This window comes from Myodes glareolus, chromosome 9 (assembly GCF_982192425.1).
Source record: "Myodes glareolus chromosome 9, mMyoGla1.1, whole genome shotgun sequence".
NCBI lineage: Eukaryota > Metazoa > Chordata > Mammalia > Rodentia > Cricetidae > Myodes > Myodes glareolus.
This window is the reverse complement of record NC_142034.1, coordinates 1,966,080-2,216,718: the sequence shown is the minus strand read 5'-3', so window position 1 is coordinate 2,216,718 and position 250,639 is coordinate 1,966,080. Positions and strand designations below refer to the sequence as shown.

General features: G+C 53.7%; 7 protein-coding genes and 1 long non-coding RNA gene across 25 annotated transcripts in view; 3 read left to right on the top strand and 5 right to left on the bottom strand.

Annotated features, from left to right (window-relative positions):
• Positions 1-3,869, top strand: part of Chmp6 (charged multivesicular body protein 6) — a 5,594-nt gene extending 1,725 nt beyond the window's left edge. The window contains exons 3-8 of one of the 2 annotated variants that reach the window (XM_085694268.2): positions 1-78; positions 408-494; positions 1,089-1,154; positions 1,327-1,407; positions 2,316-2,370; positions 2,978-3,869. The exon at positions 1-78 is cut by the window's left edge and continues 10 nt beyond it. In XM_085694268.2, the coding sequence (XP_085550394.1) occupies positions 1-78; positions 408-494; positions 1,089-1,154; positions 1,327-1,407; positions 2,316-2,370; positions 2,978-3,027 (417 nt within the window). In that variant the 3' untranslated portion in view covers positions 3,028-3,869. Of the gene's footprint in view, positions 79-407; positions 495-1,088; positions 1,155-1,326; positions 1,408-2,315; positions 2,371-2,974 lie in introns of both variants that reach the window. The other variant, XM_048429418.3, reaches the window with a different exon arrangement.
• Positions 3,870-13,541: 9,672 nt separating this feature from the next.
• LOC125397159 (uncharacterized) lies at positions 13,542-31,367 on the bottom strand. Its single transcript, XR_007231014.3, has 2 exons — positions 31,271-31,367; positions 13,542-14,066 (listed from the first exon to the last, which is right to left on the bottom strand). It is a non-coding gene; the product is annotated as an uncharacterized LOC125397159 (long non-coding RNA).
• Positions 31,368-31,735: 368 nt separating this feature from the next.
• Positions 31,736-105,903, top strand: Baiap2 (BAR/IMD domain containing adaptor protein 2). 6 transcript variants are annotated; one of them, XM_085694267.2, is made up of 15 exons: positions 31,736-31,907; positions 46,416-46,491; positions 49,217-49,303; positions 79,739-79,800; positions 80,395-80,466; positions 80,922-81,059; positions 92,558-92,710; positions 94,976-95,200; positions 95,369-95,570; positions 95,959-96,160; positions 97,047-97,115; positions 97,683-97,845; positions 99,402-99,436; positions 101,832-101,875; positions 105,446-105,903. In XM_085694267.2, the coding sequence occupies exons 1-14, from the start codon at positions 31,854-31,856 to the stop codon at positions 101,857-101,859; spliced, it is 1,566 nt and encodes a 521-aa protein (XP_085550393.1). In that variant the 5' UTR covers positions 31,736-31,853; the 3' UTR covers positions 101,860-101,875; positions 105,446-105,903. The 6 variants fall into 6 exon arrangements, with proteins under 6 accessions (XP_085550393.1, XP_048285229.1, XP_048285231.1 ...); XM_048429272.3 differs by having other exon boundaries at positions 101,832-101,879; XM_048429274.3 differs by lacking the exon at positions 101,832-101,875 and having other exon boundaries at positions 95,489-95,570.
• A 549-nt stretch (positions 105,904-106,452) lies between these two features.
• Lmtk1 (lemur tail kinase 1) lies at positions 106,453-144,601 on the bottom strand. Of its 7 annotated transcripts, none has more exons than XM_087909660.1 (14): positions 144,071-144,598; positions 120,918-121,051; positions 118,124-118,271; positions 115,966-116,045; positions 115,579-115,697; positions 115,361-115,448; positions 114,710-114,843; positions 113,006-113,090; positions 112,797-112,918; positions 112,152-112,301; positions 109,255-111,868; positions 109,030-109,177; positions 108,701-108,901; positions 106,453-107,577 (listed from the first exon to the last, which is right to left on the bottom strand). In XM_087909660.1, exons 2-14 carry the CDS (start codon positions 120,960-120,962, stop codon positions 107,537-107,539), a joined length of 3,975 nt encoding a protein of 1,324 aa, XP_087765786.1. In that variant the 5' UTR covers positions 120,963-121,051; positions 144,071-144,598; the 3' UTR covers positions 106,453-107,536. The 7 variants fall into 7 exon arrangements, with proteins under 7 accessions (XP_087765786.1, XP_087765785.1, XP_087765787.1 ...); XM_087909659.1 differs by having other exon boundaries at positions 144,356-144,598; XM_087909661.1 differs by lacking the exon at positions 144,071-144,598 and adding an exon at positions 139,371-139,497.
• Positions 144,602-158,538: 13,937 nt separating this feature from the next.
• Positions 158,539-181,171, bottom strand: Cep131 (centrosomal protein 131). Of its 2 annotated transcripts, XM_087909654.1 has the most exons (26): positions 180,999-181,171; positions 179,003-179,196; positions 177,278-177,372; positions 171,868-171,982; positions 171,526-171,647; positions 170,670-170,783; positions 169,988-170,134; positions 168,118-168,235; positions 167,538-167,654; positions 167,257-167,416; positions 166,801-166,895; positions 166,142-166,328; positions 165,664-165,836; positions 165,031-165,156; positions 164,832-164,957; positions 164,545-164,661; positions 163,113-163,215; positions 162,363-162,564; positions 161,625-161,732; positions 161,439-161,535; positions 161,228-161,302; positions 160,484-160,626; positions 160,205-160,382; positions 159,967-160,130; positions 159,366-159,426; positions 158,539-159,290 (listed from the first exon to the last, which is right to left on the bottom strand). In XM_087909654.1, the coding sequence occupies exons 2-26, from the start codon at positions 179,177-179,179 to the stop codon at positions 159,216-159,218; spliced, it is 3,195 nt and encodes a 1,064-aa protein (XP_087765780.1). In that variant the 5' UTR covers positions 179,180-179,196; positions 180,999-181,171; the 3' UTR covers positions 158,539-159,215. The 2 variants fall into 2 exon arrangements, with proteins under 2 accessions (XP_087765780.1, XP_087765781.1); XM_087909655.1 differs by lacking the exon at positions 180,999-181,171 and having other exon boundaries at positions 179,131-179,196.
• A 4,042-nt stretch (positions 181,172-185,213) lies between these two features.
• On the bottom strand, positions 185,214-193,571 carry Tepsin (TEPSIN adaptor related protein complex 4 accessory protein). The gene is made up of 13 exons (XM_048429353.3): positions 193,458-193,571; positions 191,932-192,004; positions 191,287-191,378; positions 191,056-191,149; positions 190,342-190,409; positions 190,036-190,111; positions 189,856-189,927; positions 188,913-189,104; positions 188,443-188,617; positions 187,863-187,976; positions 187,691-187,769; positions 187,464-187,598; positions 185,214-186,675 (listed from the first exon to the last, which is right to left on the bottom strand). Exons 1-13 carry the CDS (start codon positions 193,503-193,505, stop codon positions 186,202-186,204), a joined length of 1,692 nt encoding a protein of 563 aa, XP_048285310.2. The 5' UTR covers positions 193,506-193,571; the 3' UTR covers positions 185,214-186,201.
• Positions 193,572-193,747: 176 nt separating this feature from the next.
• Ndufaf8 (NADH:ubiquinone oxidoreductase complex assembly factor 8) lies at positions 193,748-194,667 on the top strand. The gene is made up of 3 exons (XM_048429355.3): positions 193,748-193,872; positions 193,958-194,068; positions 194,439-194,667. Exons 1-3 carry the CDS (start codon positions 193,789-193,791, stop codon positions 194,451-194,453), a joined length of 210 nt encoding a protein of 69 aa, XP_048285312.1. The 5' UTR covers positions 193,748-193,788; the 3' UTR covers positions 194,454-194,667.
• Positions 194,668-197,955: 3,288 nt separating this feature from the next.
• Positions 197,956-244,373, bottom strand: Slc38a10 (solute carrier family 38 member 10). Of its 5 annotated transcripts, XM_048429393.3 has the most exons (18): positions 244,025-244,373; positions 240,683-240,800; positions 233,287-233,332; positions 232,426-232,519; positions 230,707-230,850; positions 229,523-229,647; positions 226,554-226,656; positions 224,893-225,075; positions 220,715-220,826; positions 219,872-219,978; positions 209,554-209,710; positions 204,577-204,744; positions 203,858-204,331; positions 203,255-203,359; positions 202,173-202,196; positions 199,840-200,016; positions 198,816-199,414; positions 197,956-198,542 (listed from the first exon to the last, which is right to left on the bottom strand). In XM_048429393.3, the coding sequence occupies exons 1-18, from the start codon at positions 244,121-244,123 to the stop codon at positions 198,426-198,428; spliced, it is 2,952 nt and encodes a 983-aa protein (XP_048285350.3). In that variant the 5' UTR covers positions 244,124-244,373; the 3' UTR covers positions 197,956-198,425. The 5 variants fall into 5 exon arrangements, with proteins under 5 accessions (XP_048285350.3, XP_048285344.3, XP_048285346.3 ...); XM_048429387.3 differs by having other exon boundaries at positions 197,956-199,414; XM_048429389.3 differs by having other exon boundaries at positions 197,956-199,414; positions 199,840-200,013.
• Positions 244,374-250,639: the final 6,266 nt, after the last annotated feature.

The window sequence follows — 250,639 nt, the reverse complement described above, 5'->3', positions numbered from 1 at the left end:
CTGCTGCTCAAGAAGAAGAGGTACCGGGAACAGCTGCTCGATAGGACGGAGAATCAGATCAGCAGCCTGGAAGCCATGGTAAGCAGTGGCTTTGCTGGGAACCAGAGCTCCTGGGAAATGGGGTGGTGGCTGGGCTACCCCAGGGTGGGATGTGGGGAGCAGGCCGTGCTGGTGGGGACCACATGTGTGTCTCCCAGGGTTGGGGTAAGAACACCCTGGTTTGCCCTGCTGGCTGGAGCCACTGAAAGGCCTTCATCATCCTTTGGAAGTGTCCAGCACTTTCTCAGTAAATCCCAGCCACCATAGCAGGGAACCAGGAAGGGTGGGGCAGTCCTTCCAAGGCCAGAAGCCTGTCACCCATGAGTCCAGAGTCCAGCATGCTTCTGACCACAGACTGCCGCTTTCAGGTTCAGAGCATCGAGTTCACGCAGATCGAGATGAAGGTGATGGAGGGGCTTAAGGTGGGCAACGAGTGTCTGAATAAGATGCACCAGGTAGGTCCCGTGGGGCTCGGCAGGCGGGTGCAGCTGCAGGCAGCTCAAGTGGGGGGGGGGGGGTTGTGCCAGCTCAGGACCTGAGTCTAGCTGGACTGGGGTGTGCTAGTGCCTGACAGGGACCAGCGGGACCCGAGGGAGGTGTGGCTTGGCACAACCTTTGAGCTGGGTCCCCTGGTGCTGCATGGTGAGAAAGGCAGGGAATGGTGAACAAATTCTGACCTCTCAGAGCTCAGGAAGCTGCATAGGTGTGGTGAGCGGGCTGGTCAGGGAGCCCAGGGCTCAGGGCCAGAGGTTGGGCTTACTGCCTCTCTGGGTGTTCGAGCAGGGTCTGGGGTACGGAGTGCACACAGGGGAAGTCTGGTCACCACCCAGGAAGGATTTCCAGTTTTGACCTGTTTTACTTATAGCTGTCAGGGTTGTTCCGGGTCTGGGAAGGTTTGGGCAGTGCCGCTGAAGACAGGCCTGGCTCAGAGCCAAGGGCAGGCCTACTTCCCTGGCTTTGCTGGAAGAGAATGGGTGAGGGTGAGGGCACGGCCTTGGCCAGGGCTGGCATTTGCCTTGTAGAGCATCTCTGGAACTCTTCATCCACAGGTGATGTCCATAGAGGAGGTGGAAAGGATCCTGGATGAGACCCAGGAGGCCGTAGAGTACCAGCGGGTATGTTCTGTGCCCAGCACCACCCCCATTGCCAGGTTGGCACACGTCCGGCTAGCCACTGCTTCCCAGGGGGACCCAGAGCCCGCCAGGCCTGCTCACTGCCAGTTACTGTTCCCAGGGGGACCCAGAACCCTGCCAGGCCTGCCTCTCAATACATCTCTTCCTTCCACAGCAAATTGATGAGCTGCTGGCTGGCAACTTCACTCAGGAGGATGAGGATGCCATCCTGGAGGAGCTGAATGCAATCACTCAGGTACAGGTTCCTGGGGCTGTCTGGTTCTCTGGGGGATGGGACCCTATAGGCCTCTGCTTGGTGGTGTCTCCAGCTCTTACGTTTGAGCCCAGAGTCCTGGTTTCCCAGTTTCCTCCCAAGGTGGTTTTCATTTGTGCTGAAGCCAAGCTTCTTCCACGCCCGGTGCCGGCCGCTGGGGAGCTGTGGAGGAAGAGCGGTTGGCAGCTGACTGGCAGCTTGCTGCAGGCTCCTGTGGCCGTGTGTGGACAGAGGGAGACGCTCAGCGTGCCCTGCCCCATCAGCCTGTGCTTTCCTCTTGGGCTTAGTGGAGCCCTGTTCACCTCTGCACGCCAGGCCCCGAGGGTCCACTGGGCTGCAGCTGTGTCTGACCTCTGTGTTCAGGCCATGAGCTCTGTCGCTGCCCAACTTAACCTCGCTGGCCACAGCTGCTGCTTGCTGAGGTCATCCAGAGCCACCTGCTGTCCACATCCCCGGGGGACTGTCTGGGAAGTTACTCTTTGGGTCCTATAGCTATTCGTCTGTAGGGCCAGGAGCCCTATGGGCTGCCGGGAAGACAGCCCACGAGATGACAGAGGCCACCATGGAGCAGCTCTCCTCCACAGTCTTCCAGGACTGGGGCCCCCTCAGTGCCTCCCAGCAGAAGCACACAGCTTCCTAGCCCTGGGGATTCAGATAGCCTGGTGCCTCCTTCCTCCATAGTCTATGCAGTCCCTGCTTGTGAGCCAATATTCCTAGGAGTATCTCCAGATCGCTGGGGATCCTGGGCCCCGTAGTGGCCTTGTCCCCTTCGCAGTGGTCATCTGAAGACGCTGTAGATAGGAAGCGGACAGAGCGACAGGGCCAGGCCCTGGAGCCGGCAGCCTGTGGCGGCACACAACCTGCTCACACCTCTTCTCTGCTTCTTGCAGGAACAAATCGAATTACCAGAGGTTCCTTCGGAGCCCCTTCCTGACATCAATCCAGGTACCATTGTGTTTTGTGTGTGTGTGTTGGTCTGAAGGAGTGTAACCCAGGTCTCCATGGAGCCCTACACAGTGGTCCTCTCACCTGGCCCGGCAGCAGCTCCCACAGCCCAGTGAGCCTGTGACTGCCCCAGATGATGGAGAGTGGGTCCCTGGCCTCTGGTGGGCTCTCATGGGCTCCAGACCAGCTCATAGAGACTCGTCCACTCATTAGCCTTGGGAGAAGGCTTGTAGCCACTCGGGCCCTAGAGGGCTCAGAGCTCCCAGGAGTCCAGCAGTCATCTGGAACTCACAACCTGGGCAGCGCTGCCCCTCCAGCATCATGGTCGCATGTCAGGAGCCTCCCTGCACTCTAGTCAGTGAATTAAGTGGAAACTCAAAGTCTTAGTAGCTCCACATGTCCCTCTGTGGCCGTGTGGCTTCTGGGAGCTCCGAGCCTCCTGAGGCCTCCTGGACAGGCTGTGCCCCTGGCCTCTAGGCCCATCTGGCTTCCTGTTTATAACTTCCCTTCCCTCTGGGCATGCCCCTCGCCTGCAGCCTCTGACCTCATCCTCTGAGAGTTTGCTGTGCTCTGGGTGCATTATGAACGGTTTCTTTCTCCACAGAAGCCCCTGCCAAGGCCAGATCGAGGCAGGCAGAGCTGGTGGCAGCCTCGTAACTTGGACTCTCCAGGGACTCGCAGGGATTCTCTGAGGACTGTCCCAGAGCATTCGGCTGCGTGTCAACCCTGAGGGCTCCCAGGAGGCCTGAAGGGCTGCGCTGGTGGCTGGAGCAGCAGCTTACATGGGCCCTGCATCAGGGCCACAACGCACCCTCGCAGTTTAGTCTGGATGCACCATTGTCTTGCTCTCATTCTGGATTAGTGGACACCCAAAGCCCAGCCAGGCCCAGCTTCAGGCAGCTGTGGTTCCCACCAATACTCCTGGTGCTGTTCTCATGGCTGACCCAGTCCGTGTGACCTGCGCTCTTTTCTGAGGAAGCACTTCAGACTGGGGTCCCTATACTTCCGACTCGTCTCTGCTGCTCACATGAGCTGGTGGGGGGCTTCAGTTAAGGGATTCTCACAGTGCCTGGCCTCCTGCTGTCCCTGTTTCCCTGCAGGCTAGCGACAGAAGCCCTAGGGGACTGGTGTTCTCCAAATATCTTGGGACATCTTCTTTAGCATTTGAGACTTGAGCCTCTTATGTTTGGGGGAGATGGACCAGGGCCACCCTGCTGAATGGACAAATCTAGGAGCCTGACTTGGGGTCTCCACAGAAGACAGACCCTGCTCCGATGGGTGTGTACCTCCATGGCATCCTGGACACAGCTGCCAGTCCCTAAGCCACCAATACCAGGAGGTGCAGAGCTTGAAGGTGACTTCCAGGGTCCCGAGCTCATCTGACACCGGACAGTCCCTGGTCCTCGAGCCTTTGGGAACACAGGGCTACCAGGAAAGGGCATCTCTTCCTTAACCCAAAACAGGCCAGCTCCAGTATTAAAGCTGGCCTCTGCATGGTCTCCCGCCTCTTGGACTTGAGTCTGGTGTACTGGTCTGGTTCCCTGCATGGGAGCAGTTACATGGGTGGATTGGAGCACAGCCCATGACCCAGCTGACCCAGGTGCACGAGGGGAGGGGAGCTTTAGGCTCCTCCCTACGGAAGCCTGGGGCTTCTGAGTCCCAAGGGTAACCTTGGCCATGCCTAGCAGCTGTCTTTGAATGCAGAGGAGGGCAGGACTCTGGCCACTCTAAGTGTGCATGGGGCTGGTGGTTTCAATGGCCAGACCCCAGTTCTGAGACGCCTTGTGACAGAGAGTGACTGGTTTGCGGTTGCAGTGCACAGGGGGCATCCTGTCTGGTAGACAACTGTCAGGTCCCCTCCATGGAGCAGGTTCGGGGCTTCTCAGGAGACAGTGGAACCTGAGGGTGCCCATGAAGACTGGGAGCAGCCCTGAGACCCACCAACACTGCCTCTCCTGCAGTGCCCCTGTTCACCAGGAGGGGGCTCTGTCCACCTCTGCTGCTGGAGTGCGTGGCCACACTGAAGGGAGTTTTACAGGCCGTGTCCTGCAACAGTAAATCTAGGCCCTGCAGGCACCCACATCCTGCGGTGGACACTGTTGAGGTGACAGGTGCTGCAGGCAGAGCTTCAGAGGCCCAGGATGGCCAGGCTCCACTCAACTCGTGTCTGACCTGTGCTGGGTGGAGGTCAGCTGTCCACTGGGAGAGCCCAGGGCAGCCAAGAGTCCTATCTCGTGAGTAGAGACTCCTTTTAGGGACGACATCTTACTATGTGGCCCAACTGCCTATGCCGTCCACTGACCTTGGCCTTCTGGATGCTGGGGTGATTGCTGTGCACCTCTGCCTAACTTGGGGTGTAGCCTTTAGGTTTCACCCCTGACCCTGTGAACTTTGATCTTCTTAGGACCCCCTTGCTCTATCATGGTTCCTTGAGTCAGTGCAGTTGGTATAGGATCCATGACAGCCACGAGCTCAGTATAAAGCTTGTGGCAGAGACAACCCCTGAAGATGTGGAGGTGAGCAATGGGGCCGCGAGTGGGGGCCAGTGGCCAGGCTGGGGCAGAGGGACTGCAGGACAAGCAGCGGTGCTCCCTGGAAGCCACCTGAGATGGTGGTTAAAAGGCTAGCTCATGGAATGAGCGTGCGTGGGCGGCTGGGGTGAGGACACCTGTGGTACACAAGGGACGATGGGCACATGCTTGGTGTGCTGCTGGCTGCTGTGCAGAGCCCTGGCTCGGGGAAGAACCCAGCTGGCTGTCTTCTGCATCAGCCACTAACACCTTGGCTCCTCAGCTCCTTCATCTGTGAGATCTTCAGAGCAGACTCCCCATGCCTGCAGCTCAGAGTGAATCCTGTAGGCTGGTCACCCGAGTCTGGCAAGGTGGCTTCATGCTAGCAATCCCAACACAGGGAGGTAGAGGCAGGGGGCCAGCTTGGGTCACATTGTAAGACCCTGTCTCCAGAACACAGAGTCTGGGTATGTGGCTCCTGGGTAGAGCAGGTGGCTCCCCCGTAACCTTGGAGCCATCAGCTGGCATTTCTCGCCTTGCAGCCTGGCGCTGGAGCGAACTGGGTTTACCGGTGAGCGATGCTAATGACTTTTCTCCTCTATCAGTCTCTATCTAATTGTCTGTTTCAAAATGCTTTAATTTTTTTAAAAAAATTATATGCCGTGGTGTTTTGCCTGCATGTGTGTCTGTGTGAGGGTGTTGGGTTCCCTGGAACTGGAGTTACAGACAGTTGTGAGGTGTCATGTGGGTGCTGGGAATGAACCCGGGTCCTCTGGAGGAGCAGCCAGTGCTCTTAACTGCTGAATCATCTCTCCAGCTCCTCAAAAAAATATTTCTGAACTTATTTATGTGTATGAGTGTTTGCCTGTATGTATGTATGTCTGCGCACTGTGCACGTACCCACAGAGCCCGGAAGAGGGTGTCGGATCCCCTGGACTAGAGTCACTGATGGTTGTGGGCTGTCTGTCCTGTGGGTGCTGGGAGCTGAAGCTGAGGCCTCTCAAGGGAGCCATCTAGACAGCCCCCAATCAGTTTTTCTTTACATAACCCCACTCCTCCATCTTTACAGCACCTCTTCATTCATCCCGGGCATCAGGGCTGCAGCGTGTCACCTAGCAGACCCTTTTGTCCAATCAGCGCCTCCACAAACCTTCACTGCCACGAGTCATTGGTCTGGGTCAAGGCCTCTGGCACACCATCCTAGCTGGAACCTCACTAAAACCCCGCTGCAGATGTCCCTTTCGGGCTCTGGGGTTGGTCAAGGCCCCTCGGGTGAGGGGCAGAGCTAGCTCTCCTAGGTCCGTGCCATCAGTGCCAGCTCTCCCTCACCTGTGCCGAGGAGCAGGGCTATCTCTCTTGAGTGCAGGGAGGAGGCGGGGAGTCAGTTCTCCTGTGTCCAGCAAGAGGCAAGGCCAGCCATCCCGGGGTCAGCGAAGGACAGGGCTGGCTCAGCACGGCCCTCGTATTTCAGCACGTATGGTTCCTATAACCCTGATAACAGCCATGGGCATCAGCTCAGACCCTGACTGCTGCTGAGTAACGGACCCAAACATGGCCCACGGCAGTAGCCCAGCCCCAGGTGATACCACAGCCCCATGTGGCTGTACAAGCCGCCCAGAACAGCATGGCCCTCAGCCACCAACAGGTTGCAGCCCAGACCCCTGGTATCCGTGTGGCCTTTGATGGTACGATGGGCCACAGACATCAACACAGACCCCGGCTGTGGTAGAACCATGGACCTAGACATGGTCCTCGGAAGCAGCCTGGGCTTGGATGTCACCATAGCCTCAGGTGGCAGCACAGGCCACTCAGATTGGCATGGCCCCTGTGGCAGCAAGGCCCTCAGACACCAACATGGCCCCAAGGGGCGGCCCAGACCCCTGGCATCAGCTTTGCCTTCGCTGATATCAGGAGTCACAGACATCAACACAGACTGTGTCCAGATGACACTATGGTGGCAGCAGGGGCCACTCAGATTGGCATGGCCCTGGCAGCAACATGACCCAAAGGTGCAACATGGCCACAGGTTGCGGCCCAGGTCCTGGCATCGTGTGGCCTTTGGTGGCACCACGAACCCCTCAGTCATCTCGCGGTACCATCACAATGGCAATGAAATTTGAACCTGGGTCTTGGAGGCAGCGGCACCGAGTGTAGTAACCATGGAAATGAATGAAAACAGTGGGTTTCACACAGACCAGAACAGCGCTGCCCCTCCCTCGAGGCAGCTGCAGCTCAGCCAGCTCACAGCGGCAGACGCTGGAACCAGACCACTGCTGTTCTGCGTTCTGGTTGGCAGTTCTGAGGGCCCACGCCAAGACTGCATTGCAGGTTAGACACCAAGCCCTGTAGCCATCCCCCGATATGGGTGTAGCCATTCATGGCCCTCCCCACCCTCACCCCTGGAGACCACTGGTCTGCTTTCTTGAGAATCACATACTAGTAATCACTGTGGAACCTATGAGACCATGGCACCTGCCACTCTACATAGGGCCTCTGTCAATGACCCGAGTGGCCGTGTGCGCCCTGGGTGCATTCCTTTGTCAAGCTTTGTGACAGTCTCTGGTGTGGGTTCACACTTGTTGGGGGATACTGGAGTCTATACAGAGCTTGCTGATTGTTGCTAAGCACCAGCCATGGCAATGCACACCTGTAATTCCAGCACCCCAGTGGCAGAAGCAGGAGAATCTTTCTGCTTTTGAGACCACCAGCGTGAGCCTATCTCTCTTTTTTTTTAAGATTTTCCTATGGTCAGGCTGCCCCCTGCTCTGAGGCAGGCACTGGTGTGTACCCTGACTGAGGACCAGTTTAGACGGCTGCAGCCCGGACTTACCTGCTCATCACTTTGCTGCTGTTTGCCCTAGCTGATGACTCCTGCAGGGTGACCTTCTCACTCCCTAGTCACCTGTGGGAAGAATGACGTGCTGCTCTGGCCTCAGGTAAATGGGGAGGGCCGCATGCTCCCACCAGCCAGGGAGAGCTGGGAGTGAGGGTGTTACCATGGAAATGCTGCAGGCTTACAAGAAAGCTGTTCTGTCTGGCTCTTCCTTCCAGGGGTGGACCTATGGATCAGGGCTTGGGCCATCCGTTGACTGGATCCCCAGGGATGGGGACATACCCTGTAAAACTATGCGCTAGGGGAACTAGGCTGAAAATTTAAAAGTACACAAACACCGACAGAGACAGACAGACAGACGGGGACACAGGGACATCCTTGAGACAAGAACGCCATGAATGCCCACTTTATTGCGCTCAGGGGCAGCTTATATGGGGCTCTGGCCACGCCCCAGCTCCCAGGATTTTTCAGTCACGGACCCACCAGAACCCACTTCCCTGCCATCAGGGTCTCATGCTTAGAGCAGCTGCAGGCTGCGCAGAGCAGAGGAAAACAAGTTGTTTTCGGGAAATTCAGGGTCTGGTGATCTGCAGTCCCCAACACCCCCCTCTTCCATGTTCCTCATTAACATTTTCCAATTCCGTGCCAAGTCCACCAGCCTGGGGAGACAGGGTTGCTACCCCAGCACTGCAAGTCCACTCAACAGTCATTTTTGGCCTTCGGCTGTCCTGAGGAGCCAGGCTTTGTGGAGTATGTGACCTCCTGCCAGGTCCTGAATGCTATCCGGGGTTCTGTCACCCCTGGTTTCCAAAGGATGTCCCTTCCTCACAGCGCCTGAGCAAGGGCTCACCGGCTCTGAGTAGTTGAGTTCGCTGAAGTTCTGAGAGTAGCAAAACAGAGGAACAAGGGGGCTGGCAGCCTCCATTGCTCCCGGTGGTGGTGGGGTTGGTTCTGTGTCCTGTGCTCAAGCTGCCGTGAGACTGTGGTGGTTCTGGGGACACTCTCACGACCTCAAAAGAAAGCCTAAGCCCCTTAGCTGTCATTTCTTCCCCGATCTGTCCCCCCCTTGCCACCCAAACCAACCCCGAATCTGTTGTTGTAGAGTTTGGGTTTGGACATACAACTTCGCCCACAGGGCCAAGGAGATGGCTCGGTGTCTAAAGGCCCTTGCCACTAAGGTCACAGAAATGACCGGGGTTAGATCCCCTGAAATTGACTCTCATAAGTTCTCTAACCACACAAACTCACTATGGCACGAGCAGAGTGTGCGTGTGCACGTACATACATGTTTTTTAAGTATTAAAAACTTAAAATGTCCTCTTCAGACCCATGTGCTTGACCACTTGGGCCTCAGCTAGGGGCCCTGTTCTGGGAGGCCGTGGGACCTGAGGGGAGGAAAGGTAGTGCTGGAGAATTGTCTGTATTCTGTCAATCATGTTTTAAATAAAATCTGATTGGCCAGGCAGGAAGTATAGGTGGGTCTACCAAACAGGAAGTAGAGGCGGGGCAATGAGAACAGACCTCTGGGAAGGAGGAAGCCCATTCCTCCCAGTCCTGCCCAGATCATGGAAGAAGCAAGATGTAACCTGCCCGGCTGAGAAAGGTACCAAGCTACATGGCTAATGTAGATAAGAACAATGGGTTAATATAAGCTACAAGAGTTAACAAGAAGCCTGAGCTAATGGGCCAGTCAGTTTATAATCTTATGGAGCTCTCTGTGTGATTTTCTCTGGGACTTGCTGGCTGTGGGGTATCAAGTGAGACAAAAACCCCAACAAGCCAGCCCTCCATGTTACAGAAAGGGGTCACTGGGGCTGTGGGTCTCAGCTAGGGGCCCTGTTCTGGGAGGCTGTGGGACCTGAGGGGAGGAAAGGGGCCACTGGGGCCCTGGACCTGCAGGGGGCCATGGGCCTGGGGGGCCTGGGAATCTCAACCATGATGGACTACACTTTCACAACCATGAGCCAACATGAATCCTCCTCCTCATGCCCTTCTTGTAGTTGGTCACAGCAACAAAACACAGTCCCTATCTGGTTTTCTGTGACTGTCTTCTACCCTGTTTGGGGGTGTCTGTTGTAGTGTGTGGCAGTTCTCCCAATAGCCAAACAACGTTCCTTTTGTATGTTTGGTTGTCCTTCACTATGGTGAACATTTGATTTGTTTCCATGTTTTGGTTATTATAAATGAGTTTGGGGTAAGCCTCTGCCATTGTTTTTCCTGGTGAGTGGTAAACCTGTGTGTATTCTATTGGGAACCCGCAGCTTTTCCTAGGGGCTGCATCACCTCCCATTCCCAAAAGGACATCTGAGGCTCCCCCTTCCACAGTTGCACCAAGGTGGCTTTTTACGCCCCCCCCCCAGCTGGTGTGCACAGAGTTGTGTGTTTCTGGGGTTTTGTGGTTTTTTTTCACTTAGGGATTGTGTGTGTGTGTATGTGTGTGCGTGCTCACACACACACACGTGCACACCATATATGTGTAGTGTCCATGGAAGCCAAAGAATCTGTGGGATCCTCTGGAGATACAGGTGGTTGTGAGCTGTCTGGCATGGGTGCTGGGAACTGAGTGTAGCACAGCTAATAAAAACTTAAGAGACAAATATTGGGGTTCAGCCTCAAGGCCAGAAAAGCAAAACAGTCAGTCACTGGCTCTTACCTTGATCTCAGTCCAAAAATGGTGATCCTGCCTCCAGGAATCTCAGAATGAGACTGAGTCTGAGAGCTGTCTCCTGGCATTTTACATTCCTCTTTAGAGCTGGGATGAAAGGTGTGCACCACTACTGCCCAGTTTCTGTGGCAAACTAGTGTGGTTACTGGGATTAAAGGTGTGTGTCACCACTGCCTGGTCTGTAAGGCTGGCCAGTGGGGCTGTTTTACTCTCTGATCTCCAGGCAAGCAAATTTTAATTTGTATGAAAATACAATTGAAATATCACTACAACTGAGCTCGGTGCTCTCAGCAGAGCCATCTCGGCCCTGTCCCTTCTGTTTGAGCTGCATTTCCTTGATGTTTCATGACATGTGAGCTTTTCTCATATGTCAGTGGCCATCTGTAATCTTCTTAGAGACATGTCCTGTTCTGAAGTAGGTTAAGTTGTCTTATTATTATCTTGTAAGAATTCTTTATTCTGAGCCAGGAGTGGTGGCAGACATCATTGATCATAGGACTTGGGCTGAGGCAGGATTGTGAGTTCCGACACAGTGAGACTCTGTCCCAGTGCATAAATAAAAATAATAAAATGAAACTTGTGTGTAGTCTGGGTATTAGAACTCACGTGACTTTGATGCATTCTGCAAGATGGTTACTCTTTGATGATTTTTTTTGAAGTTCTGCTTTTTAATTTTGATGCTGCACCTTCCGCTCCCTCTTTTGCTGCTTTCGTTTCTGCTGTCACAGCGAAAAGCCCTTGCCTGACCCAAGGTCAGTATCTAGGCCTGTGATTTCCGGATTTCTTTCTCTCTTAGTTCTTATCTTTTGTTGTTGTTGTTTGTTTTGCTTTGTTTCTCTGTGGAACTCGCTCTGTAGAACAGGCTAACTTGAACTCACAGAGATCCGCCAGTCACCGCCTCCCTAAAGACGTCGTGCCTTCACGCCTGGCTTATTACTTATCTTAAGGCCTTGTTCCCAGCTGAGTTAACTCATCTGTGCTGCGAGGCTGATAGGTCTGACTTCATTCTTTTGTAGGTAGATGTCCGGCTGTCCAGCACAGTAGGTAAGAGGTCACCACACTTGAGCAACTGAAACTGGAAGATCAGGACTTCCAGGACGGCTCAGACGTGTAGTAACAAGAAAACCAGAGATCTGGGTATGGTGGTGCACACCTTTAACACCAGAACTTGGGAGGCAGAGGCAGGAGGATCTCTGTGAGTTCAAGGCCAGTCTGGTCTACAGAGTGAGTTCCAGGACGGGCTCCAAAGCTACACAGAGAAACCCTGTCTCGAAACCCCCCCCCAAAAAAAAACCAAATGAGGGGGGAAGAGGGAGGGAGGGAAGGTGGGAGAGAGAGAGAGAGAGAATTTTCCCCACTGAAGTATTCTAGCATCCTGGCAGAGCAATGATCTTGAAGAGTCCCGTGGCAGCCGAGGGCACCAGCCTTACAGGCTCCTGTATCCCTGTCGTAGGTTTTGAGATAGGGAACTGAGTGCTCCGACTTCATTCTTTTATAAGACCGTTTGGGCTGTTATGGGCTCTGGAATTTCCATATGAATTTTAGGATAAGCATCTCGGTTTCTGCAAAGGAGCCACATGGCGCGGAGCTCCGAATGGGCATGCAGTCTGGGGATAAAGCGAGATGCTGTCCCGCGAGCGAGTGTACGGGAGCCTTCAGACCCAGGAGCTCGGCTCTGCTCTCTCAACCAAGTCTTATCTTTCCAGGGTATTGGTTTTGTCAAACTTGCTTTCCTCTGTGTGTGTGGCACACACATGAAGGGCACATCCGCGTCTTTTTGTTACTGTGAGGAAACACCACGAGCAAGGCAGCTAACAGAAGGGTGGGTGTTCACGGTAGAGGCGGAGCCCACGGTGGCGAGGGAGGCGTGGCTGGAGGAGCAGGAAACCGGGAGACCACATCTTCATCCCTCTCAGAGAGCAGAAGAAGTAAACAGGAAGTGGGGAGAGAGTATGAACCCAGAGTCCACCTCCTCCAATGACATTCTTCCTCCAGCAAGGCTCCGCCTCCCAGCGCTTCTGCCACGCCAGAACAACACCCCTAACCTGGGACCAAGTTTTCAAATATCCAAGCCCCATGGGGACGCTTCTCATTCAAACCACCACCGGGGCCAGGGCGGGACATCGGGTGTCTCCGCATCTGTGGCTTTCAGCTTCATTGCCTCGAGACAGAAGCTCTCTGTCTTGGGGGCTGTCTGGCCAGTGCCTCTTGGGTCCTACCTGGCTCTGCTGTTCAGTGCAGGGGTTGTAGGTGCATGCAACCATGGTTACATGCTGCTGAGGCCTTGTGTGGAGACACGGTCACTCCATGCAGCCCAAGCTGGCCTAGGACTCACTGTGTAGACCAGGCTGGCCTCCAACTGAGCTGCTTCTGCTTCCCAAGTGCTGGCACTGCGGGTGTGTGTTGCTCTGTGCCCCACAGCCCTCCTGAGCCGTTTGGGCTATTTTCATAGCCCTTAGGATTGTCCAGACAGATCATCTGTCTGCAAATAGATCGTCTGAGTTCTCCATTTCCAAGTTGGCTGTTTTCTGTTCCCTTTCTGTGCTGACCTGTCCTGGGGAAACCCCTCCGTGGTTTTGGGGAAGGCGGCTAGCCCCGCTTTGTCTCCATCCCACTCCCAGGCGGAAGAGAGGAGAAGCAGGCCAGGACCACTGTACACAGTTCCTGTGGGCAGGGTGGAGCCAGGGCCGATGTATCCGGTCAGAATCGGAGATGTATGCTGCACCCAGAGCACTCAAGGGTGTGGCCGATGGCTTTGGGGCACATGGGTATCGGCTTAGGGGAGTCAGATCTATGATTTGAAGCTAGGAGAGATGCCAGCGGAGTGAGTGACAACCATGGCTAAAAATGGGGTCACAGCTCCGGTCAGGCCAGCCTGGGTCGACGTTACCAGAACACAGAGGGCCTGTGAGGGTCAGCAGGTGGAGGTGCTGGGTGCCCCGGACCTGAGCTGGATTCCTAGAACCACATAAAGAGGGAAAGAACTGGCTCCACAAAGTTGTCTGATGGCCTCTATGTGTCCTATGCACGGTGCACACGCATACCCCACACACAATAAGAGAAACACATGTAGAGTCTGTGACGTGTGACTTTTCCAGAGAGACATGAACAGACGCTTGTTCACGCTGGGCAGGGAAAGACAAAGAAATGACGTCACTCAAGGTCCATGTGGTGGAGCAGAGGTTTTATTGGGGTTACAGGCAGAGCCAGGGTGAGGGGCCCTCCCAAGAGCAAGGAGACTCCGGCAGCCACACCACTGAAAAGCCCGCTGTTCCGTCCAACCCCAGGCGAAGAGGTCCTGCTGGATGTACACACAGCTAGCAGCTGCTCGCTCTTACCAGCCTGGGGACCTTCCCAGCCCAGCAAGGTCCCCGAGTCTGAGGAGCCTCCCTCTTCTGCCTGGGAGGGGATGGTTCAGGGTTACCAGTCAGAGGAAATAGCTCAGCAGTCACAAACCAGTGCGGTTCAGGAAGCCTGGTTTGGTTAGAAAACGCTGGAATCTGGTGGTCACAGGCTCGCTTACCAGCAGGTGTTCCTAGGCTGGGGACACCTTCCCTGTGGCTGCAAGGGGCAGGGCCTCCCACAGCTGCTCCATCAGTTCCAGGCGGCAGTGAGTCTGAGGGGGCAGTCACTCATCACCACGGTGCCCGGCTGTTCAGGGACTCATGCGCACAGCAACAGGCACTGGCTGGGGTGAAGGATAAACTTGTGGTTAGACAGGAAACACCAGCTACCGAGGGGACTGACTGATCAGATCCGTCCTTCCCGGGTGGTATGAGGTGGAGGCACTATGAGTCTTTCTATGGTGGTAGATCATTCCAGACTATGAGCTGTCTAAGAACCATGTGGGGCCAGGCTGCTACGGTGGTGCATACTTTTAATGCCTCAGATGGCAGAGGCAGGTGGATTTCTATGAGTTCCGCAGCTATACGGTAAGACCCTGCCTCAAAACAAACAAAACGAAAAACTACTTTGTTCTCCAGCACTGAGCAATGTTCCCCTTGTGCCTTGCTAGGAAACATATTTAGGGAGAAGGGGGTAACATAAATAAATGTATTCCTATCATAATCTCTCCACACTCATTCCAGACTCACTGCATTTAGCTCGCATTTGACTGTAAGGTTATTTGGGGTGGGGTATATTTTTGTACACACACACACACAAGCATGCATGCACACTTGCACATACGCCCCCATGTGTGTGCAAGTGTGTGTGGGAACCAGAAGAGGGCATCAGATTCCAGTGTCTGGAGCCACAGGCAGTTGTGAGCTGCCCAGTGTGAGTGCTGGGATGACCTCAAGTCCTCCTAAGCACTGAGACACAGTCTGGATCCAGGCTAGCCTCCTGGGGGGTGGCGATTCTCTGTCCACCTCAGTTTTTCACTGGGATGCATCAGGCTCACTGGGGTGTTCCTGTCCTAGCCACCTCTACTCTCCCTGACCGTGTGAAGAAGGCAGACACACTTTCCTTCCGGGTTAGACATCACTCGGCCAGCGGGGCTGACACAGACCACAGTGGATGACACATGGGACCCGGATGCCACACAGGAAAGAGTCAATTCTAGCCAGAGTTCAGACCCCGACTCCCATGTAACAAGCCAGGTGTGTTCCACAGAGGGACCAAACTCTCTTCTAGCTTCTAGTAGATGAGTGCGTGCCAACAGGACAGGAGTGCATACACACAGAATAAATCGAGAAGGACAGACAGATAGGTTGGCTTCAAATCATTCATCTGAGGTGGGATGCATCTTCTCTGGGCTATTTTTCTCCTGTGTCAAAGCATCCTCTGTGGAATGCATGCCTTATGGTAGCATTCAGGCCTCTCTCGATCCTGGGAAACAAAACAGTCTATAAAGTACTGCAGAACAGAGGGCCTGGGAAGCAGAGGCCCGGGAAGCAGAGGGCCCGGGAAGCAGAGACCCGGGAAGGGCTCTCTGGTCTCATTTCCTCCCACAGCTCTGCCCTGGGTAGAACTCAGAGCTACACAGCAGAAAGGACAGCGTCACCTCAGAGGGAAGCTGAGGAGCTGGGAAAGGGGTCTCTCAGGAAAGGATGAGCTCAGGAAGGACCCCACACGTGCCAGGCTTCCCCGAGTCACACATGTGAGAGTCAGAGACCCTAAGAATCAAGACGAGAAGGGATTCATGAATCACTGAAGGCAGCAAGGTCTGAGGTCTGAGCGAGCTGTTGATGGACTGTAAAGATGGAAAAAAACATTTCTGGGCCGGGCAGTGGTGTCGTATGCCTGTAATTCAGCACTCTGGAGGCAGAGGCAGGAGGATCTCTGTGAGTTTGAGGCCAGCCTGGTCTACAGAGTGAGTTCCAGGACAACCAGGACTACACAGGGAAACCTTGTCTCAAAACAAACAAATAAGGAAAGGACAAGAGGGAGGAAGGGAGGGAGGAAGGGAGGGAGGGAGGGAGGGAGGGAGGGAGGGAGGAAGAGAGGGAGGGAGGGAGGGCAGGAGGGAGGAAGGAAGGACAGGCAAACACTCTTGAGGTGGCTAGTTTGTAACAGACTCCACAGTGTGACAATCCAGCAGTCCAATTTACAACTTAGATAACCTGTCACACAGAGGACAGAAAACATGCATCAGATTCCAAGGGAAAAGACAGAGTCCGGGCTGCAGAGACCGCCCAGCAGTTAGGAGTGCCTGCTGCTTTTGCAGAGGACCCAAGGCAGGCGGCTCACAACCTCCTGCAGCCCCAGCTCCAAGGATCTGACACTCTTCAGTCCTCGTCCTTCCGGTCACTGCAATCCTGCCCCTGCCCCTCTTAAAAACCGAGACAGTGATGCAGATGTGGACTGAGACGGCGCAGGTGACGGGTCATCAGACAGCCACTCGACCACGATCACAGCCGCCTCCAGACATCGAAAGGTGGGACTCCTCAACCGACGAACAGAAGCCACAGAGGAGGAGAGAGGAGAGCCCCACAGCTGCAGATGCTGCGCTGGGAGGGGCGGTGACTGGGGAGGCTCGGTGGCGGACGTCTGAGGGCGGTCTGTGATCCCGACCTCCCTGTCCAGCTGGGCAAGCTCACTGGACCTACGGACAGCTCAGTCTCTAAGTCATTGCTTGCCAACTGCAAGAGCCTGGGTTTGAACTCACATTTTGAAATTGCGGACATAGGGGCATGCATTTGTAATCCCAGCTCGCTGAATGGGTGAGCACCAGGCCAATGAGAGAATGAGAGACCCTGTCTCAAAAGCCTTTTTTGAGGAAGAACACTCAAAATTATCCTCTGGCTCCCCAACATTTACACACATGTACCTGCACAAACACACTGTTTAAAAAAAAAAAAAAAAAACAAACCTGGGAACTGGAGAGATGGCTCAGTGGTTAAGAGCACTGGCTGCTCTTTCAGAGGACCTGGGTTCAAATTCCAGCACCCACATGGCAGCTCACAACTGTCTGCAACTCCAAGATCTGACACTCTCACACAGATATGCATGCAAGCAAAACACCAATGCACACAAAATAAAAATTATAAAAACAAATTATGAAATATGAAAATAGAAATATGAACAAAAAGGCTAAAATTTAGTGAACGGTATCAGTTTACTAGTTGGATTTGTAACAGGGCAGTGGTGGCGCATGCTTTTAATCCCAGCACTCGGGAGGCAGAGAGCTAGTTCCAGGACAGGTACCAAAGTTACAGAGAAACCCTGTCTCAAAAAACCAAAAACCGGGGCTGGAGAGATGGCTCAGTGGTTAAGAGCACTACTGCTCTTCCAGAGGGCCCAGGTTCAATTCCCAGCACCCACATGGCAGCTCACAACTGTCTGAAGATCCAGTTCCAGGGGATCTGACACCTTCACACCAATGCACATAAAAATAAAAATTAAATAAACCATAAAAAATATTAAAAAAAAAACCAAAAACAAAACAAAACAAAAAAAAGACCAAGTTGAATTTGTAAAAATTCAAGAAAAACTGTGAATCCACACATCACACAATGTGACAGGACCCAAGACGACACCCAGCAGTCATGCACAGGAAAACTACCCCCCAAAGAGAGGCTAGGTGGCTGCAGGGTTTTCATCAGAAACGTGGCAGCCAGAAACATGGCAGCCAGAAGCCTGCAGCCAAACGTAAAGAGAGTAAAGAGAAGGCACTTTCTATAAGAGTGCAGTGACCGTGAGACCTCAGAGCTGGAGGCCAAAAGCCCAAGACCAGCATGCAGCCCCGCCTCAGGCGTGCAGGGAATGGGCCAGAGCCTGCATCTTCAGGAAAAGGGGGAACAGAAAAGGCAGCTGCGCCTGGAGTCACCACCACAAATCCCTGTGAATTCAGTGAATTAAAGAAACTGAGGCAGAAGGAGCCCAAGATGAAGGCTAGCCTGTGGTCACAGCCAGTCTGTCTCAGAAAAGCAAAAAGGAAATAAAAACGTTAAGAACAGTGGAGAGATCCTTTTCTGTTTAAACAGCAGCGTAAAAAATGTGTATGATTCTGACAGCAACAGGGACACTGTGGTGAGATTCCCAGGGCGTGAAGCCACAGTGCGCATGGCTCAGGCATGTCGATCATGGCGGGCAATGCAAACACTAGGGTGCTAGCTTACATGTGATGATTGCAATCTCTAGTGTAGCTATTAAAACAGCAGGGCACCTGCCATGCCAGCAGGTGCTGAGGCAGGAGGATCTTAAGTTCAAGATCTGCTTGGGCTATACTGAACTCTAGGCCAGTCTGAGCAATACAGTGAGACCTTGTTTCAAAAGAAAAAGATGGGAGTGTGTCTACATGCAAGAGCACTTACGAGAGATCTGGGGTCAGTTTCTAGCATGCAAAGTAACGTGACTCATAATCCACACAGAGAGATGCAGCCAGAAAACCAATAGGTTCATTAAAATGGGATATGATATGAGAAGATGTCAGACACAACAGAAGGCAGGAGAGGGGAGCAGAGAGACAGAAGGGAGGGAGCGGACTGGGAACTGTGAATTAGTAGACCCCAATCCATGCTAATAGTTTTTTAAAAGATTTTTTGAGTGTATGCCACATCCGTGTGTGGGGATGGCCACGGTCAGAGAGGGCACAGAATCCTAGAGCTGGAGTTACAGGTGGCTGAGAGCATCGTGATACGGGTGCTAGGAACGCAACTCAGGTCCTCTGGAAGAACAGCAAGAACCTTTTGTTTTGTGTTGTAGACAGGGTTTCTCTGTAGCTTTGGAGCCTGTCCTGGAACTAGCTCTTGTAGACCAGGCTGGCCTCGAACTCACAGAGCCCCACCTGCCTCTGCCTCCCGAGTGCTGGGATTAAAGGTGTGCACCACCTCTGCCTAGATAAAAGCCATCTCTCTGACCCCAATAACTTTTAAAGCAGTTAGCCTGTGAGGATTGTGCATGTGTGTGCACCATGTGAGAACGTGTGTGTGCCGTGGGAATATGGAAGAATCTGGACTAGAAAAGCAGTTGAACCCTTGAGCAGGTCTTAACAGGTCACGCTAGTGAGATTCCAGAAGGCAGCTGGGAGTAGCGTGTGCTGTGGAGGCCCAGCCTGAGAAGCTCAGAGAGAAGGATTTTTTTTTTTTAAGATCTCTCTGTGGAAAAAAAAATCTCTCTGTGTAGTGCTGGGACACTCCATGCAGACCAGGCTGGCCTCAAAGTCACAGAGATCCCCCTGCCTCTGCCTGTGCCTGTGCCACTGCACCTGGATAGAAGCTAAGACTTGAAGACTTCAACAACTGGGCCAGAGGCCAATCTCGTGATATTTTGGTGGAGAATGTGGCTGCTTTCTGTCTTTGTCCTAAGACTTTGCTGGAGGCTAGATTCACAGTGACAAATATCTTTGTTGAAGATTTCAAACAGCCTAATGGTGGCTGCCGCACGGTTATTAGCAATCATAAAAAAAAAAAAGAGCAAGTGGGGCAAAAATAAACCGGAGATGCAGTCGAAAGAAGAAAAGGACATTGGGAAATTTAATGCTGGAGCCAAGTCGTGTGCTGAAGGAGATGGAGAGCCAAACCCAGGGCAAGGCCCCACCCAGCTAAACTCCAGCTCATGAAAGGAAAGGCCTTAGGCATTAACAAAAGCTACCATGAACGGGACCCAAGGGGACCAGTGTCCATCCCAAGCAGGTAGCCACCTTGGCAGCATCATCCAAGGGTATATGTGTAAAGGGATTGTGGGATCTTCCTCCAGAGGCCAGGCTGCATGTAGCTGGGCGCTTTGCACGTGAAGGTCCTGTGAAGCCATTGCATGAAGCAATAACAACGAAGCCTAGCTGCATCAGGGCCCCGTGTTAGAGGCGTTAGCGCAGTGGGACACCCGCCAAGAGCTGCAGACAGGGAGAGAAGTCATCCTAAGAGATGTTTCCTCTTTACTAGAGTGAATTCCAGGATGGGCTCCAAAGCTACAGAAAAACCCTTTCTAGAAAAACAAAGATGGGTCACGCAGTCACCCAAGCTGGAAGGGAGTGTGGGCACTTTCTAAGCAAGGCTAAATGCATCATGATAGGGCCCCAAGTCCATGGGGGCTGAAGAGTGGCAGTTTGCATGAGAATGGCCCCCATGGGACCATTTGAGCACTTGGATCCCAGTTGGTGGAACTGTTTGGGAAGCATTAGGGGTGTGGCACTGTAGGAGGAGGTGTGGCACTGGGGATGGGCTTTGAATTTTCTATTTCCAGCGTGTCCTCTCTACCTTCTGTCTGTGGTACAAGATTTCAGCTCCCAGCACTCAGGAGGCAGAGGCAGGCAGATCTTTGTGAGTTCGAGGAAAACCTGGGCTACCCAGGGAGTTCCAGGAGAGGCTCCAAAGCTACAGAGAAACCATCTTCCAAAAAAAAAAAAGAAAGAAAGAAAAAGAAAAAAAGTTGCCTTTGGCATGGTACTTTATCACAGCAATAGAAATAAGTAACTAAAGTAACTAAGACACCCTGTCTTAAAAGAAAAAAAAAAAGTTAAGTACAGGAAACTGACTTCCACATCAGATGGAGTCATTTAAGGCAAAATCAATGCTCCAAGAACCAGCGAAGCAGACACAAATGTAACAGTCTTTGCTACAAAAGCAGCAGGGAGTGGCAGAAATGACAGAGATGGCAGGGCTAGTCCAGAGGGGTGGACAGCAGAAGCAGAGCTGACCATCTGCAGCTGGCACTTGCCAAGTTTTGTCACACTGGGTTTAATGACAGGCCACGGTTTGAGGGGCATTTGACAAGAGTGGAGTCTGGGCTGAGCGTGGTGACACACAGTTTTAGCCCAAGCACTGAGGAAGCAAAACCAGGCAGATTCCTGTGGTTCTAAGGGTAGCCTGGGCTACACTGAGATCCTGTCTCAAAGACAAAAGCAAGCAGGAGTGGAGACTGGAGGACCAGCCTCTGTTTCAAGACGACAAGCTTCCCAGGGGTGGGGAGGTGGCAGAGGGCCGGCACCAACGGGAATGGACAGGTCAGGGTGAGCCATTTGGTTCTCAGTGCACATGAGACAGTCAGGGGCTCACAGCACAGGCACGGCTGGAAACCCTGGAGGATGGGTCGTGGGAACAGAAGCCAAGCAGGGGCAGCCGCAGCAACGCCAGGCAGCCCTCTAGCCAGCTCAGTAGTGAGGCTTGGAGTGAGGTGGCCTGTAGCTTCCCATTGGGGCAAGCTAGGTCGTCGCCAGCACTACTGGAAGGGACGCTCTGGGAGTGTGGTCCGTCTGTGTCTCTGAAGTCTGCAGCGGTAGGAAGAAGTCAGCAGAGCTAGTGAGTGTGCAAGCATGGTGAGTCTCTAATATAACTTTATTTACAGAGCCTGGGGAAGTGGCTCAGCTGGTAGAGTGCTTGCCTAGCATGCTAAATGAGCTTTATTCCCAGTCCCGTATGAGCCAGGTGCGCTGGCACACAGCTGTGTCTAGAGAACCCGATGCCCTTTTCTGGCTTCATGTGGTACACATACACACATGCGAGCAAAAGGCTCATACCCATAAATAAAATCTTTTAAATATACATTAAATATATTTTTAAATACGTACAAACAAATAGAACTTCATTTGCAAAGACCGTGGTGGCCCGCAAGCAGCCGTGTGGGTCCCCTGGACTGGCGTCAGCAGAGTCTACCCCTTGACAGTCCAGCCCTGGGAATCGTGCAGCGACAACCAATGCTACGTGCAGGCACGGACTTGGAGCCCACTTAGCACCGTTTCTCTTTCAAAAGAGGAAACAGTAGAGAGCAGATGTAGTGATAATGGAGACTTTCAGCTGAGACCAGACTGCGAACAGCGAATTCCAGGCCGTGCACCGTAAGCGCTGCTCGTGACAAGTCGGAGCCCACAGCCGGTGACTCAGGCCCGGTCACCTAGGAATGAAGCTGCTGTTGTGGCTGTGTGGCCAGAGGCCCCAAGGCCTCATTGCTGCTGGAACTGGGAGGGAGGGTGGAAACTTCCTTGGCCCCCAGCCTGAGCTGGCCACAGGCATTCCCTTCCCCCTGAGCTGAGCCTTCTCAGGAATGTCTGCCTGAGCCACAGCCCTGCGGGGGCCACTGCAGCCCTGCAGGGACAGCACTTCTGCAAGGACACTGGCCCAACTCCCTGCTGCTCAGCCTCTGGGAGGCATCACCCTTGCTCACTTCTGTGATAACTGTTTAAAAATAGTTTATATTGTCCTCATTTTAGCTCAAGAGCACCGGGACTTCTGACAAGATGAGAGACGAGAGTGGAGACTGGGCTGGGCGTGGTGGCGCACACCTTTACTTCCAGCGCTAGAGGGGAAGCAGTTGTAGCTCTGAGTTCAAGGCTAGCCTGGTCCACAGAGCGAGTTCCTGGACAGCCAGAACCCCACAGAGCCATAGTCTCAAACAAACCAACACACACTGAAGATGATAGGGGAGTTCAGCCAATCAATACACCCTTCCACTAGGCCAGGGAGACAGTTAAGTAGCGGAGATGCTCGCTGTCAAGCCTGAGGCCTTGAGTTCAATGCCTGGGACTCAAGGATAGGAGAGAATCAACTCAGACAAGCTGTCCTCTGACCTCCACTAGTGTGGGAGTCGGCAGAGTCCCCTGGGGGCCAGCCAGAGCTCCCTTGCTTATAGGGACAATGAGGTTGGAGGACTGTGTGCAGGGTGTGGTGACGGCAGCACCCCAGGTTAGCAATGGCTGTGGTGTGAGGGTGACACCGGGCTGCGGCTCTGCTTCTGATGACTGCTGGTCCTCACGCGGGGGCTAGCTGCTGCGGCTCTTTTCCTGGGCCTCTCCCTGACACTCTTCCACAAGCTCACTCCTGCCGAAGCTGCCATGGCTCCAGCTGCCAGGGGCAGACGGCACAGCTGTGCCTATCGGGAAGAGGTTGTCTACCACCCATCCTCAGGCTTCTGACTTGGGGGAACCCACCCTGTCCGGGGCTGCTATTCCCCTTCCAGCATCCTGTGAGTTAGGCTTGCCTACTCCACCCCTCAGTCCTGGATGCTGACCTGGCTCCCTGACCCATGCTAGCCTGGGCTCTCACAAGTGTCTGTAAGGAGCAGCTGGGGACTGCTGCTCACCCGACTCGCATGGCTGTGTCAGTGGGCACCTGCCAGAGCTGTTGTCCCGAGGCACCTGACCTGCAAGCTCCTTCCCAAATGAAGCGCTAGAGTGAAGGCTGTGGTTCCTGTGGTTCTTTTCTAAAAAGAGAAGACTCAGTCGGGTCGTGGTGGTGCACACACCTTTAATCCCAGCACTTAGGAGGAAGAGGCCGAGGATCTATATTGAGTTTGAGACCAGCCTGGTCCACAGAGCTAGTTCCAGGACAGCTAGGACTGTTACACAGAGAAACCCTGTCTCGAAAAACAAACAAAAAGAGAACACTCTTGTCCAGTTCCAAGAAGTCAGACCTGGACAAATGTGCAGACTCAAAGCTAATGGACTCAGTGGGTTATTTCTATGTATGTACATTAAATACATGTAACAATGATAACAAAGACGAGATCATGAATGTGGGAGGCGGTGTGGGTGGCGTTGGGGGGGGTGACTACATTAGGAGTCATGTAGATGCATGTCCATGTATGATGTTCTCCATTGGGATAAAATCATTATAACAAATGAGAACTGGAGAAGAGGCTGCAAACCCCTCAGCGGCCACCAGGGAGATGGTAAGGAAATCAACGGCTCCATTCCTGCTCACCAGGGTGGTTGTGGTCTAAAACAATGGGGGGTAAGGTTGATGAGGACAGAGGGGACTTGGCAGCCTCATGGATCCCCAGAGGGAAGAATGGCAGCCAGCTCCTTGCAAGTTGAGTACGGAGTCACCACGACAATCAGTTCTGGGCTGAGGATATGGCTTGTCCGGGGGAACGCCACGCTGCTCAGCATGCCAGGCTGGGCCTGCACCGCACACATGCATGTCACCTTCAATCTCAGCTCCTAGCACTTGGGAGGTGGCAAGGGGAGGAGTGGGAAGCTCAACCACAACACAAGTTCGAGGTCAACTTGGGCTACATGAGACCCTATCTCAAAAACAAAGGGACAGCAACTAACCAAAACCCAAGCCAGCAAACAGGAAACTCTCGAGGGAAGAGAAAAAAATGATTTTGACCTTGGTAGACAGATGGCGGTGGGTAGAGGTTATAAAGCCACTGCCTGTCACTCAAAAGGACAGAACTGCACACCTTAAGCGGTGTGTTCATTTTAGGTGACTTACCCCTCTCCTACAAAAACAGCACAAACAGCATTTCCCGGAAGCACCAAGTTGACAGGTGCACGAGCTGCCCCATGTTCCCTCCACAGGCTCTGGCAGAGCCCACTGCAGCAGCCGTCTGCCTCCTCTCTCTCCCTCAGCTGAAGGGAGGAGTTTAACCTTCCCTCTGGAGCCGGGGCAAGCCGGTCGGCGACTGCCTGGGCCACTCACGTCCTAGGAGAGCCCGGTCTCACAAAGTCCGAAACCCTGCACAGCACCTGCCAGCCACCCACCCTTGCCCTCAACTGCCAGCCACTCTCACCTGCTCCATGCCAAGGCGCCTTTCTTTGACGTTCCACCAGGGGGCAGCAAAGGGAACTCTCAGAAGGATGAAGACATTCAGGGAGTCTCAGCAGGATCCCTGAAGTCTTTTGTAAAACCCAAAGGGATGAGGTCCTAGATAAAAGCAGTCAGGCTGGAAGCCCAAGAACTGCTCACAGGCTCTGCTCCAACTGTTCTCATGTCAACAGTGACAGTGCTCAAAAGCACGCGCACACACACACACACACACACAGCACACGTCTGAAGAAATGGCCAGGTCACACAGTTCAACTTCAGGGCTCTGGAGCTCTGATCCTGTGTCCTGCCTAAGCCTCTGGAATCCAGAATATGGGGTGTTCTCCTTGGAAACACTGGGAGCCCAGGAAGGCAGGGAAACACCACCAAGTTCACCAAGACCAGCTCTGAGACTCAGAAAGCCAACTCCTCAAGCTGAGCAGAGAGGATTTTGTTGGCTCCCGCAGAAAAGCCCTCCAGCCTGGGGTGAGAGTCAGCAGTAAATTCCATGGCACATTGGCAGCTCCGTGTTCCTGCCAGCACTGTCTGCAGAGAGAGTGACATTTGGAAAGGCTGGACGGCTGACCTTTGGTTGGACAGGGGGTGAAATGTTGCGCCTGTCCTTTTGGAGCCATGATTTCCTGGCAAGGAAAGAGTATTCCTTTCATATGGACGGGGGCAGCTAGCTTTCTACAGTCCTCTGTCTCCCAGCCCTGCTGGAGACACGACACTGCCAAGCCTAGCACCCCAGGACTCTCCCAGTCATCTCCGTCTGACCAGACGTGCCGGGAACACCACCCCAGCCCTTCACACAGTCCATCCGCGCTAGGAAGAGCCTGGCGGGGTTTGCAGCTAGCTGAGTGGAAGCTGCACACTTCCCTTTCTCAGCCTGCTGGAGAAGAGGCAGAGGCGAGCAGAGGGGCCTGGCCAGTGTCTTAGAAGCTCTGCTGCTTCCCTGGGTGCACACACACCTTCCTCCTGGAGCCAGTTCTGCCTCAGCCCTGGCCAAGGGGAGCTGCGGCTGTGTGCCATGCACTGGGTGAGCCCTTGTGTCTCTAAAGCGCTCACCATGCCAGGGTGTAGTCTTCTAGGTCCCAGACTGGGGGGTAGAGTTCCATTGTGTGTGTCAGGACACTGGGTAGATAAGACACGGGCACTGTCCGCCCGAGAGCAGTCCAGTGTTGTGTCAACACCAGCGAGCTGGACACGTCCTCTACTGAGCCCTAAACCAGGAGGGTCCCTCCTGGGTGGGCTGGATTTCCCAGAAAGCAGGAAGAGCCTGGAGGTGGCTTCCATGGGCAAGGGGAGCTCTGAGAACCCGAGAGACGACTGGAAGATTGGCACTGGGGTCCTAGGTACCTGGGCCACACCAGGCCCTGCTGCAGGGCTGTGGCTGAGATGAGTCAGTACTGTCCCAGTCCGCCCCGCCCACAGCTCCAGGCAGCAGGGGAGGCGCTGGCCTCTGATCAGACACTCCACGCGGCTTCCCCCTGTTTACATGGAAACACCAAACATGTTCGAGGGATCTCCTGAGCCCCATGCTGATGTAATAGGGTTGCTGTGAGGGGCCCTGACCAGTTGTTCACCAAACCTTCCTAGACTTTGTGTCCTGTGTGTGGGGTGGGGTGGTGGTGGGGTAAGATCCGCTGTAAGAAAATTTCAGATTTCAGAGTCGAAGACAAGATTTCAAAATCTGGCTTTAAATAAACATGGAATTAAAAAAAGAGAGAGCGCACACGGAGCCTCCAGCAGCTGAAATTAGCAGCAGCCAGCCCTGGGCAGGGAAGCCATCTGTGAGCATGTGAAGCAGCGTGTACATGTCTGGGCTTCTCACTCTGGCAGGACCAGCTGGGGACGGCTGCGCTGTGCGGTGGGGAAGGACCTGGCGGAACACCCTGGGGCTGCCGGGTTGGGTGTCTTTTGACTTCAGGGTCTGGAAAACAATGTCCTTTGCCACCACCTGAAAACACCTTTAGACCTGTCCAAGGCAACATAAGAGGCAGAGCAACCAGGAAGCAGAGGGGATGTTTTGTTTGGGGATGACGGAATCCCTACAGTGAGCAGGAAGCAAGATTTGGTTTTCATCTTTCCCCAGGGAAGGTAAGGGACCACTCTGGCCTATGGAGGGCACTTTGCGGAGCAAGAGGGCACAGCCAGGTCTGCCTGGGCTAGGCGGCTGCTGCTGCTGTTGCTCTGTTGTCACAGAGTGGTCTTGCTCTGAAGACCAAAATACCACTTTTTTAGCTTTCTTATTTACCCATTATGGCACAACCCCACCACAAGCGGGGAATGTGCAGAGAAGGAATGGGTGTGCCTGACGTGGGGTGGGCTTTCTGTGTTGCCAAGGGCACCCGAATCCCAGCACTCAAGTGTGGTCTTGTGTATGCTTGGCCTGCCGGCTGCAGCCTTCCTCTGCCCTCCCTACCAACCTCAGGTCCACTCATGGTCCTGTCTCTGGACCGCAGTCCTCTGAGCTCATTGGGCCAGCTGCAGAAGGGTTCGGTGCAGAGGGCGCCGCTGCAGCCCGTCACCTGCCCGAGTTATTTAAGTCTGCATTGTCAGTTAATGTATTCTAATAGGCAAGTGGGTGACCGAGCTGGCAGACGCAGGATTGACGCTGAAATGTAACAAGAGGAGAAGCACCCAAGGAAACTTCGAGGCTTGTTTGCGCCCCTGCACTCACCCCCGCGCTACCTCCCACAGGCACCTGGAGTCATGCCGATGTGATGTGCAGATTACATAAGGGGGGTGGTTGCTGGGGAAGCGTCCCCCCCCCATACCAGGGCGACAGGGCAGGGTGGGAGGGTCTATCTCCCACACCTCTGCCTTCCTGGGCCTGCCTGTAGGGGAGGCTCTGTGGGAGGTCGCAGTTGTGAATGGAATTTTCTAGTGTGCTTAAGAGGACAGAGGCAGGGTCAGGTAACACTCTGGGAAACCAAAAGACCAGGCTCACACCTCCACCCACCAGGCAAATGCCCTGCTTGGTCCCTTCTTTCCAGCCACACTGTATGTGTAAGCGGAGACAGGACACCAGAAACAGTCAGGTGTGCAGGGCTCATCTGCCTCCTAACAGCAGAACGCAGGACCCACATTGGGGCTAAAGGAGAGGCAAGCTTCGAACCATGTCAGGCGGAGAGTAAAGCCAAGGTACAGTCTGGGAGGAGGGAGAGAAGCAGCCACATCTGGGAGAGCAGGAGAGCCAAACTGCTCGCCAGACCTCCGCTCTAGCGAGGCAGGGATGGGCCCTGTGCAGGGCCAGCTCCCAGCACCCTCTGACCTGTAGCCCAGGGCCCTGCAAGGTCCTTTGCTCTACATTTCCTCATTCAGAGCAAAGACTCCATGGCCTCCTCTGTTTTCTTCTTCAGAGAGGTCCCAGGGAGGAAGCCCAGCGCCTCAGACATCCTAAGTTGGCCTGAGCCCACCCAGCTATTGTTGTTAGCTTGTTGCCTTGTGTGATACATTTACTCTGGTTCAGGAGCCAGGGCTGACACATTAACTAAAGTCCACAGTTCATTCAGAGTCCTCCAGGCTCTACCCAGTGTCCTCTTCCTGTCTGGGACCCAACAGGACTCCAGGACACCTCCAGTCTTCCTGTCTCCTCAGGCTCCCCTGGGTTGCGGACTCTCTGCCTTCAGTCACGATGGGAGGGGGGAAGCACCAAGGGGAGCACTGGTCAGCAGCCAGGGGTCTACTGTACTGTCCTTGCTGGGCTTGGGAGCAGAAACTGAGGAGAGCGCCCTGTTCAGGCCAGTGCCAGTCCTCCACATGGCTCTGTTCTCCCTGACTCCTCCCAACATTGCTCAGAACCCTAAGGTCTGCTTTGAAGGATGGGGGAGGCTAAGGACCTGGCCAGAGTCATGTAGTGTCTGCCCTGCCCCTGCAAGCTGACTGGTTTCTAGAAGGGACTCCTTAAACCCAGGCATTCTCCTCATACTGCACCCATTCCCCCACCCCCCAGCCTGACAAGGTCAGGTCTCAACCTATCCCCATCCACTGTGGCAGGCTATGCCTTTAAGACCGGATGAAACCCAAGCGACTGCTGGCAACAGAAACAGATTTCCTGCTGGGAGGAGTGAGACTCCCACCCCGAGCTCCCAGCACATTCTTGCTGATAAAAGTTCTAGCCACCAAGCTGGCCAGCCATTCAGATTGTCCAGAAACCAGAGCCCTACAGACAAGAATGCTTCTGCCCTCAGGCCTGGCCCAGGCACCTGCCAAGCAGAATGGAAGAAGTCAGTATGGGTGACCAGGGTGTCGAGGGGAAAAGGAAGGCTTTTCCGGAAGCCCCAGAAGCACAAGCTCCTCTGCCCCTCTGTCTCTCCTACTAGAACTTTCTGGTTACCTATTACAAAAGCTTTAGTCTGGGAATGAAAACAGAAGAGTTCTGATTGGGAGATCCCTCCCTCGGGGAGAAGAAGAGCTGCCAGGTGGGGGTGGGGCGGGGTGGGGGTGGAGAGCTCCCCCTTAAGAGGCACAGATCTCCCACCATCTTTGGAGACCTTAGACAAATGGCTACCCTCCTAAGCCAAGCTCAGCAAACTGGCTGAGGATGAAGGAGGTGAAGGAGGTGACAGCCAGCCGGGGGTCACTTCCCGAAGGGTGGCTTCTGCTGAGCGCAGACTCCCAATCCGTGCCTGCCTTGCCAGGAGAACAGCTTGCTTGAAATGCAAAGGCTGTCATCCTGTAATTAAATCTGAGACCCCCCCCCCTTCCTACATGACGCCGGGATGAAGCCACTTATATAACGCAACTAAAAATAAGCTTGTGGAGACATACACACGGGTGCTCCCCACCCCCAGCCTGTCTCCGCGATGCCCACCCTGAACCGGTGACCCGCGGCACTGAGGATCAGAGGTTGGTCTGGCCTTGGACCCTGGGCTCAGCGTCACACATGCTGACTACAAACAAGGCTGGTGGAGCTCAGAGGAGTGGATGCATGGATTACATATGGCTAGGGGACCGCCAATCTCTACTCAGGGAGGGCTGACAGTCCCCAAAGAGGGAAAGCCAGCAGCATCTGGACGATGGTCTGGGCTCTCAGTGACTCTCCAGAGCTGCTCCCATCTACCTCAGACCTGGACCAGTGAGCCCCATTCCCACCTCAGCTACAAGAGCAGGAGCACCATGGAAGGTCTGAGAGGGTGTGCTGGCTGGCAGTCGCCACCCCGGGGGGTGCTTCTCACTATTCTTCCTGGGGAGACGCAGGAAGAGCCAATGATGATGGTTTCCTCCATCCCTGATGGACAGAAGTAGGTGCAAGCCCACACATGGGCCATAATTTCCTAGCTATCAGGTGGCTGAACCTTTAGGAAAGTAAGCAGGTTCCTCATCCACCGATGTAGTGGGAAAAGGTCTAAGATGAGGTTTGTAATGGGCTTTGGATGAAGAGGAGCCAGGGAAAGAGGGGTCTCCTAACTCCACTTGGAGCCAGTGTCTTGGTAGATCTGGATGCCCAGTTCTACCCACTCAGCAACTTGAACTTTGACCATTGGCGCCCCTACTACTTTCTGCCTGGCTCAGAAAGGCTTCAGGGAACACCGCTGAAGTCTAGACTCGGGCTAGGATCACCCACTAGAGAGCTGAAGGGAATATGTCCTTGTAGGCTGGGCATGAAGACAGGTCCCGACTGTCTCTCTCTTGTCCCGACCCGCTCCCAAAGTAGTCCTGACTGTGCCAGCCATGGGTCATAGTGCACTGAGCTGCAGGCAGGATGTAGGGTCATTTCCACCCAAGTGTCCTCACACCCCTCTTCCCGCTGTGGACTCCTGTTGAAGTTGTCCAGGCCTGAGGCTGCGGGAAGCCAGCTGGCTTGAGTCTGTCACCCATGCAAGTGTGGTCCTTGGACAGAAACAGGGTGACTGTGGGTAGGTAGCCCAGGAAAGTCTTGGGTTGTTGCAGAACGGGATGGGGGCAGACCATGGGAACGTTTCTGGGGGAGCCCCTTATTCTTCTCCCAGAGAGATCTCCTGTTTTTCCTGCCAACCTTCACCTCTCATTCTCCTCTATGGCCCCTGATCTTCTGGGGCAAGCGGGTGGGGGGGGGGCGGGCTGCCTCTACCCCTGTGCACCAGCTCCCTGTTGGCGGTTAGAACAGGGAGGGACTAATGTGTGGCAGGATCGAGCAGGCACTATACCATGCTGGTCTAGATCAACAGATATAGGGAGGGAGGGAAGGGAGAGGCAACTGTGACCAACCAGTTGCACGAGTCAATGAAAAATTAAAGTTCAAAAATAAAATTTAAGTTGGCTTTCTGCCATTTGCAACCGAAAGGGTCCGAGAAAACAGATACACAGGGATCTAGATGAAAATGACCCAAACAATAGAGAAAAACAGGACACTAGGGTCAGTGGCTGAAAGAACAGGAAGCCAAATCTCTGTCCAGTGCTTTCTAAATCCCTCCCTGTGCTTCTTACACGTGTAGCAGAGTGAACGGGGCGGTCTGAGTCCCTGCGAACTGTCTGACAGCCGCGCCACGGAGTCCTCTGGGTTGCTGAAGGAGTGGAGTGACCAGCTGTCCAGGAAATGGATGCTGGAGTGTTATGTTTAATTAAAAGGAAACATTCAGCTCTGGTGTTTTACAATGTAAAGCAAATAATTGCTCTATGCTCGCTTAATTTATGTAAATATTTCTCCAAAGGAACTGTGCTGGAACCCCGTGTGCCAACCTGGTCAGTTTCCTCCGCCAAGCCTTCCTGATACCGCCAGCCGCTGGGCTGGGAGGCTCCTCCCCCGGAGCTTCCCACCCCACTCCCGCCCCCACCCCTCATTCCCTACCATACCACCCTCTAGGAGTCTCTCCACGCCCCACGCGCTCCTCTCCTGGGTCCTCTTCGCAGAATCCTAAACCTCCGTCCAGCGCCTACCCTCCAGCGCTCAGGATCCTCCCTCTAATTCAGCACCCTCCTCCGTCTCCACCCACTCCCGCCCCGGGAGTCCTCCCTTCCGGAAGATCGTCCGGGGTGACCGCACGCCTCGCCGACTCACCTGCAATAGCGCGGGAGCCACCGGCGCACTCCTGCGGGACCCTCACGGGTCTGCAGCCCCGATCGTTGCCTCCCTCCCGAGTGCCCCCCAAACCGCCCACACCCCGCGCCTGCTCCTTCCTGCGCCACCCCGCCCCCGCTTCCCGCCCCCAGCCCGGCTGTCGCTCCGGCCCCCTCAGGCTGCTCCAGGGCCTCGGCGCGCGCCGCGCCTCCGCCTCCCGGCGGCCGGCCAATCGCTGCCCGCAGCCGGCCTCAGAGTCCCGCCTCTATCCCCGCCCTGCGCCCCCGCCTCCGAAATCCACCAATGGGAAGGACGGCGCGGGAGCGGGCCCGGCGGTTGCCTAGCAACGGCTGGGTTGGGCGGGGGCGGACAGCCGGGGGCGGTGATCCGGGCGCGGCGGGGGCGGGGCCCGGAGGCGGAGTCTAAATGGGGTGGGGCCTGAGCGGCTATAAAAGCCGCGGCCGCCGGGAGCCGAGCTCTGTGGTCCTGGTCTGCGCGCCTTTTCCTGTTGCTGTAGCCGTCGCTTTCCTTACCGCCGCCTGTTCCCCTTCTTTGGTCTGTGGTGTAGCCGGGACCCAGGACCATGTCGCTTTCACGCTCGGAGGAGATGCACCGGCTCACGGAAAATGTCTACAAGGTGAGTTTCCAGCGCGGACCCGAGTGCGCCCCTGAGTCTTCAGGCCCGAGCTGGGCACCGGCTCCCGGACTGCGGGTGGGGTGGGCCGATCTTCGGTTGGTCACAGGTGGCCGAGCCCGCCCAGGGTCCTTGCGCCCGCCGCGGTCCGCGTGGTCCCCGAGCACGAGTGGGCGCCCCCACCCCGACGGCCTTCTGCCCCCGCGCGCGCGTGGTCCCTCGGTAAGCCTGTCTGCCCCGGCGTCCAGAGGGACCGAACGGTGCGAAGCCTGGGCTGCTCTGCCACCCTGGAGTGAGGGGAAGAGGGAGCGGGGGCGGCGTGGGGGTTGCAGACTGCAGCGGTCCGTAGCCCTGCGCTTGCTTGGCGCGGTGGCACGGTAGGGCTCTCCTAGGCGCTGTTATGCCAGCCTCTGGGCACTTTCTCCTCAACAGGCTTTCCCTTTCCACAACTCCTTTACGGCTGTTAATGGACGTAGCCCAAAGTAGGAGGTCGAGCGCGGGCAGGTTGGATGGGTGGACAGATAATCCATCATCTTATGTAACCGCAGAGGGAGAAGACTAATTGTGTAGGAGGCTGACGCGCCTGCTTTTGCTTCTGATATGTGTTAAGAGTCGCATGCACATTCTCATCTGTGAGATGACAGTTTCTCCTAGGAGAACTGCAGAGCCTTCCTCTGGCCCCCTCGACAAGCCCCCCGCTGTCGTGTTATGTCTGAGTCTTGGGTACAGATGGACGGGCCATTTCCCGTTTCTTCAGTATGGGTTCTCACAGTCCTGGCCCCCCATCTCCAGTAACACAGCCTGGGGCTCCCTGATGGCACCAGGCCCATTGCAGCTCCCAGTGACATTTTTTTTTTCTTTCTCAAGAGAAAGATCCCTGCCCTGACCGGTCCATAGCAGTGCTCTTACAAAGCCAGGCATTATTTCAAAACTGTGTCTGAAGGGTCAGCGGAAGGCTTGTGATCAATCCCTGGTTTTTACATGGAGTTGCTGGTTCATGGCTGAATGAGACCGTGCTCTGCTCCAGGGCAACAGTTTCTGTTTGTATGAACCAGCCATGGCTGTGCCTTCCTAGGCAGTGGCTTGTGAAACCCCTTTAGCTGTGTTCACTCCGCTGCCGGCAGCAGATGGAAGCTTCTAGGGTGGCCCCTTAGGTGTCAGCTGGAGTCCGGGGGGCAGATTATACTTTTAATTTATCCTTTAATAATGGCTTTAAAGTTGTAGCTACGTGGGTCTGGAGGAATCCTGAAGGTGGGTGGAAGGGCTGAAGGAGCTCCAAAGCTGTGTTCGAGCTGCCGGCAAACGGGATTCAGAGCAGCCTTGGGGTTTTTCTGTTTAGTATCCAAACACTCCGTGGTGTGCTCCATGGAAGCAAGCACATGCTGTCAGGGGAGTGAGGTTTATTAAATTATTAGTCATTAGTTCCATTACAGTTTGCTCTTTACTGCAGGGGTGGGAGAGAAGTCCTGGTCACAGTCTGCATCTCCCCATTTTTCCTGGTTCTGCACTGAAACCATTAAACAGGAACTTCCCTGTCGAGTATCATGCAGGGTGTGAGGAGTAGGTTTGCTCTGGAGAAGCCCACAGTCCTCCTTAGTAAAACTCATGCCTGGGCAGTCAGCCTGCACGTCCAGCTCCAGGCTTCCCCCACGTGCTGCTGGGACTCATCTGGATGTACAGTCAGAGCTGCTGCAGTGGCAGAGAAACTCTCTGGATCTTGGCCCTGGGGCAGGCCGTCCAGCAGTGGCTGCAGGCTGGCAGGCTGGGCACTCAGGGTGAACTCCTCGTGGGTCGTTTGCTGTTTGGGACAGTGGTTGGCGCTCCTTCCGGGTGAACATGTGGCGTGAGATCTTCGCCAGCTTTGGAGGTGTTGGGCACAGGTAGGATGCAGATGTCTGAAGGACTTTCCTGCCCTCTGGGGGCCCAACTACTGATTCTTTGACTCCTGTGCTCAGATCTCATATTGTGTTTTGTTATTCAGAAGTCCATGGTGTGTGGTGGCGCTGGTACAGGTTGGGCAGCTTTGGCGTGTGGGCCAGGAGATACCCGGCCCACACAGAGGCACAGTCGGGGGAGAGCCAGAGTCGCCAGTGTGCAGCTGTAGGCTGGTCCAGCCAGTCTGCCATGCGCCTTCTCCTGGGACGTGTGGTGACTGACTCCCTGCTAGGGGCTGTTCCTATCCTGGCAGGACCTCTTGGGAAGGCTGGGGCATGGCTCTGTTCCATGTCACCGCCATGCAGCTCCGCTGTTTGCTTTGGCCCCTGCATCACTTCGGCTGCAGTTCTGAGCGGTGTTTGCCTTGGCAGAGAGAGATGCTTGTCCTTGGCCCTGGTGATTAAGGATTCAAGAATAAAATGTACAGTTTTGATTTTCCTCCTGGAAGAACGCAGTCTTTGACCTCTTTCCTGGTGGCTTAGTTCCCTTGGGAGCTATGTCCTCGGGGAATTTCATGAAAGATGAAGGAAAGAAAAACAGGACAGCTTCATGCCGTTCACCAGGAGCTTATCCGTAGGCCTTTGGGCCCTGTGGCGCAGACCTGCCCCCGTGCACAGGCAACAGAAACGGGAGTCTGACTGGTGTCCAACCTGGGTGGTTCCTGGATTGGGCCTAGATTTCCAGAGGCAGGGTCTTCTGCCCAGGGAAGGAAGGAGTGTCAGGCTAGCGCCTCAGCCATTCTGGGTCCCTCTGTGTATACAGAAGTGACTTAGCAGCCTGCTGATACCCTGGTGGGATGAGAAGAGAGGGTCAGGTCAGCTAATTTGTTTATGTTTTTGAGACAGGGTCTCACTATGTACTCTTCCTGGTCTGGAACTCATTATGTAGACCAGGCTGACCCAGAACTCACAGAGATCCGCCTGCCTCTGCCTCCCCAGTGCTGGGATTAAAGGTGTGTATCGCAATGCCTGGCATTTTTATTTCCAAATTTTTATTTGTGTGCTTATGTATGCCTGTGTGTGCGTGCGTGTGTGTACATGTGTGTGTGTGTGTGTGCGTGCATGCATGTGCTGCACAGCTCCCACGTGGTGGTTAGAGGACAACTTGTGGGAGTGTGTTCTCTCCTACCAAGTGGGCTGTGGCTGCGCTCTGGCTGCCAGCTTGTGGTGAGCGCCCTTACCTGCTGCGCCATCTCAACAGCTCAGGGAGGGTTTGTTGTTGGTTTTCTGAGGCGGGTTTCAGGTAGGCTAGACCTGCCTCAGCCTCACCACACAGCTGAAGATGACCTTGACTTCCTGACTCTCCTGCCTTCCAGGTGCTAGGATTAGAGGCTCGTGCTCTATGCCTGGCTGAGTTTAGTGTTTTCTCAAGGATGATAGCCCATGAGAAGCCCTGGATCCCGGGTAACCCCATGACCCTTGAGAGTGACAATCACTCCTTCGAGAACAACGCTACGTTCTCCTTTGGTATGCAGCCTGGCAGAAGCTGTTCGTGGTACTGTGGTCCCAGGGCTGTGGCCAGCATGGTTGGGATTGTTCCCAGTGGCTGTCATCTTCTTCACATGGTGGCTTTGGCAGGAAACCGACCTGGCCACGATGTAGCCGTCCAATGAAGGTAGCAGGTACCAAAAGGTTCCTGGAGCAGTTGAGCTGGCCACTCGTGTTATGATTGGTCAGGTCTGGCAAGGAGGAGCCCCCCCACCATTCCTCCTACATCCCTCCTACTTCCCTAGAAGGATGTTTTGGGGGACCATAAGCTCTCTGCTCAAACCGAAGAGGGACTCTTCCTTTAAGAAGGACGGGCTGGGCAGTGACCGTGAAGCAGAGTTTCCCAGACACTAACTGCCAGTGCTGTGTTCTTTCCTGTGTGCACATGTGTCTTATAGGTACTTCCGGGTCTGGCCTATCAGTGGGGAGGCGGGTCTGTTCTCACCCAGCGGACCTGTCTGGGCCTGTTGTTTGAGCACTCCCTTCATGTGTTACCTGTCCTTGTCCACCGCCAGCATTTTGGGGATGGCAGTTCAGATCTTGTCTCCATTCCCGATCAGCCAAGGTGACAAAAGGCATCATCTTTTTTGCCGTACTGACCTCTGAGTTGGCCAGCTCTGCAGCCCACATCCCCAGGCCTTGTCCTGTAGGCCATTCAGAGTATTAGCTTATGAAGTGCCTACCTTACTGTTGCATGCAGTTGGTGTTTGCTGTTGGAGGTGACCGTGGTGGTCCAGTGGCACCTGAACGTGGTCATCTTTGTGTCCAGGCTGGCTTGGAAGAGTGCTTGCCTGTGCCTGCTGTGTGGTTAGTCTTTCCTGGAGTAAGTCTTTTGGGGGTAGGTTGACTTACTGTCTGCACTGACTAGCTGGCCTGAGGTCACGGTGAAGGCTGGTGCTGCTCCCAGTCTTTGTCAGCAATAGGAGGGTGCTGAATAGGTGCTGTTAGGGGCTGAAGTCTTGCTGCTGTCGTGTTCTTGGATTGCAGTTTCCGAAGGGCCAGCCCCTGAGGTCTGCATCCTGCCCTTTGGCATAGGGGAAGGATCTTGCAGGGGAGGGCCTAGCTTCTTGAGGAGGCAAGCCACAGGGAGACCAAGGGACAGCCCATCTTCTCACTGATGAGTGAGCGTGAGCCCTGCTCAAGACCGCTAAGTGTCACTGTGGAAGCAGGGGAAGGTGTCACTGCGGGAGTAGGGGCAGGTGTCTCTGCTTAGCCCCTCATGGTCCCCTTTGTGCTAAATATCCTGGATCAGCTTTGCCTGTGGCTGTCATTGTGCCGATACCTGACAGTTGATTGCTGCTGACTAGGGCTGATTCCTGTGCTCGGTCTCAGTTCCCGGTGCTCATACCCAGCTCTGCCCCATCCCCATGCTGCCTTCCAGTCCTGGTCTTCTACTGAGGCCTCGAGGTAGAGAAACTTCACTTCCCTGAAAGGCCTGTGCTCAGGGCACCTGGACAACTGTCAACTTACCCCGTTTAGTGCAGCGTTACACGGTGCTGTATTGTGTTCCCTGCTTGGAATAATTACCAACGGGCGTGGACCATTGGCACCTTCCTCCAACCCTCTGCCACCCCCTGCTCTGAGTCATCCCCAGCCCAATTGTGTAAGTACAGCTGCATGATGACTGGAGAAGCCTCAACCTGGGGTGGCAGGGAGGTCGAGGGGTACAGCTGCATCCCTGAACCACATTACTAGGAAGCTTCATTCTGCAGGTCCAGGGGAAGGCTGGCATGGCCAGTCTGAACTACTCATAAATCTTTTGTGCACTCTCAAGGCCCAGGCTTGGAAACTCAGGACCCCTTTGGCCCCGTGACCAGGGTGACTTCTCTCCCTGATACATCCTTAGGGCCCGCCTGGGTTCTGATGAGAACCCAACAGCAATTGGGTCTGAGTGAATTTTATTTCTGGGTTCTAAGGAGGTGACATTGGAGCTACCATCTGCCCACACTCAGGGACAGCTCTTCAGCCCTTGGCCTGAGGAGCTTGGGCCCAGCATGTGCCATTTCCCTGGAGGTGACGATCCAGGTGTGCGGCTGGCAAAGCAGGTCGAAACGTTAGCAGAAAGAGTTTTGTCCCGCTGGGTCCTGGAGTCCCTTGAGCTTGCTCCCTTGGCAGAGAGATGAGAAAGTAGAGGGTGCAAAGGGGGCAGAGCGGCCAGGGTGGCATGGAGATGGTGAAGAAGTGGGACATTCGCCGATAGTTTCCAAGGAGTCACCTTGAGAACCTGGGGCAGGCTTTGCATCTGTGTGGGCATCCTGCAGCTGAGCTGCTGCCAGCATCGACAAGAACCCCTTTCTGCCTGCTGTAGCGGCCCGCCTTCAGGCCTAGCTCGGCTCTTCTCATCCTGCTCCAGAGTGGGCTGCCATAAAACGGTGCCTGGTCCTGTGTGACCTGGGCTGTGGCATGAACACTGGGGTCCGTGGATGCCTCAGGGCCCGATGAAGCCAGTCTTGATGTCCTAGCCTGAGGTGAAGGCCCTGAGTCCCATTCCCTCTGGTGGAAAAGGGTGTGAGAAGTTCTACAGAGAATACCCTCTGGTCTAGATACAGGAGACCCCTGAGCAAGCGAAAACACTTTCCTCTGGCTTGGGATTTATTTACTGCAGTGACTGTGAGTGTGTGTGTGTGTGAGAGAGAGACAAAGAGACAGAGAGAGAGGGTCTCAGTCTGTATTTCTGGCTAGCACCTCCTACCTCTGCCTACCCAGGCCTGGGCCATCACTCGGGTACTGCAGCCATTCCTTTAGGATTATTTAGGGGCTGAGTATAGAACTCAGAGGTAGATCATTTTCCTAGCGACTCCACACAGTGCTGTGGGGTGGAGGGATGGGGGAGCTGAACACAGAGATCCACGCCTATAATCCCAGTGTTTGGGAAACCGAGGCAGGAGATTCCTGTGAGTTTGAGGCCAGTCTGGGCTACATAATGAGTCCCAAGTCAGCCAGGCTACAGAGTGAGACCCTGTCTCAAAAAAAACAACCAAACAAAAAAACAAAAAACAAACAAAACAAAACAGCAACAACGAAAAGAAACCACAGCCTGGATGGGGTGTAAATATTAGATTTTTTTAATATTAAGATTTCTCCAAAACTTACTTGCATTTGAGAGCAGACCCTTCTGAGCTGCATTTTAGCTTGGGGGTGTCATCATCTGAGGGTCCCCAACACTCACTCCTCAGCATTCAAGGGATAAAACACTTTGGGGGTGGCTCTGGGATTGTCTTTCAAGCTTCCAAGGTGCTACCATTTTTGTTGCTGGTTACTTTCTGGTTTCCAGCCAGCAGCCAGGCCTCCTCCTCCTCCTTCATGATCTTTGAGCGGTTCGTAGGCTGAGACACACGCTCATAGCAGGGGAACGTCACCAAAGGGGATTGTGCCGAGTGACCCACAGCTGCCGCGGGTGACGGAACAGTGCCCGTGGGATGGAAGGGGATGTTGGGAGGCAGGTGCCCCACCCACAGGAGCCTTAGTCTTCCTGGACCCTCGTCAGGACAGGTAGAGCCTGCTCCAAACTGTAAGCGCACGACTACTTACCTCTGGGCTTTTATACTGTGGGAAAAGGAGCTGCAGGCAGAGGTGCCTGAGATGGACCAAGCCCCGGTCCCTCTGTGCCCTCCAGCCCTCTTCGTCTTTTAGAGAGGCTTATGGAGCCTGTCTCTACCCTGGGTAGCCATGTCAGGTAGGTGAGGCCTGGTGTCCATCTTCACCCTTAGTAGACCCATCCTGCCCTGGGACCGGAATCTTGGACTTTGATGTCCAGTGGGGTAGGGCTGAGGGTACAGGTGTTGGGAGTCTTGGGCTGTGGTCTGACCAGTAGCCTGAGTCCCCAGCCTGGCTTCAGGAGAGGCCCAGGTGTGTCACCACTTGGTCCTGTGGCTCTGGTCTGTGGAGGCCTCAGCTTTACAGACACAGCTCTGAGTGTCCCATATGCATGTCTGCTGTGTGAGGAAGCATCCCTGGGGTTAGGGTTAGGGCAGCATTCTTTAGCTGGGAGGAAACTGAGCTGGGCTTCAGACTAGACCAGACTTGAGCTCTGGTATCTCAGGAGGTCCTCCGCTCCTGGGACACCACCTCATCACTGGTCACCAGGACCATTATCCCGTGGGACAGAAGGTTTTTCAGAGCTCCGCTGGGGCTTCAGGCAAGGGTGTCAAGCTGATACCAAGGGTCCTGCAATTCTATCCTTAGCAGTATCTGTCAGGCCTGACCTGAGGGACAGTCCAGAGCGTTCCAAGGCTGTCTGGCTCCAGTGGACCTGGCCCTCCCTGGTCCTTGGCCAACATACTCAAGGGAGAGATGGGCCGGCAAGAGGCCTTGCATGTTCTCAGAGATGAGCAATGATCAGACCTTTTCCATCATCTGTAGTAATGGGAAGACTGACTCCAGCCCCGCCATGCTGGACGTGGGAGTGACCCAGCACTGGCTGGCTCGGTGCTTGATGACCTAAGCATGACAATGGTCCTCAGACAGCTCTAGGAGACAAGGGTCGGGCAAGTGGTTTCTCCCGAGTCCTCTCCTTGGCCAGCAGAAGGACCTCTCTGTGTCTTCATATGGTCACCCTCTCCTCCCTGTGTATCTGTGTCGTGATCCTGTCTGTAAAGACACCAGCAGACTGGCCTAGAGCCCTCACTAGTGACCTAGTTTCACCTTAGTGGCCTCTTGAAAGATGGTTCAAATTCAGACAGTGGGTCCTAGAGCGCATGCAGCCACGGCAACATCTGCTTTAACTGGAAGGAGTGTCATCGGAGGATGGCTGTCTCTATCGTGGTGACCTGTCTTTCTAGGCTAATTGTATTTCTTGTTCCTGCCAATTTAAACAAATTGAGGCCTTCAGCTTATGTCACTGAGTCCCCAGGGTATCATGTTGTGATGTCATCATACAGGACCCAATCAAGAATTTGGATCCAGAACCGGGCATGGTGGTGAACGCTTTTAATCCTAATACTAGGGAGGCAGAGAGACAGGAGGATCTATGTAAGTTCAAGACCAGCCTGGTCTATGTATGTAGCAAGTTCAAGGACAACCAGGGCTATGTAGAGAGACCCTGTCTCAAAAAACAAAACAAAAAAGGAATTTGGCTCCAGCTTAATAGTTTGAATGTATCTCTCCCTGCACTGGCCACCTGTCTTCCTGAGGATAAAGTCTGTGGCCCAGACCAGAGTAACCAACTTCGGGAGCTGTCTGTTGGGAAACTGTGCCTTTGTGGAGGTTGGCATGAGCAGACATTCCTGTCACAGACAGGAAAGACACGGTTAAGCTGTTTGGTCTCACGTCCAGGCTGCTGGAATGATGGGTGTCAACCAGTTCCTGTAGGGGTGGCTGGCCACGGGGCAGATGGTACAGATCTGGCTTCCGGATTTTCTGGGGACTGGGGACCAAGCCTCTCCAGCATAAGCTGACCAAGGGTTTTTTTGTATAGGTCCTAGGGTGGGGTGCACGGCCCTGGTGTGGTTTTTGCCTTTGGGAACCCTACTCTTGGGAACCTTGTGCAGGAGAGTGCCCAGCAGCTTCCAGAGTCTCCAGAAACAAGCTGGGGAGAGGGGTTCAGATGTCAGAGATCTCTGAAAGGAGAGTAGCTTGGGGCAGCTGTGCTCACCTCTTACCAACTCTCAGCAGGAGAGTAGCTTGGAAGCTCTGGGCCCAGTGAGCTCAGACTCTGCAGGACTTGGCCATCCTTCTCAGGGCTCTAAGGCCGGCCGAAAGCAGGCTGAGTGTTGCTTGTGCCTCTTGTCAGCCAAGTGTTTGCATTCCTGGGGGACCGTTGGAGCGAGAGGAAGAAGCCCTTCTTCTGGCTCTTCCTGATGTGAGGCCACCATACCTATCACATTCTAACACCCTGCCAAAGACAGAGTCTCTTTCTTAATTTTGGCAGCTCCTCCAGGGGAACCTGTTGTGTGGCGTCTGAGTCCCCTTGCAGCTCCTGGAAGGTCCTGGGGTCTGTCCTTCGCTTCTGATGCCTGCCCACTGACAAAGCGTGAATCCTGATTAGTCTTAACAATAAAACCCCAGTGTCTGATATCAAGAGTGAAAAGCTGGAAGATCAGAGAAGCAGAGCAGCCAGCACCAGAGACTTCTTACCTCTACAGATTCTTAGACTGAATGGGAGAGACCCTATCTCTACGAATCCTCAGACTGAATGGGGAGTCCAATCCTCAGCCTGGATGAGGGGTCCAATCCTCAGCCTGAATGGTTCCGAGTCCTGTTTCCACCCACTTTATATTCCTGTCTTCACCTCCCTCGTGCTGGGATCAAAGGTGTGTGCCACCACTGACTGGCCGCTATGGTTAACTGGTGACTTGTGCTCTGATCTCCAGGCAAGCTTTGTCAAAAAATAAACAAAATCTTCTTTTCCCCCTTTTTGTCTAAACAAAAAGCAAGGGTTTTAACTAACCAAAAAAAAACTATATATAATAATTACAAAAACTATATACAAATATATAGGCAATTATATTAACAATATCTAGTCCATTTGCATTTGACAAATTCAGAGAGATTATTCCATTATCTATCCTGCCTTGGTGAGTTCCAAGTGTTGTACCTAATTCACTGTTTATCCTAACTTGTATTACCAACCCCAAACTATTTTTTTTATGTCTGTCAACCTTATATACTTTACACCTCTTTTGTGAGTTTCTTTTCTGAATTTGTTAACAAGTAAAACTATAACTATAAAGTCTTCAACTCCATCAGAGACCTGAGAAGGAAATAATATTACCTGAGTAAACAGGAAGTATAAAGCAAACAACTTCCAAAAATAAGAAATGACAGAGACAGCTGGCTGCCTGGACAGTCACCCAAGGTTCTTCTGCAGTGTTGGGGCATCCACCTTCAGCCTACAGGCCTAGACTATCTGGCAGACTTTTCTGTGAAGCAGGATATTTGAAGGCCTATCCCACCTTGTCTTGGCAAAGTTCAGCAGTCCTTTCTTTTCTGTTCTGCTTGTCTAATTAGGAGAGCATACTGTCAGCGGTCAAAGCAAGGGCAGTTTCTTGCCCAGTGGCTAACAGTTGCCACAAAGAAAATTAACTCCATATGGAGTTTCTTTGATATCCACCATCTTCTCTGAAGTAGATTGGTGCTTCCAGGAGCAGAGATGTCTCATTGTCATAAAGCAAAAGAACCTGTGTTATTAAAATATCATAAATACCATATTCTGTAGATATCTGAAGTGTTTGAAGGCCACCTATATCTAAAATATCTCTCTGATCCTGAAGCTGGCCCTGTGGATCTGGTAGAACCACTGCTACTGAGGAGCAAGGAATCCAGCCCTCTGCTCTGGAGAAGTCCAGACTTCTCTTCCTGCCTCACAGAAAGATACAGAACATGTCCACATACTGCCAAGGAGGCCCTGGGCTGAGTCCTGTGTGCCACGAGTGTTCTCTCTCTCTCTCTCTCTCTTTCTCTCTCTCTCTCTCTCTCTCTCTCTATTTCTTCTTTTCCTGCTCAGAATGGAGACTGTTTTGGCCACAGCAAACTTCCTTCTGCCTTGGACAGGGCACACTGTGTAGAAGTGAGGCGTGTAGGCAGGTTACCTCTGCTTAGGCTGTCCTGCTCCTGTGTCTGAGACCCCTGTCCCTCTTCATGCTCCCTTTCTAGAAGACCTGTTTCCGTGTAAAAAACCGTGTCTTTTAAAAAAAAAATCTAAAATAATATATAAACATTCCTACCTTTTTTTGACTCTAAAAGAGGAACAGCTCAGGGCCAAGCCTCTGTGCTCACTGAATACCTGGAGTTGATTGTATTCCCTGGATCCGTGATATCCTAGGCAGGTCTTGCTGGGTCAACCTGCACTGGAGCTACAGGTGAGCGTGGTTCCCTCTCTCCTGGCTAGTGCCTTGGACTACAGAGCAGATGCCTGCTTTTCTAGTCAGTTAGCTGGGCCTGAGCACTTTGTAGCGACACACACCTGTAGTCCAGCTCTCAAGAGGCAGAGACAGGGTGAGCTCTCGGCTCCTGGCCGACCTGGGCTAATAGATAAAAAATTCCAATGCCGGGCAGTGGTGGTGGCACACGCCTTTAATCCCAGCACTGGGGAGGCAGAAGCAGGCGGATCTCAGTGAACTCGGCCAGCCTGGTCTACAAAGTAAGTTCCGGGACAAACTAGGGCTGTTACACAGAGAAAAACCCTGTCTTGAAAAACCAAAAAAAGTTCCAGACCAGGTAGGGCTACATGCTGAGAACTTGTCTTTAAAGAGGACAGGGGTGAGGCTGTAGTGACCACAGGACACCTTGCTTGTCAAAGGCCTGGCAGAAAGGCCAGTGAAAGTTTAGCTGGAGGGCTGATGATCTTTCGGTGGGCTTCCTGAGGCCCCAGTTCTGTAGGATGTCTCCTGTGGGTTGGCAGGTACTCCAGAGCCTTATGTGGTGTGTGGAAGGTGTCGCTAATAAATACTGAATGAGCAGGTGAATAAGTAAAAGAATTGTGGTTCTAAATATAGTCCCTGGTCCAGAAAAGCTACCCAAGGAGCCCTGCACAGCCACAGCCCGTTTGGAGCAGGTGGGTCACTGGCATGGGCTTTGAAGATACTTGTTTATTGAGTAGGATTCTGTCTTGCGAGGAGAGAGAGAGAGAGAGAGAGAGAGAGAGAGAGAGAGAGAGAGCTCCTGAGAGTTGCCTGTCTGGACCACCCAGCCCTGTGCTTGGAGTCCTGGGCGGGGAGCATACTCAGCACAGGGCCTGGATGAGGTGGGGCAGGACCTGCCACCAGGGGCAGGCATGGTGCACCGTGTCAGAATGACTTTTGCAAGAACCCTAGAACAATGAGATGGACTTGGGCTCAGAGAGACCGTGACATACACAGATATATGTGTGCACCTGTATACGCACACATTCTGGATGAATTCCCCCATTGGTGAGCCACTGGATTTCTTAAGGTAGCTGGAAGTCAAGTGACCCAAAGAAAGGTTATGGCATTGGCCAGGAGCCTGGAAATAAGCCTTCTTCAGAGCAGGCCCACTTTTCCAGTCAGGGCAGGTGTTGCTATGTAGACCTGGAAAGAAACTGGCCCTCTACGACCGGCCGGAAGAGGCCCTCCCTCAGGGTGTCAGCCCAATGGCATTCATGTCCCTGTCACTGCCTCCAGGCCAAGACAGCAGTACCAGTGTGTCCCCAGCTGACTGCCTGCTCTGGAGCAGGTGGAGGCTGTGGCCATGCCTAGGTGTCCCCGCTGGCATCTCACCACCCACACCGTCCAGCTAACTCCCTCTTACATTCCTCCTGCATGAGCTCAGCAGCACGGAGGAAGTGAAACCTCCAGCTGCCCTGTGCGTCACAGGAGACAGGACAGGTGCCTCCGCGGGCTGCTTTCCTTGGCCTTGGGTGGTTTCTGGGTGTTAATGGGGCTCAGAGGACTGATCTGGACTGAGCCTCCTCGTCCTCCCAGGATCCTCAAGGGTCCTAGATCCAGGCTCTTGGGTCTACTCCTAGACTCAGCATCTCCAGCATCTTGCTCACGTCGTGTTCCTGTCTGGTTCCCAGGCCCTCTTTGGATTGCACCCTACCCGAGATGCATCCGGTCCCACCTTAATGTCCTGTTCCCTGTCCTGTTCTCTTGTCTCCCTATTCAGGTCCCAGCTGTCCTCAGTCACTGTCTGGTGTACAGAACACAGGAATCAGTCCTGGCAGGAGCCTCCTTCCTCCCTTCCTAGTCAGAGGGCTAAACAGCAGGGAGGCTCCTATCCACTTCCTCTTTGACCCTCGACTAGAATCTGCAACCAGGGCCTTCCTAGTGTATCCAGCTCAGCCCTGCTCAGATCCTCTGGCTTCCTGTCCTGTCTCAGAGATGAAAGTAGCTACACTTACTTCCTCTCCTCTTAGCCCTGAGCCCCTACTGCACAGCTTGGTTTGGCCTGGGGCGTTTTCACTGCTCTGGCCTGCCTGCCTGCTTCTTAGTCCTGACAGTCTGCCCTCCTGTGCCCACATCTGCTAGGCCCCTTCTGCCTTCATTCCCTGGTTGCTGGTTGTGGATGGGGGACCTGGGGACTGTCTGGTTGCTGAGTCGTCGTGCATGTGACTTCTGGTCTAGCACCCAGAGGTGGCTGAGAAGGCCACTGCCTCTGTGGATCTGGCTGAGAAGTATCGTTGTCCGAGGTTCCTGTGGGCGAGGAGCCCTCTTGGACTGACAGAGTGGGTGGTGGCAGCTTAGAACTGGAGTCCTCCTTTCCCCAAGCGTGAGGGAGGGTCTCGATGCCCCTTGGTGAGGGTATCCTGCCGTACCTCAGGGCAGCCAGTGCAGAATGTGTCCAGTGCTGGGTTTTCTGGAGCCCGCACGGGCCTGGTGTCCTCAGACGTCCTTGTTTGTCATGCTGGTTCTTTACTAGGGTCACAGGTTGGCCGGAGTTGGTGTAAAGCCAGGTGGCTTCCCTTTCTGTTATCCTCAGGAAGCGCCGGGCTCCCAGCGTGGCACCCTTCCCATGGCTTAGGATATGGTCTGGTGAGGTTTTCTTTCAAAGTTGCTCCTGGGGTCCTCCCTTGACTGGCGTAGGCTGTTGACGGTTTGTGGGTGTTCCGCTGGTAGCGTTCTCATTTGGCTGCTGTTTGTGTGCGCCTGTTTTTGTGCCGTGTAATTAAAACATTTATTTGGCCTTCACAGTGAAAATCTAATTTCTTGAGTCTAAGAACTGCCGATATTGGCACGGGACTGCAGTCCGTCGGGCAAGCAGATCCGGAGCCTGTTGGATTATTCATAGTACGGTATTTGTAAATCAGGCTGTACACGACTCTAATCAGAGCTGACGCTGGTAATTGGTGTGTTGAGTTAGGGTGGTGGCATGGGGGGCGTCGCTGAACATTTGTGTGTGGCCGACGGGTGGCCTCCCACGACTGACTCAGCCCTGCCAGCTGAGTACTGGCGCCTCGGAAGCCATGCCTGTGAGTGCCGCCTGTGCCGTGTGGCCCTGCGGAGACCCCTTGTTGCTCTGCAGACAGCTCTCTCTACAGCGGGCTCCTGCCTGCCCCAGGGTGCAGTGTTCACACTGCTGGGGCTTCGACTTGGAGAAATGGGGCAGCGTTTCTGGATCCCATCCATGCCGAGCCCTCCCAGGTATGGGTGGATGGTGGTGAGGTAACGTTGCTCTCTCTGTTCCTTTCCAGACCATCATGGAGCAGTTCAACCCCAGCCTCCGCAACTTCATCGCCATGGGGAAGAACTACGAGAAAGCACTGGCAGGTACAGCTGGCCCCTGGCCCCTGGCTCACGGTGAACTTCCCTTCAGCCTGGGTGGAAGCCTCTAGGCCTTTTGTCCCAGAAACGTCTGATTGAGATGAGTAGGGGGTGTGTACACCCATGTGCTCTGAGTGTGGCCTTGTGACCGCAGGCCGTTGCCAGGTGGGCTGGTCTCCCTGCAGACTGCTTTGTCCCCCAGCTGTGGTAACAAGCAGGCTTCTTAGAGACAAGGATTTGGATGTCTGCTCTTTAGAACCCTATGCAAAGTACAGTGCTGGGGCTGGTACTGCAGCGACCCTGGGTCTAGGGCTAGTGCCCTCACTCTGGTGAACAGACATACCGCCGCTCCTCTGGGGACTGGCGCAGCAGTGCTGGACCCGTGGCTCCCGGGTTCTTCAGACACCGTCCACCCCCAGCTCTTGGAGGGAGAGGACTTTGAAACCCACCATCTGGGGCCTGACCCTGGGGTCACTGTACCTGTGACCTCACTTGTGAAGGCAGGGCTGCAGCAGCCCCCATCATGTAGAGCATGAGGCCGCTGTTATTCCGAGATGTGCGCCGTATCCTTTCTCCTGCAGCTTCGTCGTGCTGTGGCCCCACGTGTGGGATGAGCCCCTTGTTCAGTTACAGGTTTCAAGTTCAGGGCAACAGAGAGAGCTATGTTCAGTGAGCGGGGTCTTGTTATGTGCTCTGAAGCCGGTGGTCTCTTGAGAACAGAGTACCTGGTTGATCCTGGTCACACTGTCCGGCTGGAACTGTCAAGCCACCATTATCCCCTCCTTCTGACCTTACTCAGTGTGGGGACAAGGGCTTTCCCACTGTAGTCGAACAGCCTGCCAAGTGGCCCCCTGTACCTGAGTCCTCCCAGGGACCCTGGTCTATTCTATTGATGGTGGACTAGCTCTGAGGAGGGCCGACCCTGTAGAAGGACCATGGCAACAGTCTCCCACATATTCCCAGCAGTCACTGAGGCCACGCCAAGGTGAGGTGTGGGAGGAGACCATCCAGTGGTCCTGGTCGATTGGAACTCACAGCACAGGCCCAAAGTCCTGAGGGCTGGCCGTAATCTCTCCGCTACCCTGCCTCAGCCTCTCAAGTATCAAGATTACATTCACCACCTCTGCTGCTCTGAGCCTGCTCGTCCCCAGCTGCTTTCTGTGGGAAGAGGAGTTGACTCCCTGTGTCTGGTTGCAGCCCCCATGGAAGAAGCCTCTGGATGCAGAAGTGCAGCATGGAGATCAACAATGAGGCTTCTGTCCCATGTCCTGAGTGACCCTTTTATCTCCAGGCACAGCACGCAATGCTCCAGTTCTCCCAGCAAGAGAACTTTCTAGGGCCTTGAATGTAACCAGCTGCTTGTGCCCTGCTCTGATTTCGGGTGGACCATGTCTGGTGTAGTGGAAGGTTTGGATGGCTGTGTGCCATAACGACACATTCCACACCAGTGATGTCCCCTTCCAGAGCCATTCTGTGTGGTGCTTGGTGACCTAGACTTTAGGAGTCTTTCTGCCCTGGTGCAGCTCTCCTCCGTCGGTAGATTTCAGTGTCCAGGTGCCTCGCGTTTGAGGTGTGGGCTCTCCTCCGTGGATGTCATGGGGGCTAGTCGCAGTCCCCTTCCCTTTGATGCTGCCCTTTAGCTCCTGACGCTCAGGCACCGATTTCCTGTCAAGGCTGTGTGTGGGACAGGCTGGATACTTACTTCCTCTTCCTGTTTTCCCTGATTGTCTAGGCTGGGCCCCGTCTCACAGGCTACCCACCCCACTCGGCCCCTCAGCCTCCCAGTGCCCGACTTCTACTCCTTTGTTTTCCCTTCCATTGGTTTTAAGAGGTCCACCCTCCCAGACAACTGAGACTCCTCCGTCCCCCAGGGACACGATCTTGTACCACAGAACCAATTGTGTGCACTTAATTGAAAACCATATAAAGTTTGACAGAGTGCCCAGCTACCACCCTCTAACAGAGTTCTGTAGGAAACAAATTAGAAATCACAGTATTGCTGCTTTCTGTGGCCCTGCTCTCCAGACCTTGGGGCCTCTTGAGTCCTCCCTCCCTTGAGCGATGGGCGGGTCCCCTCAGGTGAAGGAGTGCGCCAGGTACTCCAAGGAAGTCTCGACCTGGCGGCTGTGTGCGTGTCCTGTCAGCAGCAGCCATTGTGCTGGTGGGAGGAACAGGTGGATGCTGAGCTTTCCACGCCCAGGTTACCAGGGCTTCTGACACCCAGAAGCCCCTGTGGCTACGAAATGCGGCTATGATGCCTTTAGCCTGCTTTGGACGGGGGCACCTGCTCGTGCTTGGGGCCCTCTCTGAGACAGAGAGACAGTGACTCTCTTTCAACTTGGAATCTTCAGATAGACCAGTGGCTGCCTGCCTTCCAGATCCGCCTTGATTTTTCCCAGGGTCTGTAGGTGCTCTGTCTGGTATAGTACACCGAAAGCCTCACTCCCTCCCCCTCGTCAAGCAGCACATGACAGGGCGCCACGCTCCGCAGTTTTACTTGAATAGCTCTGGGCCTGCACAGTACACTGTGTTCTTGCAAATAAAAGAAACCCTCGTGATGGCAGTGGAATAAGAGTATCAACAAGAAACAGCGGCGTCCACAGAAACAGCGGAGCTAAAGCACTCCTTGAACTTGTCCAGGCTTAGGCAGGGGGTGGGCGCCACCGCCATCCTTGTCGGCATCTCTCCTGGGTTCCGTGCAGGAGTTAACCCCACTTTCATCTCTCCACAGGTGTCACTTTCGCCGCCAAAGGCTATTTCGATGCTCTGGTGAAGATGGGGGAGCTGGCCAGCGAGAGCCAGGGCTCCAAGGAACTTGGTAAGACCTTTAGCTGGGAAGAGGGCCTGGAGGCCCCCAGAATCACTGTGTCTACCCAGGCAGGTCTGGAGAACTGGGTGCCAGGCTGAAAACTAGGTTTTATCTGTTAAATAAGAAAAATAGTTATAAAATGGCAGAGCTAGTGAGGGCATTCTCCGTTGAGAGTGGAACATACCATGCAGCCTTAGAGTCCTGCTCAGAGCTCACCAGGTGGGCTTGTCGTCCCTGAAGGGCTTGGCTGGGCACAGACACAGGCAAAGCCACACTTAAAGGCACTGGGGCTAAGGCTTAAGCGACAGATGGGGTGGGCCTACGTGGAAAGTTGAACTGACGTGGTCACTAACGGTATTGAAGCAAGTGAAAAGGGTGGAGCCCTTGGAGGGTGCACCCCCCTCCCACATCTGCAAACCTCATAACACAGGAGACTTGGGAAGTGTCTGAAGGTGGAACTTCCCAGGAGGTCTCTATTCCTGTGCCTGCCTGTGTTTTTATGTGCTCCTGTGAGGTGACTGCAAGCTGGGCTTGGGGGCGGGATGCTGATGTGGCTGAGGCCCCCTCCCCCGCAGGGATGCTGGGCAGGCTGCAGTGGGCTGGCCTTGTTTATCTGCGGCTCTCAGGCTGTCCTTGGACACTAGGAAGCTAAATTGGCCTAGAACCGCTTAGTTTCTTCTAGCACAGAGGACAAGCTTCTGAATCTGGGCTCCCTGTCCGTGGAGGCCTCCCTACGGGGACCATTCCAGAATGTGGTCCCTGTGCCTTGCTAGCAAGGACACCTGGTAGAGGTGTTGAGAAGGAAGCAGGTGGCTATCCTGCGAGGACCAGGTTTGGGATCAGTAGCTCCCCTGTGCTGACAAGAGGTCTGGGTTATATTGACGGGTCAGGGACTGGATCTCTTTGTATATGTGTTAACTTCAGCCCAAAGACTTGTCTCTGAGCTTGCCAGCAGAGATCCTGTGTACACAGCTCTGCCTGCTCTGCCCCCCTTGTCCTTTAGTGCCTTTTCCAGCCTCCATCACAGTAATTGAATGGGAGGAGAGGAGACTGCCCTGCCCTGGCCAGCTGGTGGCGCTGTTAGAGGACCCTTCTGTCTCTGAGGTGCAGTGCTAACTGAAAGTCTCTACAGGCTGAGAAGTGAGGGTGGAGGGCGCTGCAGTGGGGGTCCCAGGGGCCACAGTGTGGTCAGGCCTGTAGGCTCAGCTGGCAGGCGAGGGCAGTGGGGTGGTGGAGACCTTGACTGCAGGGCCTCATTAGCAGGGATGGCCAGCTCTGGGTTTGGTGGCCACATGGAGGTCCCACAAAGCTCCTGAACCAAGTTCCAGGCTCGTAGGTCTGGGAAGCTACTCTTCTTCACAGTCTAGTTTTCTTAGTTCCTCAGAGGATACCATAGGTCTCTCTTTCTTTGTTTCTTTCCTTCTTTTTTTTTTGAGACAGGGTTCCTCTGTAGTTTTGGAGCCTGTCCTGGAACTAGTTCTTGTAGACCAGGCTGGCCTCAAACTCACAGAGATCCACCTGCCTCTGCCTCCCAAGTGCTGGGATTAAAGGTGTGCGCCACCACCGCCCGGCTTGGAAGGGTCATTTTCTTATTCTGTGCTAGACCACCAAGTGTTTGTGGTCACATGGAGGGCGGGAGTATGGTCAGAGAAAAGCCAGGCGCTGGACGCCCTGTAGTGAGCAGTGGGTGTACCTGGGGCCGCTGGGAAATTCCAGAATTTCTTGCTGGTGATCCTTGGGCTCACGTGACACTGCAGGACTTGGGGAATGGCAGGGGAGAGAGGCTTAGCGCTTGATCGGAACCAGGGAGCTGCTGTCTGTGTGTGTGCTCTGCAGTCTCCTGGGGTGGTTGTGGAGAGCATCCTTCCTCGGCCTGCTGCAGAGCTGGTCAGCCGGTGCTGGCCTGGCTCAAGATCTTCTTTCGGTAACAGGTTTTCTGGTGTGACTCACGTGCTGTACATTTTGCCGCTGAAAGTGAATGGTTTCCTGGTCTTGGTGTGTTGTGAGCTGTTCCCACTGTCTCTAGCTTCAACTTCCATCACTCCCAGAGAAAACCCTGTCTGTTAACAGCCACCCACCTGTGATCCGCCTTTGGATTTGCCTGTCCTGGACATTTCCTGTAATGAACTGTCCCGTGCGTGAGCTCATGTCTGACTCTTGGGCAGCGTATGTTTTTGTGGTTCATCCGTGGTGGCATGTGTCATGCTTCTTGACTATAGAGCTCTACCGTAGACTTGTAGGACTCATACGCTCCTACGGCGTCCTGAGGAGTTAAGAAAACTAGACTGTGAAGAAGGGTAGCTTCCCAGACCTACGGGCCTGGAACTTGGTTCAGGAGCTCCCTTGTGGGACCTCCATATGGCCACCAAACCCAGACCTGGTCACCCCTGCCAATGAGGCCCCACAATCAAGGCCTCCACCGCCCCATGGTCCTCGCCTGCCAGCTGAGCCTACAGGCCTGGGTACGGTCATACCCGGTAATCCCCACTGCAGACAATATTGCACTGTGTAATGGATCCGGTCTGTTTAGAGCAGTGTCTTTGAGACAGGGTCTCCCTCTGGTCCTGGCTGGCATGAGCTCCAATCCTCCCGCCTCCTCCCAAGTGCTGGTAGTGTTGTGATTACAGGCAGGTGTCGCCACACCTGGCCTGCTCATCTGCTGGTGAAGTGACTTCTGCCCTGATTGCTGTGAATAGCACCGCGTCGAGCGTGAGTGTGAAGTATCGGTGTGGGCTTATATTTCATTTCTCTTGGTCAGATACCTGGGAGTGGAATTGCAGAGCAAATGGTTGGAGTCTGTGTGAAAGCAGCAGTGCTTTGCTTTAAAAATAAGTCAGCCCTGATACCCGCCCCCTCCCTGCCCACGTCGCCCACTCAGTCAGCTGCTCCGCTCCGTGTGCTGCTTGCTTCCAAGTGTCTAAAAGACAGGTCCATGTTGTCCCTTCTTAACTTCATGCCAAGGAATTCTTAGGGCGGAGTTTGCTTTCTGATGGCATCGTCTACCTTACCCAATATGACTATTAAAATCTTTGCTTAAATCAATACAGTGTTTTATGATAGTAGTAAACGTCCTCCTCGCAGCTGAGACCCACAGTCCACGGGGACTGCTCGATTGCACTGCTTTACCGGGGAATGAGGCATCAGCTGCGCACATGGGAACATGCCGCGAGGAGAGTTTCCCGTGTGCATGATGGCGCATCTGTTGCCACCCCCACCCCCAGGCCACCACTGTGACTGCGGGACTGGTGTCAACACAGTGCCATCGACAGGGCATGGCAGGCTTCCGCGTCTGGCCCCCTCGCACACTCGTAGGTCGCGCCATACCATCTGGGGTTCAGCCCAGCTCATTATATGCTTGTCTGCTGAACGCTGTTCAGGTTGCTCCTGGTTTGGGTCATTCCCTGATTTACATTTCTCTAATTAATGATATTCAACATCTTTTCAGCTGCTTATTTGCCATTTATTTATCTTTAGTAAAATGTAAATTCAAGGGCTTGCTTCCTTTATTTTATTTGGGTGTTTGTCTTTATAATTCTAGAAATTATAGAATTATAGGGTTCTAGAAATTTTCTGCAGTCTAGATCTTGTGTCAGGGGTTTATCTTGAAAATATTGACTCTGAGCCAGGTGTAGTGGCGCATGCCTTTCATTCCAGAACTCTGAAGGCAGAGGCAGGCAGATCTCTTAGTTCGAGGCCAGCTTGGTCTACAGAGCGAGTTCCAGGACAGCCAGGGCTGCACAGAGGAAACCCTATCTTGAAAATAAATAAATAAATATTTTTAAAGATTATTTTAGTTACTTATTTGGTGAGGAGTGTGAGCTAGTGTGGCGGTCCAAAAACCACTTCTAGGAGTTGATTTCTTCTACAAACTGTGTCCCGAGAGCTGACAGTTTGTCAAACTTAGTGACATGGGACCTGATGAGTTATCATGCTGATCTGGTCTTTCATTTTGTGACTTATTTCTTCTGACACTGTGGATGAAACTCAGGGCCCATGCGTCTTATCTTTTAATCTGTTTTACTGTGTGCTTTGTCCTACCTGCACCTCTCAGGAGCTAGAATTACAGGAATGCACTAGCAAGCTGGGCCTCCTGGTATTTTTAGGAGGAGAAACGGGTCAATTTTAATTTTGAAATTAATTGTTAACTTTAGTTTGGCAGCTTATTAATTTCTAAAAATTTTGGTGATTCATTTTATGTGCATTGGTGTTTTGCCTGCATGTGTATTGCGCAGGGTGTCAGACCCCCTGGAACTACAGACAGTTGTGAGCTGCCTTGCAGGTGCTGGGAATCGAACCCAGGTCGTCTGGAAGAGCAGCCAGTGCTGCTGGGCCATCTCTCCAGCCCCAGCTTATTGATTTTTGTTATAGCAACTTTCTTTTCTCTGGAATACATTATAACCCCTCACATTTTCATTTGATGTTAATTTATTTGCTCCCAAGCCTTTGACTGCCCTTGGAATCATTTTTGTTGTCCATTCTCTGGGTTCGTCCTCCCTTCTGTTTCTCCTTTCTTCCTCTGGAACCTCTGGTCACCTGGCTTCCTCCCAGGTGGAGCCCCTGTTCTCTGGATAGCCTGTCTGTTTTGTTCCTGTGTTGCTCTTGGGAGAGTCTTGTTTTTCCTTTTCGGTTCTACGCAGGGAAATGGAAAGTGGTTTTGCTGCTTTCCTGTCTCGCTCTGGCTTGGCTGCTGGGTTCCGGGTGGGGAAGGATCTTTGCTGTGCTTGAAGCTTCACCTCAGCTGTAACAGCTTCCAGCGGCGCTGCTGAGTTCAGTGCCATTTTCACCTGATTCTGTGTTCTTGGTCCTCACTCCTCAGAAGCTATTACAATCATCCTGGGAGCTCCTAAGTTATCTAGCTGCGCTCGGGTGGGGCTGGGAATGGTGACAGTCTCAGTAGTGGGGGTGGTGCATGAGCACCCTAGGTGAAGAGGACCAGGGGCCACCCACATGTGGGAGGAGAGCAGCAGGGGATGCGTTTCCACAGAAATGTCCGTAATCTAAAGTGGAGCGGTGAGCCTGAGAGGGAGGGGAGCAGAGCTTCAGAGAAGCAGGGCCTTGTGATCCTCCTGCCACGGGCGTCAATCACGGGAAGGCTGATGTGTACAGCCTGCTGCTCTTCTGTTCTAGAGCCCTCAGTATTATTGTCAGCAATGGGTACGTTCGTTTTCACCGCTGTAGAAATATTCACGAACACAGAATTAACCATCCGTTTCTCTGGTCTTCTCTTGGTTATAACTGAGTTTATTCCCGCTGGATGTTGCTGTTCTGAGCGAGCTGGTTCTTGGGAAATGGGAGATAAATGTTCTGTGGCCTTTGGCAGCGGCGTTGTGAAATAGGGCTTGCTTGCTTCCTGGTACCCAAGAGTGGCAGCTCAGCGCTTTTCCTGACCGTGTCTCTCACATGTTTGTAGGCTGTGCTATCAAGTGCATACATGTGCTGGTAAGGTAGACCATGTGATCATGAGATGACCTTCTCTATATCATTTAGTCTTATCTGTAATTTTTTTTTTCGAGACAGGGTTTCTCTTTGTATCCCTGACTGTCCTGGAACTCGTTCTGTAGACTAGGCAGGCTTTGAACTCACAGGGATCCTCCTGCCTCTGCCTCCCAAGTGCTCAGATTAAAGGTGTGCACCACCACCAGACTTGTAGTCTATTTTTAATACCATTTGATTTTTCTCCTCCTCCTGTCTACAGCTTTGTTCATTTCTGGCCACTTGGTCGTCATGTTCAAGACAGACTGATCTAGATATGGAAGGAAGGTCCCCATTAAGAGGTAAATCAGAGACTCAAGGAATGTAGCCCCTTCTGGGGTGAAGGGGTCTCAGGTCTGTCCAAGTGTAGAAACACTACCCAGACCAGCCTCTCCATTGGTCCCTAATTACTATAGAGGTCACTCTTTCTTTTTTGAGACAAAAGTTATGCTGTATTGTCTAGCCTGGTCTTGGACTCCTGGGTGCAGGAGCTCAATCCTCCCTAAACTTTAACCCGTGAAATAGCTAGGACCAGCGGTGTGCATCAACACACCTGTGAAGTAGCTAGGACCAGAGGTGTGCATCAACACACCTGGCTTAATGATCAACTCTTGATATCCAGCAGAGTGGAGCCTATAAGCCCACTCTCTCACTGTGGACTTCCCTCCGGGCCTTTCTGGCCCAGGTCCTGGCTGCACAGGGTGGGATTGGTTGTCAAGCATACAGAAGACCTAAGCAGGCTAATTCTTTCCCTCCTCCTCTTTCTGCCCAACCCCTACCCCTTTCCTTTCTCCCAGTGCTTCTTGTCTTTGCTCTTTCATGTAGGGTGATGGTCAGAGTGAGCTGCCCATGTCTCCTGTTCTGCTCTGGGCAGACAGCCTTGTTAGGATTGTGTAGCATTTCACAGGTTGTGGACATCTGCCCCTCCCACCTACCCCAGTCCCCTTTGGAACTCTGTGCTTCATTCATTCTTCTCATGGGTCACAAGGATGAAGGCGTAAGTCACAAACAATCCCACACCAGTTTGGAATTATGATTAATAGAATGGTTATTTATTCAAAGGGGAAGAAACTTACAGATTACCGTCCCAGACAACAGCCCCTCTGCGTGAACAGGAAAGGAGTCTAGGAGCCGGAAGCAGAGCCGGAAGCCAGAGAGAGAGTGGAGGACAGCCGCTGCTTTTTTAAAGAGAGAGAGACCACGCCCCAATGGGCTGGTATCTCAGCGGCTATTGGCTGAAGGAGCGGAAGGAGCTCCCACAGCATCTCCCCCTTTTGTTTAAGTAAGAGAGTTCTAAGCCTACTACGAAATTATATACAATAAGTACAAACCTATGAAATTATATACAATAAATACAAATATCCTATTCTAACTAGCTCAAGTCTTGTATAACAAATAACTTGGCCAAGTCATGAGAGGAAAGTAACTACATTTATATAATCTTCAATCCCATCGAAGATCTGAGAAGGGAAATAATGTTACCTGAGTAATTAGGAAGTGCAATCAAACAACTTCCAGAGCATGTAACAAATCACAGAGACAACTGGCTACCTGGGCAAACACCCAAAGTCACGTTTGCAGCGTTGAAGCAACCAACTTTGGCTAAGGCCTGACATAACTGACATACCATTTTCAAAGGCAAGAAACTTTTCAAAACTATCTTATCCTGTCTTGGCAGGATATGACAGTCCTGTTTTATCCATTTATGGATATTCTGTAACTCTGTCAGTAGTTGAGGTGTGGGCATTTCTTTACCCAAAGGCCAGTTCTGGCAAGAAGAAAGGCTCCAGGTGGAGTGTCTTTGGTGCTCAACATTCTCTCAGGAATAGATCAGTGTTACCAGGAGCGATTGTGTCTCACTACCACAGAACTCTGAACTAGATTAAAGGCCATTTTCTACAGCTCTTTGAAGAAGTTGAAGATTATCTTTCTATGCTGAATATAATCTCTATGTATCTAAAGAACCTGATTAGTCTAATTATAAATGACAAAATTAGATGACTATTGATCTGTATAATTCTCAATACCTATCTAACTTAAAGACTGAGACAATAAACAACTGTGCAATAAATGAGGACAATATGACCTCCAAATATAAACAATGTGCAAGTATACATTGCAATATGGTAAATATATATATCAATACATAGACAATATATAAGTATCTTAATCAGAGGTAGAAGTGTACAATGCAATATGGTAAATATACATATATCAATACAATATATATATCAATACATAAAAATGTTTTAAACAGAGGTAGAAGCATGCATGTATACAATAGTGAACATAATTTAACTTTGTATCAATATATAAGAATCTATACCAATATATTTGTCTAAAAACAATAACACACAAGTACAAATCTATTATCCCATAATCCAATTATCCCTCTTTTTTTTTAAGATTCCTGCGCTTATAAAATTCCTCCCCCAACCCTCAACCGTATACTAATTATAACCAACCCCTAAATGATGTCCCTAGACCCAAGGACAAACTTTACTGGGAGAGGGGACGTCGTTCTCTAGAATTACTTCCAGCTGTCATGGGGACGACGTTCTTTCTGGGGGATCCTGTGAAAGTAAAATGATGGTTAAATTTCAAGATCAATGTCTTTTAAAATTGCAAATAGTCTCTGAGTATTTTGTGGACGTCTGGCCAGAATGTTGTGCAAGATGTGCACCATTTCAGCTAACCACGTTGGAACCGTCTTGTGCAGCTGGTACCCAAAACAGGTCTTGTAGTAGCGCTATCAGTATCATGACGTCATATCAACCGGGTGGAGTTGTTGTTATGGGGCCCCATCTTCTTCCTGGAAACTTCAAATGTCAGTGCAGGAAAAACTCATTGTTCATTGTGGAAAACTTAAACAGTAATCATATAGACATATGCAGACATACATATATTCAATGAAAGGCATGATAGATATATTTAATGAAAGGTATGATAGATATGAAGAAAAGTAAAGATGTTTTCTAAGCTCATATTTCTTTCTGTCCCATATCATGGTTCTTGACATGAGACAGAAACTCCAGAAACTCTGGGTTTTTCTTTTAACAACAGGCTTGGAATTAGAGAGGGACTGACCCAGAGTCCAATTCCAAAACCAGCTCTATAAATTTAGAAATATGATTTAGTATATTTTACTTACAGAACCTATTCAGTTTTCTTGATAATCCCTATTGGGCCGTTATTTTCCATCTGTCAGTATTCAAATATCCAGGGTCCCTTGAATTTTTCAAAGATGAGTGTTTTCCTGTGGAGATAAGAACAGAACCCTGCCCCCATTCTATATGTTTTTCTTACCACCTATATGAATATTATCATTGTAGATGAGCTGTCATTTCTCCTTTCCAAGAGGTTTCTCCTCTTCAAATTGAACCTTTATTAATTTTGATGGTATCCTGTAAAAACGAGCAAAACCCCCTTCCCCAATGTAGCACATCTCCTGGCTTCCATTGAGAGGTCAACACGTCTTTGAAATAAACAGGTTGGTTTAGTTCAGAAGTTTTTTTCCATTATCCGATGTGTCTCTGCTGCTGTTGTTCCTTTCTCATTAGCATTAAGAAAATTCAAGGTTAATAAAGCATTATGCAATCTATTTCTGGGGGTATCTTTTGTCCCTTTCTGTTTGTTGAGCATATCCTTTATAGTACGATTTGATCTTTCTATAACTGCCTGACCTGTAGGATTATTTGGTATACCTGTAATGTGTTTTATATTATAATAAGCAAAAAAGCGTTTCATTTTCTTAGATACATATGCTGGACCATTGTCTGTCTTTATTTGTGCAGGTATACCCATGATGGCCATAACTTCCAATAAATGTGTGATTGCCGAATCAGCCTTTTCGGAGCTCAGGGCAGTTGCCCATTGAAAACCTGAATATGTGTCTATGGTGTGGTGTACATAATTTAATTTAAAGTGGAACACATCCATCTGCTAGATTTCATTCCTTTGAGTACTCTTTGGGTTACTCCCTGCAGGCAACGGTGTTTGATTATAGAAAGAACAAGTAGGACATCTCTTTATAATGTCCTTAGCTTGTTGCCATGTAATGGAAAACTCTTTCTTTAAGCCTTTACTATTGGCATGATGTTTTTTTATGAAATTCTGAGGCCTGCAGAACGCTTCCAATCAATAATTGGTCAATTTCAGCGTTACCTTGTGCTAGAGGGCCAGGCAGACCTGTATGGGACCTGATGTGTGTTATGTACATTGGACAAAGCCTATTCCTAATTATGTCCTGTACCTGGATAAACAATGAAGTCAACTCTGTTTCATCTGGTATGAATTCAGCGGTTTCAATATGCAAGATAACTCTTTCTGCATATTGTGAATCTGTAACTATATTAAGAGGTTCTTTAAAATCCCTTAGCACCATAAGAATGGCATAAAATTCTGCCTTCTGGACAGAATTATAAGGGCTTTGTTCCACCTTACTCAATTCTTCCGATTTATAACCTGCTTTCCCTGATTTATTTGCATTGGTATAAAATGTCCGGGCTCCAGTTATTGGAGCATCACGTACAATTCTAGGAAGAATCCAAGAAGTTCTCTTTATGAGGTTAAGTCTATCACTTTTGGGATAGTTGCTGTTAATTTCTCCCAGAAAATTAGCACAAGCTCTTTGCCATGGTTCATTATCTTCCCATAACTTTCTTATTTCCTCAGTAGTAAAAGGTACTATAATTTCTGCTGGGTCTATACCTGCTAGTTGACGAAGTCTCAGTTTACCTTTTATAATTAATTCAGAGACCTTTTCTACATAAGTTTTTAATTTTTTACTTGGTTTATGAGGTATAAATATCCACTCTAAAATAATATCTTCCCTCTGCATTAAAATTCCTGTAGGAGAAATTCTGGAAGGCAGTATGACTAGGATGGAACTAAGATTTGGATTCACCCTATCCACATGTGCCTCCTGTAATTTTTCCTCAATCATTGTCAGTTCCTTTTCTGCTTCAACTGTCAATTTTCTGGGACTATTCAAATCTTTATCACCATCTAAGGTTTTGTTTAAATGAACTATTAAATCAGGTGTTATCCCAACAGCTGGTCGTAGACTGGAAATGTCTCCTAACAATCTTTGGGAGTCATTAAGAGTCCGCAACCGGTCTCTCCTAATTTGTGCCTTTTGCGTTCAAATTTTCTCTAACCCTATTCTGTAACCTAGGTAATTAATAGAATCTCCTCTTTGAATCTTTTCAGGGGCAATTTGTAATCCCCACCTAGGCAAGACTTTCTTTACATCTTCAAACATACTTTCCAAAGTATCTTTATTTGAATCAGATAATAAAATGTCATCCATGTAATGATAAATTATGAACTTGGGAAATTGCTTATGAATTATTTCCAGTGGCTTATTAACAAAATATTGGCACAGTGTGGGACTATTGAGCAGCCCCTGTGGGAGGACAGTCCATTGATGTCTCCTAGTAGGCTGAGAATTATTATAAGTAGGCACTGTGGAGGCAAATTTTTCTCTATCCTTTTCTTGCAAAGGGACAGTGAAAAAACAATCTTTCAAATCAATAACTATAAGAGGCCATCCTCTTGGTAATAGAGAAGGCAAAGGAATTCCAGATTGTAGCAGACCCATAGGTTGAATTACCTTGTTGACAGCTCTTAGATCTGTCACCATTCTCCATTTACCAGATTTCTTTTTTACAACAAACACAGGAGAATTCCAAAGGCTGGTTGATTCTTCAATATGGTTAGTATCTAGTTGCTCTTGTACCAGCTATTCGAAAGCCTGTAATTTATCTTCAGCTAGAGACCACTGCTTGATCCATATTGGCTTTTCAGTTAGCCATTTTAAAGGTAGGGCTGTTGGTACCTCTAAAGGTTTGCTATTGGCTGTATGTTCTTGTACAGCCTGAATGGCTGGTGACCTTTTTCCATAATACCTCATTATATCCTTCCCAGAATTGTGAGTTCCTGGAACTACAGGAATGTTAATCTGGGTATTCCATTGCTGTAGCAGGTCACGGCCCCATAAATTTATTGCAATATTGGCTATATATGGCCTTAGTCTTCCTATTTGCCCTTCAGGCCCTATGCATTCCACCCATCTTGTGCTTTGTTTTACACGAGATAGGGTTCCAGTTCCCAGGAACTGAACATCTACCTCTTGAAGAGGCCAATTCGGATGCCAAGATTCTGGAGTAATGATACTTACATCCGTACCTGTGTCTAATAAGCCTTCAATAAAAATGCCATTTATACAGACTCTTAGCTTTGGTCTTTGATCGTTAATAGAAGTCTGCCAAAATATACGTTTACTCTGTCCTGCTGAGTTTTTTGACTCATTCTCCACATGTAATTCGTCATTTAGACCAGTATTACTTTTTACAGCAGACATTGGAGTTTTCAATTTTCTTGGTGAGACACATTTTCCACTGTAATTGGGAATGACTGGGCCACTTTTGACTTGGGGTCCTGCGAGAGGCCCCTCAAGGAGTTTCCCGATGGTATCGGGTTGCCTTGTCTGTCTGTTGTTGACCTGCATTCGTTGGACCAATGTCGGCCTTTACCGCATCTCCTACATATACCTGAAGGCTGAGGTCTCCTATTTTTGTCATTCCCAGAGGAGATATTATTCCTAGAATTTCTTTGCCTGCAATCCCTTTCAGATGTCCCAATTTACCACAATTAAAACACCTGGTAGTTTGATGTCTCCTCATAGCTTTGGAAATCGCTTCTCCTACCCAGGATTCGTCATTACAGCTAAACGTCTCAACATTCATTGTATGCTGTATCTATTCTTCCATAGGTGCTGATCTAGATCTTAAAGGCCCAATTATCTTTTTACTCTGTATTTGCATTTTCAAAAGCTAGAGATTCAAGAAGTATTCATCTAGCTTCTGGGTCTGTTACCCCTATGTCCAGAGCCTTAATTAATCTTTGCACAAAGTCAGTAAAGGGTTCTCTCTGTCCCTGCCTAACCCTGGTATATGATTCGACCCTTTTTGCTGGATCTTGTATTCTATTCAAAGCATTCAAGGCTGCTTTGTGACATAAGGACAGCACTTCTTCGTCATAAAGAGCTTGGACCTGTGGATCAGCATATGCTCCTACACCAAGAATTTGATCTTGGGAAACCTCCACACCTTTTGCTCTTCCTTGCTGTTCCATATGTTTGGATTCCTCTCTGAAATAAATTCTAAACATCAAGGAAGGTCCATCATCTAAAACTGCAGACACTAGCTGAGATAAATCATGGGGGGTAGCTCTGACATTAGAAGCCCAAGTCCTTACCATTTCCTTAACAAATGCAGAGTGCAAGCCATAATTAACGACAGCTTGCTTAATTTCTTTTAAATCATTCATTGCTATTGGTGTCCATCTAGCTTCTTTAACTCCCTTTGAGCCTTTAGAAGTTGACCCTTTGTCAGAATAAATTACAGGGTATGTCATTAGAACCCTGGGTAAGCCAGTTCTATCAGCTGATGGTGGCATTGTATCCTGTCCTTGTGCCTTCTTACTCTGTTCACCAGCTCCAATAATTTCTTCAATCATTTCTAATCTTTTTATCATTGTCTCCCTTAAATCCTGAATCTCCTGACCTACCTGTGTTTCTAGGAATTTCACTAAGGTATCAGTTTTTTGGTTCCCATTCTGGAGGTACATTCTATCTGTTACCTTATCAAAACTTTGTGGTAACGTCTGAACGTCAAATTCAACAGCCTGAACCCTTTCAGGTAACTTCCTAGTACCCTTGGATATGGAGTCAATTTTGTCTATCATAGTATCCACTTGCTCAGATAATCCCTGATTTTCAATAATTTTAATCCTTTCAACTAGTTGTTCATTATTAGTCCGTAAAAATTGTATCTTTCTTAATGATAAAATATTGAAAAGAAAACTGAAACCTAGTAACAAGTAAATTAATGTATCCCCATAGTCATATAAACCTTGCATGACATAATCCAGTGTATTAAAGAAAACAGTAAAATTGGCGTTGGAAACAAAAACTGCCATATTACCTCTTGTCTAGTAGGCAGCACTGTTGCCAAGTCGCGACTAGAACCACTGCAAAGGTGATGGAAACGGGGTCCTGTTTCAGTGTCCGCCTTAGTATTTGTTAAAAACTAGGAAATATAAGTTGCTCAAGAAAGAAAATGTAATTAAATCAGTTCCATACAGGGAACCAGAAACCCAAAATCCAGGGGTAGAAAAGAGCAACCCGGAAGCCGCATATGCCTCCACGTGACCGAGTCATTCTGATTCACGCCACTAAAGCACCACACTTCCAAGGGAAATTTAAAAACAACTCAGAAAAGAGCAAACCAGGCAGGCAGAGACTGTCCCGAGCCTGTGGAGCTTGGGAGGCGTGGGGTTTAATTGAACTGTTGGCTCCACACACAGGGTACAGGCCGCAGCTGAGGGAGGGCTCGTGACTAGCCAAGCTGGTGGCAAGCAGTTGAGTGGGGGAGAAGGGGGGGGGTTCTACAACCAAACGTTGGGCGCCAGATGAAGGCGTAAGTCACAAACAATCCCACACCAGTTTGGAATTATGATTAATAGAATGGTTATTTATTCAAAGGGGAAAAAACTTACAGATTACCATCCCAGACAACAGCCCCTCTGCGTGAACAGGAAAGGAGTCTAGGAGCCAGAAGCCAGAGAGAGTGGAGGACAGCTGCTGCTTTTTTAAAGAGAGAGAGACCACGCCCCAATGGGCTGGTATCTCAGTGGCTATTGGCTGAAGGAGCGGAAGGAGCTCCCGCAACACAAGGGTGATACGCAGCCTCCTCCCCTACACACACACACACACACACACACACACACACACCAGTCTCCCCAGAGACTGCTGGACAATGAAGTCACTCTTTTTTCAGATGGTCCCCTAGAGCCACCTCTTTGTTCCTTTTTTTCCCTTTGGAGTAAGCGAGTGGCCTGGGCAGGGCCTGCCTTTGATCTCCATCTTTCTGTACTACAGACTCTGACCTCCCAGCCAGGGAAGGGCTGTAGACTGCAGACTCACGCAGGGACCATCCTCTCATCTCTACTTGGAGTGTTATTTTTCCCCTGCAGTGAGAAAGTCTGCAGCCTGTCAGAGCTCTGCTTTGATTCAGCAGGCTGCTTAGTCAGGGCTGGAGGGTAGCTCTGAGCTCCGCAGCCTCACAGCCCTTCTGAGGGCCTAGCCGGTAGCCACCCACTTGCTGGTCTGTGGTTGCCTCCCCTCTCTGGATCTCCTGCCTCTGTTTCTGTCAGAGATGCCCTGGTGCCAGAAACAACTCTTAGCAGGTGAGCCCCATGCTCCCCTGTTACTTGGATCCGTGTGTGTACTTGGTTGCCACTTCTGCTTTCTTGGGATTTTTTGGTACTGGGGCTGACCAGCAACTTGGGATGATGAGAGCATCCATCCAGGTCTGAGCTCCAAGCCATTCATGACTCTGTGGAGGTATGCACTGTTCCCTTGGCCAGGGAGCCCTGGATGGTGGCCTAGTGCTGGGCAGGTGCAACTGGAACCAGCAACTCTGCTGTGCATCCGTGGAGCTCCTGCAGAGGCTCCTGCTCCTTCGCCCGTGACTGAAATCTGGGATTTGCTAAGATGTGACAGCATCTACCCCTCTGATCCATAACCCTGCTGTCCAGCAGCTGAAGGGCTGGTGTGGAGGACACAGAGCAGGGCATAAGTGGCCGCATGCCTTCCTTTATTTCTGGGCCTTGGGTGCCCACCATGGCTGTGGCACTGGTGCTCTGTGTAGGTGGAAGGCATTGTGGAGCCTGTCTCACCAGGCTACACTGTCTGCCGTGCTTCCCCCCCACCCCCTCGTGCACTGTGCACCAGCCTGCTGGACAGCCGTCTGCAGCTCTCCATCCCAAGATGATCGGGGCCTAGAACTGGGCTGGATCTGGCACAGGGAGAAGACTGGTACACTGATGTTCATGGTGGGGTGCGCACACCAGAGCGAGTGGACATGTGCTCAGGTGTTTTGTACTTGACTCCCCCAGGGGAACAAGGCTTGGTAGCCTGCCCTTGGCATTCCACAGCCTTGTGGACTTGGAAAGGTGTAGTATCCGAAGCTAAGCAGTGAGCAAGGGACCCTCATGTCCCTCATGTGGTCAGGAGGTCTGTTTGAGGCAGTCTGTCCCCTGAACTGACTGTTCAACCCCTTGCCTGTCTCTGGAGGCTTCTTCTGTGCTTTGCTTTAAAGGGCTGCTTTGTACCTGCTGGGGCCTGCAGCAGGCTTGTTTGTGATCACGGGGACTTGTGTGCCTCAGCTGGGGCCCTCCTGGCTGCTGAGTCTCACAAGGCCCAGGAGGAACTAGCAGATGCTCTGTGCTGGCCACAGCCTCCAAGTAAGGATGCTCGAAGATAGGCAGCTCCACCCTGCCTCAGAGTGTGGTCCTGGCGTCTGTCATGGGTCTCTGAGCAAGTGTGACGCAGTCAAGTCCTGTCTGAAGTGTCCTGTCTTCTCAAGTGGTCCGAGACCGGCCTGAGGCTACAGCGTGGTTGCTTTCCCATATCAGGCTCACTCAGACTGTTGTACTGTGTGGCCCCGGGCATCCAGCTCTGGAATGTAGGGGGCTATAGACCTTTACCCCAAGAGGCCTTCCAGCTGTCCCCAGCGGCACATGTTGGCCTAGGTAGTTTTGAAGATGCCGGCTAGTTGGGCTGCAGTGCTTTTTGTGAGGTCTGACTGCATCCTGTTCCTCCTAGGTCAAGCGAAGCCCTCTCACATCTGGTCAGGGAGTTGAAGTATGTCTGCCTTCCATTTCAGAGAAGAGGCTGTGGTCCCAGCTTCTCCTTGGGGCACGTGACAGCAACTGGCTGTGTTACCAGTTGTCAGAACCTCACAGCACAGACTCCATCTTAGAGACTGCTGGAGGCCTTAATGAAACCCACTCCCTGGGAGCTGTGGCTCTCGTCCATCCCGGAGGAGCTTGACTCTTGAGTTCCTGTCTGGGCCAGCTGCCTGTCAAGGTTGGGGACAATCAAGGGATGAAGGGCTTGGCAGTGCCTGAGATAAGTGGGGCTCCCCTTCCCAGCTAAAGATGCTTTCTCTCAACTCGACAGTCAAAAATAAAGATTGCAGAGGTCCCTTAGACTCAAGCCAGGGTCCCATGGTTTTTTGTTGTTGTTGTTGTTGCTGTTTGGGGGTGGGGGGGAGTTGAGACAGGGTTTCTCTGTAGCTTTGAAGCCTGTCCTGGAACTAGCTCTTGTAGACCGGGCTGGTCTAGAATTCACAGAGATCTACCTGTCTCTGCCTCCCAAGTGCAGGACCCCATGTTTTACCTTGCCAAGTACACTGTGGAAGTTGCTGGGCAGTTGCTGGGCACCTAGACTCAGCTGAGGCTCCAGGGCTGCCAGCAGGGTAGGCTCAGGTGGCCAGGCCTCTTGTGTGGCAGCCCTGGCCACCCTGCTGAGAGATCAGCGGGGCCTCACCGAGGCTGTGGAGAGATTAATAGCAGTCTGAATTCGATTTGCTGAATCCTGGGCAGTGACTATGTGACAGCCAGGGGAGACGCAGCAGGTGTCCGTGTTCTCAGCTCCTGGGCTGCTGTGTGATGGGAATATCAATGAGGACAGCAGTGACAGAGCTGGTGGCTGCAGGGCCGCCTTTTGCCTGGTGGTTTCCGTCCTCACTGTTACAGAACAGCGGTGTCGCCTGGCTGCAGTAGGGTAGGCCTGGGGCTCTGCGAAGACAGTGGGGTCCCTTGCTGGCTCTGCTCCTGCTCTGAGAAGCTTGACTCTACCGGGGTCCCAGGGTTGCCCAGAGGTGGGGTTCACATTCCCTTCCAGCAGCCCAAAGGCCCCCAGGGACGCTCCCAAGCATAAGGCCAAACGCTAAGGACTGAGCTGCCCAAGAGCAGCAACAGCTCTGGGAGCCCCTTGGAGACTCAACAGATCTGTGGTCAGCCTTGTGCCCTGAAGTCAAAACCTGTTTATCACACCCGCCATTCTGCGCTGCAGCCCCGACTCCAGGGAGGGCTAATGAGGGAGAGCACCAGCTGCTCACTTCTCGGTCAGCAGTTGGCACAGGATGCTCTAAGCGTGGCCAGCAGTCTCTGTGGGCAGGCCTCTGCCCTTCCCTGGGTCTTCCAGAGCACTGGTTGTCAGGAGAATGGGCACATCGGGCACCTACATACAGACCACAGTAGCTGAGAGAATGGACTCAGGCTTCCCAAGACTCTGTGCTGAGAAGAGATGGGCCACTGGATGCAGTAAGAAACGTGGGCAGGTACAGAGAGGTCCAGGGGTCTTCTGGTAGCCCTAGGTGAAAAACTTGGTACAGGGTTCCTCAGGGCCAGTGACAGGACTGATCAAGAGTCCAGTCAGAGATGGGAGAGGTCTCTGACTCCTGTCAGAGTAGTCCTGTCCCCTAAAGAGCGGTTGTCACAGGGACTAGGTCATGGGCATCTTTGGCCTGTGTGCAGGAGGGATGTGAGGTGGCCTTAATCCAGGGGCCTCTGAGATCATAGGTTTCTGTGACGTAGTTTAAAGTAGTCTCAAAATAAAATAAAGCAATCAAACAAAAGGTCCACAAGGGGATGGAGGAGAAGCAGCCAGGTGTGGCTATGACCCCAGCACTGGGGGAGCTGAAGCAGGGTAATTATCAAGAGTTTGAGTCTAGCCAGAGTTCCATGAGATCCTGTGTCAAAATACTAAAGCCACTCCATGGTGGCACACACCTTTAACCCCAGCACTTGAGAGGCAGAAGCAGACAGATCTCAGTGAGTTTGAGACCAGCCTGGTCTACAAAGTGAGTTCCAGGACAGCCAAGGCTACACAGAGAAACCTTGTCTCGAAAGCAAACAAAACTAAAAAGAAAGAGGGCTGGAGAGATGGCTCAGCACTTAAGAGCACTTGCTGTTCTTGCAGAGGACCTGGGTTCAGTTCCTGACATCCACACAGTGACTTCCAACCATCTGGCGATGTTCATGTGTACCTATGCACACATGCAAACAACACACACACATATATACACATATAAAATATATATTATATACATACATACATATAGGCTATACATGCATATATGTATATAATAGATACAATAAATCTAAAATATTCATAATAAATATGCATAATAAATCTTAAAAATTTAACTAAAAGTAACTGGTCTAAACTTTTTAATAACTGAAGGCTTTTAATAACTCTGTGGGCTTTTGTTATGCTGCCCATGGTATATGTTGTACACGAGTTGTCGGAGAGGCATGATCCATGTGACAGCAGCCCTCAGGAAGGCCCGTCTGCCTTTTACTCTCTGTCCATCTGCTGGTCTCCACCCGGGAACTTCTGTCAGATCTGGAGCATAGTTGGATCCCAGGATGGATTGGGGGATGTTCAACAGAAGTTTCCAGTGTCTTCCATCTTGAGAGCACGTCTTTCTGCACAGCACACAAACGCTGTGCATCCTTCGGGCTGTTGAGCTTGTGTGAACGTGCGGGTGACCTGAGTGCCTGTCCCTGACTGGCTTTCTGCCCTGTGAAGGAAGGAACTTCCTCATGCCTTCCCAAGCCTGGCCGGTGTGTTTCTGGATACCACTGAGTGCATTTCTGTTCGCCAGCGCTGGGGTGCTTCCTCAGGACTCAGAGATGGTGCCACACATGCCTGACAAGCTGCATTGCTAATTAGGATCATTGGGAATACACTCGTTCCCTTGGATCAGCTGGTTCTAAGGGGTAAATTAGCCCAGAAAGAATGCAATACACTCTCTTCTAAGCTGTGGGCAGGAGCTTGTCCTCTCGTACTGAGGGTGTCAGACAACTTCCTGGCCTGGTGTCTATTTTCTTTACCAAAGGAGCTTGGTCACTGTGAATAGGAGTGGGAATGTGGCAACTGCCTTCTGTGGTCCTCATAGACAAGACAGACAGGACTGAGGACCAGCAGGTCTTGCTGAGATATTCTCTGGTGAACGGGGCAGAGAGGGGTCCTGATGCTGTTGGAGCTATGGTAGTCTCTGGCCACTCATCTACATGGAGGGGGAGCATCAGATCAAGTCCCACCATCTTTGTCTCTGTGCCACAGGGAGTCCTGTGCAATAGCCACATCAGAGAGTCAATAGCTGCTTTGTGTACCATGACTCAGAAGCATGTGGTCCATGGCCAACCAGGATGCACTGGAAATTCCCAGATGGGAGCAGTCCCCTGGATGACACTGGTCCAGGAATCTGAGCAGGCAAAATGCAAATAGTGGCCAGTGACTCGGGACAGTGGACACTGAATTGAAGCCTGGGCTTGGCCCTACCTCTCCCTGCTTTTCTCAAAGTCCGAGCACCCATAGCCCAGCTGTTGAGACAACATGGACATCCAGTTGACACTTTGGACTTGTTTTGTTTCAGAACAACATGCCTGTAAGCGCTGCTGTCTGCTGCCATCACCATGGCAACACAGCCATCGATTTTCTCTTGGTCACCCCCTGGCCACATTCCACTCTGGCCTTTCCATAGGTGGGAGAGGAGCTGTACTTCTGAGGAACTGGCGTCTAGAGAGTAGCTGAGGGAAGGCAGGATTGGTAACTGTCGGGGGGGTGGGGGGAGCTTGGCTGTCTCACCTCCTGTCCGCCCCTTTCCCGCCCAGCGGTTTCAACAGCACGGTGCCCTGGCAGCCCCCTCGGCTGTCTGTCTTCACCTAATGAGAGCTCTATATTCGGGGCCTCGTTCAGGCATATGTTAATTAGCTCTCGGAGGTGCCTTTCCACTCTGGAAGCCACCAGAATAATTGAACATTATGGATATTTGCTCCAGAAGGCTCTGGAAGGTGAGGTGTGCTTACAGTCAAGTTTGTGCAGCTGACCCTTGGCATAGAGCCCTTCTGCCACCACGGGAGGGGATGCCAGATCTGGCTCCTCCCCGAATGACGGGGGTGCCCAGCAGTCGGGCACTGTTGTGTCTGAGTACCCCTGATGACACTCCAAGCACAAGCGTCCTGCTGTCAGGCTCTCTACCTGGTTCTGGGGACTGGAGCTAACCTCCAGGAGGGCTGCGGCAGCTCGGGTCACCTGAAGGTTACAGACGCCCCCTCTCTGGGCCCTGCAAAGCTCCACCTGGGCTGCGGGCTACCAGGGCCGGTCTCCTGTCTGCCACCCTTGAGGGCTTTGCTGAGGATATGTGGAGCATTTCAGGCACTTCCCTGTCAAGGCGGGCCCGAGGGAAGCTGTCCCTCTTCCAGCACGATGCCCACTTGACGCTGTTACAGCTTCCAAGTCAAGCTGTGCTTGTCTTATCTCTCCTGGATAAGGTTGGGCTCCCAGGGCTTGTTAGCTGCTGGGTCCAGCCTCCTGAACCTGGAAGGATCTGACTGATTCGCCATGTTCTGCTGATCTGCCCTGACACTCCATTTTCCCATGCTTTGCTCCGGGGAGGGCCCGGGGCAGAGTCCTGATGGTATAAAGAAAACTTAGCTCTCCTTGATTCCACTGTCTACTGAGGCACCTCCGTGAGGTGCAGATAGAGTGCCTGGCCCAAGGTTCGCACTGAGCTCCATGACACGGGCAGTTCTCCCTAGCACTGAACTTTGACTGCGTGAGCGTGTCATGGGGTCTAGCTGAAATCCCTGTAACTTTGCCACCACACTCATCCCAGTGGGAGCATGTCAGAGGGCAGTACACAACCTCCTCCAAGAAGGGGGCACCGAGGCACCTGCTGTTTAGAGACCCCGGGGGCTCTTTTCTCTTTACTCTTTTTCTCATGCCTTGCCCACTCTGGCTGCTCTGAAGAGGGGCCGTTCAAGGACCAGCCCTCAGCAGGGGTGCTGCGGCTGTGGTATTGGAGGCAGGTGTCAGCAGGCTAAGCAGTTGCTTCACCAGCCCCTTCCCCGAATCAGGAGACCTGGCCCCAGTGGCTCTGGCAACAGGTGTAATATCCACTCATCCATTGCTTAACCACCTGCGGTCTGTCAGGGCCTGCAGCCCTTCCCTGTAGGCCCCACAGTAATTGAGGTCTGTTACTCAAACCACCCTCTTCTTCATGGGGACAGCTTTAGCCAGCAGGTGGGCAGTGGATCAAAGACCTTGCTGCTGGGGAAGGTGGTATGCTTGGGAGACCGTGGCCTCACAAGGACTATGTTGGGCCACCCTTTGTGTTTGATGTCTTCTCACACACCCTCTCATACCACGCCTGGGAGCTGGGGTGGAGACTGCCTCCCTGTGATCATCTGAGTTTCCTTCTAGAGACAAGTGCCTGGCTGATCTGCCTGGCTATTGGCCCAGGCTGATGGCACTAGTGAGTCCCGGACTTTGGTACTGCACATGGAGAGGGATGCATCTCTTGTCTGAGATGATGCATCCTGGCCTCCCACAGAATGTGCCCAGCCCTGCAGAGCAACAGTCCCATGATGTGCAGCCGCTCACACTGCATCCCGACCATTGCTTTACTGTAATTTCTTCATGGATCTGGGCTGCGTTGATAGCAAAGTTTGCTTTTTACATGTGTTCATTACATGTTCGTGCATTCACACGTGTGCTCCCCAGCGTTTGTGTGGAGGTCAGAGGACAACCTACAGGGGTTAATTTTCTTCTTCCACCATGTGGTCCTGGGATTAAACTTAAGTCATTGGGCTTAGTGGCAAGTGCTTTATACCCACAGAGCCATGTCACTGAGCGAATGTTTCCTTCTTAGCTCAAGTCTCTTTGAAAATGTCATCTTCTCTCCATGCAGGATCAGGAACCCCTCATCTGGGGCCTGGAGGGGCCTTGAGGGGGGGTGTCTGGTCTTCTCGCAATGCCCTGAGCCCGGGCTCATGTCTGCACTCCGTTCCCCACCTCCTTCACAGTCTCTTAGGTTTTCTCCTCCCTGCAGCATCTTGTCATCTGCACATTATAAGAACACTGTTGTTTCTGAAAGAGAAACGTAAGGCTGAATGTTTTGAATTTTTATTACATTCTTATTTTGTGTGCACATGAGTGTGCATGGTGTTGGGGGTGCTGTTGGAGAACAAATTGCCAGAGTATGTCTCCTTGTTCCGTACACCCCCAGGATCAGGCTTGATGGCAGCGCCTGTACCTGATGAGCTGTTTAGCTGGCCCAGGACTGAGTGTTTTAAGGCACAGTTGTTATGGAAAATACAATGTAGGGGATACTCTCGAGTATGAGAGGTGAGGGCTCTGGCATGCTGATCCTCACAGGCTTGCCTAGCGCAGAGCGCAGGTAAATGGAGTGCTGGCTTGCCCACAAGAGCAGCAGGGACAGCTGCTCCTCTGCTTCATGGGTTTAAAGGGGACTGGTGGTAACCTTACTGTCAAGGTAGAGGTGTCCTGGTGTGGCAAGAAGTCCTTGCTCCTAGGACATAAACTAGAATACTGAGTCTGCAAGTGGCTCAGAAAAATCGCATGCACGCGCTTAGCGTCAGGAGGAGCACTGAACAAATGGGCGAGCTGTAACACTTAGAGCGGTGGTGCAACCAGCGCTGTCCGCTCTACTGTCTCCGTGGCTTTCCCATAGACTCTAGAGGGTGGGGTGGGGACCGTGTGCCTGTCTTCCTCCCAGCCACAGAGCCATGGCATCACCACCATGTTGAGCTCTCTGGGAGCTCCTGTAGAACCAGCCTACCCAGGATTCACCCACAGCTGCAGCCAATGGTGTGGCTGAGTCCCCACTGCCAGCACTCAGAGTCTCAGGAGACTTCCTGGTGCTTGCCAAGTTCAAGTGGAAGGCAAGGTCTGCTCTGTTTAGAACTGGGAGGAGCAGCAAGGCAGGTCCCACTGCTGCTGCCTGAGGCCTCGTCAGCCACTGTCAGCCACAGGTGACATGCCCCGTGCCCCACCCCATCTCCTGTACCGCTCCCCAGAACCCATGCCCCACCCCATCTCCCATACCTCACTTCCCTCCCTTTCCCCCCGTTCTGTTCCAAGTCTCTGTGGCTGTCCTTCCCAGGCTTCTCTGAATGTATCACACAGGCCCTCTTACCTGTCAGTCCAGATGGTTTTAAGCACCTGAGTTTGGGTGGAGACGCCTGAGGTCTGCCTCTGCATAGGCTGCTCCCTCAAGTCTAATCTTTGCAGAGGTTCTGAAGACACCACCTCTGTCACCTGTTCATGTGTATTTGTCGTCCCCACAGTACCTGGCACCTCCAGGGCCCTTCCTCTGACTGGAGGCTTGCTCGTGGTCCCATGCCCTACACTGACTCTGCAGGCTGCCCCCTCCCCGACTCTCGCCTTAAGCCTTACTTGAGGTCTGAGGGCTCCCCTAGAGTCCATGTGCCCTTTAGCCCATTCCCTTCTTACGAACTCACTGGGCACCCAGTGGCTGCTTCTTGAGCGCCACCGCGTCCTCAGTTTCCCAGCTGCTAGCCAGCCTCGGGCTCCGTGTGTAGCTGTCAGAGCATCTCTGCTCTTCTCTGGGGTCTTGCATACTGCCCACATTGATCTTGAACTCCTGGTCTTAAATGCTCCTGTCTCCTCAGCTCCCCAGGACCAAACAGTCTGGGTATGTCACACTGGGTCTGTGTAATTTTGAAATCAGCCTGAAATTAGTTAGGAATAGAGTAGACAGGACCGAGTCCTAAACCTCAGAATTCCAACATTTGGCCATCGCAGTTCCTGCTGGGTGAGGGCAAGCCAAGATGAGTCCTGAGTGTTACCAGGAGCAAGCACCTAGTTTACCCTCTGGGAGGACATTGAGCCTCCAGGGAGAACTGTGTTCTTGCTATATCTTCAAAATAGTCTAGGAGTAGCCAGGGCAGGGACAAGGACAGGGTTCTTAGGGAAAATCCTGACCAATTCAAGCCCCTTGCCCACCTTGGCAGGTTCCACCTCTGTGTGGGGAAACCCTGAGTCTTCTAAAGCTCCTCCAGGTTTCCAGATGGCCATTGTCCTGCAGAGGTGTCATCGTGGAGAAGTGAGACCCCATAATCTGCCCACACATTAAGTTCTGGCTGCCGGTACCCTTCCTGGCTGTATAGCTGAGAGGGCCTCAGAAACATGTATCATGCCTGGCACACTTCCTAGCACTCCTTCCTAGGAGGCAGAAGCAGGTGGATCTCTGAGTTCAAGGCCAGCCTGGTCAACATGGACAGATCTTCATCGTGAGACCATGTCTCACAACAATGACAAAAGAATGTATCTCATAGGCCGGGCGGTGGTGGCGCACGCCTTTAATCCCAGCACTTGGGAGGCAGAGGCAGGCGGATCTTTGTGAGTTCAAAGCCAGCCTGGTCTACAAGAGCTAGTTCCAGGACAGGCTCCAAAGCCACAGAGAAACTCTGTCTCAAAAAAAAAAAAAAAAAAGAATGTATCTCATAGGCACTGGAGAGCTCACTAAGAGGTTAAGGACACTGGCTGCCCTTCAAAAGCCCGTGCATGGCCACTCACAACCATCTGTAACTCCAGTTCAGTATATTCAACTGCCAGTTCTGGCCTCCATGGCACCAGGCACACCTGTGGTGCACAGATATCTGCATATCTCAAAACGTGTGCACACACATTGTTTAAAAACGGGCAGCAGGAAGACTGATCACGTGAGGTCATACTTAGGGCTGTCATGACCCTGCAGACCTTCCGTGACACCTGCACTGGGTGTGAACAATTGAGCTGGATAGTTTTGTGTTAATTTGACCCAAGCTGTAGTCATCTCGGAGGAGAGAAACCTCTATTGAGAAAATGCCTCCATAGGATTATGCTGTAGGCAAACCTTGGAGCATTTTCTCAATTAGCGATCGATGAGGGAAGGTCTAGCCCATTGTGGGTGGTGGCAGCCCTGGGCTGGTGGTCCTGGGTTCTGTAAGAAAGCAGGCTGACCAAGCCAGGAAGAGCAAACCAGTAAGCAGCACCCTCCGTGGTCTCTACATCAACTCCCACATCCAGGTCCCTCCCCTTTTAGAGTCCTGTCCTGAGTTCCTTTCATGATGAACTCAGGGTGGGACTTCTTCGATGATGTGGAAGTGTAAACCAAACACACCCACAGTCGCTTTTGGCCACGTTTGATCACAGCGGTGGTGATTGGCACCAAGAGCGGGGATCAGGAAGAGCTCTTACAGAGTGACTCATATACAGGGATCTGTAGAGAGAGAGATGAAGGAGATTGATTAGAATGGCTTACAGGCTGTGGTCCAGTTAGTCCAACAATGGCTACCTACCACTGGAAGGCCCTAGAACCCCAACTGGATGTCTGTCTCCGCTGGTCTTCAGTGTGCACCAGAATCCCGAAGAAGTGGACACTAATGTCAGTGAAAGGGTGGACTTGACAGTGAGTGCAAGCAGTCAGGCAGCCTAGATACATGTTCTTTCCACCTAAAGAATGTTAAGTCTCCTAGGTGTGATTGCATGCACCTCTGATCCCAGTATTCAGGAGGCAGAGGCAGGAGAATCAGGATTTCAAGGCTCTCTAAGGCTGTATAGTGAATTTGCTCCTGAGACCAGCCTGAATGAAATACGTGAAATTTTATCTCAGAAACAAAACAAAAACAAAACAAAACAAACAACAACCAAAAGGAAAGGAAAAGGACGGGTTTTCTGGCCTCTGCTGTAGCACAGGTGGACATTGTAGCTGTCCCTAAATCCGTGTCCCCACTCACAACCCCAAGAAGGGGGACATTTCCACGTGGACCAGATTGCACACTAACCATTGCACACTTCCATTGTGAAGCCAGGTTACTAATAGTACCAAAAATCTTTAAAACTGAGGCATTGGGGTGACATGCAGGGTGACTCAGATGACTGACCTTTTAGCTACTTGACTCATACTGTACATTGGCAGAAGTTGAGGAGGGTGTGGTCTCCTGCTATGGCTACCTGTGTTTTTCAACTTTATCCCAAATGTGTTGTCTCTGAAACCCATATGTGCTTTTGGGAGTCTTACCTCCTAAGTTCCCCAATACTTGGGGTCCTGGAACCCTCCTGTCCCCAGCTGTCCTAGCCCCAATGTCACCCTCTTCGGTTACTGCTCCCTCCTTTGATGCGCAAAGGCTGACTCATTACCCTGGCATGCCAGGGGCTTCCGTCTCTCTAGAATCTGCCATGCCAGGCCCCTGGGATGGGCCACCTGCTGCCACTCACCCCTACTGATACTCCACTCCCTGGAGAGGTTCATCAGGTGGCAACTGTAAAGATTTACTTCCCTCATTCACTGTTTGCTCTGGCACATTGGGCCTCGTTTCCCAATCTGATCCGGTTTTTCAAGTTTGGGGCCCACCAGTGTTGTGGCCCTGGCACTCTAGGTCCCCAGGAGATGGGTGGATTCCGCCCTGGCTGAGGCTAGAAAGCCTCTTCCCGTGGCTGGAGAGGTGGCTCAGTGGTCAAGAGTCCTTCTTTTACAGAGGACTCAAATTTGGTTTTGAGCACCCACATCAGCAGCTCACAGCTGCCTGTAACCCTAGCCTCAGGGATCTGATGCCCTCATCTGGTCTCCACTCATGTGCACATACCCCCAACATCATTACAGATAATAAAGCATCTTCTTTTAAAAGAAAGCAAGCCTCTTCCTTATAGCACAGCACACCTGGAAGGATCTTCCTGGAAAAGGAGAGGGTGGGAGATCTTAGAGCCCACAACGAGGGCCCAGCCCCTGCTTCTCTGTCCCTCCTGGCCTGCAGTCCTTCAGACGCAAGACGTGTACAAGGGCCAACGAACAAAACTTCTAGTGGCCTCTGGCAGAATCGCAGACTCCCCCTCTGCAGTGGGGTGCTCGGGGTGCCTAGTTGTGCCTCCCGCATGCTGTGCTCGTGGTACTCCAGGGGTTAAGTGCTCAGGCCCCACTACACGTGGCTTCCTGCAGCTGCCTGTAAAATGCAGTTTAAAATTGCACCATGTGGGCTGATTTTGCACGGCGCCAGCTTGCAGCTCTCTCTCTCTCTCTCTCTCTCTCTCGTGCACACGCACACACATGCACACGTGTACCTTGTTCTGTGCCTTTGCCTAGGTGGGCCCCTGCATATATACCCACCATATGTGGGGGTGGGGACAGGCTACCCAGCTGGGGCTCTGGACTGAGGGTTCTAGTGGATCAGGACACTGCTCTGTGTCTGAGTGTTGACACATCCCAGATGGAGCGGTAACTGCTGTCTTGTTGGGCCTGACACCCATAAGTAGAACAAAATCCTATAAGACACTTCACACACCATGGGTATCAGGAGTCCCCTTTAAGGATCTGCTATTTGATCGCACCGCTTTCCGAGGTTCCTGGACTGGAGTGCACTGTTTTATGGGCAGAGGAGAGCTTTCTGTTTGGTCTTGACATTGACTTGTAATTCTGGCCCTAAAGAATGAGGCCAGAGTAAAGAGCAACAGCCTATAAGGAGATCTCTAGCTACGCGCTTGGTCGCCACTGCCCCGTTCCTCCTCTTGTAGACCTCACAGCCCTTCTGAGGGGCTGGTCACACAGGCCAAAGGAAGTGTGGGTGGGTGTAATCCACAGTGAGAGAGTAGGGCCAGTGCTGCCAGGGTCTCCAGTGGGTTCCCCTGCCAGGCCAGACCTCGTGCCCATCATGGCACCTGCTTTCCCCCTGGGTGTAGTTATAGCCCATTCCCAGGTGTCTGGGATGTTAGGAGCCAGGAGGAGATAGACCAGAGACCCTCTGAGTCATGGGAACATGATCAAGCAAAGCCCAGAGTACTTCTCTGGTCCCTCCTTGTCTCGGGGGCAGCAGGTTTCCATCCTATGGAACTTAGAGATGCAGAAAAACACGGAGGACCCTAGGACTTGCTACTCGGGGGCTTGTATTTTTTGCTTGCACACTGGTGGCTTCTGGTCTGAGTGTAGAAAGCTCTGATCTGTGGCTTTGGGTTTCCCACGAGTCCTGTTCTGAGCATGTGGGACACTGCCCTGATGTCCCACTGAACGATCGACATGCCTGCGCACGTGTGCTGGTGGCAACCAAGGCCGCGTCCCCATGGGGACCCTGCCCGTTCCATCCGTTTATCTCAGCAGCGATAAGGGACCCGGCTCCTTCACAATAAATTCTGCCCCATGTGGTCCCCAGTCCCTTCAGGCACAACAGAGTACAGGTCCAGAGTGGGCTAGGAATAGGACTTCCACCCTCTTTAGAGGGGTCTGGCAGACCTGGGGCTACTATCCCTGACCCTCGGTGTATAAGTTGCCACTGACTTTGTGACCACAGCTTCCTATTGTCCATACACAGTTATGGCAGGGATGCAGTTTCTGGGGTGGTCATTGTCCCCTTGCCATATAGTGTTAGGCTTCATGCAGGTCTGTGGTCGTACACTCCGCGTGGGGGCGGGCAGACGCCTGTGCTGATTTTTACCCCTAGCATCTGCGGGTGCGTCTACCCAGGTGACTCAGGCGGTTTGCCCACAGCCCCAGCCAGCTGTTGTGTGTGCCCTTTGACCACAAAGGATGACCTGCAGGGCAGTGGTCAGCAAACAGTGTGGGGCTGGTATGGTGAGTCGTAGATCTGGCCACTGCCCACCCTGCTGACCTGGAGAGTCCTTCTGACGGCGGCCATTGGCTGACGTGGCCTCACACGCGATGCTAACTGGTGTAGGAAATCTGTGCGATGCCCCATCTTCAGTCAGTGCTCGGTGTCCCTGTCACTGGAATTAAAACAACAGTTCACGGGCCTAAGAGGGTTCCCCAAGAATCTGGCCTCCCCAAACCCACATGAACCCCCCCCAGGGGAAACTGATGTCCTAGAGGAAGGTACCCTCCAGACAGGACTTCTGGTTTCCAGTTGGCGACAGTGGATGGCAGAGAGGGACTCCTGGGGAGAAATGTCTTAGCTTAGCAGCGTACACTCCAGCCTCCAGGCACAGACACGGCCCCCTTCTCTGTTTCTGTCCATAGCACCCAGCCAGGGTCCCGGACTCCCCACCAGTTATCAGCTAGTTGCCAAGCGGGCAAGTGGAACTAGACTGCTGGGTTTCTCTGCCCTGCAGGCGAGATGGCCCGGGGCAGAGAGGACAGGCAGCCTTGTTGGTCTTAGTTAGTGGCGTTGTGTGCCTGACCCATTCGTTACATGTCTCCTGTGGCCAGCTGAGCATGATTGGGGTCTCAGGCCCCTGGAAAAAGAAAGGGAGCGGGAAACTTGTGCTCAGTTGACACCGGGAGGTACATGACGGTCAAGGGCTCCTAACCACGACCCTTCCAGCTGCCTGCCTGGCCTGAGCCTCATCCCTAGGTGTGGAGTGGGAGGCAGGTGCAGGGATCTGATTTGGTCGTTGTTGGGCTAACAGGAGAGTATGAGCTTGGTGCTCAAGGCTCTTCCTGTCTACTTCCTTTCTGTCGTGTGTTGGCAGCTTAGTGTCGGCTCTGTGGGCTGCCGGGGGCTCAGCTCAGCCCAACGCTGGGCAAACAGACACTAGTGTGCCCCAGGCAAGTGATGTCCCAGCTGGAAAGGCCCAGCATGGTGTTGACTGCCGGACCCCTGAACCTCTGTTGTCTCAGTCTACCCTTCACGTGTAGGCCAAGCCACATCAGTTCCCTGAAGCGTTGGTGTCCTGGGGAAATGTTTACGGAGCCGTAGCCATGCCCAGTGCTCTGTGGCACGTGAGCCTAGGCTCCTGCTAAGCTGGTCCACAGCACCAGTCCCCCTGCCTGTTCCTGGCCCACCAGCTAGGCTGACACCATGGGTAAAAAAGACACATTCTACCAGGGCAAGTGGCTCCGAGACCACTTTGTCCTCCTGGGACTAGTACCAGCTGAGGACCCAGCGCCCAGAATGCCTTTCTCGTGGAAACTGGCAGCGAGGCCTTGGATCAGAGAGGGTGGTTTCCTGTGCCTTGCGCAGGAGGTGTCTGCTCTGGTGTGTGGCTCATTATACCACTGGCTGGTGTGAGGTCTGTGTCGGTGCCATTTGTGCTGCACGTGGGTAAAAGCCTGTCTGCACAGGGCCTCCCGCCTCATGTCCCTGCCCTACACCTGAGCTCCCCACAAGGATGCCAGGCACGCTAACTCAGACTCTAACCCCTCATCATTTTAGACTCTTCTGTTTCTTCTTCCCCTCCCACCGGACTTTCTTTCCCAGAAGCTCCTCTGTCTAGAGTCATGGACCTGCTGTGGTGTCCAGTGTCTAGTCCTGCTGTAGGCTCAGTGATTGGAAATATCTAACCCACTTTCTTCCCTCCAGGGGACGTCCTCTTCCAGATGGCCGAAGTCCACCGGCAGATCCAGAACCAGCTCGAAGAGATGGTGAGTGTGTCCTCTGGGACCTTGGGTTCAAGTAGCAGACATAGGTGAGCAGGGAATTTGGGTGTCAGCTGAAGAGGACCGGCTATGTGCTGTACCAGTGTGTCTATCGGGACTTCCGTAGCCATGCGGTCAACACTCAGAGACAGGAACACAGGTCACACGAGTTACAGTGATCTGCCAGGAAGATGACTGCGTCTCAGGTTCCCGGGAAAAGAAAGGAAACCAGAGCCTCATGCTCGGTTGGCCACAGGGACCTGTGATAGGTCAGCTGTGGAAGGGTCACTACTGCCTTGATGATAGCCCTAGCCAAGTCCCCAATCTTGCTACTCATGGGTGGCAAAGTCAAAGCTTTCTCTCAATTCAGGTTCAGTTCCTTCAGCCCTTACCTGAACGATCCATCAGAAGGAGGGTGGTGGAAATGGGGTGTCCAGGCTTGAAGGACTCCTGTCCCATCCTCACCCTTAGGAGCCTCCTGGCTCCTTGGGGCCTGCATAGGGCTCTCCTTCCCTGGTACCGTGTCCAGGCTGGCTCTGTTACCGTTGCCTGCAACACGTTTCACAGCTGCCTAACAGTGCGTTTCCTCCCTGCCTCCAGCTGAAGTCTTTCCACAATGAGCTGCTCACACAGCTGGAACAGAAGGTAGAGCTGGACTCCAGGTACCTGAGTGTAAGTACGGCCTGCCCCTGCCTCTGCCTGGAGATCTGTCTCCTAGATGGACTCCCACCCTAGTGGCCTAGAGAAGAGCTGTGTGCAACTCCCCTGCCTCTCAGCCATTCGTCATAAGCCTGTGACTTGACTTGTGCCGTAGGACCCACTGAGCGCCTTGTCTGTGCCTCACTGTCGTTGTCCCTCAGCCCAGGCTGCTGCAGTTCCCACCTCCTATGTTTATGGCCTTACACCTACTGTTAGGGCCAGGGAATGAGGACAGGCTGCTTCCAGGTCTGATTTTGGTCTTAGAGGTTAGGGATCTGCCAGAGGAAGACAAGGAGGAGGCCTGCAGCTGTGACCCGTGCCTCTGGCCCCGGAACCTGCTGCGGCTAGGGAGCGGGGAGGACTGAGGAGGGGGCATGGAGCTGTCGGCAGAACTCACAGGCGTCCATAATTGTGTCGTGGCTCCCCAGGCTGCACTGAAGAAATACCAGACGGAACAGAGGAGCAAAGGTGACGCCCTGGACAAGTGTCAGGCCGAGCTGAAGAAGCTCCGCAAGAAGAGCCAAGGGAGCAAGAACCCCCAGAAGTACTCGGACAAGGAGCTGCAGGTAGGGTGGTGGCTGCCTGCAGCAGCTGTGCCCCTTTCTTGGCAAGGAAGAGCTTTCCCATCTGCCCATGAACTTACTAGGTGTCTGTCGAGGGAGGGGGAAGCGCCCAGGTGTGGCAAGGCAGGGCTGGATTTCTGGAGTGACAGCCTAAGTCCTTGAGCCGGAGGGGTGGTTAACTTGGCAAAGATGCTGGGAAGGTTCTCAGCTACCATGCAGAGGCTCAGGCTAACCCTCCCCTTGATCTTCTGGATTCCTGCCCAGGAGCCAGACCCCAGACTGCTTTTCTAACCGATCTATGATCAACCACTCCAGGCTGGTCAGTCAAGGTCATCTGAGGCAGATGGCCCTGGAGGCTTCCAAGGGCCGGATTCACAGCCATTTTCTCTGCTGCTCCACCAGCGCTGCAGGTGCGGCATGCTGCTCAAGTGTAGGATATTGTGACCAGACTGACACTTACGTCAGAATCTAGGACGGTGTCCTGAGACTGAGCCGGCCGAGAAACCCCTCACCTACTCTTGCAGGCCTGGCTGCACAGATAAAAAGGTGTACCGCAGGACACCCAGTGTTTGTAGAGGAGCACAGGGCCCGGAGGGAACAAGGTGTGCTCCAAGGCCTGGGGTCCCCAGTCTTACCTGTAGCATCAGACAGCACCCACCACCCAGGTGCCTTCCTGCCCAAGACATGTGATGTTCCTCTTGCGCCCGTAGTGCCCCTGGCATCTCCCCTGGGCCCGGGGAGTGGGGAGGGCTGAGGATGCCAAGCTGCCCTGCCTTGATCACGGTGTTGCTAAAAACGTCAGCAGCTCCGAGGTGCCCTAGGAGAGCTGTCTCTAAGTACGCGCATGCCTGATGGGGGAGTTCACAGGCCCATGGGGACCCTGCCCTGAGTCCATCTGTCCTAAACAAGAGAGCAGGCCTGGATGGCACTCCTCATGGGAAGGGGTTGCCATAGCAGGAAGCTTACGGTCCCTGCAACCTGCCGCTGCTATCTTACATGCAACAGGATGCCTTCGCGCACATTTTCCTGAGTCCCAGGTCTTTGTTTTGATTATCTGTATACATGTTTGTGTGCATGAAGGTTCATGTGTATACAGGCACACATTCATATATGTGTACATGTATCTGCAGAGGCCAGAGGACAGCCTTAGGTCATTCCTCCTTAAACTCTTTCCGCCTTCTTTCTGAGAGTCTGGCTGACTTGAAGCTTGTCAAGTAGGTTAGGCTGACTGACCAGCGAACCCAGGATTCCACCTGTCTCTCCTCCCCAGTGCTGGGATTATAAGTATAGACCTAGGTTTATTTGTGTGTTTTTTAATGTGGGTTCTGGGACCCACACTCAGGTCTTCATACTTGCAGGGCAAACACTTTATCAACCTAGTACTGCTACCAGCTGTGTTTTGTTTGTTTGTTTGTTTGTTTGTTTTTCAAGACAGGGTTTCTTTGTGTAGCCCTGGCTGTCCTGGAACTCACTCTGTAGACCAGGCTAGCCTCAAACAGCGATCCGTCTGCCTCTGCCTCCCGAGTGCTGGGATAAAGGGATGCACCACTACCACCCAGCTTACATTAGTATTTTTAATGACCATCTGTGACCCGTGGCTGCCTCCAAGGACATGTTCAGGCTGAGGCTGTCACACAGGGTCCGCTGTGAGCCTTCTTGGGTTGTTTGTGGACAGCTCAGGTGAGCTGCAGGATTAAAGAACAGATGTACATTCATCAGTGTCCAGCTGCTGGTGCCTTTTGTCAGTTACTCTCAGATGGCCAGCAGACATCACCCTGCTGCCTGAGAGGGGAGCGGGCTCTTCAGTGCTGGTGTGGGCTGTGCAGGTGTGGGCCGTGCTCCTCTGTGCAGGCATGGGCCATACAGGAGGGCATTTCATGTGTGAGCACACAACCTAGAGGGAACCTTCAAGGCACCAGGTTAGCAGCAGCCTGGTGATGGGGACCGGCTCATCTTGTTTTTCCCCTGGTGACAGCCTTATTTAGACACTATAGAATACATGTAAAACCTACAGTACAACGGGCTTTAGTAGATCGGTAGAACTGTGCAACCGCCGCACTAATCTGCAGCAGTTTACCAACCTAAAAAGAAGCCGTAACCAGCAGCATTCACCCCCATCTGCCCCCACCCCCACCCATCACCTACTCTCCCCACTCGAGAACACCTACCTGCTTTCTGTCTCTGTGGATCTCCATGTTCTAGACATCGACTGCGACTGAGTCACACCGTGTGACTTTGAGTCTGGCTTCTTGCACCGAGCTTGTTTTCAAGGTCTGTCCATGTTGAGCACGAATCCGCCAGTCTCTCCTCGCCAAGTCAGTATTCTCCTGTCCACGGCTGAGTGGCCTGCCTGACAAGGATGGCCGATTCCTTTTCTTCTCAGCCCCAGGCCTCTCCTTTATTAGCCCACGCTAGGGTGAAATCACTGTGAGTTTCCATCTAAGGCTGTGGTGTGACTGGGACCCTGCTGAGGGCAGGCCAGGTGTGAAGGCCAGAGCTGCAGGCTCCGTTTCCATCTTATTCAGGTGTGGCTCAGAGGGCTCATCTCCCCCCTATCTCTCTTGATTTCCTTCTCTTTCTCTCAGGCCTGCCCCCTCCCCACCCCCCTAATGTCAACCATCTCAAGAAAAACTCAGTCCAGACTCTGCTGTTGGTCACAGAGCCAGAGGCAGAGTTTCTTCCCCTCAGCTGCCTGTGGTTGTGGCTCTGCTGTACGGCACCGGCAAGGCCTTGTCTCACAAATAGAAATGCCTGCTGCCTACTGTATACTCCAGCCCTTCAGGGGCTGCCCAGGACTTTCTGGGTGCCTGCTTCCCATGGGGCTGTAGTGGCCACCTCCCCAGTGAGCCCTGGTTTGTACTGACAGAGGCTAGGTGTGGAAGACACTTGGATATCTTGCCCTGCTTCAGCTCTTATGGGCTTCGTGGTTTTGAGCAAGGTGAGGTCTTTTGCTTCCTAGCCCCTGAGTCACACCACACGACTTTGTGCCTGACCTTCTGCACGGCTTTCCAGGCCTCCATGGTTTCCATACTGCTGCTCATGAGTTCATCGCTCCTTTACACACACGTGAATCACGGCTCCTGCTACCTGGGAGGATGCTGTAGGTACCCAGCATGCTTCCCTAGAACTGCAGCTGCCATGGGAGGTCATCCCAACTGTATGAACGTGTCTCCTGGTAAATGTGTGTAACCCCAGACTCAGATGCTTGCCCCTCAGGCTCCCACGTCTGAGTATGCCAGCTAGGTCAGAGCAGAGGCTGGTGCCCTGGGGAAGGACAGTGACCTCCTGCCTAACCTCGGTTGCCTGAGACGGTGAGAGAGCATGGCTCTGGGCTTCAGGTGACCGGAAGGGTGGCCTCCCAGTGAGTCCACTGCAAGCAGGTGCTGTGGCCGTGACAGCACCCTGGGCTTGGGTGCCTCCTGGCTTTCTCTCTTGAAGGTGTCTCACGCCAACTTCTTTCTAGTTTCAGCCTTATCCAAGACCCCCTTTGGGCTGTCCCTGAGCATGGTTGCATAGTGTTCTGCCAGGCCCTTCTCTGCCCAAGTCCCAGGGCTCTTACTCGGCTGCCTCTTGGCTCCAGTGTGCACGCCCTGTATTTCTCTGGACCCTCAAGTGGATAGCCCGTACTTACCCGGCTGTGTCGGTTTGGATTTACTTGAATTGTTGCTGTTGTTGGCAGGCTGTGGGTCGGGGGGGGGGGTATTAGAGATTGAACCCAGGGCCTTATATATGCTAGACAAGCGCTCTGCCTCTAAGCCATATCTGTCTATACACCTGGATCTATAGAGAAGTTGGTTTATTTTGGGGGGGCAGGGGGGGCTTGCCTAACTCGCCTACCCTTCAACTCACTCCGTAACTCAGGTCTATGAGCTTGAATTTGTCTGCCTCATCCAGCTGTGTGCGGGCCTGTGATACCACCAGCGCTGACTGTTTTCCTGGGATTAGCAAGAGACAGTGTTCCTGATGCCCAAACAGACAGGCAGAGATGTTCTTGGCGTCTCTCACCTTATACCTTTGAGGGTAGAGAGTTCTTCTGAGTGAAGGTACACTGACTACTGTATTGAAGTATCCTGTCAGCCTTGCTACAGCCAATCAGGGGTCCCATCTGACCTATGCATAGGGCATGGCTGCTGGCAGCTAAGCAGGAACCCAAGGCTCTTCAGCATGGCAGCATCTTCAAGGATCTTCCTTCAAGGGAAGGAAATATTTGAGCATGTGATCTTGAGCTGAGCTGAACCCCACTCCTCTGCAAGGTCTAGACCCTCCGCAGTGGCCCTATCCCTGCTCAGGCCCCATCACTCCAGGTTGGCCTCATAAGGGTTGTTGTGGAGCTAAAGACTTTGGCCAGGTGTTGGTTGCTAGAGAAATATCCTCTGCCTCCCATGGTTTCCTGGTTTGTTTGTTTTTTTAAACTCCTCTCAAGATGGCCCGCAGGTGGGTCTAGTAGCTGAGCCCTAGTCAGCTGGGGGCTCAGAGGTCTTTGCTGGCTCCTGTACTGTCATGTCCACTGGACCTCTAGATGGCTAGCAACATTAGCAGGGGCGCCCATGTCCTGCCCTTGGGTGAGGGCAGGATTCTCGTCTTCTAGGGCTACTGGAACTGCTTCGTAAGCTAACCAGGAAGTGGGACTTGACCCCACGCTCTGGGGTGGCCTGAGTGTGGCTTGAGACCACAAGAGACTTAGAAACAGAGGCCCTGACCAGGCCCACCTGTTGCTCCAGCCTGGGAAGGGCTTCCCTGCTCCCTCGACATGCCCTCTTGTGTATCTGAGGTTTCTCCACTCTGTATGCCCCACTGGCTTGGCCAGAGCCAAGCAGGGTCAGACCATGGTAAGCCCAGGGTTCAGAAAGTCAAATGTAGGCTAGTGTGGACATCTCCTGTGTGGAAGACATCCTGGGACAGGCACAGAGGCCCAGCTTGGGATCTGTGAGCCTTTCCAAAGCCTGGGGCCTAACAACAGCCGCTGTTGGAGAAGAAGGAGCATGTATTTGGCTACCTTGGTCCCAGCAGCCCTGGTCTTGGTATGCACGTCGCTGGCCTTAGCTTGTGCTTGTTGAGCATGATTCCCTTCCCCGTCCCTGAGAAGTGAGCAGAATGTCCCGAGACCCGGTTCCACCGATCTACCAGTAGGGTCCCTGGTGTGGTTGGTGCCTGGGACACAGCGGAACACAGCCTGGCTGCATATGCGGGGTTCTTAGAGTTCTTGGGAATAGGAACTCACAGGGCAAGCCCAAGGCTGCTGGGCCTCTGGAACTCACAGTGACCGACCCAAGCCTTCAGGAGTTGCTGGCCTGGCATGCAGCCCCACCCTGTGCTGACCTCTCATGGCCTCCAGCAAGGCTGGACCACTCAGAACAGTGGTCAGACCTTTGCCTCAAACTGGACTAAGAACAGTCTGTTTACCAGAAGGGTGGTCACTGAACACGGGTGTTGTAGGGGACGGAACTGCTGGGGCTAGGGAGGTGTGAGGTGGCGGGCATGGTGCCTACAGCAGCACTGTCCGGTCTGGGGTGAGAGCTGCTCAGAACTGAGCTTGCATGCCCGGAGTGCCGAGGAAACTGATTTTAATTATAGGTCAAAGAATGGGAGCTCAGAAGCATTTGGGGCACTAACTGGGACGGGTAGTTTTACAAGAAAAGGGGAAGTTCTGAGAGCCCTCGTTCATGGCCTGAGGGACTGCCCTTCCCTCCAACACTTTCCGTCACCGCAGGGTTGACACCAGGCATCGGGAGGCACATGTGAGGTAGGAAAGGGGTACGGTGACCATGCCTCGTGTAGCCTCAGACCCCAGCTCAGAAACTGGGGGTTGTGGCCATCCCTTTGGGACTCTTTAAAGCCACGCTAAGACTTTCAAGCAAACCCAAGTCTCACCTTCCTGTCAAGGCAGGGGAGGGGTACCTGTGACTCAGCCACCCTGAGGTGATAGGGGAGAGAAGCCCCAGAATATGAGAGGTGTCTGGCTCTCTTTTACCTGGCCGGTATCCTCCGTCTCCTCCCCCAGGGGTGAGGTGGAGGTGAGGGCCATGCTGACCCAGTAGCCGCAAAGCCTCCGTTAACTCCAATAGTGTCGCCCAACCAGCCGGTATCCCGGGATTCTTATGTATGGCGGCACCTCCCTTTCCACATGTCCCTCACGGGCACCCTTTCCCAGCACCCGTCAGAGCTGGTGTGCCGTGTGTTCAGGCCTTTGCCCCATTTGACTCCTCCCCCAACCTAGCTCTTGTTAGAACAAGACAGGCACAGGTAGGAGGCTGTCTACAAATGACAGCCTCTGAGAATGTAGCGCGGCCTTTGCTTTTCCGGCTGTGTCCCTGCTGTCCCGTCCCTCAGATGGCCCTCACCCTCCCAAATAGAGTATGTGGGGAAACGGGGATTAGGAGGTACATAGGGCAGAGGGCCTGCCGACGTGCGGTCCTTAGGTGTGTGCTAGGCTTGGGCTGTGGGGGGGTTGTCTTTCCTTGCACGCTTGTGCCTACTAAGTACTGAGGAAGACGCAGCTGAGATGCAGCTTCATGCCGAAGCCCCAGAGACCCCTGTGAGAGCCCAGAGAGAAGCAGCTGACGTGGGCAGGCCTGACCCCATCCAAGGTCACTGAGACCAACCTGACCCTGGGGAAGGCCCTGGAAGGGCTCCTCCGTTGGACCCTGTCAGTACATGCCAGGCTCCCTGTCCAGGCCAGCTGTCCTTGGACCTCCCTGAGATGAGGTAGGGGGTAAGCAGGTACAGGCTAGCTGTGTAAAAAGGGGGAACTAACTGGTCAATGTCCTGGGTGGGTGCCTGCCTTAGAGGGTGGGATGGGGTGTCCACAGTACTCCCACAGGGATCCCTGGGTCCAGGCAACTGGGTGTGGATTTATTCACCGCGACACAGGGGCCACTTTGGTGGCTCGACACCTCCGGAGTTCTCACTCGCATCCCTTTGTGGGATTTGTCTGTTCTAGGGGCCTGAGAGAAGGGAACAATTCGTTCTATTTCAAGGGCTGTATAATTAACAGAGTAAAGATAAAATAACCACTGCAGAGATCTTCAGAGTATAATAGCAGAGGCTGGCCCGCCGGAGTCTGATGTGGCACAGGCAATGTGCCCTCGCCCCAGCAGACAGCGGGGAAGTACAGGCCTGGCACCCAGTGCGGCCTCACCCTGTAGCATCACATGGTCAGATGAGGAATGCCGCCAGGTCCTGGGGACCACCCCATACCCACACCCATCCTTCGGGGTCTCCCATGGACAGCCTTGGCCTGTACCACCTGGCTCCATTGACAGACAGTTTTGAAGACTGAGTTTCTAACACATTAACTTTTGGAGACGTTTTAGTCCATGGCAGTGACTAAAACACCCCCAAAAGTTAATGTGCTGGAAGCCATTAGAATAGCTAGTCCCACCATACAATAGCCCCAACCCTGTCCACCCATGGTCAGTATCTGCTGGCTCCAAGCACTGCCCTGGGTGCCAGGCCCTTCAAACTGGGAAGGCCTTTCCTTGGCTTCTGTTCTCCAGTTGCTTAAGAGAACATGGAGTGTCAGCTTCTTGCTGTTCCCTCTTCCCTGGCACAGCCCAGGGGTTCAGAATTATCTCCTTGGGAATCCTGGCCCCCAGTGTAACATTGGGACTAAGCCTCACCATCTCCTCACGGGCTGCAGGGAACCTTGGGCAGTCCAGGGGTTTGACAGTTGTGGGAAAGCCTCTGTGGTCAGTGGGTTAGGGTAAACCACAGCAATTTCAGATTTTTCTAGAACATCCATCCCCCCTCTGAGTCACAGGCTGGCTCTGGAGCAGAGGAGACACAGTTTCCAATCACTTCTGCCTTCTCAGATTACAGGGCTGCTCTGCTGGGGTGACTAAGTGGGAGCCTTTCTCTGTGGGTCTTAAATGCTTTCAGTTGGGCGTTTCTATAGTGCCGTCTCCATAGCACCCAGCTAAGCAAGGAGCTGTGAGGCAACGTGGGGCGGGCGGGGACAGCAGGAACCTGGCCACTGCGGGGACAGGCTTAATGCCATTTTAAATGGCCCGATGCCAAGCCATTGGCAGTGCAGGCTGGGCTTGTGTTCCGTCCTCTATGCTTTCCAGAGAACGTAGATGCTCCCCCACACCAGAGTGCCCCATCCACAACACTAATCGAGGGACTTGGAGACCTGAAGGGCAGCCACCACCTGTCCCCTGTCCTCTACCGTCTTCCTCACAAAAGGACACTTAAGTTGGCCCAGATTTCCAGGATCTTCCTAGTAAAACTGTGGTCTGTCTGTGAGGAGTCAGTGGCCTGGAAAAGGAGGTCAGGGAAGTCGGTGGTTATTCCTAGACAGAAGTGGCAGCCACTTGTCACTGGCAGGCTTCTCTCTCAGGTCGAACTGGAGCTGTTGACATCAGCCCAGACGGGTGTGTGGTCCAGGACTCTTCCCTGCCTCCCAGCTGGGAATTCTTCATAGTCCCTCAGTGTATTGCTCTGGGGTGGTGTCTCCCCTTTCCTTGAACCACCCCTAGGTGCCCAGGCGTGACCTGTGCGGTTACATTTAATCCTGGGGGCATATAAATAAGTGAAAATCTTCAAAATAAATCACTGTGCCCTCCTAACTGCCAGGCTGCCAGACCCGCTAATGAGGCTGGGCCCCATACCAGTACCCTGCACCCCAGGGAGCCAAACGCTCTGTGTGAAGGTAGTGCGCAGCCTACAAACCCAGAAACCGCCAGTGGTGGGCTGGCTTCGGGCCTCAGTTTGGAAGGTGCTGTTCTCGGGGCAGGGAGACCCAGGGGGCCCCATGGCCTGGTTTATACTGCTGTCCTAGGTGACAGTTCCAAGTGGAGCCTCTTTCTGAAGTCCCCTGGAGAATGAAATAATGCAGATTATCACCAGGCTCTCTCCCTCCCAGCCCAGAACTTTAGCTAGCTCTCTCTGCCGAGCCCTTCTGGCTACTGTTGTCCTTGAGAAGGCTGTGGAGGAGGTGGCCCAAGGATCCACCCTAGCCTCAAGGACCTTGGACATTCCTGAGCTGGCCACCAGCCTGAAAGCCTGCAAGTGCTTGTGTCCTGCATGGTGTGTGTGTGTGTGTGTGTGTGTGTGTGTGTCCCCACCTGTCTGTATCCATATCCTTGTGCCCGAGGTCAGATCTTAGAAACTACTCACAGCCTAGTTGAGCCCTGAAGGCCAGAGTGCCCCAGTCCCAGACGGTTGCTGGACTAGAGCAGAATGAATGGGACCCAGGAAGGCCAGTGCTGGCCTTGCCCTCCTGGAGAGTAACCCCCTCCTCCCTGACCCTGGTCATGCCCGACTTCATCTCCCCAGCCTTCCCCGAAGCACAGGAAGGAGCCAGCACCCAGGCTGAGCCTCCTCCAGGGCTCCCTTGAGTCCCTCCCAGCACAGCTCCTCTGGGAGCAACAAGGTTGAATATCCCACCCCCTACTTCCCAGAGGACCCTGGAATGCAGGGGAGGTTCAGGGAGCAGGAAGCCCTGGTAGGCGCCTGTTGCATAACCAGAGGAAAAGTACTTGGCGCTGTGGAGGAGAGAGAGGAGGTGATGGCCCCCGCCATCACAGCAACAGAACCCACTGTCAGGCTGGAAAGTGGCTGTCGCCTGGTATCCTGATCTCTCTTTACAGGGAAAGAAAGTCCCACCCGGCAGACCTGGTGGCTGGGCCCTGCTGCCACTTGAGAAGACCAAGACCTTCTCAGGGCCCACTCAGGCTGGTCCTGCCGGGGGAGGGGGCTGGAGTTTAACGTGGGGCAGAAGCACCAAGTAGTTTCTGTTTGGTGACAAAGGTGTGGCAGGCTTTGACCTTGGAGAGATTGTGCTGGCTGTTAGGCAGAGTTCTTACAGGCGTGGTGGCCACGGTGAAGACCAGCCCCCACCCTGCTGGGCTTCCCCCTCTTCTGTCCCTCCAGCTGAGCCTTGTGTGGGGAGATGCTAAGGGAACAGCCTGCTCCAACCCCCTCTGTCGCCCACGGCTCAGCCGCCCACCCACGCTGAGTCAGAGCTCCGAGGTGGCTGTGAGTCAGCTGTGAGCACCCTGGCAGCTCAGGCCCGCCCCCTGCTGGAAGATGGCCACGTCGGGAAGCGCTTCTTCAACAGCTGCTCCTGGGCAGCAAGGCCGAGCTCTCTGCTCCAGGCTGGTGGAGTTCAGCCTTAGTGGGGCGGGTGCAGGGTGTGCACTGGAGAGGTGTCTCGGCGCTTTGTGATGACAATTCCGGCTGATACTGTGTGTGAATAGGCCTCTTCTTGACATTCAGGCAGTTTGATCGTCGCAGTAGGGTTTAACAGTTCCTGCACTGCTGCAGGGCCTTCCTTGCACACCCTTCAGCCAGCTGTCTTAGAAAGACCAATAGAGAAGTTCCAGGGGGAGGCGTGTTCCTTCCAGAGACTAAGCCCTGGACTGGCCTGCCACTGCTGCATGTGCCTTCCCCGTCTCAGAAAGGACTCAAGGAAAACTGGGCCTGGTGTGTGCGTGCAACCCACGTGTGCCTCTGACCTGGGGCTCTAACACTGGCTGGCCACAGCTTTTCTCTCAGACAGCTGCTTTCCTGGTTTTATTTATTTATTTATTTTGCCTATGGCTGACTTTCTTATAGTGTGGCTCTTTGACCAGTACTTTCTTTCAGTGCGGATGGCTTGTTTGTATCTACTTTGAGACTTTCTTTCAAATTATGAACTACACAAAACTGACAGACGCCACTTTTTAGTCATTAAGTGAACAGCCTGGCGGCAGGAGCGCTCTCTTTAATAGGCTGGTCTAAGGATGACAAGGTCTCGGGTGTCTAGGTGAGCCTCAGACCCTACATAGCTCAGAACAGCCCGGCGGCAGGAGCGCTCTCTTTAATAGGCTGGTCTAAGGATGACAAGGTCGCAGGTGTCTAGGTGAGCCTCAGACCCCTGTATAGCTCAGAAGACCTTCAGGGATGTTGGGAATACTGGTGGGCGTGTACCACTACACCTTTTTTTGTTGTCGTTGGTTTGTTTTTGTTTTGTTTTATTTTTTGTTTTTTCAAGACACTGTTTCTCTGTAACTTTGGGGCCTGTCCTGGAACCAGCTTTTGTAGACCAGGCTGGACTCAAACTCACAGAGATCCTCCTGCCTCTGCCTCCCGAGTGCTGAGATTAAAGGGTGCACCACCACTGGTCTGGTTTAGGGCCGCAGCTCTGATCCCTAGCACCCTCATAAATGCCAGGTAACCATGGCAGCATGTACCTGTCGTCCCAGCACTTGTGGAGAGAGGATCCCCAGGGCAAGCTGAACCTAGTAGAATTGGGGAGCACCAAGTTCCATGAGAGACTGTGCTTCGGTGAACAGAGGTATCAAGGAAGATACCAGTGTCAGTCTTGGGCTCCGTGTGCGTGCGTAGGTATTCGCATTGTGTGTTTATCAACCCAGAAGTCCATCACCCGGGGCCTCCACAGGAGACAAGATCCTGGCCCACGTGGGCAGGCATGCCGAAAGTGGCCTGCAGGCATAATTGCATAACTAGAGCCAAGCAGAATCTGCCTCAGCTCACCGGCCTGTCCCCTCTGCCCCCAGTACATCGACGCCATCAGCAACAAGCAGGGCGAGCTGGAGAACTACGTGTCTGACGGCTACAAGACAGCGCTCACCGAGGAGCGCAGGAGGTTCTGTTTCCTGGTGGAAAAGCAGTGCGCTGTGGCCAAGAATTCCGCTGCCTACCACTCCAAGGTGAGCTGATGCCGTGGGCTGCTTGGTCTCTGCCTGGCCATGGACCCAGACAGTGTTCGTGAGTGTCTGAGCTCCCAGAGAAGTCTGTAGCACTGGGGTGAGCATCCTTTTACACCTCAGACTGAGGAACAGACTTCTAGAGGGAGAATTGCCAGGTCAGAGGGCATGGCATTTGGAAGACCTGCATTAGAAAAGTCCCCCTGGCTTTTCTGCCCCAGCCGAGGTCTAGCTAGACTGCTGACAGCTTGGGAGGGGGTGGCCCACGCCCTCCTGGCCTCTAAGGCTGGACCACGTCACCTGACATCCTGACCTGCATGACTTAATGTCTGCCAGCCGCCATAGTCCCATAGACAGCCATAGACAGGAACTCGTCACCCTTGTCCCACACCGCACCTCCTAGGCAACTGTGGGTCCCTCCCCTTCACTGCTCCAGGTGACCTCTTCTGAGCCCAGACTGGTCACATGGGTGTCCTCAGAGTCCCTCCTTGCCCCCACTTCCTCTGGTGCCATTTAGCACTAGGCTTTTGGTGGGGTTCATGTATTCAGGCATTCCTGGTTCCTCCATGACCCCTGAGAAACCAACCTCTTTCCACTAAATCGAGTGAGAGCCCCTCCTAGACACCTCCATGTTCCCTCTCTCTGCTTACAGCCTATCCCATCAGAACACACACACACACACACACATTTCCTGGGCCACATTCCAAGACCTAGCCCAGCCTTGCTAAACAAAGCAAGTCCTTGTGAGAAGCTGCCTCCTCCAGGATGGTCTGCTGCAAGCCCCTGACTGTGGGGCCTGGGCCTGGGAGTCAGAGTTCAGAGGCCCAGGACATTCAGAGGGCTGACATGACCCCCTGGGGTAGGGAAGGTTCAGGTGATAGACTCTTGCTGGAAACATGTTGGGATGAGTGGAACCCTGTCATTTACTATATCTGTAGGAGATAAACTGGGGTCAGATTGTGTCCCCTGAAACATTCAAGAGCATTCAAAGAGCTTAGTGTGATTACGCAGCCCTGCCAACCACGGAGATCCGGGTCCTGTCCCGGTGAGGGAAGGTGGTCTAGAAACTGGCACTATACACACTGCCGTGTCCTTCCCACACATGACCTACCACCTCTGCTCTGGTCCTCAGGGCCTTTGGCACCAAGGAAAGCCCAGAGGCTGCTGGAGGCAGGTCCACAGCCCGGCCAGGAGACACGCTGTCTGTGCCTGTTTCCTACTGTTGCCCTTGTCCCCACTTCCCCACTCCGAGAGCTGCTGGCGTTTTAACTGACTGGGTGCAGGTGCCGGCCCAGAGCTTTAAGGCTGGCAGCAGCATCTGCGCCCTCTAGTGGGGACCAGACTTTGTGTTGTGGCCCTGGAAGAAGAGCTCTAACTTCCCTATCTGGGCAGCTGGCCACACGGCTGCTGCGTACCAGCTCTGAACGGAGGTCTTGATGCTGGTCTGCCAGTGTGGCCATCTCAGGATGGAAGGATTTGACCGTCTGCAGCACCACTGCCCTGGAGGCCCACTTGTCCTAATGGGTAGGAGGGACAGGGGCTGCCTCACCTGTACCCAGGTGCCAGGCACAGCGCACTGCCCATTCAAGCCTTTGAGTTTCTTCAAGTAGACCCAAGACCCTAAAGCAGAATTCAGTGTCATGTCTATGCCCCCTCACCTCTGTGCATCCTGTATGCTCATGGGGTTGGCTGTCCCTGAGATAGGCCTTCATGTGCCCCAGAAGCAAGCCAAGCTCTTGGATAGAAATGCCAAGCCCGTCTTCGGATAGAGGCCATCTTTGCACATCTCCGCCCTCCTGGCCTGATCGTGACTGGGCGGCTCTGTCCCGTCTCCAGTTTTAACCCCTCTCACACCTGCCAGATGGCTCTTTCCTTGACGTTACGTAGTCTTGTCTACAAAGGAGCTGCCTATCCTAGGGCTGGCTGTGTGAGCCCGTCCGTTTGGTTTTTTTTTTTTTTCCTCCAGGCCCCTGAGGAGGCACTTCCAGAACAGGGCCTCTCTTGGTCTGATTTCATGCCTGATGTCCTCTTGGGGACCTAGCACATAAGTGCTCACCAGGCCCTTTAGCAGGCATCCCCTTTGAGACGCAAGGCCTGCAGGTGGCCTACCCAGTTTTGAGGGACCATCAATGAAGGACAGCACTGGGGCTAGGACAGGCCACATGCATGCAAGGTGGTGCTACTCAGAGAGACACCTCTGGACTGTGCCCCGCTGCAGGAACTCGGGCTGCGACTGACTCCCTTCCTGTCCCTTGTCTTCCGCTCTAGGGCAAGGAGTTGCTAGCCCAGAAGCTGCCTCTGTGGCAGCAAGCCTGTGCTGACCCCAACAAGATTCCAGACCGTGCTGTCCAGCTGATGCAGCAGATAGCCAGCAGCAATGGCTCTATCCTCCCTAGTTCCCTGTCAGCCTCCAAGTCCAACCTGGTCATCTCAGACCCCATTCCTGGAGCCAAACCCTTGCCAGTGCCACCTGAGCTGGCACCATTTGTGGGGGTGAGTCCTGGGTCTTCAGAAGCTTACGGGGGGTGGGTCCCTTTGCCTGATGTGGTGGCATGTTCTCTAAAGGGCAAGCCCAGTGTGCTGAGCCCAGGCCCCTGTGGTGGGTGCAGGGTACTCCCAAGCTGGCTCCCAGCGACGCCCTGCCCCTGCCTCTTCCTCCAGCGGATGTCTGCTCAGGAGAATGTACCTGTCATGAATGGCGTCGCAGGCCCGGACAGCGAGGACTACAACCCCTGGGCTGACCGCAAGGCTGCCCAGCCCAAATCCCTGTCTCCTCCGCAGTCTCAAAGCAAGCTGAGTGACTCGTACTCCAACACACTCCCCGTGCGCAAGAGCGTGACCCCGAAGAACAGCTATGCCACCAGTAAGGGCCCAAGGGTGCTAGGCTGAGAAATCAAGGCTTGTGAGTGCGTGTGCGTGCGCATGGCTGTGGGAGTATGTGTGTAGGTATATATATGAACACGCGTTTCTGCAAGGTATGTATGTGCATATGCCTGTGTGCATGTCTACAAATACCTGTGCACGGGTATGTTACGCATGTGCGAGCATGTAGTGCGTATTGACTGGGAATGTGGCATGGTGGGAGGAGACCAGAGCCCTGTCTGCAGCAGACAGGCTGGAGGGTGGAGGGGGCTTCCGTTGATCGTGGGACAGTTTGGTCTGTGTTTGGTCCGTGACTGCTGTGAATGCTTGTATCCCGGCTCCGTCTGACACAGACAGTCCTCTCACGCACACACCCGTTGTCCCAGCAGCTGAGAACAAGACGTTGCCACGTTCGAGCTCCATGGCAGCTGGCCTCGAACGTAACGGCCGCATGCGGGTCAAGGCCATTTTCTCCCACGCGGCCGGGGACAACAGCACTCTGCTGAGCTTCAAGGAGGGCGACCTCATCACGCTGCTGGTGCCCGAGGCCCGTGACGGCTGGCACTACGGCGAGAGCGAGAAGACCAAGATGTGAGCACCACCTGCAGGGAACACGGCTGAGAAGCCTGCCCACTTCCACACACAAGGGGGCGGCGGCACTCGGGTGTGCTGGCAAAGTCAGAGGGTCTTCTCCTGGGAAACCTGAGCGGGAGAGACAAGCACGACACAGTCACACATACCCGGCCTTTCCCCGCTGACCTCATCCTTATTGCCCGTTACTCTGTGTCCCTGTGATTGCTCATTCTTTGTTGCTTATTTGGCACAGGACACGGTTTTCTGAATGTGGGCACGGTGGCACACCTGGCCATTTTCAAGATGGGAGCCTATGTATGGTTTCCCTAAAATATGTGGCAGAGCAGACTTGACCAGCCTGAGACACCTCCCCCCAAATTCTCCTGTAGGTCTGAATAGCCTGCGGCAATGTCACCAAGTCTTGGCACCACCCAGAGGCAGCCGCATCCCTGGGAAAGCAGTAGTTTTTATCTGGGTCTGTCTTTGACCCATATGGCTAAGCAGCTGTGGCCAAATCAAGGCACAAACTGAGCTTTGCTGTGCTCCAGTGGCAGCTGCCTACTGGGCAGGGAGCCTGCGAGAGGTCTCTGAGAAATAGGAAGCTGTGTTTCCTCGGTCCCAGTGGTCTAGAGCAGGACCCATCATGGTAGTGGGCTGTGTGGCCGATGAGGTACAGGTGGTCAGACCCATGACTCTACCAAACAGCTTCTAGACTGTCTCACCCTTGGGGCCAGGTGCAGAGCCAGCACCAGCCATGTCACTTCATGCTCTCCCTGGAACATGGGGACAGGCTGGGGAACCAGTAGGACCCGGGGTCTGACAGCGGTCAGCAGGGGCCACTATGCTGCATCTGGAGAGCCTATAGAATGGATTCTGGGTCTCTCACCTAGGGCCTTTCTTCTAGGCGGGGCTGGTTTCCCTTCTCCTACACTCGGGTCCTGGACAGCGACGGAAGTGACAGGTTGCACATGAGGTGAGTGTACTGGCTAGGCAGGGCCCCTGGGCAACACACTGGGCAGGGCTTCTAGTTCTTTCTCAGCCCTATAGCACCATCTCATAGGCCCCGCTGTGTGTTTGAGATCACACGTGGGAGGGTGTGGGATGCGGCAGTGTTAGGAGATGTTCTGGGGGGGTGGGGGTCCCGGGGGTGGGGGTCCCAAGAGCCCTGGGAAGAACAGCAGGTGCAATGCGGGGTAGTTGTTGGCCCATCGTGATTGCGCTACACCTCACTACCTACCTCCGAGAGCAGGGTTGGAGGGCCCCTGAGTCTTCAATGTCTCCTGACCCTTGGAGAATCCCAACTGCTCTTGGAAGGGTGAATGGCTACCTGTCTCAGGGCTTCCCCAGCAAGCATTTGGCCACCCCCTCCCCCGTGCATCTGTACACACAGTCCAGGGAAACTGGGGAGGGAGGCCAGAGGGGAAGACCTAAGAATGTCGCTGGCTGCTGATAGCAGCCCAGGGCAGCTGAGCGAGGCATGGAGAAGGAACGGGTGTCTCCAGAGGATACTGGCCAGCCCCTGAGCCCCTTGTCCCCACAGCCTTCAGCAGGGCAAGAGTAGCAGCACAGGCAACCTCCTGGACAAGGACGACCTGGCCATCCCTCCCCCCGACTACGGCACCTCCTCCCGGGCCTTCCCCACTCAGAGTACTGGGACTTTCAAGCAGAGACCCTACAGTGTGGCGGTTCCTGCCTTCTCTCAGGTGAGCCCTGGGGCCTGGGGCTGAGGTGGAATTGCCTGGAAGGTGCGTGGACTAACTGGTATCTGTTCCTCTTGGCTGACGGGCCTGGGGTTTTAGCCACACTTCCCACCAGACTTGATGTACTCAGCACCCTTCTGCTCAGTGTGCTGTGGGACTTGGGGGTGACCTCGGGGTCAGGGGATCAGAGCTTCAAACTCCTTCCCTGAAGGCTGCAGGGTGCTAGGTGTCTCTGCTGCTGTCCAGAGCTTTCTAGTCAGTGGGAGGCCATTGGTGGCTGGTTAAGCCTCTAGGCCCTGAGGAGGGTCCCTGGCAAACCCTGTGCAGGTGGTAGTCAGCGTCCGAGGTGGGTCTGGCTCTGAGTGTAGGACGGACCTGTGGGGCTGGACAGTGGCTCCTACAAACCTGGGGCTCCCGTGCCCAGGTGGTCGGTCTGTTCTAGCCTTGGGCAGAAGGGCTAGCAGCTTGTCTATGGCTCCATCTGGCCCTACCTCTACCTGGACACAGGGAAAGAAGGAGCCTGCCATTTCCATTTCTTGGGCCACCTCAGGACCCTCATGGTGTCCCAGAATCATACTGTTGACAGGTGTGCAGTCACGTTTGAAGCAGGCAAGAGCCTCCTTTTGGCTGTACCCATCCTGCCCTAGAGGGACGGGGACACTTTGGAAGGGCTCCCTCCAGGGAGTCTGCGGTTCAGGCGGTGTGACTGATTTGGGGGCTTGAGTCTGAGGGGGTCTAGGCGGTAATGTCCTTGGCTGGAGCCTTTGCTCACATCAGAGCCACACTGGAGCTGGCGCTCGAAGCAGGCGGGTGGCAGCGGGGTGTCCAGATGGAGTTACGGACCTTGGGCATAGGCCAGCTTCTGGGAAGGGATTGGTTCAAGGCTGGGAAAGCCAAGGATGGTGAGTCCACCACCCCTTAGTACCTTGGGCTCAGCGCACCGGATGGAGATGGGCAGCTATCTCCAGTTAGTCCGTGCCCAGAGTGTCCCCTCCTGGGCGGGAGACCCAGCCCGGAGCCAGCCCAGGCATCTGTGAGGTAGGGTGGTGATCTGTGGTCTCCTGGAGCATCTGCCCTGTTGCTCATCTTTCTGTGTGCCTCCAAAGTCAGCCCAGCAAAGTCCCTGGCTTTGCAGGGAGGCCCTCTGCCTCCTGAGACCTCTGACTCCTCTTCACCGCCCCCACAGAAACTGTTTCTGCGGGGAGCCCCAGTATGTGGGAGGCATTTGCAGTGATGTCATTAAGTCACCTGTCCCGTAGGCACCGAGAGCACACATGGTCCAGTCCACCACTGGCCAGATGGGGGGGGTGTCCCTGTTGATCTGTGAGGTCGCCATGTCCATGCGCCACATGGAATAGTCTCTGGAGAGTTTCCCCAGCCATAGTGACTAAAGAGGACAGGGAGTGGTGGGGAAGGAGCCAGATTCCTGGGGACCCCAGACTGTACCTCAACATAGGCAGAGCCATCTTTATGAGGACTGGACCAGGGAAACCTTGTCAGTCAGGGCCTGAGTCTTGGTCATCGGGGCCCAGTATGATTGCTCTGTCTTTGCTCCCCAGGGTCTGGATGACTATGGGGCGCGGTCGGTGAGCAGGTAAGAGGCTTCAGACTTGGTTGGGACTGTGGGTGGGTGACCACGGGCTTGGTTAGAGTAACCTCTCTCTTGGGGCCTGGAAACTGGCATTTCTTACTTTGGGAACCCAAGGCTTGACCCTGAGCCTGCCACCAGAGTCAGACCCACCCACCCCTCCTGGGCTCCTACCCCCGTTCTCTTCTAAGTAGAGCGAGCACATTCTCCATCCTGCTGGTTCTTGGTGTCTTGGCCTGCTCTGTCCATCCCAGCAGGCGAGACAGGGTTGGGGAGGGTCGTCAGCCCACCTCTAGACCTTTTCTCCCTAGAACCAGGTAGGACTGCACTAAGGGCTGGAGCTGCCATCCCTGGGCACAGTCTTGGCCTGGCTTCATCCTCCTCCCAGAAGCCAGGTGGCCCAGCTGCTGGCTAGGGCTGCTGCCCCCGGCTGACGGCGGGCATGCATCTGGGCAGCTGTCCTGTGCTTTGTTCCACAGTGGCAGTGGCACGCTGGTGTCCACAGTGTGAGGACGCTGACCCCGGGCAGCTGCTCTGAAGAGCTCTTCCCCCCGTCTCCTCCGGTTTCCCTCCTCAGCTCTCGTTGGTTTGTTTCCGGGTTGTTTTCTTTCCCACCCGCTCCTGCCTTTTGGTTGGTGATCCCAGACTCTGAAATCCCCCAGGGTCCATGGTGCTGCTCCCTGCGCCCCCTGTGCTCATGCCCCCAACAGGCATCCCTAGTCTTGAGCATTAACTGCCAGGCGGGGCCTGCTGGCTGGGTGGCAAAGCAGTGCCCTCACCCGCTGCCCTAGCCCCGTGGTGTTCACGATGCACATCCCTTTTGTAAGGCTGGCCGTGAGCCAGGTCTAGAGTTTGAAGAAAAAGAAAAATCTTTAAAAAAAAAAAAAAAAAAAAAAAAAAAGGGGGGAAAAAAGGAAAAAAATGAAAAAAGAAAAACTGGAAAAAAGGACTATTTTTTTTTCCTAAAAACAAAAACAGATATGCATGGACTCCGGTGTACGTACTGTTACTCTGCATCTGACCGCCAGAGTGCTGGCGTCTTCTAGGACAGGAAGGGGCTCAGGGCCCTGGGGGCTCAGGCCTGGGGACCTTGGCCTGCCTCAGGCCCCTTCCAAGGGCTGCACCGAGTAAAGGGGCTTACACGGGCACTCGGGGAGCCTCCTGAGGACACTGGCCACTCCTGTGATGGAGGCTGCATCCCCAGCCAGGCCCTGCCCACCCCTCAAGGCCAGGCACTGGGCCTCATTCCTTGGCAGATCCGGCTGGGCAGGTATATGTAGAACGGAGTGCGGCGTCCCTACCCAGGGTGGCGTTACCTCATGCCAGTGCCCTGGCGGGAGCTGGGGACAAGAGCAGGTGCTGCCCGGCCACATGCGGACATTCCAAAGACATCGAGACCAACCCCACCCATCCATCCACACACACACTTCTGGGGAATCATTTCTATAACCAGCCTTTGAGAGAGTCACGGCCCTGTTGCCCTTCGGCTGCAGAGGGCCGGGGAGAGGCAGGCCCTGGCCCAGCTCCTCCTAAGCACGCTTATCTTTTGTGTGTCTTGGTGACTTTAGAAACAGGCACACTGGACTCAGTGGCTACTGGTTTTGTCTCTTCACACACTGAATTCTGGGCAGCGGAGCCCAAGGCCCAGTGGGCTCAGCCCTGCACCTGGCGGGAGCCCTTGGGAAGCTGCAGATGCGCCTCTGATGTGGTTAGCAAAACCCTTCCACAAGCCTGCTGAGGACTAGGGCGTGGCTGGTCGAGTCTGCCTCAGCAGCTCAGACCCAGACAGACAGACCTTGTTTTATATTTAAGGAAAACACAGCCAAAACTTGGACCTGTGTAAAGAACTTTCTGTGTTGTTCTAATTTTGCTAAAAGTTTCCAATCCAGGGGATTCCATGTGCAACGGATGAATGTAGGCACAAAACAGCAAACTTGTATGAAGATGTAAAGTGCTAAAAATATTTTTTTTCTTTTTCCTTTCCTTTTTTTTAAAAATCTGAACTGTGCCCTGTACTGCAGTCAACTGTTGGAATAAAGGTTTTATTTATTGCACTGAGTTGGTCTGGTGCCTCCTTCCAGCTCCCTGGCATGTGTGGGGGCTGCGTGGGCCAGGCTGCACCTCAGTGCACCCCAGCTGGCCAGCTCGATGGCACCGAGTGGTTCCCACCCTGGCTGGTGCAGACTCCGCCTGTGCTGGCTGGCTGACTCCTGAGTGTCCTCCCCTCTCCTCCACTCTCTGCCCAGCAGGTGGAGTTGTGTACCCAAGGACTGCAGGTCCCTTCCTGGCAGCCTGCACCTCCTCCACCCGGTGTCCGTCCTGTCTGGCCTTCTGCTTCCCAGGGTCCTTAGATACGCGTCCGCTACTCCAGCTTGACAATAAGCCTTGTGTTTCCTTACAGTGTTGATGTCGAAGTGGCCAGATTTTGAACTGCCCCTGACTAGAGTTAGTAAGTTGACCTGGTTTTGTGCCCATCTGTCTGCCTGCAGTGGCTATGGCTTGACCCTCTGGCCTGAATCAGGACAGCCTCCGCAGGGGGATTCTGCTGCCTGGCAGGGCCCGGGGGTCTGCCTAGCTGCCTCGCTCTGGGCGCTGGGCCTCCTTCCGCTGGTTCCCTCCTCGGGCTTGCGGTTCTCCTACCTTCCTTCTGCCTGGAGGCTTGTGGTTTTAACTCTGCCCCATGACTGCCTTCGCTGCCAGAGACGGGGCTGGCCCACATCTGTCCTCTCCTACCCTGCTAGGTGCTTCGTCACAGTCAAAGGGTGGCCTGGGGGACAGCCTCCCCCAATCACTGAGCTTGTATCTGGGGGTTCCTGGGGTGCTGTGGGGGTGGGTATGAGCCCGGCTGTTGAGTGCCACAGCTGAACCAAGCCCGGGCCTAGGGTCACGTGGACCTCTGCCTTCTGATCTTTCTTACCTCTTCCCGTTCTCTCCATCTCCTCACATGGCCACAAGAAACTGGCCAGGCTGCCTGTGTCCCTTGGTGCTGGAGGAGTGGGCCAGTGTGGGCCACTTGGGGCAGGGAGGAAGCCCACCACAGCGGAGGGGGCTTTTACTCCCTCACCACACCACAGACGGGGCGGCATGAGAAGCCAGGACCTGTGTCCCTTAACAGGAGTGGTCGTTACCTCCCTGAGAGTCGCAGTGGCGTGTCCCAGCCTGTGGGCAGATCCTCCTGGGAAACTGTAGTGTGTGTTCTATAGTTGAGTTCCGCTGACATTTGCAGAGAGCGTGAGATGCCCTTGGCTGACTCTGGGCCGGCCACTTCCTCCTGCCTCTATCTGCACACCCAAGATGTTCTCTGGGAGGCCCACATCTGTCCAGTTAGGGGCCGTGTCGTCCTCACCTGCAGCAGCGTGGGGAAAGGCTCAGGGAGGCTGGCGCAGCTCTTCCTGGGACCGGGTCCCGTGTGCACTAGGCCTGGGACTTGGGTGTGGTAGACATAGAACAGAATGGATCTGGAGTCTCAGCACAGTGCTGTCACATGGCCCCTGGACATTCCCCGGCCACAGTCTGCCTTGCCTTCAGATCACCTAGCCAGGGGTGAAAGTATTCCGAAGCCACCTGTGGTTGAGAGGTGTCTCTCCACACACAGCCTCACCCTGAATTTAGGACTGCAGAAGGGTTGCTACCACCCTTGGCTTGGTTCTGGGGGTACCCCAGTCCTGTGGAAGCCCACAGGTATGCGCAAGACTCTTCTCGGCGGCAGCCAGCCTCTCATCCCATGGTTGTTGAGGAAAATCGTGCAAAACGGAGAAGGGGAAGGCAGGCTGTGCTGATGCAGGGAGTTGAGCCTCTCTAGGTTTCTGATCACAGTGCGTTGTTCGTGTTTGGCTGTCTGCAGAGCTGGGGAGAGAGTTGGCACAGGCGATTACCCAGCTGGTGTCCCACCACTCTGCCTCAGCCAGTTCCATCCTGCATAAACGCCACTTGTCATTCCTGGACTCCAGGCCTGGATGCCTGGTCCTCCTTTTCTATTGGTGCAGGCTCTGTTGTCGGGTCCCCCCACTGTTGGCGATAGCCGCTGCTGGGCATACCATGTGCTGGCCATGTCCCCTGCAGGTTAACTTCACTTGAGCGTCCTTGAAAGGAAGCGTGTCCCTGGATTCTGCTAACTAGAACATGTACAAAGCAAGACTTTGCCTTGGCTTTTGGCATCTCTGAATGGTTCTCTGTGCTCTGAACTGCCCCATGGCTTTAGGGGAGGAGAGAAGAAAGTGTTTGAGAACAGAGAGCCTTGTGGGTGGGGCACTCTGGGTCTGGACTTCCTTTCTGGTCTTAGCTGGTGATGACTCTTTCCGTGAGTGGAGATGTGAGCCAGTGGGCAGGAGTCCGGCATGCTCTGTAAATACCTCAGCCATTCTGCTCAGGCCTGGTCCCACGATAACCCTGCCCTGGGACCTGCTCGTTGCTTTGCTCTGTCCCATCCCCTCGACAGAAAGACCTGTCCTCATTCCAAGTCTCCCCAGAGCTGTTGCCTTTGCCTGACTTGAGAACCCTTCTGTAGAATGTGGAGTGAGCCAGGGACAGCCTGGCCATGCCGGAGCCTGCAGCTGGCACCCTCACCGCGATGGCGGGGTCCATTCTCACAGTGAGGGGATGCGGAGTAGAGGAGCCTGCCGTGGGGCGGACCTCAGGCTGCAGGCAGAGCAGATGGTGGCCCCTAACCTCTGGCTCTCAGAGGAGGTGAGAAGCAACAGAGCCCACAGCCAGCAGGGACCTGCGCCTCCCCGGGCTCCGCCTTTTAAAACTTCACAGCTCGAGTGTTTCAGATTTGTAGAAACTGTAATCTTCAGGAAAATGTAGGGTGAGACTCTACCTGTGTAGGTCTTCCCGGGGACCCTGAATGGAGAGCCTGCTCGCCCACCCTGGGCTTCCGAGAACCCACCAGGCACAGAGGTGACATTCCAGGTAATGGTTGTAGAGCCAAGCACGCTTCCCTGGAAGTGCAGTCCTGTGCCTTGCGAGTCCCCGTGTTCACGCCATCTGTGCTGTCACTGTGGAGCTGCCTGGCCCCTCCCACCTACTGCCTTGTGCTGTTCCCACTGGAGCAGGTCCTCCCCGGCCTGACAGGGACTGCAGGACAGGCTGCCGGGAGGGCTGGGCTGCCGCAGCCCATTCTTGCTCATCTGTTCCATTCCCACTTCTTGTCTTGAGTCTTGTCCGTGTATCAGCTGTGGCCTGAGGGGCACTTGGGTGGCTCAGCCACCACTCAGGGAGGTGGCTAGTCCCTCGGCAGAGGAAACTGCCGCCTGGCCAAGGCAGTGGCCGTGGTGTCAGGGCGCGTGCGCCTCGTGTCTGTCGTGTCTGCGTGTCTACAGTGTGCCTCCTGCGGCGCCCTGCATGCCTGGGCTGGTTTGTGTGACCCGCTGAGCTGCGCCCTCTGTGCACTGGAGAACCTCTCCTTGGGCTCGGCTTGAGGGCGAGGGCTTACCAAACTATAGCAGGCCTCCCTTAAGGACATTGTTGGGGCCATCCAGCCCGAGGTGGGAAGGGAACTCACCAGCATGCCCACTCTGCCACCCAGCGTGGAGCATGTAAGGTGTCAGTGGGTAATCACGCTAGGGGCTGACAGGTCTTCAGATGGCTCCCAGCTCCTCCTGACTCCAAGAATAAGCCACTGGGGTCTAGTACTGGGGGGTCTCAGGAGTAGCTTGGTGGCCCAGCTTAGCCGGGGTCTAGTACTGGGGGTCTCGGGAGTAGCTTGGTGGCCCAGCTTAGCCGGGGTCTAGTACTGGGGGGTCTCGGGAGTAGTCTGGTGGCACAGCTTAGCCGGAGTCTAGTACTGGGGGTCTCGGGAGTAGCCTGGTGGCACAGCTTAGCCGGAGTCTAGTACTGGGGGGTCTCGGGAGTAGCCTGGTGGCACAGCTTAGCCGGAGTCTAGTACTGGGGGTCTCGGGAGTAGTCTGGTGGCACAGCTTAGCCGGGGTCTAGTACTGGGGGTCTCGGGAGTAGCGTGGTGGCACAGCTTAGCCGAAGCACCTGTCCAAACCGAAACTGCTTTTCTCTCCCCAGGAACCCCTTCGCCAACGTCCATCTGAAGCCGACAGTGACCAACGACAGATCAGCCCCTCTGCTCAGCTGACGGGCTCCTACGTGTCACCACTGCGTCCACCACCCACGGCACCCAGGGCAACCGCAGTGTGCTCCTGTCCAGAGAAGACAGCCTTACCCCACCCCCAGACAGTGCTTCACGTCAGCTGGGCCTGGGCTGGATCCCAAGTATTCCTGGGGAGGAGGCTGCCTCAGGAGGCCAAGCCTGCCGGCCACAGATGTGCCCCAACAGAGGGCCAGCACTTAGGGGGCAGGCATCTCTGACCCCAACTGTGGAACCTTGAGGGCCTCCAAGCACAGAAGAGGACACTCAATCAGCCGTAGCTGGAAGGGGGCCCATTCCCATTATGGTTTTTTTTTTTATTTTTAATTTTTTAGCTCACATGTGTGTCTGGTCAATAAACATGTACCCACCTGTTGCAGTGTGTGGTTCTGTTAGCCTGGGAGCATGGACAGGAGCAGGACGGGGCACACCTGCACCCTTATAAGGGTAATTTATCATGAGCACAGCTGTTCCGCTAGAGGAGCCGAGCCCAGCCGAGCCCAGCTCCCCGCTGCCTCTCCACTTCAGTTAAAACGCAGGCCATTATGAGACTGCATCAGATCTTTGTCTGCAGCAGTGCGGTGAACTGAGTCACTGGCCGGAGCTCTAGGGTGCAGAGAAGACCCAGGCGGGACCTCTGGAGCCGCCTACTCCTCATGGGCACATGGGCTAGTCCACCGACAGCAGAGTGAGGAGTGGGGAGTCCAGTCCCCTGCCCCCCACTCCACCACTGCTGCCTGAGGACAGGCTAGGGTGGGCAGAGGGCTACTCTGCAAGGTACCCGTTCATCTGACCTAAAAGCCTTCTGGAGGGACAGGAGAGGGCTGAAGGGGCAGAAGGACAGAGATGACCGCTGGGTTCCCATCTGCCACCCCCCTGGGGGTGTTCGCTACAGACCCGGAAAGAAAACACTGAGCACAAAGGCTGTTTTTTTCTTAGCTTGGTTTCTCTTAAAAAACAAGGAACAAGAAAATCATTGCACCAGCATCCTAAGCCTCAAACTAAAAACAACAAAAACAAAACACATTGCCCCCACCCCCAAAGCGACGATATACTTTACATGTCTTTGGCAACAATAACTTAGAATCACCCCCATCTCCATTCACTCCAGCAAATTACAAAAAATATTCCCTGTGCTGCCCACCCTAGCCCTGTTTTCTCCCAGCCCTGCCTGCAGGCAGGAGCCCCACAGTGGCTGTAGGGTACACCCTATTCTCCTCTGGCCAGGGTATGGGGCAGGGTTCCGCTCTGTGAGGGAGAGTGCCCACACTACCCTGTAGAGGGCATCTCTGGGGTGGTCTGGCTGTAGCCTGGAAGCCTCGGCTAAGCAGCAGGACCTAGGCCAGAACATCCAGACAGCCCCTGTGGGGACGGGCTTCTGCAGACGAAGTGAAGGGGAGCCAGCCACAGACTCTGAGATAAGGGCTTGGAGCCCAGGGGTCCGACCTTGCTCAGAGCAAATCTAGACCCAAGTAAGAAAGGTGGGGGACCCAAAAGGGACCTGCAGGCTTAAAGCCTTGAAACCTGGCCAAGTGTCCTTTGAACACAAGGCAGGATGTAGCCAACAGGGCATGCAGGCCCTTGAATTGCATGGTCCTGGCCAGAGGCCAGTTCACCACCAATAGCCATATAGGAAGAGTGGCTACAGGGTGGTGATTTGGGGGGTGTCTGCCCAGGAGTGCAGAGTCACCTAGGGGTCAGGGGGGCCCTTCTTGAGTGTGTATTATATGCTTACGGACACCCACAAGCCCTCGGGCTGCAGGTATGTCCAGGGGCTAGCAGCAAACCCCGGTGTCCACTCAGGACATTCTCCCATCGGGCAGCACAGGAGGCCCACGGCCCCACACGTCCAGGGCTAGATAGAGGCCTCTCATTCACCTGCTTCTCCAGGGAGCTGTGGGGGTGTCGGTGGTCCCCACTCACTTCCAGTCACCGTCCTTGCTGCTGCCTGGACAGGATGGCAGGGGCCCCAGTGATGCCAGCCTCCGAAGGGCGAAACTACCCGGGTCTCAGGCCTCTGTGCATCGGCCCCCAGCACTTGCTGCTGGGCCTGGTAAAGGGGGCGCTGTGTGAGTACGTGAGGCCATAACCAGACAGGTTCTCCCACCCCTGCAACCACCTGGCTCACCAACAGGCCTGTCCAATGTGGTGGGCCTGTGGGTGGGCGGGAGATGGACCCATTTCTCTTCCCCATGTCTCCCTGATCCAGGGATGCTTAGCAATGCTTAGCAAATGCCCTCCGAATCCTTGAACAAAGGGAACTGAGGCCCAAACAGGGCATGGTCACTGTCATGTAGTCACCTCCCTGTGCCAGGGATGAGGGTGACAGGTCCTTCTCTCAAGGCTCCTACCACAGCCAGGGCAACTGGGGAAGAGGTGTGCAGGGCAGGCACGGGGGAGGGGGGAGAGTAGGTAAAAGAGCTTGTTAAACCTGGCAGAGAGGAGCCTACCCTGGTGTGGGCAGTGGAGGGGGCTCACGACTGGACAGTGTGGGCTATGGCACCACCACTTGGGTGTCCGATAGGGACACCTAGCAAGAACCTCAAACCAGAGGTAAGCCAGTAGATTAGTGACCACCATGCTGGGATTGTTCTAACAAGTTGTGGGAGGCCAGGGTGGGGCTGAGAAGAGCAGAACAAGTGTTCAGTGCACAGCAGCCCGCTGTTGAGGGTAGACTGGGCGGACGGTGGGCAGCCCGCTGTGGAGGGTAGACTGGGCGGACGGTGGGCAGCCCGCTGTGGAGGGTAGACTGGGCAGAGGGTGGGCAGCCCGCTGTGGAGGGTAGACTGGGCGGACGGTGGGCAGCCCGCTGTGGAGGGTAGACTGGGCGGACGGTGGGCAGCCCGCTGTGGAGGGTAGACTGGGCGGACGGTGGGCAGCCCGCTGTGGAGGGTAGACTGGGCAGAGGGTGGGCAGCCCGCTGTGGAAGGTTGACTGGGCGGACAGTGGGCAGCCCGCTGTGGAGAGTAGACTGGGCGGAGGGTGGGCAGGACCCAGGAGACAGAAGGTCAAGTGCACCTGGACACAGTGTCTGCCCAAAGGCCAGGAACCAAACACCGTTAAGAGGGCAATGTCCAGCATACCAGGGGCCACCAAATCTCCCCCTGCTGACGCCCCTTATGGATGCCTAACCACAGTGTCCCTCTGTTCCACCTCAGCCCCACCACACTCACCTCCCACCGACTGGGCCTCCGAGTCGGATACGTGAGTAATGGAGAAACGGGAGGCAGGCGTGGGAGACACGGTGAACCGTGAGAAGGGCGCAGCTGGCGTGGTGGGCGTGGCCAGGACAGGGTCTACAGGGTCCAGTGCAGTCACCAAAGCAGCCTTGCCAGGCACCAGTGGGAACTCATCATCCCATTCGAACCTACTGCCTGCAAGCCAGGCCCCAGAGTCACTTTCCTTACGTCACCTCCCAGCCCCCACTTCAGGTGATATCACATTCTGAACCCAGCCCTCGCGTGACAGTGATGTCACCATCTGGCCCCCAACACCTGCTCACCCTGTTCAGGAGTGGAGCTGTCGGGCAAGTGGTCAGCCCGCCGCGGCAGGCCCGGGGCACTGGGTGAGCTGGGGCTACCCTCCGGGAACGTGGGGAGTGATTCCTTCATGTTGGGGAAGGGCTCCCCAGTCTCTCGGGTGGGGCTCTCCTGGAGGGGCAGAGCACTGTGTGACTTGGGCTGCCCACCCTCTCCCAGCCCCGTGCATACCCACGGCAAGAGCCCACCTGGTCGAAGAGGTAGACCGTGACGTCATCAAAGAAGGACACGGCCTTCTTCTTGCGCTCCAGGTCCTCGCAGAAGGCCTCAGACAGGAGGCTGGGCATCTTCAGCAAGCTGCGCAGATTGCGAGCGCTCTGACTCTCGGCCACAACCACAGGCACTGCGGGCGGCTCCTCCTCACTGTCCTCGCTGGGCTCCTGGATGCTGTAGCATCGAAGTTCCTCTTCGGATTCGTCACTGTCCTCACTGCCCTCCTCTTCGTCCTCTGGCTGGCCCTCCAAAGCCCCTGGGCAGCTAGGCAGGGCCAGGCAGAGTGGGGATCTGGGCGCGCTAGGGCTTCCCATCCTCCCCAGCGGGGCTGGTCCCGACAGCTGTCCCGGGGGGTCCCGGGACTCCACGCCATTGCCTTCTGAGCTCAGTGGGACCGAGGCCAGCATGAAGCCTTTAGAATGACTAGAGCTCGGTCCAGGCTGCCCCTCAGCTGGGCCTTGAGCCCCAAGAGGCTCTGACCTGGGGCCATCCGGCAAGGACAACTCCGGCTGCTGTGGTGGGGGCAGCACCTCCCTGGGGTTAGTATCTGGGGCCTCCCCGGGCACCTCAGGCCCGGGAAAAGCCTGCCGAGACTGATGTCCTGAACTAGGTGGGCTCTTTAGGTCTTGCTCCTTTTGGGAGTCCTGGACCCCACCGCACTTCTCAGGGCCAAAGGTGGGTTCAGACTCAGCATCCAGGTCCGAGAAGTAGGCAGAGTCTCGGTAGGGGTTCTTCTTGCTGAGGCCGCCAAGGGAGACAGAGAGCAAAGTCTCGGGCCCTGGGCTCTCACCCTCTGAGGCTAGTTCCCCAAAGGCCTCAGGCTCGCTCGCCTCATGGGCCTCTTTGAGCACAAACTCTGGAGACCCATAGTTCTCTGTGTCATAACCACTGTCCGCGGCACGGGGCTGCCCGGCATGGGGACAAGCAGCCAATGGGCTCGAGACCTCACAGCCACCATCGCTGGCTGAGGACGGGATGTCCAGAGAGTCCAGCGAATCAGGGGTCCCCACCTGCTTCTGCAGACAGCGCAAGGCTGGTACTATGCCTGGCTTCTCAGCGTGAAGGCCATCACTGGACAAGTCGGTGAAGACTCCCGACGTAGCCTCGGTAGTGTCCTCATCCTCACTGCTGGGTGCCTCCTGCCCCAGAGAACTGCTGCAGCTGTCCAGAGTGAGGGCTGGCTTAGGGACAGTCACCCAGCTGCCAGCAGCGGGTGTGGGAGAGGCAGGCAGGATGTCGGGAGCACTCGCCTCCTCCGAAGGAAGTGAGGCCCCTTCGCGAGATGGGGAGGGGACAGAAGGAAGGGATGGCTGGGATTCAGCAGAGCCCTCGGCCTCCTGGGCAAGTTTGGGTTCCACCTGGGGGCTCTCACCCCCACCTACAGCTGCTTCTGTCCAGGGGCGTGTGGCCAGACAAGCAGCAGGTGCCAGGCCTTTGGCGGGACACAGAGGGAGCAGGCTGAAGCAGCGGCTTGGCTCCTGACCGGGAGAGGCTGCTACCACAAGCCCAGGCAGAAATTCTCTGGGATCCTCCTGGGACAGAGGGTGGCCCAGCTCAGGGGAGGCCCGTGGGGTCTGCTCTAGGCTGGAACAGTCATCTCTGTAGCTGTCTGTGAAGCTGCTCACATAGCCGGGATCCCAAGATTCTGGGTCTCGGCTGCCGCTGTTATTGTTGGCTGACACATTAGAGCTCCAGTGTCCGCGGTGAGCAGCCCTCCCTGCCTTCTCCTCCTCCAGCTCCTCGTCGCTGGGGGATGGCTGGGCCTCAGGACTCCCAGAGGGAGAGGCACTCAGTGGGTCATCAAAGAAGGGTGGGCAGAAGGTAGCCACACCCCAGTCTATGTCCTCAGCTGGCAACATCGGGGTCCCAGGAGAGGGTGAGCGTGAGGGGCCGGGCGGTTCTTGCCTCCTACACGAATGGTGGTCACAGGAGCCCCACAGGCCCTCAGAGGGAGGTGCATGGCCCAGCAGAGGCTCCATGACGAGAGAAGTGGCGGTGCTGTCCTCTGAGTTGTTATCCTGGTCCGTGCCAGCTTCGGGGCTGGGAGCACAGCCGGCACAGTCCGGGTCATGGCCAGCAGCAGGTACTGCCCCCTCTAGGCGGATGAAGTACTCGCTACCCACTGAGGGGCTGTGGGCGCTGAGCACTGGCACCACTCCCGGGGGTGAGCTGTCGGGCGCACACAGCTCCTGCAGGCGCGCCGCGGAGTCTGGGCTCGACACGCCCCCTGGAGGTGGGAACGCCTCAGCGCCACAGCCGGCCTCCCACTTGTACTCGAAGTTGAGGCCGTGGCTCGTCTCGGTTACTGTCAGCACGTCGTCGCCGTCCACGTGGAAGCCGTCACTGGTGAATTGCTCCAGCAGAGGGAAAGACGAGGCGGCGGCGAGCTCAGCCGCGGCAGCTGCCGGGCCCGTGGAACCCGACCCCAGGCCCGTGCTGCCGCTGGGCCGCAGGGAGCGCCAGCGCCGCTCAAACTCCTCCTCCAACTCCGTGGTGCCCTTGGCGCACAAGTAAGACAGCAGCAGGTGAACCTCTTCAGCTGTGGGCCTCTGCTCCGGCTGCAGCCAGCAGAACTGCATCACTTCGTACCTGCCGGGAGGCCTTCATGGGTGGCCCTGGCCACATCCACGGGCACGCTGGCCAGAACTATAACCTGCCCTCCAGGGATACTCAGGTCCCCCATGCTCGGGGTGCTTTGGGGGCAGTTAAGGCGATCTCCCAAGGCGGACCTAGCAGCCCGGGAAGGGGTCTGGGGTGCGGTATCTCCCTGCCTGTTTAGCCTGCAGGGACCCAGAAGCCATGGAGAGGTGGATCAACCAGCCCCAAGCTGAAGCCCCTCGGTCCTGCCTGTTCAGGGGGGTGGGGTCCTCACCAGCGATCAGATAGAGTCAGCTGCAGCTGGGGCTTGGGCAGCTTAAGCTGCTGCTCTCGGACGGCGTAAGCCAGCACCTGCCGGTCCGAGTGCTGGGGATACGGCTGCGCACCCAACTCGAAGAGCTCCCAGATGGTCACACCCAGGGACCTGCAAGGGCAGCCACAGTAGGCCAGGCTGAGCGCGGCTGCACAGGATCCCCTCTCCAGGACGGGAGCCCATTGTGCCGCAGCCACCCCTCTCTAGGGGCACAGGTGCAAGTTAAGGCCCCGTATCCCGTAAGGACACATGGCCTACGACAGTAGCTCATGGTGGGTCTCTAACCTAACATGCGCCTTGGCCCCGGTATCGGTGAGTGTCTGTTGGTCCTGTCTTGAAGGCCCCACATCCTTGACTGCCCCAGCGGTCCCTCTGCCAATGCAGGGACCCCAGGAACCCACCAACAGTAGTAGTCCCTGAGTAACCTCATGAGGCCACATGGTGGCAGGCGTGAGTACGCTTTCCCTGGGTGCCAGCCTGTCCCTAGCCAGAGAAGGAAGGGGGAGTGTTGAAGCAGGGGCCAGAGCATCCCCACCAGAGCTGCTGACGGTGGTATCCGGGCAGGCGGCATCCCAGGGCCCTCCCAGCAGCCAGGCCCGCACTCACCACACATTGCTGGCCTTGGTCTGGTCGACCACCAGCAGGTTGCCATGCACCTCGTCCACCAGCTCTGGCGCAATCCAGCGCAGCGGCACCCACAGCTGGTCAGCAGTCACGAGGTAGTCTTCCTGCACCGCCCAGGGACAGGGACGGGATGGGGGTTAACTCTGCTCGGCGGCCACCCCTGCTCGCAGGCTCCACCTGCCCTCACTTACCCGGTATTTGCAGTGTGACAAACCATAGTCGCCGACCTTCACCGTCAGGTCGGCCGTTAGCAGGCAGTTCCTCAGGGCCAGGTCACTGCAGGGTGGGAGGCAATGTCAGCAAAGCGTGCCGGCCTGGGGGTGTCCAGCACTGTGGGTCCTTTACCCACAGCTGTGTGATTGGCTCCGGGCAGGAAGGGATGTCTGAGGGGCCACCGGCTTGTGCTCAAGTTCTGACTCCATAACCCGCACTGGCTATTTTGAAAGGCCTGCGTGGGCGGCACTTTGAATGTGGCAAACACATCATGAAAATATAATGTTCGAAGACGCTCGAGGATCCCCAGAATCCTCTAGTGTTGGGATCTGACCAACACTAGAACTCAGCTCCTTCTACCCTTTTCTGGTTCTGTGTGTCTGGAGTGCCCTTCCAGGACCACCACCCTTCCAACCCCACTACACCATCACCCAAATCCTCAGGAGGTTAGAATTCACAGGGAACCCGAGGCCTAGAGTGTCGCAGCGGGTCCTGCCAACGGTCAGAGCCCATGTTCTAGAGTGTAGGCCTGCCCTGCTACACGGAGCTGGAACTCAGGTCTAGAACAGGCTAGACCATAAAGCAGCAGCCCAGGACTTCCTCCAACTCGGTGGCAAGCCTGGGATGCCAGCTTTTATCCTCCTGCTGGACAGGAGGCCATGTGAGTGTTCAGGGCACAGGAGAACAGAATGGTATGGGATGTGCCTGCCTCTGCCATACTGTTGCAATGCAGAGGATCTCTGGATGAAGATGGAGCCATTCTGGCCTGCCTCGACCCCAGGAGGACTATGCCAGGGGACAGCTGCAGGGAGGGTGGGGAAGCCTGGGTCCCTGCGTTTGGACGGGCCACTGGGGCTAGACAGGAGGTGGGGCAGGGGTGGGGCAGGGGCGGGACATGGCGCGGGGCAGGAGACAGAGGCGGGGCTGGGCCGGGGAGTAGGCGGGGCGGGGTGAGGGCGGGGCAGGAGGCTGGCAGCTGCCCTCTTCAACAAAATCACTGATGCTGGAGTCAGCTGAGTCATCACTCAGCACCAGGATATTGTTGGGGAGGACGGCCTGTGCAGCGTCGGGGCTGGCAGGGCCACTTGTCCATCGCCACTTCTTCCAGCACGTGTCCCCGGCTCATGGGAGGCTGGGCATCCTGGCCAGAGGCAGGGCAGAGCCACCCTCCCACTGCAGGGCCGGCCCAGCCACTCCCTTTACACGGTAAAGGGAACCGGGAACCGGCGGGGGCTGAGTGTGAGGCCCAAGTGTGGCTGACCTTGATATTAGACAATAGGGATTCCTTCATTTAATTGTCTACAAAGTTTCAAACTTCAGGCTTTGCTATTGTTACTTATTTGTTTTGAGGCAGGGTCTTTCCTACTCAGCCCTGGCTGTCCTGAAACGCAATCTGTGGATCAGACTGGACTGAAACTCATAGAGATCCGCCTACCTCTGCCTCCGGAGGGCTGGGATTAAAAGTATGAGTCACCACACCCAGCTAGTTTTCACAATTTTAAGAATTATAAAAGTCCTTGCAGAATGGCTATTGGATGTTATGTAGATGAACTCTGTTCATGAGGCCTGAAAAGTGGGATCACCATATAACTTTCTTGTACAGAGGTATTCTGTCTGAGGGTCAAGGCACTGGGGGATCAGGGCTTGGTGACCATGGTCTGTGTAGTCTCACTAGCCCTCACCTGTGTACGTAATTGTGACGATGTAGATGCAAGACCCCACAGGCCACCTCACACGCCATGCGCTGCAAGGTCAGGGGGTCGGGCGCCATGGACTCTGCCACCCGGCAGCTCCGTAGATAACCTTTGAGGTCCCCCTGCCGAGAAAGCACACAGTGACCTGCTAGCGGTCGCCACCAGTACACCGCAACCCACCCCTGAGAGAACCTGGGTCTGGTGGCCTAAGCTGGCATCCCGAGCACTCACAGCCATTTCGGCAGAGCCTGTCCCAACTCTGCCACAGCGGCCTTGAGACGGCAGACTCAGCTTGCATCAAAACTGCACATAAAGGGACCCAAGGGCAAGGAGAAGACCCAGGGCCCAAGGGCAAAGAGAAAACCCAGAACTCAGACTCTACCCCAGGATCTGTGAGAGCCCAGTGGCCAGCTCTCATGCTAACTGCCCAAGCCCCGACAGGGTTGCCCCTGCTGCAGCTGGCTCGCCCTCGCTAAGTAGGCCTCCTCTGAGAGAGCACAGGGCTGGAGCTACCAGGCAGAGCACTTTGACAGAACGGGAGAGGAGCCCTGCTCAAAAAGGCCTCCCACTTCCCCTCAGGACAACTGGTTAGCACGGGACCTGGAGAGCCAATGCTCCCTCACACGGACTGCCACTCACCAGTGGACAGAACTCCATAACCAGCAGGTAGGGGGTCACCTCAGCACACTGGGCCAGACACTGAAGCAGATTGCCATGCTGCAGGGCCCTGGAAGAGCCCAGGCATCCGAGTTAGAAGGCAGGAGGGGGCACAGCCAGGCCCCAGCACAGCCCTCCCCTTCCCACGACCTCCCGGTTCTCCCGCTGTGCTGGTTCCCCACACACACCACACCACCCACCTGTAGGGCTGGGCCTCCTCCAGGAACTGCATCTGCTCCTGCACACTGGCGCTGGCCTTCAGCTCCTTCACCACCACCTGCGTGCCGCTGACGCCCGAGTGGACCTCCCCCAAGAACACCTGCCAGATGGGACCGGCATCACCGGGGCCCCTTCCGGCCTCCATAGGAAAGGCCATTCGGCTCCTAGTGCCTCGGATGCTAGCCCAGCCCAGGTCCACCTCAAGTCTCCCACTTTTCCCACTCTCTGGGGTTCACAGTGAGGAAGGAGTACTCGGGTGCACAATCCAGTCAGGGGTGTGTGTGTGTGAGAAAGAGCCCCTCCCCAGGGGACTCCCAGGAGAAGCAAGCCCACACCATGCTCTTCCCACCACCCTGAGGTATGCTTACCTTCCCAAACCAGCCGTGGCCAATCTCCTTTAGGTACAGGAGGCTGTGCCGGCCCAGGTCCGTGGACTTGAGGAGCTGCACTATATTAGAATGGGAGACTCAGGAACTACTTAGTCGCTGCTACCCCTCCTTACCAGGCTGTCGGGAGCCCCGGGAACTACCCAAGCCCCCAGTTAGGGAGGCTCCGCTAACTTGGAGGCTGCCTTTGCAGGCTGCCATCGAGGGCCCGGCAGTGGTTGCTATGAGCAGAGTCATAGATCTCAATCCGCATCCAGGCATATTTCTGACCAAGCCCAGGTCAGAGCCACCGGGATAGGACAAGCCCAGAACGGCAGGGTCTGGAAGGCAGTTTTGGATGAGGCGAGAAACTGGTACTGAGGCCCGAGAAGACACCAGAGTGGCCCACCCCCCACCCCTGCCACAGGCTGGCATCCAAACACCAGCCACACCAAAGGCGCCTTTGTTGGGGGCTGCTTGGCACAGCCCTGTACGGGACACACTGGGCCCATTCTCCCTGCAGGCCAGGCTGAGTGAAGTCAGTGGAGAAGAAGGGTCAGTGTGGGCAGCAAGGAAAGGGCCAGGGCTCATTGTACCCACTCATGCCCCCTCAGATTCCCTGAATTCTGCTCCCACGCTGATAGCCCAGAAGGCCAACACTGGAGCTGCTGGGAGGACCCAAGGGAAGGGGGCAGCCCTCAGGGACATTCCTCAGGGAATGTCGGCTTCATGCCCAGTTCATGGGAGAGTCTCACTGGGCCCTGTGTCCTAGGACTAATGCATTGACCCCAGTCTGTCTGGATGCCTGCCTTCTACCCTGGGGCTCTCTAGGACCTTGGTTATTCCAGGGCAGGTTCAGGGTCCTGACAATGGATACCAGGACAACCACGGGGGCAGAAGAATGTTTGCGTGTTAGGAGCTAGAAGCAGGGGTGAAGGCTCAGGTGACCTCACCCATCCTCACTCTAACCTTCTCCCAACTTGAGAGAAGATGCCCCCCAAAAAACCACAAAGCTGAACAATGGAGAAAGCAAGACCTCCCCTGGGCCCCTGTCCACCCCTGTCCTCTCTCTCCCAGGAGTGGGCCAGCTAGGACCTGTGGGGTCTCTCCAGGCCCAGTCCAGGGGTGGCAATACTTCATGCCAGCCCCTGGCTCCCCACTCACTCCAGTTAGGTGACACCCAAGGCCTCTGGGAAGGTCCAGGCCCCTGTGTGGCCAAGCCTGCTTGCCTCTTGTGAAGTGCTAGGGATAGCTGTGGGCCTCTGAATCAGCAGATAAATGTGTTCAGGACCTCCGTACCTGGATCCTGTCTGACTTTTGAGCTCTCCCCCGTGAAATTCAATGGGCCACCGAGCATGCAGCGTTGGGCCAGGCTGGTGGCTGGAGGGCCTAAGTCTCCGATGGCTCAAACAGGTGCTAAGATCCCTAGCCCTTGATGGAGGCTGGGCCCCTGATGGAAAGAATCTGGTGGGGCTGGCCCAGGGTGGAAGTGGGGAGAGCGACCGCTTGTCACACACAGTAATGAGACCTTGGGGCCAGCAGCACTCTCTGCTTAAATCCCACTTCAGATTCCCCGTAGCCACCAGAGAGCTGACTACTGTAGAGGTAGACATAGTCCCAAGGGACCCCCGCTTGACCAGGGCAGAACTGGGGTTCTAAAACTTGGCCATTTACCTGTTACTTCTAGAGCTTGGAGGAGGGAGGGGCCAGCTTAGGGGGAGAGGCAGGCAGAGGGCAAAGGAGCCGTAGGATGGGGCCATGCCTGCACTAGCCCTCTAGGTGGGACCAGACCCCTCCTGTTGCTCATATGGCCTTTGCTGTGTGGGCAGTTCCAACAGCAGAGCAAAGCAAATAATCCCAGAACCAGAGTGCTGGGCCACCTGCCCCCAGTTACCACCCCCTCACATAGCAGTCCCTTAGGTGGAGAAATGACAGGCAGAAGGCTACTCTCAAGCCTGCTGACAGCTGGCCTCCAGATCCAGAAGGGGGTTCATGCACCTTCTAACACAGCCCCACCTGAGATGTAGCCAAGGAGGCCTCCACCGCATAGGCCCCTTGTGTCCCCATCCCCCACTGTATTCGCTGCCAGAACCAAGTTCTCAGGCTTCCACCGTCTGCCGACTGCAAGACACAATGGAGGGAGGAAGACAGGTCCTCTTACCTGAGCGACCCGGCTGCTTGGCCATGGGCAAGGAGACCTCCGTGAGGGGCAGGACATACACATCCGGGCCGTTCTGCGCAGCTGCAGCCGGGGAGCCCTGCTCCGAGAAGTCGGCCACATACTCGTCCCCCTCAGCATTCTCAAACTCCTGCAGGTTGGGCCGGCACAGGTGGGCGATCAGGCGCCACAAAGGGTCAGGGGCGGGGGGACAGGGTGTAAAAGGCTCATTTCTGGGAGCTCGACAGGACTAACACAGAGCTAGGGCGTGTGCGCTTCTGTCTGCTGGCCTCTGCAACACCTGTTCTTAGACCCTGATTCTTCCTGGGACACCAACCCAGCAGGGGCCAGAGGCCCTCGGTCTCAGGTGGGGCTGTCGACCCAGGCTGAGTCCTGCCTGGGGGAAGGGCTAGAGACAGGGTTCAAGGCACAGAAGCAGTGCAACCCTTCATGGACCACATCAGTGGTCCCCACATGGCTTGGAGCAGATCCAGAGGTTCTTTTGCTCATCCCTGGGACAAGCAACTAAAGCTCCCATCCCTAGCTGTTACAGGGAGCAAGGCACCCAGGGACAGGTTCGTCATCCCTGTTTCTACTACCTGCCTCTAGGCAGGGGTGTACCCTCAGCCCACTGTACCACCCTTACCACCACCAGTGCCCCAGACCCCCTAAAAGCCCGCTGTTGGTACCCCTGGAGGCCACTCTTAGGACAGGCTGCTATTCTGAAGAGTAGAGATCACCCCACCCCCACTCCCACTGTATCTGGAGCACCGTCCAAACAAGGTTAGTCTAGGATGGGCCGCAGCCTAGTTTCCAGCAGGGACAGGATTAGTGGCCGAGCACTTGCCGCACTTGCCGAGAGAACCACAAACAAACAAAACAAAAGCCAAAACAGGGACAGAGCGGAACCAGGCCAGCCTGTCCTCGGCACTGGGCACTCCTATCCGCACCCCCTGCCCAGGTGGAGAATGGAGGATCTGAGGGTTGAGGGCCGGGCACTGACTAGAGTCTGAACCCACTCCAGGTCACATATCTGTGGACAGGCAGTCAAACACACCCTGGGGACCTCTTCTTTTTCTAGGTCATTTGTCTTGCTATGTTTCTGGTGGCAAGCCCAGGTCGGCGCTTTGAGTGGCAACTCTCCCTCCCCAGAGCCTAGTAGACCTCCTTAGAATTTCCTCTGGTCCCACACACCCGGGCCTGAGATGACTGCTTCCCCCTCTGCGTTAGTTCTGGCTCCAGCCATTACCTTCCCTTGCCGGAGAGCCAGCCGCCGGGTTCCCCCAGCACAGCGGGCGATCAGGTAACACAGAGTGAGCATGGGGGCTGCCAGCCCCTGCCCAGAACACCTCCTGCAGGGAGCCCACTGTGGACGCAGGAGCCGGTGACTCTGCACTGGTGCTGGAATGTTCTGGGCACCATGTTCCCGAGGAGGTGAGAAGGGCATGGGTAGGAGGGGCTGCCACTGGCCCTTGTGTGGAGCCTTGTTCTCAGTGCCCCAGGAGGGGCTTACAACACAATGGCCGCCAAAGCCGCTCCCTGGGTTCCCATCCCCACCCCCACAAACTCGAGGCTCTGGCCTCCAGGTCCCCTAGGAAGGGAATTCTCCTTGATTGTCCAGCCTGTGGTCAGGAGACTGTCCCCTGGGGTAGGGGCACCAGGGCAGTGCAGACCTGCAGCTTCTGGGAGCCACCACACTGCCTTTCAAGTACTCAACTCCCCTGTTTGGCTGGGGGCCTGTGTTACAAGGGGGTAACAGCATTTGGTGCAGGTTACCCAGTAGGAGGTGCCCCCAATATACAAGCCCTCCTTCCACCCTGACCTCTGCAGTGTGGAAACCCCACCTCCTGACCAGTCTGCCTCCCAGCGTGGGTGCGGGAATGCCAATGGCTCTGGCCAGGCCTCAGTGTGCTGACAGGCAAGGCTGTAGCCCTCACAGGCCGGGGTGGCCCTGACTCTGGGGGTCAGCTTTGTGCTTTCTGTCCTGTCTTTCTTGTTGAGAGCCACAGGGTGACAGGTGAGGCCACAGAGCTGGAAAGATGAAGGATGCCCCTGGGCCTCTGTCGCTGGAGTGGAGGCTCAGGTGTGGCGTCTAGCTGAGGAGTCTAGTCCTGGGCTGAGGAGTCTAGTCCTGGGCTGAGGAGTCTAGTCCTGGGCGGAGGAGTCTAGTCCTGGCCTGAGGAGTCTAGTCCTGGGCGGAGGAGTCTAGTCCTGGGCAGAGGAGTCTAGTCCTGGGTTGAGGAGTCTAGTCTTGGGCGGAGGAGTCTAGTCCTGGGTTGAGGAGTCTAGTCCTGGGTTGAGGAGTCTAGTCCTGGGCGGAGGAGTCTAGTCCTGGGGAAGCCTTCAGAGGACATGCCACAGACAGGATGGTGGCTGGAGCTACAAACAGGTGCCCTTGTCTCTGGATCCTAATGGATGCCCTCTGATCAGAAGATGCCCAAGTTAGGGAGCTTCCAGATGATGGTATGGGTGCTGCGAAAGGGTGTCTGTGTGGCTTTGCTTTCTCTGTGACTCACTCAGGGTCTCTTAGCTGCCAGAGAGAGCACTCTTGAGAGCCCTTAAAGACTCCTTATGGTCATTTCAGCCTCCCTGGACACAGACAGACCTGAATGCTGGAATGGGACAGTGTGGGGCCATGTCTACAAAGGGGGGGTCCCTAAATGGAGGACAGGGGATAGGGTCCCAGGAGCCCCCAGAAGAGTGACTGTGGAATACCAGACGAGAGGCTCAGTGGGTCCCAGGGAAGCCCCTGGATGAAAGGCAGCCGGGTGGTGGGTGGGTCCTGCGCCCTCCTCACCTTGAACCCAATGCCGCCCTTCTTGCAGCACAGGCAGGCCAGCATGAGGACGATGACAGTGAAGAGCCCCGAGAAGGACACAGCGACCACCGCAAGAGACGATGACCAGGACAGCTCACTGAGTGGGGCACCGTCTGCAGGGAAGTAGAACACACGCCTCCTTTCAGCTCAGCACGTGGCCCCGTGCTCCGACCCTGCACCTGGACACGGCCTCAAACTAAGGGACTGAGGAATGGCCTTGTTGGCCAGAGCCTACTGTCTTAGCAAAGTGGCCAGGGTAGGCTCAGCTCCCGGTTCCAAGGCTCATGGACACCTCTCTGCTATATCAGGGTCTTGGGCCATAGAAAGACTCACTGTTGGGGCTGGAGAGATGGCTCAGCATTTAAGAGCGCTGACTGCTCTTCCAGAGGACCTGGGTTCAGTACCCTAGTCACCTACATGGTGGCTCAGAGCCACCCCAACTCCAGTCCCAGGGGATCCAACACTCCATCTGGACTCCACTGGCAGCAGGCACACACATGGTACACAGACATGCATTCAGGCAGAAACATCTGCACACACAAAAATTTTATGTAAAAAAATAAGATCTGCACTCATGTGCAGATCCCCGCTCCACCACTCGGCCCACTTTGGGGCTGAAGGACACCAAGGGCCCAGGCATGCAAGGAGATCAAGGAGCTGGTTCTCAAAGGTGCAGGGATCCTGCTAACACCGAGAGTGTCCCTGTTCAGCAGGGTAGTAGAGCACCCCGTATGCAGACCTCTGCTTGTCCCTCAAGTCCCTTGGTTCTGGTTCCAACTAGAGGAGCCTTCTTTACCCCTGATCCCAATAAACCACCACATTTCAGATGGGGAAACCGAGGTGTTTAGGACAGCAGAACACGACCCCCCAACTCCTCCCTGTTGGGCTCCCAAACTGGGGCTCCTTAGCAGACTATGGCAGGGGATTGCCAGCTGTGGTGACCACAGCTGGCTTCTGGGGCCAGCCCATTGTGTCCGTTGGACGGGAAGGCATATGCTTGGGAAGAGCTCTGCCTCCTGGGCCCACCCTTCCTTGCCACATGGACTTTGAGTCACCCTCTGTCCCCAGAGACCTTCTCTATCCATGGGTTCTCATTAAATCCTTAACACTTGGGGGAACCAAGACTCAGCAAAGGGGAGGGCTCTCTGCTTCTGCCAGGGATTCGGTGGATTGACAAGGCATCTGGGAGGGGCTGCCTGGAGGAAGAGCGAACCTGAAGGCCAAGAGGCCTACAGACACAGGCTAGAACTTCTACTTGGGAGCCTGTGAGTATTTCCCACTCTACACCCAGAGATAAGAGAGTCCTTGTGAACTGGAATAGAGGCCAGGCAGGGCTAAGGAACAAGGGGACAGGGGCAGCCCCCAAAGCAGAGTGTGGTAACAACATGGCAGGGTAAAAAGTAGCTAAAAATCCACAGAAGGCAGCCACTTTCATGAGACCAGTTCCACATCCTCAAACAATGCCCTTCCAGTGGCCTTAACATTCAGGGTCTCTGGGCATTCCTGCGTGTGTGTGCCTTGAACATGTGTGTGCCTTGTATACATGTGGCCCTGTATGTATGTATGTGACCTACCCCATACCACGCAATCAGCACTGTGTGCTCTCACCTGAGTATCACATGAGCATAAGTGTAGAATCCACAACAGGGGGGACACATGAGTGAGCGTGCTGTGCACCCTTCTGAGGACTATGCCGTTGCCATGGTGAGCCATCTCTCCTCTCTCCATCTGGTGCTGCTATGGTACCAGTACGCTCCCCTCCCACACCCACTGCATTCATGGGTCCACCGATGGCCCCGAGGCCTGGGGCTGGTCTAGTCTTCAAAGGCACATCTGGTATCTCAGCTCGCCCCCTGCTAACTCGTGGGCATATGTCAGGTAGAAGCAGCCTTGGAAGGGGTTAAGCTCAACTTCCATTGCAACTTTGCCCTGGCCCCGCATCAGGGCCACTGGCCTTTCTGTGGGTCCCTTCTGACCTCCAACAGGTCAGGGCCACAGAGGGTTGTTGCAATGTGCTGGCTGTTAAGAAGCACTCGGTGGGCATGCGTGGGTGGCATGGAGGCCCTTATGCACTAGATAAGCACCAGGGGAACTAGAACGTTCCTTCAAAGAAAGGAATGCATAACCCCGCAGCTGGCACCCAGTGTGGGACTCAGCTCTCAGAGAAGGTAGGAAAATTTGTCTTTAAATAAAAGCAGGGGGTAGGAGTTCAGTCTCTCACCCAAGGAGTCGGGGACAGTGAGAGTCAAATAGCATGATTTCTTCTCAATCCTTGAGGCGAAGCATTTTATACAATTACTGAGATGTTCGTTAAGACCCAAAGGAGGAAGCGCTCAGAGCCAAAGTTCGCGGCTCTGTGAAGAAGTGACTGTGAATTCAGCCCCTGTCTTCTCCACAAGGACACACTGGTGTTGAAACCGGAAATACGTGGGTACTGAGGCACAAACAGCCATGAAACGAGGGACAAAATCAGTCAGGTGTGGGGGTGATGCACGCCTTTAATCCCAGCATTAGGGAGGCAGAGGCAGGTGAATCTCTGTGTGTTGGAGATCAGCCTGGTCTGCAGAGCCAGCTACAGGCAGGATAACTAAAGCTACACAGAGAAACTCTGTATTGGAAAAAAAAAGGGGGGGTGTCAAATTCCTATCAATTATTTTGCAAGATGGGCTACAGTAATGTCGTACTTGATCAAGCCCTCTCAGGAAGATCATAAAAGAAAATGTCCCTGCCGTACCCATTTTGGCAAGCCTTGGCAGGGCGGGGAGCTCAGAGCCCTCCAGCCACGTGCTCATGGGGAGGCACTGTTCTGCCAACTCTGCTTCTTCTAATCCAAGAGGCAGAAATGGGTCTTCAAAAACCAAATTCCGCTATCTGTTTAAATTCAGGTGGCAGTTTATTTGGGTGTACTGAGGAGGACAGAATCTTCCAGTCATGATGGGTAACTTTGAGCCCCAGTGTGCATATCCTCACCCATAATGAGTGAGGCTCCACATGAACTGACTTCACATATGAATTAGCACACGAAGAACAGAAAGGCATGGAGAATGGAATATTGCAGTAGGCTGTGGATGTGGAGAGGTGGAGTGGGGGGATGGAAACATTTGGGATGAGGCCCTCGAGAACGGAGTCCAGCAAACGGAAGTAGGAGCGTGTGGGACGTGAGTAACTTGCAGATAGGAACAGAAGAAAGGTTCAGCATCTCTGCAAATGAATCCTGCCCTAAAACTGGGTTTTGTTGATTCTGAAGTTTTCACCTAAGCTTATTTATGGTATGGCCTGAGACTCTATCGCATCAGACTGTGAAGTGTAGTAAAACCAGAACCTTCCAGCGAGTCCTTTCCTCCATGGAGCTATTACACTTTGATAAAGTCCACGATTTTGTTTCGTTTAGCTGGTACACACAATTGTTTTCTCCTTCAGGTTTTTCTGTGATTCTTTCTCGGGTTCTTCTAAGTGTCCTGGTACCTAGTAGGAGAGTCTTCTAAAGCTCAGAATTAACATTGCCCTGAATTTGGAAGATCCCAGATCCCAAGTAAACAGCCTTAGGTTTAAACCTTTAGATGTTAACGACCATTGTGAACTTTAAAAGTTTGTCTGCTTTTTAGTTTCGTGCTTGCCGTGGGTCTGACAAAAGCGATCAGACTCTGGCAGAAGTTAGAGGGGGCTCAGGAGGGCCTGGCCTCTCCTGAAGGACATTTTACACAGTATCCCAGCTCTAGTGCGTAATTAGTGATCCTCACACCAGCTCGACATCGGGAGCCAGGGTGGGTGCGACTGGGGCCTTCTCTGCCGTCAGGTATGTAGAGACACGTGACGCAGTACACTGTAAACACGCACGGTGCTGCTTCCTAACCAGTCAGCTGCAGAGTGTGGCCCCAAGCATGACGTGGAACCCTGGTTGGGGGTGAGGGGCTCCAGGAAAATGTCATTGTGTCGTATCTGGAATCTGACTTTGTCAAACAGCTCTTTATGCGTTCCCTTTCTAGGACCCCCCCCCCCCATTACAACTAAAAGCTGACAATGGCCCTATGTCTCTGAGGACGACTTAGAGAATTTTGCAATTATGGAATATTAATTATGTTCCTGAAATTCCTTACAATCCACAGGGTCAAGCTATTGTGGAACACCACCGTCCAAAACTTAAACAGGATTTTAGAAATAAAAAGGGGTATAGATGCCACCTAAATCCCCACAGGCTAGGCTACGTCTAGCCAGGCCAACTTTAACGAATAACATTTCTTCTACTGCCCCAAAGCATTTTGCCCTAAAGGAGACACAGCCAAACACGCATGTTAAATGGACAGACCTGGGAACTAATCAGTGGAAAAGGCCTGATGCTCTAATATCCGAGTGAGGGTATGTTTGGCTTTCTCCAGAAAATGAGCTCAGTTTCAGATGTCTCCCACTCTGACGCATCGGACCAGGACGGCATCCCAGAGACCACCGCACAGACGAAGTGTCTAGAGGTACGAGGCACACCCATCAAGACGAGATGTCCCAAGAGGAAGAGTAAGCCGGCAACTTGGGGAGAAGACAAGGACACAGTACTGCTGACCGAGAAACGACGCTGTTACGTTTACTGACTACGTTACATGCTAATTCTCAACTTGTCAATGCAGAATCCAAATGTGTTGGGGGGGGTGGAGATAAGAGCCACACCTTTTATAATAGGCAATAAGAGACAGTATGGATGTAGGAGTCCCCTCTGTGTGCTGGGATTACCATTAATGAATAAAGGAACTGCTTTGGACCTATAGCAGGGCAGAGTTTAGGTAGGCGGGGAAGATGGAACTGAATGCTGGGAGGAAGAAGGGCAGAGTCAGAGAAAAGCCATAGAGTTGCCAGGGTCAGACATGCCAAAACTTTGCCAGTAAGCCACTGCCATGTGGCAATACACAGATTAATGGAGATGGGTTAAATTAATATGTAAGAGTTAGCCATTAAGAAGCTAGAGCTAATGGGCCAAGCAATGATTTAAATAATACAGTTTCTGTGTGATTATTTCTGGTCTAAGCTAGCCGGGCGGCCGGAGAGGAACAAGCAGCCCCTCCTCCAACACAGTATGTGGCTGCATTGCCATGCTAAGCACTGGTTTTCATCTCCTTGTATTACCGGTCCCAGGAGTGAGTGCTGGGATACAATGAAAGGCTGCAAATGTGGCCTGGATGATTAGTGAAACTCCCAATATTCCAGCAAACACATTAGCAGAAGTTAGTTAAGAGATGGGAGAACTGAGAACCACATTTCTACAAAACAGAGCCCCTTAGGTTATCTGTTGCTCCAGCGGTCAACACTTTCCTGGTATGTATCGCTTCGATGTGTCAGATTTCTCTCGTACTAAGGATGGTCAAATTAATGATCAGCATAAGGAGATAAACAAACTCTCACAAGTGACTTTCGAATGGCCATCGTGGTTAAGAGGGATTTCTCCTTTGCTTGGTCCTCGGGTAGCTGTTCTTGTAATTTGGTTATGTTTGCCTGTATTCGTTAGACGGCCATGCAGGCACAAGCCTGCCTCTAGTACAGCCGTGGCCTCTATTACAGTCACCATTTTCTCTTTAAAAAATAAAATTTTTAAAAAAGGTGAGTTATGAGGGACATGGAGGGCCTTGTGCTCACAGATAGGCACTCGGGGAACCTAGAATGTTAACCACACAGGGTTGTTCCTTCAAAGGAAGGGAGGCATAACCTGTCATCCACCCAGAAATCTAGGAGCAGATGTGGTTGACAGCCTGGTGACCTCTGCGCTACCTGTGTGGCCGAGACCACACCAGATCTTCCCCTAGACCCTTATCATGAGCTTGTCAATCTACAGAACCCATCTGCATGGACGATGTCGCATGTACTTATCATGAGCTTGTCAATCTATAAAACCCATCTGCATGGATGATGTCGCATATACTTATCATGAGCTTGTCTATCTATAGAACCCATCTTCACGGACGATGTCGCATGTACTTATCATGAGCTTGTCTATCTATAGAACCTATCTTCACGGACAATGTCGCATGTACTTATCATGAGCTTGTCAGTCTACAGAACCCATCTGCATGGACGATGTCGCATATACTCTACAATGTACTTGTGTTTTCAGCTTTACTGTGCACATGGATTGTGTTAATTATCACCAGGACAATTTTCACTAAATTGTGCCGTGCTTAAATATGCCTAATATAAGTTGGGTGGTGGTCACCTTTAGTCTCAACACTCGGGAGGCTGAGGCAGGCAGATCTCTGCGAGTTTGAGGCCAGCCTGGTCCACAGAGCAAGTTCCAGGACTGCCAGGGATGCTACACAAAGAAACCCTGTCTTGAAAAACTGGAAAAAAACAAACAAACAACAAAAAATATGCCTAAAATAAACTACTTGGGGTCAGACTCTAGAAGTTTGAACCAACACCAGCTGCTCAGCCATGCTGAACTGAACTCCCTTCTTGTGTTCTGCAGACCATCACTGCGCTGGCTATGGTGGTCACAGAGACCCACAGGCCTGTCCTTTGTGCAGTGCCCAAGTCCCTGAGGGCCAGGGGCAGGATGAGGGGCAACCAAACAAGCTGGCCAGAACCACACGGCCAGGAAGAGTCTATTTTATTGTTTTTGTTTTTCAAGACAAGGTTTCTCTGTGTAGCCTTGGCTGTCCTGGAACTAGCTCTGTAGACCAGGCTAGCCTCAGACTCAGACATCTGACTGCCTCTGCCTCCTGAGTGCTAGGGTTAAAAGTGTGCACCACCACTGCCCAACAGCCAGGGACTGAACTCTCAAATCTACACGTGTACCTGGGTTTCTAAAGCCCTGCTCCATCAGGGGAGCCCCAGTGACCCACACCCAGAACACATGAAAGTCAGGAGACCTGGCTAGAGTCACCCCCAATCCAGCCGCCCCCACAGACACCCCATCCTCCATGCGCCATCTCAGTGCTTGGCTGGTGGTGTTTCCCAGGTCAGGAATCGGTACCCTCCAAAAGTGTGCAGGTAGGAGAATGTGGCTTCACCAAGCTACGTCCACACGGCAGCAGGACCTGACTATGGGGGTGAGCGTCCCAAACACTTCATCCAGTTCCTACTGGTCTCAGCTACTTGCACCCAAATCTTCCACCGCTCAGATTCCCCAGGGCAGCCCTGTCACTACCATTCCCGTAGCTCCGAGGTGGCCTACACTAGGGAGCTGGGCCACCCCCTTCGCTCTGCTTGTATCGGCCCTCAGAGCACAAGTTCTCACTCCTGCCATGGGCGTCCCCCTCACAGATTCCTAGGCTTCCAGGGAACTGAACCGTGTTGGGATAATGACTGGCTTTGTGTCTCACAATGCCCAGATTTGGTACAAGTGCACCTGCAGTTGGCAGGGCCAGCTGCGAAGCTGCCCACCTGCTCCTCCTTCCCACAGCCTCCAGGGTGGCCCCTGCACTCTTCCATGCCAGCCAATGGAAGAGACTTTAACCTTCTGACCCCAGTTGTCAGGGCAGCCAATGAAAACAAACACAGAGGCCCTTGCAGCTGGTTTCCACCTCAGGGGAGAAAAGTCTCCAAGGCAAGCCAGAGGTAGCACTTGCCTCCGGTCTCCTTTGCCTGCCAGGTGACACAGGACAGGCCGCAAGGGGAGGAGAAGGTACCCATAAACAGGCAGGCGTGCCTTGCCAGCAGGGCAGGTCCACAGGGGCCCTGACTGGACCATGGCTTCAGGCGATGCTCAGAATGCGATTGGGAAAGGCTGGCCAGCAGCCAGCGCTGATGTGCATGATGTGGGCCTCTCCCATCCCCCCCCTTTCCTTTTATAAGCTAGGCAGATGCTCTGTGATGCTGCTACCTGGAAGGTTCTGGGCCAAACGGCTTGCCTTTCAGATCACATGCATGTTAGCTTGGCCAGACTGATCCCTTGCGTGCGCTCAGCCACCGTCCTATTCCGGGAGCAGCTGAGATGCAAGGAGAAGAAGGACAGGCCAAGGCCATGGGGAAAGGCCAGGGAGACGCCTGCAGTATAGTTGGAGCCCCTGAGAGTGAATACAACTTTGTCCTTGTCCTGGTCCTGCCTTCCCGGGTCTACCCGACATGCTCCTGCCCCCCCACCCATGCATCCATGCCCAAACTCACACCTACACCTTTGACTAGCCTACAGTCCAAAATATCTGGGGGCCAGCAGGCCCCGCAGGTCTCCTCATTGCACAGACCCAATTTAGATCACAGAAGATACCCGCTCCTGCCACCAGGTGGCGATGCCTGGACATTTTACAGTAAGGTGAGTGGGGTCAAGAGTCTCTCAACTACTTGGCAGGGGCGTGGAGGAACCAGGAGGCCACCTTGGGCCGGATGTAACCCCAGAATCTAATGTATGGGCAAACCAGAGAGTGGCCTGCTGGAGGGCAGAGGTCAAGGACAGGAGCTTGGAGTGTAACTGTTCCCGGCGTCCTGGCACAGAGTACTTCCTAGGCAGCTGGGAGGTGACTCTGTCAGTTCGGGCCACCTGTGTGGTCACCTGCTCTGTGGAGTCACTCTGCCATGCCAAATGCCTTCAGCCCCCACCCCCCATTCCACAGCCTTACCATCAAACACCCTGACACTGCCTTCAGAAGAGTAGGGATAGCCAAGACCCCACAGAGCGGTGGTTGATGGCACCCAGAGCCTGGTCCCTTCCCTGACAGCCTCCCTCTGAGGGCTCCCGGGGAGGGGCCATACTCCCAGGTCTGCAGGTAGCCAGGGTTGCTGGAAGGTGCTGGTTGCTCACCAAGCCCAGTGACTTCACCATGCATGGCTCCAGGTAAAGGTGTTCAGGGCGACCTTAACTGAATAAAGCCTTGCCCCCTCCAAGAAGTCGCCTGTGGTCTCAGGTCCTTGGTCATTATGGTTGAGGCCTCCATCCATTCCAGGGACCAGCCCCTGAAGAAATGTGTGCAAAAGGCTGCTTGACCACTGGTCTCCGTATCTTTTCAGAGACGACAGAGAGGCTCCTGGTCAGAGCGGAGATGAATACCCACCTGCCCGCTACAGGATAGGATGAGCTAACTCCAGCAAATGCCAGTCTACCCAGGGTCTACCAGTCAGGATGTCCTGCCAGGCTAGAAGGGAAGGTGGGACAGAAGTTGGTGCCGGAGCCCAGTATAGATCAGGTCTGTCACCTCCCATCACGAGGTCCTTAGATCAGCCTCCTCTCCAGATTGAGGATCCTGTATTACCAGGGTTGCTGAGTAAGCAATAAACATGTCACCCTTGAGTGTCACCTGGGCCTGACCTCTACCCCAGTTTCCCTATACTGAAAAGCCCTGTTGCCTTACCCGAGATCAAGGTTTACATCAGACCCTTGGGTCCTGGGCAAGTTCAGTTGAGAGGATAGGTACTCCCCAACCCCTCTTCAGTGTAGACCCCGATGGTGGGGGAGGGACTTGGCTTGGGGCCTGAACTCTGAGCCCTAAGAACAAGAGGTTGTGCCATTTTCCAGGGCCCTGTGACTCGTGTCTGCTCAGCACCACATGAAGGATTAGCCAGACACACGCGGGCCACCTGCTTAGAGTTGGGGACCTGGATATCACTACTACCTTGTATGGTCTGTCTAAACTTGGCCTGTTCTCCCTGAGCTCTCCCAGCGTAGGCACCCCACAGATATTCACAGAATGAAGACAGCAGAAGCATAGAGCTGGAGGACTTGGTCACCCACCCACAGATACGGTCATACATTCTGGACACTTGGTCCAGGGTGCCCCAGACAGGTTACCTAGCCTGCCGCATCTCTGCCTGGTTTATTCCCAGGACCAAGTCCACCAAGGCTGTTCTTTGCATCAGAGAATCCTCTGTGGAGGATCCAAGTCCACTCCTTGCAGGCCCATAGCGGGCCACCTGCACGTTAGGCTTCATCAGGGAGGGACCCAAGATGAGGAGGCAGGCCTGGTGGCCTCTGCGGAAAGGCAAGGCTTTCAAAATTGGAATCTCGCCTTCGTGATCCTTGACCTTCAGGGTCTGCAGGAGAACCTGGCCATCAGGCATAGCCATAAGCTTCAGGTATAGTGTGTGCCCCCAAGGCTGGCCACAGTCTGCACCACTCTTTCCCATGCGGCGCAACCCTAGAGTGGGCACCAGCCAGGCCCGTCAAAGCACGCTCCCTCCAGTCACATGCTCCCTCATGCCAGAGCAGGTGCGGGGGAGACACCTCAGGAAAGAGCACCTTGGAGCTCTGGTGTCCCTTGGAGGTGTCTGATGACATCCATGTTACCTACCCAGTGACAAGGGGCTATCCCTCCACATGAGGTGAATCACAGGGAGTTGGCCCCAGTAACTTGGAACTCGCTGTGCTTAAGAGAAGACTACTCTCCAAAAATCAGAGATCTGTCTTCCTCAGGGACACGAAACTTGCCCACAGTGATAGGGGTTCCCATCTGTACTGATGTAAGGCTTCACTTCAGTAATACAGACTCCCCTCCTGGGACACGAGGCTTCCCTCCAGGGACACGAGGCTCCCCTCCAGGGACATGAGGCTCCCCTCCAGGGACACGAAGCTCCCCTCCAGGGACACGAGGCTCCCCTCCTGGGACACAAGGCTCCCCTCCTGGGACACGAGACTCCCCTTCAATGACTGGAGTGTCCCATCCAGGGGCATAGGACCACCCTCAAGTGACATGAGAACCCTCATCAATGGTGCAGGGCTTCCCCTCCTTTCTTCCTGGTGTGGCCTCAGGGTCCCCTGACAGACTCGACCTGGAGCACACCCTAAAGTATCCCTCTAAGTGCCCCTAAAGTGTATGCGGATAAGCAGAGTAGCAGGCAAGAACTAGAGCTCAAGGGATCGGGGTTCCTGTGGTCAGCACCTGGCAAGAGGGTGTCCACAAGGTCACCTTCAGGGCTCATGGGGGACCCCAGGAAGCGCTGCTGCAGTCTGTGGGCTGTAGAGGGCAGGAGGACGGGGGTCAGCATCCCGTACACTCAGTGTGCCCATAGGTGGGCTGCAGAGGCGGTCAGTCAAAGAGTCTATGCCCTTTAAAAAGGAAGGAAGCAAGGGGTGAGACAGGGTGTTTGCCTTGTCACATGACACAGGCTACGCTCCAAGAGGATCTAACAGGGAACAGACACAATCAGGCTCGAGAGAGAAGCCAGCACTTGGTGGGACAGTGGCGGCGGAAGCTCCTATATCTGAACTGTACAGTATGACTCCGCGGATCACAGAAAAGAGGGAATATTGGGGGCAATGTACAGGTGTGCGGCGGCACTGGGGATGAACCCAGGGCCTCTGCAGGCTCACTGAGTGCTAAACCACTGAGCCACACCTCAGCCCAGCTTCCTCAAGGAAGGTAGAATGTGAAATTACATATCACAGAAGCAAAACATACACACACACACACACACACACACACACGCGCACGTGCAAAGTATGCTTGATTTCTCTTTCTTTTTTTTTTTTCCTCAAAAAAAAAAAAAAAAAACCTGTAATCCCTATACAGGAAAGGTAGAAACAGGAGGGGCTCCCTGGGGTCTGCTGGCTAGCCAGCCTAACCAAATTGGTGAGCGCCAGGTTCAGTGAGACCTTGTCTCAAAACCAAGTGTTGAGTGATTGAGGAAGACACCTCATGTTAATCTCTGGCTTCCATACACATGTGTGCACACATACATGTGCACATAAACATGAACACATATACACAACACAATAACTGAAAACACTTAACTGAAGTAGCCACAACCAAAGATATCAAAAGCAGGATGATTCAACGCAATGCCCATCAAAATCCCAGCAAAATTCTTCACAGACCTCGAGAGAACGGTACACAACTTCATACGGAAAAGCAAAAAACCCAGGATAGCCAAAACAATCCTGGGCAATAAAAGAACTTCTGGAGGCATCACAATCCCTGACTTCAAACTCTACTACAGAGCTACAGTACTGAAAACAGCCTGGTATTGGCATAAGAACAGACAGGAGGACAATGGAACCGAATAGAAGACCTGGATATCAATCCACACAGCTTTGAACACCTGATCTTTGATAAAGAAGCAAAAAATATAAAATGGAAAAAAGAAAGCATATTTAACAAGTGGTGCTGGCATAACTGGATATCAACATGTAGAAGAATGAAAACAGACCCATATCTATCACCATGCACAAAACTCAAATTCAAATGGATCAAAGACCTCAACATAAAGCCAGTCTCATTGAACTTTATAGAAGAGAAAGTGAGAAGTACATTTGAACTCATTGAACTGGAGACCACTTCCTAAATAGAACCCCAGCAGCACAGACACTGAGAGAAACAATTAATAAATGGGACCTCCTGAAACTGAAAAGCTTCTGTAAAGCAAAGGACATGGTCAACAAGACAAAATGGCAACCTACAGAATGGGAAAAGATCTTCACTAACTCCACATCAGACAGAAGTTTGATCTCCAAAATATACACAGGACTCAAGAAATTGGACACCAAAAGATCACATAATCCAATTTAAAAAAATGGAGTTCAGACCTAAACAGAGAACTCTCAACAGAGGAATCTAAAATGGCTGAAAGACACTTAAGGAAATGCTCAACATCCTTAGTCATCAGAGAAATGCAAATCAAAACAACTCTGAGATTCCATCTTACACCTGTAAGAATGGCCAAAATCAAAAACACTGATGACAACTTATGCTGGAGAGGTTGTGGCGAAAAGGGAACACTTCTGCATTGCTGGTGGGAATGCAAGCTGGTACAACCCCTTTGGATGTCAGTGTGGTGATTTCTCAGAAAATTAGGAAACAACCTTCCTCAAGGCCCAGAAATACCACTTTTGGGTATATATCCAAAGAATGTTCAATCATGCCACAAGGACATGTGCTCAACTATGTTCATAGCAGCTTTGTTTGTCATAGCCAGATCCTGGAAACAACCTAAATGCCCCTTGACCAAAGAATGGATAAGGAAAATGTGGTACATTTACACAATGGAGTACTACACAGCTGAAAAAAATAATGATATCTTGAATTTTGCAGGAAAATGAGTGGAGCTAAAAAACATCATTTTGAGTGAGGTAACCCAGACACAGAAAGACAAATATCACATGGACTCACTCATAGGTTGTTTGTAAACACAAGCAAAGAAAATCAGCCTACAAACCACAATCCCAGAGAATTTAGACAAAAATTAGGACACTAAAAGAGACTTACATAGATTGAATCTACATGGGAAGTAGAAAGTAGAAAAGGACAAGATCTCCTGAGTAAATTGGGAGCATGGGGACCTTGGGGGAGGATTGAAGAGGGGAGGGGAGAGGCAGGGAGGGGAGCAGAGAAAAGCATAGAGCTCAATACAAATTTTTAAAAAGTTACCCAAATCTCCCAGAACAAAGGCCACACTTACACAGATGCTGTACTGGAGGAACAAAAGTCACCCCTAACCTAGGGTCTTGGAGTCTGTGACAGTGCCACTGTGGGGTTCCAAGGACACAATATCCCCGACACTGTCAATGCAGCTGGCTCCAGCCTGCTTCCACCTGGAGATGAGACCCGGGAGCAGCAGACATCTGAGGACCCTGACGCCAACTCCACTCTCCCCTGTGAAGCAAAGGGAATCTCAAACAGGAAGAAAGCAGCAGCCAAAGCAGACACAAGACTGAGCCAGGAGACCCAGGCAGCAGACGTCCTAGGTGTCCAGGACCAAGGCCAGGGTCCAGGGTCTGTCCCAGGAACCCCTTATTGTTCCTGCTGAACTGTAGTAGAAGTCAGGGGTCCTAGAAAGGACCACCAGCTCAGCCCCACTGTGTTCCCTACACAATCAGCCTCACTATGTCCTACACCATCAGCCCCAGTGTGGCCCCTACACCATCAGCCCCACTGTGGCCCCTACACCATCAGCCCCACTGTGTCCTACAGCATCGGCCCCACTGTGTTCTCTACAGCATCAACGCCACTGTGTTCCCTACATCATTAGCTCCTTGGTCCCTACTTCTCATTCATGATGACCATCAGGACACATGTCCTCTCCACAGGACATCCCAGGCTCAGAGCAGAAATGACCAGAATGTTTTCCCAGCATCATGGGCCTTTCCTAGGCTCTCCTTCTGCCCTGACTACCAATAGGGGGAAAACTGAGGCAGGTGTAGCAAGGTGTAGCAGTCCCCCAGCAGGTAAGATAGTATTTGAGGGGCCTTTGAGAGAAAACTGTGCCATCAAAGGCCAAAATTTTTTTTGTTTGTTTGTTTGGTTGGTTGGTTGGTTTTTCCAGACAGGATTTCTCTGCAGCTTTGGAGCCTGTCCTGGAACTAGCTCTTGTAGACCAGGCTGGCCTCGAACTCACAGAGATCCGCCTACCTCTGCCCCCCGAGTGCTGGGACTGAAGGTGTGCGCCACCACCTCCAGGTAGGTCAAAAACTTTTAATACTGTCCACCCGGTGCCTCCCCGGCCTTCTCAGCCCCAGCACACAAGGCAGGGGCAGGCTTTCACATGGAATGCTGGGCAGTGTGCAAGGAGGCTGGGTGCGGAGCTTGACTTACAGCACAACCTCTCCCAAACAGCAGCACATTGTGCCCAAGGGCTACAAAGTAGCTGCAGCCGCTCTCCCAAAGGACGGGCAAATAAGCACAAAGTATCCTTAGACCAGAGCCCACCGCCTTGAGGATCCCACTGCAGACAGACCCACAGCCAGGCTTCCAAGCAAGCCTCCCACAGCCCTGTCCCTTGAGGAGGGGCTGCAGGAGGCAGACACAGCTTGGCAGGGCTACAGGGACAGCTGATTGGCAGGTGGATACAAGAAAAAGACTACATGAACGCCTGACCTGGTTCTTTGTTTCCAGACCATGGATCAGCTCCACTGAGTTGTCACCCTCTCTGTCATCCATGTGAACATGGAATAATATGATCATCTGCACAAAGAAGCCCAAGAGTACAGTTCGGGACGGGGAGGGTGGAAGGGTTCTGGAAAGGCTAGGGTTCTGGTGGGCACACACTCCTCCATCCTCACACTTGCAGACAGATGCATAGACACATATGCATTTACACAGGTACACATGTGTACCCAACAGCTACACACATGCTCACCACCCCATCCCTGGGTCATCATGCACTTATGCTCACATACATGTGCACAACACGCTTACATTCCCTTATGCATACACAGGCACACAGTACCTGTGCTCCACACGCACACAGACATACAGGTGTGCACATGTGTTCATATGAGCACTCGCCCCCAACAGACCTCCTCATAGGGATCCCCTATGAGTGCTCACACACACACACACACACACACACACACACACACACACACACACGTATTCTCATCCTAAGGTCTCCATGAAGCACTCACTGGGATCAGCACCACCCCCCTCTATTTTTGGACTGAATACAGCGTCTACACACTGCAGGGACTCCCACAGGGCCACCTAGCAATCTCCTTCAAGACTCCAATGCCTGCCTTCCCGGACCCTCCAGAGGTCACCTTGGAATCAAGTCTACCAAGAGGACCAGAAACAGACGGAAATTCAACGGCAGGCCGCTCACAGGTGACATCACCTCCACTGACAGATATCAAAGCCAAAGCCAAGTCTGGCCTCCTAGCCCTCACCCCTTTCTCTAGCTTCTCAGAGCCCCAGAGACAGGTCCAAGGGTGGAGCGGTTTTCAGCATATTTCTGTGCCCCACATCCCAAAAACCCCGACAGCCACCCAGCTTGGTGGGAGTGGCAAGGTCATAGTCACACAAGGTCCCCATAGCTCCATTCCCAAGCAATTCCCTGTTCTACACACACCGTTCCTTCTAGAAGGACAAACTTCAGCTCTCTGACATACACCCCTTGGCCTGATTTTCTGGTCATCTTGGAACTCTCTAATCCTCACACGTGAGATGCCCAACCTAAGCCGTGGTTGGCCAAGCAAGAAACCCAGCTAGACTGAGAAATGCACCAAACACACCAGCTTTAGCCATGTTTGGACAGGACTTGGAAGGAAAAAAAATTGACACGGACGGCAATTTCAGCTCCTGAGGAGCTGCCACAGCGTCACCCTCGGTAACAGGAGGCCCTGGTTAGAGAATGAGGCAGTTCCATGCCCGCAGGACGGGCAGGAGAAGGCGTGTGTGGGCAGGACAGGCTAAGGGCAGTAGTGGGTCATCTCTTCCTGTCATCTGCCCTCAAGAGCAAGAAGTGCCCCTCAGCAACGCTTTGTGAATGCAGGGTCAGGAGAGACAATGACCGGTACCCACTGGTGCCCAGGAAGTGACTAATTGAGTGGTCAGTGTGGCTCCCTAGAACAAAGAGGTAAGTGTGCCAGTGTCCGGAGCAAACGCTCCCACTGTGGCCATCAGGCTGGCCAGAGGTGCCCACCCTGCCTTATACCGCACTGCGGCCATTGACAGGTCGGGATGACAAGGAAGCAGACAGGTCAGCAGCTGTCACCATGCATGCACTGAGGAGGGCAAACCAAACCTACAGACGTGTCCCCAAAACAACCAAGGTTTTGTGGAACCCACACAGAACCACGGGGTAGACTCCACACAGGGCCATGGTGTAGAATCCACACAGGACCACGGGGTAGACTCCACACAGGGCCACGGGGTAGAATCCACACAGGGCCACGGGATAGACTCCACACAGAGCCATGGGGTAAAATCCATACAGGGCCACGGGGTAGACTCTACACAGGGCCTTGGAGTAGAATTCTCACAGGGCCACAGGGTAGCCAGGCAGCCTCGGAGAGGCTCTCAGTGCCTAGTGAGATCTTCTGCAGGGGTAGGGGGAGCCACAGAACAGTGTCAAGGCCAGCTCCTGCGGTATGTGCTCATCAGAAACAGACCAAGGAGGCCAAGCGACACAGGACATGGGACTATGCTGTCATGAGATGGACAGGAATGGCAGGGTGGTGAGAGGAAATGGGGAGTCATGGCCATCAGGGTGCTGGGTGATTACTAAGGAGACAAAATATCCAAAATGAGCTATAGTAAAGACCGCACAACTCTAAAAATACTAAAAGCCATGAATTCTGTGTTCTCACAGATGAGTGTATGGTATGCAAATGAAGTCACAGTAAAGGGGAGGGAGGGGCAAGCAGATGTAGGTGGAACACCAAGGGGGGTGGGGAAAAGGAAGGGAGAAAGGGAAAGAGGGGAGCTGGAGAGATGGCTCAGTGGTTAAAAGCATTGCCTGCTCTTCCAAAAGTACTGAGTTCAACTCCCAGCAACCACATGGTGGCTCACAACCATCTGTAATGAGGTCTGATGCCCTCTTCTGGCCTGCAGGCATACACACAGACAGAATTATGTATACATAATAAATAAATAAATATTTTTTTTAAAAAAAAAGAAACAAAGAAAAGGAAAGAGGGAATGAAGGAAGTGGAGTGTCTCTCCAGAAGACACAGGAGTGCCACAAGAGACAGCCCAAAGTGGACAGAACCCAATGCTAACCTCCAGAGCAGCCACCTCTGGTGCTCTGTTCTTAAGGTGTGGATGACCTGCAGAGACCTGAGGCAGCCAGAACGTGGCTCTGTGGGACAGGCCAAGGGGGTTGCCAGGGCCTAGAGTGTGGCCTCATGGCTGTGTCCAACTGGACACAAGCCACAGAACCTCATCAACACCTAAGCATGTGCGCACCATTTAGCAATAGATGGGGAACTCAAGGAAACCCCCCGCACACGGTGTCCCACGAACAGCCCCATATCTCCAGTTGACAAATCAAAGAACTCTGGCTGCAGCTGAGAACCACCGAAGCTCTCCTGCCTAGGTCACCCCACCCAGGTACCCTTGCTGCTCGGAGCAAGGCACGAGCTTCGGGATCGGCTGGGTGCAGGGGAAAGGGAACGCGCCCGGCTTTTGTCAATTTCAGGGCCAGATGTGCAGCTCAGCGGTGAGTTCCCGATGGGCGCACACCATTCCCAGGGTCCCCCCCTAAGTGCCACAGAGAGTGGAGGAGAAGCTTAGGAAATAAGACTCGTGGGAAGGCAGAAGTCCCAGTGAGCAATGGGACTTTGCAGTCAGCCTTGCAAAGATTAAGGACAGCAGCCTCCACAGACATCCACAGACCTCAATGCTCAGCCTCAGTGCCCAGCCTGGGAGCCTGGCTCCCAGACCCATCAGTCTCACAAAGCAGGCAGGTGATCCCTACAGGAAACCAAAACCAGCTGGTCAGGGCTACCAAGTCATGTCCCCAAGTCAGTAGACCAGTGGCAAGAGGAGACCTTCCCAGGGACCTGGGTTGGTAAATAGTGCTGGACTCTGTCCCGGAGAGAAGGTGGTGGCCCATGCAAACCTAGGGGCGGCGGTATAGAGACAGGCAAGGCCACCCCCATTGCGAAAGGTGCCTGCTTCATCTCATCTACCTGTGACCGATGACCCTGACTGCCCAGCCCACCGACTACAGAGGCCTTGCCCACTCTGGAGACTGCTCAGGACTTCTGGTAGGGTCCTTACTGGATCAGAGTTCTGATGAACTATGTGTCCTCCCTCCACCCCCAGTCCGACAGGAACAGAGTAGCCGGAGCCCTCCGGAGTCCCCACATACCGGTTCTGGTGCTGCTCCTGTGAGGTTCCAGCTTTGCTCCACCCACAGTGGCCTTCTCGAGAACTCCAAACCCCACCCCATTCACGTCCCAGCCCCCTGACCCTCGCTCTGGCTCCAGCCCTGGCCCTGACGGAAGTAGGCAGGGGATGCCACGTGATTTTGCCTCCTGCGACAGTCCTCAGGCAACCGTCCACCCAGACAGTCAGCCTGGGAACTGGCTCCGGCCTCGGCCACTGCCCTCATTTCCTCTGCTGGCTTCCTGAGCTGGGGGTGGGGAAGGCCACAACCACTGGTCCGACTGCCACTAGTTCCTCTGTGACAGGCAGGCAAGGCCCAGACTACAGGGACATGAAATCAGAGCCCCAATAGGCACTATGAGCCAGCTTATCACACGACAAGAACAAGGGGTGACACAGGGGTCTCCCCACCATAGACATAGCCTTCAGCCTACCTGGGAACAGACATCAGAACCCCTGTCCTTTGAACAATAAGAGCAGGTCCCCTCATGGTCTGCCTCGGGCTTCCGTCCAGTTGACCCTAGTCCGTCCCCGTCTCAATAGCCATGAAAGAAAGGCAGGTGGCCACAGTCCCGGGAGGAGGGCCTGGCAGAGCACTGGGCACAGCCCACCCTCAGGAAGTACTCCATGAGTGCAGGACAGGTGCCAGAGACATCAAGGACATTAGCCACCAGGACCCGCCACATATACACAGATGCGTGGCCAACTGCGGGCTTGCCAGCTCCTGCCTTGGTCCCTAGGCCTGAGGGCTACTATACCTAAATGCCTTGGCTGCCTGGGTGAAGATCCCCAAACTGGTGGCTTCTGTGGGAACGGTTCTTTCCTGGCCCCGTGACAAGCCTGGCAGTGGCAGGTGGCTCAGGGAGGACTGGACAAGGCTCTGCTGGCTCTTCAGCTTGGGGTCTCGGCAGCCCTCTGCTAGCAGTGCTTTTGCTTGGCTCCAATACCTCTCCCCACACCCCTCCTTTTTGCATCCTCTTAGCAGGATATCTGCCACTGGATTTAGGGCTCACCCCACCCTGAGGTTTTGAAGGGGTCATAGTCCCGGTGATACCTCTCAAGTGAGCACACACTTGTAGAACCCTTGAGACGGAACAGTGGAGCTCAGGCAAAGAACCCTGTGTCCTGCAGAACAAGACAAGGGAGAAGGGAGCTCACACCCACAAGAGTCCCCCACAGAGGTGCCTGCACACTGTGCACACAAGGTACATGTGTGCAGGTACACACTTGGACACGGACATGCCTAGGTCCTGCCAGTCCGACTATGCCTGTCTCAATCGCCATGTGGGAGGTGCGTGTTGCAGGTATGTTTATGCCCATGTCTGTGTGTGCCACACATGTACAGGAGCCTGCATACTAGGGAATGTTGGAGAGAGCAGCAGAAACCCCACACGTCTCCTGCCCCTGCCCCAGGGTTCTGTGACCGCCCTCTGGTGGTTTCGCTGGACTGCTCCCATAGAAGCAGCCTGTACATAGCCACTGCCAGCATTGAACCACCTCTCAGCCTGGTCACCCCAACCTACAAGCTTTAATGGCTGGCTCATCAAGAGGAGGTCATACTGAGGTAGGGTCGGTCTTAAATCTAGGCCCTAAGCCTCCTGTCACGGGGCCCAGAGGCAGGGTGAGAAGCCAGAGGCAGCACCCTGTACCCTACATTCAACTGCTATGAAGGCCTGGCCAGTTGGTGCCTTCAACCAGGTCCAGTGGCGATCAGGAGGGTGTCACTCAGGGAGTCACAACTTTCCATATTCCAAGTCCGTCTGTGAGCCAGGGACTAGTACTCCTGGGGACTCCCTGGCTCGTTTTCAGGGCTGCCTTTGTCCCAAGTCCCAAGTATACCCAACCATGTGCCACTCAGCCCTAGGTCTTCTGCCACAGTCACTACAAGCCCAGGGATGCCAGTCCCATACCCTGTCCCACATGGGCACCAAGGAAACAACACCCCAGAGAGGCACAGCCAGGGTCTTCATTCGGAGCCCACAGTGTGGGGTGGGGGGAGACTCGAGCAGGGACCAGGATGTAGGCTGAGGGGCTGGAGATAACGAGCAGCGGGCACCGTGCAGGGTAAGCGGGCAATGGCGGACAGCGGAGAGGGACAACCATGCCTTCTCTGCGCTTCTGCAAGCTGCCAGGGTGGCTGCCAGCTCCATAGCCCACCTGCCTCAGGCAGGAAGCCGGCAGAGGCCGCCTTGACCAGCCTTGCCTGGTGCTCAGTGCTCCACAGCACCACATGGACCACCTTACAGATAAGCAAACTAAGGACCAGAGCGGGGGGTCAGACGTCAGGAAGTGAGCAAATAGTGGGGGGGGGGGCTAGGGCTCCCCCAGCCCCGGCATGCGGGACAGTCCCAAAGTATCCTGGGAGTGCAGGTTCCTCCAAGGGAGGCACCTCACTGGAGTCCCTACACCACTGCTAACGGCACTGGTCACTAGCGACACCAGCGACAGTACCAGGCCCCAGCAAACATCCCCGCCTAAGGTCCGACCCATTTTTGCTCCCTTAGCTGCACCAGGCACACTGAGGAGGAGAGTGAGAAACAAGGTCAGTCCCCTGCCTCAGTGTGAGCTGACTACCTTTCACTCAAGGTCATCAGCTCCTACCCCTTCCAGCTGCTCTTGTCCTCCATGACCCCCTGTCACCCCTTTTCCTTGCCTGTCATGCTCTGCCTGACTGGAGAGCGCTCTCAGAGAGATTTAGGGAATGGCCGAAGAGCACACAGCCAAGAGGCCACTGAGTAGGGTCTGCCAAGAAATCCTTAATGGTCACCCACATCCTGGGTGACAGGGAATGGGGCACAGAGTCAGACTTCACAGCAGGCCCATCTGGGCGCTTGCCCAGCCATGACACCCCATGATTATGTTCAGCCCCAGCAACCTGTCCCGTCCAGTGTGGCTGTGGGGCCCAGCATGCTAACAGCCTCCACTTCAAACTTGCCTGACAGTCCTATAATGTTGAAGACCTGGCCATAGGTGCAAGGGCTTGTCAGGGGACTGTCGGGGAGCACTGGAGAACTCATAAACACATTCTTCAACCACACAAACACGAGCCTTCCTTTGAGTTTTGGTGACTCTAATTTCAACAACATCAGATAGACCATCTCTCCCTACTATGGACATGGAAAAAAGCCATTCAGCTTCTGCGGGCACAGGGGCCTTCAGGCACCAATTGTGCCCATACCTCCTCACCCTCACAAATGGCTCCCCAGGTTCCTCCTCCAAGCCAGAGCCAGCCATAGGCATCACCATTCCATTTCCCGAAAGGGGAAGCAGAAGCCCAGAGAAGCAGACAGACACAGGGACTCTGATGGCAGAGTGGCTTGTGAGCACAGACTTAGTGGGAGGGCAGTGGAGCCCATCTTTCCCTCCAGCACCCTCAGGACTGGCCTTGCTCCCCAGTAAGTCCCCCATCGCCACCATCCAAGCCCTCAGGGCAGCAAGGGCACCATGTCCATAGGCACACAGCTCTCCCGTCCCGCTAGATCATTACACCAACACACTGTAATTACACAGATCAACTGCGCAAGAGCTGCCTGCAGTCGCTCCGAGGTGGGGGAGGGGCGCTTCTGTCCTGGGCACCCTAGAGAAGGAAGGGGTGACAAGCCACCAGAGCAAGTCTGGGCAGGTGGGAGGATGCAGGGCTTCCTCCCTCCTGTGAGCAGCCTAGGCCCCACCCCTATCCAAATAGCTCTAGGGCCACCTGTCTGTTAGTCTGGAGTAGCCTTCTGCAGGAAGGACCAAGTACTGGGTAAGGCTTGCGATGGGGGACATCCTGGAACCCTGATGCTGAGGATATCTGTCCCTAAAGGGGGTCTGGGCCTGAAGCTGCTGCTCAAGGCACCTCCACTCCTGCCCTAGCTTTAGTGGGACACAGTCACTGCTGCTAGGGTCTGTGCCTTTGGTTAAATGGTAAATGGTGACCTTCAAGCCCCTTGGGTCAACCAGGAAGTCACTTCTGAACAAGGGACACTGACAGCCCTAGGCCCAGAAGGCAGCTCCCATCAGCCCCCTCCCTAGTAGCAAATGCCTTCAGATGTAGTCCTGCCCAGGGGACACGGTGCATCACAGCACACACTGGCCCCACTCCAGGAGGGAGACCCAGGAGAGACATCACGTGTGAGCTGGGCTTTGTTTGGGCTCTGCAGCCCAAGCGAAAGCCCAGGGGACATGTGGGTGGGACTCCAGGACAGAGAGGTTCATTACCCTCCCACTCAGGACAAGCAAACAGAATCTGCGTTAGAGACAGCTGCCACAGCCCCCTCTGCCCTCCACAGCTGTCCACCCTGCTCAGGCAGCCGTGGTAAACACATTATCCCTGTGTCCACAAGCCAGGTGGAGCAAGAGGCCCACCCCCAGGTCCTGTGCAGCCAGCTGGTCGGTACCACCTCTCTAGAGGGGGATCTCAGGTGGGCTCATGTTAGGGGTCTTCATTGGCCCCCCCCCACACACACCCACCACAAGCTGCCGGGGTGGGGGTGGGGGACTGGCTGGACAGGGATTTGTAGAAACCAGCGGCAGGTTTGGGAAGGGGCCTTCCGCACCAAAACATGGACCAGCAAGCTCCCACAGTGGGCCTGGGCTCCTACCCTGCCTTGCAGAACACCCCTCACCTCCCCAGGGCCCTGAGTCCTGGCAACCTCTCTCCGGGACACCTGGGGCCAACACAGGCCCTCTTGTCCCAGTTACCTGCGCCAGGGAAGCATCCAAAGAGACAGGGGCTGATGCTGCCAGCCAGAGCTGAAGGGGCCGGCTGTGCAGAGGGTCTGGCCCCAAGGCCTGCCCACCTCCGGAGACCTGTAGTGGGTCCTCGCCGGTCCCTGTTCTTCTGCGGGGACTCAGGGCAGAGAAAGGGTTAATTTCCAGGCAAAATGGGAAACCGTGGCTCCAGCAGCATCATGTCGGCAGTGGGAAGACAGGTGGGGGGGCAGCTGCAGCCGCAAGGCCGCCTCCGAGGGCGCCGCGCGGACTCACCCGGGTCGAAGTGGGAGCTGAAGGCAAAGCTGGGGTTGAAGAAGGACGACGACATGGCCAGGGCCAGCAGCGCGATGGGCATCCCCGGGGCCGGCGTTGCGCTCAGGCTCAGAACGCCCGCGGCCTGGGCCAGCGTCCCGGCATCATCGTCCAGCGGCCTCCGCAGGTGCGGAGCGCACGGCCCCCCGCTCCTAGCGCCCCCAGCCACCGCCGCAGCGCGGGCACCAGTGGGGGCGGCGACAGACTAGGCGCCTCCGCCCGCCGCCGCGGCGCCGCGGGGCTTCGGCTGGTGCAGTCCGAAAACACGCGGGAGCGCGCGCGAGGTGGGGGGACGGAGTGGGAGGGGGGATGGAGGAGGGGGCACGAGGGTTTGGGGGGTACAGAGCCGGGACAAAGCAGGGAAGGGGCACGCAGGTCGTGGACAATGGGGGAAGGAGAGGGATCTCAGAGGCAGGGGGCTATGGGATGATGGGGGTGAAGATTAAGGGCATAGAGACTGGGGACACAGAGTGGGGAACAGAGGCAGGGGAGGAGCGTAGGTCGTGGGACACTAAGGGATGGGGAGGGGGCACGGAAGCCCGGACAAGGGGTAGGCAGGATGAAGGCTGAGCAGCACGGAGGCAGGGGTTAGGAGTGCACAGATGATGGGGCTATCGAGAGGGATGAAGGCTGGGAGGCACAGGGACTGGGGGGAACGAGTGGGGACAGAGACAGAAAGAGGGGAATACAGGTTGTGGGACACTAAAGGATGTAGGATAGGGAGAGGGGACAGAGGCTGATGCTGCGGGATCTGTGGAGCCCAGAGTGGAGACACAAGCACAGAAGGGACCCGCAGGTCCCAGCAGACGAAGGGTGTGGGCGGAGGGAAGGGGTTTGGAGGCCTGGGCTACCGGGATGGAGACGAGGGCACAGAGAGGGGAGGGACACTGAGGTGCTGAGATGCAGGCAGTGGGGGGCCCCCCGAAGCTGTGGGGATCCGAAGGGGTCGGCACGGAAGTGGGTGTGGGGTTTGGAGCAGGGAACTGCGGCAGAGGCGGGAGGCATGAAGGTCGGAGGTCGGAGGTCTCAGGGGTCTGAGATGAAGATCCAGCCCTGGATGAGGGAGAGACTGAAAGCCTGCCAGGCATGGACGCTGTGGGCGTCTCAAGAGGTCACTGAGGTCGTGGGGATTGTCACAGAGGCCAAGAGTCATGGAGGAGGTTATGGACAGGAGTGGACATGGAGGTGCGGAGCCGGGGTCCTGCTGAGTAGCAGAGGGTGCACGGAGATAGATGGGGGCACCCAGCAGCTTGGAGACGCCGGGTCACTCGCAGGTTTGGGGGGGGGGGCTTGTCGGGAGGCGCTTGTGCTGGTGGAGGCGGGGGAAACTGTTTTTGTACTAACCGCCTGCGACTGTGCCACGCTGCGACGAACGGCCGCCCCTACCCGCACAGATCGGCCAGGGCGCTTGGAGCGGGCGGCGGCGCCGGGCACGGACGCTGCTGTGCCCTGCGCCCCTCCTCCCCCCCGCCGCAGCGCCATCTTGCAGCGTTGCGACGCAGCTGCGGGCCTGGCGGCGAGTAGGCGGAGGCACGAAGAGGGGCTGTCACCTGCAGTTCTGGGGTTCTGGACAGTCATAGGGTCACTCATTCATTCATTCTCGGTCTAGTTACGGAGATCCTTGGGGTCCGCAGTTGGAGAGCAAGGGGATTATGCTAACTGGAAGCCTGAGGGAGTGGAGGTGTTTGAGCAGAGGGTCCGCAGCAACAGGAGCAGCAGAATGGTTAGGGTCAGCAGAGTCAGAGAGATCAGGGCCTGCCCTGCTTTTTCGAACATGACGCTTGTGAAATTTGGGGTAATAATCTCTGCCCATGTTGTCAGCAGCAGTGACCCAACACAGTTCAGCTGGAGGGCCAGTGGTCTTTGGGGTTGGCCTTGAGTTTATGGCTGGCCAGGTTTCAGAGGACTCTGAGTTTCCAGTCCTCTTGGAACCCCATGGAAAAGTGGTGGAGGCAGACCTGGTATTCTTGGAGTCACCAATGATGACTGGTTCATGAACTAACTTCATCCCAAGTTAAGGGGCCGGGCTGCAAGCACCTCTAGGTAAGAGGACTTTGGTGTGTGGCTCTTCCCTGTTCCTTGGGCAGGGTTGTCATGGAGTTCCCACACCCTTCAGTGTGTATACTCTGATGTCAGAGGACATTCTGTAGTTCTGCCCCCATGTGAGGGGTAGTACACCTCAAGAGCGTGGCCTGGCAGGGGCCAGGCTTATGGGAGAGGTGGCAGGCACATCTAGGAATGAAGGCAGAGAGGAGGCCCTGGACAAGAAGGCTGGGCTGAGAAAGAGGAGGAGGAGCACACTAGGAGCCTTCAGCGAGCTAGAGGGTGAGGCTAGACCTAGAAGAGGGTGAGTTAATGAGGCCCCCACCTCAGAGAAAAATTGGGGTGGGGACCCCAAAACCTAGCAGTCATGTCCATGCACAGCTACGTCACACTGTCCAGTCAGACTTGAAACGCTGACGTGTGCTGTCCCGATGGGATGAGCCACCAAAACAGGCTGCTCTGTGAGGAGGCCAGTCAGGAGGCCGCACAGTCAGGAGGCCGCGGGGGCCGTGGTTCTGTTTACAGGAACAAATGTCCAGAGCAGCCCCATCCACAGAGACCAGCCGCAGACGGGAAGTGCGGGGTGACCACGAGGCTCCTTGTGGAGCTGAGGACAGATGTGTTGGACTTGGGTAAAAGTGGCAGCCACAAGCCCAACGAACCCACCGACCAGCTCCACCCATTGAACGTGGAGGCAATGACAAAGCCCCGCCGAATCGTCAACTTTAAAAAAGATACTCCATTTATTTATTGTGTATGTGCACAGGTGTATGCCGGTCATGGTGCATGCGAACAGGTCAGAGAACGGCTTTTGGGAGTCACTTCTCTCCTTCCTTCTGTGGGTTTCTGGGATCAAACTCGGGTCAGCAGGACTGGAGGCAAGTGCCTTTACCCACTGAGTCATCTTGCCATCCCTGAATTACAGACTTTAAAATGTAAGCATTCAAGCTGTGCGGTGGTGACACACACTTTCAGTCCCAGCATTCAGGAGGCAGGGGGAGGTGGATCCCTGAGTTCAAGGGGAGAGTGAGGCTCAGGACTGCTAGGGTTACACAGAGAGACCCAGTCTGGAAAAACAAAACAACAAAGTGTTCAACAAAGTGTTCTTCATGTATTTTTGAAACAGGGTGTCGGGGAGCCCAGGCTGGACCCAAGCTATGTAGCCAATGTTAACCTTGCTTTTGTATTATATATGTTATATATAATATATAAAACATATTATATGTAATAATTTAATTATAATAATATAATTTATATATAATTACATATATAAATCTATAGATAGACAGAGACAGACAGAGAGAGACAGAGAGAGAGAGAGAGAGAGAGGTTTCTCTGTGTATCCCTGACTGTCCTGGAACCCTCTGTAGACCAGGTTGGCCTCGGCTCAGATATCCAGCTGCTTCTGCCTCCAGAATTCCAGAATGCTGGATTAAAACTGTGCACCACCACCTCCACTACCACCTCCTCCACCACCACCATCACCACAGCCTTGCTTGACCTTGAGCTTCTGATCCCCGTGCCTTTACTTCTAGAAGTGCTGGGATCACAGTCAGTCACAGCTCTTTGCCCAGTACAGTGGCAGTGAGTCTCAGGTTTTTTTTTTTTGTTTTTGTTTTTGTTTTTTAAAGATTTATTTGTTTATTATGTATACAGTGTTCTGTCTGCATGTCATGTATGCCTGCAGGCCAGAAGAGGGCACCAGATCTCATTACAGATGGCTGTGAGCCACCACGTGGTTGCTGGGATTTGAACTCAGGACCTCTGGAAGAGCAGTCAGTGCTCTTAACCTCTGAGCCATCTCTCCAGCCCGAGTCTCAGGTTTTGACATCTTAGTAAAGTTGGTAAGAACCTAGTGATAGTGATTATGTCTCAATGCAGTATTCTAAGAGGCCATTTTTATGTTAAAGAACATAAAAAAGACATGTAAAATATTCCATTTTTTAGTAACTGCAAAAGCAGAGAGACAGCTGAGCCCCTAGAGCCTGAGGCCACAGCCACCAACAAGAATCCACCCTGCACCTTCATCCTGGCCATTCTGAGCAGAAAGCACATGCTAAAGACAGTGCATGGGAGGCCTAGTGTTCTTGGTCACCTGTCCAAACCTCCCAGGCCCCATAGTCCCAGTTCAGTGAAAAAGAAGACATCTTTTCTTAGCACAGGAGCCAAACCGTCCTGCATCCTGCCTTCTTCCTGCCCTGGGATGCTCCACCAGGGTCCCTGTGGCCGAATGAGACCATGGTGCTCAGGGAGGAGGTATGGTTGGGGAAAAGAAGGCATGGAGAAGGAGCATGGGAAGAGGGTGTCCCATAAGTGTCCTGGGACTGCCAGAGAGAAAGGACACAAATGGTGGCTTGAGGCTACAGGACTCATCTTTCCAAGTCTCAGATTGGGGTGTAGGGAGGACACACTCTTTCCAAGGGCTTCTGGCAAGGGTGCTTCCTTGTTCTCCTGGAATTCAGGTGTTCCTTCTTCGGCTGGAAGTCTCAAGTGTGACAGCAACCTCTGCCTCTGAGGTTATTGGATTTAGGTAGTACTTTAGACTGATCTCTCCCCGCCCCACTGTGTGTGTGTGTGTGTGTGTGTGTGTGTGTGTGTGTAAGTGTGTATAGTACAGAAGTACTTAGGATCGAAATCCAGGCCTTTTGCTTTCTATGCAGATGCTTAGCCACTCAGCTGTTCTCTGGGCACTCTGAGCATTTAAACCCCAACACATTAGCATTTCTGTGTGGTTGCTAGGCTCCCCCGAGGGAGCAGACAAACCTGTGTGCTGGAAACAGTGGACACAGTGGACATCCCATGCCTGGAAAGTCCACATCCCACCATGGGCACCTCCAGGCACATCACTGACTCAACCAGTGAACCTCCTGAGAGCACAGAGAGAAACTGAGGCACTGCAACATGTACATAGCAAGATGACCCCAGCCCACTGCTGATGCTGACACCACGGGGCATAGCCTCTATGGAGGAGAGGAACGCCAGGGTGACCACTGTACTCATATTGTCCCTATCTTTGGGGAGGGGACTGTCTCTGTCCCAACATTCTCAGAGACGGCCCTCAGTCCTGGAAAAGCCTCACCTATCACAGCTGTGTTCAAGAAGCTGGTGGTGTGGCCAAAGAGACACCAGCAGCCTGCCAAAGGTGCGAAGACACCTTAGCCTCTCCAGGAAGGTAAAGCCCTTGCTCAGAGCTCAGAGCTAGTCAGGAGCCAGAAGACAAACCAGGTCTAAGGCTGGGATTTGGGGGCTCTGTCTTTTAATAAAAACAGCTCCCTGGGAAAGAGCTTGTCCCCCTTCCAGTAGGGCAGGCTGCTGGGAACACTGGTGTCGGGAGGCAGACTGTGTCAGCTGCTTCAGAAGAGAGGGTGTACAGCAAGCTCCATCACAGCTCCCCCAGGGGGACAGGGAAATGGCAGTATGGTGTTTCCACAGCTGTGAAGTGGTTCCTGTGGGCCAAGGCCAAGGCCAAGGCAGTGACTAAAGGGGCAACTTCAGCAGCAGGGACACTAGAGAGACCCGCAAGAGACAGGCCAGCAGGACTGGGCGTGGTGGCGCATCCCTCTAATCCCCAGCACTTGGAGATGCAGAGGCGGGTGGAGCTCTGAGTTCGAGGCCAGACTGGTATACAAAGCCAGTTCCAGGACAGCCAGAGCTATGAAGAGAAACCGTGTCTTGAAAAACCACACACACACACACACACACACACACACACACACAGAGAGAGAGAGAGAGAGAGAGAGAGAGAGAGAGAGAGAGAGAGAGGCTATGAGAGAGGCCATCCGTCAGCTAAGGGCAAGGCAAGCTTTAGGACCCTTGAAGGGCTGCGTGGTGCCTGCCTCTTGCCTCCCCTCCCTGAGTGAGATTGATCATTTCCCCTAACGCTTGTTTCTTTGACTTTTGTTTTCCTGAAGACATTAGCCTAGTCTGTTGTTGGATAGCCCTGAGAAGACAGAGGCTGAAGGCTTGCGGCAAATTCAAGGCAAGCCTATTCTACAGCGCGAGTTCCAGACTACAGGGCTACATAGCAAAACCCTGTCCCAGGTGAACAAGAATAAATAAAAGAGCTGGAGGTGTAATTCGGTTGGTTTAGGGCTTACCTAGTACGCATAAGGACGCCGGTCCCATCCCCAGTACCTTGTAAATCAAGCATGGTGGTGCATACAAGCCAGCCTAAATTAGAATAAAATAATAAAAGGAAATCAAAGCATCCCTTCCCATTCTGTATGCTATGTGGTGAAATCCACATAACATAAAATTAACCATCTCAAGGCAGAGGAACTAGTAGTTCCTAGTATTTACACACTCAAACTATTGTGTGACCATCACCAATGCCCCCTGCAGAGCCGTCCTCTCCTCCCAGAAGGAAACTGGCCCATCCCCCTCCCTGAGCCCCACGCAGCTGTGACCCCTGCCCAGTCCCTGTGGATCTGCCTATTCTGGACATTACTTAAAAATAGAGTCCATAGCGTGTTGTGTTTCCTGCCTGGCTCTGTCACTCGGCACGGAATTCCCAAGGCTCTTCCACGTGGCGGTGCATGGCGGACTGACTCCTTCCGCTGTTGGACTGAGCTGTATGCGTTGTGTGTCTCTGAGGCAGCTGCCGGTGCCTGGGAAGGACGAAGCGTGTGACAGTGACCACGGCGGAGGAAGTACCTGTGAGACAGAAGCAAGACTGGCAGCTCTGCACCAGGTGATGCGTAGAAACGAACACGTCGTAACTTTGCAGACCGCAAGTGACCTGTGCAAAGATCAGTGAGGCTTTTGGGCGGTGGTGGTGCAAACTCTTAATCCCAGCACTGGGAGGCAGAAGCAGGCAGAGCTCTGTGAGTTCAAGGCCAGCCTGGTCTACAGAGTGAGTTCCAGAACAGCCAGGGCCACCTACTAAGACTCCGTTTCAAAACATTTGGGGTACAATATTATTTATGAAATATAAAGAATAAAGTCTTAGGCCTAAAGCTGCCTGTAGCCACAAATATTCTCCATCCCGCTGGTCCCTCTGGATGTGTTTTTTCCACCCACCTGTTCCCAAAGCTGCTTATGAAATAATCACTCCGAGTCTCATTTATTTATTTATTTATTTTGGTTTTTCAAGACAGGGTTTCTCTGTAGCTTTGGAGTCCATCCTGAAACTTGCTCTGTAGACCAGGCTGGTCTCGAACTCACAGAGATCCGCCTGCCTCTGCCTCCTGAGTGCTGGGATTAAAGGAGTGCACCACCACTCCCTGGCTGCTCTTAATTCCATACTCTTTGGCCTATTAGCTCAGGCTTCTTATTAACTAACTCTTACATCTTAAATTAACCCATTTCGATTATTTTACACTTTACCATGAGGCTCATGATTTGTTACCTCTCGCTTCTTGGGTGGCTACATGGTGTAGGGTGACTTGGTTTCAATCTCCAAGGTCTCACTAGTGACAGTCCCCAGTTAACCCCAGTGTAGCCACTGACAAGTTGCTTATACTCCACTAAATAGCCCCACGCCTATGCTTACCTACGCAAGCAATCCTACTTAAACTCAACTCAATGGGTAATTTAAAAAAATAGACAAACAAATGCCTGAAAGTACAGGAAAGTCACCCAGCACCATCCATCATGAGGAAAAAGCAAACGTGACCAAACCCCCCCCCCTCGTACCCACCAGGCAGATTCTAAAACACCCAGGAAGGCTCTTGTGTACTGCTGGTGAGATGTGAACTGCTGTGGCTAGTGTGGAAAAGAACACCAACCTCTCCAGACGCTAAAGTTTGGATCCCTAAACCATCAGCAGGTCCACTTCTATCTCGTAACAGAAACGGGCTCCAGGAAATGCGGCTGCCTTGTTCCTAGAGCCAACATGTGCAGAAAATCTCAACACCGTCCATGCAATGGACTCTCATCTGACCTTAAAAATAACGCTGAGGTTTGGGGGTCTAGCTCTCTTACCCAGCAAACACAAAACCCTGGGTCAGTGCTCAGCTCAGCATAAAGGGAAAATACAAACTCACAACAAAAAACAAACCAATTATGGAATTGTTTGGTTCTAGAGAAAACGCTCAGTAGTTGGAAACATTCGCGGCTCTTCCAAAGGACTGCATTCCCAGCACCTACACCAGGCCATCCTGTGATTCACAGCCACCTGTAACTCCAGTTCCAGAGGATTTCACGCCCTCATCTGGTTTCCAAAAGCACCAACAGAAATGCAAATGAAATCTTTAAAACAGTTCTGACACACACTACAACATAAGTAAATCCTGGGAATATTATGACAAGTGAAATCCCAGCCACGGATGGGTAAATGCCATACATCTACCTAAAGTGTGGGCGGGGGGGAGTGTCCCTAGAATTGTCACGTTCATAGACAGAAGTTAAACAGGTTTCTGGGGCCCAGGAGGGGTGAAGAGTAACGGTATTAACAGGGACAGACTATTCAGGTGGAAAGGGGGGGGCTCTAGGGTGGGCGCTGGCGGTGGCTACACAGCGCTGTGAATGAGCTCAACATCATGGTCTAAAAGGAAGATGGTCGACCGGGCAGTATGACGCACGCCTCTAACCCCAGCACTCAGGAGGCAGAGGCAGGAGGATCTCAGTGAGTTCAAGGCCAGCCTGGTCTACAGAGTGAGTTCCAGGACAGCTAGGACTGTTACACAGAGAAACCCTGTCTTGAAAAAACAAAAAAGAAGGAGGAGGAGAAGAAAAAAGAAAAAGAAGAAGAAGAAGAAGAAGAAGAAGAAGAAGAAGAAGAAGAAGAAGAAGAAGAAGAAGAAGAAAAAAAGAAGAAGAAGAAGAAGAAGAAGAAGAAGAAGAAGAAGAAGAAGAAGAAGAAGAAGAAGAAGAAGAAGAAGAAGAAGAAGAAGAAGAAGAAGAAAAGGAGGAGGAGGAAGCAGAAGAGGATTGTACTCAGCCTAGCAGGAGTGAAGACATATGATATGTCTAAAGAGACATCTGAGTCCTTCCCTTTGGGTGTCAGAGTGTGAAACAAGAAATCCCAGGGGACTGGAATTCCCCAGGAATCTCCCTCTGGGAGAGGGAAGGGATGAAGCCTGTGGCAGCCAGGAGAGGCCGTCGGGACTTCTGCAGCAGAGCCTGGAGCTGAGACAGGGATGATGGACCACACCTTGGGTACTGCCTAGCTATGTGTGACTCCGGCCTCGCTGACACCTAAACCTCGTGTCCCTGCTATGACCGGGAAGTTGCTCAACTCTCAGCAAAGTGAGCTGCAGGGACAAACTGATGTCCCCTACCCTGCTCTGAACTGTCTTTGATGTCTTTACTGCAGCTCTTGGTGGCTTCCTTCACCACTGAAACGTGACTAGGCTGGGCCTTAGTCTCCTCGGGCACCAGAGATGGAGCTTGTTTTCCTACCTTCCTGCAGAGTGACCATGGAGGCTGCCTGGGGGCTGCTGTGAGGGTCGCTGAGGCCTAGGGTGGACATTCCTTGTCCTCTGCTGTGGTCATATGTGTCCTTCATTAGTAACTACGGAACCCTTATACCACAGCTTGGTAGTCACCCATGAGCCAGGGACCTCTGAGGGAAAGCCAGGCTCCTCCGAGGACACAGCCCTGTCAGCTCAGAGTGACCACCAACAGGTGCCAGGCTCCGTGCAGGGTGAAGTAACTAGTGCTCACAGACAGCCAGGGGCCTCTTTCTGGGGTGGCGGGTGCAGGGAGGACGGGAGTGATTAGGATCTGGGGAGAGAGTGTGGCTTGGACATACAGGACATACTGAACTAATCTCTGATTAGTCTGGGGTTTTCACGGAATTGTTGCTGAGGATTTGTGGGGTGACTGACAGGCTGCGAAACCAGCCAGCTCTGATGGCGCCAGCTGACGGGAGACAGAAGGGAAAGGAGGCCTTCGTAGAAGAGGGGACGGGCTTCCTAGGTACAGAGAGAGGCAGGGGGATCTGGGAAGGACCTGAGCGATTTGTGGGTGAGGAGCCAGTGGAAGTCCACCCAGGCCTGGTTGCTGGACCCCAGGTCCTGGATCCCCTTCCAGTACTGTGGGAGAAGGGGCACCCAGTCAGCAGTCCAATGGGAAGGGGACAGAGAACCAACACAGCCCAGGGCCACCAGGCACTCCAGCGACAGGACATCGGATCAATTCCTGGTCTAGCTACCTCCATACAAGGGACATGTCTCATGGCAGACAGGCATTCCTGCCTGCAGAAGAGATCTCTGACATTCGAGAGTCCTCACTGACCACAAGCCCTTAACTCTCAAGGGAGGAGTTGACCCCATGGAGCTGAGTACCAACCTGTCCCCCATTCCCCCAACCAATTTCATATCTGCCGGTCACTACCATCACACCCCTTCTCCAGGCCACACAGCAGTTGGGATGCTCACGCCCAGGGTTAGGAAGTAGGACCCCATCCTAGGGCCATATCAGGAGACTGGAGACGACTGCTCACCTGTTGTTGCCCCATTAGGGCAGGATAGGCAAGGACTGCTCACCCCGATGAAGATGGCTTTAGCCATGGGCACATCCTCAGACGAGGACACAGAGTTGCTGCCCTCAGACATGAGATACCATAGTACTGTGCCCCAAGTTGACCCTGCCCAATGGGGAGGGTCCCTATCCCTGGACCAGACTGCCTATAGCAGGTAGGAGGTTGGCGCCAGGTGATCAGAGCCTACAGCGTCCTTCAGTTACCTCAAGTGCCCTGAGTATATACAGATGTTCCAGGTCTCTGGAGAGCATCACCCAAAAGGCCTTCTAGACCCTGGACAGGGACAAGGGTGTTTCATTGGATGGAATGAGATCAGGTAACGGTGGTGGCTAGGGAAGTGGTGGCAGAGCCCAGGGTCTGCCCAGGCAGCTGCACGCCTGCCCCTTACTACTGACCTGATGGTCTGGAGGGGGTGAGCCAAGCAGCTTCAGGGTGAAGACCTTGCCTGAGTGGAGTCTCACAGCAGCTGGCAGACAGGTGAAAGAATCTCCGGGATGCAGAATGGTGCAGGTTTTCCCTAGTCTGGTTTCTGAGCAGGGGAAGTTGGCTTTGCAGGCCTGGGAAGGTCTGTTGGGGCAGAGCCGGCCTGGGAATCTCTGTGGCTGCCGAGATCATCTTGCAATGCCTTCATGCCCAGCTGCTGGCCACAAACCTAAGGGGCTGCTAGGGACCTACTTGGGGCACATGAAGTGGCCATGAGCAAAAAGTCCCCAGGGTGCCCCTACCCAGCTGTGGCCCAGCCCTACCTGCCTGGTCCAGTAAATGCCATTATCTCAAGGTTTAAAATAAAGGCAGCTGGGGGCTGGGGAAATAGCTCAATGGTTAGGAGCACTGGCTGCTCTTTCAGAGGACCTGGGTTCAATTCCAGCAGCTCACAGCTGTCTGTAGCTCTAGTTCTAAGTGGTTCAACACCTCCATACAGCCACACAGGCAGACAAAACCACCAGTTTTTTGAGACAGGGTTTCTCTGAAGCTTTGGAGCCTGTCCTGGAACTAGCTCTTGTAGACCAGGCTGGCCTCAAACTCACAGAGCTCTGCCTGCCTCTGCCTCCCAAGTGCTGGGATTAAAGGCTTGCACCACCACCACCCGGCTAAGATAAATATGTTTTAAAAGTCAGCTGACCGTGGGGTCTCCTCAGGCTCTCAGCTGTCCCATGCCTCAGTTTCCCTACTGAGGAGTAGGGGGTAATTTCAGGGCACCTTTTCAGAAGGGTCTGGTATAGTAGCTTTGGTAAGGTAGGTGCCAACAAGTGCAGCCTCAGAGGCCAAGCAGCGTGTGCCGCCAGGTAGTTGGCTTCTGCATTCTTAGGCCTGGCAAGACCCTGGCATCCAGTCCTTGGGCCTCTGATCCACTCACACTCAGCCCCGAAGTGGGCTCTGTCTCGTGGCAGGAACACCATCTGTAGGCTTGTGGGAATTGAGTGCTAGGATTAAAGAAAGGCATGTACCACCACCACCTGGCAAATAAAACTCCAGGACAGTCTGGGCCACACGGTGAGAGATGCCTCAAAAACAAACAAACAAACAAACAAAACAACAACAAAAAAAGGCAGTTGAGAAACAAGATCAAAGCAGGAGAGCACACCAGACACGGAATCACCAAACTACAGCCAAACTGGGTTTCCATATTATCTACAGCTGCTTTTGCACGATGCTTAACTACAGGTCCCAGAATGGCAGACACCACACAAACATGAAACACAGAGAGCTGGTACGGCTCAGGGAAGGAGACTTCCAGGGAGTCAGAGACGAGGCTCAGTTGTTCAAATGTGTGCACGCTTACGAACGGGCTTCACAATGCCCAAAGCAAAAGCAGAGTAGTCGAGAGGAATACGGAAGGTGAGAGCTTCTCTCCTCAGACCTGACAGAGTGAGGAACTGGAATCAGGAAGGTATTAACCGGGCCTTGTGGACATTGGGTATAAGAATAGCACTATGATCCAAAACTGTAGCACATTCTTTTATTTTTCTTTTTGTATGTGTGTGTGTGTGTGTGTGTGGTACGGATGCTTGCAAATGTGTTTACACACGTGTATGTGGAAGTGTGGTTGCACATACAAGCATGGTTGCGGAGGCACAATGCTGATGGGGTCTTCCTTGGTCACTCGCTACACTCTTCTCTGATGTAGGATTTCTTAACTGAAACCAGAGCTCCTCAACATGGCTCGTCCTGCCAGCCACCTTGCTCAGTGGCCCCATCTTCACATTCTGAACGCTAATGACAAGCTCCGTGACCAGCCCATAGCTGTGGTTTAAACGCCCCTCCTCCCCACAAATATGTGTGTGTGTCGCGCACACGTGCACGTGTAACAGTGTACATGTGAAGATCAGAGGACAGCTCTGTGGAGTTGGTTCTCTTCCGCCTTTCCACAGTGTGCTGGCTAGTTTATATCAACTGGACATAAGCTAGAGTCATGGGTGAGGAGGGAGCCTCAGCTAAGAAAAAATGTCTCCACAAGATCAAGCTGTAGGCAAGCCTGTAGGACATTTTCTTAATTAGTGAACGATAGGAGAAGACCCAGCCCATTGTGGGTGGAGCCACCCCTGGGTTCCTTGAGAAAGCTGACTGAGCAAGCCATGGGAGCAGGTCAGCAAGCAGAACCCCTCCATGGTACCTGCTTCAGTTCCAGCCTCCAGGTCCCTGCCCTGTCTGAGTTCCTGTCTTGACATCTTTTGAGGACGGTGTGGGAGTGGAGGCTGAATCAACCCCTCCCTGCCCACTTATTTTCTGTGGCAATAATCAGTCCAGCTGAGACATTTGAATTCGGGGGTTGAACTCAGGTTGGCAGGTTTCTGTGACAAGCCTTTTACCTGCTAAGCCATTCTGCCAACCAAACCAGACCACACTCAGTCAGAACCAAGCTGCAGCCCCTGAGGCACACCCTGAGGCCGGCCTCTGCTTCCCCCTGGTGCCCAGGCCCTCACGTACTACCTGTGCCCTGAACTCACATTGGCCTCCAGGTTGTGGGCACAGCCTCACCCTGGTCCTGCCTCTTCCTTCTGATCTGAACCCCTGAGCTGAGGGTCCTGGAGCCCACATACTGAGCTTATAGGAGACGGGGTGGGCTACGATACCACACCACACGTGATCTCGTAACCCGCCTTCTCCGAGGAGCCCAGGCACAGAGCCGGCCGGGGACTCGGTCACCAGGAGGCCCTTTGCAGAGCAGCCGTGCACTAGTCAGGTCCGCACAGGTAGCGGCTTCTAGGAGACGGTGGAGTGGACTGGCGGCCAGCTGGAGCGACACCCCACAGGGTCTTCCAGGGCGGCCAGCTGGAGCGACACCCCACAGGGTCTTCCAGGGCTCTGGCCCAGGGCCATGCAGGTTTGGGAAGACATTGGTGCAGTGAGGCCTGCTCAGAAGACCCTGGCCATGCCAAGGCTCTAAGATTCTGCCTCCCGTGTGGGCCGAAGTCTTCCCAACTGTGTGGGCAAGCCGTTTAGGTTGGGAAGGACAACAGCCCACCAAGCAAGGTAAAGGGTACTGAGAAGTTCTGGGGTCCCAACACCCTCATGGGTGGCTCACAACTGTCTGTAACACCAGTTCAGGGGGTCCTATGCTTTCTTCTAGACTCTGCAGGTATCAGGCACACTGGTAGGACACAGACATACATGGAGGTAAATCATACACACACGTAAACTTTTTAAATAAATGAATAGATATTAAAAAAGAAGCTGCCAGGTGGTGGTGGCGCACGCCTTTAATCCCAGCACTCAGGAGGCAGAGGCAGAGGCAGAGGCAGAGGCAGGCGGATCTCTGTGAGTTTGAGGCCAGCCTGGTCTACAAGAGCGAGTTCCAGGGCAGGCTCCAAAGCTACAGAGAAACCCTGTCTCAAAAACCAAACCAAACAAAAGCTGAGGTTTCTGGACTGGGCTAGAGACACAGTTCCTTCCAGGTGAGTCTGCTATACTCTGAGGCCACGGTGGGAACAACTGGCCACTCCCGCTGTGGACTGGTGCTGAGAGCAGAGAGGCTGGCTGCAGGCCACTTTCCTGTCAGCTTGGACAGGTGGGAAGAGGGAGAGGCGAGAGACAGAGCTAGTCCTCTGGCCATGAAAGAGGGCTCTTTGTGGTCTCCAGCTCCTTGCCCCGCAAACCCAACCCAGTAGAAAAAGACAAACAGGTGACACGAAACATAAAAAAAAAAAAACTAAAAAACTAACTTATTTTACTAGAAAACAGCTGCAGGATCTGACAGTGGCGTCCTGAGCACCGGAGTTCCATGGGGGGGGGGGGTGCCTTTCACGGCACCTGCTCTTCTACCCTTAGCCCTGTGTCCTGGGACGTGCCCTGGACACCAGCTGCAGGGCTGAGCATCTGCCTCAGGTTTGGGTTTCCATCCCAAAGGTGATGTCATTTAGCATTCAAGGACGGCCGTCTGTGTTGCTCCAGCAGCTCCTCGAGGTGGTCCGCCCGTTTCACAGCAGCCTGAGACACATTCCAGTCAGGCCCTGGATGCCCCCACCCCAGGCTAGACCCCCACAGACCCACGGAGGGACCCACCTCGTGCTGCTTTCGGAGACTGTTCACGGCCTCCTCCTTCCTCGCGAGAGCTATCTTCACCCTGTGATGACGTGGACTGGGCTTCTGCACAGCCCCCAGCTCCAGTCCCAGGTCAGCCTGGGGGCTATCTCCTACCGCTTGATCTCAGCCCTGCTGACCCTGACCTGAGCAGCTGGCTCTGGGCCACTGTCTCCAGGAGAACCAATGCTAAAGTGGCCCTTGGAGGGGAGGGGAGGGGGCTGGGCGCGGCGCTGCGCAGACCAAGACAGATGAGAAGTCACCTCATGGCTTTGCCTCACTCTCTGTTGGTCACATAGGCAGGCAGCCTCAGAAGGACTGAGAGTCTGGGTGCTCCAGCCAAGACCCTGGCCCACCTCCCCGGAGATGAGACACTCAAAGCTCCAGAACTAAGTGACACTCGGGAGGAGGACACCCAGCATTCCTAAGCACAAAGCTGGAAGCCACATGAGCTCCTGCTCAGGGGCTATGTCTACGCTATGCAGGAAAGAAAGGAAGATGCGTGACTGCTCCCCTCCCCTGTGACTGCTCCCCCAATGACTGCCCCCCACCTGTGCCCCCACCTGAAGTCCTGACCACCCACCTCTGATGAACCTCATCTAGCTCCATCTGCTGGTGGGCCCGCAGCTCAGCAAGCTCGGCTTTCAGCCTCTGGTTCTCGGCCTGGGAGGCTGCCAGCTGGTCTGTGAACTCCTGCCGGACCACCTGGGCCAGGCTGGCCCGTTCACTGCACATCTGTGTGTTCACCTGGGCGGCAGGGGAGGCTGTGAGCGGGCTGCCAGGACGGAGGGCTCATGGGGAAGGGGCCTGAGGCTACTCACCGCCCGCACGTCTTCCAGCTCCTTCTCCTTCTGCCGCACTAGGGACTGCAGGCGCTCCTTCTCCCCTTCGGACTCCCCAAGCCGCCCTTTCAGCTCTGTGCACCGCTCCTGGAGTCTCCGCTCAGACTGTTCCAGCTCGGACAGCTCCACTTCATACTTGTCCCGCACACGCTTCACGCTGGCAGGCGGAGGCAGGTGGTGGTATGAGGACAAACTGCAGCTCCCACCAGCCAGCTCCGCCCTCCCCATCCGCGGAACCTAAGGCAGGAGGCAGCTCACCGGCTCTCGGCGGCCCGCTCGCTCTCCTCCTTGGCCAGCGTCATGTCAGCCTCCAGCCGGTGGATGACCAGCTCGATCTCCTGGTCTCGGCCTTTTCGGATCTCCTCCTTCAGCTCCCGCTCCCTGGTCAGCAGCCACGCTTCCTGCAAGACACACAGTGGTGGGAGAATACGCCACCAGGACAGAGGAAGGACAGCCTCGCGGGCTCCAGGGAATGATCCCTGCTTTGAGCCACAGGGAAATAAAGACACACACAGGCCAGGGGTGAAGGACTCCAGGCTGCCTAGACCCCCAGAGGGCAGCGTCGTGTCGTCAGGACCTCCTGGGAGCACAGAGGCATGGGATAGCCTTGGCTAAGGAGGCCACCACTGTAACAGGCTGTTCCTCTCTCTCAGATAACTGGAGTCTGAGACAACTACTGCTGCCTGCTAGACAGGCCGAGCCAAGATGGCAAACCAGCCGTGGCCGAGAGGCGCAGGGTCTGGACACAAGTGGGTGACTCCTGGAGAGGGGGACACGTCCTCCCAGGTCCCATTTCCTCCTGTTCTGCTTCCAACCTTCCTGGATCCCTATGTAGACAGCGAGCAGCAAGGCACAGCTGGGGATGAACCACCACGTCCCCCCAGCAGCTAGGAGTGACACCCGGAAGCCAGCGCCCAGAGGAGCCTGCGCCCAGAGGAGCCTGCGCCCAGAGGAGCCTGCGCCCAGAGGAGCCTGAACTGCAGCCTCCCTGGCTGGTCCTACCTCCTTCTTGGTACAGTTGGCCACCCACGCCTGCCTCTCAGCTTCCAGCTGGTCCTTCAGGGCTTTCAGCTCCATCTGGAGGGGACAGGCTGTCAGCAGCCTGAGGGCCACTCCAAGGCCCCGCCCACCCTGCTGAGGGGTCAGGCAGAAGAGACCCCTCCTCCACTGGAGGCCAGGTTCAGCCAGCATCCCGAGAGGCGAGCATGCCAACCTGGTGCCTCTGTTCTTGCTCCTCCCGGCTCCTCTCAAACTCGGCTCTCAGGGCTCGCGTCAGCGTGGCGCTGCTCTCTTCCAGCTCTGCCCGCTGCCTGCAGGTCAGCGAGTCAGGGAACAATGGGCCATTGAAAGAGGGGTTGGGCAGGCCAGGGGTTGCTGTGAGAACAGCCCGCAGTGGTACCTGGCTGCCTGCTGGCCCAGTCGCTCCTTCTCTTCGGCCACCTCATTGTAGAGCCGCCGCCGCTGCTGTTCCAGGGCCCGATGCTCCTGCTCCAGGTGCTGCTCAAACCTGCAGGACGGTGAGGATGCTTACACCCACGGTGGGCGGCCACGGGACTCAGCTGCAGCCCCATACAAGGCTGTGGATGGCCTCAGCCGGTGGCTCGCCGTGTCCACACACTGGCCTTGCTCTGCTTAGTTCCACTCTCAGAGGAGAGCCAGGGACCAACCGGAGCAAGCCCCTGCCATGGCTGGTGCCCTTGTCCTTCCCGAGAGTGGGAGAGCATGATCCGCCAGCCGTGTTGGCGAGGGCCAGTGGGTCACGTGGGAGCAGCCAGCCTGGAGGTACGGACAGTGGAGGAGGGGTCATAAACTGCTCACTGGTCCCTCGGTCACCAAGCCCAAGCTCGAACATCACGGCCTGGTCACACCTTAGGGGGTGAACCCTCGGGCTGAGGAACGAAGGAGGCAGCAGAGCAGCCTGCCCTACCCGTCACCTACACGTCATTCTGGGCTCAGCTCAGCAAGTCCGGCTGTCTTGAGCTTTGTAACCGCAATCTCATGTGACCCCACGAGGGGACCTCACAGCTCTGGCCTGGTAGGTGGACTGCACAGGATCCACCCAGGCTGCTGCTGCCCGGGGGAAACCGGGGGCTGCCCTGAGACCACCCCGAGACCACGGCCTCCAGTGCCCTCCTACCGCTGCTGGGCGCGCTCCCGCTCCTGCTTGCCCAGCGCCTCCTTCTCCCGCTCTAGATGTTCCCGCAGCTCTTCTGTCTGGCGCAGCTGGCGCTGTGCGGCCTGCTCGTCGCGTTGCTGCAGCTCCGCCTCATGCAGGCCCCTGAGCCTCCTCACCTCTTGCTTGTGCTTGGCAATGAGTTTCTGGATCTCGGGCTCCAGACCTGCAGAGACGGAGGTTGCACCAGAGACAGGGCTGCAAGGCCCCTCCCGTCCAGCCACGGCTTCAAAGCAGAGCAAGCCTGGTGTACTATGGAGAGAGAAGAACCAGAGACTGCACCCCAGAAACCTAGCTCCAGAGTGTCCTGAACACAGTGGTTTTCGCAGCCTGCGGTACACACGGTTACCCAGCACCTTGGCACTGTGCCCAGGATCCTGGTCAGGCCAGGTTGAGGGTGATCCCTAAAACCACCTAAGGGCCCATAGTTTCTTCACATCCCGACTCTGTCAGTTTGAGGGGCCCTGGTACTTCTTTCTTATAGTTTTCTCTAATGTCTGCAGTGATCTACATGACTGCCTTGCTGTTCCCACACAAGCCTTCACAAGGCGGGAGGCCCCCTCAGGCTTCTGGGACTGAGGGTCAGTAGCTGAAATGGAGTTTGTATCTACCTGCCACCAGCAGCCTTGGCCAGGGACAGCTCTGCTTGGTGCCACACACATGGGACAGGAGTTACCATTCTTTGAGAAGTGAATGAGGAATGGAGGCCCCCACCTCTGACTGTGATTTCTTTGATCTTTTTCGTCTTCTCATTGATCCACTTCTCGCGGCGGATCTTCTCAGTGGCACTCATGAGCTCTTTGAGTTTCTTAATCTCCTGGGTAAAGAACACAGGAAGTCGGGATGCAGAGATGTGGGGGGCATCCCGAGTCCCGTTCCCTTCCCTCTCCTGGGCCTGTGCTCCTCAAGCTCCTTCCTCTCCCCAGGTAGGGCGGTTACGGCCACTGGCTTAGAGAGGTCCTATCCCCAAGAGGGATGCCGCCATGCCCGGGAACTGAGACCTTACGGAAAGGCAAAGAATGAAGGGGTCACAGGGAGGAAAAGTCCCTCTCTCTGGGAGCTGCTGTGCTCTTCCTGCTGACAGACACTAACCACAGGGACGAGGCATGCTTTCCTAAAGACCGCCCACAGAAGCATTAAAGACAGCAAGAGACTAAAGGCAAACATGATTATGACCTTGTTTTAGCGGCTCTCTCTCATCCCGAAATCTAAGCCTCACATATCCACCCTGCAACCTTACTTAAGAAAGAAATTCTTTGGCCATTCCTTTAGCCTTCTACATTATACGCTCTCACGGTGTCACGCAGAAAGCTGCCGGATCTTACATTTACCCACTGTGAAGAGAGCCCAGCTCCGCTTGCAAGAGCCCCGCTCACACCTGTAGGTCTTCTAAGCACCCCTATCAACTTCTGGGCTTAAGATCTACAAGCCTTCTAACGAACCCTGACTCTGATGGATAACGAAGCTCTTTTCTGCAGGAAAGCCAAGGGTCAAGGCGGAGAGGGAGTTCCTTGGGCTGCATGGATGGCTTGGAGCAATGACTCCATTCCTGCAGTCTCCAACCCTGGCTGTGGGCTAGGGACGCTGGGGTCTCTTTAACAGAGCCAGCCCACCCTCACTGGGGTCTGGGCTCCAATCTAGAGGGCCTTTGGGGATGCAGGGCCTATGCTCTGGGGAGAAGTGCAGCCAGGTGGCTGAGACAGACTTTTAACCCGCTTCTGCTGGCCAATCAGGTGGGAGCTGAGGTGCCTGGTACTGCGAAGATGGGTGGGTTCTGTTACTCAGGACTTGACTAGATCAGGCCAGGCTTGGACTCCTGGATCCACGGCCACTGTCCTGTGAGAAGCGCCAGGCGGGTCATGCATGCTGACCTGGGATGTAGCAGCCCACACCTTAGGACCTGTCCCTGTTGAACTTGGATACAGTTCAAGAGGGAGAGAGAGAAAGAAAAAAGCTGGGTATGGTGCTGTGGGCCTTTAATTGCACACTCGGGAGGCAGAGGGAGGCGGATCTCTGGGAGCTCAAGGCCAGCCTGGTTCCAGGATGCCAGGGCTGTTACCCAGAGGGGAACAGGAACACAGGAAATGGTGCTGGCGATCCTGACCCGCATCCTCAGGCCACGATGCCGTGTGCCCGGGAACCTCACCAGTTCGTGCTGCTCCTGCATCTGGGCTACGCGCTCCCGGCACCGCTGGTCCCCTTGCTTCAGCTCAGCCACCACCGCCTCGCACTTCTCACTCAGAATCTTCTTGTCTTCGATCAGCTGTGATGGGGGTGGGGTGAGGCTCCTGATGCCACCCAAGGCACCTCTACGAGGCCAGCTGGAGAACCACGCTGGGGCCTCGGCCACAGCGGTCCTGCGGTCAGCATTACGCTACAACCCTGGGTCTGCAGACCAAGTCCACCCCACATGGCCTCCCAGAGCTGGGTCACCTGGTCGATGAAGGACAGGTGCCGTTGGATGGTGGCCTCATAGTGCTCCTTCTGCTGTCGCAGCTGCCGGCTCAGCTCCTTCTCTGTCTCCTTAACACGTCGGATGGTGAGGTCACGCTGCTGCGCCTGCAGGGGGTCCCCCGTCAGAGACCACGTGGGGCACCTCGCCCGTCCCTGGGGTGACGGCTGACGGACTCACCAGAGCTCTCTGCAGCAGAACCATGGCCTGCTTCTTCTCCTCCATCTCCAGCTTCAGCCTCATCATGGATGCGCTCCCATCAGACCCCAGTGCCGGGGGCCTTGGGCCTGCCTCCAGCACCAGGCCCTAAGTACACAACAAGCCTCAGGCAGGCCACCCAGCAGCTACTGCCCCTTTTGATGCCCACCCTCCACAGGGAGTCGCTACCCTCCACGGGGAGTCACTACGTGTCACGGCTCCACCCGGCTGTGAGGGAACAACAGCTACACAGGGCATCGGGTCAGGGGACAGTGGGTGAGAAACCAACCCTGGGGACTGTACTTGTTCTTCGGTGCAGAGGGAGGCTACAGCCTTGACTCTAACACAGGTCACCAGACAGGACCTATCCACCCCTGACCTTCCTGCCCCCACGGAAACAAGACATCACTTATCATGATCACTGGTGCTCACTCAGGAAAGAGCCCAAGGAGATCAGAGCCCAGGATGTCAGGACCACCCGCCTGGACAGGATAACCCCATCTAGACAGGAGCCCTGAGAGGAACAAGAACTCGGGAGTGGGACTGCCTGCTGCATAAGGTTCTTGCAGGTGATCATGTCCCACTGGGCACCACCCAGGCCTGGTGGCTGGCTACCTCCCGCTGGGACGCCGGCCGGTCCTGCCCCGACTTCTCCATCTCATCCAGGAAGCTCATGATGCTCTGGAGCTTGGCCTCTGAGAGCAGAGTCCCGTCATCAGGTGGGCCCGGGGGTGCACTCAGTTTCCCAAATTTCTCCAGGTTGTCGGCTGTCAGGGAGTTGGTATCATCTTCCTGCAGGTGCCCAGCATTGGAGGCTGTTAGGGAAGCCCGAGGACCTGGCGTCCCTCGGGAACAGTGGGCAGTGAGGTGGGTCATTGTGTCTCACTCTCAAGGACCAGACAGGAATGGAGAGCAGAGGTCAATAGGCCACACTTGGCCCTTGTTAGGGTCTCCACCTATGCAGACGGTGGCACCAGCAGTCCCTGACCCCTACGGAGGCCTTTCGACCTGTGCAGACAGTAGCACCAGCCTTCCCTGACCCCTACGGAGGCCTCTCGACCTGTGCAGACAGTTGTCAGTGCCAAGGGCCTACTTGCCTCATCAGTCCAGGCATATCTGTCTTTGTGATAGGCCTTGGGGCGGGGCAGAGGTTCGGGCTCCTCCTCCAGTAGCCTCAGCGTGTCTAGCAGCTCATCCAGCGTTGCTCTGGCCCTGGCCTTGCTCCTGGAAGTGCCCAGCACTCCCAAGTCCTCTCTGGCTCCATTCTGGGAAGGGATGTCCTATAGCAGAGAGGCAGGGAGGGAGACCAGCAAGGTTGGTGGAGACTAAGAGCTGCCCCATGTACAAGACCCACCCACCCAGTGCCGAGGGGCAGGAGCCTTTGTACCCATCCCACGTGGTCAGCGCATCTACTTAGGAAGCGCTTGGCACACATCAGGAGAAAGGCCCCACCCAGTCTCACACTGAGCAGCCTGTGGCCTTGCTTCCCTTTGATGGGAAGGGACACAGGAATCCTTCCCTAGTGAATGTGAACTCCTAGCAGGATTCCAGAGCAATTCTATGAGACCTCACCCCAGCGAGACCACCAGGCTGCTACCTAGCATCAAACAGGCACCCTCTGGGCACCCTTTCAGGGCACAAGGAACCCCAAAACTGAAGAGAGGGCAGGGAAACGGCAGCTTATATCACCCAGGCATGGACATGCCCCAAAGCCAAAATCAGAGGGGAAAGGGAAGGGCACTGTGTCCAGACCTGTGGCTTGTCCTCTGGAGGCCGCTGGGGCTCTGGGGATGACTCAGAGACAGGAGGGCAGGGGTCTCCAGGGCCTGTGGGGCAGATGCTGGCATCTGTAAAACCAAACACTATGTCATCTCTCCCGGGGCCTACACATGGAGATGCCCTGGGAAGGAGTCAGGTATAAGCTCAGAGACATTGAGGGGTCCCCCGGCCTTCTAGGGTATAAAGTTGAAGGGGAACAAGCACAATCCCACAATGCCGGGCCTCAGCTGAGAGGCCCCACTGCCACGATGATCTGTCGAGGCCTGGTCACTCTCAAGTCCAGTGCCACAAGTGACCAGGCATAAGCAGGCGGGGACCAGCCAAGATCCCAATCCTGCAGTTAAGAGTCACAAGTCTGGCCACATGAGGACTGAGGCCCAGCAGAGTGCTCAGTTTCTCCCAGAACCGGGTAGACTGAGAACCACTCACTAGCATTGTTGGCCTTGGGGGCCTGGTGGGTGACAGTGCCTGGCGTCAGCGGTGGCTCCTGGGTGGGTGGAGGCTGTCCTAGCGCTCTGGTCTCAGGTCTGTCCTTAGGCGGCCGGCGCTCAGCCTCGCTGGCCTTCTGGGCTCGTTTCTGCTGTAGTTCCTGACAGAGTAGAGCCGCGTGACCCCTTACCCTTCGCAGCCCACCTGCCCTGAGGCTCGATGTTCCCAAGCACTGATGTCACGCAGAATGGGCGTGAGATGCTCCCTAGGGTACCCGGTACCTGAATGGCTGCCTGCCTGGCCCGGCGAGCCTTCTCTTCCCGGGCCTTCTTCCTTGCTGTCTCCTCCTGCCGGTGCAGGTCCAGAAGGTTCCCGCTGCCCAGCCGTTGCCTCTGCCCCTGCCAGGGAAGCCGAAGCCATGAACTTTACAGAACTGGAGGATTATAGAGCCCTGGAACCAGCTGGGCGGTCTCCACAGGACCCTGAGAGTCATGGGAACCTGCAGGGTTCACTAGTGGAGAAGAAATGAGAGCCTAGGACACTGGACCTGCCACCTTGGCTCAACAGAGAGCCAGCCCCACCCTGAGATGCAGGGAGGTACAGCAGGGGTGACAGCTCTGTACACCTCAGCCAGTAGCTTGCTCAGGAGGTCATCTGGCCAGGAGCTGGTCTCCTGACACATCAACCCCGACAGCAGTCTCAGGAACCAAGCAAGGCATACAGAGGGGGTTCGTGCCTGTGGGTAATCCCAGATCTGATCTTCACTTGATTTGTCTTAACGACTCCTCTGTGTGCTGTGAGACCCTGAGGACCCATGCCCAGCCCCTGGGTGAGCTTAGGGTGTTACACAATCACACTGACCTCTCGCTTGGACGCCAGCAGGTGTTCAAGGTTTGCTGCTCCTGCGCGGCGCCTCTGTACCTGGCGGCGGTACCAGCGTTGGATGGTGACTGCAGCTTGGTTTACCTGGTGGATAAACCTGTCCAAAGAACCAGAGTCAGGATCAGGAGGGGTCCCCAAATCCCTGTGCCCTAGAACAAGAACCTGTTAGTCAAGAGTTCATATGGAAAGAAACACCAGAGGCTCACACAGCCCTTTCCCACCAGGCCAGGACGTGGAAGGCCAGCCCTTCCGGACTCCTTTCAAACCTAAACCCACCCTCCTGCGAAGCTGCCCGGGGTGGCTTTGTGCTTATCATCGGAAAGGGAAAATGGCCAATGATAGCTGGCCACAGGGTGAACAGGGATGATTCCAGGCCACAGGATACTGCTTGGGAGCAAGGGCAAGCACCTGTGAGTCGTGCTAAGCACAGAAACCCTGGGGCTGCAGAGAGGCCAGAACATGAGAGCACATGAAACAAACAGGTCCGTGGTTGCTGAGGTTAGGGCGGACCAGGAGATACAAAGGGTGGGTGGGCTGAGGGAACTGAGGGAAGATGAAATAGTCTATTTTTAGTGTTGTTTGTTTCTTTTTTCTTTTTTTCTTTTTTTCCCTTAGCCTACAGCACCCGGTGTTCCCAGGGGGTCTCTCATCCAAGTACTAAGCAGGCCCGACCCTGCTTAGCTTCCGAGAGGGCGTAGACTATTTGTTCTTTTTTTTTTTTTTAAGGCTGGGTCTATGTAGCCAAGGCTGGCCTTGGACTAACAGAAATCCTCCTCTTCTGCCTCCTGAGAGCCAGGATTAAAGGTGTGAGCACCACACACTCACTTGTTTGTTTTTTGAGATGGTCTCATGTATTCCACTTGGCCTCTAATTCACCATGTAGCCGAGGATGGCCTCGAACTCCCGATTCTCCTGCCTTAACCACCGAAATACTGGGAGTGTGACCATGCACGACCACACATACTTGTCAAGTGGGTACATCCTAAAGCTGAACCCCACGGGCTGGGGACAGAGCTCAGTGGTGTATCCCCTGCTGAGCGCATGCAAGCCTCTAGGTCCCATCCCAGCACTGTAAGAAAATTGATTAAACAAAAACCCGTCCACCCTGACCAGAGGGCCAGGAGTGGATCCATTTGCCACAGATGCCAGCAGAGATCCGAGTGTTCTCGGCTGCCTGCAATAGCAGCCCTGGCTGTGGAACAAGACCCAACCACAGAGGAACACCAAGATGGGGCTTTGGGGAGCCCACTGCACCCCCCATTGTCTACTCGCAGGACCCCTCCCCTATACTCAATCTTGAGTCACAGGCCAGGTAGGTGGTCTGGGTGGAAGTCCCGAGACCACCAGGAGGCTCCAATGCAGCTATTCACCCACTAAGGGGCCTGGCGGGAGCCACCATGGCAGCTGCAGACCGCTCCTGTGCCCACCCTGTAGCCCCAGAGGGCCCTACCAAGGACGGCCCCACAGGCAGGTGTTTTTGTCCTCCTCCTCTTTTATCTTCTTTCTGCTAAATGTGTTTTTAATTACCAGTTCTACCGAGGTATAATTACCGTACTATAAAACCCTCCCGTTTGTGGCATACAATTCTATGCTCTTTAAAGCAAATTTACAGGGTTGTGCATCCATCAGCACAATCCAATTCTAGAACATTCCCATCACCCTAAGAACAATCCCTGTGGTATCCTGATTCCTGCCAAGTCCCAGGCAACCACAGCCCCCCTCCCCGCGGAGTCTCACCAAGTGTGGCCTTCCCATCCTTGCTGTCTAAAAACCATCAAGCGGAAACGCTGATCACTGGAATCATAGGTACCAAACCCTTGCCCCTTGCACCCCACCCCCCAGCAGTCACCTCTCAGCTTCCTCCTCGGTCACCTCCTTCCGCCTCAGCAGGCCGGTGGCACCCCTGATGGAGTGATTGCCACCAGAGAAGTTCTTCCGAGGCTTCCCAAAGTCGCTGCCCTCGCTGCCCTCGCGGGCTGCAGCCTTGATGAGGTTGCTGACAGAAAGGGACAAAAAGGACTCTAGCTCTGTCCCCAGTTTCGGGCAGGGTCCCTGAATCATCCCGTGGCTCCAAGACTGGAGGAGACCCACAGGCCATGGTGCCCAGAACAGCCTGTATCCCAAGTCCCACTGACTGCCACCCCGGTAAATGTTAAAACAGCAAGAGGTTCTCCATAGAGGTGTCCAGAGCCAGACAGACTCAGGAACTCTGAGGGTCACTGACTCTAAGTAAAGCCCTGGCAAGGGTACAGGGCTTCTCTGCTGTCGGCTACTCCAAACTGTGGTACCTTTTAGGTTCTGTGTGTGGGCAGGGGCTTCCTACCAGGACTTCACCCTGAGCAGAGGCCTGGCTTCCCCAGTCGGCCGCTTGTTCTCCCTAGGGAGCTGCTTTAGCCCAGAAGGGAATGGCACCATCACTAAGAGCCAAGAGCCCTGTCACAGGGCCAGGATTCCCGCGCTCACGCTGTGCACCCTACCTGGGGCCCACCCCAGGCCACATGCTTCCTGCGTGCATGCAAGGCAGGCCTTACTTGAGGGAGGGGGCTGTCTGGTTGGAGCTCTTGGGGGGTGACACCTTCTTCAAGGAGGCATAGTGGTTATGTACCATGGTTGTGACACAGTTGCCCACGGCGCCTTTGTTGCTCCTGCCAGAGAGACGGGGAGGGAGCACACGATCAGGTTTTGTCTGCGGTACACGCGGATGGAGAAACTCGGTGCATACTGTGGCAATGATAAGCACCCCCGGGATCCCAGGGACCCCATGGCCTGCTCCCCAGTGGCCAAGCCTGTTTTGGGTTAGAAAAGCCCTTTCTTGTACCCAAAGGAGGGGGATGGTGTCCCCTGACCCCCAGGTCAAGGGACACACAACTGCTTTGTAGGTGGCCTAGTTAGTGTATGCTTTCTCCGGTGACTTCTCCTATTTATCAGGGAGGCCACTGCGCCAGGACCTGCCATCTTGGCTACTGCTCTCAGGCAGGCTTTGATCTGTCATGTCCCTGCTGGACATGACTCCAACAGTGACAAGCACAGCTCTGATACAGGCTCACCCTTCCTTGGAAGGCAGGTTGGGAGCCCCAAGGTGACACAGGCCCACCTCCCCAAACCTGATGAAGCCTCCATGTCAGGTACAGCCGGCCCTGAGGGAGCCTCCTAGACCTGAAATTTCTGAAAAGCACAGCTGGGTGACTCTGGCCTCTAAAAGGAAGGAAAGGCGGCCCCAAGGAAGAGGGGCATTCCCAAAGGTCCCTTCTGTGTGGGATACCACCTGAGAGCCCCTCCTCCACTCAGTCTCTGACTTCCCCATTCATCACCAAGTAGCTTGATCCAGCGACATAAAGGACAGGAACGACAAAGTTCCCAGACCAGGAGTATCTAGTGAAATGATACCTGTTGTTAACGGTGAAGCTGGGAGCCAGGGTACACTCCTTCTTCCGTGGGCCCAAGGCAGAGTCAAGGGTGCTGGGACTCTGGTCATTGGCTGACAAAGCAAAGCCCCTAGGCTGGTCATCCTGTGAACCACACATTCACTTCTCAGCCTGGGACACTGGGGACACAGCCCAGTACCAACAGCGGGCCCTTAGCTGCGAAGCCCAAGGGACCAGTGTCGGGACCAAAGCTCACCAAGCCCAGGACACACCCTCTCTGTGGCTGTTGCCCCTTTCTTTGCAGAGGCGGGAAGAGTGTGGAAGGAACCGGATGGTGATCCTGGCTGCCGCAATCTACCCTTACCAGGACATTCCACGAGGCTCCCTTCTCACTGGATGCCTTGCTGAGACTGGCCACCCTCCTTCTTCCACCGCTGCCTCCCTCAAAGAGCATCAGGAAGTCGCTGGGCTCTGCTGGCCTGTGTCAAAAGAGAGTTAGCTGTTAGAGATGCCAGGAAGGAAGACAGGCCCGCGTCTTACAGAAGGTAGGAGCGCATGGCTCCAGGACAGGGGTCTCAAGGCCGGTTTATGAGATGTTTCTTGGGGGCTGGAGAGTTGGTTCAGAAGCTAAGAGCACTTGCTGCTCTTACACAGAACGCAGGTGATGTGGGATCCCCTCTGTATGTTGTGAATATCGTTGGTTAATAAAGCAACTGCTTTGGGCCTATAGCAGAGCTATAGAGGAACAGAGCTAGGCAGGGAAAACTAAACTGAATGCTGGGAGAAAGAAGGGTGGAGTCGGAGAGAAGCCATGTAGCCCTGCCAGAGACAGATGCCAGAACTTTAGCCGGTAAGCCATAGCCACATGGCAATACACAGATTAATAGGAATGGGTTAAATTAATATGTAAGAGTTAGCCAATAAGAAGTTAGAGCTAATGGGTCAAGCAGTGATTTAATTAATACTGTTTCTGTGTGATTATTTCGGAGCTGAGCAGTCAGGAATGAACAAGCGGCCTCCATACTACACCCAGGTATGGAGTGTAGTATGGACACTCCAGTATCCATACTACACAGAGGCTCACAACCCTTTGTAACTCTATTTCCAGAGAGTCTGACACCTTACTCTGGCCTCTGAGGGCAGCAGGTACAAACGTGGGCACATATACTCATATAAGTGAACATCATATACATAAAAAATGTTTCTTAGCTCTGAGCTACATTCCTACCTGGCAGAGAGACCTCAGGGGGACGAGGTCTGGAAGCCTGGGGAGTCTGGAGAGCCACACTGAGCCTAAGGATCAAAGGCCCTAAGGTGTGTGGCGACCAGCTGCTGCCGCCGCCATCATCCTCCAGAGTCGAAGAGCTGCACAGCAGTCAGCTCAAGGGAGTGGGGGTGACAAGGAAGAGCAGCTAGATGGCAGGACTCCCCCAGGTGGCCATGGGCGTGCCATGTTCCAGGGTCTGAACCTGATGGATTGAGAGCACCTGGTACATGCCCTGTAGCTCCAATGCCAAGTACAGGCTGTGCACCGGGCAGCACAGCGCAGCAATGCACAGGCGAAGTACGGGCACGCTGTGGCCTCGAGCCTTGAAAGCACAACACACGGGGGGCTACGCTGTGTCTGACTCTAGTTATGGGAACGTCCACAGGGACAGGATGCAGACTGGGGGCTGGCAGAGGCTGGCGGACACAGACGACCTTAGTAGACCTGGAAATGAGCACTCTCGACAGGACACTGAACTAGAGTCTGGCTCAGTAGCAGAGTGTTTGCCTGGTGCATGCATGGCCCTGGGTTCCAATCCCCAGCACAACAAATTAGCACACCTTTGAGGTGCCCTCGGAAGAGCCATGCGGCACAAGAGCTACATCCCAACAAAGCGGACAAGCAAAAAGCAGCAAAGGTGGCACCCCCAGCTCTAGGCTGCCGTGTCCACACCCCAGCTCTAGGCTGTCCTGTCCTCATGTCCACACTCTATAGGGCAAAGTGAGGGGTGGCAGTCAGTTCCCAGAAGGTCCCTTGGCTGTGGCCCATCTCTTCTCAGCCCAGACATACCCCTGCCAAGACCGCCACACTGACAAACTGTTACAGGCATCACACACCACCCCTGACAAAGGCCGAGGCATGGTATTGGCATCACCAGCCATGTTTCCAGGCCACAGAAGATGGTACCACAAAATCCACTTCCCTGTGGAGAGGGGTGGACTCACTCTGCATGGACACACAAGACAGGGAGGTAACAGGGGAGACACAACTTGTCCTGAGTCACAAACAGTGGAGGAGACTAGACACACTGCAGTGCTGACATCCAGCAAGGCCGCAGGGCACAGAATCAACCCTGAAGCCCAGCAGACACAGGTGAAGAAGACCCAGCACACAACAGCAGCGACGTAAGAAATATGCAGACTCTCATGGACACTTGAGCTGGTGGAAGATGGATCAGAGGGGACCCAGGACTGGAAACAGGCATGGCTCTTCTCTAACTGTCACTATTTAATAAGCATGGGTACAGAGGACAGGAGACAGAATGGGGCCGGCACAGTGAGACACAAAGGGCAGGGGATAAGACATGAGGCCCTCCAGAGGCCACGGCACTACGAAGACAGAGCATTATGGTCTTAATCCGAAATGTCCCTCATGCAATCAGTCCCCAGCTTGTGGGTCAGCAGGTCCAGCCTTTTTTGACATATTTCCACCAGGCGGACCCCACTTCCTAAAGGTCACACTTCCGTTCAGCATGCTCCTCCTCACCTCTTGTCGGCCACAGCCCACGAAGCTGCCATCACAAGCCCCCACTGTCTGGTGACAGCCATGCGGCACACAAGGAACACAGAAAATGGGTACAAAAGAGGGGGGCTGTTCTGTGGTGAACAGAGCCATGCTGGTCTTGGGAACCCGTGTGGGAACATTTGGATTTGGGGCTGTAGGCAAGAGAAGCCCTAGAATGTTTCCAGCCAACCCAAAATGCAGATGGAGATAGCAACAGTAAAGATAGCTCCATCGGCTTCAAATGGAAACACGGACCTTGTGTCAAACGGAGGCTCTCTGTGTTACACTGTAGCGACAGAGTTGGCTACATTTTGCCCGAGTCCTGAAATCTTAGGTGGGGCTCAATTCAAAAGCAACAACAAATGTATTTGGAGGGAGAAAATTCATGACAGCACAGTATCCAAGCTGAGACTTTTAGTCAGATTTACACTGAAAACTAAGAGAGAAAAAAAAAAGGCCTGCAGAAGAGTCTCAGGGATGCCCTGCCCCAAACAACCGGCTAGGGGAGCACATTTTTCTGCATTTAGCTGCTGAGGTCCTATAAATCCAGATACACCTGGGGTTGGCAGAACTTGGCGCTGGCCGCATGGTGTTGGTATTATAAGCATGCAGAATGCAAGAGCCACAGTGGTCAAGGAGGCTGTGTGTAGTGAGGGTACATGGGGCACTTGAGCGAGCTACGTCTGGGGGCGTCATGGTAAAGACTAAGTTGCAGTGTGGACCCAGAATGTGTGTCTAGGAACCAAGCCTTCTGAAGACAACTGAGTACACTATGAGTCCCCAATGCCAGATACGGCTGCAAGACTCGCTGTCTGCCCTGCTGGGTCGCGGTTTGCACTGCTGTGACTGTTCCTTGCTGTGTGTGCCCTGTACTTCCATTTTGAAATAGGGATTTTTTTTTAAGACTTATTTATTTATTATGTATACAATGTTCCGTCTCCATCTCTGCCTGCACACCAGAAGAGGGCACCAGATCTCATTATAAATGGCTGTGAGCCACCATGTGGCTGCTGGGAATTGAACTCAGGACCTCGGGAAGAGCAGCCAGTGCTCTTAACCTCTGAGCCATCTCTCCAGCTCTGGAATAGGAATCTTACTCTGTGCTCTCACATATTACATACAGATAACTTGGTTGTTTTTTGTTTTTTGTTTTTTTATTTTACAGGAGCTCACAGTTAAACTTACAGGGACTTTTAAAATTGGACTGAAGCCAGGCAGCGGTGGCTTTAATTCTAGCACTTAGGAGACAGAGGTAAGCTGTGAGTTCAAGGACAGTCTGGTCTATACAGCAAGTTTCAGGACTGGCTCCAAAGTTACTGGGAAATCCTGTCTCAAAGAAAAAAACCAAATAAATAAATGACGGTGGACTGAAAGCATTTTATATGAGGGCATGGTCGGGAACCTACGAGGATCAGGAGAGACTGTAGCTTAAGGGATGTGTTTGGCTGTCACGCTGTGGTGGAGCAGTGCTAGGGTTTGTTGTCAGCCTGACAAAATCTACAGTCACCTGGGAAACAGGCCTGTGAGCCTGACTGTGTGAGATTATCTGTGATCCATTAATGTGAGGGAGGGAGATAGGCCCACTCCTCCTTCCCAATGTGAGTAGCATGCTCTGTGACTGGGTTCCTGGACTACACACGCGGAGAAGGGGGCTGAGAAGCAGGCATCCGTTACCCCCCTTCAGTTGCAGAGGTGACGTGACCAGCTGCTTCAGGCTCCACTGCAGTGATGGGCTGGACCCCTGCACTGTGAGCCAGAATGAACACTCTCTTCTTTAGATGGCTTTCCTCAGGGTATTTTAAGAACCAACAGGAAAGAAACAAAGCCAGACATTCAGCTGCTCACACAACCAGGCCTGCTCTCCACTAGCCAGAGAGAAGGGCAGGTATGTCCGCCAACGGTTTCCTGGATGTCATTTAATGAACATAACCACAGACCACATACCACACACACACACACACACACACACACGCACGCACGCACGCACGCACGCACGCATGCATACACACTACATGCACCAATTCCACTACTAACACCACACAGTTGCACACCCATAACTCCACCCACACTACGCAAATACACCACAAACTATGAATGCTCATGCCACACACGAAGTATACTCTACAAATCCACATGCCACAGACATGTGCATGTATGCATCCCGCGTCTGGCATTGTCGCGTGTGCCCATCCGACACCCTCAGTAGATCCTGCGCTTTCAGCCACCGGCAATCTGGCAGAATGGACATCCTAAGTATGGCACACTGTACCAGCAACAGTCCCAGCCAATTCTCTGCTACATCCTGGCCCCTGAGGGTGCTGCCTGGTGGACACTGTGGTGGACACTGTGGTGCTGCCTGCATTTACTGTTCCCGTGGGAGGGTTCATCTCTGTTGGCGCAGAACCCATGAGCATATGATTGAGTCTCATTGAGTCTCGCACCTGCTGCTTGGGAACAATTCATGCACAAGGGCCTTCCTGAACCCTCTCAGCTCAGCAGCACTGGCCACTGCTGGCTCTTTGCTGGCCTTCCCAGCACTGAGGTTTCAAGACAGCTACACTGGTTGAAAACAGGCACGGGGTCCAACAGAAGATTCAGAAATCTTCCAATACTGATGCCTCCTATTAACAGTGAGTTTTGACATCCAAAGGCCAAGAGAGGTTACAGCTAAAAGATGTGGAAATAAAGACCCACAAACAACCTCACTTGCATAACCAATGTCACCGAGTTCTCTTGAGAAGGTAGGACAGAGAAGAGGTGGAGGAGCAGGCGGGACCAACCCAGAGGACCTAGGATCTAACGTCCAACCAGACGCAGCGGAAGAGGATGAACGCTCTTGGCTGCCCCCAACCCTCCTAGCTCAAGAGAACAGTGTGGGCCACCAGGGCCAAGCAGTGTGAAGGTCACCAGACCCCACTGCCCAGCAAAGACCATGGCCGATAGAGGTGGAGGAAGAAGAGGGGTAACTGGAGGTCGTGGGTGACCTGGAGTCGCGATAGGTTACCTGGGGGAGCCGGACCATGACTGGTTGACCTGTGTGGTGCTGTTAGATCTTCGAAGATTGTTGATAGCCCGAGAGCCCCCAGGCCCCGTGGCCTCCTGTAGAAAGGGAAAGAGTCTAGTTAGTAGAGAAGACAGACACTTGCCAGGTTGCTCAGCCAGACCAGGACTTTGAGAAATCACTGGGGAACAAAGGAGAGCTCTGAGTTCCTAACCAGCTGGGAGTCTCTGAAGGTGGAGATAGTTACAGGACAGGATGGGCAGTAAGCAGTGTGAGGCCCAGCGATCAGTGGGTGTGGGACACTGGGCCCCAGCCTCTGAGAGCCTGGGTATATTGTACGAAGTAGAGAGCCCTTCGCCCCTGCAGCAGGGAGGGCCCAGGAAGCACAGGGTCCGATTAGGACCTGTGCGCTGTGTTCCTCTGCTCTCAAGGGTACACTTAGCGTTCTCAAGGGGTGGAAATGCTGCATTGCAGGGACAGGGAGAGAAAGAAAGCACAGTGGAGCATGGGCCGTCTGCAGGCCAGGAGTGGCTACGGGACCCTAGCAGCAGGCTCACCTCTCCCTTCTCTGGCCCTCTGCACTCTAAACAGCAGCACATCTGACCGACCCTTTTGCTTCTCCCCCTGGTTTTCTAAGACAGGGTTTCTCTGTGTAGCCCTGGCTGTCCTGGAACTCGCTCTGTCGACTAGGCTGGCCTCAAACTCACAGAGATCCGCCTGCCTCTGCCTCCCAAGTGCTGGGATTAAAGAAGTGCCTGGCCTACTCCAATTCCTAATATGGAATTGCTGAATATATCAACACGCAGCATCAGCACCATATCAGCTGGTTCAGGGATGCCCCCTTTCTTTTCCATTTTCCTGATGGCAGTTTTATGTTCTCCACATCAAGGAAAGAGGTGAGGATGAGCCTTGTGCTCACTGAAGGTTATCACAGTGGAGAAGAAGTGTACGTTAGACAAATAAGGCCATGGACTACAAACCTCAAATGCTATCTTAAATGCCTAATGACTGACTGGACGCCTCAGGTCCTTGTTCCACTGCAGGAACCTGTCCAAACCAAATGTCCTCTACTGGATGGCTCTCCCTAGCCCAGAACTCAGCCTGAGCAATGTAGGCCTACCCGACCTGACACAAGGATGGTTCTTTCAGGAAGTTCAGAGAGGCGAGCCTTTTGTCTAGGAAGGAAGCTCAGACTGTCAACCAGCCCTTCACCCTCTTCTCAGGTAGAGTCACAGACTGGAGGCAACATCCAGGCCATGCCCAGGCTCCTCCCTGTTCTAGAAGTTCAGGCCTGACTCAGGCACAGTCCCAGTCCCCAAAGCACTTGGCTGCCTAGAATGCCTAGCAGACAACACTTCAGGTGGCAGGAGTCTAGCTTGGACACTCATGGACACCTTATGGATCTCTGAGTGATCCCCGACCCATGCCCCACAGGAGCAGGCTGGGGAAGGGAAAGGTAGCTGTCCCCAGTGCCCCAGTTCCTGTCCATCTGTCACCCCCCCCCCCCCAGTTTATACAAGGCCACAATACTTACCCTCCCACTGGTCCGCCCACTCAGAGAACCTAAAGGCAGTAGAGTAGGAAAAGCAGGCCCTGACAACAGAGGATGAGGGTCTGTGCGGGCCAGTCCTCCCTGCCCACAGGATGACCATGCATATGACATAGATGCTCTTGTGAGGACCCAGAGACCAGATACTACCCCAAAAGGGCCCTGGCTCCCACGCTCACCAATGCCCTTTTCCTCGGCTCACTGCCCGTGACCACAGACACGGATCGGACAATAGACTTGGTAGCAGAGGCACTGCTGGGCCGCTGGGACACGGGTGGAGGGAGTCCAACCAGACTCAAGTCCATACCTTCTGCACTGCCTTCGGGAGGAGCACTAATGGTCCGTGAACCTTTCATGGTTGACCAGGCTGGCCCTGACAGAGAAACGAAGAGACATAGTCAGACATCACCGTAGGGGCCAGGGATGTGGCTTAGGCTAATCTCCAGCGTGGCACAGAGCCAGGTACGGTGGGGTATGCATGTAATACTGGTGCTCAGAGGTAGGGGAAGGAGGACCAGAAATTCAAGATAATTCTCAGATATATAGAAAATTCAATTCAAAGCTAGTCTGGGCTACATAAGACCTTGTCTAAAAACAATGGGGATAGGGCTTAGAGATGTGACCCGGTGAGTGCTTGCCACTCTTCTAAGGGACACAACCGCCTGTCACTCCAGGACCAGAGGATCTGACACCTACACATTATATATATATATAATATATATATATATTACAAGACAGGGTTTCTCTGTGTAGCCTTGGCTGTCGTAGAACTCATTCTATGATCAGACTAGCTTCGAACTCACAGAGATCCACCTGTCTCTGTTGCCCAAGTGCTGGGATTAAAGGCACGTGCTACCACTGGCACCTGGCATAAAGAGACAAAAAGAAAAGACAAGAGACCATGAAGGGATCTCTGGAAGAAACCATTAGAGACGGGCACTCAGTCAGGAGCATGAGACACAAGACTGCTCTAAACTCTGCACAGGGCTCTGACCAGTGAGAAGCAAGCGGCGGATGCATGGGCACAGGCCAGCATTCCCAGAGGGTGGCAGCAGCAAGCGGTGGTGGGCGTGAGCCTGGTCCTGCCATGCCTACATCACCACAGAACAGGGTTCGTGGGTGATCTGAGGTCTCTGGTCTCTTCCACACTACATCTCTGATCCAGCCACTGGGTCCTTGCCTTGCACAAGTCAAGCAGCCCTAGCTGGCCAGGGTTCAGCCCCACATCAGTAACTGGCATTCTTCTGAACTGCGCCCAGCTCCCTTCGCACCCTAGGGGAAATGGTTTCTTAAGACAGCAGAATAAATCTGAGCACCTGACATGTCCAGCTCTGATCCTGCCCTCTGCACCTGCTCCCCTAGGCAAAACCTAGGCAGTGCATCCCAACACACCTCTGCATCTGCAATCCCCCTGCACTGCACAGGGTTTCCTTCTACCAGACTGCTTTGCTCTCTAGGACACCCTTGAAAGGACAGGAACCGTGTGGTCTCAGTCCCTGGCATGTGGGACGCACTGAAGTGGTGAATTCTCAGGTGAGAGACAGGGACACGGGGCACATGCTAAGTGATCGGACCCTTGCAGAGTCCAAGAGTCACGAACATACACTCACTATGGTCCAAAACGACGCTGCCTCGGTCCCGACATCCAGGTGTGTGTGGCGCGGGGTGGTGTCCCTACTCTGAGGCTGTCGTGCCATCAATCTGGCCAGCGTCCTCAGTTACACATTTCTGGTTGTGTGGGTGAAACCTAACACCTTCCCCTTCTTGGCACTGGTCACACCCGGGTGGACTCTGGCTGGCTCCTGAGCCGATGGACATGGCTTTCCCAACCCCTCGTGCATCCAGTGAGGTTCTGGGCGGTAAACATAGCCTCTCCCTGGAAACCGCCAAGACAGATGAAGGGGAGGCCGGGGAGGCCAACCTCACCCTGGACAAAACCGTGCCGCAAGCCCGCAGAGGGGGCAGGAGCCTGCTCCCAGGCCCCCTGAGCAGGGCCCTTGAGCAGTCCAGTGCTGCGCTCCTCCGTAGGCAACCCGCATCTCCCAGGCCTCTTGGGGTTTAAGGCAGGAGTTGCGGGCCGCCCGAATGGACCCCACGACGATCTCCGGGGGAGAGGGGTACTGCGCACAGGCCCTCACTGCAGGGCCCGATCCCTCACCGCGCGATGCCCCTCACCTGCGCGGGCCCGGCCTGGGGCGCAGTGCTCGTGGGCTCGGCCTGGCGGGTACGACTGCAGAGCCACCCGGGGCCCCACGGGGCTGACCTCGGCTGTGGGTGACAATAAAGAGGCGTCCGCAGGGGCGAGTGGCGGCGGCTAGCAACCAGCCTGGCGCCTCCTCCGCTGTCCGTCACGCCGGCCCGCCTTTACAACTCGCGCCGCTCGGGGATTGGCTCTCCGGGAGCCCTCGGCTTGTCCGGCAGCTCATTGGACCGCTAGGCTGTCCTGTAAGTTCCGGCGTGGGAGGAGCAGCCGAAAGCTAAGGCGGAGAGGAGGCTGGCAGAGGGGCGGGGCTTCGCAGGGGCGGAGCCTGCGGGCTCCTGCACCTCCAGAAGAGGCTGGGATTCTAGAAAGTCACGTTTCACGCTTCACCCTGTGTCCTCTCCCGGGCCTCTCTGGACAACGAGGTGGTGTCTGTTTTCGCCTCTTCCCATTCTTTCCCAACTGCTTTCAAAAAAGCTTGCCAAGTCTCCGGCGGCTCCACTCGCTGCCAGGTGTGCAGTTGTGGGCTCTCCTCCCTTTGCCCAGAGGTCTCGGGACACCGAAGCTCAGCTGCCCAATCCAACAGAAGTTAGTTAATAACAAGTTTATAAATTCAAATGCTTTTTTAAAAATCTGTATATACTTATTAATTTGTGTGTGTGTGCGCGTGTGTGTGTTTGGGATGATGACCCAGGGGCTTGCACACGCTGAAGAAGGGCTCTGCCACTGACCTCAGCCAAGTTTGCTTTAAGAAAGTGGTAGTGCAAGCCTTTAATTCCAGCCCTTGGTAGGCGGATCTCTGAGTTTGAGGCCAGAAAGAAAGAAAAAGGGTCTCATGTAGCTCAGCGTGGCCTCAAACTCACCATGTAGCTGAGAATGATGTTGAACATCTCCCAAGTCTGGAATTACAGGCAAAGTACCACCACACCTGGCCTTTGCTTTCTTTCTTCTTCCTCCAACCCCTTTTAAGATTTATTATGTAGCCGGGTGGTGGCGGCGGCGAACGCCTTTAATCTTAGCACTGTGAGTTTGAGGCCAGAGTGGGCTACAGAGCGAGTTCCAGGACAAGCTCCAAAGTCTCAGAGAAACACTATCTCAAAACAAAAAAAAACCAAAATGTGTATGTGTTTTGCGTGTGTGTGTGTGTGTGTGTGTGTGTGTGTGTCTGCACCGAGTTGAGGGTGCGAGATCCTGAAACTGGAGTTAATGGATGGCTGTAGAGTTATATGTGGGTGCTGGGAACCAAAACCTGGGTCCATGCTTTTAAACACTGATGGCTCCTTTGTTAACAGAAAGCTTTGATTTCTAATATTAAAATTCGCATCCTTTTGTTGCGGTAACCATCCGCTCAGATGCAGTCACTCTTCCACCTCCATGGACAACCCTGTGGAGTCTTTGTCTCACGCCCCACTTCCAGGACAGGCTGGCTGGGTCCTTTTGTTTTATTTCTTGAATGTCAGGGACGCGAGGTACATAGTGTCTTCCTGTCACCCCACAGGAGAGCTCTGGGGTGCATGCTGTTGCCGCTCTCCCCAGCATTCCAGCCTGTGATGACATGTTACCTTTCTTATCTCTAGAATGACCCAGGTTTTGTTCCATGCTTGAGTAAATATGATGGAAGCGGATGAGGACACGGACTGACTTTTGTATAAATATAGCTTTTCACTTGTCTGTCACAAATTCCTAGGACAGCAATCAGTGCTGTTTGAGAAGCCGCCGAGTTGTTTTCCAGACACTGCGTGGCCGGTGTCACGTGAGCTCCAGCTGGTGTGTCCCCCTCAGCTCGTGGAGGTTGGGATCTTGTTCTTTTAGTCCATTAATAGGCGAGCGGTTGTAAGTCCCATGGCTTAGCTGAGCTACCTACTCAGATGGTGAAGATTTAAGTGTGTGCTTATCTGCCATGCATCCAACATATTCCTGCACGTCTGTCCAGATCTTCTATACACTTGGTAATTTGGGTGGTTTTCTAGTTTTGAACTTTAAATTCCTGTGTGTATACACATGAGAACACACTCACACCATGGGATCCATGTAGAGGTGTGTGGGTCAGTCTAGGTTCTCTGGGGCCATGGAATTTACAGAATGAATTAATCTTTCTCTTTTTCTCTTTCTCTCTCTCTCTTTCTACACACACACACACACACACACACACACACACACACACACACACATACACACACAATTTACTGGAATAATTCACAGGCTGCTAGTCCGCTAGTCCAACAATGATGGCCGGCTGTGAATAGAAAGTCCAAGAATCTAGCAGTTGCTCAGTCAGTCCCACGTGGCTGGTGTCTCCACTGGTCTTCTGTCGATGCTGGGATCCTGAAGAAGTGGACTCCAATGACAGTGAGGGAATGGATGTGCCAGCAAGGCAAGAAGGCAGAGAAAGCTGTCTTCTTCTATACCCTTATGTAGACATGCAGCAGAAAGATGGCCCATATTAAAGGCCCGTGTCTTCCCACTTCAAGATCAGGATCATGCCGAGTGGCAAGGTGTTGGTGGCACACGCCTTTAATCCCAGCACTCGGGAGGCAGAGGCAGGATATCTGTGAGTTCCAGGCCAACCTGGTCTACAGAGTGAGTTCCAGGACAGCCAGGTCTGTTATACAGAGAAACCCTGTTTGGAAAAACAAACAACCAAAACCAAAACAAACAACAACAAAAAAGATCAGGATTGAAGGCCTCCGTCTTCCCACCTCAGAGGTCTGGACTAGAAGTGGACTCAACCACTTCAAACCAAGCAGAAAATCTCCCACGGGTGTGGGAGAAAATCTCCACGATTCTAGATTGTACCTCATTCCAGAGATAGTCAAGTTGACAACCAAGAACAGTCATCATAGCTCAAAGGATAACCTTCATACACTTCCTTTTCCACTACGCAGGTGCCAGGCTGTGTGTGGAGCAAGTGCCTTTATCAGCCTAGCGTTTCAGTGATCTGTGTTCTTGACAAGTTTTACATGAGTCTGCAGGAGACATCTGACCTAAAAATATCGTCTTTGACTCATCTTTCCATTCCCTTATCTGTGGCATTCACAGCTTTTCCCCTTTGATAGTTTTTTTTTTTTTCCCCTCCACAGGGCTTACTGTGTAGCCCTGACCAACCTTGAACTCCCTCTGGAGAGCAGGCTGACTTCTAATCCACAGAGAGCAGTCTCTCTGTCTCCTGAGGGCTGGAACTAAAGGGGTGCACCACACAGAGTATGTCTGATACTTAGGCTAAGGCTCACTTTAAGTCTGAGGGGTGGGCCAAGACGTTTTAAGTCTTTTTTACGCATTGACAGCTCCAGCCCAACTACTGGAGGGTACTACCTCATCACTGAACCACTTCTGCAGGTGTGACCGACCCTGCTGGCACCTAACACCCCAGGCTCCACCTCCAGGGTATGGATGCTGTTGTTGACCTTATTTGTTAGATCTACCATCTTGTTTAAGATCTGTTACCAGTCTTGGTGAGCAAAGCTGCGGTGAACAAATCAGCCACAGGAGACCCTCACCGCATCAAGTCTGTTACCATTTCTTACAGGAGGGGAAGGAGCGCAAGCCCCCCCTCACACGTCATCAGCAGTTACTAGGAAAAACAGCACTCCAGGGGTTCAGCAGCCATGAGCCTTCCTCTGCCCTTACGACCCCGTTGGAACCCCGATTCACCAGCTGAACCCTTGTGAAAATGTTTCTGTATCCAGGGTTAACAGAAAGACTCCCAGAAAAAGCCACACTGTAAAAGTAACATTCTGGGGCTGGAGAGATGGCTTAGAGGTTAAGAGCACTGGCTGCTCTTCCAGAGGACCTGGGTTCGGTTCCCAGCACCACAACGGCTCTGTAACTCCGGTCCTAGCGGATCTGACTCACTCACATGAACACAGCCACAGGAAAACACCAATGCCCCTGAAGTGTTTCCTGTGAACTATGGTGTCAGTTCACTACATAAACATGAAGCGAGGACAACAGCTCAGGGTACAGCACTTGTGTTCTGAGACTCCGGTGGGGTTTAGGACAACACCTCACGTTCACTGCTCATCCTGGACTGGGGTACCCACAGCTTCCGTTCATGATATCCTTCTGGGCTTGAGGGTGAGGGCAAAGCCACACCACCGAGAAGATCCACCAAACACTTGAGAAAACACCCGTCTCATTCAGGAAAAGGAGTCCTTGAAGTACGCCCCTTATTAATAACCTACCACAGCGGGTTGTGTAAACATTGGTGTTTATTGGGAAAGTGCGCGCTGCAGCCTCACAGCCACTTCTGAGATGGACAGGAAGGTTCACTAGACTCCCCCAGTTTTCTAGTCTGTAGAAAACTGTGACAAGCTGAGCATCCAGAGCAGAGTCCTACAGGGACCTGACACTGGGCATACCACAGGGCACTTGGCTAAGGAAGCTGAAAACCAGACCTTTTGGATCACAGGCACAACCCCCGAGTGCCCTAGCCTGAAGGCTGTGGCTCCCAGCTGCTGTGACCTCCCTACAGAAGGATCTGAGGTTAGAACCTCAACTAAGAACCGAGGCGATGTTTCCAACCCTTACTAGTGCTCACTTCTGAGGTCAGGCAGGCAGGGTTTGCCCAGGGTACCCAAGGTCAGCACCACAGCCCTGCTACCTGCCAGTTGCTACCATAGGAATTCAAGTTCACACAGCCATGGCCAGCACCTAGCAAAGGGACAGTCCGGACAGGGACTGAGGTAGCCAGGGTGAGGGGTTGGCCTCTGTGTTTAGCCTTCTGGAGTCAGAGCAGCATGGGGCGGAGGCGCTGTGGCCAACAGCCCTGGGGAAGCACTGCCCTGTAGCTGTTACCACAAGAAGCAGGAAACTTCTGAGGTGGCTCCAGCCATGGGCAGACTTCTTGGCAGGAGGAAGAGGGAGGCCAATCCCAGGGGCATGGCCAGAGTCAACTTCCTAGGAAGCAACGGAAATCCAGACATCCTCTGAGGCACCAGTTGATCCTCTTCCATCTTGGCTGGTCAGCACTGAGGGCCCATGTCTTCTTCAGTGACTCTTCTGACCACTGGATGGTCCCACAGGGATCGACTGGCTCAGAGACTGCTTTACCACAGCTTTCTAGATGAAAGAAAGGGGCCAGAGGGGGCGAGAGGACCACTCCTTGGTGGACACGAGGCCATGAGGTCCTGGGTCCTCAATATGAGGACCAGGGAACTCTGAACGGCGGGGTCCAGAGAGTCACATGTTTAGAAACGGGAAGGCGGATGGCTCTGTGGTCACCTTCTGTGGACCGGGCTGGAGATCCTGGGAGCCGGGGCAGGGGAGGCGGGGGCAGGCTACCAGCTCCATCCCCTCAAACAAAGAGTTGGGGCTCCACAGGCACGTACTGGAGCTACCCTCTGGGGTGTCTGTGTTCTCCGGATCCTGCTCACATCCTGGCCCCTGTTCACTAGAACATACCAGTTGGGTTTTGACCTCACTGGCATCCTCCAGAGCAGGAGGAAAAATGTCTGGAGAAGGAGCGGGCACAGGGTTCCTGGGCTCGACTGTGGTGGAGTTTAGAGGCTGGAGGAAGACCTGGCTCCCAGGGGGAGGCACAGGGCTGGTCAGCAGGTCGGCTGGGCCCACGAGAGTAGCTGCAGAGCTGGGCTGGGCACAGGGCCTTAGGGCAGGGAGCTGCTGTCTGCAGGAGGCTTCAAAGTGTCTCAGGATCTAGAGGAGAACAGGAAGGAGGGGGTTCCTGCTTAGTGCTGGGAACAGTGAGGACCAAGGCAGACACCCAGCCATGTGCTGCTGGACCGGAGGGACACGTGAAACAGGGCAGTCCCAGCCTCAGAGCCCTCAGACGTCACCGAAACCGAAGGTCCCGAGGAGACCCGACGTATCTGGTCACTCTGGGCATGCGTTCCTGTGATGTCACCCACGTTTACTGGGTGGCGTGACCAAAAGGGAGCTAACAGGTGCTAATGGCACAGTTAACCTGGACTAAGTGGCTGGGACCCTGCAGTTTGACAACCACAGAGAAAATGTTGACCCCATCTAGGTGGCGCCCGCCTTTAATCCCAGCACTCGGGAGGCAGAGGCAGGGGCATCTCTGTGAGTTTGAGGCCAGCAAGGTCTGCAAAGAGAGTTCAGGACAGCCAGGGCTACATAGTGAGGCCCTGTCTCAAAATGTAAAACAACAGAAGTGGCTAGGGATGCAACCAACTAGCCAGGAAGGGCATGAGGGAGACCCCTGGGGGCACGGCTGAGACCCTGGTTTGTGACAGAGTGGAGAGCTGAGGCCAGGGGAGACTTTCTGGAGCAGGTGGACCGTGTGTCGGACACGGTGCTGAGTTGGCACAGAAGCGGTGTGGGTGGGTGGGGGTCCAGGCGGGGGCACCACACACTGAGCAGGGCTGTAGGAACGTGCCCACCAAACGCTGATCACGGCCAGCTAGGGGACCACTGCCAGGGCAGTGGGTGCTGAGAGACTGCTGTTTCCAGGGCCCTCTGCCCACCTTGGTAGCTTTGTTGGTCACAGGTCCAGGGCTGCCTGCACCAAGTTCCTGCAGCTGTTGTCGGCAAAGGAGGAGGACTTGCTCCTGAGGCAGGAGGTCAGCTCCCCCAAAGGAGGCAATGGCACACAGCGCCCTCTGTGGGTAGGAAGCGGGGTGGGGGGGGGAGTCAACTCTCCATGGCTCCTCGCACATCCTCCATGTCCCCTGCTCCCCAGGCTGGTCCTCACCATCTGTTCGCACTCGCTGGTCCCGACCAGCTGGCGGAGGAGCAGGTCCAGCACAGCCTCACAGTTGAGCAGCCCACACCTGCACAGGGAGGGGACACAGAGGAGGGATGGGGACACTCAGTCATAGCCGGTCCCTCACCCCGCAGGGGGCAGGCGCAGGAGGGCAGCTCACTCTTTGATGAAGTGCTGGGTCTCCTCTCGGCTCAGGAAGACACGCGATCCTTGTGTCACGGTTCTCACTAGGCTCAATTCTGGCTGGCAGTCATTTGGGGCCATGGCCTCAGCCCTGGAAAGAGCAAAATGACATGGCCAAGTCAGGATATCAAGGTCTCAGGTGGGACAACAGCCTCTAGGCTCCCGCACTGGAGAAGGGTACAGCCTGGAGGTCAAGGAACCTCTTTGGTGGGGTGGTTTGAAAGAAAATGGTCCCCAAAGGAAGTGGAAACATTAGGAGGTGTGGCCTTGTCAGAGGAAGTGTGTCAGTGTGGCTTTGAGTTCTCATATGCTCAAGATACTGCCCAGTGTTTCAGACCACTTCCTGTTGCCTGCAGATAGAGGACTCTCAGCTACTTCTCCAGCACCACGTCTGCCTGTATGCTGTCATGTCCCACCATGATGACAATGGACTGAAACTCTGAACTGTAAGTGAGCCACCCCAATTAAATGCTTTCCTTGTAAGAGTCACCATGGTCACAGTGTTTCTTCACAGCCACAGAAACCCCAGCTGACAGGCGGCCACCTATCCCACACACCTTTCGGTCAGGTCGCTTGGCTCGCGGCTGGCGCCAGAGTGGCTGTCGCTGCCAGACCGACTGCCTGAGTCCGAGGCCCTGCTCAGGTTGCTGGTGTAGGAGGAATTCTGGGAACTGGGACCACTGTCCAGTTCGTCCCAGCCTCCTCCAGCCTGCCCAGGCTGGTGTCTCACAGCTGAAAGATAGAATGGTAGGCAAGACCCCAGGGTTTTCCATAGGCCTCATGCCACCTCCTTCAGACTCTGGCCTAGGAGACAAGGGGGTTTGTCCTGAGCTTACAGGGCAACTCCAGAAGCTCCAGGCACACAAAATGGGTGGGTGCTTCCTGCTGGGTTGGAAGCCTGGGGCTCCTGCAGTCAGGGCAGCGTTAACATCTATCTCCATATCTATAAAGTGTCTCACTCCCTGCCCTAACACCTGACAGAAAGGAACGACCCTGATCCACAGAGTGGCAATCCTTGCCTCCATACCTTTGGCCCCAAGGATTAGATTCCCAGTGCTGGGATGTGTGTGGCCAGTTGAAGGTGTCACTGCAGGCTGGTAGGTGTCACCGCGTGGCAAGGGCCCCTGGGTGCTGGGGTTCTCAGGCCCAGGGCGCACAGCATTAGCCACTACCTCTGCGGCCCTCTGGATCGTGGAGAGGAAGCCTTCGCCTGCAGAGCCTGTGGACAGCAAGCTGGCATCAGCAGGGGACGGGTGCTCCCTACCTCCAGCCAGGCTCTCCAGGATGGGGCCAGGGCAACTGCCTGCTCGGATCCAGGGAGGTAAAGACGCGTGCTGCGGGTAGCAGAGCTGCTACCATAAATCCCAGGCACCGTGGTCCGGACACTTAGTCTACAACAGCTAAGGTGGAGCTGCGGGAACTGAAAATATCCCAGACCCTTCCTTCAAGTGTCGGGGGCCCATCCTCGCTTTTGAAGAAGGGATTCCAAGTGAAAGCATCAGTCAGAGCCCCCGAGAGGCACAATGGCCCATCTGTAACAGCTACACACAGCTCGACGCAGCTGGATATGGCCTCGTGTCCTGCCAAGGACAGCTGAGGTTTCTTGCTCCGTTATGTGCTACTCTATAGACCTTTGACAAACTTCCAGTGTCTGATGGCACAGGTACCCACATACACCACACTGTTACAGCCTGCACAGGTGACCCTCTAGGTCCCGTCACAGCCTGGACCCTTGCCCCTCAAGCAGCAGAAAAGGCTGACATAGACAGCTGGACTTAAGTCTAGCTTCTCCCTGTCTGTCAAGTAGAGCCGGCCAGCTTGCCTTACCTTCCTCCCAGCTGGGTAGAGGAAGCACAGGCGAGCACACCAGGAGGTGGGTCCACATGTGGTGTAGCTGGGAGATGCTAATGAGAGGCCAGTGAGGTCTGACCCCATCCCTTCACACCCCTACCCAGGAGCCCTGTGCGTACCTGTCCGGCCCCACGCCTTCGTGTAGCCGAAGCCCTGGAGAGCACTGTTAGGTCTGGCCTGGGCACCCATGCCTGAAAGAGGACGCTGGCATCAGTGTAGGCCTCCATGCAGACCAGCCCACAGGAACTAAGAGGGACCACCTCCGATGGTGACTGAGGGTGGACAACAGAGCGGTATACCTGCTGGAGGCAGGGCCTGGGGAGGCTGGGAGGGAAGCAGGGTCACGGCGTCTGAGAACAAGGTGCTACCCAGGTCCTAGATGAAGAAGTGGGCGCTCAGAGTCCCAGCTGAGACTGCCGCTCCACCCATCCCCACCAGCTCTGTCGCTTTAGACACCCGTCCTGAGCTGCCCTGCCAGGCACAGGGGCTGTGCCGGTTCCATGCGGCAGGACCACAGTGGCCCCTCACAGACATCCTTCCACTCTGCATTCTGTGCTCTGGGCCCCCACTCTGCATTCTGTGCTCTGGGCCCGTCCTGGGCTCACCTGGGCAGCCGCCCGCACCTTCTGGTACAAGCTGTTCCCGTGAAGAGGGTCAGGGGGGCCTGAGAAAGCTGCAGGGTAAAAGTCAGACAGGTCAGGCTGAGCCCGGGCACTGCCTATGACCCGCAGAATCCAAACCCAACCTTCCCAGACGGGGTGAACCTGAGCCCCTCCTCAGGGCCTTCTAACATGGCCTCTTGACTCCACAACAGTCACTCTGTCTGCCAGAGACCACGCCACCTACACACACTGGAAGGAACTGCTTCCTTGGGTCCATCCTCTCTCACCTACCTGCAGCAGGAATCTTTCAGAGGTTTCTCAGGGCCTGGATGGTAGACCTGAGGTTTCTATCAGGGCCTTTCAGGCAGGATTTATATACTGACTCCTAGGCTGGTGAGACCTGAGCTAAATTCCCTCTGCTCAAAAGCTTCTATCATGGAAAATCGGATTTTCTTCTATCACACTAAGCTACTCCCAAGCCTTCCCTGGCTCAGGACCTTGCACAGGCCACAGCACCCCCGTCCATGACCGTTCTGCATCATCCTTCCAGGGCTAGGAACCACTCCCCAGAGACCCTTGGTGGGTACCTCCAGCCCAGACACATTTCCATTTATAAGCCCGTACCAATCGGGACCCCAAGCCCCAAGCCCAGCACCCGAGGCCTATGTCTCTCCACCCAGGGCCGCTTGCTCTGGGCACACCCGTGTCTTTCCATACCCGTGGCTTCCTGGATGAGAGCAGAGTTTCGTCTGAGGATGAGCAGGAAGGAGGAAGAGCCATGACCACACAGGTAAAGCAGGATCTTCAGCACCTGGAGAGTGGACAGATTCCTGGGGCTGGCCGCTGTGGCACAGGACACTCAATAGGGCTAAGGCCTGTCCTCCGTAGCCTGGCCTTGGCTGGGCAGGGGTTGAGCCCTGGTCTGCTGCCTGCTACTCAGGGACTCACCTTGAGCTTCACGTGGCCAGAGCTACTGTCCAGGCGGTTCAGAAGGTACTCCAGCAGGCACTGGCTGCTGCCCAGGGACTCATGGGAAATTTCTAAGAGACATCTGGGTTAGGGAAGAAGCAGACAGACACAGGACCCACTGGCGAGACAAATCCACCCTCCTTTGACCATGACCCTGCTTAGGTCACAGGGCCTAAAGACCATTACCGCAGGCTTTGGTTTCACCAACACCAGAACTTTTTTTTTTTTAATATTTATTTATTATGTATACAATATTCTGTCTGTGTATATACCTGCAGGCCAGAAGAGGGCACCAGACCCCATTACAGATGGTTGTGAGCCTCCATGTGGTTGCTGGGAATTGAACTCAGGATCTTTGGAAGAGGAGGCAATGCTCTTAACCTCTGAGCCATCTCTCCAGCCCCAACACCAGAACTTTTAGAGTGTCCTGGGTCTATGCCATTGGTACGGCAGTTTTTAGTGCACCCTTGACACATATTTCTGGATGCTGGGAAGAAGAGCTTGTTGCTGCTCCTGGGAGAGCAGAAGAACCCACCCTTGTCCCAGTGACACTTCCTGCTATGACAGGATGCCCACTGCTTATTCTCCCCTGCCCCCGCCAACAGGAACAGTGCAGAAGGATACTGGCAATCTCTTCAAACAGGTAGCCTGGACAGGGGATGTCATCATCTGAGGTCCCCTTCAAGAGAATGGGGAGCTGAAGAGGAATGAGGATCGTGAGGAGCTGCCACCTTACACAGGATAGGTCCCAGCCACCAAATGACTGGAAGCAAGCCTCAAACTCACCAGCGCTAAAAATGCCCAGGAGACTGCCTACGAGGGACCAGAATAACCCTAGTACAGCTTTAACCAGGCTCTGGCAAGGATGAGTGGCCCCAGGAAAGTGGGGAATCGATGAGGGCTCTCTAAGGTCAAGATGAGGTTGAGCCCCAGCCTCTTACACTCATAAATGGAAGGATATTTTAAATACCCACTGATCAACCAGCAACAGCAAGAACCTCAGGGCTCTCCATGTACTGGACAGGCACAGTACCAGACCCGAGGAGTTAGAAATGCTCAGCCTGAAGGGTTCGTGGCTCTCCAAGAACGGCTAACTTAAATTCTATATAGTCACGCATCAACATGGCCATGTTGGCCTGCTGGCAAGTGTATGTTTATTTGGTTGAAATCTGTAAACACATATTTCTCATGACTCAGTATCTGGGCAAGAGGGTAGGGTTTGGGAATATTTCAGACAAGTATACAGACACAGCTAGGGTCCCACACGGCCTCACCAAGCTCTCGGTCCACAATGACGGAGGAGGCGATCTGTGGAGTTCAGTACGTAAGAACCTGCCCCAGCCTCTACATAAGAGACCTGACCTCCTGCAGCCTGGATTCTTAACCGCCTAAGAAGGGTCCCCTGGGCCACTCAGTACCATCCAGCTCCAGTCAGGAAGCCTAGGACAGTCATCTTGTTTCACTCAACAACTGACCATAGGGCCCAGCCTTGACAAGCTAAACAGAGGCCTGAGTCTCAGTGGTTTACCCCGAGGCAATCAATACCTGGTCCCGGCACAGACCACAAACTGAGACCACCCAGGAACAGATCATCCAAAGACAATTCCTAACATTCCAACCTGTTGTGGATAGGATCACCTGCCAGCACACACCCACCGCTTTTCACCAGGACACCCCTAGACAAATGTCAGCCAGTCAGGGGTCCTGAACCTTATAAACCCCTCACCCCCACCTCTGCTACCATAAAAACCCAGCTCTAACTGAGCTCGGGGCTCTCCGATCCCTCTAATACGTTGGACACACGGGGAAACCGAGTTTGCAAACTTGTGTAAGAATAAAGGCCCTTTGCTTTTACACCCCAGACTCAGGTCTCCTGGTTGGTTTTGGGGGACTCCGTGATATGGGCATCACACTGACAACAGGCTCCGCTTTCCCCACCCTGTAGCTATAGCCTTCCAGATGCCTCCTGTCCCCCCGAGATGTACGAGTTTCCCAGGGCCCCGCTGGAGGTCGCCCGCCGCCCTTGGCCACCTCCTCCTCCTAGCAGAGCAGGCTGGCTCGTTTTTGGCAGCTGCTGGGCAGCCCATCCCCGCTAATCTAGCGAGATCCCCGGGCGCCGGGTGTCAGTAGCCCCTGGGAACTTCACTCACCCTCTGGAGGAAGCTCAAGCGGTCCCGGAGCGGCGGCGCCGCCGCCATGGTCCAAGGAACTCCCCCCCAAGCCTGCCCCGCTTCCGCCAGGCTTCGCTCCTCCAATCACTGCGCAGCTCTGGCTCCTCCAGCCAATCGTTCGCAGGAAGGAGGCCCGTCCGAAGTCCAGTTAGAGACGGACAAACACTAACACCAATGACAGAAGAACAGGCCGGCGACTCTGACCAATCAGAAAACAGTATGGGCGTAGGGGCCGGATGTTCGCCGATTCGACGCCGGAAGAGGCGGGAGCCAATATGGCGGCGTCCACAGGGGCCTGGGAGAACCGCTCATGTCCGCCAACGGAGCCGTTTGGGGGCGCGTGCGGAGCCGCCTCCGAGCCTTCCCGGAGCATCTGGCGGCCTGCGGGGCCGAGGTAAGCAGCGGGCCGAGCCGGTTAGCCGGAGGTGGGGAGGATAGCAGCCCTGGGGAGGCCGCACTGCCGTCGGGTCTTCCCTTAGGCTTCGGCGTACGGCAGGTGCGTGCAGGCCTCCACCGCCCCCGGAGGCCGCCTGAGGAAGGACCTGTGCGCGCGCGAGTTCGAGGCCCTGAGGAGCTGCTTCGCCGCCGCGGTAGGTGGGCGCGTCCCGTTTGGCTTTTCCTTTCCGTTGTTTGGTGGGTGCCGCCCGATAATGGGGACTTGGACTGCAGAAGTCTTAGGTCCTTATTCTAGGATAGGTTCCTAGAACGCCACTAATGCTGGCCGCCTCCCGGAGCGCCACGAGTGCTGCTGAGGGCTGCTAATGCAGAAACAGCACCTAGTAGAACATCCACTCAGTCACAGGGTCCAGGCTTTCAGCTTTTAGGTGAGCTCAGTCAGGTGCCCCACATACACCCCAGCACTTCAGCTTTTTAGTGTCTTTGGAGACTGTGGCATTTGATGTGGTGGATGTCGTGCTTTTAAACCATAACTGACTTGGAAATTAATCCTTTCTCTTTCAGGCCAAGAAGACCTAATGGAGGCACCTACGAAGGGCTGTGGGCACAGGCGCCTTGTACTGATGACACACACGGAGAGCTTTGGCGACTGAAAGAAGGTGTGGCTGGTGTTTATGTTTCTTCTTGGCTGACTTGAACCTTGGGCGGGGCAGCGTTTGTTTACCAGCAGTGTGTGAGGATCTGATTTCAATTAAGATGTAACAGCAATAGCAATGAAGATTATTTAATACGGCACAGTTTTCAGGTTTTTATACACAGCATGGTGTAAGGAACTGGTTTCTCCCAAGAACAATGCATCCACAGCACACCTGCCCTCTTCCCCCCAAAAAGCAGGTGGCAGGTCTGGGCCATAGAAGTCTGCCAAAGGATCCCACTTAAAACTGTTCTCATCAAGGGCCAGAGAAATGGCTCAACAGTTAAGAGCATTCATTGCTTTCTTAGAGGACCCAGGTTCAGTTGCTAGCACCTACATGGCAGCTAACAACCATCTCTTAACTCTAGTTCCAGGGCATCCAACACCCTCTTCTTGCCTCTGCAGGCACCAGGCACACACATGGTACAGACATGAATGCAGGCAAAACATAATATAAGATTAAATAACTCTTAAAGAAAAAAAAACAAACAAACCAAAAATCCGACTGTTCTCATCAAAAGTATTTAGTCTCAGTCTAGCACACCAGGCCCTGGATCCAACTGCTTGTGAACAAAACACACCGCAGATCCCTCAGCAACAACAGCACAAGGGGAGCGAGCCCAGTGCGACCAGTGCATGTAGATGGCGGTCCAGGAATCAGGCAGAGGCTTCTCTGGACAAAAAACAAGGACATTCTGCTTCAGACTTTCAGTGCGGGGACAGCCATCCCTGCAGCCTGTCACGGGTGATGGCTCCTGGCTTTCCTTCTTTCCCTCTTCATATGGTAAGTTTAAAAATTCAAAGTGTAAGCACACCTTTAATCCCAGCACTCGGGAGGCAGAGGCAGGTGGATCTTTGTGAGTTTGAGGCCAGCCTGGTCTACAAGAGCTAGTTCCAGGACAGACACAGCTACGGAGAAACCCTGTCTTGAGAAACCAAAAACCAAAACACAACAAAAAAGCAGAGTTCAGCAAGGGATTCCGCGTGCATGAGTGCCACCTGCTGGGAAACGTGGGTAGTGCTCAGTCCCACTTCTAGGTGTGGAGGTCGTGCTGCTGTCCTTGAACCAGTCTGCACCTGTCTCAGAGCCTCAGTTCCAGAACGGGGCCAGACCTTCGTGCCCTACACATTACGTCAAAATCAGCCTCCCTGCGGCATCCAACTGCTACTCTGGAACTGGCCTGGCTTAGCAGGGTGAGAAAAGCCAGATTTTCTAGTTTGAAATGTATTTAACGTTTGTGAGTGTTTTAGATGTATGTGTGTATACTGTGTGTGTGCTCGGTGACTGGGGGAGGAGGGCACAAAGAAGATGCTGGATTCCCTGGAACCAAAGTTAGAGATAGTTATGAGCCACCACATGGATGCTGGAAATTGAACCTGGGTCTTCTCCAAGAGCAATCTGAACCATCTCTTCCGCCTCTAGGAAACTGTGATCGATACTCTTGAGTCCACCTCCAGACATGACTTGGCTATTGCAGAGAGCCAGGTCAATTAGTTTCTGTCTCAATGGACTGTGGTGTCTGGTCTCAAGGGGCCTGATGGTGTGACTCGACAGTCTACCCACCTGCTGCCGCCAAGAGCAGGATGAATGGTTGCCTCCATAGAAGCGCCACCTATACTCAGTGTTGAGACTTCCCAGCCTGCCACAGCATCCTCAAGTCCTCCTGACAGCTCAGACTATAGCTTCTTCTTCCTTAAGTCTTCCAACTCTGGGCCCCACTGAACTCAGGTCCCCTCGAGCTTGTCTGGCAAACTGTTCTCTCTTGCTGTCTCTTCATCCTCCCCCTGAAGTGGCAGACAGACATCCACTGCCTTTCCCGGCCCAGCACAGCCCAGGCTCACAAACTCAGCCAGGCCTCCAGGGCCCACTTCTCCCACTCTGTCATGGTTTGAATATTAGATTCCTGCACACACACAAACCCAATTCCCATGGACTAGTATTAGTGAAGTCTTGGTCCCTAGCTAGTGGTTCTATTTTGGGAAGTTCTAGAAACTTCAGGAGGTTCTAGAAACTTCAGGAAGTAGGTCATTGCAGACACGCTCTTGAAGGTCGTCCACTGGAGGCTTAAGGTCAAGGTCAGTACTGTGAGGGCCCTCCTGCTGAATCTTCAGGGGACAGGAGAATACAGTACAAAAGATGCCTCAGTGAGGGCGCTACCTTTGTATCCTAATTGGAACCTCTGAGCTTTAGAGGGGCCACACTGAACCACAGCAAATGTCTTAGCCTCAAATGAGATCTATTGTTCCTTTTTGTTGTTTTTCTGGAACTCACTCTGTAGACCATGGTGGCCTCGAACTCAAAGCTCTGCCTGACTCTGCCTCCTGGAGTGCTAGGATTAAAGGTGCCCAGCCTTTACAGGACCCACAGGGAGGTACTGTCTCCTTCTGCAGTTCAGCAGCCACACACCCCCCACCCCCCCACGCCTGGGGCAGCGCTGCCTGCTCTACAGCAGACGCAGACCAGGAAGAACCCGAATCAAGGGGGATATTCAAGAAAATCAAGCTGTGTGAAACCCCAGTCCCGGCAAGGGGATGAGAGTTACAGATGACATCTCACCACCAAATAATCGCATATCTGGAACTGTGTTTAGTCAGAAAGGCTAATAGGAAGCCTGAGACCTGCCTTCCATTGGCGCACCCCCTCTGTGTGAGCCACACACAGTTGCAGAGGGCCTGTGGAAGCTTCCACTGCTGCCATCTGCTGGTTTTCAAGCTGTCCAGCGACATCTTGATGCTCAGTGTCTGAGGGCACTGCTCTCAGAGGGTCCAGCTTTGATTCCCAGCACCGTAGAGCAGCTCCTGTTCCAGACCTCCAAGGGCACCACATATATCTGATGCAGATATGGGCACACAAACACTCATACACATAAAAAATCTAAATTAAAAAAATGTAATAAAATATATTCCAAGAGGTGCAGAGAGAACACACAGTGGGGTGTGGTCTGGCCTGGTTCATATATGACCCCACTGAGACTGAGGCCTTCCAAGCCCTTCATGGCAGGGCTTGGGGACAAACCAGGTTCTTGTCCCTCAATCTCATAAGTGCCTTACTGGGTGAGGGATTGACAAAACATTGTCTCTGCTCAAAGACAACACCGTCATGTGTTCCTGTTCTGACTTGGGAACACAGCCCTGACAGCTCTACCCTCTGAGTCTGAGGCCACGCAGATGCATGCGACATCCCAAGGCTTGTCCTGGTGTAAGCGTGCCATTGTTCAACCTCCTCCCTATAGCAGGGATCGGCATGGCAGAGAAGACTGAGCTGGCTGTAGGGTCCCCAGCTGCACTCACCCATCTGAGCTGAGTGTACCCCATGACCTCTAGGCCCCATTTGGTGCCATCCCAGATCCTGCATTAGTTTTCCTTTAGGTAAACCAACTGATTCACTAGATGTTAGTGGTGTTTTATTTTTTGTTTCATAATCAATTTCAAAGAATGTGGATGACAGGAAACCAGGAGGGCCATGTTCCTCCTCCCAACCCAAATCATACCCAATCCTGGGCCTCCCCATGGGGAGACAAAGTCGCCTACGGCAGGTTTCCCACACCAAGCAGAACATGGGACGTCAAGTCAGAGTGGGATCTGGCTGTGACAGGCTGTGAGTCAGACGAGGACCAGCAACTCCAAGGCTGCCCGCCCTGCTACCAGTGCTGCTGCTGGTGAATCGGGACAGGCAAGCGCTGCCCCCGTGCAGCAGTGGAGCTGACGCAAGGCCCAGGCCATACGTGGGCTTGTGAGTGCCCTGACGGAGCCTTGGAGCAAGTGTACCACAGAGTGACAAGATGTCTGGGACATAAGAAGGTGGCCTCCAATCAGGTGTCGCTGGATAGCACCAGCTACTCTCCGACGCCTGGTTCTCACGCTTCTTCTAGCTCTCCAGGCAACTGCTTGATTTGTCGGCTGTGTACCACCTGTAGCGCAGCCCCTGCAGCCTGCCGGAGCTGGGAGTCCAGGGCGCTGCGGAGGTCGTTCACCTGTACATTAGGCAGGGAGTTAAAGCTAATGATGACTCCATCCTTTGGAGCCAGTTCCTGCTCTGGGTGAGAGGAAAGATCCCGCCGTCTCCTCCGGAGGTCAGAGCCAGCCTGCACTTTCAAGTCTCGGTTGGGTTTGACATTCTCTGGCTTCTGACCCTCAGGCACAGCTGTATCTGGCCTCTTCTTTGCCTCCTGGATGGTGGCATCCCCCTTTCCTCTGTGCTGCCCCTCAGCAGATATGTGAACCCCTCGGGGCACCTCACTTCTTACCTCTGGGTGAGAATCCTGACCTTCGTTAGGGATGGCCTGGGGTTCTTGCTGTGGTCCAGATTGCCCAGACTTTGTGCGAGAGCCCTTAGCCTCTGCCCCTGCCAAGGGCTGGCCAGCCTCTTTGGGAGTATCGGCACCAGCAGCTAGCGCTTCCTTTACAGTTTCCTTCTTTTCTTGGGAACCTGCACCAAAGGCATCTTGGTGCTGCCTGGCGACTTCCTCTGCAAGCTGCTTCTCTGGACTCTTGGGTGCCCCAGCAGGGTCTGGCTTGGGCTCTGGTTCCAAGTTCCCAGGGACTAGCTCCTTCACAGCTCCAGTCACCTTGAGCACAGCATCCTTCTGGTCTTCTCTTAACTTAGTCTGGGCCCCCTGGGGCTCTTTGTCAGGGCCACCAGCAGGAAGGTCAGCTAGGTCTCTGCCTGGCACTGCCTTAGCTTCCCCTAGGGGTTGCTGGCCCATCTCTTGTGGGGGAGCAGGGCGACCCCTAGGCTGCAAAGGCTGTGGAGGGCCATCTTCCACTGGCTCATCAGCATGCTCGTCCCCGGCCTCCTCCTCCTGTCGTCTGAGTGCTGCTACCCCAGGCTCTGGCTGCATGTCAGCTGCAAATGAAGGTGAATGTCAGTTTGGCCAGAGAAATGAACACAAGCTGCTAGTTCACTGACCGAAAAGAAACTTTCAGGCAGCTAAGAATCACTAAGAGCTGGAGAGATGGCTCAACAGTGAAGAATGCTCACTGTTATTGCTAAGATCAGAGCTGCATTCACAACACCTATTCAGGCAGCGCACAACTGCTGTGACTCCAGATAGAGGTAATCTGACACCCTCTTCTAGCCTACACACACACACCTAATAAAATATGCAAATAAATCTAAAAATAAATAAGTAAATAAATGAATAGATAAATAAAAAAAATAAGGATCACTCACCAAAACCAAAATCTTCCTCCCACACTTCTGGCCACCCAGCCTGAGGTCCAGCCCCAGACCTGGCCTGTCTGGCTGTCTGCTCCCAGGGCTCTACCTACCGGGCTTAGCCTTGTCCTCCTCATCCTCCTGTCGCTGCTGGCGGATCTCCTTGTGCTGCTCCTCGATCACAGCCAGCAGCTTCTCCTGCTGGTCCAGGAGGCGCTTCTGCTGCACCTGCTGCTCTTTGATCACCTGCAGCAGCACGGCGTGGTCCAGCATCTCGGCCCTGCCAGCTTCTGGTGGGGACACACACAATCAGATGCACCTGCGGTACCATTGCCGGAACCCTGTGACTGACGGCCCCGCCAGCTTCTGGTGGGGACACACACAATCAGATGCACCTGCGGTACCATTGCCGGAACCCTGTGACTGACGGCCCCGCCAGCTTCTGGTGGGGACACACACAATCAGATGCACCTGCGGTACCATTGCCAGAACCCTGTGACTGACGGCCCCACCACGCCCATCTGTCTGTATCACCTCAGTCCCACCGGCCGCAGTGAGGCACAGAGCTAAGTACGGCTGGAGGGAGAAACCCTAGCCAGGGTAGGCCTTCAGGACAGCCTCCTGGTCAGCAACAGGGCTGCCTGCTTTTACCCTCACCCTCAGATGCACTGGCGGATCCAAGCTCCCTGCCTGGTTGCCTGACAAAACTGAAGAGGGAATGGACTAGGAAGTTACAGGCTCCCTGAGCTGGGGAGTCTCCTCCTACCTCACACAGCTGTTCTAGGACTAACTAGCACAAGAGAAAAGAAAACCTAAAATCTATTTTAAAAGTTTTAATATTTTAAGATTTCTTTCAAGATGAGAAGAATCTTAAAAACACAGGGGTGGGGTGTCCTCAGAAAGGAAGTGAACGCCATCTTATTAGTGGGGGTCAGTAGGGGGAGGGTCTTCCTATGCACATTTACTGTGTCCCACCCATGCGACACTGGCAGTGTGGCCCAGTCTCATCCCTGCTTTTGGAGGCCTCCCACAGTGCGGCAGAGCTGGCTGGTCTTTCCCTACAAGCACTTCCGCACTGGGCCAGTTCTCCACCAGCAAGCAGCCAAGGCAGGTCATCTCCACAAGTCACACATTTTAAACCAGGCATCGTTAGAAGATGCTGGATGAAGGAGCAGGTGTCAGTGCCTAGAAATGTCTAGTGTAGAGGTGGGATGGAGCCTGCCTGTAATCCTAGACATGAGACACAGGCAAGCAGACTCTGGGAGTCTGAGGCCGGCCAGGGTTACATAGCTCTCAGGTGCAGGGCACGCACTCACAGGCTAACTCGTTGAAGCAGGTCATGGTTAGTGTCCTTCCAGGGGCAGTGATAAACTCCCATGAACACCCTAGGTCTCCTCAAACCCCTCAGTAGCCAATGCAAGGAAAGAAAGACAAGTTGGAGGCCGGGCGGTGTTGGTGCATGCCTTTAATCCCAGCACTTAGGAGGCAGAGGCAGGTGGATCTCAGTGAGTTTGAGGCCAGCCTGGTCTACAAGAGCTAGTTCCAGGACAGACTCCAAAGCTACAGAGAAACCTGAGGGGGGGGGGAAAAAGTTGGACAGCGGAGAGGATCCTGAGACCCACCATGAAGAGAACAGATTGTCCCTTTGCCGGTGCCTAAGGTTCAGACGCTGGCTTGAGAAGGAAAGCCAGCTTTCCTTTTTCTCCCTTCCCATAGAAAGCTCAAAACGTCTCTCCACCAGGCCATACCGCACCAGACTGCATGATCATATAACCAGCCGTTGTACGAAGACAAAGCTACACATGTTGGTGGCGCCTCCAAACCGCCAAGAGCAAGGTTCTGAAAGAGTGGCCCACAACTTTAGTGCTCTGAGTGGACTAGCCGAGTTGGTTCTAGCAGAGAAAGGAAGGAGCCGTGTCCAGCTGGAAGCCCCATGTGGCAAATGCAGACAGCATGGTGACTGGCTTTTCCCAGCCAGAACCTACCAGGATGAGGTGCACAGATGGGATGGAGACCCCCACACTAGACACAGTGGGATTTACGGGTACAAGCCACACACAGCATCAGCAGGTACATGCAGCCCACCCTGTCTCGCCACTCATCTGTCCTCTGGGGCCACAGGCTGAGAAGAACTGAAGTTGAAAGGAAGAGGGAACTGGAGTGTCCGCGATGCCACCTGGGGGTGTGCTGCAACTGGGGGCTGTGCTGCACCTGGAAGGGTGTGCTGCACCTGGAAGGGTGTGCTGCATCTGGAAGGGTGTGCTGCACCTGGGGGCTGTGCTGCACCTGGGGGGCTGTGCTGTACTTGGAAGGGTGCTGCTTCTTGGGCCGGACACACATTCATGCAGGGCCCTCACAGGTAGAGGATGCCACCCAGGTGCTATCCCCACACTGTCAGAGCCGCCTCCACACACATGCTTCTTTACAACACAGTCCTGAGCCGTACCTGCTACTAGCTTTTTAATCTCAGCTGTCCGTCCCATTGAGAGCATATGAAAGAGAGGCACAATGGGGAACAATGAAAAGTCTCTTCTTAAGAAAGAAAAAAACAAAGAATCAAACATGTTCAAGCGACAGATTACAGAACTGGAACCAGCGAATATAGTCAGACAAAAACCAGAGAGGAAAACAGCAAGGGCAGGGAGTTTCCCAAGCAATCTGGGAGCTGCAGCCCGACAAAAGGAACCGGGAGCTCCTCCATCCCAACTTCACTGAGACAGGTGCCAGGCAGCCGCTCAAGTCTGACCTTCAGGACTGAGTGAGAAGCAAACCTGGATCTTTTCACACCACTGCAAGGTGAACCATGAACACATAAGGAAGGCCCGGGTCAGAGACGGCCTGGGTAGTCCTGGGAGCCTGATCCTGGGAGCCACGCAGCCCACTGCCTGCTCCTTACGACAGACCAGGGGTGAGACCTCAGGTGGGCTTTGTGAAAACAACTGGACAGGTGGTCCCTACAGGGTTTCCGGGGGGTGAGAGGGCATGACCACCACCTTCCCCATACATAAAATACTATGGGATCGACCATAAAGATTCAAAATGGACATGGAAGTTTGTGAACTCAGGGCAAGTCGGCCATAGCAAACTACATGTGCCAGGGCAGGCCTTCACTTCAGGTGTGACACGGACACAGGGCAGGCTGCTAACCACCTGCTAACCACCAACACTGCCCCAGCCCCGCCTAAGGCACAGCTTTCAGATGAGCCTTCACACCCGGTGCCCAAAGGCCTCACTCCTTGCTGGCTTTACACAATATAAATACAAAAAAATAGCCCCATGCATGCTTTAAGATGGAATAAAAATGGTGATTAGAAGCATGTAACTATGCAACACTTTTTTCTTTAAAGGGAAAATGGGGAGATAAAAATAGTCCCCGAGAGGTGAGGAGGAAAGTCACTGGTGAGAAATAGCAGGGGTCACTGGCGTGCGTCCTTAGCATAAAAACCAAGGGACAGAAAGGGATCCAGAGCAGTCACCCCACCCCTCACTCTGGGGCTCCTTCCGAAGGGAGGGGCGGTGCAGACTCACCTTCTAGCTTGCTCCCCGCCTGGTCTCCACCTGGTTGCTTAGCCTCTTTCTGCTCCCTCTCCTCTGCAGCCTCTGGCCTTTGTGCAGGGAGGTCCGCCTTCCCACCTGCACACAGGGAGACTCAGCTGGTTTGTTGAAAAGTCAAAAAGTCAGGGGTGGGGTGAGGGGCTGGCAGATGTTTCTGAAAATGACTCCATAGCTAGCCCCCCCCCCCAGCACAGTTTATATTCAACCTGATGATTACCAGGGAAGTAATAAAAAAATATTTAACAATCTCACAGGCTGGTGGCAGCGAGCCAATGTTAACCACCTAAGCCAATTAAAATGCAAGCACCGTCCTAACCAGCTCTTAGACGGGCACTTAACAATGTGTTACCTGTCAAGCGTTCCTGCACTGTCCCCCGTGTGCGCCCAGACACGCGAGAACAGCACGGCACCTGACATTTAGTGGTCTGGCAAACAACCGCGTGACAGATATTACAGAAGCTGTCAAGGCACAGGCTCTTCTCTACCCCACCAGCTGCTGAGGGGCTGCGACATTCACATGCTAATCTTGTGAAGAGAGAGCCGGGACTGAGGGACTCCAGGGAGGCAGACACTCACCAAGGTTGCTCTCCGGGTCACTCTCCGCGGGCTTCTCTTGGACCCCTTCAGCCTTCTGGGCAGCCTCTTCGCCGCCCTCACCTGCCACCACAGCATTCTGCTCCAGAGAGAGCCTGGACTGGGGCACTGGATGCAGATCCCTAGTGTCTGGTCTGGAATCTTCCTTCCTGGGCTGGACAGGTGGCTGACCATTTGCTTCTGGAACCTTCTGGGGATGCTCGGCTTCCACCACCGCCGGGGCTTGCTCAGGTCTCTTCCCTTCCTCTCCCCTCTCAGGTTCCTGCTCCTCCCTCTCTGACCCAGGTGGAGGTGGTGCCACCTGTCCCCTGTCCCTAGGGTCCCCTTCATCTGCGAGCTTAGGGGGTGGCTTTTTCTCCTCTGGTCCTTCTTGGTCTTGCCCTTCATCCACCACCACCTTGTCATGAGGGATGGGAGGCTCATGGCGGTGGGCCTCGCCCACAGGGACAGCAATACCTGGAAGGACACAAGGACAGGCTGGGGTCATGCTGGAGAGAGGCCCCACTTCACCTTCCTAGGGAACCTGAATTGGCCTGTCTCCAATGGTGTGACATGGGCCACTACCCCAGACCCTCCACAACTCTCTGACGACGGACAGAGTCCTGGAACGTCATCCCGACAAGAGGACAGCAGCGGGCAGAGGTCACGAGGCTGCTGAAGCCTTTCTCTGTCCCGGCAGCCAATGACACTTAGCCACTTACCTTGGCCAGGCCGATCCAGCTGGGCAGCTTCCTGCTTTTCCTTAGGGGCCTCCCCTGCAGGCACATCCACAGGACCCTTAATCTGGGCCTGCTCCAGTACCTCTTTGTCCTCAGGCGGCTTTGGCTTCTCCGGGCTATCCTCAGCGACAACGACAACGGGATCCTGGACTGCAAGCAAAGCACAGTTAGCCGCCAGCAGCCAGTGCAGACTAGGTTGTTCTCCTGAGATCAGGACCACATATCAAAGCCAAATGGCAGAGTGGAGGTGAGTTTCTACCTCTTCGGTCATTATTATCAACTAAGCAGCACAGAAAATATTTTTTCATTCATAGTAAAAAAAAAAAAAAAAAGTCAAAATTCAACTTCTATCTGTAGGCAGATGGCCACTCTATGTAATACTTGTCCACAACCACCAGGTGGCAGCATGAGCACACAGCCAGGCAATGTCCCTAGGGTCTCCCAGCAGGCACCAAGGCCTACACTGAGGCCTTTAAGGAAAAAAGTACACTGGCTATGGTTGGGCAGGCCTGTCAACCTCTTGCTGTTAGTGAGGGAAATTCACACCCCAGGGTGAGAACAAAAGGAGAGGCTGCCCAGGCTGCCCTCCACATGCCCACAAAGGCATGGACTCATGCCCCATCCGGAGCAGGAGTGTCACAAGACTGGAGAACCAGTTTCGTTGAAAAAGACTGTTTTTGAGAGCTGGGGATCTAGTCAGCTGGTAGCATGCATAGACCCCAGTCAGTCTCAGCAGGGCATAAACTAAGCATAGCATCACCCGAGTACTCAGGAACATTATAAATTCAAGGTCATCCTCAGCTACAGAGAGTTTGAGGCCAGCCTAGGTTACATGAGATCCTATCTCAAAAAAACAAAAAATAAAAAGCTGGCAGTGGTGGTGCACACCTTTAATCCCAGCAATTGAGAGGCAGAGGCAAGTGGATCTCTGTGAGTTCAAGGCCAGCCTGAACTACAGAGCGAGTTATGAGACAGAGTAATCCTGTCTTGAAAAACAAACAAAAAAGGAACGTGCGCTGTTTAGCACATCCAGTTCTGGACAGCACCTGCATGCAGTTCTGCGGTTCTGCTTCCCCCAACTTTATCGGTCCGGCTACAGAGCTGGTTACACCAGGACGGCTTTCCTCATTGTCCTCTTCCAAGGGAGCTGATCCTACCACATCTGCTACTCTGAGGGGCCATCATGTGAACCCTCTGCACCCCCCCAAAAATCCCCTGGATTCCTGGCCCTAGGGCTCTTTGCCTTTCCAGCTTCGAGTCTAAGAGGCACCGAGATTGTTTTGGGCCTCTGAAAAGAGATGATTCTGGGTCTTTTGTTTTGTTTATTTTTGGTTTTTCAAGACAAGAGTTTCTCTGTGTAGCCCTGACTGTCCTAGAACTCGCTCTGTAGACCAGGCTGGCCTCCAACCCAGAGATCCACCTGCCCATGCCTTCCAAATGCTGGGATTAAAGGTGTGTGCCACTCCACCACCTGGCAAGCAGCACCTTAATAGGCAAGGAACACACTTGTTCTAGGGAACAGCCTGGGCTCCCCTGCACTGTCAAGTGGTGCAGGCAGATGGAGCAAACCAGTCTTCATCACACAGTAACTCCCTGGCACAGGTAAAATGCATCCATAAATCAGGAGGGAGAAGGAAACAGAAGCTCCCCTGTCCAAAGCAGTCTACTCTGAATGGTGTCTTTTTCATCTTCATGTGAGGGGCAGCCTGCGGCTCACTGTCTGGAGCCCCGGGGAAGCACCATGTAGCAGCACAGGGTATGAGTGGCTACGCAGGTATGGTAGCTGCCCTGAAGCTCCTCTGGGAGGCCTTGCAGGAACCATACCCATCCGTATTCTAGGACAGGAACTGGACTGACAGGCAGAGATTGTGAACAACTAGATGCTAAAACACTGTGTCCCATGGATGTGCAAGAACAGCCCCACCTTTACGGGCTCAGCAACCCAGGGTTCTTGAAGAAGCAAGAGAAATGACCCAACACTTTTCTGAAAGCCAGACACTTCTCTGGGAAGCTGCTGCTTTATTCTCGACTTCAGTGAAAAAGTGTCACTTGCTGAGGTCTGACCTCTGGGCTTAGCTGGATACCTCACCTTTCCAAATATGGTTCGCACCATAAGCTCCTGGAGCTGGAGGCTGGGCTGATGGCTGGGACCAGCACTGTGGAGCCTCCCTTGTTCTTCATTCTTGGCTCTTCCTCAAACTGGCGTGTGTGGTGGGTGGCAGGGGAGACAGCGCCACACCTCTCAAGCAGCGCCACAGCCCCAGTGAACTTGGATTTGACCAGGCCCGCCCATGGGGAGCCCTTCTAATCTAGCAGGTCCCGTGAGTACCATCGCCTTAGGGGAAGCCAGTGGAATGAGCCCACTGCTATCTCCTGGCACACCAGCAGAAAAGGGAACAAAATTAGAGTAAGAGCAAGGGTCACATGACACAAAGAACTTTCAAAACCTCATCAAGGCACAAGGCAGAGGTGACAAGAGCCCGTCCAGGGGTCAGCCAAGGAGAGACCATAGCTGCAGGACTCTCCCAGACACTATCAAAGAGTTGCCAAGGCAGGCAGCCACAGAAAGCATGGAAGGTCCCAGAGAGGGGGTGATAGCAAGAAGACAGAGGAAAGGTGTCCCAGCTGAAGGGCTCCTGAAGTCCCCCCATGCTTGCACAGCATGTCCCCCTAACCTCTACTTTCGGCTAACCAGTGCCGCCCCCATGCTGGGGAGGAAGGGGACTGGGGTGAAGGCTTGGGCGTTGCTGCCCCGTGGTGCACAAGGTGGGTGGACAAGAAAGGGGACAACAGGATGCAGTGGCGCCCAGAGAAGGAGCTGGGGCACCGCAAAATCCAAATCCATCCCAGAACCATCTAGGGAATCATCAGGCACAGAGACAAATGGCCTAATTAGACTTTTTAAATGGATAATTGTCTCCTCGAGCTTTCAGATGGACTCAGCCAGGCTCACCAAAGGCCCCAGGCTGCACCTGATGGTCACGTGTGTGCCCTGTGAGGGGACAACACAGGCACAGCACAGGCTGGGCTCTCACCAGAGAGCAGACTCTGTCTGTGACCCCACAACATCAAAGAGACCAATAAACACAGCTCTCATACCATGATGGAGCAGCTGACAGGGCAGCCAGAGAAGCCCCAGCCCTAGCCCTGCCAAATGAGGCCCTCAGTGGAGAGAGGCTGGGTGGCTAGAAAACAGAGCTGGCTAAAAACAGACGGTGTGTGGTTCTGAGAGAAGCCGCGTGTGTTGTTACAGCCGCGTGAAGAAATGGAAACCAGATGTGGCTGCGGAGAGCACAGGTGAGCAGCGGCCTGTACGTGCTCCGGAGATGGGGCACAGCTGCTGCGTGGCGTGGCAGCCACAGGAGTCTGGGTGTGGACTGAAGAGAAACTCTCCATCACCCCAGTGAGGCAGAATAGCACAGCGTTCTGCCGGGGTGACGCCCACAGTGAGGCACCACGTTCACCTTCGCTCTTCAGGACACTACCCTCACCACCACACACCTCTTCCTCTCATGTTGCTGTTCCCATGCCAACAGCTGTTCTCTGCCTGGTGGCATGGACAGAGGCGTCAGATCAGCTCTTCCGGAAGCACTGTCCGTTAGCTAGGGAGGGCATACACACGCACCTCCTTCCTCAAGCAGACTTCCGCCCAGTCCAGATTACCAAATCCACTGCCACACCGTGCAGCTTCTCAGTATTCCGTCTTCAACCTGAGAAGCTCAGCTGTCCACGGGTCCTTCAGTGACCTTGTATGCTTCTTTGCCTCTTGATTCATGGGAGCTGGGACAGGAGGACTCTGCTCTGCCTTTGCCAATCCAAGAAGACAGATGAAAGCATCCACAGCTACTTCCAAGTCCAGGGCTGCATGAAGAGGGCGGCCCAGGAGAGCGCCTTGGGCAGCTACCAAGGTGATGGCAGAGAGGACAGAAATCCAAGGATCTCTGTATCAGTGGTGCGAAGAGCCAGGGGCATCCAGCAAGTGCAGCACTCCAATCACGTCAGAGTGTCCTTCAACAGGACCTTCTCTTCTGAATACTACAGGCACTGTCTTCGAGACATGCGACTAACCAGCACCCCCACAACAGCCTGAACTTTGCCAGAAAGGATAGGTCTTTCTCTACTCATGCCTCCCCAGAGCTAGAGCTAGACAGATGTTTCATAAATCTGGATCCAAACCTTACCGACTTTTAGTCTAACGTGTGAACCCACCACTGCCAGAGACAGAAGCCCAGGATTACCATTCTCCAAGACAATACCCACTACAATGCCCACAGCTACCAACACTCGCAGCTACTCGGCTGGCAGGGGTCTCAGCCCAATGGCTAATGCTAGCCCCGCCGTGTCACCCGGGAAGGCCTGGGGGTGGGTCAGGTGCACCCCAAACAGACACACAGAAAGTGACACTCTGAAGTATACGTTCTGTACCCCTGTGGCCACAGATGGGGGTGATGGAGCCTCACCAAGCCTCGTGCTGAGGTAGCCTGCCACTGTGTGGTGAACCCATGATTCTGCCAGGAGTGCAGACCACGAAACAGCAAACGAAGCTGAGATACACTAGCTGGTCCTGTCAAGGACAACACTGGCTCACACTTACAGCCTCAAAAAAAAAAAAAAAAGTGGGCAACACTCATAAATCTATATACCTTTTAGTGCCCATGATGGCCAGGCACGGGGATCTGAGCCCGAGCTGGCACTGTGCCGTCCCCATGTCACCTGCACAGAGGTGGCGGCACACTGGCAGCTCCCGTGTCCAGAGCGAACCCTCATGGAATGGAATTAGTGGGGCCCAAGGCTAGAGCCTCCCACTAGCTCTGTCACTCAGCACAGAGGTTACCAATAGGGAAGCACAACCCTTGCAGGGTTTCCTGGAAAACACTGCTGACCCCCGATCCTGAGTTCACGCTGTGGACTCACACAGAGAAAAGTTCAGGGGACCTGGGGTGGGGCCTGTGTATGTACCTGACAGCCGGGCCGCATCCACTTTCACCCCGCCCTCGGCATCTCCTTCCTGGCCACCTTGGGCTTGCTGGGTCAGGTCCAGAGGGGTTTCTTCGCTCACAGACAGGGTAGTGAGTGTGCTGATCACCAGGACACCCAGGCCGACCCAGAGCACCACCTGGATCAGAGACCCCAAGACAGGAAGTCAGGACAGTCCCTGGACCAGAGACCCCAAGACGGGAAGTCAGGACAGTCCCTGGACCAGAGACCCCAAAACAGGAAGTCAGGACAGTCCCTGAACCCCGCTGGAAGCTGGGGAGGCTGAAGCTCCTAGAGGAGCGGGCTCTCTTTATTTTCCAGAAAGCCCTTCTTCATATGGACACTAACTCTTGCAGGGACCAGAGCCAGTCTCCCAGGTCACTTTCTAACCCAGCTCAATGCATTCCGTATTTCTTCCAGCAGAAATGGCCTTCTGCTGAAGTCACGAGAAAAGTCACGTCTCCCCAAATGCACTTGCCCCTCACCAGTGGACAAGGCAAGACCTTGAGAGTGTAGAGTGGGCTGGAAGAAAAAGGGCTGCTGCTCCATCCTGGAGCAGAGATCCCTGATGGGAAGAGAGCCCAGGGGACTCTGGCAGGCCCTGGTGCTCTGTCCTCTATGGACCCAGTGAAGTAGGCTCTCTTAAATGCTCTGAACCAATGATAAAAGCATTTGTTGGTCATTTTATGTCAGGTATTTTCAATGGGGATTATCATTTACCAGTTCCATGGAGACTGACAAGGAAAGAAAACATTTCATCCGTGACTTTGAATGATTTATTTCAACCTTCAGCTTTTTTAGCTTAACCAAAAGGAAGAAAAATAAAATCACCCAGAAAATCAGAAATGTTAACTCTGCTGATGCTGAGAGACAGCTTCCTGAAAAACTACATCAAAGGCCCAGTGTGGTGGGGCAGGCCTTTAATCCCAGCACTCGGGAGGCAGAGGCAGGGAGATCTCTATAAGTTCGAGGTCAGCCTGGTCTACAGAGCGAGTTCCAGAACAGTCAGGACTACATGGGGAAACCCTGTCTCGTCTCGAAAACAAAACGAAAGGGAAGATCCCCATTAGGATCTGCCTTGGAAAATTAGTTCACATTACAAAGTTCTCATGACGGAGTGGAGCAAAGGCCCCAGTCCCCACTTGCCCTCTACTTCCTGGGCACAGGTTGGCGAGCCAGCTCAGACCAGACAGCCACAGTGAGAGAGGCCGTGAGAAGCAAGTTCTGGTTAACTTACCCCGGGGCCGTACAGGCAAGGGCACTGTGCAGTATATTCTAGCCACAATCTAGGGGACCCAGAAAACACTCAGCTCCCCACCTGGTGCTTGAGGGACCTCCTACCTCAATGTACCCCAGCTCCATTCTGAAAGCAGACGCTGTCTCCTGTAGACCAGATCACAGGCCAGCGGGATGCACATCTGACTGTTTCTAGGGTCCAGGGAAACAGGCTCTGCGTGCTGGACACCACACGCCTCCCCTTGCTGAGCTGGTCCTCCTCCTGATACACAAAGCTGCCAGCTGCTGGCTCTGAGGGCAACTGCTGGCCAGGCCTGCCTCGCCACTGTCAGTGAGACCCCAGGCGAGAGCTCTAGAGCTACTCAGCTTGAGAGCTGAGGGAACAACAAGGCTAAAAACATCGGGCTGTCTTCTCACCCGGGGTGACGGCACCTATCAGCAAACACCTACGGGAGCTCTCAGTGACACTTCTTCCAGAGCCACAGTCAGAGCAGAACGTACCCAAGACAGCACTCAGTGCCGCTGACACAGATACAAGGTGTCTGTTAGTGAATGCGGCCAAGCAGGAACTAACTTCCTGGGGCAGTGTGGGAGGCCAGGGGTCCAGATTCTCCCAAAGCCGTCCTAGGTTGAGGGTCGGTACCCTTCACTGCCGACCATGTGCGATGACGTGGTGACAGCTCCTTTGGAGTCCAGCCCTGTCTGCTAACAGCTGCAAGGAAGGCTGGAAAGTCAGGGAGGGGACTCCATCCCGGGCAGCCGCAGGCTCAGGGAGAGACTGGCATGGCCTCAGAGCCAGGCTAGCTCCCGCTCTGCCACTGCTTCCTGCAGCGGAAGAGCCGCTTTGGAAGCGGGATCTCGGTCGATAAGCAGGATCCGGTGTGCCAGACATCTGATTTCAGAGCGCCCTGCTGACTGCAGTTTTGGCATCGATCCATCCTAATGTAGTCCAGAGCCAGCCAGCAGAAGAGACACAAATCTACCCCCTACAGTTCAACTCAGGCTTGGGAAATAAGAGGTCTGACCAAGGCCATGGTCCACAAACATCCTATAGCCCCTCCCCCCAGTTACCCGAAGCTGTGGCTCCACAAGGGGCCCTGACTCCTAACACAGTAGAGCCCCAGAAGTGAACAGGCAGGGGACACACTTTTCCACTCTGGATAAAGAAGTTCAGAGGCCAGGCTCCAGTCAACAGTGTGGGTGTCTAGGCCCCCGGGCTCAGGCGGCCTCACTCTGGCTGTGGGACAGAAGGCTAGCTCACGGCTTTATGTGCAGTGTGCACCACTCACACTCGCGCAAGGGGCCGCAGGCATCCACACGGTGCTCCCCTGCGGGGCCTTCCCTGCTAGAGGAATCCACTCCTCCTGTAAGCTTCCTTGGGACTCCAGCACCCTCTGCTGGCTTCAGGGCAGAAGAGGACAAGGCCACCCAGCCTCATTCAGGATTGGTAGACAGGACGCCCTGCTTTCTGACTACTCTTACTTCAGTCATCTTCACACCAGTAGCTGCCCAGCAGACATGGACTCCCTTTCTGCCTCGATGTGAGCTCCCTAAGCAGAGAGCAAACCTTGACCAGTCAAAAGCTCAGCTGAGCTGCGGAGCCGCTGGTCCAGTTTGTTCTTTCTGCAGGAGCAGCTGGAGTTCCCAGGACAGCTGGCCCCCAGAAGGGTCTCAGACCCAGCCACATTCCCAGAGCGTGTTCCTCACAGTATGGAAGCTACTTGCCCTAGCCGGCCTGTTTGAGAAGAGTACAGAGGTTGTGCGTGTTCATGGCAGAACTACAGTAGCTTCCTACCTCAGTCAGAAGGTAGTTCAAACGTTCACAATCCTAGGAAACATAGTTAAACAGCACAGATCAGCCTTGGCATGGTGTAGTGTGCTTACAACTGTGGCACCTCAAGCTGTGGCCATGCTTGCTCACTCCTGCACATGAGCTCAAAAGGCCAGGCAACTGAGGCAGGCCCAGCTGGGTAAGGACAACACCACAGTGCCCACTCCTGCCACAGGCACCATAACAACAGGCACACACTGACAGAATGGACAAAAGAAATGGAAATGTAGGGACGGGAAAGAAGGAAGTGAACCAAGAGATATAGGGGGGGCTCAATGAAGTGAGCAGGAAAAAATGACTGCAGGAAATCCACAACTTCCCTGCACACAAACAGCCAGTCAGCACGCCAACAAAACAGATCCCACACAGAAGCCAAGTCCAGAAGACCTGAGCTGACAGCTGAGTCATCAAGCCAGGGCCACCTGCTGCACAGGAAGCTCGCAGTGTGCATGGCAGAAGAGCTGCCACACACGCACACATTCCTGAGCTCATCCATAGATTCAGGAATTCCAACGAGAATGAAAACAAAAGGAGACTTAGATCTCTTAGATTCATGGATTCAAATATTCACTCATAAAATAAATCCAACAGCATCCAAACCATTATTGACAAGAACAACAAGGAAAAAGGAGACCTTAGTGTTAAAGAGCCAGGCACGGGGGCGACCACCTTTAACCCCAGCACTCAGGAGGCAGAGGCCGGCAGATTTCTGAGTTTGAGGCCAACCTGGTCTACACAGGAAAACTCTATCTCAAAACAAGGAGGAGAAGGCAGGGCCAGACAACAAATGACAGCTGGAAATGCAGGAAGCTGGCTAAGGACATGGCTCAACTGGTAGGAATCAAGTCCAGCATGCATGACGCCCTAGGCTCAGTCTCTAGCACTGTGTGAACCAGGCACGATGGTGCACACCTGGGAGACCGAGGCAGGAGATCTGAAGCTCATGGTTATCTTTAGTCACATAGAAAGTTTGAGGCCAGCCTGGGGTATATAAGATCCTGTCTCAAAACCCAGAATATTAAAAACAAAATGCAGCAAGGTCTATGACGCCACAGTGATAAAAAACAACAGAGAAGGAAGAGGCCAACCAGCAAACTAAGTCCCTGCTAGGGCCGGAGAGAAGGCTGCTCTTCCAGAGGACCTGAATCCAATTCCCAGCACCCCAACGGCAGCTCATGACTGTAACTGCAGGACCAGGGGATCTGGCATCCTCACGCTGACACACACGCAGGTGAAACAACAATGTCCCAACTAACCCTACTCCCCAAGAATGTACCAGATGACACAGAGATCCTTCTGTGAGCTACCATGTCTGTGCTGGGAACCAGGGAGCCAGACTCGGGTCCTCTGGAAGAGAAGGAAAGACCTTTTTTTAATTATTATTATTATTTTTGAGACAGGGTTTCTCTGTTAGCCCTGGCTGTCCCGGAACTCACTCTGTAGACTAGGCTAGCCTCAAACTCAGATTCGCCTGCCTCCGCCTCCCAAGTGCTGGGATTAAATGTGTGCACCACTACCACCCAGCAAGAAATAAATACTCTTAAACACTGGACTAACTTCCTGCCCTGAGAAAGTGTTTCTTTAATTTTTATATTCTTAAATTTTATGTATCAGGGCTTTGCCTTCACATATGTGCACCATGCGCATGCCCCATGCTCTGTGGGGTCGGAAGGTTACAGATGTATTGAACCATCATGCAGGTGCTGGGTACTCTGCAAAAGCCACAAATCCTCTTCTGCTGAATCAGCTCTCCAGCCCCTAGAAAGTCTTTCTAACTAGGATTCCCTCACAGCCCATTCTCCCCGAGAACACGTGATGGGCTTTAAAAATCGGAGAAAAACCATTTGCAGTCTGACAGGCAATGGGCTAATCTCCCTCACCTCACCACCAAACTGCTACATCGAGCTGCAGCAGAGAAGCGGGCGTCGCTCTGGTTTTCCCACTTTACTACAATGTTAGACAACACAGTCCACAGTCTAGACTCCAGAGTGACTCACCAGGCTGGCACTGAGAACAGGGAGCAGGGGCTCCAGCAGCCGAGCCTGAAGAAGTGTGCGGCCCTGTGCACGCCAGTCTTCTGAGGTACGAGCCAGCAGAGCGCAGAGCGCACAGGGAACAGGGCAGCTACAAGATGAAAGCTAAGTGAGGGCCAACAAGATTTAGCCAAGGTCCTAGGAAAGGGAGCACACCGAAGCCATGTTTACCCCAGCTACAGCCTCCACCCATGCTGTCATCGGGCACACCAAGGGCCACACCATTCAGAGCCTCCATGGTTTCTTTAAACACAATGACTAAAAAATACCAAACATGCCAGCAGACAGGACTAAGGACCAGCAACGAAACATCAACCGAACTAAGGGCAGCCGCTCCTAGATTTACAATGAGGTTATGTTGTGATGAACCCATCACCTGAAACTACCTACATAAAGCTGGAAACAGCAGCTTACCTTGGGCTGACCACCTGCCTCGGTTTCCTTCCTGTTGCTGTGATAAAAAGTCCTGACTACAGCAGCTGAAGGGAGGGTTTATCCTGACTCATGATTCCCGGGTATGGTCTACCATAACAAGGTGTGCGGCAGGAGCCTGAGGCAGCTGGTCAACCGCATCCTGGGGCAGGGAGCACAGTGAGGACGGTGCTCTTGTTCAGTTCATTTCCTCCTTCCTGTGCAGTCCAGTACCCAAGGCCAGGGATGGTTCTGGCCCACTACTGCAATGAGACTGGGAATGAAGGGAATCCCTCACAAGCATGCAGAGGCTAACCTAATCTAAGTAACCCATCGTTGAGAGAGAGAGACAGAGAGACAGAGAGAGAGACAGAGAGACAGAGAGAGAGACAGAGAGACAGAGAGAGACAGAGAGAGATTACAGATGCGTCAAGTTGACAGCACTAACCGTCATGCCACCCCTGGTCTTGAGAGTCACTGACTTCTCTGTTGTGGACTAGGAAGGAGTTGCAGCTTGCCAGTGTTGCCCAATACTATTGTGGGACATTTGATCACACTGTGTGAGGATGCAAAAGAAAAAAAAATGGGGATGAAGGATGAAAAGAAAGAAAAGGGGGATACAGGGATGGTAGGGATAAAAGGGCAGATTAATTGAATCTACTAAAAGCAACTACCAGCCTCAAATATTTTACATTTGTAATGGATTTCTGTACTGACACAAATTTAAGGTTTGCCCTCACACACCAGAGTATGAGGAGGAAGGAGACACAGAGGCCTATGCTGCTCTTCCTGTCGCTATGACAAGCAGATAAAACCCTTAATGACAGAAGATTCATCGAGGCTCTAGATGGAGGGCATAGCGGCAGGAGCATGAGACTACTGGTCACACTGTCAGCACCAGGAGGCAGGGAGATGAGGCCTGATGCTCAGCTCACTCATCTTCTCTAGTCCAGCCCCCCTCAGCCCCAGACCCCGTCGGCCCCAGACCCCAGCCCACAGACGGCAGGTAAGAGTGGCTCTTTCCACATCACTTCAGCCACATCCAGGTTTGTCTCGTGAATGATTCTAGGTCCTGATCCTGTTGACAATCGCTTCAATCATCACAGACACACCCACACCCACACAACGAGCAGAACTAAGGCCCCTACAACACCGCCTCAGAGGAAGGGTTTCCAGACACACGGATGCTTCACAGGCACAGCATAACTAATAACAGCTTCAGGCTGAAAGCAGAAACTGAAAGAGTTACAAGGACTAAATCTACAATTAGGAACTATTTTACATTTCTCATAACTGATAATTTTTTTTTCTTTTAGGAGACAGGGTTTCAGTATGTATCCCTGACTATCCTGGAACTCACTATAGTGACCAGGCTGGCCTTGAACTCATAGAGATTCGTCTGCCTCTGCCTCTCAAGTGCTGGAATTAAAGGTATGCACCAACACTGCCCAGCTAAGATTTTTAAGACATCAGTACCAAAATGTGAAAACTGAAGACCTCAGTGTGTGACCTTAGGACTAGGCATTCACAGAGTAGGCCACATATCAGATCACAGAGCTCACTTCAACCCCTGTTAAGGGCCAAAACTCTCCAACATGCATTCAAAGTCCTAAAAAACTCCCAAATGTCTAGGAATTGTTATGGTTTGTATTTAAAGTGTCCCCCAAAATGCTCATGAGTTGAATGCTTGGTCTCTCATGGTGACCACGAAGGACAACAGGCTCACAAAGGCTTTCTGTCTTTATCAGGGGATGAAACGACCCACTAACAGACATTGGTGGCATTCTGGAGGTGATGGAAACACCAGGAGGTGGTGCCCCTCTATCTCGCTTGCTCTCTCTGCCTCCAGCACACCCTGCCATCACTGCAACAACTGTAACTCATACCTAAAGATGAGGCCAAGGGCCACAGCCCAACTCCGAGACTGTAAGACAAAATATATCTCCCTCCTCCTAAGCTGCTCTCTGAGGCATCTGTCACAATGATGAGAAATCTTAAGAGGCTGTAGGCAAGAGGAAATCAGCAGGAATCAGAAAACACTGTGAGAAGCGGAGAGGTGGCTCAGCAGTTATAGCACACACTGCTCTCAGAGGCCTGAGTTCTATCCCCAGCACCCACGTCAGATAGCTCACAACAGCCTGTGACTCCAGCTCCAGGGGAAACAATGTCTCTGGTCTTTGTTGACCCTTGTACTCAACACACACACAAACCCACATATATGCACACAATTTAAAATAAAATAAATCTTTAAAAATACTGTGAGCTGAAGAATGATGTCACATCTTCGATCTAGTCTCGATGCAACCCCAATAAAAATGTCAGCAATTATTCTGGAAGAAACCAAAGGCCATTGCAGGAGCTGGCCAAGCATGCAAAGGAGCACAGATGAGAAGGAAGACCTTGAAGGGATGGAGCAGTCCACCTCTCACGACCAGTCACGGGGGGAAGCACAAAGGCTCGGAACATGAAGCAGGCAGAACTGGTATGGGGGACCAGCACACCAGTGAACACAGGCATCCCCAAGAGTCTCAGACAACAGGGGCTGAGAAGGACACAGCAGGGGACAGAACGGATCAACTGCACAGCCACATGAGTCCTGCCTCACTTAAACTGATCCCAAGTGGGGTGAAAGATAAAAGCCACCAGAATAGATCTTTAGAATTTAGGGTAAGCAGATATTCCTACTTTTCTTAAATAGAACCAAAAAAGCACCAAAGGGGAAAAAAGTCAATAAACTAGGCCAAAGTAAAATTCAGAACTTCTGTCACCAAAAGATGTCCAATGCCAGGTGAAGTAAACTAACCCTGTAACCCAGCACTCAGGCTACAAAATGAGATGGTGGGTATAAGGGTCCATCTGGTTGTCAGCTTGCCTGCGTCTGGAATCAACTGAAAGTTAAATTGTTGTGCACTCCTGTGTGGGACTGTCTTACTCAGATGAAGCAGAAGACCTGCCCTCATCTGTGCCGCACCCTCTGGCAGCCCTCGGCCTGACGTCAAGCTCACACCCTTACTGTCTGGGCTTCCATCCGAGACTGCAGACAGCAGCTGTCCCAGGCCTCCAGCACCAGACTGGGACCGCAGACACAGCCATCCTGGGGGACTGAACAACTACCAGGTTCCTGGCTCTCCCACAGTGGACCGGCCACTGCTGGACTACCCAGACGACAGCTGTGGCCATTCCCCTAAGCTCCCTTCTCTAGACTATCATCCTACCAGCGGTTTCCAGGAGGTGAAGCGGTGAGCGGGTAAGCAAGCGCAAGGCCTCCTGCAGTGGCTCTGACCACCACACAGCACAGGCATGAGACGCCACTGCCTCAGGCTGGAGCCTCCAGCAGAGACAACAGCGCCCGTGAGATGCAGGTGAGAGGATGAGAGGCTCACAGGGAGCTTTGGGGTGGCAGGATATTCAGCTTGCCTGGATGGTGGCTTTGGCTAGGGTCACACTGCAAAGATATGTCAAGCTACATGTAAGAACTATGCTTTTCTACACACATGTTGTACATTTCTTCAGTGTTCATATATGTGAGTCTTCTTCAACTGCTCTCTACTTTACTGACGCAGGGTCTCTCTCTCAGAGCCTGGAGCTCTCTGATCAACTACTCTAGGGCCCGGTGCGCTCCTGGGATACCGACTCTGCCTCCTGAGTGCTGGGACTGCAGCTGCCCAGCCCACCCAGCTTTTACAGGGGTTCTGGGAAGCTGAGCTCCAGGTCTCAGACTTGCACAAGTGCTTTACCTGCTAAGCCACTATCCAAGCCCACACCTTACTTCTTCCTTTTTTAATAAATAATTTATCTTTATTTTATGTTCTTTGGTACTTTTGCCTACATGCATGTCTATGTGAGGGTGTCGGTCTCCTGGAACAGGAGTTACAAACAGGTGTGAACTGTCAAGCGGCGCACACGTAAGCACTACCATTATGCATCAATAAGGAAACATTCAACACTCTCCTGAAAAGGAAGCAAAACACAGGCAGTACAAAGGGAAAAAACACACGTGGCCTTTGTGCCCACGAAACAACATTTCCACTCATTCAGGGAAGCCAAAAGTGCAGATGACAATGCAGATATGGTGACAGACAGCTGTGGAGCTGCGACCTCACCAGGCACAGGGTGAAAGGAGTCTCATTTCTGGAATACTTTCTATAGACGCAGTCTCGTGTATATGGAAACACCTGTGCACTGTAACAGCAAAAGGCTGGACGGCTGCATGGGAGACTAGGTTATGGCATTTCCCTATGGGGGCTCCTGGGATTCAGCTCCAATAAAGGCAGCACGGACGCGCACACCTGCGGTTGAGCAGCAACCAGCTATGGGCGCTGAGCAAAGATAGCAGGAAGCTGCATTACTAAAAACAAAACCAAACAAAAACGCTGGAGCATGTCCACACGTGTGCACATACACTGTCGTCCTAGGACCGCCCACTAATCTAGCAGTGGTGCTCGCTGTGGGAGTATCTAGGGGTGGGCGGATAGTCACAGTATGAACACACGTTAGTGTCCTGTGATAGGTAAGGAAGTGTAATCGTCCCCTCTGGGGAAAGTCCTGATACACAAGGGGCAGAGACTGAGCCACCTGTTTGGCACATTTCCCACATCCCCTTGACCAAGTATCTTTTGGTAATAAAACACTGAAAATGAGTGTAGGACCTGTCTAAATATCCCAGGTGGTGACTGTATTCAAGGACCTCTCCCTGACTAGACTGACGGCCAGGGGCCAGGTCATGTGGTCAACATTCACCTGCATCCAAGGCACAGGTGCACACGGCTGAGGGGAGGGACACACTCACCTGGGCTGAGGGGGCATTCTTGTGGGCTTTCTTATAGATCAGAGCTGGGCAGATGAAGCAGATGAGACTCCCCATGGTCGCCCCTGTGAAGCCGAGGATGGTTTCCACTGCAAATGAACAGACAGCAAGGCATGCTCACCAGGCATAGGGGCGGACAGGACCACTGTGAAGGCTGCCTGAGAGCCCGCGAGCAGACATCCACGGTACCCACGGGATCCACTACCACCTCCACGTTTCTCCTCCTCCTCATACACTAAGATTTGTCAGAGCAGAGCAGAGCAGCCTGGAAAATTCTGACAGCCCATCTTTAATTGGTCAAGAACAAACCAGGCAGTGATGCAGAGGCAGACAGATTACTCCAAGTTCGAGGCCAGCCTGGTCTACATAGTGAGTTCTAGGATAGCCAGAGTTACACAGAGAAACCCTATCTCAAAAAAAAAAAAAAAAAAAAAGTAAATAAGTAGACAGAGAGATAAACAAATAAAAGGCCAAGCACAGGGCGTTTCTAACCAAAATCAGAAGTTGGCTCCACAGGGCCTAGCACTCTCTACCATCACTCAACAGTAACCTAGTGCCTTGTCCAAGATGTGTGTGAGAAAGGGCATGGCGTGCTGGCTGGGTAAAGCCATTGCTCCTGTGTTTGGTCTACAGAGGAATGGGTATGACCTTGAATTTCTAGGCAGTTTTTAGCACACCAGAGAAAATGGCATGAGACTTTGGAGTAATCTTAGCTAAATGCTAAGCACAGGCTAGGGACATCCCTGGGCTCCCCACACAACAACAAGAATGGAGGGAAACTAGAGGCAGACAAGAGGCAGCAGGGCCAGAGGCAGCAGAGCTTACCATTGGGAATCAGGATCCCACCAACCATGGTTCCAAACACCACCGAGAGGGTGAGGACTTTAAACCGGAGTGGGGGCATGTAGCCCCCTGCAGCAAAGGTTCCATCTTTTTGCTACATGAAAGAAAGCAGAAACAACCAGTTGGAAAGGACTACTTTCCAGTGGCGTGACCACACAGAGCTCTACTGAGCAAGCCTATCTCCGCACGGGTCCAGGCGGGCTCACCTGACAGGCGAGTATTCCAGCACAATCAGATTTGGCTGAGCAGCTTTAGTGGAAGCCTGCAGATTGCCAGGAAGCCATAAGCTTTACTCCAGCACGGGCAGTACGTCTTACAACTTTGGTTAGAAATATTAGTATTACACTCTTCATTTTCATATTTTCTCTTAGTGCAAAGACACACAAAATGGACAGCAGAGTAAACTCCAGAGGGACAGTCCTGCTGAGTGAGTCAGCTTATCACCAGCGTGCAGCTTCGGAGTCCGTGTTGAAGCCCTACATACACACATGCACACACACATGCACTCAAACACACATGCGTGCTTAGCTATTACCATCACTGTCAACAGATCCAAGGTGGGCACTTTACAATTCTGAAGTTCAGGAAGGAGGAAAGTGGGGAAGAATTTGCTGGGGGCACAGCCCAGCACCCACCACACCTGGTGTGCAGGAAGGAGGAAAGTGGGGAAGAATTTGCTGGGGCACAGCCCAGCACCCACCACACCTGGTGTGCAGGACGTCATCTCAGGTGTAGCAGCACAAGAAGAGGCAATGGCCTCAGACGCCCATACAGCCTGGTTCAGACCCTGGCTCTGCCAGCACCAGCAGTGTGCCTGTTTCCTCTCTGAAAACAGACGTATCTCCCCATCGAGTCGCTGAACCTCATGTGAACTGACACACAGGAAGGGATGACCATAATGATCTCTCTTGGGTTAGGAACAATGAACCTTCCAGAACTAGAATTCCAAAGCAGTCTATTTTCATAACAGACATTAATGCAGGATGAACTGCAGTGGCTGGATCCTTTGTTAAATAGGGATGAGTTTATCCATAACCCAGGAACCCCAGTCATAGCACTGGAAGTTGACCAAGAAATTCTCTAAAGAAGGAACCAAGAACCTGTGTGCAGACAGGCAGAAACACCATCACAGGGGAACATCTAAAGAGGGGAAGAACAACAGGTAGAGATGCTGTGGTTTCCATGGATACACATACAGGCCCCAGTACAGCTACTGAAACCAAAGGGAAAGGAGAATAACGCTGTCAACAGACACAGATATGGGGAAGTGGCCACATGCATGTGAAGGAGAAGCCGGTGAGTAAAAGCTCTTTCATTTTCTTTTTCTCCTGTCTCTCTCTTTGTGGTTTTTCCAAGACAGGGTTTCTCTGTGTATTCCTAGCTGTCCTGGAACTCACAGATATCTGCCTGCCTCTAACTCCTAAGGGCTGGGACTAAAGGCCTGCGTAACTACAACACTTTAAGAAAGTGGTGAACCTTCTTAACACTTCCCTTTGTTCCATTACTGATCTTTAGCACTTGAGAAACAGAGGTAGGCAGGTCTCTGTGAGTTCAAGACCAGCTTGGTCTAATAGCGAAGGTCAGACCAACTAAAGTTACACAGTAAGGCGCTGTCTCAAAAACACAACAACAACAAATCCTTTGCAGAAGCCCAGTGGTGGTGGCACACGCCTTTAATCTCAGCACTCAGAAGGCAGAGGCAGGTGGATCTCTGTGAGTTTGAGGCCAGCCTGGTCTACAAAGTGAGTTCCAGGACAGGCTCCAAAGCTACAGAGAAACCCTGTCTCGGGAGGTGAGGGGGAGGACACTTTGCAGAACAGACGGACATTATGCAAAAAGCAACAACACTGCTTCAGTCTGCAGCACATGCACACACCACACTCACATGAAGCAGCGAGGGGTGTTTCAGCACCCACAAGTGGCAGTGGTACAGCATGAACCAGGGCAGAGAAGGGTGAGCCTTGGTCACAGAGCTGGTCTCGCCTTTGCCCCTTCTGGTAGTTTGAATGTAATTGGTCCCCATAAGCTCATAGGGAATGGCACTATTAGGAGGTGTGACTTTGTTGGAGTAAGTATGGCCTAGTTGGAAGCAGTGTGTCACTGTGGGGGTGGGCTTTGAGATTTCCTATGTTCAAGATGTTGTCCAGTGTCTCAGACCACTTCCTGCTGCCTTCTGATTAAGATGTAGCCAGCACCATGTCTGCCTGGTTACTGCCATGTTCCCCACCATGATGATAATGAACTGAACCTTTGGAACCGCAAGTCACCACCTCAATTAAATGCTTTCCTTTCTGAGAGTCGGTGTGGCCGGGCAGTGGTGGTGCACACCTTTAATCCAAACACCCAGGAGGCAGAGGCAGGTGGATCTCTCTGAGTTTGAGGCCAGCCTGGTCTACAAAATGAGTTCCAGGATAGCCAAGACTGTTTCACGGAGAAACCTTGTCCCAAAAAAACATAAGAAAAAAGAAAAAAAGTTGCCGTGGTCATGGAGTCTTTTGACAGCAATAGAAACCCTACAACACCCCTCAAGGGACAAATCCAAAATCCTCCTTTGCATGGCATCCAGGTACATAAACACTAGCAGACGTAGACGAGAGACTGCCTGTGAGAGGCACCTCCTGTCACCAGCAGCAGATCTGTAGGAAGGGGGCACAGACAACAGCGATGCCATGGCTGGAGCAGCTGGGAGCGCGGTGCCAGCTGTGCCAGCTGTTTCTACTGGACTTTACACTGTGGGACCAACACTGCATCCCTGACCCTAAGTGTTTGAGGGACCTTGTATTTCTGGCCATGGGGAGTCCTGGCTGATCAGACAAACCTGGTGCTAAAATGCCATGCATTGGAATAAAAGAGGTCATCACAGGGAGCAGGCCAGCCAGTGCGGCTACCTTACTGGATGCAGGAAAGGGTGCCCTGTGAACAGGGGTGGAAAGCTGAGATGGAGAAGTTTGATGGGTATGAGGCAACCCAGGGCAACAGCAAGCAAGGACCAGAGCCTCTGAATTTCAATCCCTGTATCTGAAAGTTCCTTGTGGGGGCTGGAGAGATGGCTCGGTGGTTAAGAACTCTATCTAGAAAAACCAAAAAAAAATTTCAAATAAAGTATTTTAAAAAAGTTTCTTGTGAAGGGCACACACACACGCACACGCACTGTACAAGGGCTCTACTAACACAATGCACAGAAGTCACTACAAAGTACAGAAGCAGCACAAGCCCATCCCGTGACACCAGCTGTGACCAATGTCGGCCAGGGGATTTGTGACCCTGCTACGTCCTCCCCAGGACTGTTCAACAGTGGTCCTCATGTCTCAGGGTCTCTCTGACTTGAGGTTGCCAGGCCAAAGATGAACTGAGCTGCATCAGAGCCGGCAGGGCCCAAAGGGCACTCCTCTGTGCTCCTTTACCGAGGCTAATTCAAGCCACGCCTGGTCAGGGAATGCACCCAGCTCAAGAGCAGTGGGTGTGTTTGAGCATAGACAAGGCCTTAGGCTCCATCCTTAGCAACAAGGAAGAAAAGGAAAGAAAGGAAGGAAGAAAGGAAGGATAGTCTCTATTGAAAACTTCCTGCTGGGGTCGGCAAGAAAGGCTCAGCAGGTAAAAGCACTTGGTACCAAGCCTGACAACCTGAGTTTGGTGATGGGAAAGAACTGGATCCCGCCAGTTCCCTCTGACCTCCATTCACACACCAAAGCCGTAAGCCCCACTACCACACTAAATAAAGAAAAAATTTAAATTACAAGCAAACAATGACAAAAACCACAGGGCAGGAGGGTACTCACCTGTGATTCTAGCACTCAGAAGGCGGTGCTAGGAGAGACAGGAAAGAGAACCCTGAGCTCAAGGCCAGCCTGGAAAACTACCAGACTCCCCTCAATAACCCAAGACTTCATTCACTTAATTGGTCAGCAAGACAGCACAGCAGGTAAAAGCACTTGCCACCCAAACCAGACTCTGGGTTCAGCCTCTAGACCCATAACAGAAAAGAATCAACTTCTAAACAATGTTCTCTGACACACACGTGTGTGCGCACGCACGCGCACGCGCACACACACACACACACACACACACACACACGAATAAAAGCTTACTGATAACTAGGAAAAGCTCCACCTGCCACTGTCGTGGAAACAGAGCTAGTCCAAGGGAATGAAAGTTCGTACCTGCTGCTCAAACAGAAGTGTGTTCAAGGCCTGTCTGCATGGCAGGATCATCATGGGGAAGCCCACGGCCACGGACATCATGAAGCCCACTCGGATCATCTCCGTCACCAGGTTGGAGGGGAAGTGGATCAGCACGTTGCCTGCAGTGGCATCGGTGAAGCTGACGTAACCAAAAAACCCCACCTGTCAGAGGACAAGAACGAGCAATGTGGCTAGCTCGGTCTGCCAGTACGCCACCAGTCACTCTGCTCCCCGCCTGTGTCCCACATCGGCCTCAGGGCCTCCCCAAGGAAGTTGGCACAAGGCCCACCTGCCCAGGGACAAAAGCTCTGCTCAGCTCCCCAGTCATGAAATTCTTGACAGCCAGAGATGAACTGTCGAAGTATAACTTCAACACAACCATAAATGAGGCAAAAATGGAGCTGCCTATATGGAAAGGAAGGGTCTAGAATGCCTCCAAGTCCTTCAGAGGAGCTGACTTTTTTCCTTTTTTAAAGATTTATTTATTCATTATCTATACAGTGTTCTGCTTGAATGCAAACAAGACAGATGAACAGTGGAGGACGGATGGACAGTGGAGGACGGATGGACAGTGGAGGATGGATGGATAGTGGAGGACGGATGGACAGTGGAGGACGGATGGACAGTGGAGGACGGATGGACAGCGGAGGACGGATGGACAGTACGGGACGGATGGACAGTGGAGGACGGATGGACAGTACGGGACGGATGGACAGTACGGGACGGATGGACAGTGGGGGACGGATGGACAGTGGGGGACGGATGGACAGTACGGGACGGATGGACAGTACGGGACGGATGGACAGTGGAGGACGGATGGACAGTGGAGGACGGATGGACAGTGGGGGACGGATGGACAGTGGGGGACGGATGGACAGTGGGGGACGGATGGACAGTACGGGACGGATGGACAGTGGAGGACGGATGGACAGTGGAGGACGGATGGACAGTGGAGGACGGATGGACAGTACGGGACGGATGGACAGTGGAGGACGGATGGACAGTACGGGACGGATGGACAGTGGAGGACGGATGGACAGTGGGGGACGGATGGACAGTGGGGGACGGATGGACAGTGGGGGACGGATGGACAGTACGGGACGGATGGACAGTGGAGGACGGATGGACAGTGGAGGACGGATGGACAGTACGGGACGGATGGACAGTGGGGGACGGATGGACAGTGGGGGACGGATGGACAGTGGGGGACGGATGGACAGTGGGGGACGGATGGACAGTACGGGACGGATGGACAGTGGAGGACGGATGGACAGTGGAGGACGAATGGACAGTGGAGGACGGATGGACAGTACGGGACGGATGGACAGTGGAGGACGGATGGACAGTACGGGACGGATGGACAGTGGAGGACGGATGGACAGTACGGGACGGATGGACAGTGGAGGACGGATGGACAGTGGAGGACGGATGGACAGTGGAGGACAGATGGACAGTGGAGGACGGATGGATGGTACGGGACGGATGGACAGCGGAGGACGGATGGACAGTACAGGACGGATGGACAGTGGAGGACGGATGGACAGTGGAGGACGGATGGACAGTGAGGTAACATGGGGTCTTGCATGCAAGAGGCAGTGTGCTGTGCTAACGCGCATCAAGAAGTGTGGAACGGCTCCTACCATGACATAGAAGGCGGTGACCACGTTGAGGGAGGAGGCAAATATGGAGCTCATAGTCTTCACCGACGGTTCGTCCAGGCTGTCATAGGTAGGCAGGACCTGGCTGTGTAAAGACAAGCGAGTTACACAGACTCCAGACAAGCAGGTTCCAGAGCCTCACCCCCTCCTGACAACTCCTAGGACTCTACCACAACAATCCAGACAACAAGGCCCTGGCACTTCCTTCCAAAAACTTCTCCACAGACAGACCATGGTGCCAAGGACAGCAGTCGGGTGACACTACGGAGGGTGGCACCGTGATAAAACCAAACCTACACCCTGGAAGGTTCCACGCAGACACCTGTACAGCTAGCACTGATTGGGCAGGAACGAAAGCAGATCTGAAGCCGGGCGGCGGTGGCACATGACTGCCTTTAATCCCAGCACTTGGGAGGCAGAGGCAAGGGAATCTCTGAGAGTTCGAGGACAACCTGGTCTACAGGGTGAGTTTCCAGGACAGTCAAGGCTGCACAGAGAAACACCACCCCCACCCCCCAAAAAAGAAAGCAGATCTGAGTAAGTAGCAAATAGGAAGCCAATGCAGCGCCTCTGCCAAGGGATGGGAAAGTTAAACACACACAAATCTGCTAGCTGCGGCCACCTCAGCACCATGAACAGACACAAAGGTGAGCAAGGCGAGGAGACAACCTACACATACTGCCTAACTCACAGCCTCTCATCAGTGTGACGAGAAAACTGGCTTCTGTCCTAGGTCCGGTGCCAGGAGTGTGCTGCTGCTGGACAGGTGAAAGGGACCAATGTCACCGGCAGAACAGGGATAACCTCATGAAGGGATAACCTCACTCTGAAAACAGCATGTCTGAGGACTTAGGACAGAAAAAACAACTGAGGAGCATATACAGAACCATGGCACCTGCAAGGTGTGGGGAGCCAAGGCTGAGAAGGGACTAAGAGGAGAAGTGGGCGCTGCGTCTGAGACGGCTCGGGTCAGGGCACCACGTAAAGAATTAAGTCAGAACAGGAGGAAAACCTGGTAGCCACCCTCAAGCACTTCCCAGGTGGCTATAGCCTTCCAGGACAAGATCAAAGGCATTAAGGAAGCCGGACAAGGAACAACCAGGCAAATGGGTTTGTGTATGTGTGCAACCATAGACATCTGCAAGCTGGAAATCAGCAACCAATAAACAGATTGGCACAAGGATCAGTGGAGCCATGCCCAAAAATGTCTTCAAAAAGTCCAAGAAAAACAAAGAGACACACTACTTTGATCAAAAAGCAAGCAAGAATAAAGTAGGAGGGCAAGGCTGCAATCCCGTCTAGCCCAGGCTTACAAGTCAACCTCAGCACAAGAGGCCACCAGAGTCATCAGCTAGGAGGAAACAAGGCAGCCACACTCCACACAGCTTCCAGGACAGTGAAGGGAAGCTAGCGTGAGCCCTGTCTCAGCTCGGAGGCCAGCAACAGCTCTTCAGGCTGACCCAGACACACGTGCACACACACAGATGCATGTGTGCTTACACATAGACACACATATGCACACATGCACACACAGGCCAGGGCACTGCGGTGCTGGGATGTGGTGGATGTGCCTCACACAGAGAGAAAGCTGACCCACAGGCTTCCATTGGGTCCCAGCTGCCCTCCTACCTCACCCCCTCTAGAGAGCAGCCTCTGTGGCATCGCCAACTCTTGAGGTGTCCTCACTACTCCTAGGCTGCATGTGAGATCTCTAGGTGCGATCTCTTCTATCGAGGCTTTCTGTGTCCTATGTGGCCCTTTCTCCAGACCCGTGATCACGGTTCTGAGTAACACAAGACTCACTGACCACGAAGAAAGATCAAAGGGTCAGAAGATGACAGTAAGAACTACACCAGGCACAAAGCAAGGGGCTGGCTGGCTGCCCTCCCAGGAGGGGCAGGCCTACTGGGGAAGAACTCTTGTCACCTCACCTAGCAAACACTCCAGGGCTTACAGCCTGGGAACAGCATGTGACCAACATGGAAGAGAGTACATTTATGAGCCCAGGTCTTCGTGGAAGGAAGACGGACCCTGCACTTAGACAGTGGCAAGCTTCCACCCTCCAGAAACCAGTCATTTGCACTAAGAACCAACCCCACAGATGTGCACGGCCTGCTAGGTGGCTACCACCAAAGAAGCCCAACCGCAGGCTTGTTTTTTGAAAAGCAAACACGCAGGCAGAAAGGACAAATGGTAACTAGGTACACTGCACAAGAATGTAACTTCTGTCATCGATGATAATGGGGACATTAAACAGCGAGGCTGGAGCTCGTTCTGGCAGAGGTAGAGCTGCCAAGAGGGAGCCGGTGAGTGGGAAATGACGATTTGGAACTCGCATGTGGGTGTAAACACAGCAGTGTGAGCAAATTTTCTCTGTCACACTAGTTTACGATTGGCACAATACATGCCCACTGACACCACAGGAGGGGGGGCTTCTCTGCCAGCCCCCCAACACACATGCCGATGGTCTTTTCCCATTGATGTCAGATTTACACTTACTGTTCCCACCCGGGCAAGCGCCACAAGCTCCTGCCACCCTGATGGAGAAGGTAGCGCGGCTGCGATGGTGGAGCAGCCCGTTCTGTGTTCACAGAGCTCCACATGCCAGCACCCGCCTGCACACACAGCCTCAGCCGTCCTAGCAGCAGCCTCAAGTCAATGTTTGTGGAAGAAGAACAGCTAAATTCTGGCAAAACCCTTGGGACTCTGCACAATCAGATGGCTGGGTTGCTGCTGCACCCCCCAGCCAGCTCTCTCGTGGAGAAACTAGGTGCCCTTGCCAGCTAGTCCAGCAGAGCTCACTTCCACGAGAGCACAAACTCTCCCCTTCGACCACCAGAACAAGTCATCATTCTTCAGTGGTCAGGAATAAGCAACCCAAGAAACAAGCAAAGCAGGGCTCTCCACCCCTCCACACCCTCACACCCACCCCTCCACTCAGTGGCACTTACGACTGACAGGCAAAGGACATGCCGAAGATGGGGACGCAGCGGAAAATGCCCTCCCAGCGGATGTAGCTGACCCGCTGCAGCCACTGCCCACTGAAGAGGCCATGCTTGAGGGAGGACAGCACAATCTAGACCGAGGAGAAAGTAGGGCAGAGGGTCAGTAGTCAGCGTATAGCTATGCCCACTAGACACCGTGCCTCAGAGGAGGCAGGAGACACGCAGCTCCTCTCTACATCAGAGATGGCTTGTTCTGTAACCCGGGCAGTATGAAAGAGCAGGGACACCCCTGTCTGATCCTCTGGGCCCTGGCTCATACTCAGTCCACACCTCAAGCCGCCTGAACACTGCTGAGGGGTGAACCTGGCTGCAGGGCGTTCTCGGCACTTGGTGGAGCTCCTCCTGCCAGGCCTCTTAGTGGAGAGAGGAGTAAAACCTCACTCACCACCCCAGCCTTGATGTCTCTCTCAAATTACAGAATGCAGACCTCTTCACAGGACGTGTCCTTCCTTTTCTCACCCTGACCCAGGCAGACACAGTCATCTTTTAGGAGGTCAGTCACTGAGGATGTGGCTACCTGAGAAGGAGTTAACTGTCACTGGGCTGGTTCTCAGAGTGCTGAGGGGCACTGGCAGGTCATGGCTGCAGTGAGAAATCTACAGCCTCGATCAGTACCGACCTCCTGCAAGGACACATGGCCCTGCTTTCAGGAGGGGCAGCTTCTTCCCTGGCCAGTGAAAATGAGTCCTGAGAGTTCAGCAAGATCAGGCAGCAGTGGATGAGGACCCTCTCGGAGGTCCCCACACGTCATCTCCCACACTGTCCTCCACAACTGGCACCAAAAATGACAAATGCCACCATGGTGGCATCATGCATCTGGTTACACGTTCCACATGAAAGATCTTCTCATAAAACACACAGCCGCTATATTTGCATTTTCCAGAGCCTTGGTAGAGAGACGTGGTCTCAGAGCCCCTGGTCCTGCTATATTCAACTGCCCTGCCTCAGATGCTCACTATCGGACACACACACAGCCTCTGGGACATGACAGTAACTCACCATCTTGTAAGACTCAGAGTCCCTCCTCCCATCCCCCACAGGTAGCTGATAGCTGCCCCAGACTTGGGCACTTACGGTTACAGGAAAGGCTAAGCCACAAACACCCCCTTAGCAGTGTGTGTGGCGCTCACCACAAACATGAAGATGGTGTAGAAGAGGAGCGCCATGGCGCTGAAGGACTGGATAGAGGCCATCACGTTCCTCTGCAGGCTGAGCGGGAGTACGATGCACAGGGACACTGCGAAGAGCAGGAACACGCGGAAGCTGTTGGTCACCTGGAAGGGAACCAGCAGAATCCTGTGGGTCTGCGGCCTGAGCTTACTCGCTACCAAGGCTCAGCTTGCCAGTGGCACCAGGACAGGAGCTGCTGCAGGCTGGAGAGCACCTTGAGGCCTTAAACAGAAGATGGCGGGGTCAAGTCTGGCATGCTCACTCGGAAAGCTCCCCTCCCAGCAGCCGTGCCATGTGAATCTAAGTGCTAACCACCTCTGGCCCAGCCAAGCTCCACAATGAGACTCCCTTGTTACATAAGAGTGGGCAGGAACCGTCCTGCTCTGGGCATTCCCTGCACAGCTAGCACCCGGGGTTAGGGGAAGAAACCACCACTTCTCCACACAACTCAGAGCCAACTCTGCTGCAGAAAGAAATTCTGCTCCAGAAAACTCATCGCAAAACCCCAGACCAGCCTCTGCCAGCAAGCAAAGGTCTAGGGATATCTACCATCTAAGTCAGCTGCAGCCAGCACTCTGACTTCCGGGATCCTGCTGCATAGCTGACAGCACAGGCGGAGGTGAAGAACTCTGCCAAAACCCTTGAAACCATCCACTCCCCAGCTACAAATACCTGCGTATCTAAAACAACCCCACGGCTGAGCGTGGGAACACTGCACGTGACGGAGGAAAAAGCAGACAGGCTCTGTGCATACCGGTTCTCTGCGCAGGAGACTTGTAAGGCTGCAGAGGGCAATATTGTCCATCCTGCAAGTCTCTCAGATGCTTGGCCCCGGCACAGGTCAGGAGGTTTTGAGAAAGGACCCAAGCACCTGTGTGAGGGTCTGCCCCGCAGCTCCACTGGACCCACAGGAGGAGTGGGAGGATGGAAAGCAAACCAGACAGATACCTTCAGAACACAGGACGCTCACTGGAAAGTTCTCCAGCACCGTGTAAATCCAACACATTGCATTCAGGAGTAGGGCCACCCCTCAGCTGTCATCTTTACAAACTAAATCCATCTCTACCATCTTCATATCTGGTAAACAGATGTGAAGGGCTCTTACAGGACAGACCCTCCAAGGCCATGTGCACACTCTCCCTAGACAGTCACTGGCCACAGCTGTTGCCCAGTAGGGGAGGAAGGCTGTGTGAGGCAGAGTTCACAGGTGGGGTTCACCAGGGACGGGGAGCAGCAGGTTTGGAGAATGCACAGAGCTACGTCATAGGCCCTGATTGGCAGTGTTTTCACACCTTCCTCAGCAGGGTGGTGACTCAGCTCCCTGACTCAGTGTACTGTCAACGGCCAAGCACAGCAGCCACATGAGGACCTGGCCTCTTTTGTCATTTGATGGGCATCAGTGGAAGGCTGAGGCCTCTGGGCTGCACCATGGTGTGACCTGTCATGTCTCACGTCCTTCCCACCCCTCACACTACAGGCTGTCTCACAGCCTGCTCTCCCTCTCCTGGGGCCTCTCAGACACCACCCCCGTAAAGTCTCTGAAATCCAGGCCAGGAACCTGAGTAACGGTTGGCAGGCATGGGAAGCTTCTCTGGGCCAAGTACACTGGTTTCAGGAGAGGAGACACTGGGCGGCAACCACAAGCACTTAAACAGACCCGACAACTAACAGTGCCTTACCCGTAATCCAATCAGTGGAGCAAAGAAGTTGGAGCCCAAGTCACCAATCACGACGTAGAAGGTAATGCAGGTCCCCAGCATCAGTCCAATCATGCTGCAAAGACGGAAACCAGGCTTTGGGATTGGACTTGAAAGAAAGCGCTGCTTGGTGATCAGAACACAGCACCTTTGCAAGATGCTCGACCCAGGCGCACCCGGCCTGGCACTGCCAGAAATTGGCTGAGTGAGAGACAGTTTTATATGTCCACACTCACAGGGCTAGCTGCTTGGGGCTCTCTCCATTGCACTGGGGGTGACTACTGAGTCACCCTGAACTATTCTCTGTGGTGTACCCTATTTTCCTTCCACAGGAGCTTCAGAAAGTCTCCCAGGTGCAACAAAAACTCACAGTGACGTCAGACAAGTTAAAGGAATAATGAGCGTTTTCTTCTGTTTTTACAATTCCCTGATTTAGAAGCCTAAAAGTGTAATTCCCCGACAATTTTTCAACTCATAAAATTTTACTCTCAATGAAAACAATGACATTTCAGTTTAGTGCCTCCCTTCTGCAGGAGAGCTGGGGACACAGTTTAGAGAACAGCACTGAGATCAGCTACACCAGGAGGAACGTTTTGCTGTGCCCGCCAAGTTTCCCATTCTCACACACTAAGTCTCAGCAAGACTTAGCTACGGCTTTCAGCTTTGACAGCTATCATTTCAGGGTACAGTGAAGGGGCTCCAGCTATTCTCTAAGTAACTCTTCAGGAGCACGGTGGAAGTGTTGAGTCAAGCCACACGGGAAGCACACTGCTCGCTTCCCAACAGCTCCAGCTCCTCCACTGCTGCAGGAAGAGCAGTGGGACCCCACGGCTCACTGCTTACCTGGTCTCCACCAGCATCTTCCCGGCCTTGCCATAGGCATGGAACGCTGGGAAAGAGAAGAGAAGGAAGTTCAATCCACAGTGAGAGAGACTTGGGTAAAAAAGCTGTGGACGGAAGTTTGACAAGCTTCATACGCTAGAAATTTCGTGGATAAGGAAATACTTTAAAACTCTAGTCCCTAGACTTTCTTTAGGACTGCCATCCTCAAATAAAACAACATGAAACACAAAGCAAAGGAAGCATGGGCAGGGGTTTGCGCCGTTGTTTCACATGATATTTTAAGAAGGGGAGAGGAATTCAGGACCCTTAAGTAGTGTGTTCTGCCCACGGCGGCTAGAGTAGCCTGCTTGGAGCAGTGCCAATACAGCCCCACTTAAAGGCAGGGGAAGAGGGAGACCACAAGAGGGACCCAGGAGGGTCAATCCTGCCCCAGAGCCAGTCAACCCTGCCCCAGAACCAGCATTCACACCCTGCATCACAGGGATACTGCCGAGGGCTTCGGATTTGTCCTCTGGTTATGATTTACAGAAAATGGAGCCTTTGCAAGCATGGTGCTCTGGGAAAGGAAGGAACAGGAGCTCTGAGACTCGCCAGGGCCCAGGCCAGCCAGTAAAAGGGCACTGATCATGGCTAACATGCATGGCACAGCAGTGTCCTGCCAGGAGAAAGGCCTCTGTCTTTCACTCCTGACCCAAAACTGTTTCCAGCAGATGAGAAATTAAAAGCTGACTCAACAAGGTCCTTCGTAGGACCTTAGCAGATATCCGGTTACCCAGTGTTTTCCCTCATAGTCCAGCCAGATGAGGGCAAAGGGAAGTTCTGGTCTTCTGGGAGCAGCCAAAGGCAGCGCATGTGACAGGATGGCCTCAACCTTGTCACAGCCCCAGCTTCCTGCCCCTGTTTCCTCCCTCCCTCTGGGCCAGCAGCCCTCTGAGGCTGAAGAGCAGGAAACACACATCCACTGGGTATGAATGAACCAAACAAAATCCGTGCTACTTTTAACTGAGGAGGAGGCAGAGTTGGCAGAAGCCGGACAGTTGGCACCAGCCTCCGCCTGGCCCGGGAACAACAAGGACTTCGGCCTCCAGGGGTCACTCTGGCCTTTCCCAGACTCCGTTGGGAAAGAACCTAGCGTACCCATCAAACCCAGCTCAGAATGTTACCCAAGGTCTAGACTGAGAATTTCAAAAAATGAAAAGCAGTCCAGAGGCGGTGACATCCACAGCTGCCTGCCGTGTCACCACAGGACGCCCTCCAAGCCCTGGGCCGAACACTCAGCATAGGACACAGTCATTCCAATGGCCACTCAAGCCTTCTTACTCTCTAAGAGGAAAGTGGGCTGACTGCACACTTCAAATACAGAACAGCCTGCCCTAGAAAATTCCAGAACACACATGCTTCCCGACACAGAAAACTGGAGGTCATCAGCTAGCCAAAAGACCAGCAGGAGCTGGCACTCTCCTCTCCCAGACCACACTCAACAGGGCCCAGGCCCAAACAGGCTTTCTGCCCACTGCCTGTCCCTAACTTCCCTAAGAAACAGGGCCACAGGACACCAGGCAAAAGTGATTCCCCTCCACCTGCACACAATACCCAGCAACAGCAAAGCAAGAAAGAGGTGCTATTCAAGATGGGACACAGAAGAGGCAGGAAAGAGGCTGCTGTTCATGACTAGGGCAATACACGGCAGGGAAGGCTGGCCGGAGACTTTAATTGTGCCACTCCTGGCACAGGGTGGGAGGAACAGCCCTGGAGGAGGATCCCCACGGCGGCATGGGCACAAGGCCAGCAGAGCTGGGCAGATGCATAGTAAACATCCTCAGCTCCAGGAGGCTGGGGCAGCATAAAAAAACAGGCGTCAGAGAGCTCTACTTGGCAGTCTTGCTCACCAGCCCAAAGGGCAGGTACATAGGCACTCAAGGACGTGCAAGAAGAGACACTGACCCAGCATGCCCTTGCAGGTGCCACTCTAGGCCCACGAAGACTGAGATGCACACTGACCAGGAGCCATGGTGACACAGCTCCAGCAACATCCACGACCAACAGCAGAAAACTCCAGATGCCAGGGGACTGGCGCGCAGTTTCCACTGCTCGAGAAGGCGGCTTCCACCCCAGAGCACACACTTCCAGGGCAGGGTCTAAAGTTCAAGAGTTTCCCAGGAGTCACTGATATGTCTGTGTTATCTTCCATCGTGGTTTTATTTGTTTGTTTTTGTCAACTTGACGTCTAGAAGGACTCTCAATTGAGAAAATGCCTCCATCAGATTTCCCGTAGTAAGTCTGTAGGAAATTTTCTTAATTAACGATTGATTTGGGAGGACCCAGCTCACTGTGGGCAGTGACACACATGGACAGGCGGTCCTGAATTGTATAAGAAAGCAGACTCAGCAAGATATGAGGAGTAAAGGCCGGGCGGTGGTGGTGCATGCCTTTAATCCCAGCACTTGGGAGGCAGAGGCAGGCGGATCTCTGTGAGTTCGAGGCCAGCCTGGTCTACAAGAGCTAGTTCCAGGACAGGCACCAAAAACTACAGAGAAACCCTGTCTCAAAAATCAAAAAAAAAAAAAAAAAAAAAAAAAGATATGAGGAGTAAGCCAGTGAGGAGCACCCCCAATGGTCTCTGCTTCGGTCCCTGCCCGGACTTCCCTCAGTGACAGGGTGCAACCTGAGAGTTGTAAAATAAAACAAGCCCACCAGGCGGGCAGTGGCACAAACCTTTAATCCCAGCACTCAGAAGGCATAGACAGGCGGAGCTCTGTGAGTTCGAGTCCAGCCTGGTTTATAGAGCGAGTTCCAGGACAGGCAAAAAAGTCACAGAGAAACACTGTCTTGGAAAACCAGAAAGATAAAATAAACCATTTCCTCGCCAAGTTGATTTGGCCATGGTGTTTTATCATGCACTAGCAACCCTAACTAATACACCTTCTGAAATGAAATGAACTCAAAAGGCCATGTGGAACGTGACAAGCTGGGCACTGAAGCAGGAGGTGAGGCATTTATAAAAGCCGTCCGAACACCAAGGACAAACACAGCAAACTGAAGCCCAAATCACCAACAACCCCACTGTGCTGTGGTTCTCCACCCTGTAGACATCATTCTCCAGGAAGGTGTCTGTCAGACAAGAGCGGCCACTGCTACGGCTGGTAACACCTAAGACTTAAATGCCAAGTAGCCGAGTGAGAAATAGGTCCCCAGACTCCCCCTGCAGCACAAATGGTAAACAGGCTCCTGTTGAAGACATAACCACCACCCCGGACATTCTTCATCTTCGTCCACGGTCTCCAAATGAGGACACAGGCCATCTGTACACCTCATCTACAGAGCCCCAGTGTCCGTGACCCAACCCAGGGTCCTCTCATGCATCCACAGACAGAGGCCATCTGTCGGGTCTGCTATACCTTGAGGGAATGAGGGCCTCACCATCCGAGCACCCTGATGGCTGCAGCATTAGCACACAGGGACTTCTGGCCCATCGAGAGGACAAAGGACAAGGAAGAGAGCTCCATACTACCTGTAGGGCCGACCATGGCCAGAGGAGGCTCAGGAGACCCCCACACAGCTAGTCACCCCACCTCATAGACGAAGGTAAACAGGTGCTGAGCTGACAGGCCTGAAGACTGTCTGGGGACCTAGACACTGCGACTAGGGAGACCAGGATTCCAAGAAATTGTCTAGAGGTTCAGAGAGCTCTGAGGGCCCAGAAGACTATCTGAAGTCCTGGAAGACTGAGGGCCCAGGAAACTATCCAGCGGCCCAGGAGGTTGAAAGTCTAAGAGACTCACATGGAGCTCATACAACTAAGCCACGTTGTTCAAGATCTGGGCAGTGATGGTGCACACCTTTAATCCCAGCACTCAGGAGGCAGAAGCAGGCAGATTTCTCAGTTCAAGACCAATCTAGTCTACAGACTGAGTTCTAGAATAGCCAGGGCTACACAGAGAAACCGTGTCTCAAAAGAACAGAAAAAAGAAAAGAAAAAAAAAAGCACAAGTCAGAGTACTGGGAACTTGGACTCTGTTGTTTCCAGTAAGTTCTCACAGTCAGTCAAAGCTGCAGCCCTAGGAAGTCAGCATTTAGAGGTGTCCATTTGACAATTTTCCCTCCATCTCCCACATCTAGACAAACCGGTTTGAGTTTTCAGAGACTTTCGAAGAATAACTGGCTGGCTGGCCAAGTATAAGAAGCCATGGCTTCCCCAGCCCAGGGCCTCACATCTTTCAGGACACAGGAGCTGGAACTTCAGCTATAAAACATGGACAGAGATCTCAGCAGCAAAGGACTACACACTGCAACATGTCTCCATACCACCAAGAGCACTCCATCCACCTCACCCCTGCATTCTGGTAGGCAGAACTGGCTGCCTCAGTGTGGAGCAAGTTTAACTGATAAACCTCAGTTCCTCAAGTGACACAAAAGAGAGAAGGTCAGGAGTTGACATCAGAGTACTGGTGCCGCCACAAAGCATGCTGGGAAGAAACAAGAGGCCAAACTGCAGAAGACCATGTGTACCTCCAGAGGAGGGCAGGTGGAGGAGTGGCGCCTCCCGCCTCTCTCTGCGCGTTGTTCCAATTCGGTTCTCAAGAACAACTTCATCTCATTCGCCCCAAACCCTGCACCGTTTTCCTCACTGGACAGCGAGAACGAGGGTCAGAGGCCAGGCGCCGTGCAGGTGAGAGCAGCGGTCCAGAGGCTAGCTGGGGGCCAGAAACATCCCCAGGAGGCCGGAAATTTCCTTCCCACTGTCCCCCACAAGACCAAGTTCCAACAATAGAAGAGTGGCCCTCTGACCCCCAGGTCAAGGAATCACAGAATGAGCTAGACAGCAAGAAAGTCCAAACCTGGCGGGCAGAAAGAACCAGGCTTCACATGCCAACCTGAGAGAACAAAAAAGTAAGGCACCCTCGGTGCCCTTGAAGCTGCCAACCCGAGAGGACAGGAAAGTAAGGCACCCTTGGTGCCCTTGAAGCCAAACTACCCAGAGAAAAGCAGAGTGCAGCATTTGGTCCTGTGGGTGAAACTGCTTAAACTGAAAAGATCTAGAGGGACAGAACGCAATCAACAGTCCTGGGAGAAAATTCCACCCCTCAGGCAGATGAGCACTACTGAGTCCCAGCCACAGCTGGACTGAAGCGTGTACACCGTGGGCACCGAGTCCCAGCCACAACTGGACTGAAGGGTGTACACCGTGGGCACTGAGACTCAGCCACAGCTGGACTGAAGCGTGTTCACCATGGGCACGGAGTCCCAGCCGCAGCTGACTGAAGAGCGTCCACCATGGACACTGAGCCACAGCCACAGCTGACTGAAGCGTGTCCACCGTGGGCACAGAGTCCCAGCCACAGCTGACTGAAGCATGTGGAGTTCTAGGAGTTGGAGGTGCTCCTTTCAGCAACCCCAAGGAAGGGTTCAGGGTACGGGGAGCTAGAGGCAGCAGAAGGCTATGGAACAGCAAGTCTACCAGACCTGGAGGGCAAGTATGTGCATCTGTCTGTGCTAAAGAGGCAGGAGCTCAAGGGCGAGAAAGAGGCCTGCTGCTTGTACCCTCCGCCTTGGTTCAATTCTGAGGCAGGTAAGTGATTCTGCTTTTGTCTTGTTTCAGTTCTGAGACATGATTTCTCTGTGAAGCCCTGGCTGTCCTGAAATTCACCCTGTAGACCAGGATGGCCCCAAACTCAGAGATCTACCTGTCTCTGCCTCCCAAGTGCTAGGATTTAAGTTGTGCACGGTCAGGGTTTTTTTGTTTTTGTTTTTTTTTAATTTTTCAACAGTGTTATCCACTGTAAGTTTTAAAAAATTACTTTATTCAACACTTAAAAGGCAGGGAGGGAGGAAGAAAGAGTAGCAGAGAAAAATATATACCTCACTAAAAACAGCCTGGCGGTGGTGGCGCATGCCTTTAAGCCCAGCACTCGGGAGGCAGAGGCAGGCAGATCTCTGTGAGTTTGAGGCCAGCCTGGTCTACAGAGCGAGTTCCAGGACAGGCTCCATAGCTACTGAAAAACCTGTGTTAAAAAAACCAAATCAAGGGACTGGTGAGATGGCTCAGTGGTTAAGAGCACTGACTGCTCCTCCAGAGGACCCGGGTTCAATTCCCAGCACCCACATGGTGGCTCGTAGCTGTCTTTAAATCCAGTTCAAGAGAATCTGACATCATTATACCAATGTGCATGATTTAAAGTTTAATAAAGTTTAAAAAAAAAACAAAACTGGGGGCTGGAGAGATGGCTCAGTGGTTAAGAGCATTGCCTGCTCTCCCAAAGGTCCAGAGTTCAATTCCCAGCAACTACATGGTGGCTCACAACCATCTGTAATGAGGTCTGGTGCCCTCTTCTGGCCTGTAGGCATACACACAGACAGAATAATGTATACATAATAAATAAATAAATATTTTAAAAAAAAACAATAAAAACAATTTTTAAAAAGTAACGAAACGGGGCTGGAGAGATGGCTCAGAGGTTAAGAGCACTGGCTGTTCTTCTAGATAGTCCTGAGTTCAATTCCCAGCAACCACGTGGTGGCTCACAGCCATCTACAATGAGATCTGGTGCCAACACTGTATACACAATAAATAAGTAAATCTTTAAAAAAAAAAAAAGTAATGAAACGAAAAAAAATAAGTGACTTTAATTTCCTTTCTTAATATATATATATATATATATATATATATATATATGGCAAGTAGGTCTCTGTGAGTTCTAGGCCAGCCTGATCTACATAGCGAGTTCCAGGACAGTTAGGACTGTTACACAGAGAAACCCTGTCTAGTTGTAGTCATTATCATGTGTGCATATGTGTGTGTCTGTGTTTGTGCCACACTGTGGACGTGTAGGTCAGAGGACACCTGTGGAGCTGGTGCTCGCCTTCTACCGCTACCACCTGTTCGTGGTTCCAGGAATTGAACTCAGGCTGCCAGGTTTTGCAGCAACTCACGGACCATCTCATCAGCCCTGATTTCATTTCATGGAGCCCAAGCTGGCCTCAAACACGCTGTGAAGCCAAGCATAGGATGGATGAACATCTTATCTTCCTGTGCTAGGATTACAGACAGGCACCATCACACCCACCTTACATTAAAATTAAAAAAAAAAAAATCAGGAGTGGGGTAGCGCACACCTTTAATCCCAGCACTTGGGAGAAGAGTTAGGAGGATCTCTGTGAGTTTGAGGCCAGCCTGGTTTACAAAGCAAGTTCTAGGACAGCCAAGGCTACATAGAGAAACCTGGTCTCAGAAACAAAACAAAACAAAACAAAACAAAAAACTCCTTTAAAAGAAATAGAAGAAAAATAACTAAACAAGAGAAATAAGATTCCCGCCCCCAAACTCCCCAAGCAAGAACATCAGATTTCGTGGGAAGGGCCAATGGCTTTCGCCAGCACGCTGAAAGTTGGGCCTTACCCAGGCCAGCATAGGTTCTCCTCTTGCTCAGGCTGGCCGACTTCACCAAGAACATGCACGACTGGTGTGTCATCCAGGAGCAGAAGACCAAGAGCAGGGCCCCCAGGACGATGCCACACTGTAGGGTGGAGAGGAAAAGACACATTTGCAAAATCAGATCTTCTTCAAGTCTCCAGTTCATACCTCCGTAGCAGTCAGAGCTCATGCAGGACCTCATGCTCCGTCTGCGTCCATGGGAGGCCCTGACATCCTGCGCATGGCACCTGAAAACGGTTCCCTAAAATAGAAGCCCGAGCAGTGAGTACTGTTTTAAAAGAGGCTTGTTAGTCCCAGGTCTACCGGGTGAGACCACCAGCTAGCAGCCCACACTCCCTACACGCCCCTCGGAAACATGGTCTAGAAGGACTAGGAATGAGTGTCTTCCTTATAAACCGATGCCGACCACAGGATCCTGCGACAACTCTTAGACCTTTCCCTTAACAGAAATGAAATGTCCACGCACAAACCTGTACATCTACAGTGAGTTTAGCCATAACCGAAAGAAGAAAGCAAGCCCATGGCCTTCAAAGGTGATAGAAAAACAACTGTGGTCTAGCATGCAGAGAAATGTCATTTAGCACTAAGGTTTAGAACCCCCAACCCTTCCATGGCATGGATACACCACGCTGTAGGAGAGAAGGGGACGGAAAGGTAGCGTACAGTGTGTTGTCACATAGATAGAAAAGGCTAACAGTGGGGACAGACAGCAGGTCATGCGGCTGAGGGAGGGAGAGCTGCTGACTACAGAGGGGCAGAGGTGACATTTTGGGATGACAGAACTCTATTCCATGTCCTGACCACAGTAGCAACACTATTGTATGCATCCATCAAAACCCAAGAAGCCACACCCTGAAACAGGTGCATTTTAATGCAAGAAAACTACCCCACAATAACTCTAACACTCAAGGCATCAGGGGTCTGGGCCAGGCATGATGTTCCAGAGTCTTAATCCCAGTACTCAGAGGACAAAGGCAGGTGCCTCTCTGTGGGTTCAAGACCATCCTGGTCTACATAGCTGGTGAGACCTTGTTTCGAAAAAAAAAAAAAAAAAGCCAGTTGGTGGTGGCACTCAGGAAGCAAAGGCAGGAGAATGTCTGTGAATTTGAGGCCAGAATTTATCTGATCTACAGATAAAGTTCCAAGACAGCCAGGGCTACACAGAGGAAACCCTGTCTCAACATCAGTGATTTGAGGGTGCAGCTCAGCACTAGAAAGTTTGCCTGGGATCAGAGTTTCAACACTACAAAATATTTTAAAAAAAAACAAATAAACTAAACAAAATAAAAAAAATTAAACAAAACACCACTAGATCAGTTCAGTCTGCTACCAAACGGGGAACTGGGAAGAAGGGTTATGGGGGCTTCCTGTACTTTCTCAGTTGGCCACAAAGCAGAAACTGCTAAAAATAAATAAACAAATATATAAACAACAAACCACAAGGTAACATCCAATTCTCACCAGTATGGCTCAAAGACCCACGAAACCAAACACTGCAGAGGACACCTGTGCTGGCAGCCTCCCCACCCCTCACCCTCTAGGTCCCTAGGGCAGGCAGGATCCGTGTCTCCCAAAGGAACACAGGCGTGGTCTGCACACAACATGGACTATCAACCAGATGCTGACTCCTACACATGATCCCACCTCCTCCAGGTCAAACCACCAACCTCTGGCACGAGCCTGTGGTAGGTGGTGGTTCTCTGGTGGGCAGAGAACTGGTAAGTGTGCCAGCATGGTGGGATTCCTCTGTGTACACCAAGATTCTCTATCTCCCTTCACTTCGTGAAAATTCAAGAGTACAAGTACACTGAAAGTGTGCGCCGTTTTCTACACACTGAATGACCATGAAGTGTTTCTCTTTTTAAAATGGCCAGAATCACTAAACAAACTAGCATTAAACCCTGGATTTTTAAACACGTACACACATCCCCCAATACTCTCTCCCCTGGATCAGATGGCTCTGCCCCAAGGTCCCTGACAGGCTTTGGGCACACATGGTGTGACTGTTTCTAGTTTGGCTTGCACACCGGGCTCCCCTACTACATTTCGAGCTCTTCCCAAGTAGTCTCCAGGTGGCTCATCTTCACAGGCTCCAGCAGAGGTCTAGCACCCATGCACAGCAGTGTTCCAGCCTCGAATCTGCTCAGTCACCGCGGCCCGGACATCTACCTTCTCAGGCATCTACCACAGAGCCCAGTGAAGGGTCACACTACACAGACAGGCAGCAGAGATGACAGGGTTCACGTGGAGATTTGAAACCAGCCAACACTCCCTATCCCAGGATGCAGTTCTGCTGACAGGCCAGTTGCCATGGACACTGGGACACGTAGGCACTTCAGAAACACCCAGAAGTGGCTGACTCAACACTGGGGTTCACAATACAGATGACAGTCCAGAGGGTCTAGCTCTGTCCTTCTGCCTGCATTCATCAACCATATCAGACCTTACATAGGAACCTCGATGCAGTCTCAAATCAGGAGAGTATGCAGAGGATCAAAATTTCCCTGATCAAAAAAATAAATAAAAAAAATAAAAATAAAAAATTCCCTTTTATCCTGGAGATGTGAAATGTAAGACATTCTAAGTGGTTTTAATCTAATATTAAATTATCAATAACCCACTTTCACTTCCAAATGTCTTTTGCAAAATCATTTTCCACGTCACCTCTTGGGTGTCATCAGGTGGAAGTAGTGAGTCTTTGCCCTGAGGTCCCACTGTCTCCACAGCAGAGGACCGCAGCACACGTGGCATCAATGAGTGGAGAGGGGACGGAAAGCCCCACCACGTCTTTCGTTAACAGAGTCATTACACAACGCGATGTTTCCATCGGCTTCCGCAAAGCATTGGTAGATTCAACAGAGCCGCGTAGAAATACCCATCTTTTCGTGTAGCGCTCAACGTTGAAATAACACCAAACTTTTCGGTTTTTCCAACAAGGGTGATATAAGCACAGAGCGGACCAAACGCACAGTGTTTGTGCAACAGAGCTCTCAGAAGAAGTCAAACCTAGGCAATGCTTTAAATCACCTTGATTAACCATGTTGGAAGCCGGAACTGAGGACCGGCATGCTTCCGTGCAGTCGGTCAGAGTCACTAACAACAGGATGAACAAAAACACTATTAATCCGCTAATTTCTCTTTCAGTGTGCCCTTCCGTGGGGTATTGTTAGTGGACACGGAGCGCGCAGACTCAGAAGACAACGCGCGAGGACGTTGCCTGGGAGCTCCTTCCCTGCCGGCTGGGCTCACACACGCTTTCCACCAGCCGAGCGCTTCAAACTGATGGCCCCGGTGACCCCGACTCACCTGTTTGAAGCAGAAAGGCATGGTGAGGACGCTGACCCCCACAATGCTGTTTACGACGTTCGTGATCAGCCCCCATTTGGAGGTGGAAGCTGCGGTCATTTTGAGGGTCTGGGGACCGGGACAGCTAACGCGACCCTAGCTAACCCTACACCTGCAGCATGGGGTCCGTGGACAGGCGTCGCGGAGATCAGCCTTCAGACCCTGCCAGGCTACGCAGCTGCCTGACAGCCATGGTTCCAGGTTCCCGCCTCCAACTCGCGGGAGTGGAGCAGAGACCCGGAAGAGCCGCAGGCAACGCCAGCAACACCTCAGCTCCGCTTCGCTGCCTCCGGCGCACAAACTTCCGCCTTCCAAGTGTCCGCTGCCAGGAAGTGACGGTGTCATGGGCGGGATGAGGTGGGACGTCAGCCAACAAAAAGCGAGTGTACGCGCGGAGCTCGGGTAGGAGGCGTGGCTTTGGTGGGAGCCTGAGGCGGGGCCGGGCGGAACCCTAGCCAATAACAGGTGTGTAGGGGCAAAACGACGAGGCGTGGTGGGCGGGGCGATGGGGTGCGATGGGCGGGGTGGCGGGATGCGATGGGCGGGGCGGGGATGCAATGTGAGGCCGGCGCGGTGTGGTGGGTGAAGCGGTGGGGCAGTGGGCGGGGTCGTGGGTGAGATGGGCGGGACGGCGGAATGTGTTGGGCGGGGCTGTGAGATGTGGTGGGCGGGGCAGTGGGCGGGGCCTGAGTCAGGGCTGGACCCACACGTCAGTGTTCCGGTTTCCACGTTTAGTCTATGAACTTTTGCTCCTTCTCTGGAATCTGGGGCGCCGGAGGACAAGTGATTTGCGGGGTACAGCCTCTTGCTGGAAGAACAGGAGAGAAATGAAAGCACTAACCTCCGAGTGAGGAGTGAGTTCTTGAGGGTTTATTTTCAGGTCTTAGCCCACAGGAAGGATTTTGGGTCACATTTGGCGGGAACCGTAACTGTCTAGACTGAAAGCCAATTTATTGGGACAAAATTAGCATGTGTGTTTTACGAATGAATCTCCGGGACACCGAGAGGTTCAGAGACTCAGCCAAAGTCAAACAACGTGTAGGAGGGAGCATGGGAATGTGTGTGCTTGGTACCCAGAGCACCAAGAGGAAATAATCTACTGTCCTAATATGAAAAAAAAAAAAAGCAAAGGAAAGAAAGAGGGAGGAGAGACCAGAGAACGCTAGGAGGACTTCAAGAGATGGTGGCTTCTGGACTCGAAGGGCTATTGATAATTCTTCCTGGAGTAATGGACGCTAAGGAGACTTAGAGAAGAAAGAAATCCATCCATCGCATCTGTGGGTCACTGGCACCTGGCAGTGTCTGAGGACCTGAGGTCTGAGAGATTCCCACAATAATTCCCAGCAGCTAGAGTCATGCACTGCGAGAAAACGATCTTGAGGGCGGCCTCACAGGGCCACCTGCGCATCTTAAACAAGGATCAAATTCTTCAAGCATCAGGCGAGCAGCCTCTGGGGTACAGAGTCGTACTCCCCCTCAGATGGGAGAGGAAAAACAGGAAAAGCCAGGGTAAGGAGTAACAGAAAACAAATAAATGTATAACTGAATACAAATAGATGTCTGAATTCATTTTTTGTAAGTGAACAGAAATTGTCCTTGTCCCCTTTATGTGTGGCTGTTGTTAGTCTCAGGTAAACCTAGAAGTAGAGTTGCAGATTCAAGAGCATGCATGACTCTGACCTCGTTTGATCTTGCCGAAGTTGGATGGGTACTGCCTTTCTTCCTCAGTAGCTCGGGAGTACAGCCCTTGCCCTGCATGCACTAGATCCTGTGTTAGATCCCAGCGCTGCAATAAATCCAACACTGAAATGGACTGCCTTGGGAATGGCCTCCTGGGAAGAGTCGTTGCCCCTCAGATGTTACAGTCTCTGTCACACCTATTCTGCTCTCCATTGTAGCTCAAACACTGCCAGGAGCAACATATAAACAAGGGGATGGTTACGCCAGCCAATAAGACTTTATTTATAACAAGGTCTTGCCTGATTTGGCCTAAGGGCTCTAGGCTCTGGGCCCCCTGCTCTATAGTGTCCCCAACACTTGTCACCATCAGTTTGTTCAATCTGAGGAATCAAACAGAATCTCGTTCTTTGAATTTCTTCTTTCTAATCACGAGTGAGGTTAATCATCTATTCATATTTTTACCCTCTATTCATTGTTCTTTGGTGAAATGCATGCTCTTTTTTTTTCTTTTCAACAGTTCTTTGGGATTTTGGGTTCTTTTGTGCTTTGATAACTAACCCTGCGGCCCTCCATGTGGGTTTGTCTGCTGTCTCCCAACATCACATTAGGTTTTCATCATTGCTGTAACGAACGAGGGGCTGGGGAGATGGACTCGCGGTCAAAGTGCATGTTGCAGTGGTAAAGGACCAGAGTTCAGATCCCTAGGCCCGCCTGTAATCCCAGCCCTCTGACAGGAGAGACAGGAGATCCCCAGAACAAGATAGCTAGTTAGATTAGACAAGCCAACAAACGCTGGGTTCAGGTAAGAAGCTGACTCGCCATAAAAGGCAAAGAGAAGGAAGGCACCTGATATTAACCACTGGCATGCGTGCACACACTCTCACACAAGTGTGCCCACCCCAATGTGACTGTGAACACACACAGTTTCAACAACTGGTTACAAGGTTATTATCTCTTGATTCTGGAAGTCAGCAATCAGTTCAGTATCACTGAACTAAAATCAAGATGTTGGCACGATTTGTTCCCTCAGAAGCTCAGGGGGGAGTCTGGTTCCTGCCCCTTTGGCTGTTGGCAGAGCTTGGTTCCTTCCTTAGGGTCTGGGGCCCGTTTTTTTTTTTGCTGGCTGAAAGCCGAAGGACGTTACCAGTGTGCCTAGTGCAGGGGTTCCTACCACAATCTTTCAAGTTAGCAGCAAAGGAGAGACAATCAGGTCTTTCATATGACATCTTTGGCTCAGCTGGGGACAGTTTTCTGATTTCAGGGCTTTTTGCAATCGTCAGATGAGCCCAGAGAATCTGCCTCCAGGGCCTAGCACCTCATATATGCAAAATCTGCATGCAAAAGCGCGTGGGCATGTCCTCACGGGCTCTGGGAATTAAAGGGTGCATATTTTCCAGGTGTTCTTCTTCTGTCATTGCCCCCGTGGTATGATCTGGGCTGTGTCCCTTTCGTGGAGGGTTGCTGCGGTTTATTGACAGGATCCTTGTCCACAGGACTCATCCCAAGCTTCCTACCATCCAGTCTGTAAGGGCCTACCATTGATGAGGAGCCTCTCCCTGCACCCCCAGATTCACACACTGAAGTCTTTGTTACCTCAGAATACAACCTTCTTTGGAACTTGGTTCTTTGCAGATGTCACTAGTTAAAATGAGGTCACAAGGTCATTCTGAATTAAGGTGTTCGCTACCTGCCTTGTGACTGGTATCTATAAAAACGAGAGACTTGGGGACTGGGGAATAATAACCCAGTTAGTAAAGCGTTTGCTTTGCGAGCATGAGGAGCTGAGCTCAATCTCTAGCACCACTGTAAAAAAGTTACTGAAGTGTGGGGGTGGCACATGCATGGAACCCCAGTAGCGGGGAGGCAGAGGGAAGGTCCCTGGGATTATGTCAATGAACTACAGGTTCACCAAAAGACCCTGTTGGGGGATAATCCATCACACTGTGAGCCCCAAGTTTGCATTTGCATTAATTAAATAGAATTAATCTTGGGTCAGGAGGCTGAGTGAGCAACTAGTTGGCAGAAAGTCATCACAGAGCACCAGAGGGCATGGGGAGAGACAGAGAGACACAGGAAGTGGTAGGGAGGGTTTGGCAGGGCTGAAGAAGCCAGCAAGGAGAGAGTTATTTGCTATTTGTTATTTGTTACTTGGTCTCTCTGAGCTTATAGGTTTTCATCCCAGTCTTTGAATCTCGAGTTTTATTTATAATTAGAACAATAGAGATTTAGTTAAAGCTACCTTTAGCAGCAGCAACAGGGCCAGTGCTTGCTGGAGCAAAATTCCCGCCAGGCGGCTACCTGAGCAGCCAGGCCACTTCTAGAGAAGCCGGCTGGTAACTGGAGTCACAATTGCTGGTTGAAAGAGCAGACTAGGGCGCAGCCACTCCTGCCGAAGTTCAAACAATAAGACCCTATCTCGAAACACAAGGTGGGGCTGGATAGATGACTCGGGATTAAGGGTACCAATCCCTCTTCCAAAGGACACAGGTTCAGTTCCCAACACCCACGTGGCAACTCTGTAACAGCACTTCTAAGGATTCCAGCACCCTCTCTGGCTTCTGTGGGAATTACAAACATGGTGCACAGACGCATGCAAGAAAAATACCCAGAAACATAAAGTTTAAATTTTTTATTCTTTTTTAGTTTTTGTTTTTTCGAGACAGGGTCTCTCTGTGGCTTTGGAGCCTGTCTTGGAACTAGCTTTTGTAGACCAGGTTGGCCTCGAACTCACAGAGATCTGCCTGCCTCCCGAGTGCTGGGATTAAAGGTGTGCGCCACCACTACCAGGCAATTTTTTTATACTTTTAAAGATGGATGGCTCCTGAGGAATAACACTTAAAGCTGATCTCTGATCTATGCACATGTATGCTCTGTACACACACACGAATGAATGAATGAATGAATGAATGAGTAAATAAATATAATAAAGCCCAGGTAGATGGCTTAACAGGTAAGAGTCCTTGGTACTAAGCATGAGGACTTGAGTTCGAATCCTAAGTACACATAAAAAGCCAAGCATGGCTGCACATGCCTTGTGTCTTGGGGTCCACTGTGATTGACTTTACCCCACAAGGCCAAGGCAACAAAGCCAGTGACCATGGACAGATTCCCCCTGATACCAGGAGCCAAAAATAAACCCTTCAGGTTGGTAATCCAGGATGCACTGCACAGTAATGGGACACTGACCAGCACAGTTCCATCTCTCTAGGACTGGCCCTCACTTTGCTGGGCCTCTTCTGCCCACAACAATAGCCAGCATTAGTCTCCGTCCTTACCACCCCCAGCTAGGGCCCTGCAGGTGTCCTGCACAGACCACAATTCACCCAAGATGCCCCCAGCATCCTTTCCCCACTTAGCCCACCTCCCTCCACCTCAGTTGCGCTGGTGGGTCCTTCCCCGACTTCTATAGATGAGAAACTGAAGCTTAAAAAATTGCTCTAAACCACACAAGTCATTGATTCTAAAGTTGCCCTCCCCGTAGGGCCACCTACCTCTAACCTCTCTGTAAACGGAGCACATTCCCCGTGACTTTGGCCGTGTGTACTTGCTCACTGACTGTGCCCTGCACTTTAGGAAGAAGAGGACAGAGTGAGCATACCTTCAACCCTTCAGACTCCATCCTGCTGGCCTGGAGCAAAGCCTAGGACCTTGGGGCCCAACTTTGTAGGCCTCCAAATGAAGTGGTAATTGGGCCCTAAAGAGCCTCCTCTGCAGGGGTGTTAAGGTGCAAGCCCTTGCCAGTCCCAGAGGGTGAGAGGTTGCTGTGTTCCAGAGGATGCAGGTCTTTGTCTTTCCAATGGGGCCTGAGAGCTTGGGTGGCCTACCCCCACTCCTGCCCAGAAAGCCACACAGGGGAAGCCTGACAGTGTGACCTTTGCAGATGTCCCCTGCTCAGACAAAGGGCTGCAGATTATAATCTTGGCCACCAGGAAGAAATGTCCCGTGAACCTTCCATTATCACGCTGTAATTAGTGGGGGCCATTGAGAATTCGACAAGATGGAAAACCTGCTTTCATCTACATTTTTTTTTTTCTCCTTTTCTTAAAATTCCAGGCGAGAGAAAGGAGTAGGCTTGGGCTCAGTGTAGTCAGCCTGCTGTCTGCTCCTTGGACACGGAGATACAACACGGTGCATACACGCAGCTTCGCCTGAGAGTCCTGCAGACAGATCCTGATGAGAAGGGGTGCCATCTCAGTCCCCCCCCCCAGCAAATTCAGATGCCTCAGAGGCGCAGGGACGGAAAGGACTGAGTATGAGCGCACTCTCCTCCTGACACCCTCTGCAAGGGACAACCATGGCCCAGAAATATCGCTTCCAGCATAGATCACAATCCTCCCCATGCTAGGGCAGCAGGCTGGGGGCAGCTGGGCCACCCTGGCCCAGTCCCAGTCTTGGAGCTTGAGGCGTTGCCATAGCTGAGATCCTGGGCGCACTCGGCTTTCCGTGTCCCACCCCCACCCCCGACCAGGGACCCTGTGGCCCGGAGTGCCAGGGAGGAAACATCACAAAACTCAGCTGAGACTTCCTACTCCTCAAACTGCACTACTGACGGTGGAGTGGAACAGAGGGATCAGAAAGTAATAGTGGACACCCCCACACACATGCCCAGGAGTGCCAGGGAGAAGTGGCCCCCAGGGCTCTCTGGCCGTGGAGAACACGAGTGGGTCACTTGGCCTAGGTCAGGCCCTCTCCTGGCTGAGCTGAGCAAGGGGCTCTCTAAAGCAACCTTTATAGACATTGCCGACTGCACCTACCATGACCAGCAATGGACCTTCCCTCAGAAGATGCCAGAAAGGGCATCAAGGTCCAGGCAGGCCAGGAATTTTCTGGAGAGTGATAACAGAGCAGAGATTTCTCCACAAGTGTGGCTGAGGGCCACATGTATATAACATACTC

Coding starts and splice junctions, on each gene's coding strand:
- Baiap2 (XM_048429268.3), top strand. CDS start 31,854: ATGTCGCTTTCACGCTCGGAGGAGATGCACCGGCTCACGGAAAATGTC. Junction 79,801..80,394: donor AGAACCAGCTCGAAGAGATG/GTGAGTGTGTCC, acceptor CCCTGCCTCCAG/CTGAAGTCTTTCCACAATGA. Junction 97,116..97,682: donor AGTGACAGGTTGCACATGAG/GTGAGTGTACTG, acceptor TTGTCCCCACAG/CCTTCAGCAGGGCAAGAGTA.
- Lmtk1 (XM_087909658.1), bottom strand. CDS start 144,437: ATGCCCATCGCGCTGCTGGCCCTGGCCATGTCGTCGTCCTTCTTCAAC. Junction 121,052..144,355: donor CAGCTCCCACTTCGACCCGG/GTGAGTCCGCGC, acceptor ACTTCCCTGCAG/ACGGTGCCCCACTCAGTGAG. Junction 115,698..115,965: donor GCCACGGCTGGTTTGGGAAG/GTAAGCATACCT, acceptor CCCATCTGGCAG/GTGTTCTTGGGGGAGGTCCA.
- Cep131 (XM_087909654.1), bottom strand. CDS start 179,179: ATGAAAGGTTCACGGACCATTAGTGCTCCTCCCGAAGGCAGTGCAGAA. Junction 167,655..168,117: donor TGCTGGCGTCCAAGCGAGAG/GTCAGTGTGATT, acceptor CTTCCCTGGCAG/GGGCAGAGGCAACGGCTGGG. Junction 161,733..162,362: donor CGGGAGCGCGCCCAGCAGCG/GTAGGAGGGCAC, acceptor ACCGTCCTGCAG/GTTTGAGCAGCACCTGGAGC.
- Tepsin (XM_048429353.3), bottom strand. CDS start 193,505: ATGGCGGCGGCGCCGCCGCTCCGGGACCGCTTGAGCTTCCTCCAGAGG. Junction 192,005..193,457: donor GCTTGAGCTTCCTCCAGAGG/GTGAGTGAAGTT, acceptor ATTCCTCTTCAG/CTCCCCATTCTCTTGAAGGG. Junction 190,410..191,055: donor TCTCATCCAGGAAGCCACGG/GTATGGAAAGAC, acceptor TTTACCCTGCAG/CTTTCTCAGGCCCCCCTGAC.
- Ndufaf8 (XM_048429355.3), top strand. CDS start 193,789: ATGTCCGCCAACGGAGCCGTTTGGGGGCGCGTGCGGAGCCGCCTCCGA. Junction 193,873..193,957: donor TGGCGGCCTGCGGGGCCGAG/GTAAGCAGCGGG, acceptor GTCTTCCCTTAG/GCTTCGGCGTACGGCAGGTG.
- Slc38a10 (XM_048429387.3), bottom strand. CDS start 244,123: ATGACCGCAGCTTCCACCTCCAAATGGGGGCTGATCACGAACGTCGTA. Junction 232,520..233,286: donor AAGATGCTGGTGGAGACCAG/GTAAGCAGTGAG, acceptor CCGTCTTTGCAG/CATGATTGGACTGATGCTGG. Junction 220,827..224,892: donor CACTTCTGTTTGAGCAGCAG/GTACGAACTTTC, acceptor TCTTTCATGTAG/CAAAAAGATGGAACCTTTGC.